This window comes from Phyllostomus discolor, chromosome 14 (assembly GCF_004126475.2).
Source record: "Phyllostomus discolor isolate MPI-MPIP mPhyDis1 chromosome 14, mPhyDis1.pri.v3, whole genome shotgun sequence".
In the NCBI taxonomy this organism is placed as follows: domain Eukaryota; kingdom Metazoa; phylum Chordata; class Mammalia; order Chiroptera; family Phyllostomidae; genus Phyllostomus; species Phyllostomus discolor.
In genome coordinates, this window is record NC_040916.2 from 9,193,868 (window position 1) to 9,457,077 (window position 263,210).

General features: G+C 38.3%; 1 protein-coding gene and 1 non-coding gene across 4 annotated transcripts; one reads left to right on the forward strand and one right to left on the reverse strand.

The window, feature by feature from the left end:
• Positions 1-2,121: 2,121 nt before the first annotated feature.
• On the forward strand, positions 2,122-230,451 carry SYT14 (synaptotagmin 14). Of its 3 annotated transcripts, XM_028530798.2 has the most exons (9): positions 2,122-3,968; positions 14,123-14,170; positions 53,997-54,161; positions 61,132-61,347; positions 140,739-141,010; positions 144,863-145,312; positions 217,477-217,666; positions 220,163-220,219; positions 221,482-230,451. In XM_028530798.2, the coding sequence occupies exons 1-9, from the start codon at positions 3,956-3,958 to the stop codon at positions 221,793-221,795; spliced, it is 1,725 nt and encodes a 574-aa protein (XP_028386599.2). In that variant the 5' UTR covers positions 2,122-3,955; the 3' UTR covers positions 221,796-230,451. The 3 variants fall into 3 exon arrangements, with proteins under 3 accessions (XP_028386599.2, XP_028386598.2, XP_035871504.1); XM_028530797.2 differs by lacking the exon at positions 220,163-220,219 and having other exon boundaries at positions 2,124-3,968; XM_036015611.1 differs by lacking the exons at positions 2,122-3,968; positions 14,123-14,170; positions 53,997-54,161 and adding exons at positions 56,824-56,960; positions 59,060-59,374.
• A 27,428-nt stretch (positions 230,452-257,879) lies between these two features.
• LOC114512185 lies at positions 257,880-258,094 on the reverse strand. The gene has a single exon (XR_003685769.1). It is a non-coding gene; the product is annotated as a small nucleolar RNA U3 (small nucleolar RNA).
• Between the last annotated feature and the right edge of the window lie 5,116 nt (positions 258,095-263,210).

Here is a 263,210-nt window from a genome sequence, read left to right on the forward strand (position 1 = left end):
TGGACTTGGGGCCCAGGAAGTTGGCAAAATCTGTGAGCTGTAGAGCCTGGAATTTTTCAGGAGTCACGTTTTCCATGGATAAAGTTAGCCTGCGGTGAGCCAGCAAAAGGCAGCCAATGTGCAGAGAGAGGTAGAGATGAGGCAGAGAGTACAGTAACAGCATGCAGGTTCCCAAGTCTAGCTGGTACTAAGGGCCAGCTTTATTTTTATACCTATTTTTTTATTAACATTCCATTTTTCTTTAAGCTACTTTAAGTTAAGTTGCTCTCATTGGCAAAGCTACCAGAATAAATAACTAATATTATAACCATTTCCATGACAAGATTCATGAAAGCAAAGCAATGTTAGTGTTTTTATGTAGATTTTTCATTAATCCAGCTACATCTTCTCAGATAACTGCAACTGCTAACAAAAGTGAAAGTTTAAAATGCCTTTTTCACTCAAAGACTCAAAATCTTTGGATAATATAATTTAACACCTACTAAATTTTCCAAAATGTAGTTTTGTTTTTCATATAGGTACTTTTGGTATAGATTTTGGTTTTTTTAATATTTTATTTATTTATTTTTAGATAGAGGGGAAGAGAGGGAGAAAAAGAGGGAGAGAAACATCAATGTGTGGTAGCCTCTCGTGTGCCCCCTACTGGGGACCTGGCTGGCAACCCAGGCATGTGCCCTGACTGGGAATCAAACCAGCAACCTTTGATTTTCAGCCTGGCACTCAATCCACTGAGACACACTAGCCATGGCTGGTATAGGTTTTTATATATGCAACTATATATTGCTAGGTAGTATTTTCTTCACTCTTGCAACTATATGCATAAATTGCTAGATAGCACTTCCTTGTAGTGATTTTGGTCTTTTCCAATTGAACAGCTTAAATAAAGGAAAGTTTCAACTTTAAAAATCATTTGTTTCTTGGAAGTATATTTGGAACTTTTGTAACTTGAAACATACTTTTCCATAAAGATAGTATTGCTATTAATGGTGGTAGGTTATTTTGGTTGGCACATGAAAACTACTTAACCAATGTAGGTGAAATTACCACTTTCCTTTTGAGTTGGTCTTTCCACATGATTCGCCTCCATTATTTTCTTTGTCCACTGATATTTCAGCCATACTACTCAATAAATTAAGCTTTGTGGTCCTCCTGAAGTCAAATGATCATTTTAAATAATATTTCTATGAAATATTAGTTGAAGCCTGATACACCAAAAACACATTTGCATTTCCCAGTCTTGGGGAAGGGAATTATTTTTGACTTTTTTTTATTTCTCTTTTCCCTTTTTAGCCTCTAATTCCCTCCAAACACATGATGGAAAAATTAGGTAATTGCTTGAGCTATATGGTTGGAAACTCTTGTGAAAAATAACCAACAGAGAATTAAAAATGCAGCAGCCTTGAACATCTCCTAGTACATAAAGCAGTATGGACTAAAGATAGTTTAGAGGAATAAGGTCAAAATTAGAAAAAAAATTGTGTCATTAGGTAGGATGTGTAGTTAACAAGATATAAAACATTTAAATTACAAATGATTGATACCCTCCCAAATTAAAAGTATCAAACCATACTTTGGAAACAGGATATATGCGTATAAGAAGTGAAATCTTGCCCTGGCTGGTGTAGCTTAGTGGATTGAGCGTGGGCTGTGAACCAAAGTGTTGCAGGTTCAATTCCCAGTCAGGGTACATGCCTGGGTTACAGGCCATGACCCCCAGCAACCACACATTGATGTTTCTCTCTCTCTCCTCCTCCTCCATTCCCTCTCTAAAGATAAATAAATAAAATCTAAAAAAAAAAAGGAACTGAAATCCCACGTGGCTGCTAAGCAAACCCAGAAGCTCTATGAAATTTTGGAAAGATAAGGGAAGCCATATGATATCGTTCAAAACTAGTCTCACAGAACTGTTCCAACCAGTATTTGTAGAGCAAAGTTTTGTTTTGCTTTAAAGGCAATTTTGGCAGGAAGAATTCTGCATTATCCCAGCCAGGGTACATGCCTGGGTTGCAGGCCATAACCTCCAGCAACCACACATTGATGTTTCTCTCTCTCTTTCTCTCTCTCTCCCTCCCTTCCCTCTCTAAAAAATAACTAAATAAAATCTTTAAAAAAAGAATTCTGCATTATAACCTGGGAGGGAAATGTCATCAATATAGAATAGCCTTGGCCTGAATTCCCAGATTTGACAAGTTCGATGCTCAAGTTCACCATACACACAAACTAATTTTCTGAGCAAGCTTCATGATATGAACCTGGGTATGGATTCTCACATAACTTGGTCACATACACACATATAGTAATTTAGGTAATTGGTGATGAAATAATAATTAAGTTTTCTGGCTTTTAACATGAAAATTTTAAAAAGGTTGAACAATTGGATTACTCAGAGCCAGCCATAAACCATAACCCAGATCTGTGGTTTCAAGTTCAAACCAAGGTTTTGGAGTTCAAGACTGCTTTAAGGTAAGTAGCCAAGAAAAAATATCTTTGGCACTACACATATTTTACATGAATCCCACAGATACCATTGGTAAACAACACACACAGAGCTTTTCTAAAATGTAGACATTTTAATATTTTCCGAGTAGAATGGTATATTTCATTTGATCCTTCAATAACAACTCTTGCTTATAAATACCAGCTTTTGGCACAGCGCCTGATTCAATATTCATTGAACTAATGAAAATGGTAAAGAAGGAAAATCAATTGAACGTAAACCGCGACAGAGGGAGAGATTATATAAGGGCAATGAAAGTTCTGCTCTAGATTTACAGTCCAACCTCACTTACATAAGTGCAAAATATTTTCTCCTTTGTGTTACTCCCCAGTATAGCAATTTTGCACCAAGAGCATTTTCTTCACCAGGAAGAACAATTAGCTCCCTGTTCCCCAATGTTGTTCATGCCATCAATTGTCTAGGTTCTCAGCAAGTGGGGCACGTCATTGAGCGGTTCAAGTCCCTCAGGTAAAATTAAGGGGCCAATTGTTGCTGTGTTCAGGCTTGGCCTGTGACTGTTCATGATGCTCATGGGTTTGTGAAGTTGAAAAACGGCATGTGGCATGCTTTTCAAGCCCGTTGTCAAAACATTGGTCTGATCCCTACTTTTGTGTGGTCTTAGATGCGTGTTTCAAATATGTAGACAAATACTAACTCCTATTTTCAAGGGGGAAAACCAAGCCCAGGTGAGTGGCAAGCTTCACCCGGAGCGAGGCCAAGGGGCGAAGAGAGACAGAGAGGAGGAGGAGAGAGGAGGCAAGGGGAGAGACCGGCTGCTGTCCTCAGGATCCCTCTCTCGGGTTTGCTCTTTGCCAACTGGCTGTCACTCTGTCCCACAGCAGAGACTGGAGGCGAGGCAGGCAGAGCAAAACAAAAACAAAACAAAGCAGACCTTCCAATCACAGAATCTCAGCGAGTCCCCAGGTGGGAATTCCTGAGCCCTGTCTTCAACCGGGGAGCCCTGTCCATGGTCCTGACCACATCCATCTCCCAGTCCCCTGCGGACTTTGGATGCCGCACGCACCGGAGAACCGGGTCCCTCCGTGGTGGGCCAGGCCCTGGGAAGCCCCGGGCCGAGCAGGTCGCGCTGCCCGCACAGGCTCAGGGGGCCTCGGGCAGGTCTCAGGTGCGGATGCCCGGGCTTCTCGGACCGGGCACCTGTTTTGAATCACGGCGCGAGGCGCGGTGGGGGCGGTGGGGTGGGGGCGGGGGTGGCGTCACGTGCGGCGGCGCCCCGGGAAGGTTCCATTTCCTCCGCAGCTCGTGCCCGCGGCGCTCCGGGCCCCTCCTCCGCCCCGCCCAGCCCGCCCCGCCCGCGGCCCGGTCCCAGCCCCGCAGCCCGGCGTGTGCGGGGCCGGCCCCGCCCCTCCCGCCGGCCGCCTCCGCGCGCCGTCCGCCCTCACGCCCGGCCGCCCGCGCCCCCGCGATCCAGTTGGTGCGGTCCGTGGCAAGCACATCATGGCGATTGAAGGTAAGTGGAGGCCGACGGCGGGGAGGGAGGAGGGTGAACGCTCCCGGAGCGGGGGCTCGGCGGCGCCCCGGAGGCCGCGGCACGGGTGGGGCAGGCTCCGGAGCGGGGCGGGAAGCGGCCTGAGGAGGCGCAGGGGTCCCGGCTGCGTCCGGGCGGGCGGGTGGGCGGAGCGGCGCCCTGGGTCCCCCGGACTCTCGCTGGCTGGCTCGGCCCTCGCGGGTCAGTCGGCCTCGGCCGGTGGCCGGGAGCGGGGAGCAGCCGGTCCGGCTGGCAGGTACTGGGCCGGGGCCGCCGCTTTCTCCTGGCGGCGCCTAGTGGGGCCAGACCTGGCGGCACCCCTGGGGAGCTCTGGACCGCGGGGTGTACCCCTTTCCGTTGACCTCGCTCTGCAAATCATCCTCCCGCATTACCCGCCCTCCTACCAAACTAGGAGTCTAGTTTTGCTGCTGTCCCAGTCCCGGCCATTCTCAGTCTTTGGTCCAGAGCGTGGGGCTGCACGCACTCCTCGTCCCTTCTCCTTCTGGGTGCTGTTGTAAGGGACCAGGAAATTTGCAGTGAGGTTCATTTCCTCTGCTAGAGGTTCCCCCCTGACATTCAAAACTGCTTTTTTCTCTACGAGAGAGAAGTAAAAACATCTTTGCAACAAACATACACTGTTAGAATCCTGTGTACATTTCAGTTGAAGTGTTACAGTGCCAACAGTACTAATTTTTTGAAAAAGAAACTTAATACATTAAGTTCCTGGATAAAGTGGTTGACACTGAAGCGTATATTTCTCTTGTTTCAAAAACATGCAACTGGAATGAAGTGTCTGCATTTTGTTTTGTTTTAAGGGAGGATATTCTGAAAATGAATAGCACATGGTTAGGATACTTATGTGAAAGACTGCAGCATCCGCCAGCTCCTGTCTCTTAGATGAACTCAGTGAAAGTAGTTTGTGAAATTCACCTTGGATGTGTATTCCTCTGTACAGATGTACAAGGCACCTATCATCATTATTAGCCTAAATTTTATGTGACCCTTTAAGTAAAACTTTTAAAAGCGCTTTCCGTTGAGGTGACCAGTCACTAGTAATATGTATCTTGTGGGCTCCTTTTTGTCAGATCCTGTGGACTCCACAATCACTTTAGCTGTGTGTTTACATTTATCTTATTTGTTCAAGTGACTGATTGGACATTCAGACAGTTTTAAATATCTACTTTAGCTAAAATTATGAAGAGCACCAGGAATAAGATTTACCTGTAATCCTTTATAGTCTTGTTATTCAGATCAATAATTTCAACCTTTTTCCCCCTCTGTGCTTTTTACAAGAGGTTAAAAATCAAGAAGCTGAATCCAGCGATTTACATTTTGTACTTTGTTTTCCCAATCAATTTGTAATAGAATTTCTTCTGATGTGATAAAGGTAAAAAGGATGATGCAGAAGGTGAGGAAGAATTAGCCAGATAGTATCCATATATGATCCTGTAACTTGGAATTTCTTAAAATATTTTGCAGTTTCTCCTGATTTCCTCAGTCCTTCCCTTCTTAACCCCTAGCAGTTAAATGTGATTGATTCCTTTTTCATGTCAACTGATACCATTTTGCTCTGCCTACAACTACTTGTGTGCTTAAAGAACAAGATTAATTCCCGTATTCTAGAGATTCTTCTGTGAGATACTCTTGTAAATAATTTCACATTTAAGCATAAGGTTTCAGAATATAAAGATCACACATTGTCTTTTCTAGTTTGCCAAAGGAACTATAGTTAATATTAGCATTTCAAACAAAGATGTCAGGTTAGGTCAATCTGAATGCTGTTTTTCAAGTACTAAAGCAGATTTTTTAAATGCTGTGTTACAAAGTAAGATGAGCTCTGGACCAGGACTTTGTACTGGGACATCTAAGAATTTTAGGGCCCCAAGAGGCCATCTCATCCAACATTACTCCCAATGAAGTGAGTTTGTGGGGTTTTTTTTTTGAAGATTTTATTTATTTTTAGACAGAGGGGAAGAGAGAAAGAGATGGACAGAAATATCAGTGTGTAGTTGCCTCTCACATGCCCCTTGCTGGGGACTTGGCCTGCAACCCAGGCATGTGCCTTGACTGGGAATCGAACCAGTGACCCTTTGGTTTGCAGGCTGGCACTTAGTCCACTGAGCCACACCAGCCAGGGCCCATTGAGGATGGTTCTTAAAACATTGAATTACCTCATTCACTAGACTTAGTAAACACTACTTGGACTAAGTGTTCTGTGCTGACACTATAAAAATAATGAGACCATATTTTTGCCCTCAAGGAGCACATGTTTTGGTGAGGGAGACAGATGATTGCAACCATGTGATTACAGCATAGTGTGAACACCAAGAGATGGATCATCCTTCTTTTGTATAGAAGCATTCAGTGTGTTGAATTCATCCACTTCGTATGCCAGTGAACACTGAACAGTGTATGTCAGTGTGGGACTATAATTCTTATAGTTTATAAAGTCTTTGTATTTGACCAAAAATCTGCTATTCAGTAGTGTCTGTTTATATGCTCATTCTAGTGCTGCCTCTGGAGCAATAAATTACAAGTCTGCTGTTCTCATGTGCATGGCATCTCTCCTCTCATGCCAATCCACATTATTTACAACCTCAGGATGAAGTTGCTCTTTAATGAACTGGCCTGTGCCCTTCTTTCATCTAGCACACATTCTTCTGTCTTTTCCAGAAGAATACAAGACTCCTTGTGAAAATGTTTTGCTGAAGTAAAAAAATAATCATCTTTTTTGTTGACTTGCTATACTTTAACCATTTAACTGCTCTGGGCAGCATTTTTAAAAATTGTAAAAGAAGAATTTAGAATCCATGTGTGTGTGTGTATGTGCTTTTTATTCATAATGCACCTTGTAGTTAACCACACACTTTCACATATATTTTAAAAATCATCAGCACAGTTCTGAGATGCTCTTGAAGATCCGTTGTGACTCTAAGGTTTCCAAGGCAGAATTTGGATTTCCAAAAGCCATTTGAAATAATTACAAAAAGAAAAAAATGCAGGTGGAGAGAAATGGGCGGGGGGGGGGGGGATGGTCTAACTGTAATTGAACAACAATAAAAATAAATAAATTACTTGAAATTGAAAAAAACTGCAAACGTTTTATATCATTAGTTTTAGGGGAAATATCACACTACTTTTTTGTTTTCCATGTTATTGTTAGCTATCATTACAATGGAATAGGGGATGATATAATTACAGAGTTATACCTATCCACAATCTGTGGCAGAGTGAGGTGATTTTTTGAGTAGTTTATTTTTGGAGGATTTACAGTGCAGTTTAATCAGTGATGTTCCTACAATGCTGATACTTTTGACTTTCGGCAGGAATAAAATTTCTAATGTTTCACAGAAACTTAAGGCATGTTTGGATATTAGGTAGATTTGTTCAGAGACCTCCCCAAGTACTTTTTAGTAATTTTCAATTTATTTAAAGTTTCTTATCTGATTCATTAAACAAATTTAGAAAAAAGTGGGGAACACTAGAGAGTAGTTGTATTTAATTTTTTTGTTGTTTTAGGTTGTATTAGAATGCAACAGCGTATACCTATGTAGAAAACAGAGAGAACTGCATATTCTCTGACTTAGACAATCTGTTGAATGGTGATATTTGCATTATTGCTTTCTTTAAATTGAATACAGTGTTTGTACATAGCCTATGTGTAGTAGTAGAGTAGGTTGTCTTCATGGATTTCATTTCCATTTAGGCTGACTTCATTCTTTCTGCTGCAAATCCTAGCTAGTTAATTCCTAATATGAAAATGCCCATATAGGATCGGACAAAATACTATAAATAAAATATTACAAGCTTTTGGGTAAAATGATTATTTGCATATTTTATATATGTAGTAAAATATTTATATGCATTTTTAATGTGTACTAAAATCTTAATTGAAACTGGACAAATTAGACCCATTGATTTACCATTTCTTAGAAAGAGAAAATAATGACAACACAGCAAGCCATTATTAGGAATTTATTTAAAAACAAACTTCTAGGATCTACATGTATATGCAGAACAGTGTCTTATTTTCACAGTTTGAGGGCTGTATTAGAATTGTTATTTACAGTAATGTTGTGAGTCAACAGGTAGAGGATTTTAATGAAATTAAATTGTCTTCAGTATTCTGAACTTACTAATGCAATAATGCATATTAGTAGTTTTAAAAATGTTCTGGTGCAGTAGTTAAAACAAAAAGATGTTCTCAGTTAACTAGAAAATTAAGTAGAACACCTTTTGTGAGCATATACTTATTCAGGGCTTTATAGTGTTATCTTAATGAGCTGCTAACCCTCAAAAACATAGTTAAAATAATGAATTAAAAAGTGACTTAAAAATGGGAAAAATTGATTAATTTACTTACATATGATAAAACTTAACACTTCTTAGAAAAAAATTGTCAAATAAGTTAATAGGAATGTATATGGATCGAAAGAGACACTTATGGATCAAAAAGGATATGTTTTACAAATTATAAAGTGCTCTAAGGTATTGTTTTGAGAAGAGATATATTTAGTTATTTTTTGTGATGCTGAAGTGAGTATGCATCTTAAAATTTAGGCTGTTATTGGGTAGGAATATTGCAAATAAAGTGAGTTTGTAAAAGTAAACAGAAAAATAATTCAAACTATTTTAGCTCAACAGCAATTGCTTAGTAACAACAAAAAAGTAAAGGAATTCCAATTTGGGAGGATAATTCCCAGGGAGTTGTAAACCTGATTTTTTTTTAAGAAAAATTCTAAAAAAGGACAAATTAAGAGAATGAGAAGATTAATGTTTTAGAATATTTACACAGGAGGGTGTTGGAAATTAAATAACTGATACTGTGGAACAGAAGAAAACATACAGAGTCTTCTCTGTTTCCAGGGTAAATCTGAGTTTTCTCTGAATGTTGTGTTCTGCTTGTGAGGAATGGAAAGGGAATTAACATATTTTGGGTGCCCAACATGGGCCAGGCATCATCTCAGTTGTGGATAGCAAATGCACGTCACTGCTCCCCCTTTCGACTGGTGGCAGACACCTGCTTTGTTAAAGTATCTTCTTTTCCCTACCAGTTGTGGACTTTGTTTCAGAATTATTCTAAACATTGTCCTCTACCCTACCCTGGCAGCTCCTGTTACAGAATCGGTATACGGGATAAAACTTTCCTATGTGGAGGCGATTATTATTACTGCTTTACAAATGAGTTTAGTTATTTTTATTTTTTTCTTCCTCCAAAGATTAAGTAACAAGCACAAGGTTTTTGGGACAATGTTAGGTGATGCTGACATTAAAATTGAAGAAACCATGATATTTCCACAACAGTGTTTTTAATTAGGGACTAAAATTGGTGTTATTCCTTGAAGGACTTAATTAGGGACAAAACTAAAAAGTGTCTAGTGATTATTAACTGGTCTAAATGGGTTAAGTTGGGTGGTGGGAGTTGGCACTATTAATAGGAAGTATTAAAAATTTCATGCTTGTTATGCGCAGTATAGGTGTCTGCCTAAGAATGAGCTATAACAACTTATGAGTGTAAGCTAGATAGTAATTTAAAGAGTTCGACTACGTTAATGCATATGTTTTGGAGACAAGACTTTAGACAAGATAGAATTTAAAATAGTTCTAAAGTAGCCTTGCAGTGTTTGAGAAGAAATTAATAAAACCTATAAATTGTAGTGATTTAGGCTAATGTTCAAAATAAACATGGTAGAAAAAATAAGGTCAGTTTTAATAAGGACTCCTAGATCCAGTTTGAAGGTAATAAATCTTTGGATTTAATTCCGTTTTTGCACCTCTGGGTGTATTTTGAATGGAATCCAACATCATACATATCTTCTTTCTGTAGACATGTGGAAAAGTACATACTTTATAATGAGCCCCGCCTTAAAAAATTCCCAATTCCCAGGCACACTCTCAAGTATGTGCGAGTTCAGATACAAACACACACGTAAGTGCACACATGAGGTAAGTGCGCACATTCACAGCACACGTATGTGCACCCACATACATTTATTTCCTCTTACACCACATACTTAGGCCAATTGTAGAGGATTATGCCAGTTTACATTATGTTCCTACAGGGGTTTGCCTGAGGGAAAAGGTGGTAACTTGGACTAAACTTGTCATTGTCTACCTATTTCCATGTTGCTGAGATGATTATTTCAAGAACTGCTGTTATCTCCAAGAATAGTTTTGAGAAATTTACTTTTATTTAAATTACCTTAAAGGGTTGGAAAACAATTACATAATTTTTATTTTTTCTAAAAGTGAAGAAAGATCAGTTTTTACTGTCTCATTCTGTTAAACCTAGTATTCTAATGAATTTTTTCTGACAGTTAACTAGTGACTTTGGGCAGCTGTACTTGTAGTCCTTGGTTTGTCTGTCTGTGATAAGCTAGATAACTTTATTTCTGAGTTCAAGAGTCTTATATTTTGTCATTCTAATATGGGCTGTAATTCTCCATTACCATCATGTCTTTGAAATACATTTGATGTGTGAAAAAATATTTTTATATGAGTTCATTTTGTCGATGATTACTTGTTTTAGTGGAAGATTCATCTCTTTCTGAAAAGATTGACTAACTGATTATTTTAAGTAACCATTCTCTCAAATTGGTTTAGTCACTTCTTGATTTTTGGAGGTTTCTCAAAAAATTCAAAATAGAACTACCATATGATCCAGCAGCCCCACTCCTGGGTATAATGTATCCAAAGGTAATGAAAACAGCATATTGCACATTTATTGCAATCTTATTCACAGTAGCTGAGATATGGAGACAGCCTAAGCATCTGTCAGTAGATGAGTGGATAAAGATGTGGCATATATATGTATGCAATGGAAGATTATTCAGACATGGAAAAGAGGGAAGTTCTGCCATTTGCAGTAACATGGGTGGACCTTGAGGGCATTATGCTAAGTGAGATAAGTCAGGCGCAGAAAGAGAGACACTGTAGGATATCATTTACGCATGGAATCTAAAAAAGCAGAACTCATAAAAACAGAGTAGAATGGTGGTTACCAAGGGCTCGGGGGCACAGGAATTGGGGAGCTGCTGTTTAAGGATATAAACTTGCACCCAGTAGGTAAATAGGCTCTGGAGATTAATGCACAGTATAGTGATTATAGACAATAGTATTGTATTGTAAACCTCAGGGATGCTGAGAGACTATATCTTAATTGTTCCCATCACAAAAAATGGTAATTATGTGACATGACAGAAATATTACCTACTGATAAGGTGGTAATCACATTGCAGTTATAAATGTATCAAATCAGCAGGTTGTACATCTTAAACATATACAATACAATGTCAAATATAACTCAATAAAAATAATCATCCCCCTATATGTTGGATATACATATTTGATTATAAGTGTATCAAATCACCCTGATGTACACTTCAAATATCTTAAAATATTATCTGGTGAGAATGTCTCAATAAAGCTGAAATTTAATTTAAAAAATCAATAATTATGTATTCTTGTGCATTGTACTCTTAAAATCAGACAGCCACTTTTTAGATTAACATCATATCTAAGTCAGAGTATGACTTGCCTTTTTCTTCCAAATTGGACATTTTCCTTGGAAACTTTTCAGATTTACTTTTAGAGATTTTTTTAAAGGCATAAAATTTGTAGCCTTTTGACTCTTGAACATACACATTAAAACATACACTTAACATACAGAATGCATAATTTTCCCTTATACTCTTCCTTAGGAAGCATTGAAGGTAAAAAAAGTGTTGATTTGAGTGTCTGATACTATGATGAAGTTTATTTAGCTTTTGGAGAGTTATTTTTGTACTTTTTTTTTAAAGATTTTATTTATTTTTAGAGAGGGAAGGGAGGGAGAAAGAGAGAGAGAGAGAGAGAGAGAGAGAAAGAAACATCAATGTGCTGTTGCTGGGGGCTGTGGCCTGCAACCCAGGAATGTGCCCTGACTGGGAATCGAACCTGCGACACTTTGGTTCGCAGCCCGCACTCAATCCACTGAGCTATGCCAGCCAGGGCTATTTTTGTACTTTTAAAAAATAAGGTTTTCCCCTCCAAATTTTGCTGTATTATCTGACATTTATTTATCTTTAGTATTCCTTTTTATTTCAGTAATAATAGTGATTGCTTATGAGTCCCCCATGTACATCAATTTGTCTCATAATCTCACTTTTTGGTTAGAATTTTCAGAACAAATGTCAAGAATAGTAGAGCACACTCTTACTTGCTTTTTCTAGTTATGTGATTTTTGTGCATACTTTGGCAGACTTGCCAATTATGAATTGACTCTGAATTTAAAATATACTAATTATTTGAGCTTTTTATTTATTCAGTCCTTTCATTTGATACAGGGAAATTGAATACTTTTAAAAGTGGGAGTTAGTTTCCATTGTCATTCTGCAGTATGGAGAAAGGTCGTGGAATATAATAGTAGTTTGAAAAGTATAATAGTGTTTCTTGTTCCTGCTAATACTTGTAAAAACTATGTAGTTACATTTAAGATGTGATAGTAAAACTTAACCAATTTATATTTAACATGGGGGGAAAGTTTAGTTTTAATTATGGGCTTTAAAAAGTGCAGCCTTGTTACATAAACTAAGTACATAACTCAAACTGAGGTCTAAGTGTTACTGTCTAGAGAGCAGGCCTTGATGACTGTGTGAGAAATAGTTTTAGCCTATGCACACATCAGTGATGGTGTCAGTATACATTACAGTTATTGTTATACATGATCTTCTGAAGTTCTTGAAGTTTGTTTCCTGTAATTCGGTAAATATTCTCCTTCCAGTCATTTGACTAGTGTCTTCTTCATTTCAGAGATATGTGCTGTATAGGTATTGTTTATTCTGGCCCCTCAGCAGCTGATCACTGGGTGCTCATTGGTAATAATCCCGTTGACAAGGTCTCACTGTATTTACACTGAGGTTTGCTGAATAATAGTTCCTTCATAATCATAGCTAAGTTAGGTGCTTTTTCTTACTGACTCTATATTCCTTATAACCAGTGACTGTTCTGTAGTGTTGACAATAAAGAAGCAATGGCATTGTTACAACCAAGTTAGAATGTAGATCCAGTCTAATTGAGTGATAGAAATACTGTTTTCTAATTTTTTACCTTGCTTCCTAGATGACCTACTTTTTTTTAGTGGATATCATGGTTTTTCTCATTGCTGTAAGATATCTCTCACAATTTAACTGTTTATAATGAGCTTTATAATAAACTAAGATGGTTAAATTGTTTAATATTTTTATTATGCAAAGTTTAAATATAACTTACAGCATAATTATATGGTCATGAATATATAGGACACTACAAAATTCTATTCAGTTTACATTCATTAAAGAAGTGGCACTATGTTTCAGAGTGAAGGAAATACTATTTCTATAGTAACTAGTAATATTACTCTTAAAGTAATTTTAGATAATTATGATAAATTTAGGTTGAATTAGTTTTTATCATGATACCGTTTTCTTTATACACTTCATGTTATCACTATAGATTTGTAAGAGTGAGTAGCTGAAGAATGGGGAAAGGATCATTTCATTTCATGCGATATGAGAATAGTGATAAAGTATAAAAAGTATTTTTACAGGGCTGACCCTTCCTTAATTACTTGCCTGTGTATATTAATGCTCAGACACGAAAGCGGGTCCTTCCTTGTAGTGCTTCCTTCTAGAGGACTTGAAGAGGTGCTTAGGAAATGGTGGTAGGTTTCTGCTCGTGGGAAGCTTGCCATTTAAAATAAATACTTGAATGAAATGTCATCATTCCAAGACTTTGTAAGATCTTGGCTCCAAGAAAATTCTCTATATCAGGTCATCATACTCATGTAGTGAAATTTAAAGAGAAGAATTGGCGCCCTGGCTGGTGTAGCTCAGTGGATTGAGTGCGAGCTGTGAACCAAAGCATCGCGGGTTTGATTCCCAGTCAGGGCACTTGCCTGGGTTGCAGGCCACGGCCCCCAGCAACTGCACATTGATGTTTCTCTCTCTCTCTCTTTCTCCCTCCCTTCCCTCTGTAGAAATAAATAAATAAAATCTTAAAAAAAGGAATTGGCAAACTCTTTTCCTGAGTTAATTTCTAGAAGCTAATTTAAAACAGTTCTTTGTAACAAAGTCAGGTTATTTTCTGTTTTTAACTTCTAATAAAATTTTTTCTCACAGGTGGAGAAAGAACCTGTGGAGTACATGAACTTATTTGTATTAGAAAAGGTAAGACAGTGCTCTGCATGGATATTTAAATACAGAGTGAGCATTTTACAGTATCTGATAAATTTTAGTAATATATTGAGAGTTGTGACTTATATTTAGTTTTGTTGGGCTGTTAAAGCCTGGTTTCTAGCATATTGGTTGTTGGATATGGTGAAGAGGCAAAGAATGGAGGGTTTGACTTTTGTTCCCTCTCCGAATCTGGCATCTGAGTGCCTGCTGACCTCCCATTGACTTCTCTTCTGCTACTGTGCCCCATCAGACCTCCCATTGACTTCTCTTCTGCTACTGTGCCCCACAGACCTCCCATTGACTTCTGTTCTGCTACTGTGCCCCATCAGAGAGATGTGAGGAGTTGTTGAAATTCAGATTGGGAGTATGTCCAAAGACCACAGCATCTTTTGACACCAACAGCTGTTTATGCTTCCTTACAAGGAGCCATCTGACAACTGGGTGGTTCAGTAAGGTGGCCCCAAGAAAGGCAATTCAGTTACTAGGTGGGAGGCAAGCAATCAGATATTCTCTGTATTTGGATGAATCAGGAGAGACTTGGGAGTTCCTACCCTCATAACTAATCACAAATCTGTGATATTTGTGAAGAAAGGAAAAGATGGACCTGAGAGGCTCAGAGGAAGAAATCCTCATACATTTACTGCTGTTTTCTCTTTTTAAACTTGGGGGACTTTCTTTTTCTTGCATCTTTCTTGAAAACTGACCTGGCCCTCCTGGGTCTAGCCGATGAGCTACACTGCACTGCCCTCCCTGATATTCCACCCTAAGGGGGTGTGGGGTCGGTGCCCGGCATACGTGGGATACGTGAGGATGACGGCATGGCAGGGGACCGCCAGCACACTTGCAGTCAGTCTTGCACAGGCGTGGAAAGCCTCCGCTGCTTCATGTCCGAGGAAAATCCTTTCTGGGTGAATTTGACATGGTCTGACTAGTTTATCTGTGTGTCACCCTTTGCAACTGCTGTCATTTAAAAACATTCTCTTTTTGTAAAAGTGTGGTTCACCTATTTACCTCTTCTCTGCTACCACAAAAGGAGAAAACTGAAATCAGTTTCCTGAAATCAAATTTGGGATTGTGGGTACTGTACCCACTGTTGATTTGTGCTTCTTACCTGAAATGGAGGAGAGAGGGGACAACTTTATACATTGTTCTCCTCCTCTTTGTGAACCTTTTAGTCTCCTATATCAATCCAGAATTAATACAAATGTTTTAAATAATTTTATAGTTATTACCTGTCCCAGTAACACTTTTAAAACACAGAATTTATTTGACTGGACATTGGAAGGTACTCTACAGCTCAGTTGGAATCAAAAGCAAGCTATCAAAACTGTGGTGAGGTGAAGAGAGAATCAAGACAAAAATAGAGACAGCTAGGAAGGAGGAAAAAAAAATTTGCAATGACCTTTTGTAGCTGCACTGGGAACAGAAAGCTTCAATGGGGAAAATAGCATGAACAAAAGTAGATGAACACACCTTTCATTGTGATTCTTCTTGCCATTCTTCATTGCCACCCCCATTCCTGTCCAGGTAGTTTGCAGGCCATGCCTTGCCCAGATATTAGTCCAGGCTTTTCACTTTCTTCCATTTTTCTATAGAATTTTAAATCTGTGCTTAAAATTTTAAAAAATGTATCACACTGTAGTCATGTCATGGAAAAGTGTCCTTATTCTAGAGTATGTTCCGTAAGTATTTGAATCTTTTCAAAATTAATGCTACCGCTTTTGCATTTTAAGGGGACTTGCACAGAGTAGAGCATATGAAAGTCACATAAAATAGAATGATTGTAATTAGTCTCAAAGATTCTGGTAAAATGGCATCTCTGACACTGTAGCCAATTTCTTTTTATTGGCGTGGCTGTTCCTTGCCGCCTTTGCTGGCTTTTCTCCGTGAGACCTCTGCATGTTGGAACGTGCCAGAGTTCAGTCCTGGGTTTGCTTCATTTTTCTGTCTTTGCCCTCTGTTTGATTTTATCTGGTTCTGTTTTTTTAAATGCCACACACATTTATAAATCCAGCTCTGAGCTGTCCTTGAGCTCCCTGCCCTTAATTCAGTCTACTTACTTGATATTACTGTCTGGAGGTCTGTTAGAATAACAACTTGACATTTCTAAAAATGCGCATGTTGAGCCCTGGCTGGGCAGCTCGGCTCGGTTGGTTGGAGCCTGTTTCCGGCTATAAAATTCTGGTGGTCTGTCAGTCTCCTTTCATTTTGTCTCCTCTCATCCCTTTCAGTTCAAGCTGGCCGTGTTGCTGCTGGTATAACATCCTCAAAAAGGATTCTTGTGAGTCTTCTCACTATGTCGTGGAGCTTCAGTCAGTTAGGCAAGACGCTCCTTCCCAGGTCTTCCCTTGAGAACTTTGTCTCTGTTTTGGCTTCTGCTGTGATGGCTGAGGGGAATCCATGAGTCACATGCCTCATCTCTCAGAGAGCCTTCCATGTCACTGAATGTTGTGAACTTTCATTCATTTTGAGGCACTTGCAAAAGATTGTCCACCAACTGAGTAGATTTTAGAATGTCCCGTGTTCTAGACTTAATTGTTTAGACATAATATAGAAAAAGCATAAGTAAGATATATATATAAGAAATATATAAATAAGCTATATATATTATTTCTTCTTTCTACAAAATGTGAAATACTATATATTATTTTCTATTTTGCTTTAAAAAAATAAAACCTAACCATCTATCCTAGCACATTGTATGCGGGAAACGTATTTATACATTTTACATTGACTGGTGGTAGAGCACGCGATAAAAACAATCCGCAAACAATGTGCTAGAGTTAAATTCAGATTAGTAGGTAAAGATATTTCAGTCTTTTTACTGTCTACATTGTATTCCACTCTGTGAAAATACCATCATTTATTCAACTGATTTCTTTTTTTAATTTTTCTTTTTAAAAACCAGAACATTCATTGTATGATTAATCATTGAAATTCTTAAGATGAACTGGACAGCAGCTGCCTTCCTGGGTTTGGGTGTTGTTTCTCGTGGACTCCGTGCCTGAGTCTGTGGCGCCCAGTGTTTAGGTGCCTTACTCGAACAGTCCCGGTGGCATTTCACCTTTCAGCCTGGGCACTCCAGTTCTGCCTTCTCCCCTGCTTGGCAGCGTGGCCACACTGGCCGCAGGCAGACTGCGGAAGATGGTAGGTCCTGGAGCCACAGCGGTGGCACGCCGTGTGCATCCCATTGTGGCTCCAAACAACCACATTCTCGTTGTCATCTTGCTCCTGCTGTTCAGCTAATTTCTTACCAGTGGGAATTGCTTTGTTTTAAAACTTATGCCACTAAAAGAATGCCACTGCCACCTTTGAATGAATACCTTTGTGAGTGTGTTATTGTGGTCTTTTTTTAGGTAGATGCTGAAAAGTTGGGTTGCTGAGTTAAAGAGTGATGCATGATTTTACAGAAAGTGCAGAATTCTTGTTCTTATGCGTTGTAACATTTTGCATTCCCACCAGAAATACATGAATTCACAGCTCTGCCAGCAGGGTGTATCTTAAACTTTTGGATGTTTTTTGTTGTTGTTGTTGTTAATCTGGTAAGTAAAAAATTGTAGTTTGGCATCATTCAGATTTTCATTTCTTTATAAGCGATGTTCAGTGTCAGGTGTTTGCATGGTTTGATTTGAAGGACGTTAGAAGAACTTGCTTCTTCTGAAATGTCTTTCCTATCAATGTTCTGTGATTTCTCATCCCCTGACATTTGCTGTAATTAGGATTTATCTGGTCTTTAGAAATTCATTTCAAAATGTATTACATGGGATGAGAAGGTGGGGAGAGTTAGTCTTTGGTCCTCCAGCATTTTCATCTAAACACACTAGCATAGAGTATCAGATTATTTTACTCTCATCGTGGAAAACCAGAAACTATAGCCCTGAAGGCCTGATACCCCAGACAGTAAGGGGAAGAGGTTGGGTTGGTGGGTGAAAAGCAGAGTGAAACACTCTAGGACAGTGCCCAGAATGGGCAGGTCTTAGATGCCAAGGGCAGCCTAAATAGAGGACACCGAAGACAAATTGCATCTCTACTATAATTTTACCATGAGTTGCTTGGCATTGTCTCTTCTTTTCCAAATATCCAGGAGACCAGAGCCCCTGGGTATTGTCACCCCACTTCTGACTTGGGCTGAATGAAGGAGTCTGAAGTCTGAAGGGAAGGCCATGTTAGTAACGTGGTCAACTACTTGTACAATACTGTAACTTTTGCAACTCCTTCTCAGCGTCTAAATCTAAGGTCCTAAAGTTGCAGGTACAAGCTGGTCTTCTTGCTTGCTTTTTTTCCTTTCTTTCCTGCTTTCCTTTTTAAAGTTGGCTTCTATGGCATTTTATTGTGTCTTCTATCCTCCAGTAACATTTTACTCTTTAGTGGAAGGGATGGTGGGGTTCGTAGGTTTCGTGCCAGGAAAGAGGAAGCAGTGGCAGGAAGGCAGCCAGTTTTAGAGTTACTCATCTATCTCCTTGTGTAGTTGGTGGAAACCAAAAGTCTATAGAGTGAATGAAACTCTTATTTTACCTTCTTGTGTATCTATTGTGTGTGTAATCTGTTTAGCAAATGATTAAGTGCTAGGCACTGTTCCAGGTACTAGAGATATTGCAGTGCATAGGACAGCTTACCTGCTTTTCATTCCTGGGGATTATTGGAAACAGACAATAAACAAATAGAATCATTCTCAATAGCCATAAGTGCCGTGAATAAAATAGAACACAATGGTGTGTGTGGGTGGTGGGGGGAAGGGGAGGGAGAGACAGTTCAGATAGATACTCAGGTAAAGCCTCTTTGAGGCTAACATTTAAGCTGACATCTGCATGATGATATTCAGGGAAGGTCACAGAGAAGAGGGCAGTGCAAATACTCGGAGGTGGGAGCAAGGCTTGGCATGTCCAAGATGCTGAAAGAAGTATAATTGAGGAAGTGGTGATGAAAATGGAAGGTCTTACAAAATGAGGTGGGAGAGGGTGGAAGTATCCAGGTCATGTGACGGGTTTGTGCTTAATTATAAACACAATGAGATCTACAGAGGTTTTAAAGCCCGGGAGTGATGTGATTTGCTGGTAATATATGATGTGTAAGGGGCTTCAAGTGGAAGCAAGGAGACCAGTTGGGGAGCTGTTGAAGTAATCTAGGTAAGATACGATGGGGCTCGGGTCACGGTGTTGGTTGTGAAGTTGAGAAGTCCGTAGATTTAGGATATATTTTATAGGTAGAATTGACAGAACTTGAAATGGATTAATGCTGATGAGGGGAGGGAGGGAAAGAGGATGTCTCTCAGGTTTTGGTATCACTTCTGAGTGGTGGTTCTGTTAGGTGGAAATGGAAAGACGGAGGGAGGAGCTCTTGGAGCAGAGCTGATGGTGCGTGGAAATCAGGTACTCTGTGTTGACTCTGAGATGCCTATTTACTGAAGATGTCAGGAAGGCAGTTGGTTGGGTATCTAAATATGGGATTCAATGGTAAAGGTTAGGGTGAGAGATGTAAATTTTGGGGGGTATACAATTTTTAAAGCTGTGAGATTAGTTGAGGACACCCAAGAGGTGAGTTTAGGTAGAAAGAGATGACCAAGTAAAGCATTAGCATGAATATGGATTTCATGTAAAAATTAAAGGTATTTATTTCTGTTGGAGTTGCTGAAGATGAATAGTTTATTACCTTAAATAATTATCTTTGGAATTAGTTTAAAGACAATTAATGAATGGTTGCCTTGCATTCTACTAGGGATAATTGTTTATCATTGACTCTTAACGCATCTTTTAGGAGTTAGTGTTCTTGGTCAATTTTACTACAGTGGTTCTCTTCGAGGTTGTGGTTTTGGCAATTAAGAGGGTAGGCGAGATAAGCTCTAGTCGGTGTGGTAAGACAATAGCAGTGGTGTGGGAAGGAACCTGTGGTATTGTTTGTTACATCCGTTTTCAAAAGTAAAGCTGCAGCAGCAGGTTTAGACTCAAGCAAAATTAAGATTTTTATAGTATTTGTCTTAGTTCTTTACTTTAAAAGTGGAAGCTCTGATTTTTAAATGAAAGTAATACTGCTTACATAGTTAAGTGCATTTCCTTGCCCTCCCATTCTTCATACCAGTGCTACTCCCCAGAGGCAGTGGCTTTCAACTCTTTTAGCTGTCTTCCCCCCCGCCCTTACCTTTATATTCTAAATGAAGTTTCTCTGTATTTTTTTGGTTTTAAAATTATTTTGACATCTGCTGCTTTCCTGCTGTGGTAGGTAAAGAGTTAGTTCTGGGAAATCAGCATAGTGGTTAGGTGTATGACTCTGGAGTCAAGACCACAAGGTTTTAGTAGTCTTTCTATCAGTTACGATTCTGTGTCCTTGGGCAGGTTACGGAGCCCTATCCATCCCACTGTCCTCGTTGTATTGTTGTCTTCCACTGTTGTCTTCCTTGCGTGCTGTTGTGAAGGTTAAGCTAGTTCCTGCGTATGAAATATATATCAGTACATTTGTTGTGTAAAGCCAAGAATAAAAGTTAATAATCAAATTTAATAATTTTAATCTTTATGAAAATAAAAAATACATGTTATCCTCCCCATGCATTTGCCCACTTCTTATTTCCCCAGTATAGTGGTATTTTAATAGTGGTTAAGTCAGTTTTCAGAATTTACATTTTTATGACCGATATTGTTTACAGTAAAGGCATTATTATATAATAAATATATTTCCCTTTTTGGTACAATTTCATGTGTCTTAAAATGTTAAAATGTCCTCTGCCTTTACTGTCTACTTTCAGACAGTAATCCCTTGTTAACCAGAATTCAAATCCATGCCGATTTCTCTGTCATTCAGATTCTGCTACCACCCTTCTTCTCATATTGATACATAACTTCTGTATTGTATATCATTGCTTAAGGTTTTTCTGCTTCCCTACAGAATAATTTGCCAGCATATTATATTACTTAAGGTATGGTTAGTTGCTATACCAAGCAAGCCCCAAAGAAATAATGACTTAAACAGGACAGAAGTTTCTTTCTCACTGGGTGAAGCCCAGGTCAGGTGTATCAGATTGCCACAGGACCCTCCTTTGGGCAGGGATTTAGGGACCCAGTCTCCTGCCTTGTGGCTCTGGCATCTTCCGTGGGTGGCTTCAGAGGCTGCTTGGGTTCATCTGCATCCAGCAGAGGTGCACGAGAGGGTAAGGAGAAGGAGCTAGTGCCCAGGAGATTACTATGGACGAGGCCTGGAAGCAGTACAGATTTCCTAACAGTAACATTTCACTTAATAATTCAGTCCCATGGCTACATCTGATCCCAAAACAAGGTGGAAAACGTTAGTGAGCCAGTGAGCCCAGGAAGTACAGTGACCTTCATTTTCCCAATTACCAGTTATTTTACCCTAATATGCCCACCTTCCCCTCGTCTTACATGTTCTGTTTATGTTAATGGTGATCATTTGGATAAACTCCCCCTAGAGGCAGTTGTGTAACCTTAAGCTGTGACCTAGTGGAAGAATGTTGGGCTAGGTAGAAGAGGAGGGTGATATGGACCGATATAATAGCTATTTTTCTTTGTTGCTGTTGTATTTTGTTTTAGTGGGGAAGGAATTGTGAATCCTGTGATTGGGTGATTCTCTTTTGTCTTGTGGGACTCTGTCATTTGCTTCTTTTCCCTTCCTCCACCCAACTGCCAAAAGGCCTTCTCCCTTCTTGCCTTTTTTGTTTTTCGGAACTGTGAGTTCCAAAGGCTGTTCAACTACCCCTCGAAATCATGCTTTGCCCCTTTAACTCATGGACTTTGAAGTTCTCTCCCTGTGTTCTAATCTACTCAATTATTTATTTTTTTAAAAAATATTTTCAGATGTGAAATGGAAATACAGGTAGTTTTAGGTCAGCCTTTGGGCCCCTTGTATCTTCCTTCTTCCGTCTTCTCAGCAGTTCGTCCTCACCTGTAACAGACCCATCAGCGGGGCTGGAGAGGGCGGGAGCGGGAGAGATTGGGCCCTATACTGTATTTTTCGGACCATAAGACGCACCTAGGTTTTAGAGGAGGGAAATAGGAAAAAAATTTTGAAGTAAAACGTGGTAAAATATTTAATAACATAAATAACAATATTCCACCAATGTAAATGTAAACAGAATTCAACAGCAGCATTAACAACCATTATTCCTCCCAAATTGGGGAGGGGGTGTGTCTTATAATCTGAAAAATACGGTGATTTAATGTTTTGTCCTTTTGCTAGCAGTTATTTTGAAATTTCAGCATTCTCTCTATGCTGAAGGTTATTTTGAGAAATGGTTTTTACATAGAGTTACCTTTCCCTTCTTGTTTTGTATAGTTTTAGGAGGAGAAGTTAGGGAGGACATGACTTCTATTTTCTTCAGATACAAGTGTCAAAGGTGTTGTGATGGACAAAAATGTTAATTTTAATTTAGTATAAGTTCTTAAGTGTCTTTTTTCTGTTCCTCCTTTCACTCTCACTGTCACTCAGTCACACTCTTACTCTGAGATTTTGAGGGGGAATAATAACATATTATTTTTAAAAGTTTAAAGTGTTGCCTTTAAACCTTAAGGTCATATAGGTAATTAAGTAATTAAGGTCATATCAAGTAATTAAGTAACACCACCTAAAATTAAGTTGTGTATGTATATGTGAATGGTTAATACGTCCAAATCACATTAATTTGGTAGGTGGCGTCTAGTTGTATGATATGGGACACACTATGGCTCTCTATATAGTATGTCTTATGTACTCTATGCTTCATTATTGCATTGAGTTTACTTAGCACAGTTGACCCTTGAACAACTTGGGGGTTAGAGGTGCTAACCACCCACACAGGTGACAGTCTATGTGTAACTTAGTCTGCCTTCTACACACACGAACTCCCAACCACAGATCAAAAACACAGTTGACCCTTGAAAATGTGGGCTTGAACAGGGTCTACTGGATTTAGAAAACGCAGGTTTCTAAATCCACATATAAGTGAACCTGTGCAGTTTAGACCTGGGTTGTTCAAGGGTCAGCAGTACACACAAGTCAATATGTAATTGCCAGTATGAATGACAGTTTGTTTAGGAAAGTCTAGGAAAAATTCTTGTATTGGCTAGAGTATAAGAGATATCAATGATGAACATTTTTTAACTTTAAAAATGGAAATGGCCATATTGAGTCCATGGGGAGAATGTTGAGACATGTAAATTTATGACCTGCTATGGTTTTTCTTGACTAGGAGAAAATCACTTATTTAAACCACTAAATTATAAACAGCTAGTCATACTTGACAGATAGTAAGAGACCAACTTTCTAATCTTTTATCCTGTTTGAACCAAAGACTGTCTTTTTTTTTCTATTACAGTTGTCCCAGTTTTAACCCCTTTGCCCTTCTGTGCCCAGCCCACCCCCATTCCCACAGTCATCCCCACACTTTCATTCATGTCCATGGGCCATTCATACATGTTCTTCGACTAATCCCCTCCCCTTCTTGCCACCATTCTCCCCCACCCTCCTTTCCTCTGGCAGCTGTCAGTCTGTTCCCTGTTTCCATGTCTCTAGTTCTGTTTTGTTTGTTAGTTTATTTTGTTTACATTCGATTCCTATTATAAATGATCTCACTTAGGTGTCATTGGTAAATACGTTCTCCCACACAGTTGGTTTCCTTTTCATTTTGATGATGGTTTCTTTAGCTGTGCAGAAGCTTTTTAATTTGATGTAGTCCCATTTGTTAATTTTTAAAAATATATTTTATTTATTTATTTTTAGAGAGGAAGGGAGGGAGAAAGAGGGGAAGAGAAACATCAATGTGTGAAAGGTACATTGATCACTTGCCTCTTGCACGCCCCCAATTGGAGACCTGGACCACAACCCAGGCATGTGCCCTTACTGGGAATTGAACTAGCAACTTTTTGGTTTGCAGGCTGGCACTCAGTCCACTGAGCCATACCAGCCATGGCTCACTTGTTTTTTCCTTTGTCTCCCTTGCCCTAGGAGATAATATTGGCAAAAGTATTGCTATGTGGGATAGCTGAAATTTTGCTACCTGTGTTTTCTGCTAGGACTTTTATGGTGTCATGATTTATATTTAAGTCTTTTATCTAGTTTGAGTTTATTCTGGTGTATGGTGTAAGTTGGTGGTTTAGTTTGATTTTTTTTTGCATGTACCAGTTCAGTTCTCCCAACACCGTTTGTTGAAGAGGCTATTTTTATTCCATTGTATACTTATGCCCTCTTTGTCAAATATTGACCATAGAGACGGGTTTATTTCTGGACTCTCCATTCTGTTCCATTGATCTATGTGTTTGTTCTTGTGCCAGTACCAGACTGTTTTGATTACAGTGGCCTTGGAGTATAGTTTGATATCAGAAATTCTGATCCCTCCAACTTCGTGCTCCTTTTTCAAGATTGCTGTGGCTATTCGAGGTCTTTTTTGTGACCCAAAGATTGTCTTGAAGCTAACTGGTCACCTGTGATTCTTTATGTGCTGCTTATCCCTAGTATAGGTGACCTTTATGATTTCTTCCAAACGTGATCCTAAATAATAACTTAAATCTCATTAATTAACATCTTAGGAGGAATTACTACCCATCTAAGAGCAGAACCTTACATGGTTGTTGACATAGGGTTATGCTTAGTAGTGGTGGGTTGCAAATTATGGGACTGGATTAGGTAGTGTCTTGTATCTGTTCAATTCTGATAGTTTCTTATCCTAATAAAGTTTTGAAGAGAGTACAAGACATAAGAAATGAGAATACTGTATTTTTCGGACTATAAGATGCACTTCCCCCGCCTCCCCCATTTGGGAGGAAAATGCAGCAGCGCCCTGATCCTGTCTCTTGTGGCCCCCCCTCCACCACTCCCCCCTGCCCCCCACAGTGAGCCAGGTAAGTAAGCTCCATTCTGACTGTAAGACACACCTGCTTTTCCTTCCAAATTTAGGGAGGGTGTGTGTCTTATAGTCCAAAAAATACAGTAATTTTAGTATTATAGTTTAACAGAGCTACGGGTGGGAGGAGCTGAATTTAGTGCTGCTTTTCCCAGCTGTGACAATTAAAGGAGTATTTCCGTATGTGTTATCATTTCTCCTTTGAGTCGGCTGGTACTGCTTAGTGGATGAATGATAATACAATTAGGTTTTCATCCTTTCTTGCCTATGCCTGTAGATTCTACCTCATAGCTGGGTAGACAGATTTGTTTCTTTCTCTTTCCCCTGCAGTGCATCCTGGGCTTGTCTGTTTTTTGGTGGTATTTTGAGATGTCTCTTTTTGAGGGAACATAAGGTATGTTAAAATGTAGCCGATAATTTTGAATATAGACTTGTATTGAACTCCCTAAAACCATGCATATATAGGGGAGTGAACTACATTTTGACTTGTTGGGTAGGAATTTTTTGGTTAGTGACCAAATTTGACTTTTAAACCTTTTGTAGCTCTAATGATCTAGAGTAGAAGAGCAGTAAGTATATTTTTCTGCTTTCTAGTATTTAGTGGAGCTAGTATTCAGTGAAAAGATTACAGGATCTGGAATCAGGAATCACGGCTTAGATTTTCTAATTTGTTTCATCCAGGCTAGGCAACTGAACAATAAATCACTAAATTATTGATGTCTCAACTTCCTTATACATAAAATGGTGATACAGTTAGTGCTATCTACTAATCTCACAAGCCTTTATGAGGACTAAGTGAAATAAAGTATATGAAACCCTTCATAGCCAATACATTGATATATATGTATATATATATCTGATATATATCTGATATTCCACAACTATCAAGAATGACTCTAACTCCAATAAGCTAACAGATATATACATCTCTCTCTCTATATATATATACACACATACATATATATAAAAGCTAATATTTATACCTATTAGCTTATTGGAGTTAGGGTCATTTTTGATAGTTGTAGAATCTTAGGGATGGGCCAGATGTATTCTATATGTATGAATCTACAGGGTATGTTCTGATTGCTTCTATTGCTCATTCTTTCAGTGGTCTGGCATTCTGGATTTTGAATGTATGAAAATTGCTAGTGAGTTGTTAACATGAGCCTTCCAAAAATGTCTCAGTAATTTATATAGATGATCGGATATGTATATAAGAAGCAACTTGCTGATATCTAAACAAGGAAGTGACTCCTAGTGAAAAATTCTGGCCACTAAGCTTTGGATCTTGGCCTATAAGCCTTCGTGTTGAATTCCTGTGCAAATCCAGTAAAATCAATTTTCTATTGTTAGATCAGCACTCAAATGTGGAATACTAAACATTATGTGAAAATGGTAATTTTGTCCTATTTCTTTGCTTTATTTCTTTGTTCTGACTAAATAGTGTATTATAAATAATGTGCTCTTTACCTCAGCATATAATTTAGTTTGATTTTATTTTTAAAAATATCTTAAGTGGTAATATAGTTCTCCCCACTTGTACTATTTTAGTGTTTCTGGTTCTTGGGATAGATATCTTTCCCTGTGGTATATAGTTCAGTGAGTTCTAGACAGTGCTAGTGAGAGATTTCCTTGAATTAAGGGGACCAGTATGTTTTGTAGCTGCTTTGTTGGAGTACAATGTAAGCTTTCTTTTTTCTGGCTCAAGAATTTTCAGTTAGGTTGTGAATTTATAGAACCTTGATGGGTAACAAAGAATAGGTCTTTTGCTACTATAATTAAAATGACACTTAGGTTTACAATTTAATAGAAGGTAGAAATCATGGAGCCACATTTTCTTATTCAGTCTCAGCTTCCTTGAACTTCTTAATGAGAGGTTTATGTGCACCCTCAGGGAAAAAAGCCTAACGCTTGTTATTTTTAGTTTTATATTCCAAATTGAGGCTGCTGTAAGTTCGTATCAGCATTAAGCAAGGCAGACCCTCGGCATTGAAGGGTGTGGGTGGGTGAAGTTCAGGAGATAAGGGGAAAGAATATATTGTGAAGGTCACAGAAGCACGGAGTCTGGAAAAATCATAAAAAGGGAGAGCAAAGTAACGATGAAGGTGCTGTGAGAGCCAGTCCTGCATCACATCAAGTCTTGCCTTCCTCTGAAATGCTTTTGTCTAAAAGTACCACTTTCTCTCTTCTCCGTTTTTTCTTCTTCTAAAGCCTGTATTAGTGGAAATTTTGTGAGTGTGAAACTATGGTGTTTCACAGAATGGTGTCTGTGGAACAACTTCAGAAAGTTAAAGCCTGTTTCAGTATTTCCTAGCCCATATGCATCATTCAGCTGTATTGTGTACTCTAATAACAGACACTGGAAAAGGAAGGCCATTTATTGGTACTAGGACAGAAGGACCAGAGTGTTTTCACCTGCCCAGCCCTTGGTCCGAGGAGAGTGCTCCATGCTGCATACCTTTGCTCAGGATAGATGTGTCACTGATCTGAAGCTGACGTGTCCAGGACGTCTGTACCTGTTCTTCTTCTTTTTAATCCTTGAGAGAAGAGTATTATGGATAGATTGCTGATTCTATCTTGAGAGAATTTATGACTTACGTACCCATTCCTACAACCCCTTTTATAAGAGTCCAAACATTTTGCAGAATACTCCCATTACCAACATATTTGGTTTTTGTTTCCTAACACTTTTCAGTCACCTTCAAAGTACTTCACGTTTGGTGTGATACACCTATCAAAATGCTTTTTTCCCCACTGCTAAAAACAATTTTTGAGCTTGTCGATTTTGATGCCTTTGACTGCTTCTGCTGTTTTTGGTTTTACCTCCACATAGGCAAAACATTTCTCTTAGAGGACTTTTTTCATCCAGAGAAACAAAAAAAAGTGGCTTGGGGTGAGGTTGGAGGTTATGCTGCTTTTGGTCAAAAACTGCTGACCACTCAGCAGTGCAGGCAGGTGTGTTTGTAAATCACCCGTCATGAAATGTGCAAATGCGTAGAAGGGTGAAGGGGTTAAGAAGTACACATTGGTAGTTACAGAATAGGTAGGGGAAGGTTAAGAGCAAGTTTAGGAAATGGAGTTGCCAGAGAACTTACATGCATGATCCTTGGACATGAACAACAGATGGGGGATCACCAAGGGAGAGTAGGGGTGCTAGCTGGAACGGGGCAAAGGTGGAAAAATTGAGACAACTGTAATAGCAAAATCAATAAAAAAGGTCTTCAAAACATTCACTGATGCCTCTCACAGCCTCTCACAGCAATGCCAGCTGGTAAACTGATAACAGATTGGTTCCTAGAACACTCACCTAGCAGGGGAAACCTTTACTACAAGGGATCCACCTTCCAGAAAATAATTTTATTTTTTGGGGGGGGTCCCACCTTGTATATCTTTTCAAATTGGTGTTTTCATTTACTTCAGATAAACAGAAGTGGAGTTGCTGGATCACATGGTAGTTTTATTTTGCCAGGGGTGGGGGGCTGCCATACAGTTTTGTTTTTTTTTATTGTGGCTTTATCAGGTTACAGAAACCTGAAGTTTTCTTCGTGAGAAGGTTTTGAACTACACATTTAGGTTTTTAATTGGACTGTTCAGGTTATCTATTTCTTCTTGAGTGAACTCTGATTGTCTTTAAAGGGCTTTCTTCATTTCATCTGAGATGCTGGATTTATTGACATGAAGTTGTCTACAATATTTCTCTTATCCTATTAATATTGGATAGTAATATAATCTTTTCTTTCCTGGTATTGGTAATTTCTGTCTTTATTTTTTCCCTGGTAATTCCAGCTATAGATTTTTCAGTTTCCTTGGTATTTTCAAAGAGCTAGATAGGGTTCATTGATTTTTCTCTAAAATCTGTGTAGGTCTGTTTTCTTAGTTTATTGATTTCTTCTGTAATCCTTTTTATTTCCTCTCCTGTTTGCTTTAGGTTTTATTTGCTCTTATTTTTTTTCTATTTTGGTTTCTTAATGTCGATCTTTAGGACATTGATTTGAGACCTTGTTTTCTAAAATTAGGCATTCAGTGCTATAAAATTTCTTTGAAGCACTGTTTTAGCTGCATCACACAAAATCTCCTATATATTGTCATTTTCTTTCTTTTTTGACTTGTGTGTTATTTAGAAATGTGTTTTTACTTTCTGAATATTTGGTTACTTTCCAGTTATATTTGTGAGTTTGATTTCTAATTAAAATCCACAGTGGTTAGAAAATATACTGTAAATGACCAGAATCCTTTTAAATTTATTGAGAATTTTTTTCTGACTCAGAATATGGTGTATTTTGGTAAATCTTTGTGTGCACTAAAATAGAAAGTTTATTCTACTGCTGTTTTGTGGAGTGTTTTATAAATGTCAGTCATGTCCAGTTGATTAATAGTGTTCCCATCTTTGTGGCCTTAATGATTTTCTGCTTGTTCTTTCAGTTATTGAGAGAGAGGGGTGCTGAGCTCAGCTGTGATAGTTGTGATTTATCTGCTCTTTACAGTTGTGCTGTTTATTGTTTCACCTATATTGAAACTGTTACAAACATTTAAAATTATCATGCCCTTTTTATTATTTACCTCTTTGTCAAAATGAAGTAACCTTTTATCTCTGGTAATGTTTCCTACTTTGAAATGCATTTTATGTGATATCAATAAAATATAGTTATTTTAGTTTTCTTTTGATTATTATTATTATAGTATCTTTCTCCTGTCATTTTACTGTTTAATCTGTTTGTTAGCTTTATATTTAAGTTAGGTTTCTTGTAGTTAGATCTGGCATTTTTATTCAGTCTCACAGTTCTTAATTGGGATGTTGAAACATATTTAATGTAGTTTTTTATAATGGTTGGCTTTAAAAATCTATCATTTTGCTATTTGTTTTTTGTTTGTCTCATCTGTTTTTCCTTTTTGTTTTTGTTTGTCTTCTCTTGGATTATTTTATTATTCTTCCACTGTAACTATTTCTTAGCTTGTTATAATTTTTTTATTATTTTAGTGGTTTCTTTATGATTTATGGTATATACATAGCTAAGGGTGAGGAGGTTAGGGGTGGAGGGATTGAACAAAAAGGAAAAAGGATTCATGGACATGGACAAAAGTGTGGTGATTACAGGGGGAGGGAGGGAGTTATAAGAGGACTAAATGATAATGGAAAAAATACAATAAAGAATTAATGTGAAATTTTACTACCTTGTGCATAGCGTAAAAACCTTAATACTGTATATTTCTACCCAGTTAAAAATGGTCAAAGGACCTGAATGGATACTTCTCCAAAGAGGAATACAGATGGCTAATAGACATATGAAAAGATGCTCAATGCCACTAATCATTAGAGAAATGCAAATAAAAACCATAATGAGATACCATCTCATACCTGTCAGAATGGCTATCATCAATAAATCAACAAACAACAAGTGCTGATGAGGATGTGGGGAAAGGGGGGCGCCTTTGCACTGTTGGTGGGACTGCAGATGGGTTCAGCCACTGTGGAAACCAGCTTGGAGATAACTCAAAAAATGAGTTATGCCTTTTGACCCAGAGATTCCACTTCTGGGAATGTATCCGAAGGAACCCAAAACACTATTTTGAAAGAACATAAGCACCCCATGTTCATTGCAGCATTATTTGTAATCACCAAGATACAGAAGCAGCCCAAGTGTCCATCAGTAGATGAGTGGATAAAACAACTATGGAACATTTACACAATGGAATTCTACTCTTGGCGGTAAAATAGAAGAAAATTTTACCCTTTGTGATAATATGGATGGACCTGGAGAACATTATGCTAAGTGAAATAAGCCAGTTAGAGAAAGACAAATACCATATGATTTCATTCCTATGTAGAATTTAATGAACAAATTGAACTAACAAGCAAAACAGAGACAGACCCAGATGGAGAGCAGGATGACAGCTGGGGTTGGGGGGAGGATAGAGGGTGGCCATACTGAGGGAAAAGGACTCATGGTCATGGACAACAGTGTGGTGATTGTGGGGTGGGGGAGGGGTGTGTAAGGGGGTAATGAAAAAAAAATAGTAGAGATTAAACAAAAAAAATGAAATAAAACCACTAAAAAGTCTATATTTCTTATCCTCCCATCCCAACCTTTGTGTATGTACTTTACTTCTACATGTAATTTTCCATTACCTTGTTATTATTTTTGCTTTAAGTTGATTATCTTTTACCCTCATTTTTGTGGTAAAATAGATATAATATAAAATTTACTGTTACAGTGACTTTTAAATGTGCAGTTCACTAGTAAGATCTATATTCACCATGTTGTACAGTCATCACCACTGTTTTCAGAATGTTTTCATCACTCATTGAACAGTAACTCCCAATTCCTCCATTCCGAGCCCCGGGTAACCTGTAAGCTACTTTCTGTCTCTGTATTTGCCTATTTTAGACACCTTGTGTAAAAAGAATCATAAAGTATTTATCCTTTTGTATCTCATTTATTTCACATTACATAGTATTCTTCAACTTCATATTATAGTATGTGTTAGAACTTCATTCGTTTTTATGGCTGAATAAGATTTCATTGTAAATATATACTACATTTTGTTTAGATCTCCCAGTACTGTGATGAATCAGAGTGGCAAGAGCAGGCATCTTTTTCTTGTTCCTGATCTTAAAAGGAAAGCTTTCAGTCTTTTATAATTGAGTATGATGCCAGCTGGGGGATATTCATATATAGCTTCTGTCATTTGGAGAAAGTTTTTTTGTATTCCTAGTTCGAGGTATGGTTTTTTTCATTATGAAAATTTGTTGAATTATTTCAAGTGCTTTTTTTCCATTAGTAGAGAGATGATCATGTTTTCTTTCCCTTTCAGTCTTTTAATGTGATGTATTGTATCACATTGACTGATTTTCCTATGTTGAAAATTCTTGGAATAAATGCCATTTGGTTATAGTGTATACAGTTTTTAATATGCTGCTGAATTTTGTTTGCTAGTATTTTGTTGAGGATTTTTCCATCTGTTTTTTTTTTAGGGACTGTTGGCCTATAGCTTTCTTGTATCTTCACCTGGCTTTGGTATCATTGTAATGCTGGCTTCAGAGAATGAGTTAGAAGTGTTTCCTCCTCTTCTGTTTTTTTGGAGTAGAGAAAGTTGGTGTTGATTATTCTTCAGACGTGTGCTGCAGTTTACCAGGGAAGTCATTTGGTCCGTCCTGGTTTTCTTTGTTGAGAGGTTTTTGAAAACTGATCCACTCTGCTTACTTGTTAACTAATCTGTTCACATTTAGTGTTTCTTCTTAAGTCAGTTTGGTAGTTTGTGTGTTTCTAGGAATTTGTGTAGATGAAATTTAGATTACTAAACTTGTTGGCATACAGTTGTTCATAATCTTTTATAATTTTGTTTCTGGTTTTTTTGTTTCTGTTTTTGTTGGTGATGTTTCCATTTTCATTTCAGATTTTAAGTTAATTTGAGTTTTCTCTTTTTTGTTAGTCAATGTAGTTAAAGGTTTATTTGTTTTATTGATCTTTTCAAACAACCAAGTTTTAGTTTTATTAATTTTTCTCGTCTCTATTTTGCTTATCTCTACTCTGATTTTTGGTATTTAATACCTTCTTTTGGCTTTGGGTTTAGGTTGCTCTTATTTTACTAGTGTCTTTATGATTTAAGGATAGGTTATAGATTTAAGATCCTCTTTTTTGTTTTTTAACTCTCGCCCAAGGATATGTTTGATTTTAGAAAGAGAGGGTGAGGGAGAGAGAGAAACATCAGTGTGTGAGAGAGAGGGGACACTGATTGATTGCCTCCTGTATGTGCCCAATTGGCGATCGAACTGGCAACTTAGGTATGTGCCCTGACTGGGAATTGAACCCACACCTTTTTTGGTGTACGGGATGACACTCGGAACAACTGAGCCACCTTGGCCTGGCAAGATCCTCTTTTTTCATGTGTGTGTTTATAGATATAACTTTCCCTTTTATCATTGCCTTTGCTACATCCCATAAGTTTTTATGTATGTTTTTGTTTTTATTCATGTTAGGGTATTTTCTAAATTTCCATGTGAATCATTGGTTGTTTAAAAGTTTGTTAATTCCCACTTATTTGTGTATTTTCCAGCTTTCTTCCTATTACTGATTTCTAGTTTCATTTCATTGTAATTAGACGGGATCAGTTGTGTGATTCATTCTTTTTAGATTTATTGAGGCTTGGTTATGGCCTAGTATATGGTGTACCTTGAGAATAGTACATATGTGCTTGAGAAGACTGTGTATTGGGTGGAGTGTTTTGTATAGGTTTGTTAGGTCTAGTTGGTTTAGGGTTGAAATCTCCTGTGTCCTGACTGATCTTCCATCTAGGTGCTCTGTCCATTATTGAAAGTGGATATTGATGTCTCTATTTTTGTAGACATATTTCTCCCTTGATTTTTTTCCACTATTACTTTATACAGTTTGTGACACTGTTGTTAGGTACATATATGTTTATAAGTGATATCTTTTTGCTCTATCGAACCTTTTATTTAAATACTATATCCTTCATTTTGAAGCCTGTTTTATCTAATAATAATGTGGCCAGCCACCTCCACTCTCTTTTGGTTATCCCAGCATGGTGGTACGTCTTTTATAGCCTCTTGCTTTCAGCCTTTGTCTATATTTAATGTGAGTCTCTTGTAGACAGGATCATTTAAAAAACCATTTTGTCAGTCTCTCCTTTTCAATTGGAGAGTTCAGTCCACTTATATTTAACATAATTGGTGATACAGAAGCATTTACTTCTGCCATTCAGGTGTATGTTTTCCATATTTTTTATATTTTTTCTTCAATTCCTGCATTCCTACTTCTATAACAAATTTATCTTTTTGTAGTGTACTGTCTTTATTCCCTTCTTTTTTATTTTTCATATTTTTAAAGTTATTTTGCTTTTACATTGGGTATTACAGCTAGCATCTTAAACTTATGGTTGACTAATCCCAATTTACTCTTAGTAGTATATAAACACCCTGCTTCTGTACGTATCTGTCCTTCCCCTTTTAATTGTTATTATTGCAGAATACATCATACATTGTATGCCCTTTGTTTAACATAGATTATATATTTTTAAATTATTTATTTTGTTGTTCAGTTACAATTGTCCCCATTTCCCCCCCATTACTCTCCCTCACCCGGCCCACCCCCACCTGCCACATTCAGTCCCCTTCCCCTTCTGTTATCTTTCCCATGGGCTCTTGGTAATGTTCCTTGACCACCTTTCCCCTCTGCATTTCTTCTTAAAATTACATGGGAGAGGAGTTGTAAACCAAAAATACAGTAATACTAGCTTTTATATTGTATTTACTAGTGCTTTAAAAATATTTTGTTCATTTATTTTTAGAGAGAGGGGAAGGGAGGGAGAAAGAGAGGGAAAGAAATATTGATCGGTTGCCTCTCTCATGCCCCCAATGGAGGACCTGGCCCACAACCTAAGAAGGTACCTTGATGGGGAATTGAAGTAGTGACCTTTTAGTTTGCAGGCCAGCGCTCAGTCCATGGAGTCACACCAGCCAGGGCATCCCCTCTAACTCTTTTGAGGGATTCTTTTCCCAGCCCCTGATGGTTCCCTCACATGAATATCCCAAGCAGTCCTCAGCTCATGCGTTCCTTGGTGCAGATACCCAGAGTTCTCACTCTGCACAGCTCTTTTTCGTCTGTGATATGGACTTGAGCCCCTGTGACCTTTCTGTGCTCCCAGTTTCCCCCTCCTCAGCTCAGGGAGGTCACTGGGCTCTGCTCTGGTTTCTTCTCTCTTTGCTGTTACTTGGAAACTTTCTCCAGGCAGTGTCCTTTCCTGCCTATGTCTAATGTCTTAAGGCCATTGTTTTATATATTGTGTGATGTTTTAGTGTTTTTGGGTGGTAGGGTAAATCTTATCCCTGTTACTCTGTTTTTACTGGAATTAACTAGACAGATCTCTCCACCAACTAAGGATGGCCATGCACCACCACCCACGGAGCCCAGAAGAGCTATCACTCTTGTCATTTCTGTCTGTGTCTGGGCCTGTTAACTCCATCTGAAATGGGTAAAGTGATGACCAGAATGGTGGGGTCATTTTTTGGTATGTAAATAGACTATACAAAAATCTGAAGCAGAGGATTTCAGGGTAGAGGCTGGGACACTACACTTGAATTGATAGGAGTTTATGAATGAAAAGAAGCTAAAAAATTTCTCAAGGTAAACAATTAGTTTTGGCTTAGGTTTAGCTGCCTTAAGGGAAGACATTCTCTAGCTAGCTGACACTCTAACTTTTGAATAGTAGTTTTGGAACAGTCCAGTTTGACTTCTGAGTGGGATACTTTATTTTAAATTGTAGTATTCCAGAAATGTGGTACAAATATAGTTGCTTATATCATTTTTCTTCACTCTAAAACTTAAATTTTAGCAATGGTAAAAAATAATGTTTATTATATTTACTTAAAAGTTAAACATATTTTCTAATACTTTTTAAGCACGTTGGGGAAATTGGCGCACAGTTACCTTGACTGATAGGTGTATGGTGCCATCTAATGGCTAATGTGAAAATCTGTTTAGTAAATGGCATAATGCTTAGCAGTTTCTTTATATGCTGATTAAATTTAGCAGAAGTCTTTGCTTTAAATGCCCAAGGAACAATTTTCTTTAAACACTAAGGCATATGTATATATACCTTTTAATTTCAATTTATGATATTTTAAATTCAGCTACATTAGTGTGATTTTTCATCACATAGAAAGCATATGTATGCAATTATCATGTTTTAAGTTATATTCAAAATAAATTTTGCATGGAAAACCAAATTATAATAAGGAAGTAGTTTACAAACCTTACAAACTGCTATTATTTTTAGTTCCTGTTTCCTCTTCCTAGTTCCAGCATATACTTATAAATTAATGCAACGCCGAACCTCACTTCTGCTGTAAACGGAGAATTCACTCTTCCTCTCCCCTTCCCTCTCTCTCTGCATTGTTTATTAAATATATGCAGACCATGGTCATGATTACTTAGATTGGCGATTTCTAAGTGGTTCCCCAGATTCTCGGATTTCGGTGGAAGCGCTCCAGAGGCTGCCCCGGAGGTGGCTCAGGGTGGAAAAGCCCGCAGTTTAAAGGCTCCAGAAGCCCCGCGATGAAGACGACCGTCAGCTCTGCTCAGCGTGGCGTTTCCGAGTACATGTCATTGTGGGGCCCCGGCTTTCCTGTGTTTACAAAAGTAACGTGTTAAAGCCCTGATGCCCTGGTGGGTGTTCTCTAGACCTTCCTTTGGAAGTTGTTCTGCATTCCCTTTTTAAGAATAAGGAATAAATATATATTTGTTTTAGTGGAACAGACTATGTTGGTTTTTATCTGGTCATATAGCACTGCTGCTTCATTATCAGAAATTTAGAAAATTTAGAGAAATACTTAGAAAATGTATAATAACAACCCTAATTCCACCTGCCATAGATGATAACTACTAATATTTAAAATGTTACCATATAGCCTTTTGACATATATATACACATAATTTAAACAAAATTGTTATCATATTATCATATCATATTCACAGTGTCACCTAATGACATTTAATAGAACATGTCCTTGTCCTTAAGTGGCACCTAACTGTATACCCTCATCCCCTTTATCTTTCGTTTGTTTCACTAAAAAAATCTAGGGGACTAATATTCTAAACTTCATCAATAATTTACCTCAGTCATCATTTAACCAAAACATAGTTACCTATGCAAAGTTATTTTCGAATAAACATCAAGTTAGTTGAAATCCAGTTCTCAGAAATATTCTTCTTTGTTTTGGGAATGTTTCAGTGCTTTGAAGTTAAGGCTAAGTGGAGGATTACTTCTGCCTGAAGGGTCCTGCAGAAGTAAGGCCTGGTTGAGTGTGGTCGGTAGGGTAATAGTATGGGTGTAATAATTTATAGTTTTAATTTGAACAGTTTGCCTAAAACGTCTCATGGTGTACTTGAGTGTGATATTGCTACATTACAGAATTACATGCTTATGATTTTGTAATAAAAGGGCGTTAATTTCTGCCAGACCCTGTATATGTGTTTAGCTGTCAAGAGGAACAAAAACAGGGGAAATAATTTTCAAATGATTTAAAGAGGTTTGGCTACCATTCACCTGAGTTTAGAGAAGAATGAAAGGAGAGAGTATAAGACAGGAGGAGTTAACACCTCTCTTTACCTTAATGTTCAAAGCTGTAATAGACCTGATCTGGCCTTTAGAGCCTTTGTTTGCAAAATGAGAAATGACATCTAATGGTCTTCTAAAAATTTTTTCAAGGGGATGATATTTTATCAATACCCTATTTCTGTTCTACCATGACATCCAAATCTATTTCCCTCTAAAAGTTGTTACATATTGCCAAATTCTTACAAATATTAGTTTTTTGTTAATGTGTTTTTCTTTTATTAACTTAGTTTAATTGACAAATGTGTTTTCCGCTTGCTTTTTATTTTTGGTTTTGATTTATTCCTTACTGTGAAATAATTTCCAAGTCCATCATTTAGTTTTTTAAAAATTTTTTGAATTACTGGATCTACGTCAGTGTTTTCATACAATCAATTATAATGATTTTCTTTTTTAAATATATTTTATTGATTATGCTATTACAATTGTGCCCTCTTCCCCCTTTACTCCCCTCTACCCTGCACACCCTCTCCCATCCACATTACCCCCCTTTAGTTCATGTCCATCGTCATATTTATAAGTTCTTTAGCTTCTACATTTCCCATACTATTCTTGCCCTCCCTCTGTCTATTTTCTGCCTACCATCTATGCTACTTATTCTCTGTACCTTTTCCCCCTCTCTCCTCCTGCCACTCCCCTGTTGCTAACCCTCCATGTGATCTCTCTTTCTGTGGTTCTGTTCCTGTTCTAGTTGTTTGCTTGGTTTGTTTTTCTTTTAGATGTGGTTGTTAATAATTGAGTTTGCTGTCATTTTACTATACATGTTTTTTATCTTCTTTTTCTTAGATAAGTCCCTTTAACATTTTATATAATAAGGGCTTGGTGGTGATGAAGTCCTTTAACTTGACCTTACCTGAGAGGCACTTTATCTACCCTTCCATTCTAAATGAGAGCTTTGCTGGCTAGAGCAATCTTGGATGTAGGTTCTTGCCTTTTATGACTTGGAATACTTCTTTTCAGCCCCTTCTTGACTGCAAGGTCCCTTTTGAGAAATCAGCTGACAGTCTGATGGGAACTCCTTTGTAGGTAACTGTCTCCTTATCTCTTGCTGCTTCTAGGATTCTCTCCTTCAGTTTAATCTTGGGTAATGTAATTATGGTGTGCCTTGGTGTGTGCTTCTTTGGATTCAACTTTTTTAGGACTCTCTGAGCTTCCTGGACTTCCTGAAAGTCTATTTCCATTGCCCTGTTGGGGAAGTTCTCCTTCATTATTTGTTCAAATAACTTTTCCACTTGTTGCTCTTCCTCTTCCCCTTCTGGTACCTCTATAACTTGGATGTTGGAGCGTTTAAAGATGTCCTGGAGGTTCCTAAGCCTCTCCTCATTTTTTTGAATTATTGTTTCATTATTCTTTTCTGGTTGGTTGCTTCTTCCTTCTGGTCCACTCTGTTGATTTGAGCCCCAGTTTTCTTCCCATCACTATTGGTTCCCTGTGCATTTTCCTTTATTTCACTTAGCATAGCTTTCATTTTTTCATCTAATTTGCGACCAAATTCAACCAATTCTGTAAGCATCCTGGTCACCAGTGCTTTGAATGTTGCATCTGATAGATTGGCTACCTCTTTGTCGCTTAGTTGTATTTGTTCTGAAGCTTTGATCTGTTCTGTCATTTGGGCCATTTTTTTTTTTTTGTCTTCATGCACCTGTTATGTACTAAGGCGCAGAGTCTTAGGTGTTCCCCTGGGTGGGGCAACCCAGTCACTGCTGCATTGTGATGCTGTATGTGGGGCAGAGGTCCGAGAGGGGACAATGGCACTTGCTCCACTCTCTGCTGGTTTTCAGTCACTTCCCTCGCTTCTACTAAGCAAACTGGGCCCTTCTGGTGCTGATTTCCATGTGGGTGGGCTTGTGTACATTCTAGGACCCTGTGGATCTCTCCAGCGAACTCTCCTGTGAGGCTGGGCGTCTCCCCTGGCACCTCAACCCCCACAGGTGTTTTCAATTGGTGTTTTGAGGCTTTATTTCCCCATGCTGGGACCCTGGGTTGTGTGGCCTGTCTTGCTCCCCAGTTTCGCCTGCTTTATCTGTGCACGAAAGTGGGACTGCCTGGTCTGCCAGCTGCCTTGTGTGCTGCGCCCCCCCCCCCCCCCAATCTGCCACCTTGCTGCGTTCGCCCACTGCCACCCGGTGCCCAGGTCCACCAGCCACCACTTTTTTTGCCACCACCCCTCTCCGCCCAGCCACCTGGCTCCGCTCCTCCTACTGGTCTGGATGAATGTGTCTACTTAACTCCTTGGTTATTGGACTTCCATACAATTCAATTTTCTGTCAGTACTGGTGGTTTTTTTGTTTCTCAATTTTTGTTGTCCTTATTTTGGTTGTGCGAGGAGGCACAGTGTATCTACCTATGCCTCCATCTCGGCTGGAAATCCAATTATAATGAGCTTCTATCACCATTAATTTATTTATCTACTTTGAAAATTCTCAAAATTCTTTTATGAATATGAGCTTTCTAAATATCTTCAGTACAATAACTTTAGCCATGTGGGGATTGTGTGAAATAGGATCATCCTAGGCTTTCTCTCAGGCAGGTTGTTCATCTCAATCCTCAAAGCTTTATGCTTTCCTGGCCTTTTCCACTGGCCTCTTTCTGTCTTAGTTCTCACAGTATTTCTGTAACCAGTGCTTCAGGTATCATTACAGGTCCTTTTCTATATTTTCTAATATGAGAGTTCTTTATTCTGTGGTCTAACCGATCTGTGTATACTGAAACCTTACATAAATATCTTTTTGCCTTTTCTCCTACAGTATAACTTCATCCATCACATATGGCTTTTAAATATATGTCTAGTGAATTTGTTTATTTCTTTCTGTACCTTTATAGTGTTCTCAGTTTTATTTTGAAATTGAAGTCCATACTGCTTTGATAAGAATCTGATAGCACAATAATAGAAGGTTTAGTTTTCACCTGTTAGAAACTTTGCTGATTTCTGTTTAACTGGTATTATACCATTATTTATTTTTAATTTGTTCCTGACACATTTTACTGACCCAGCCTAAGGTTTTATTAACCTTTATTAGTATTTGGTCTTAGTGGGGTAGTAACTTAATTTTGTTTTGATGTATTATTTCTTCACTATATTGAGGTCCCTTGTGGGTCTTTCTTTTAATAAATGAGCAACCATACTGAACCTAGTGTTCTAGGACCTTCTACAGTTTTTTTTAAAATTTTAATTGTTGTTGAAGTACAACTTTCTATCTTTTACTCCCATCCCAGCCCACCCACCCAACCCTCACCTCCTCCCTCCCATTTCCACCCCCCCTAGTTTTTTATCCATGTGTCCTTTATACTTGTTCCTATCCTTTTACAAAATTAAGAACATATTGTCTATTCCTTCATCCAATTTATTGATAAAGGTATTATGTAACCATTTATAGAGTGATTTTCTCTAATCTGATATGAGACTTTGAATTTTAGAGGTAATATTACACTCTTTTGTGCACCTTCATTCTATGTATCTGTCTGTGTACCTTCCTATCTACTTACCTACCTGTCTGTCACCTGCATTTAGTTATTTTGGGTTTCCCAGGGTACAAATGAAGAGGCAGAGCAGAGGAAAGGTAGGACCACTGAATTGGATTGGGAGCTGGCTCTGCTTAATTGCTTTTATAAGCTGGGCACAAAGTGTGCTCACACGTGGAATTTTCCACATGGCTTTGGAGAAGCAAGTGGTTAGAAGGAAGATACAATTCTGCATTTTTGTGTGTGTGTGAGCAGGAAGTAGAGAGGTGGTGACATTCTTGTGGTTGGCTCATTAGTGTTTCTTCTTGCTACCTGGTGTCCTTGGGATCAAACAGGAGGCTGTGGGGTGTCACCAGCTCTTTGTTTTTTTTTTTTTTAAAGCCAGTGTCCTTGGGAACTCCAGCCCAGATTCCTATGCTCTCTCATATCTATCTGTATATTTCAGCACTTAGTCACATACACAGCTATTTGCTGTTTCCTGACTTCAAGTTGTTGGGCTAGAAAAAGAATATTCAGTTAGGGAAGGAGTGACTTGAATGGCTTCTTTGGCATTAGGCCTGGTTGCCAATAAGTGCAAATATGATAAAACAGCAAGGTTGGTACGAGGCAAAAAACCCAAAACTGGTTCTGTACCAGTGTATGGCTGAGAGATAGCCTAGGTGGTATGGTGTGCCATAAAGCCTCCTGACTTACTTGGGCTTTCAAATCTTAACCTAGAATCTATACCCTATGTCCTAAGTTTGTTGATAAAACAGAATTTTCATTTTAGAGAAGATTGTGAGATTTATTTAGGAAAGCTAGATATATGTTTTTCTTGTCTGCGTAAGTAGTCACTCTTTTCACAGAAAGAAATTAGTAAGTTATCTTGACATATTTTTGTGGGACATAAAGGTTGCTCCTTGGTGTCAGATATTTTTCTAGATAATTGAAAATTGGTATTTTGATAACTTGGACTAATATTTTTCTTATATGGTTGCCATGATTGTTTTTAAAAAAGAACTGCCACTTTATTTATTTATTTACTTAGTTACTTACTTATTTATTTAAGAAGGGAAGGGAGAAAGAGAGGAAGAGAAACGTTGATGTGAGAAACATTGTTTGGTTGCCTCTCATATGCAGCCTGACCAGGGGCCATACCCATAATCCAGGCATGTGCCCTAACTGGAAATCAAACTCTGGTGACACTTTGCTGTGTGGGACGATGCCCAACCAACTGAGCCACACCAGTCAGGGCACTACTTTTTAAAATATGTTCACAAAATCATAAGTAATGTATGTTTTGTTAGATGATTGTGATATAATGCCATGGATTGGAAGGTCTCTTTCATTGGAAATAGAAGCATTAATGAAGCAAGTTCAGAAAAAGCATTTTTAAAATTAATATAGGACAATATGTGTGTGCCTCTCCCTTAACTAGTTTGTATATGTGAGACAGCCTAAAATGTCTGGTTCTCCATTCTTGTTCTTATTTCTACCAGAGTGATCTTACTACTTTCATACTTAAAATACTTTCTTGAATCCTCGTTGAATCCTTAACAGTTTTTCTAAGGACTTCATGGTTTTGCCCTTGCTTGATATTGGGCTTTCTCTCTTGACACTTTCCAGCTTTTCTCTCTTGACACTTCTTTCTTTTTGCTTTGTCCCTTGCTCTTTCTTATTCTAGAATTTTCCTATTTCAGTTTAGGTGTTACTTCCTCTTGGAAGTCTTCTCTTATCTCCCAAATCAAGGTTAAGTTCTCCTGTAGTAGTTTTTTGAGTCTGAGTTCAGGCACCAGTTTGTTTTATTCAGACTTCACTCTTACTGCTTGATATTTATTGAATAAATTACTGTACAGTTAGTACCTTTCAGACTTTCCACTGAAAGAAAAGAGAACATCTATCCCCACAGGTACATAAAAATAACTACTAAAAGCATCAAAGTTTCTTAAAGTTTTGTGTTACATTTTTTAAATTTCAGCAAAATCTTTAAGTTTTGTTTTTTATCAATTTTAAAATATAAAGACTTTATCTTACTAAATTATACAACAGCTTCATAAATTTCCAACTAAAATAGACCTTATTGAAAGGTATGTCATAGTATACCATCAAATTTCTTTTCTCTGAATTTTATCAATCTATTGCTTTGCTTTTCTTTTTTGATTGGTAGATTCTTTCTTCAGCTATGTGATTAATGCTGGTTTTGTTACAGTTGTTTTAGTTAACCTGTAACACCCCTCCTTATTTTATAAAGCAATTTAAATTGAAATTAGTTCCTACTTCATTGGTTTAAAATGTGTATTTCCAACCTCTAAAGACCAAAACTCTGCTTCCTACTTGATTCTGCTCCAGCACTGCCATGCTTGTTCGCTGATTGTTCAGTAAATCTATCTGCAGCTGAAGTCAGAGGGAATGTCTTAGAGCTCTTTTAGAGTAATTTTTAAAACAATTCAATTATTTTTGCCTTCATTATATCCATTGGTGTGTATGTCAATAAAGACATTACTTTGCAAAATGGAGCTCCACATTCTTTATTCATCATGCAATGGGAATTCAAGTAAATAGTTATTAACATTCAAGCTCCTGTATGGAAATAGGAACATAATACAATGTGGAGCTCTTATCACCACTATCATGTGCTGGACCTGTTTAGTGGTAATAAGAATACATGATACGCTTTTAAGGTAGATGGACTTTTGATTGCATACATATGTATTCAGATACAGTAAACCCATATGCCTTGAACTATGCACTATTTTTATCAAAGACTCTGTCTTCTCAAAATGGACCAAATTTAGGGGAGGGGAAATTCTAAGGTTTTTTTTTTTTTTAGCGTGAGCAAAAGGATATTTTAATCATTAGGAAGAGAAGTAGTTAGAGATGACATCAGCAAGTGATAGACTAGAAGAAGGTCACTTATCCCCTGCCCCCAACACACACAAATGATTAAACAACTACAGATGAAAATAATTCAAGGAAAGCTGTGGAATACAGTGAAGAAGGTACAGCAATCCAGTGGAGCATAAAAACTGAAAAAAGACATACGGAAAAGCAGAGGAAGCATTTTACTTGCATTACCTCATCCTTTAATCCTGCAGAGCTTGTCACCAAGAGGGATTCCCTTGGCCACGATCTCCCTTTAGGGGCAAAAAGAATAGCAAAAAGACTCTACCAACTTTCTCCACTAGTATCGAGGAACCCAGTAGCCCTTGCCACTGCCATGGGCACTTGCAGCTTTTGTAACAGAGGACCTCCACAGTCTTTGTAACACAGACCAGATAAAGGAGCTGCCTAGAGTCAACCCCATTGTATCCCCCTGGAGCACATACCACTATGTCTCCCACTACTTCCCAGGAGCAGAGCCATTGCAGCAGCCTCACATGGGGTCTGGAGCCATCTCTGCTTCTCCCTACTCCCAAGCTGGAGCCAACATTGTCCTTCTAATTCCCAACCCCCATCCTGGTGCCACTATATTAATGCCCCAGGTCCTAGCTTCACAACCATTCTATATGCATCCAGACACTGGGGCTGCAGCTGATCTGCCTGTGCCTGCACCCCAGGCCTTGGTGCTGCTGTGGATGTACCAATACATCCATGCCTTGGACTCCAGTTCCACTACTGATCTCATGTGAACACTCTGGTGTCAGGGGAGGTACTGTTGGCCACAACATTCTCCGACTGGGGATAAGGAAAGCATAAGGACCCAGCAGCATTTAAAATTATCCAGTCAGAAGAGAAAAGAGAATAAAAAATAGTAAAGAAAGTCTATGGGGTTTATGGGACACCATCAAGAGAGCCAGGTATATGGAGAAGGTGGTTGAGGGAGGGCATAGGGAGCTTTTAAAAATAATGATTAAAAACTTAACTAGTTTGAGGAGGGAGATGGATATGCAGTTTCAGGAACCTGAAATGTTCCCAAACAGGATAATGCAGAGAAGACTACATTGAAAGACATTACAATCAAATTGTCAAAAGTCAAGAACAAAGAATTTTGAAAGCAGCAAGAGGAAAGCAACTTGTCACATACAAGGGAACCCTATAGGACTATCAGCAGGTCTCTTAGCAGAGAAACTTTGCAGACCAGGAGAGAGTAAGATGATGCATTCAAGGAACTGAAAGAAAAATCCTACCAACCATGAATACTATACCTGAAAAAATATATATTGTTTAACCATGATAGTGAGATATAGTCTTTTCCAGATAAGTAAAAACTAGAGGTAATTTATCACCATTAAATCTGCTATAGGAGAAGTACTTAAGGAGTTCTTGAAATTAAAACAAAAACTCACTAAACATCAACACAAAAGTATATGAAAGCATAAATTAAATTTTGTTAATGGATACACAATATAAAAAGCAAACTCTGACTATAAGAATACAATTGGGGGGGTAAAAGTATAGAGTTTCTTGATGCAATTAAGTTAAATTGTCATCAACTCAAATGATTATAACTACAAGATATTTTATGCAAACCTCAAGCTAACTGCAAAGATAAAACCTGAAATAGATGCATAAGGATAAAGAGAAAAACAATCAAAGCTAATTACTACAAAAAAATGATCAGATAACCAAGAAAGCCACCAAGAGAGGAAGAGAGGGTCAAAGCATCCGCATAACAGGTAGAAGATAACTAACAAAGTGGTCATAGTAAGTCCTCACCTATCAAAAATTACCTTTTTTTAAATGGATTGTACTCACCAATCAAAAGGCATAGAATGATTGAGTGGATTAAAAAACAAGATTAAGCAATATGTTACCAATAAGAGACTCACTTTAGATTTAAAGACACACATAATCTGAAGGTGAAGAGATGAAAAAATATATTTTATGCAAATAGTAACGACAAGAATACAGGAATGGCTATACTTATATCAGACAAAATAGAATTTAAGACAGAAAGTGACATGATCATGATCGTATATGTAGAAAACCCTTAGGACTCAACAACAGCAACAAAAAACTTCTAGAACTAATAAGCAAATTCAATAAAGGTTGTGGAACACAATATTAATATAGAAAAATAAGTCATGATTTTATACACATACAAAAAATGAACTGTTGAAAAGCAAATTAGGAAAACAGTCTTATTCACAATAGCAACTAGAAGAATAAAATAATTAGGAATAAACTTAACCACAGAGATAAAGGACTTGTACTCTAAAAGGTAGGCCATTTATGAAGGAAATTAAAGAAGACACAGATAAATGGAAAGACATCCTCTGTTGATGGATTAGAGGAATTAATATTGGCAAAATGTCCATGCCATTTACACCATGCCATGTACATCATCTAAAGTGATGTACAAAGTCAGTGCAGTCCCTATCCAAATCCTAAGCTTTGCTTGGAAGCACAGGAGATCCCAAACAAAGAAATTTTAAGCTAGAAGAACAAAGCTGGAAGCATCATACCAACTGATTTCAAACTATATTACAAAGCTGTATTAATCGAAATAGATCGATACAGCATTTAAAAAGGCATATATAATTAAAGAGCCCAGAACTAAATTTATGCATCTGCTGTCAACTGTAGATGCATCCTTTTTCAACAAGGATGGCAAGAACAAATGAAGGTGAAGAAGATAGTCTTGGGAAAATTGCATATACGCATACAGAGAAATTAACTAGGGCTCTTACCTTATAAGCATATACAAAAATTACTCAAAATGGATTAAAAACTTAACTGTAAGATATGAAACTGCTTAATCTACTGGGAGAAAACAGGGAAGAAGATTAACATTGGTCTGGGGGATGATTTTTTTGGATATGGCACCATAAACAAGATAATGAAAGCAAAAATAAGGAAGCAGGATTGCATTAAGTTTTAAAAAAAACGTCTGCACAGCAAAAGAAACAATCAACAGAATGAAAATGCAATTTATGGAATGGGAGAAAATATTTGCAAACCATACATCTGATAAAGGGTTAATATCTAAAATATTACAAGTGAAATCAACAAACAGGTGCTGGCGAGGATGTAGAGAAAAGGGAGCCCTAGTGCACTGTTGGTGGGAATGCAGACTGGTGCAGCCACTGTAGGAAACAGTATGGGACTTCCTAAAAAAACTACAAGTAAAACTGCCTTTTGACCCAGCAATTCCACTGTTGGGAATATACTCTAAGAATCCCATAACACTAATTTAAAAGAATTTATGAACCCCAATGTTCATAGCAGCACTATTTTCAGTAGTCAAGTGGTGGAAACAGCCTAAGCGCCCATCAGTAAATGAGTGGATTAAAAAATGGTACATTTATACAATGAAATACTATGCAGCAGAAAGAAATAAGGAGCTCCTGTCTTTTGCAACAGCATGAATAGAACTGGGAAATACTATGCTAAGTGAAATAAGCCAGAGGGTGAAAGATAAATACCATACGATCTCACTTACAAGAGGGATCTAGTGAACAAAAATTGATAAGCAAAATAGAACCAGAGACATGGAAACATGACTGACAGTGGCCATGGGGGAGGGAGGAGGAGGATAATGGTGGAAAGAAGGGAAAGGGACTAGGCCAAGGTATGTGTAAATGACCCGTGGACATGGACAACAGTATGGGGATTGACTGTGGGAGCAGGGGGTGGGCTGGGATGAGGAGGGTAAAGGGGGGAAAATTGGGACAACTGTAATAGAATAACAATGAAAAAAATAATACAACTGGATAGCAAAAAAAATTGATTTAGGATTTTTTGTTGCTATTATGATATTGAATGAAATGTCAGTTTATTACATGGTACTTAAAAGAAATACTGTTTCAATCCGGTTTGACATTTGAAACAAGTGGGGTAGAATTTACTTTATCAACTTTGTCAGGTAACTGTTCCAAGAGGGCAGTTTTATTTCTGAAATTCTAGGCATCACTGCCATCGGTGCCTTCCCCTCTGTTGCCGCTTTAAGTTACTCAGCAATGGATTGTATCACTTCTGAGTAAATGCTTGTTTTTCCTTTATCTGATTTTTAAAATTAAAATTGAGTTAATAGTTATATGTTATTATATTTCTTTCTTCAGTTTGTATGCTGTCTTTCCAGCTTTGCATTATTTATATCACATTGTAGAAATTTCAAGGAAGATTTTATTTATGGAAGCAGTTGAGATATTCCAAAGGAAATTTAAACATATCAAATTGATCTTTTATCTTTTTTCATTGTTTCATGGAAATACTGATAAATTCTATTTTATGTTCAAACTAAAGCAAAACAAATTGTGGAATTTTACTGATTGGAATATCAGAAAAATACTTATTACTTTACTAAATAAAAAGGTTTTTTATTTTTACTGTTATCAGTATTTGTTTCATAATAGCAGAAGTGAAAGTGTTTTATTAAAAATAAAAGTTGACTTCTTACATAGTTTACATTTTATTCAAGAGATAGAATTGCAGCTATTAAATGAATTATTAAAGTCTCCATGACATGTAGTTGGAGGACTAGTGTTTCATGCCCAGCAGGACAAATCAGCAGTACAGACCTTGCAATACAAATTGTAAGTTGTTTCTTTTTATCCTTTTTAAAAGTATTATAAGAAGCATAGGTACTTTTTATTTAAATTTGCATATGAAATATAATGGATAGAATAGTTTTGTAAAATCCTATAATTTATCATTTGTTTTGATAAAAGTAAATTTGATTTAGAGAAGAAAATCATTTGTATAATAATGCAAGTAGATATTGAAAATATATTGGCTTAATAAGTATTTCCCTTATACTTAATTTTATATATATCCTAGTTTTTAATAAACTTTTCATAGAAAATGTTCTTTCGTGATAAAATGGCAAGTCGAATTTAGGTAACTTCTGCAAGACTTTCAAGTCAAAATGGATTTGGTCTTTGTAAAACTATTCTTTTGTCATTTTTTTTCTATGGTCAATTTATTTGTAGACGTTAAAGTGAATTTTACTGCTAATTAAGCTTGAATTTTGACAAAAATGGTAGTTTTTAAGCAAATTTATCTTTTCTATATGTATAGCTATTTCTATATATACAGTAAAGATAATAGAGAAAGCCAGGTAAGTAGACATAACATAAATAATCATTAATCTTCAATAAGCTAAACTTTGTTATTTTCTGGTGACATTATTGTACCTTGTACCCTGTTTTACCTTTCAGAATTGTCTTTAGATACTTCATATAGAGGATCATAGAGCTCACAGAAACATTACCTATATTTTTATTGAGCATTACTAATGAACATCAACTTTATAGAATACTTCCAGTTTTTAAACTTTTATTTGTTATTAACTTTTTAAACATGAGGTATTAATAAGGATGTACCATTGATTTTGGTTTCTAAGCATAGTGCTAAAATTTATTTTAGAATATTTTGAAAAGCATCTTGAATATAAAAATTATGATTCCAGTTTTATAAGTTTTGTGTTTATTTTGAGAAAGCTGAAATCTTTTGCTCTCTCTTAACATATATAAAAGATAAACTGTAAAATACTTTTTCATAATATATGTGTAAGCTGTATACTTTGATCACATAGCTTTCCCTCCCCTTTTACATTGCAGGTGGGCAGGTAAGGAAGCAGTGTTGCTTGGCGTTTAAGGCCATGGGCTCTGGAGTCAGAATGTCTGGGTTCAAATCCAGACTCTGTCATTTCCTAGATGCGTGACCTTAGACAAACTAATTACTCTCTGGGCCTCAGTTTACTAATCTAAAGACGAACTTAACCATCACGAAATTGTTTGGAGCATTAAAGTTTAAAATGGAAGAAAGTATAACTACCAGGCCAATAGGGAGCAATGGGAATTAATATTTAACATTTTGGCAACAGGAGTCAGTGCTCCTGCATTCAAATCAAGATCCTATCACTAAATAATACTTTTAAGATCTCACAAATTGTACTTTTCCTGAGCTTCAATTCCCTGCCCTATAAAATTGGGCTGTATTGCGGTTGTAGCTGTGTGCAGTTAAAAGGGTTTTGAAGGTCCTCCTTAAGTATCGTTTACTTGTCTGCAGTGTATGATCTAGAATATTTGGAAAAAGTATGTTCACGTGTGGATAGATTAACCAGAATCTTGAAATATTTATGCTTTATAAGAAGATTCATAAAATAAATAGAATTTTGGAGGTAAATTTCCCTCTTTTTTGGATGAGAACACATTTTATATTACTGAGGTCTAAGTTAGTATAATTTTAATTTTTCGAGGGTGTTATAGCATTCATGTCTGTCTTCAGTTTAACTTTTTTGTATTTCTGTTGCAGTTTTATGCACAAGTGGCATTTATCAAATGTTTTTATACTTAGAATTGTTACTGGCCAACTTCTAGTATCATGTCATTTGGAGTAAATATTATTCTAATCCTGAGATAAAGATGAAAATAGAAGTCTGAAGCTTTTTAATACTTCTCTGTTAGAAAATATGTTGTTTATTTTTTGTCTACAACCATATTATCATTTAAAAATTTTAACCATATAAAACCTTTTCAATGAATGCAGAGAATGGACATTTAGTCGGGCGGTGGATGGCATGGGAATTGTGTGAGTAGTGTGTTCACAGTAGACACCTTTCATCTTTTCCTAGTGGGGAAGGCTTTTTAAAATGTTTCCAGTGTCACAATATCTAAAATACTTATCTAAAATCTTATAAAATAAGAGATTTACCATTAACAAAGCCTAGCACCTATCATTTGCCAGTTTGGCTTGTATTTAGTTGGTGAAGTCTTTCACATGGAGTAGGATAAGCGAAGGGAAAACTCCCAGGTCGTTTATACCTGAGCTGACCTCCACCAGAGCACCCACTACACACACGTTCCCCTCTTCACTATCCGCAACTGAAACATTCTGCCAGCGTTTCTAATGTAACAGGCCAAACACTAAGTCTGCCCCTCTCCTCCTACTTCCCTCTGAGCCCCGTTCCCTAAACCATGTCTTATATTTTTTTTATTTGGCTAATGGTGTTACTATTTACTTAAGCTAGAAACTTTAGAATTATCCTAAACTTTATTCACATTCTCTACATTGGGTTATTACCGGTTTTCCTTGAACAGAGACTAGAATTCCCTTTTCTGTTACTACTGCTACCACTTGATTTAAGAACTCATATTTTTGTCACCATTTACTTCCTACTGTATTTTGGATTCCTCATTGTTTTAAGCAAAAGAGTTCATTAAGTATATAAGATTTAGGATGGCATTGAAGGTTCTTTGACATTTTGGACCTTGCTTTCATCTGCAGTCACAGCTCTCCTGGTGTGTATTTGTCTTTCCTGAACACACATGCGTGCATTCATAGATGTTTCTATGATGTCAGGTGCATGGCCTTGTACTAGGTGCTTTGAGAACACACAGGTAAGTAAGACAGCCACAACTGTGCCTCATCAGGGCTGTTGAATGTGTGCACATTGTTTCTGTGCCCTTGACCATGCTATTTCATCTGTCCTTTTACTGCTTCATAGAGTTCTGTTAATTTTTAATGCCCTGTGCCAGTGTCGCATCCTTTCTGAAGCATTCGTAACTTCCCCAGGTAGTATTTCTTCCTTGTGTTCCAGTAATACTTTATACTCATACCTCTATTACTGCACTTGCCCTGTTGTACTTGTTTATAGTTGATCTTTTCCCCTAGACTAAATTTAAAAATGGGAAGGAGGGGGATGAAAGAGGAACATAAAAATAAGGATTGAGGCAAGAAGGGAAGGAGAGAAGGAAAATAGGAGAAGTGGTATGAGCAGTAGTTAAAAACTGAGACTCTAGAGCCAGACAGGGTTTGGATCCTGACCCTTCTCCTTACTGGCTGGGCACATTATTTAATATATTTGTACCACAATTTATAATGGGGATAATACTAGTGTAATGGTGAAGATTAAAAGAGTTAACATATGTAAAGTGTTCAAAACAGTGAGTAGCACATAATACATGCTGTATGTTTGTTGCTATTTTTATTAGCAATAACTAGTCGTCTTAAGTGAGATGAGCTATATTTTTTTCTCTTTTAGTTTTCTAAGAAGTGGGAGATTTTCAGGCTGCATATTATCTAACCCTGTGTGTTCACTTAAGGCATCAAATTTCTGAGTGACAAAGGGGAGCTCCTGTACATATTTGCTATTTACAATGTAATGTTGAATATAGATACATTGAGCGCTTTGCTTTTTCAAAGTATATTGAGCATTTTGCCTCTTCATACCAGGTTCTGTCTCGCTTCTAACCTTCCTGTCTTTTAGAAATCTTGATAATTCTTTGTTTTCATCATTATCTCATCCTTTTGGGTTGATATATACCACTGCTTTTGTCATAAGTCTTATATCCTTTTATTAAAATACTGTTCTCTTTCCTTATTTTTCTTCAGCCTGGAAATGAGAGGGGCAGGGCATCATTGTCTTCTTGGTTTGGGTAGCAAGAACTGTTCCTCAGCATCAGCCTGATACTCATTTAGCACTTGTACCATTCCTGTCACCTCCTCCCCTCTCTCCTCATTGTCTCTCTCTTACTCTGTCATTCTTTGCTCCACCCTCTATGACGATACTGTTGGCCCAACTTTGAATAGATACAGTGTCATATCATTTCTACACCTGGGATGCCTGGCTTTTACAAATAAGGAAAATCTAGGAGATTAAAGCACTCATCGCTGACTGGTTGGTTACTTCATTTTAAAAAGTGAGTTAGATGCTAAGTGTCATGGCTCTTCTGACTAAGGAAAGAATCTTGGGGGAGATGACATTTCAGTTGCTGTTTGAGCAGCGGAGGAAGAAAGAGTAGGTTGTAGAGGGTATTTGGAGCTTAGGCTTTATTTTCAACTAATATTTGAGTATTATATTGAAGGCACTGGGGATATGAAACTTCAGTTCCTGGTAACTCCAAATGATTGCTGTAGTGACAACTAATGCAGACGCTGAAAGGAAAGAGGAGGGGTTGCTGAGGACTGAAGAAGTTGGAGAATATTTTGTGTTTTCATGCTAATAAATCTCTGTGGCTGATTTCATGTCTTCTTTTCTTTTACATAACATTTTTTTAAAGTTTTATGGATTAATTTTAGAGAGAGAGAGAGAGAGAGGAAGGGAAGAAGAGAGAGTGAGAGAAACATTGGCTTGTCCTTCCCCTTGTTTGTGCATTCACTGGTTGCTTCCTGCAACTGTCCTGCCTTGAGATCGAACCCACAGCCTTGGCATATCAGGATGGTGCTCTTACCAACTGAGCTGCTTGGTCAGGGCTGATTTCATGTGTTCTTTTGAGATCAGATTCTTCGAATCCAATAGTTCATTATAACAAGGTTTCATGGAGTTCCTAGAATATACAATGATCTCTTATCTCTGCACCTTTGCGTGTGGTATTTCTTCTGCCTGCAATCGTGTTAACTCAGGTAATTCTTACTAATTCTTAAAATATAATCATAGAGGTCACTGCTTTCAGAAAAGCTTACTTGAACTTTCAACGCTGGATTAAGTGTTTCTGTAGGTCTCGTAGTCCCTGTTCTTCCCCAGTCATAGCCTCCGTTATGCCATGTTGTAACTGCTTTCACTGGACTGTTTGTGGAAGGCAGAAACTGTGTAAATGGTAATGTTTGGTGTATGGCTGCTGCTCCAAAGATGTTGGTTAGTTGGGTGGATGAGTGGGATGTGGTAGAGAGGAGACTTGCTCTGTCCAGGCAAGGGGAAGAGGTTGAAAAAAAAATAGGGTTTGTGGTAATAACATGTAGCTGATTTTGAGGCAATGAGTAGAACCATTTGATTGGAGTGTAATATTAAAAAGAGAGGCTGGAGTTTTGAATGTCAGGTTAAGTCCAAAGATCATTTAATAAAAAAGGGCTACTGAAGATTTTAGAGAAAGAATAATGATATATATTTCTTATATATAGAATATATATATTCTTTATATACTGCCCTGGCTGGTATGGCTCAGTTGGTTGGAGTGTCATCCCATACACCAAAAGATCACGGGTTAGATTCCTGGTCAGGGCAGGTATCCAGGTTGTGGGTTTGATCCCCTGTCGGGGCACGTACAAGAAAACAGCCGGTCTGTGTTTCTCTCCCACATTGATGTTTCTTTCTTTCTTTTCTCTTTCTCTCTCTCTCTCTGCAGTTAAAAAATGTCCTCGAATGTGGATCAAAAAAGAATAACTATATACATTCTCACAAATTTGATTAATATACTTGTGTGTGGGAAATATTTTTTGTAATCTTTGTGTTAAAATTTTTGTAATACTCTTCAATGAACTAAACATTGAACCACCTAATTTATAGACTCTTGTCTTTTAAGATTGTCCCAATGTAATTTCTAGGGAAACTTTTAGAAGAGTTGAATAAATGCTGTTGAGTGAATTGAACAGTTCATTAAACTGTGCAGTTTGTTTTTCTTATAAACTAAATACTTGTGAACTATGATAGTTTAAAAATATAATTCAAATGAGACAGTAATCTAACATTTCTCTGGGGGTTTCCTTCTTATTTGTAGCTTACAGAGGAATAAATGCTTACAGCTGTGACTTTTTTCTCTCTAGTATCTCCAGAGGCAGTTGGATTTTTGTCAGCTGTTGGGGTGTTTATTATCTTGATGCTGCTCCTTTTTCTCTATATTAATAAGAAGTTCTGTTTTGAAAATGTTGGCGGGTTTCCAGATCTTGGTTCAGGATACAGTACAAGGAAGAACTCACAAGATAAAATTTGTAAGTACCATCACTGCTTCTCTTGTTTGTTCTTTATGTCCGTACTATCCTATTATTTTATTAATATATAATAAATAGTTTGGTTTTAACATGCACTGTAAACTAACATTTGAACTAGTCTGTCAGAGTGAAAGACTGTTATTAGGTTCAGTTGTCTTTCTGTTGCCCACAAATTGCTAATATATTGCATAAAGGTAGATTGATACTATTACAAAATAACTTTTATTTTTCATATATAAGATTTACTCTTTAGAATATAATACAAATAGATATGCTTTAAGAAGAAAGGAGTATCTTTTACTTTATATAGCGTAACTCTCTAGTTAGCTTTTCCCCCATGTGCCTTAGAAGGCTTTTGAAAGTATTCACCCTTTCCTTTACCTGCTGTTGAAATCTCAGCTAATAGATAACTTTATTGTTTGGAGAAGGTTATTTTTTTTTAAGTAACTTAGTGTACAGTTGAAGTCTAGGTATAAAAATTAGTGCTCTTTTCCCTTGCTTGCATCACAGGCATTATATAACTTACTGTTACTCGGTACCAGGAGAGATGAGGTTCTGTGTTCTCTCTAAACTCGTATGGAAAAGTTTTCCTTGGAGATTTTTTTTTAAAAATTACTGAGTTCTTTGCTATTTCCAATGAGTGGATTATGTAAATGATAACAGAAGAAACATGACCATTTTAAAGACATTGGTTTAGAAGAATTTTGAGGAGCTATAACAGAGAAACTTTGCTTGTCTTGTCTGTGTACATATGGTTTTTCCTTATAATTTAGAAAGTGATAGCCTCATTGTTTATAAAAATCTGTTATTGAATTACATCTGTAACTTGCATTAGTGAACGATAGAACTTTATGTGGTTTAATTTATTTCTCATAATTCAGTTCTGTTTTTTGATCATTTGTTTAGAGTTAACTGGCTAAAGATAGCTCTTTGGGCAGCCTCCAGTGATTCTCTGGCTCAGCATCTCTGATGTTTCTGTGGTCTGATGGCCCGTTTACACTGTTAAACATTATGGGGGAGCCCAGAGGGCTTCTGTCTGCGAGTTGCGTCTGTTGATACGTAGCATATTAGAAGTTAAAGCTGTGAAGATGTAAAAAGATTTTTAATAATTTATTTATTAAAAAATAAGCCTGTTACATGCTAATATAAATAATATTTTTAATTAAAAAGTGTATTTGTTAAAAAAATTGGTGAGAAGAGTGACATTGTTTAAATTTTTGGAAAATCTCTAACAACTGGCGTAGAAGAAAGAAACAGCTGGGTTCTCATATCTCCTTCATTTTGTCTCTCACGAAGTCTCCGGAAGACTCCTGTGTTCATTTGTGAGCAAATGAAAGTGGGAAAGCTAAATACTGTATCTTCTTATTTGTGTTATGAAAACAGTTTTGACCTTGAGGATCCATTGGAAAGGTCTCAGGGACCTTTTTAATTTTTCTGAGCCTTGTTTTTCTTTCACTTACTAAATAGAATAATAAATGTTTACCTCCTAGAATTATTGTAAGATTAGATAAGGTAAAGAGATATGTATATTTCTCCATAATATTTTTATTTGAAATGATACTGGTAGTTTGTTAATAAGATAGGGTAATTCCCTTATTAATAAATGAACTAAAAGTATATAATAAAAATCCTTTTTATACTTCTTCTTGCAGGTATAGAATTAAAAACCAATAGTATTTGAGGGGAAAATATTGTCTTGCTGCTATTATGATAGCTATGGAGTGGGAAAAAATGTCATTACATTTAAAGCAAGTGGTTTGATTTTTTTTTTCGGAAGAGTGTTTGCTTCGACATGTTTCTTCCAATGCATAATGCATTTACAAAAAGATTTAAAAAGCCACAATATGAAATACTAATATCAAGCTCATGAGTAACAACATTTAAGTAAATGTTAAATTGAGATTCCAAAGTGGTTGATATTTTGAGAAGAGAGAATTTCATTATTGCACCTTGTAGGAACAAAGAAATAGAAAATGGCATTTTTCAGAAGTTTTCAGCGGAATCTGCCTTCGGTGTCCTCTCTGGTGGACACAATCAGTAATGCTGTAGAAGATCTGACCGCTGCTGTTGGGGAGGTCGGCTGTACTTTATCTGATGTGGTTACTGAACAGGTAACAAGCATGATGAATGGCTTTCGCCCGGAAGAGGAAAGCTCTTCAGCAGCAGAAGTTGTAGATAGTTTCAAACAAGGAAATACCACATTACCGGAGGTCTCCAAAGATACGAATTGTCAGAAAACACCATCCAATTCAGAGCACAGAGCAAATCAAAGAGATTATTATAGTACTTCAGTTTCACAGAGGCAAGGTCAAGGAGTGAGTGAAGAAAGAGTACTTAAACATATTGATGACAGGCAACGGACAGTGTCAGAGTATCAAGAGACCAGTAGTGCTGGTAATTCTTTGGAAGGCCATGTGAGTGATGCTGGGATATCACTTACGAAGCAGAATGCAAAGGCAGGGTCTACTGGTCAAGAACTTGGACGTACTGACAGATACAGAAATGTTGGATTAGGAATTTCTAGTAATGGTGAGAATGATTTAAAGGAAGTAAGGTATCAGGAAATGAAAGAAAATCATTTAAAGAAAGCTGAAAAACATATTAATAAAAGTAAAGGGCCCAAAGGGAATGAGTGTTCAGGAAATGAATGCTTTCCAAAAGTCAAAGAACGAGTAAATCCAACAAAATGCTACAAAGTGAAAGGAGACATAAAAACAAAGAAAAATGAAGCCATTTCTGCCAAAAAAGGAACAGCAAAGAATAAAGATGAAAAATATTCTAAGATAAAACCAGAAAAAGGTGAGGTCTCCTAATGTGGGTTTGAGTGATAAAATTTCTCTTGATTTTTGAAATTAGGAAAATACAATCCAAATTTCTGAACTTTCCTATGCATGCCTGTATATCTGTTTTGAACTTTCTTGAATCTTCTTACTGGGAGACATTTTTAAAGTCATTCATTTTTTCCCTTACATCCTTTTAAGAGTATTGATGCTATTTGTATACCTCGAAGTTAAGCATTGCCCCAGGTCCTTCCATTATTTGGCATATTTTTCAGCAGCCTTAATTTTTCTTAATGTCTATTTTAAACCAAAAATTCCATGGTTTTCTTAAGTACTGTGCATCCTTTACTTGGAGTTTATTTGGTGTGCTATAGTTGCATTTTAAAATTTTATATTTTTGCAACTAACCCCTAAGTCCTTTGTACACTGTTGCTCTTCAGATCTATCCCAGTAAGGACATAAATCAAGTGTTTTATATTTTTCCTTGAGAGCAGTAGATTTTATTTTATTAAGTAACATGCTTCAGGCTGTCTGTCTGTTCATTTAGCCATTCATCAAGAATTACATGACAGTTCTGTGTCTGAAGTGAGTACACATGAACAATGTAGTACTATTCCTGAGCTCTGTGTATAGCATTAAGATCCAGCTAAGGATTTACAATTTTCAACTACAACATTTGTAACAATTTTCAGAACAATTAGTTACCAATTACTTGGTTTGGGTTGCAGAATTGCTTCATACTATTAGTAATTATTTCTGGTAATACCTTAATCATTTCTGTTTACTGCTGATCTGATCATAAGGCCAAAATACACTGGCTTTATACATAATATGCACAAAAATACATAAAATATGTATCTGGAACTTTTCTATAAATTGAGATTCTTATAAAAAAAAGAAAATAGTAATATTAGGAATGAGGAAAACTTTTCAGTTCTGTTACATGACTTTATACTGAATAGGGATCTGGTATTTATCAATTATATGAATGTTATTTAAGTGATATAATAGAGGCTGATCCAGGATGAATGAGCTAACTCAAAAGGAACACCAGTTTTTGGAAATATTGTCAGCTCTCCATATCTATGAATTCTGTAACCACAGATTCAGCCAACCACAAATCAGAAAATAGCATTATTCCAGAATTTATAATTTAGATGAAGTAAAAAATAATTTCTTGAAAGATACAAACTTGCAATACTTAGTCCAGATAATAAAAAACTTGAATAACAAAAAATACATATATATATATTTGTAAAGTGTTATGTTGTCACTGACATGTACCATACAGCTAGGCTTATGATGGTTGCATCTGTGCTGAACATGTACAAAGCTTTTTTTCTTCTCATTGTTCTCTACCAGGGGTGTCCAATCTGTGACCCGTGGGCCACATAAGATCCAGGATAGCTATGAATGTGGCCCAACATAAAATCATAAATTTACTTAAAATCTTATTTTGCTCATCAGTTTTCATTAGTGTTTGTGTATTTAATGTGTGGCCAAAGACAACTCTTCTTCTTCCACTGTGACCAGAGATGCCAAAAGGTTGGACACCCACCCCTCTTACATAGCATTTACATTGCATTAGGTATTAGAAGTAATCTAGAGATGATTTAAAAAACACAGGAGGGTGTACATAAAGGACTTGAGCATCCTTTGAGTTTTGTATCTGCAGAAGGTTCTAGAATCAATCCCCTGTGGATACCAAATATCGATTCTTTGTCCCTTTTGGAATCTACTCTGCTAGCAGCCTAAATGTCAGATTCATATGTTTTTTGGTAGCCTTGTTATTACTTGAAGTAGCAGAAATAAAGAAATAAAAATTAAGTACAGTAGTTTACAAATTAGTTTATTCAGAAAATAACAGTAGAGTTCATACTAGTAATAAATACTTCAGAAGTAGCAGGACAGAATTTTTAATTTTGTTTTGATTTGTTTTCATTAAGAAGCATGCTGGTACCTAAAGAAACCAAGTACCCCTCAAGTATTCAAGATTATAGACAATACTAAATGTAAACATGTTCTAAAAATCATTTAAAAAATTATTGACCCGTGCATTATCCTTTCACATACTCAACTGTGGTATTACTAGTTCTTGTGTTCCTGGTTCTGACATAGAGCTTACCAGATGCAGAAAGAGGAGGAAGAGTTTCCTTTTCTATCTCTGAGTGCAGGGCTACGTCAGGCAGTGTTTTGTAACAGGTGAAGTGTGACTGTGGAATTTCTAGTTACTGTCCACAGCGCTCTCCTGCTGCCTGAAGACCACTGCCATGGTATCCCCCGAAGTGCTGAAACTCCTGAACCCAGAGTCAAATGCCTGGGTTCTAGACCAGATCTGATGTCATCTCATTGCCATCCAATAGAACTTCCTGCAGTGGTGGGAAAGTCTGGCATATCAATATTACTTGGTATAAGAACCACTAACCACACATGGTGATTGAGCACTTGAAATGTGGCTAGTAGCACTGGGGAACTACACTTTAAATTTTATTATTTTTTATTGTTTAAGTAGCTGCATGTTACTAGTAATTATAAGTTAGGCAATGTAAAATATGACATTGGTGATAGTTTTTACCATTTTATGACTTTATTTTACTGAATTGAAATGTGGGACTTAGAGTACTGGCACCCAAGTACCCTTACCTCTAACTCTAAAGATTGAATTTTTATCCCTTATTGTATAATTACTCATTCTGCATCTCCCCACTTGAATTTCAAACCTTGATTTCTTTAGTACAGATGATCTCAACTGAGTGTAAAGAGAAAAGTATCTAGACTGAAGTCATAAATCCTACCTGCTGTGTCTCTTCATCCTTCTGGAGTTTATTTCTATTCTAAGAGGTTGCATCTTGGTTTAAATATATCTCAGTATGTTGAAGTTTCAAAAACTTTACCTTTTTAAAAGTTAATAACTTGTATTTTTTTAAATAATAAATTTATACCACCTAAAAATTTTATGTGAAATACAGGTATATGTAAGGAAAATTTTCCTAGTAATTTTGCCACTTGCAGATCTGCTAAGTTTGTCGTGTATCTTTCCATACATTTTTATGTGTGTATATAAGTATATACTGCATGTAGTGTGTATATATTGCATGTAGAGGTGTGTGTGTGTGTGTATTTTTAAAATGAGACTATAAATATGCCTTTTATTTTATAACTTTCTCTTTTCTCTCAACATAATGTTACAGTTACCCTTTCCCTGTAAGTACTAGTGAGTTCACCTCACTTTTAAAGATGGCATAGTATATTGTTGCATCGATACATCATAATTTACTTAACCAGGGCCCAGTGGTGTATGTTTAGGTTTTATTTTATTTTTGTTTTCTTTTGCTGTTAAACACAGTACAGTGAATTGTCTCAAATATATATCTTTGCTCACCTGTTAATTAATTTCTTAGACTGAATTCTTAGAAATGGAATTGGTAACTTCTTAGAATTGGATCAAACACTATGCAGATTTAAAAGCTTAATATATATATATACACACCAAACTGCTCTCTAGAAAAGTTTTACCACTTACTATTTTACCACTAATAGAGAGGTAGGCAAAAGTCAGTTTATAGTTGCAGTACAAGTAAATACTATGATGATTAATAAGTAATAGTTATGAATAAACTCTGTTTTGTGCTTTCACAACTGTAAACCTAGTTTTGCCCACCCCTGTATATGTCTGCCCATTTCTCTTTCATTGCTAGCACTGGGAATTGTCACTTCTAAAAATTTTGGCTAAGGTGATAATGAATGTCTTTTATAACATGAATTATTTGAGTCAGGTCCATATGTTTTAGCAATACTTATAACATCTTTTGTGTACTACTGACACTGTAAAAAATTATGTAAGATGGCAAGCCCTGTTATCTTCTTTATGTGTAACATTGTAGGAAGGTCCCTATGACTAACATTATTTATGTAATTAGAGTATATACATCAGTCTTTTTCTGTTAATACATAAAATATAAATCTTGGGTTTTAAAAAAAATCTTGGGCCTTTTAAGTGGAAAAATTATACTTTTGTGAAACTGAAAATTCAGATCGTGTATTTGTATATGTGTGTTTATATATATTTGTATATGTATATATGAATATATATGACGTGTGTATGTTACACATATATATAAAACTGTAACAAATTCATCATCCTTCATTGTATTAAAATTTTGATTTGTTCTCCTTCTCATTGCAAATAGATAATTCCTACATGGACAAAGATGAGCATGGTTCATCCTCTGAAAGTGAAGATGAAGCATTGGGTAAATACCATGAGGCCTTATCCCGAACACACAATTCCAGATTCCCACTGGCCGATTCTAGACAACAGAATTATACTTGGGAAACAAGACAAAAATATAGCCCTCTATCTGCAGAGTATGATGGATACAGTAGTGAAGCATCCCTAGATGAAGGTAAGATAGGTTGTTTGTATTTTTAGACAACACCGTAGTATTAGATTATTTGTGCATCAGTGTAGGCATCTGTGGTTGCACAATAAATAGCACATACAGCAGAGTCATATTTCTGGGAATATAATTTATTCACATTTATATATCTGGGCTGAAGACAAAAACCAAAACTAAAACCACAATACCCAAAAGCAAAACACTACATAATTTTAAAGTCACTAGTAATTCTTGCTCCTTTTTCACAATGAACATATGCTAGCAAGCATGCTATGAAAGATGGGACCGTGCTGTTCTCTCAGATGAAATCAGTTCCTAATACCTGCTACAGGAACTGATACAGTGTAAGTATCTCCCAGTGCCAGATATGGTTCCAGTGTGTGAATGTATGCTCTCTCATTCCGTATGGCCTCTAGACACGGGCCAGATACTTCAGGTGGCACACGGCAGCAGAAATGGCGATCTGTGTGTTCCGCGTAGGAGGAAAAGCTGTCGAGATGGCGTTACTGAGAGCTAATGCTGTATTATGCTGTGCTTCAAGGATGATTCAAGGAATTTTCAAGGATTATCTTGTTTCTGATTGACTTTTGCCTTGTGTACTGACATTGACTTTAGACCTCAACCCGTGTGGAAGACATAAATAAGTCTATTCTCACATGTTTTTATACCTTTCTATAAGAGAAATAAAAGCGGCTTTACTATTACAGCATATTTATTTCCACATTTAAATAAGTTATTCATGTGCTTAATCTATGCCAACTCATGTAGTAATTATTATCTTTATACTCTCATCTAAACAAAAGAGCCATATATCTTAGCGTTTTTATTTTTATACCAGATCATCCTTAATTTTGTAGCTGCGGTTTGTGTTTTAGGGCTTACCACAGTTAATGCCGTAAAGGCTTTACCCCAGCACATGTTGTAGTCCAAGGAGCTATGTCATCTTTTTTTGTATTTGGCTTTAGTGCCAACTAAATACTGATAAACCTTATTTTATTTCTACCAGTAATCAGATACAATAAGAAATTAATGAAAAACTGAGTGATTTCTATACAGAAAAATCATTATGAGATGCTAGGGAAGAAATAAAACATATTAGACATGGACCGTACTCTTAGAAATACCTTTCTAGTGCTGAAGAACGTGAGACAAGTGCTCACGAAGATAACGAAGTACTGCAGAGCAGTAAAGCCAGTCCCCACCTTCTTTACGCCTCTGGTGCATGGAGAGTAGAGCAGACAGAGAATGAGCTTTGAAGCCTGGCCGTTTTTTTCACATTCTGGCTCTGTGACTTAACATATTAGCTATGAAACCATGGACAATATAGTTAATTGTTTATAGGTTTGTTTTACTGTCTCTAAAGTGTAGATAATATCTTCATGATAGGGTTGTCATGAACGTTGAGTGATCTGTGTGGTAGTTTTCAGCATGGTGTCCAGCAGCTGATAGGTAAGTGATCAGCAGATGGTTGCTGTAGGTGAGGGCAGTGAAAACAGGGATGGTGATGAGCAAGGCCTGAGCTTGTAATTTGTGACCCTAGGCACCTCCTTTTTGTAGCGTGTTTAGGAGTGTTATTTTTCCCCTATTGATTTCTTCTTCCCCCTCACTCCCTGTACTTCTCTGCTGTCTTGGTTGCCTCTTCCCTGCAGTCCTGTTGTTCCGGTGTGGCTCCCTGTCTGTGGCCGAAGCAGGGAAGCATACCCGCTGGCCCTTCTGATCCTGCCCTGACCTTTGAAAGTGTCCTGGAGTCACCTGTTCATTTCACTTTACCTGTATAGGACCCATCTGCACTCTTCTACATTTCTACCCTAGATTATTTGATAAATCACCCAGGGTAGACTGATTTTGGGCATTCTGAAATTAGATTTATTTATTTCAAAGACATTTATTGAACTCTCTTTGTACGCCATACTAGGTACTGCAGATAAAATATGAATAAAACGGGCTTATTTCAAAGAGCCCACAAACTGGAAGAAGACCATGAGTATATGTGTAACTTAATGTGATAAATGGTCTATTAGTTTCATGAACAAGGTACTGTGGAAATACAGATGAGGAGGTGACTCGGACTTCGGGAGGGAGGGGTGTGAGGCGTGTAATGAAGTCTTCACAGAATAGGTGAGCTGGACTTGAGCGGAAACTGTTTCGACAGCCATGGGATAGTGATTGCACGAAAGCAGAGAGTGTATTTCATTGTCTAATTAGGACCTGTTTTTGGAGGATGGGCAGATAATAGGATTGAATGCCATGCTCAGGATATTAGACATTGTCTTACAGGAAATAAAGAGTCCTGGAAGGTTTTTAAGCTGGACATTGTGGCACTTTTAGATCAGTGTATCTAAAAAACATTATTTAGCTATTGCATTAGAAAATGAATTGGAAGTAGTAGCACCTGGAAGCACGAAAGACCAGCTATGTAAACAGTGATGAGGGCTTCATTGGCAATGATTTAGGGATACAGAGTTCGTAGATTTAGGAATGGTCTCAGTATATCTTTGTGAATGACGGTGTGTGTAATGAGTGAGGAATCAAGATTTTTAGTTAGTTTAGAGAGCATCAGAGATGTGAGTTTGGGGGAGGAGATCATTTAGTTTGGGTCATTCTAAATTTAAAGTGTCTGTGGAATATCCTGGTGGAGGTGGGTATCCTTAAAGTTAAAATTTCTTCGTTGGGATTTGGGACGGGGAGTGGATCAGGTCATAATGTAAGATACAGTAAATGAGAAGATTTTCTTAAATCAAAGATTACTGCTAGTGAAAAATCAAAGATCATTATGAGCCCAGAGTAGATTTAATGAGGGGAGGAAGAATAGGAAAATTTGATTGGAGAGGGAGATTTCAGAGCTCAGGATCTTAGGGAAAAGCAATTTCACGTGATTCTGAACATTCCCAAAGACGCAGAAGTACTTACTAAATGCTAAAAGGTTTTAAGGAAGGGAGTGAGATAGCATCCATCAGGGAAGGTATGAGAGAGCTTCAGAGAAGATGGCATTTGTGTTCAGCTTTGAAGAATGGGTGCAAACTTGCTGAATAGATTATGTAGAGGCATGTTAGAGGGAACCTCATAAATCCCAAAGTGAAAAGTGGTAAAGTGGTAAAATGAAGGGATTATTGCAGGAACAGAGAGAAGACTACTTGATATATTTATATATCTAGATCTGTATCTATCTATATCTATATTGCGTTCAGAATGTATCCCACCATGTAATATGAAAAATAGAGACATTTATTGAAGAAGATACCAGAAACATTATACATAGGACAATGTTTCAGTCCCCTTGGAAGTAGGCACCTCACACAGTTCGAGTCACCACCAGCTGCCCTGTCATATTTCCCTGAATCGCATTGACAGTCTGAAATCTCTTCCCTTTCAAAGCTGATTTTAGTTTTGGGAAAAGTTAGAAGTCACAGGGTGCCAAATCTGGGCTGTAGGGGGCTGAGTCACCTGGATGATAGAAAGTTTTGTGGAAAAACTGCACGAAATGTGTGATGCAAAAGCAGGCACGTTGTCATGATGAAGCTGCCGGTTGTCCATACCTGTGGCCTTCAGAATCATCCAAATAGTTTTTGTGGAGGAACATTCAAACTTAACACAAAAATTTGAAGCAGGTTTGTTGCTCTACTCGCTGAGTCTTTTTGAATGGCAGACACCACACACTACACGTGCTCAATGAACAGAGTCTACTGCCCCCCAACGGCTAGTGCAGTGAAGTCATCATTGTTCACTCATGTGCATTCCCGTCCACTTTCTTGGCTGCCAGGTTACATGGATGTCAGGCAAACCGTTCTCATTATATTAACAATGGCTGGACTTTTTTCAGGCAGCCATATATGTATGTTGGAGGTGAAATGGGAAGAGAGGTGAGGTCTAAAACCTGGAGTGCCTCTCTGACTAAAGCTTGTATTTACTTTGTGAGCCAGTGGGAACTCACTGACAGTTTTTCACCAAGGGACCATGATGAGGGATGTGCTTCTGAAAGATCAGCTTAGCAACAGGGGGACTATAAGACGACACAGTTAAGGAGGTCTTTGGAGTAGTCTGCAAAAAATGGTAGAGATCTGAATTACAATAATGGCAGTAGGAATATAGGAGGTAGAATTTGCTGGATTTGGGAACTGAATGTATTTGGACCATTAGAAGGAAGGAATTTGTCATGTATGATACTGGTTTCCAGCGTGTATAGCTGGGACAGCAATTTTCAGCCTTTTTTGTCTCATGGCATACAAAGATTACTAAAATTCTGTGGCACACCAAAATATATGGATTTTGTTGATCTGACAAAAATAGGTATAATTTTGATTTATTCATACCAGACAGTTATTGTTGTGCTGGCTGTTGTCATTTTTTTAATTTGACATTCCAAAGGAAAAGAGGTCAGTGCCCTTGACTAAATAGTCAGGTATTGAATGTTTTAAAAATTCTTGAGGTGCACCAGCATGCCTCTTGTAGCACAGTGGTTCAAAATTGCTGAAGTGGGGAAATGGTGAAGTTATTCACATACATAGGAAATCCAGGGATCTGTTTTCTGTTGAAAGTGGAAGGACGTGGGGGGACATAAAAGTGGTTTTATACAAATATACACGTATGAATGGGGTTAGGGAGAGAGGTTTTTGGATTATATACGCCTAGAGAATAAAAACCATGCGAATAGGTTAAATTGATGTGGGGGAATATGGAGAGAAAAGATCAGAGAATGACTTCCTTTTAGTAACAGTAGAATGCAGGATGTCACTTAAACAGTGAAGAGAAAGTAAAAGCGATAAAGTAGAAAGTCGGGAGAGGGTTGTATTTTACCATGGAAGGAGACTGGACTGCTTCAGAGATAGGGGAGGGTGAGAATTCGTATAAGCCCCTGTCCACTCAAAATTGATGAGTAACTTTCAATTTAAGTTTAAATTGGGTAGATTAATAAGTTAGATTGAATGTTATTAAGGAGAGAAGAAGTGGTAAGAAAGTACATTTGCTGCCTATATTTTTCTTACCACCTACTCTCTCCTTACTTACTTCCAGAGTCAAAAAAGAAAGGTAGTTGTAATCCAGGTGTTCATCATCTCACTACAACCAAGCATAGTAAGTACCCTGGCGTGACATACTCTTACCTCACTAGGGCTGGTAAGGAGCCATTAGTCCATTTCTCAACACTCGGAGTAATTCCAGGAGAGAAGCTTTGGAAAGCCAATGTTGGAAACATCTGCAGGAGCGGAGAGGGATGAGGGAGGGCCTGGATAGAGATTAGGAGAGGCCAGTACAGTGGAACTTTCTGACCAGGTAGGAAGAACTACTGTTTATCAAGTTCCTGTCTGCCTGAGTCTGCTAGTTTCTGTACACATCACCATGTACAATCTTCACTGAAACTCATTGTGGCAGATAAGATTATCCCTATTTTACACTAGCGAGAAGAAATTTTTTAACTTAAGGTCACATAGTTAGTTATGAAAACCGTGCTTGTCAAGTCCACTGCAAAACGAATGTTGTTTTAGCTTCTGTTAGGTCACCACTGCTCCTTTATATCCTCCCTAAGTCTCTCTCACACGTGATTAACCCCTTTAGTTGAGTCCTTTAGAACAGTATATTTATTATAAGTCTGAAATACAGGTATTCTAGAAAAAGTAAGAAAATGCGATGGCTTATTTGTTGATCAACTTTTCTCCTCTAGGTGGCCATGTTAATCTTCCATTTGTTTGGAACTACAAAAGGGAATATCTACAAGAAAATTTTCTAGGAAAAATAAAATAATTTATCAGGTTTCCTTTGTTAATAATTTAAAATCATTTTTACTATGTTTTTGAAATTAAGGATATTTTCTGATAATCTCTTTGGGAAGGGTTAAATAGTAGGTTGTGAATATCTTATTTTAGTTGGTAAGGTAGATTAACCTCTGAAATTCTATTCATGCAAATGAATACTTTCCATTTTTATATTGGACATTTTATATAAAGAGCAAGTTTAATATAAAATTATTAGAATGTCTTTCTATTATCTTATAGCTTTTCTTACTTCGCTATAGAGATTACCAAGTTGTATTTACATATTGTGGCATAGCTATATTATTAAAATAACATGATATTATTTTTTGAGTGAGTTAACTTAAAATTCTATTAAAAATAATTTTCAGCATTACTTATGTCTGAGGATACGTATGTACCTCATGTATATACACACACCTGCCATTTTCTTTCTTATGTCTACTTCACAAGCTCGATAATTTGATGTTACCTTAAAATTAGAAGCATGAAAGCATATTTTAAATTTCTTTTATTTACATGTTACTTTTAAAATAATTTAATACTTGAATAATAAGTTATTTATGTTATTTAAGTTATTTTCATTAAGTGCATTTTAACTGCTTTACACAGATTGTTCTATTAATTTCCACAATTTCTTTGTGAAGAAGGTAAATACAAAAAAACTTCTGTATTATTTAAAAATCCCTTTGATACAAAAATGTTTACTACCTTAAAATAGTGAAAGTTATATTACACATATATATTACATGGTTTCTTTATATTTTATTAAACTTTTTCTTTGATTTTAGTTTTTGTCCATGAACATTTCTCCTCTGAAGAATTCTTTAATGTGTATGTGTATGTGCTTTAAATGTGGTTAATTTGAAGGGAAGTAGATCCTGGAGACTTTTCCTGCATCTTTGTGTTTTGGAGATCTTTTTATGTGGTAAGATCAATTGCTCCCAGTAGCGCAGAAGTCTTTTAGTGCTACTTCTGCAAGCCACCTCTGTCCTATAAGATGAGATGTGTTTGCGCAGTTTAGGTTAAGGTACAGCTTGCTGGGCAAGTGAATTAGAAAAATGTACCACCTGTGAGCAGATACTATGCCACGAGAGTATAGTTCTGTGAGCACAAAGCACCTATCTGAGGCAAAAGGCATCCTCCTCCAGGTGTAAGGTTTGGCAGCCCCCCAACACAGCCTGTACTGCAGCACCTACCTCATCCAGGCAGCTTTTGCAGTGCATGAAGTACACAGCCATACACGGTGGCCCTGAACGTCTGTGTTTATACTCTTCCAGTCTCAAAATAAGTCAGTAAGATTATTGTGTTTTCCATGGTGAATCTACATGGATCCTTCACAGGGTTTGTTTGTTTGTTTGTTTGTTTTGTCTGAGGTACTTGTTTGGTAGTAGGTAGCTGGAGTGATGGGAATTAAATGGTAGACATTAAATATATCCTTACTTGATTGGTTATAAACCGATACCCAGAGATGTGATTTTACTAAAGATCATGTAGTTCATTAGCAGTAAAACTGAGGCTGTGTTTGTAACCAGAGAGCAGGTCCATGCTTTTAAAAAGAACTATTCAATAAGAAGTGATAAGTAAGAGATACACTATAAATTGAACATGGGCTGTACCCATTTCTAGGGTTTGAGGCATATCTAGTAAGTGGAGGAATAATGCTAACAGAATATGGCAGTTCCTGGGCCCGACACTTCGTCTCCAGGTTTCTGTTTTCAAAGCCTATGGGAGGTGAGTCTCAGAGACATTTAGGCAGCCTTGCAAAGAGTCACAAAGGGACTGACAGTAATCTTACTGCCTGAGGGCAGCAGCGGTGGTTTAAACTGATTTGTACATTTGTATTCACTGTAAATTCAAGCTTATCAACAAAGAAAATCTCATAGGCAACCATACCTAATGAGGGAGGCCAGTCTATTTGTGCTCCAGGGTGTGTGATAATCTCTGTAAGGAGATAAAGTGGAAAACTTGAAGCTATTTCTGAAGACTGTGCCTAGCCTGGCGGCCAACTCTGGAGTTCCAGAAAACCCCAAGATGAGGGAGCCCTGAAAGCTGAGGGGTGTTTATTAATGTGGCTAGAGTAACATTTATTTTTACTGTTTTTCAGGCACCACTGAAGTCTTTCTGTAGAATATTTAACTTCCTCTTTACAGAAATCTTGTGATTTTATTCCTTATTTATCTAATGAATGAATTATTTTCCCAATTTTGAAAACAGCCCAGCAGCTTAGGAGCATTAGCGTGCTCAAGTTCACACAGCTGTAAGAGCTGGGATGCAAATCCACGTTCAGTTGATTCCACAGCTTGGGCACCTCTATCAGATGCTCTCCTACCTAGTACAAGAATAAAGAAACTCTATTTTTTTTCTTTTAAGAATGCTGTCTCATTGTTCTAAGATAACCACATGAAGTCTTTGGCCATCTAGGAAAAGGAAGAACCATACAACTGGGAAATTCCTGGACTTTTGGTCTCAAACTCAGATGTGAAGCACTTACTATTTCTTCTGTATTCAACAAAAAATGTGGGCAGTGTTTCTGCAAGCTGTTCAGAACAATAAGACCATAGAGTTTATATTCAGACCTCTTATCCTTGGAACCCAATACAGAAAGTTTGGGGGAGTGCTAGTGATGTCTCACTTGACCTGCTAGGCATACTCCGAAAAAGCCATAAGGGGTTTATTGAGAAAGTACAAAATTCACCATGACAGACTCTTGTTATCGATGACATACATAAGGGGAGAGACTTTTAAGAGTGGGTTCCCAAGGGAAGTATTCTGGTTACGTAGGATCTAGAATGAGCCTCTTATCACCTCATGACCATAATAAGGATATGACAGCAGGAACAAAAGCGTCTCTACATGTGCCTGCAGTGTTACATAGTAGTTTCATTGGTATTTCTCAATATCTTGGCAGAAATCTTGACTGTAGACCTCTGCTTTAGATTATGTGATAGGATATTTAGGAAGCCCCGTCTGATATTTTGTCTTTGTAACAGTCTCAGTATAATTAGCAGTATCACTGTCAGTATGGTACTCAAGAGTAGTTTCAGGAACAGTAAGAAGGCAGCAATTGTGACTGTGGGCACCTCCGGTAAGCATAAACCAGTCAGCCGACAAAGAGCTATGTCTTAACTTTGCGATGGACTGGTAGGAATTTATACAGTGAATACAAAGAAGTTAATGGTTTTCACTCATGCTCATACCACCCAGAATCACCCATCATTGATATTTTAGCATAGTTTTCTTCCAGAAAATTTAATGGTTATAATTTAAAATAGTTTATGTAGTAACACATGAATACATTTTTCTTTAAAAATGTAACCTGCCCTGGCTGGTGTAGCTCATTGGATTGAGCACAGGCTGGGAACTCAGGTATCGCAGGTTTGATTCCCAGCCAGGGGACATGCGTGGGTTGCAGGCCACGGCCCCCAGCAACTGCACACTGATGTTTTTCTCTCTCTTTCTCCCTCCCTTCCCTCTCTAAAAATAAAATAAAGTAAATCTTAAAAAAATATGTAACCTGAGAGAAGGCTAAATGTTTCTTTATCTTGAGCCTTTCCCAACCACTTTTATATATTTGGATAAGCAAAATCGACAAGCCTTTAACTAGACTCATCAAGAAAAAAAGAGAGAGGACACAAATAAATAAAATCAGAAACAAAAGAGAAGTTACAACTGATACCACAGAAATACAAAGGATTGTAAAAAATTACTATGAACAACTATATGCCAAGAAATTGAACGACCGGGGCAAAATGGACAAATTTCTAGAAACATACAAGATTCCAAAACTGAATCAAGAAGAAGCAGAAAGCCTGACTAGGCCCGTAACAACCAGTGAAATTGAAGTAGTAATCAAAACACTTCCAGCACACAAAAGCCATGAACTGGATGGCTTCACAGGCACATTTTACCAGACATTTAAAGAACTAACTCCTATCCTTCTCAAATTATTTTTTTAAAAAAATCAAGAAGAGGGAAGGCTCCCAAACTCTTTACAAGGCCACTATTATCCTAATTGTAAAACCAGGTAAAGACACAACAAAGAAAGAAAATCACAGGCCAGTATCTCTGATGAACATAGATGCTAAAATCCTCAACAAAATATCGGGAATCCAGATCCAGCATCACATTAAAATGATTGTACACCATGATCAAGTGGGATTCTTCCCAGGGATGCATGAATGGTACAATACTTGTAAATCAATAAACATAATATACCACATAAACAAAGTGAAAAGACGAAAAATTACATGATCGTATCAGTAGATGCTGAAAAACCATTTGATAAGGTATAGCACCCATTTATGATAAAAACACTCAGCAAAGTGGGAATAGAGGGAGCATTCCTCAACATAATAAAGGCCACATGTGAGAGACCTACAGCCAACATGATACTCAATGGGCAAAAACTAAAAGCTTTCCCCTTAAGATCAGGAACAAGACAAGGGTGTCTGCTTTCTCCACTTCTATTCAACATAGTATTGGGAGTTATACACAGCAATAAAACCAGAAAAAGAAATAAAAGGCAAATTGGAAAGGAGGAAGTAAAACTCCCTATTTAAATGAATTTGACATGATAATGTACATAGAAAACCTTATAGTTGCCACTAAAAAACTGCTCGACCTAATAAGTAAATTTGGCAAAATGGAGGGATACAAAAGTCAGTATTCAGAAATTGAAGGTACTTTTATACACCGACAATGAAATATCAGAAACAGAAACTAGGGAAAAAATTCCATTTACTATTGCAGCAAGAAAAATAAAGTACTGAGGAATAAACTTAACCAAGGAGGTAAAAGGCCTATACTCGGAGAATTACAAAACACTGAAGAAAGAAATTAAGAAAGATACAAATAAATGGAAAGATATACCATACTGATGGACTGGAAGAATTAACATCATTAAAAAGTCCACACTAGCCAAAGCAATCCATAGATTCAATGCAATCCCTATTAAAATACCAAGGCATATTTCACAGATCTAGAACAAATATGTCCAGAATTTATATGGGGCCAAAAATGACCCCGGATAGCCTCAGCAATATTGAGAAAAAACAAAGTAGGAGGGATCACAATACCTGATATCCAACTATACTACAAGCCCACTGTACTCACAGCAGTCTGGTACGGGCACAAGAACAGACACATAGATCAGTGGAACACAATAGAACCCAGAAATAAACCCATGTCTTTATGGTCAATTAATGCATGATAAAAGAGGCAAGAGCATAAAATGGACTAAAAATAATCTCTTCAATAAATAATGTTGGAAGATCTGGACAGGCACATGCAAAAAAAAAAAAGAGAAAGAAACTAGACCCCCAACTTACACCATGCACCTGAATAAACTCAAGATGGATAAAAAACTTAAATATAAGCCATGACATAGACAGTAAAATTTCAGATATCCCATGCAGCAATATTTTGGCCGATGTATCTTCTAGGACAAAGGAAATAGAGGAAAGACTAAACAAATGGGACTACATCAAATTAAAAAGCTACTGCACAGCTAAAGAAAACATCATCAGAATGGAAAGGGATCCAACCATACTTTTTGCCAATGATACATTGGACAAGGGTTTGATCTCCACAATGTATAAAGAATTCATATGACTCCACACCAGGAAGACAAATAATCCAGTTAGAAAATGGGCAAAGGACCTGAATAGACACTTCTCCAAGGAGAGCATACAGAGGACTTGGTGACACATGAAGGGATGCTGAACATCACTAGCCATCAGAGAGATACAAATTAAAACCACACGATATACCACCTCACACCAATAAGAATGGGCCATCATTATTAATCATTAACAAATCAGCCAACAAAAAGTGTTGGCAAGGATGAGGAGAAAAGGGAACCCTAGTGCAGTCTTGGTGGGAATGCAGACTAGTACAGCCACTATGAGAAGCAGTATGGAATTTCCTCAGAAATCTAAAAATGGAATTGCCATTTGACCCAGCAATTCCACTGATGGGATTATACCCTAAGAACCCTGAAACACCAATCCAAAAGAACGTATGCGTGTTCATAGCATCACAATTTACAATAGCCAAGTGTTGGAAGCAACCAAAGTGCCCATCAGTAAATGAATGGATCAAAAAACTTGGTACATTTACACAATGGAATAGTACACAGCAGAAAGAAAGAAAGAAGGAGCTCTTACCCTTTGTGACAGTGTGGATGGAACTGGAGAGCATTATGCTAAGTGAAATAAGCCAGGCAGTGAAACATAAATTTGAAATGATTTTACCTACATGTGGAACATAATGGACAAAACAAACAACAAGCCAAATACAGCCAGAGGCATTCAAATAAGGGAGGAACCAGAAGGGAGGGGGAATGGGGATGAAGGTAGAAAAAAGGGGAAAGGACTAGTCAAGGAACATGTATGAATGACCCATGGACATGGACAACAGGGTGGGGATTGACTATGGGGGTTGGGGGTGAGCTGGGCCAGGGAGAGCAAAGGGGGAAAGATTGGGACAACAGTAATAGAACAATAAAATATATTTTTAAAAAGTTTGGTATATATCTTTCCAGTCCTGTTTTCATACTTTATATACACATGTAAAGTGTTCATAGAAAGTATACTTTGGGGTGTTTTAATACCTATGTAAATGTTTCATCTTTGGTCCATGGAGGGAGAAATGAAACTGGGGAGTGAGATGTGGTGAGCTTGGGCCCTATTAAGCTGCCTAGGTTTGAATCCTGACTGCCATCTTCCCCTCTGTGCTAGTGTTTTCTTATCTGGAAAAAGGGCATAATAGTAATAAATATTTGTTTATGACAACAAATGGTAAGGGAATATTGGTTTATAACAGTGCCAGTCACTGAACAAATGATAAGCAATGGTTAACACTCATTTTTGTTAATAAAATTAGTATTATAATGCTGCTGTTTGGTAGGCATTCAGTGAGTTTGTGAAATTCATCAGAGTATTAAAGAGGGGTTCCCTAACCAGGGCATTTCCCAGTTTCATATTGCCAGCTTCTGCGATCTCCATCCTGTTATGGGAATGCCTGTAGTGCAGCACCACGATGGTGCCTGCCTTGACTTTCAGAACCACCTGCCCTTCTACAGTTCTTAGATCAGCCAGAGGCAGGGCAGGAGAGGCTGCAGGTACCAGGAGGAGCTAGATGAGGGGATGTGGACAGGCAGCAAGTAGTGACCACCTAGGTAGACCAGATGGACACTGAGCATTTGTCTGCTGGGGTGTCAGTGTCAAGGCTGTCTCCTTCTCTGGTGTCCGTGGGAACATGTAAGGATGGGGGCTGGAGCATTAGTAGATACTAAAATAGGCCTTCTCTGGGCTCCTCAGGAAGCCAGATAGGTGGCCTTGGTCAGCCTTCTAGAGTCCTTGTGGTGTCCTTGTAATGGCTAATTGCTTTGGCAACAACCAGCCTCAAAGGTATTTCCAAAAGAGGAGGCCCAGCAACTCTGGCACTATATGGCTACATGTCAACCTTGAGCTGATTATTGACGATGGTTTGGTTATTAGTGAAATGGGTGAAGCTTTTTAATTTACAAAAGGATTACTTCCTAGGGGAAGAATGTGTGAATATATTTGTACGTGTCTGTAATATATAAATGCTTAATATTTACGCTGTTGTTGAGAGATGTCCAGCATACGGGGTGGGACAAAACTAGGTTTCCAGTTTTTTGTAGGGAGAATAAGGTAATAATAATTAGTAATACAAGAATAAACTCTGTTTTGTGTACTCATAACTGTAAACCTCCTTTTGCCCCATCCTGCATATTAGGTTAAAAAAAGCAAGGTGCAGAAAAACTTGTGTATTATACTACTTTTTTATCTAAGAGGAAATATGTTTTTATTTGCTTATAGTTAAAAACAATGGGCCCTGGCTGGTGTGGCTCAGTGGATTGAGCTCCAGACTGCCAACCAAGGGATCTCTGGTTTGATTCCCAGTCAGGGCACATGCCTGGGTTGCAGGCCATGTCCCCAGTTGGGGGCGCATGAGAGGCAGCTACACATTGATGTTTCTCTCCCTCTCTTTCTCCCTCCCTTTCCCTCTGTCTAAAAATAAAGAAAATAAAACCTTTAAAAAAAACAATGAAAGGAAGAAAAAAGAACTTGAAAAAATAGGTGCCTTGGAGGGAACTGGAGAGAGGGGACAGAAATAGAAACTACACTTCTGACCCACCTTGATTTGCATAATTATTAAAAAATAAATTTTAAAACATATTCCTGTGAAGGGGCTATGCCTGCAGAGCCCCCCACCACCATGGATGAGAATAATTCTACCAAGGCATGATCTGCTTGGGGAGGAAGGCTGACCAGTCTCTCAGAGGAGAACGGCACCAAGCCCCGCTCTCAGTGGGCTTTTATTGAGTTGAGCTTGCATAGGGATGCATATCAAAGAAAGGAGGTATGGTTTACAGATAACATTTCTGGGATCACAGGGTCCTTCTGAGTCAAGGTCTGGTAGATTAGGGTGAGGCCAATCGGCTGTAAAACCTTGGGAAACAAACTTATTTTGTGCTTGGACCCTTAACATTTCAATTGAGGACATTCTTAGCGAAGCAGGTTTCATGGGACTTTATGCATTCTTTCTTAGCCCTGATCACCCCCCTGGGAACTGCCAGTTCAGGTGCAGGGCTGCACCCCCCTTCATCATTGCTCCAGGCCTGAATCAGGTGTGGGAAGCAAGGCAGCCAAGGGATTTGGAGACTTTTTACAGATAGAATGAGGACTCAGACTATGATAAAGCTGAGGGGTGAGGGTCTTTTATCCCTTCTCCACAATCCCCTAAGTCCTTCCCTGATGGCCCCTTCGAGACTGTGCTTGTCTTAGGTTGTTCCTTTCTTGGAGAATTATACTGTCATTGACTATCCAGCCATCCTCCAGGGGCCAAGCAGGGTGATGTAAAAGGGGCAGAGGCTGTGCCCCTGCTGGGCACTATCACATTTAGCAAATGTGATAGTTTTGTCTCATGGTCTCAAGGTCCCCTAGCCATGGTGCCTTTTTGCCTTTTGGCGGAATTATAGCTCCTGAAACCAGGCAGAGCGGTTCCCAACGTATTCTCTAAACAATAAAAGCACAGTGAAACAAAGGAACCTGACTATGTATTCAGTTAACTTATCCATACAGAGAGTTTAATTTTTTTTCTTAAGTAGAAGTTGGGTTGATAGGAGGAGAATGTTGTTACTGTAATCAAGTGGCATGTTGTAGTTGCCTCAACTAATTAGTAGCAGTGGGAATAGAGGTAGGGATATTGGAAACATTTTGAAATGATTAAATTTTTGGATTTGATATTTGGGGGTAACAGAAAATGAGAAATCTAGGATGGATCCCTGGGTTTTCGGTTGATCGAGGAGGATGTTATGAGAAAAAGTAGGATAGGAATAAGAATTTTGTGGACCCATTAAGACAACTTTGAGATGTCCATTTAGAATGTCAAGTTGATAATTCACTTCTGATTATTTAGATTAAGGGTCTGAGCTAGAAATAAAATTTGGGAAACACATTATACTGCTTTTGAATTGGTTTCTTAATTCTTGTTTGGGAATTATCTATAATTTCTAGGGGTGGACCCCAGCAGGTATGTTTGTATTTCATGCCCTTTCCCCTGTGGCTGTGGTTGGTTGATCCCATGTTCCAAAGAGAAAGTGCATAAGCTACTTTTGGGTCCCTGTTTCATGCACTTTTTTAAGGCTTAGTTTTTAAGTTATTTCTTTGATAATGTGATATATCATTGGATTTTTCTTACACATTTATTTCCTTCTGCTAACTGTATCTCTGCTTGGTTTCTGTTGCTAATGGATACAAAAATGTACCTAGAGACCCTTGTGCTTTATAGTTGGAAGCTCTATAATAAATTTAGATAATTTTTGAGATTCTTTAGAAATATCAACTCAGTTTTCCCCATTTAACCCATTGCTGTCATCTGTCCTTTTGTGAAAAGCTGCTATTGCTTCAGACAGTCTTTTAGTGAGTCAAGGCCATAGGCATCTTTTGTTTGAGTTTCAGAACTTATGGTGCTTCTTTTAGCAAATGTGATAGGTTTATTCTTTCTGGGTCTAATAGCATCGATATTAAAGATCTCTTGCTGTTCAGACATTTTTATGCTAAGGATAAAAGTATATATTAAAACTTTTCCCCTTCCTTGGAATTTCCAGAGAGTGATTCTCTTTAATAACTTAAAGAAATAACACAGTTCATCATCTTACTGAATATCTATAAATTTTTAATATATTTAAATTTTAAAATAACAACAGCATTTGGTGCTACATACATGTGGTTGAAGTTTGTAATACGGTGAAAATTGTGGAAGTTAGCTTCATCAGCGTAAAGTATGAGGTCTGTCTGGAAAAAGTCCAGCCATTGTTAATATAACAACAACGGTTTGTGCGATGTCAATGTAACCTGGCAGCCCGGGAGAGTGGACTGGAATGCACATGCATGACCATGACAACTTCACTGTACTAGTCAGTGGGGATCATAGATGCTGTTGAGTGAGCATGTGTACTGTGTGGCCATCACCTTAAAAATGACTGAGTGAGTAGAGCAATGAGTCTGCATCAGATTTTGCATTAAGCTTGCATATTCCGTCACGAAAACTATTCAGATATTCAGAAGACCACAGCTATGAACAAGTAGTGATTGGCAGCTTTGTCGTGACAACACGCCCCCACATGCATCACGTCTCATGTAGTTTTTTTGGTGAAACATCAAATCACCCAGGTGACTCAGCCCTTCTACAGCCCAGATTTGGCACCCTGTGACTTCTGGCTTTTCTCAAAACTAAAATCACCTTTGAAAGGGAAGAGATTTCAGACCATTGATAAGATTCAGGAAAATATGACGGGGCAGATGATGGCAATTGGGAAAAGTATGTAAGGTTCTAAGTGCCTACTTTGAAGGGGACTGAGACGTCATTGTCCTGTGTACAATATTCCTTTTTTTGTATTGTTCGATTACAGTCGTCTGCATTTCCTCCCCGCCACTCCCCCCACCCCAGCCAAATCCCCTGTACAATATTTTTTGTATCTTGTGTTATTTTTAATTGTTGTTCAAGTAAAATTGTCCCCATTTTCACCCCACCATGCCCCCATGCCCCACCCATCTCCTCCTCCCACCCTCGAACCCACCCCATTTGGCTTTGTTCATGTGTCCTTCATACATGTTCCTTGATGCCCCCCCCCCATTATCCCCTATTATCCCTCTCCTCCTCCCTCTCTGGTTACTGTCAGATTGTTCTTTATTTCAATGTCTATGGTTGTATTTTGCTTGCTTGCTCGTTTTGTTGATTAATTTCCACTTATAGGTGAGATCATATGGTAGTTCTCTTTCACCCCTGGCTTGTTTCACTTAGCGTATACTTTCCAGTTCCATCCATGCTGTAAGACATCCTAAGTTCTTGTGTCTTGTATCTTCTTCAGTAAATGTCTCTATTTTTCATAGTATCTGACTGGATACCTTCTGCACAGACCTTGTAGTCCAGAAAATATTTTCCTACTCTATTGTAAAACCTTGTCAAAATGAAGACCTGTTTATTCAAAATAGGGCTAAATTCAAAGTAAATGGTTTCCCCAAGTTAATTAGGTTTTTTGAAGTCCATTTATTTCAGAATCTTACATTTCAAATTAACACATTTTAAAATTTGTAAGTTTTAGTATAGTTCAAGGGAGGATGTATTCTCCGTGTGTGTTGTTTTGCATCCAGGTAAGATGGACTTGAAAAACAGAATAATGCTAGTGGCATTTTTGAAGGAATATTGTTTTTTTTTCTGAGTTGAAGACTTTGGAAAAAATCTTCCTCTAGCAATTTCATGTCTCTATATAATAGTAAAGTTATATTAATAAACAAGAAGGATTTTTACCAAGTGAAACACACTTTTCATGTTTCTGAACTTTGGTTTAGAACAGCAACTGGATGAGATCTACCATCTTAATGAAATGTGGTAAAGATTCTGGTGTGTTCTTACCACAAAACAAAACAACAAGATACAATGAAACATTTGGAGGTGATGGTTATGTTTATTACCTTGATTATGGTGATAGTTTCACAGGTGTATGCATGTGTCCAAGCTCATCAGATTGTACACGCTACATATGTGTAGTTTTTGGTATATCAATTATACCTTAATAAAGCTGTTAAAATAAAAAATAGAATAGCATTTATAGGAACCATTTTGGTGGTTTATTTATCAGTAATAACTAGTAGATTCTGTGTATGTGAAATCAAAGGCAATAATAAATGAGTGAAATTATATGTTAAAACAGAAACTAGATTTTGTAACTCTATAAAGGAATGTTTTATATTCTTTGTTTCTACTCTAAATAAAACGTTCTCTCTATGGCTTAACAGGGGTATCCAACCTGTGGCCTGTGGGCCACATGCATCCCAGGATGGATATCAATGAGGCCCAACACAAAATTGTAAATTTACTTAAAACACTATGAGATTTTTTTGTGATTACATGTTACAGTGTATTTAACATGTGACCTGTGACAACTTCTCTTCTTCCAGCGGGGCCCAGGGGTTCCAAAAGGTTGGACACCCCTACATGAGATTAGAACTTTTAAATCTTGCTAAAATTATAATTTCAACTAATCCTCCAGTATTTAGCAAACTTCATTATAATTTGTATTTATTCTTGGGAAAAGTATTCTTTTTTACTTTTTTATAATATAAAGTACATACTACAGAAATATTACTTTATTTTAATGATACTAAAATTTATTAAATACATTTGCTGTAAATATTTTATAAAAACAAATTTATTGAGATGATTTTACATGTAAAATTTACTATTAAAAGTGTATAATTCAGTGATTTTTTAGTAACTTGACTGAGTGGTACAACTACCACCGTAAATCATTTCTAGAACATTTTCATTTCTTGATAAGATCTGTCATGTCCACTTACAGTTAATCTGCATTCTCACCCTCGACTTCAGGCAGTCACCATCTGCTTTCCATAAATCTGCCTGCTATCGGGATGCTTCATGTGAAGGGAACCATGCCATCTGCAGTCTCAGGTCTGGCATCTTTTTCCTCGCAGGCTCATTTCTTTATGTGGGTGTGTCAGTAGTTTTTTCCTTTTAATACTTGTTATCAGCCTCATTTTACAGCTGAAAAAATTTTAAAATTATAGTGGGCCCAGGATTTCAAACAGCCAGTCTGATTCTGTACCCCTTTTTTAAAAAATTTGTATTTGTTGACTTTGGAAAGAGAGGAAGGGAGAGCGAGAGAGACACTGATCTGTGGTTCCACTTGTTCCTGCACTCACTCACTCATCGGCTGATTTTTGTGTGTGCCCTGACTGGGGACCAGACCTGCAGCCTTGGCGTATCGGGATGACAGTGTAGCCACCTGAGCTTCCCAGCCAAGGCTGTGTCCCCTGTTTTCAATCTCTACATTTTCTACTTCTGTAATGAATCAATTAATGTAATATTTATTTTTATTAATGTGGTGTTATTATATTGACTAACATAGTTAAATGAGGATTCTAACTCATTTAGATCCACCATTATGTAGTCCTTTAAAACCAGAGTTTAGGTTAATATTGTTTTTTCACTGGGTTTGTTATGATTAGAAAGTTTTATGAAAAGAATAAAGGCGGCAAGTACTTTGTCAGGTTTATCTTTGTTTGCCTAGCACCTGTCAAATAATGTAGCACATAGAAAGGTATCCTATAAATGTTTATTGAATTAATGTAGCCAAAAAATAAAAAGTTACTTGGATTTTTCTCTAGTGTTAGGTATAGAATTTTCCCCCTTCACTATTTATTCACTTTTTTCTCTATAACCTAATTTGAAGAATTGTTTTTTTAAGATTTTACTTATTTATTTTATATATATATATATATATATATATATATATATATATATATATATTTAAGGTCGTGCTCAATCCACTGAGCTATGCCAGCCAGGGCTTTTTTTTTTAACATATAGTTTTTAAAGGTTCTTTTTGTTTTACTTATTTTTTAGAGAGAAGGGAAAAGAGAGAGACAGGAAGAGAAACATCAATGTGTGGTTGCCTCTCACACACCCCTGACTGGGGACCTGGCCTGCAACCCAGGCATGCACCCTGACTGGGAATCAAACTGATGACCCTTTGGTTCTCAAGCCAGTGCTCAATCCACTGAGCTACACCAGCCAGGGCTAATTTGAAGAGTTTAATGTAGATAATTTTTTTGAAGATTTTGTTTATTTCTTTTTAGAGAGATGGAAATGGGAGGAGGAAAGAGGGAGAGAGGATCATCGATGTGGGAGAGAAACATCGATTGGTTGTGTTCATGTGTGCACGCCGACTGGGAACTGAGCCTGCAATCCAGGCATGTGCCCCGACCGAGAATCGAACTGGCAGCCTTTCCCTTTGCAGGATGATGCACAACCAACTGAGCAATACCAGTCAGGGCTGTAGATCATATTTTCAATAGATGTCTCATTAAATATCCTGAGAATATTAAAATGTTTTAAAATGAAAACATAGGTTGACTAGCTCAAGAATGGGGGATGCAAGTTATATATTATGTAAAATTTGAGTAACAAAAATGCCTACTTTTTTTTAGGTTAATATTTTTTGCATGAACGAAGTGTCCTCAGTGTCATGTTAGTGGCCACATGGTCTTAGTTTGTCTCATCGTTGGTACTACTAACTTTGATTTAAATGGTGTGCTCTCTGTTTGATTGCTCCATTTTTAGAGGGGTTTTCCCCCCACTTTTTGATGAGTTGATGTGTTGAGACTGTATGAATGTCCTGTTCCCCAACACTCAGTGGTTTTACCATTTTTTGATGAGTCTTGCCTAAATCAATTATTAATATTTTTGTAGCCTTAGTACTCATAGGTTTTTTGTATTCAATGTTATAATCCATTGCTGTTCTGTATTTGGATGTTCAGATTGCTCTAACTTTAGCTCTTGGTGGTTCGTTCGAGCCGACTCCTGTACTGTTCTGACATGCCTTATCATATCTTGAGCACTTTCATACTTGAAATAATTTCTGACAGAAAAGTCTTCTTTTCCTTTTGTGTTTTTCCTGCCCAGCTCAAGAATCAATCATTTTTTTAAAAAATTAATAACAAGCCCTGGCTGCTGTAGCTCAGTGGATTGAGCACGGGCTGCGAACTAAAGCATTGCAGGTTTGATTCCCAGTCAGGGCACATGCCTGGGTTGCAGGCCATGGTCCCCAGCAACTGCACATTGATGTTTCTCTCTCTCTCTCTTTCTCCCTCCCTTCTTTCTCTAAAAATAAATAAATAAAATCTTTCAAAAAAAGAGCTAAAAAAATTTAATAACAAAGTTTATTATCAATATGTTGAAAAGAGATTTATTTAATAAAGGATGCTGGTAGAACCTTTCATTTATTTGGAGAAAAAAATACATCCACTAAAACCAAAAAAAAAACCCATGAATTTTAGATGTGCTGAACAAATGCCAAATCCAAAAGTTTCAAAACACAAAAATAATGCAAGAAAATCTAATAATTGCAAGACTTTTCTAATCCTCAGACCTTTCCAAATCCAGAAGCATCCCTGGCTGGTGTGGCTCAGTGTAATGGGTGCCTGCTTGCAAACCAAAGGGTCATTGGTTTGATTCCCAGTCAGGGCACATGCCTGGGTTGTGGACCAGGTCCCCGGTATGGGGCACGTGACAGGCAACCACACATGGATGTTTCTCTACCTCTCTTTCTCCCTCCCTTCCTTTCTGTCTAAAACTATAAATAAAATCTTTAAAAAGAAAAAAATTTATAGAGAAAGTTATAGAAATATTTAACCAAGTACATTAAAAGATTTTTGTATGGTAAAATACATAGTAAACCAGATCCATAGATAAAAAATCCACTTGGGGGAATATTTGGGATTACTGGTTAATGTGTACAGCATACCAGGAGGGCTTACTGATTAACAGACAAAACATGAATCAGATTGTGAATGGACGGTTCATATAAAATCATATTCATATGGCCCAAAAACATCTGAAAAGGAGTTAAGACACAGTAGAGTTCAGGGAAATGCAAATTAGAGTGGTAATGAGATTTCTACTTTTCTGTTCGAAATGTGAATCTACCTTAAATAGAGAGCAAAATCTACTAAGGATTTTCTACCATTGACTCATTTGCATGTCTTCTGAGAATCCATCCTGTAGAAATCAAAGCCTAGTATGTAGGGTATGTGTATGACAGTATTTCTTGTGGCTTTATTTGTAGTGGAAAAGCACTGAAAATAAAGTGAATATTCATTAAGGGGAATGGTTGAATAAATTTTGTTTTTTTCTCATTAAGAAATAAATAATTGATTGCAACGAAAAAGAATGAATAAAGCACTATAGTGGGTTTTTTTTTTTTGAGAGAGAGAGTTCTATGAGGTAGTGTTCAGAGAGAAAAGCAAGATGCAAAAATATTTTTTTGCATGTGAAATATTCATAATAAAAATTACGTATCACTAAGGGTGTAGTTCTTTGAAGAAGAGAATTTATTTAACTCTCATACCACAATCCAGGGTGTGTAGGGAGTGATCTGCTCAGTGATGTCACTGGGGACCTCGGCTGCTGGGGAAGTTCTACCATCCTTAGCATATGGCTTCAGCCTCTGGGTCTGGGGTGTGGGTGGTTCTCCAGAACCTTATCTTTAATTAAGTGCCATCCTTCAGAAAGGAAAAGAGCATGGGGAGAAAGCCACCTTGTTTTGTAAATTGTCCAAAGTTGCCTGAATCATTTCTGTCCTGTCATCCCCCTTGACTGTACCTAGTCAGGTGGTCATGCAGCCCATACAACACAGCCATGTGCTTTGTCTGTATTTGCTGGTGGTCTTTGGGCCTCAAAGAAAGAAAAGGGAAGTAGATATCTGGGGACACAAATCTCCCTAGTGGCGTATGCATTCTTGCTCACATTGGTGAATGATTCTGTGAGCCTGGCAGAGGACATAAAAACGTACTAGGGTGTTATTATGGAATGCACCGTGCACGTGTTGATGTGGGGAGAAATGGAAAAGGGAGGGGGAGATTTTAAATTAAAAAATGAATGGGTACCGAATACAAAGAAGCTAAACAAAAAGTCAACATAATCCAATTATGTTTATGTTTCATATAAATTATATTTGTATATGATGTATGACAATTTAAAAATTGGAAAAAAAATACCAGCATGCACTAACTACGTACATTAAATATGACTTCTTCCCTTAATGTGATTAGTTCTAGGAGATTTAAAATTATTGTTTAGCAAAATTCCATATATCTCTAAGCCCCAGGGATAAGATAACAAGAGAGATAGATGCCTTGTTTTTTTTACTCTTTTTAAATAAGTACAGTGAATAACAATGGGCACTACGAAATATTACAAATTAACATTTTGAGAATAGGATACGCTGGAGGTACTTATCAGGAAGAACCTTAATCACTAACACGATAATTTCCTCTGACTGGTACCTAACAGAATTCTCTCAAAAAGATGATTGTAACAATTAGCTATCTGAGTAAGTCAAGTGATGATTTTTTTATGAATCATTTCTTTGGCAGTTTGCTATGAAGAATGTTAAGTGTAGAAATAAAGTGACTAAACAAACATATAATCAGTTGTGTTGCTGATAATGCTTTGGAGATTGCTGAACAGTACAGGTGGTTGACATCAGTAATGTTTTCGACCTTACAATTTAATTGTTATGTAGTTATAGTACATAAAGGCAAACACAATTTTTTTTCAGTAAAATTTCAATGGCTACATTTATTATACTTTATCAAAAACTTACAGTTTGGCCCTGGCCAGTGTGGCTCAGTTGGTTGGAGCTTTGTCCTTTAACCAAAAGGTTGCAGGTTTGATTCCTGGTCAGGGCACATACCTTGGTTGGGGCATGTATGGGGGGCAACCAGTGGGTATAAAAAAAAGAAAAAGAAATTTGTAGTGTGTAGTTATTCATTACATCAAAATAAATCTTGCCTTTTTTGGGTAAATTTTATTCTTTTCGGCATGATTGATGTAGTTGACCAATATTAAAGCTTTGTAATAACATTAAAAGGGGTTCCTTGGTATTTTAAAATGTGTAGATATTCCCACCTAAATAACTTTAATGTACTTTTTTCCCTTACAAACTTATTAATGGTTATTATGCTATTATATTTTGTTTTCTGCTAAATTAGATATCAAATATTAAATACAATTTATACATGCAAAACTGCTAATAGCAAAAAGTAGCATTTTGAGTAAGAAATCTGCTTTTCTGTAGGAGTGAATGTCGAGTACTCAAGTCAATAGATTGTGTTCCTTCCAAAAAATTAAAAATGGAACTGTCTTCTGATCCAGTGATTCCTTTACTGAGAATTTATCTGAAGAAACCTGAAACACTAATTCAAAAGAATGTAAGCACCCCTGTGTTCACTGCAGAATTATTTACAATAGCCAGGATTTGGAAGCAGCCCAAGTGCCCATCCATAGATGAGTGGGTAAAAAAGCTGTGGTACCTTTATACAATGGGATAGTACTCAGCCTAAAAAAGAAGGAAATTTTACCCTTTGCAACAGCATGGATGGACTTGGAGAGCATTGTTCTAAGTGAAATAAGCCAGTCAGAGAAAGACAAGTACCATATGATTTCACTGGTGTGCGGAGTCTAACGAACACACTGAACTAACAAGCACAATAGAGACAGACATGTAGAAAGAGAACAGCAGGCTGATAGCTGTCAGAGGTAGGGGCCTAGGGGGGAGTGTAAGGACTGAACAAAAAAGAGAAAGAACTCATGGACAAGGACAACAGTGTGGTGATTGCTGGGGGGAGGAGGTTGGGGAAAGGTGGACAAGGTTATAGTGGGGATGAACAGAGATGGGGTGGTGAACACACAGTACAGTTTACAGATGATGTGTTGAATTGAGCACCTGAAACCTGTATAATTTTGTTAACCAGTGTCACCCAATAAATTCGATAAAAAGGAAAAAAAAAGTTTGTGCATATTCTGTTGAGTAAAATGACATTGGTAATTGTCCTAAAATGTAACTAGTTATCCTATTAAATGCATACTTTTGTTTTTATTTTTAAATTGAACTTATTGGGGTGACATTGATGAATAAAATTATACAGGTTTTAGGTGTGTAATTCTGTAATACATCATCTGTATATTCTATTGTGTGTTCACCTCCCCAAGTCAAGTCTCTTTCCATCACCATTTATTGCCCCCTGCCCCCACCTTACTCTCTGCTATACCCCCCAAACCTCTTCTCTCTGGTGGGCACCACACTGTTGTCTGTGTCTATCAGGTTTGGGTTTTTTGGGGTTTTTGTTGTTGTTGTTGTTGTTGTTGTTTTTTGCTCAATCCCTTCAACTTCTTCACCCAGCCCCACCCAGCCCCCTCCCTTCTGACAGCTGTCAGTCTGTTCTCTGTACCTATGAGTTTGTTTCTATTTTGTTTATTTGTTTGTTTTGTTCATTAGATTCCACATGTAAGTGAAATCATGTGTTATTTGTTTTTCTCCAACTGGCTTATTTCAGAATCAACTTTTTTAAAGCAGCCTGGTCCCTTTTTATGAGGCGTGGTGTTTAGAAACCAAGATCTAGAAGTGCTTGTTACTACTGGGTGGTGGTGCTGCTAGGCTCTCTCAGTGGACACAGTCCATTCTGACACCACTGATTGGAATCCAGTACCACAGGGTTCTTCCTCCTTCCCCTGTTCTGCGTTTGTGTCTCCTTTCACCCATAGTAAGAGCTGCGGTTCCCAACAGCATTCGTGCACTCATTTGCTTATTCCTACAAGGTGTACAAAAATAGTTTGGGAATTGCTATACAAGTATTATACTACTTTGAACAATAAACCTATTAAATAAAACTCAAGAACTGTTTGCATTCCATTTATCCTTAGAATACGTCCTACGAAGGGTGTGTAAGTAATGTATTCAAAAGTTATCTGGATTAATTCTGTTTCTTTTCTTCATTGTGGTTACTTATTTGGTATAAATACATTTCAGTTTATATTTTCATTTCATTTAGTGTTGGATTTTCCATTTGTAACTTAATTATATTTTTGAATTTGTAAAACACTAACTTAGTGTAAAAGTAAAATAAAAAGGTATACTCAGGTAAATCCCTTTTCCTTTTGTATTTCCTCCAGTTCATTCCCCCTTACCTGTGTAGGTAACCACTTTCATTAGTTTCTGGTTTATCTGTTCTATGTTTTGTCTTGCAAAAATAAGTATGCATTTTGTTATTTCCCCTTTGATGTTATATAAAAGGTAGTATACTACATATAAGTATGTATACATTTATAGATGTGTATTTTTCTTTTTCATCTTTCTTATGTGCTTACTATATCTTGGTAATCCATCTGAAATCTTTTTTTATATCTGCAGGTTACACTCTTGAAAACACCTAGCTTATTCAACCAATATCCTACATATAGGGGAGATACCTTTCAGACTACTTTCTAGAGAATATTAATATCAATTTTTTTAAAGACTAGCCTTATATCTGTTACTTTGTATTCTTTATACTTAATAGTATTGAGACTCTTAACTATATCTTAAATGTTTTTAGCATGTTATTGAACTTCCTTGTGGTCTGCTATGTATGCTAATTTTTGGATCCTTTTGTGTATATATAGTCCAGTTTCTTGGATTGTGTTTGGAAGTGAAATCCATCAGGGGCATCCTGTTTTCAAACAGATTATGAACAATGACTTACTGAAGCTTTTTCAAGCTCTTCTCTGTTAAAGTTACTTTTTAAGAGCAATTTATTTGAACTCTAATTATAGGATTTATGTATCTTTAGCTCTTCTTTCCTAATCCCCCCCCCCCCCCGCCCCGCCGCCCCACCATTGTAAACTGGGACTAATTTTAGGTAGTATTGTAAAAAGCTCTCAGTACACAGAAGCCATGGTATTCTTAGGAATTTAATAAACAATGAAATTTACAGGCAGGAAGCATTATAAATAAATGGTTAGGGATCTGTTCAACAGATTGTTAACAGAAAATTAACAAGGTGAATTAATTAAAAAATAATTCCACATATTTATTAACAGTTTATGTTTTTTCTGTTAAAATTTAATCCATACTGTATTATATTAGTTTTTAGAAATTGTATTAAATGCCAAGGTCATTCTGCTATATTCACTTCATTTTCTTATGATTTCCAGTATTATAGTTTTATACAATATCTGCTACATCACTGTAAATTTCTGCTTTCATTTATTTACAAATAAATACATAGCTCAGATTTTAAAAGGCCAAATTACACCAAAACATGGAAATTTAATGTCTGTACTTAAAATATGATAAAAACATTTTTACTTTAACTTATGTTCATACATAGAGGATATGATTACATTGTAAGAATCTTTGCTCTTTACTACAGCAAATCACTAATTTATGCCACAGTATTTTTTTTGGAATGTCTGCTGTGCTAAGCACAGAGATACAAAAATAGCTTAAGAGAAAATGAACTTCTTTCTGCTGAGTCTGAGAAGCAGCAGGTGGTTGTGTGTGGCTGGAGCAGGAAAATATGAGACTGAGAAGTTAGCTTGATGTAGATCATTTAGTCCTTAGCTGCTGGGACAAGCAGTTTGGACTTGTTTTTTGGCAGTGAAAAACTATTAGAAAATTTTTTTAATTTAATAAAATATATTTTATTGATTATGCCATTACAGTGGTCCCAGTTTTCTTCCTTTGCCTCCCTCCACCTGGTACCCTCATTCCTTCCAGCATTCCCCTGCCCTTAGTTCATGTCCATGGGTTGTGCACGTAAGTGCTTTGACTTCTCCATTCCCTATGCTGTTCTTAACATCCTCCAGTCTATTTTGTACCTACCAATCATGCTTCTTATTCCCTGCATCTTTCCCCCCTTACCTCCTGTCCCCCACCACCCCCTGCTGGCTGATAACCTTCAAAATGATCTCCATACCTATGATCCTATTCCTATTTTGGTTATTTGCTTAGGGTGTTTTTTTTTTCTTTTTAGATTCAGCTATTGCTAGTTGTGAATTTGTTACCATTTTAATGTTTTGATCTTTTTCTTACATAAGTCCCTTTAACATTTCATGTAATAATGCCTTGGTGATGATGAACTCCTTTAACTTCACCTTATATGGGAAGCACTTTATCTGCCCTTCCATTCTAAACAATAGCTCTGCTGGACAGAGTCATCTTGGATGTAGGTCCTTGCTTTCATTACTTTGAATACTTCTTGCCAGTCCCTTCTAGCCTACAAAGTTTCTTTTGAGAAATCAGCTGACAGTCTTATGGGAACTTCTTTGTAGGTAACTTTCTCCTTTCCTATTGCTGCTTTTAAGAGTCTCTAACCTTTGGCATTTTAATTATGATGTATCTTGGTGTGGTCCTCTTTGGGTCCAACTTGTGTGGGACTGTCTGTGCTTCCTGGGTTTGTATGTATACTTCCTTCACCAAATTAGGGAAGTTTTCTTTTCTTATTTTTTCAAAGAAGTTTTCAGTTTCTTGCTTCTGTTTTCCTTCTGGCATTTCTGTGGTTCAGATGTTGGTATGTTTGGACATGTCCCAGAGACTCCTTATACTATTCTTGTTTTGCTTTAAAATTTTTTTCTTCTTGCTGTTCTGGTTGAATGCTTATTTCTTCCTTATGTTCCAAACTGTTGATTTGAATGTCGGCTTCATCCCCTCCACTGTTGGCTCCCTGTAGATTTTTATTTTACTTAATGTAACTTTCATTTCTTCTTGGGTCTTTTTTATGCTCTTCTGTACTCAATGAGTTCCTTGAACATCCTGATAACCAGTGTTTTGAACTTGGCATCTGATACAGTTCATAGCATTCATTGGTTATTTCTATTTCATTTAATTCTTGTTCTGGGGTTCTATTCTGTTTTTTTCATTTTGGCCATATTTCTTTGTCTCCTCAATTTAGCAGCCTTTCTGTGTTTGTTTCTATGTATTAAGTAGAGCTGCTTTTACTCCCTGTCCTAGTAGTGTGGTCCATTGTAGAAAAGGCACCTATAAATTGTGTGGGGCAGAGCCTTAAGTAATTGTCAGGGCAGGGCAACCTGCTTCATTGCTTTGTAGCTCTGTGTGGGGGAGGGCTCAGAGAGGGGGCATTACCACTGCCTGGCTTCTGAAGTTTTGCCTGGCACATGCCCTGTTTCCAGTGACCTCACTTACTTCCTGTTTCCTACTGGTGTCCTTCCAACTGTTGCCCTGGTTCTGAATCCCAGAGGGGCTGGAGGTAAGTTCTAAATCTGTGCAGGGCCTTTGAGTGGAATCTCCTGAAAATCTGGCAGCTTCTTCTGCCACCCCAACCACCACTGCTTTTTATAGCTAGAATTGATGAGGATTTATCTTCCTGGTGCTGGGACCCTGGGCTATGTGGTCTGGCCTGGGGCTGGGATCCCTTGCCCCTGAGGTACCTCTCCTGATTTTTATCCACATGAACATGCTGTAAGAAGCCTATTCCATTTTAGTTCCACTGCCTCCCCATGCTATACCATGTCTCCACACCTCCCCGTCAATCTCCATGTCTCCCCACCTCATACCTGTCTGAATGAATATGGCTTCTTTAAATCTTTGGTTGTTGGACTTCCATACCGCTCTGTTTTCTGATGGTTCTGGGTGTTATTGTTTTGAGGTCTAGTTGTAACTTTTTCTGTAGTTGTGTGAGGAGGTGAAGCATGTTTACCTATGCCTCCATCTTGACTGGAAGTCAGAAAATTTTTAAATAGAATTACACGACTTGACATTTGTTCTTGGAAGATAACACTACAAAATATGTTAATGGATTAGAGATGTGAGAAATCAGAAGATAAATTAATTGTTGAGGCAAGAAATTTTTAAAGTTTCATTTAGCAATAGTAGGAATCTTGTCAAGTAACTAAGTGTAACAGTTCCTAGCATTCACTGGGCAATTATGTGGATTGTGTGTGTAGAATGAGTGCTTAAATGTTCAGCCTCTGGTACCAATCTCATTAAAACCTAAAGCCATCAACTATTTTTCTAACCTTGGTCTTATCATCAGAGTACCTTTTAGTACTTACAAAAGTAATTCATGTAGATAAAAGTACATAAAAAATCAACAGTGTTCTTACTTGGTTTACCTCCTCATTTTGGTGTGGAATATATTTTCTGTAGTTTCCAGAGAAATATTGATGTGGAGTTGAGCTTTGTGAAGTGCTGCATTTATGAAAATGTCTTTATTCTAAATGACTAATGGTTTGACCAAATATGGAATCCTAATTTGGAGGTCATCTTCCCGTAGAAGTTTGAGGATATTGCTCTGTTGTTTTTCTCACTTCAGTGTTGCTGTAAGAAGCCTATTCTATTTTTTTAAAGATTTTATTTATTATTTTTTTAGAGAGGTAAGGGAGGGAGAACGAGAAAGAGAGAGAAACATCAATGTGCGGTTGCTGGGGGTCATGGCCTGCAACCCAGGCATGTACCCTGACTGGGAATCGAACCTGCAACACTTTGGTTCACAGCCCGTGCTCAGTCCACTGAGCTACGCCAGCCAGGGCTAGAAGCCTATTCTATTTTAGTTCTCTGTCATTTTTTTAGATGTTTTACTTTCTCTGGAAATTTTGGAATATATTTCTCCTCTATGTTATAAAATTTTGTAATGAAGTACCTCGGGTACAACTATGTTGTAAGTATAGCCTGTGAAGCCATTCTATTTTTCAGGAGAGTCCTCCCTTCTTTTGGTTGGTGTGTGGCATATGCTTGACTACCAGCGCTCTTGAAACTGAGTAATGAAAGGCAGCTAAACATCTCAACTCTCATCATATAGATTTACACTTAATACTCTATTTTCACTGTAATGCCTCTCCCTCTCTCCCTGTGCCTGATGTCCCTTAATGAGCTGCTTGGATGCTTAATATGGAGATAGTTTGGGGTGAGGGTGTCATTAAGTGCTTATTATGCAGGCGTTTATTTGCCTTTTCTTATTTTTAGCGTACACCTCTCACACGATTTTCCATAGTACCCAAGCCTTTCTGGAGTTCTGTGGAGTGCATTGGTTTGTTTCTCGTTATATTCTTAGTCATCTGAGTCAGGAAATGAACACACTGTGGACAACTTAATTCAAATTTATTTATAATTGTTACTATCTGTGTGGCAGTTAACATTTCTGAGTTTAATTTGTTGAAAAAATAAGTTCATAAACTTGGATCTAAAAAATGTAAACAACTCTCTTTTTATCAATATTTTATTAGTCAGGAAGGCAAAGTAGCTCATTTTTTCCCCTATCAGAATGCTACTCTTAAAAATTTAAATCGAGTTCCCAGTTACCATTGTCACCTCACCTTTGACAAGCCTTTTAGAAACCATTTCTGAACAAGGGTCTCTCTCTCGTCACAGAACACGTAGGAACACCATATAAGTTTTTTGATGGTATATTTTAAAAGTATTTTCCCTAAGACTAACCTGCATTTTGGTAAAAGTTCTGTAATTATATAGGTAGAGGCAACATTCACTTATTTAAAATTACTTAAAATGTTGATATAAATTAGACCCAGAGCCTTATTTTTATAACTTTATGCTCTTTAATGTACACTAGACGACATTAAAGTATTACAAAAGTTGTGCTGACTTGAATATTTCCCTCATTAAGACTTGTGGAGCATATGTCTCTCAAGAGCTTGCCGTGAAACCATGAGTTAAGGAATCCATATGATATGAAATTAGATGACAATTGGAGCAACTAAAAACTAGTTGAGACCCCAAAATATTCCACCACATTTTTAAACTTGTGTTTCGTGAATGAGTCCTGTGGATTGCGGGTAGCAGTTTGCTCTGGGAAAAAGATAAAATGAGGGGTGGGAGTAAAAATGAGGAGAATAGAGCCATAGCAGAACGGATAAGGATAAGGTAAGGATTATCTGTTCTTTTATTGGTTTAAATAAGTTAGGTTTTATTTGAACAAAGCGTTCTGTAACCAGAAAGTTTTTATTGAAAGCCATTAGTTAATAGTATTGATAGTTGAAATCAGAAGATTGAAGACAAACGAGCAGAAGCAGTATAAATATATAAGTTAGCCTTTCCTTGCTCCCCTGTTGTGCAGCACCTTCTCCAGTTGGCTGGTCCTTTGTTGCCCCCATGGTTCTCACGACTACTCCTGACATTGTGCCTCCGTGGGACATCAGAGTCTCTTGCTGCCTGTCTCTCTGTTTGTCCAGGCCAGAGTTAAGGCCAGCTCCCGCCATGCAAGTTCTCACCAACATTCCTACACATTGGTTTTTCTGTTCTCAGAATTTCTGTAGGTCTTGATTAAATTGCTTGGGTTGTTATTTGGTTATGTGTAATAATTTATTTCACTTTACTTCAGTGTGAATTCCCAGTTTCTCACATAGTACTCACTGTGTACAAATTTAATAACTCAGGTCATGAACCTGATTTTCCCAGTTAAAAGCTCTGTTTACCTCATTACCATCAAACATTAATTTTGTTAATGATTTATGTATTTGGACTTCTTGAGTGTGACTCTTGAACATGCTTTATGCTCTTTCTCATTTTGCGTTCATCTTAGTTTGCCCACAGAATGTAATAAATCATGTTTGACAGCTATACAGGGTTCCGTGCCAATAATGCCCCTTTTTATTACAAAATCTTTTATTACAAAATCATAAACACGTAATTCTCTAACATAACAATATCACACTCAAGCATACCATATGACATTTTAGGTGAAATATTCAAATTAAAACTATAAATTATTACACTCATATTACTATGCTACTGATCACACTCAAGCAATCGTTACTTCTGCTGGACCCTGTATTTCCTTACCCCTATAAGTTGAAAACAGAATCCTTTTTCACTATGTGGATTTCTTACGGCTATTTAGTGGTAAAGAGGATGATCCTTCAAAATATGTAGAATACACGCACTGCCCGTCCCTGTCTGCTCTCACATAGGCATTTGATTGTTTTATAGTTTGTGCGTCGGGACCTGTACTTGGAACATGTTACTGGGATGTTTGGAGAAGATAGTTTATCTCTGTAGCAGGATGATTTAATGGGACTTTTCTTGGAACATTTATTATTCATGACTAGGGGCCCAAAGATGGAATGAGGAAGTGACACTACTAAATTCTCCACACACTATGCTAAATCCAGAGCTACCACCCCCTGGCAGCAGTCCGAGGCAGACACTTCCCTAAGTAGTTATTACGAGGTAGCCCAGAATGGTTCTGTTATCCCCAAATATCAGTCCATTTCCCACATCTCCACTCCCAGCCATCATCAGATATTAAGAGACTGAGGAAGGAAAAGAGAGTTGAAATTTGAAAGTAGGAAACAGTATATTAGCAGCTCTTTTTCCCCATCCCACTTCACAGTGGGCACTTGAAATTCTTGGAGGGCGTGGAGATGTTTTTGAGGCTTCATGAGAAGGTGCATGAAAAGCAGAGGAGGAGATAGGAGCTATGGAGGCAGGTGTATTGGGCAGCGAGCAAACCAGTCGATGCCCTAGCTGTTAAGGTGATTCAGAGCTTGGACTGCTGACTGCAGGGGACAGAAGACTCTTGACTACCCTGTTCTGGGGAGGCCAAGACACAGCCGCGCAAATGAAGCATGTGCATCACCTGTGAAGTAACCAACACATCAGCAAAAGCTACCATGGCTGACTAAAACTAGAATGAGGTGGGGTGCCTTCCTACCACCTGCAGGCAGCCAGTAAGGCAATCCTAGCACCTTCTGCAATTTCTTTCCCCTGTATATCATAGTAATTAGAGTTGGACGAGAGAAGGGAAAAACAATACTCCAAACCTCAGTTACCAAGGTGCTGGAGTAGAAGGAGGACTAAAAGTGCAGACCACACTTGGTCTCCCACTCAGAGTTCCATGAGCAAAAGCTTAGTTGGCATCTGTGGGAGGGACTAATAAAAGGTAACACTTAAAGTGCTTACTACATAACCATAACCAGCACTGTTCGAAGCTTACACATTCATTCAGTCAGTCTTCTAACAGCTCTGCAAGCTGTGGATTGTTATTAACTCTGTTTTACATTAGAAATTTAGGAATAAAAATGAGATTTGAGTTAAGACCTGGGAATCTTTAAATGGAGTCTTTAAATTTTACTAGCTTGAGATTCAGAAAAGGACTGGGAATGTATGAACTCTGCTTAAGAGCAAATTAAGGGCAGAGTAGGAAAATTCAATGTCATACAATTAAAACAGAAATTAGAGTGAAAACTAAGTTGTGCTACGTTATCTTCCACTGAATTGAGACAGTTTAACAAACTTCGTGTGTATTTGAAATCAATTAAACTCACCTTTAGTACATTTAAAATACATGTGATAAATATACATATAGTATATCATAAAACTAGCTGTATTAATCTGTAATTAATGAACAACAGCATTAGAGTTACATATAGCATATAATATTTAGTAATTTGGGAATGGATTTGGTGGTTAAGATTTGATAAATTTCCTGCTAATCTGAATGAGAGAAATTGTGTTTGTGTGTATACATAGACCAAACCCAAATATTGTCAGGTTTCTTCATTATATGGACGTGAATAGGATCACATTAACGTTAATGTTCAAATCTTAGTGGGGCTGGCTTTACACCCTCATTTACGTGGAGACTCCAGTGGTGTGCATTTCCCATTCCTTAACTATTTTAGGGCCCGCTTAAGGGGGTCATTGGGTCCCACAGATTAAGGCAGATTGCTACTCCCTTTTTGACCTGTTTTGCTCCAAACTGTTCTCTGGCTAAGTGTGCCACGCAAGACACATTGTCAGCACTGCTCTGAGCTGGGATGTGACAATTCAGCACTCTTTTGCAAGTGAGAAAAAGAATTCTTTTGTGTAATGTCAAGTTGGGGGAGTCTCTGTCAGAGTTGTGAGCTCCAGAGTGTTGACCAATGTAAAGAGGGTGTTCCTTCAGTTCACACGCAGCATGTTTTCTGCTGGGAGTGTGACTGCCCGGCCGCAGTCATTTGGTAAGGTGGGTTCATTTACTAGCCATCACCTTGGAGGAGGGCCTCTACTTTTCTCTGACTTGAGACACTTACTTAGAATGGTTTTCTGTGACAGCTATTGCCTTCCCTTACTATGAATGTCAGGAGTCTCTGCTCCTTTCAGAAAGTTGGATTGTCTTATTCATATCATCCTCCAGTATGTCAATATGTCTGCACACAGTCTTAGCTTAAGATGTTTTCCTGGGAGGCTTCTCACTCCTGTAAAGTCAGTGGGTGGGTGAAGAGTGAGAGGCTGAAAGTTGGCAGATAGGGTTCGTGTAATTCATCTATGAGCTATACCTGAATCTCACCTCTAGTCTGGTTTTGGCCTCTGCTACATGTGTATTACCATTAAAACTTTATATGGACCTTTTTTCTTTTTTTGCTTATGGTAAATGGCTCAAGCCATCATGTGGTTGTACAGGTTGGTACCCAGCAGTCTTATTAAGTGGGAGACCTGGCTTCTGATCTTACCCTTTCTATAAACTGTTGCTTTGGGCATGTCACAGGCTCTCTGTGCTTCCTTCTGCAGAAATGTTCATTCAGATTCTCGCAGTCTGAGCTCCTGTGTTCTGAACTAAAACTATTAAAATTCCATTTATTGTCTTTATAATTTTCAGTATCATATGTAAAGTTACTTATGAAAAATAAATTGCTTAGTGTGCAGTTTATAGCCTGTAATCATTCTTTTAGTTCTTTTTGTTGGCTGTTTGTCTAAAACTGTTCATTAGTCTGTCAAAATTAATATGATATACTCTGCTCTTTGAACTTTGATGCTATACTATATTCTCCAAAGAACTCTGAACTAATAATGTATTTATCTTTGGAGAACATTAAAAATATTACTTTGCTATAATTGTAGGTAAGAAATGTGTGAATTGAAAGGGAACTATCCTCTAAATAAAGGGGGGGGGGAATTATCCATGGTCCATGCCATCGTTATTGCTAGGTGAGACTGAACTTCCTTTTTTAGGGTAGTTTTTCATTTGCCATTGCCATTATAATTTTGAGTTTCTGTGTATCAAACCTGATGCTAGAGAAACCTCTAGCATCAATGAGTAGTTGAATTCCTATAAGACTTTTTAAAATACTACTTTCTTATAGAATAGTTGTGGGACAGATGTGACTTACCCTGTTTTCCATAAGCTCCTAATTAAATTCAAGTCTTTATCAATGAAGACATCTTTGATTTACCCACTAGGTCACTTGAAATTTTGTTTAAATTTTCCATCTCCACAGGAAAACGGAAAAGATAATGTTCTGTGTACCTGAACTAGATCTCTGTCTTCATTGAAAGGACTGTATTTCCCAAAGGCCTGCCATTTAATTTTTTTTTTTTTTTCATTATCGCAATGCCATTGAATCCTTTCTCGGGATCCCATTAATCTCATTCTTCATATTACTGCACCTTGACATTAATGGACTGTCATTATAGAGGATATTGTCTGTAATATTGAATCGGACATACAAAGTTTTCATAATTGAGCCAAGTTGCCCGACCAGTGATGTTGTTCTTATCTAGAGGGTTTCTGTAAATATTGAGTCAAACTTGAAGCTTCTGGGATGAAAAATTATCAAAATATATACATTTATTCTTATGAGAATTTTAGTTCAGAGGCCAATCGATTATGCATCACATTTCAAGTTATTGGTAAATATTTATGTTTCTAGTAGTCTCAAAAATAGACCTTTATAGAGTAAGACTCAATTATCTTACTTTTCTTTTTAAAAAGCAAATACCACCTTGAAGGTAATAGAGGCTAGAATCTGGTATGGTACATGTTTGGGGTATATTGTGACATGCTTAGCTGATAAACCTCCATTTAAACTTGATAGACTCAAGTTTTTCTAGACCTAGGCCATTTCTAGACATAATACCAGTTATAGAAATTTATTAAAGGAACTTTTATTTAAGGGATTTAAATGAAATGAGCTTTACTGATATTACAACCATAATTTGAATTTCTGTGTAAAAACAGCTCCCTGTTCATAGAATAACTTAGATTCTTGATTTTATAATTTTACATACATTCTGGTTGCTGGAAAAACTTCATATAATCTATTGTTATATTGTGAGCTTTGCCATTTGAATCTTGTTCAGTTTCATCTGTTTCACTATTTAGAATTAATTTTCTAAGACTACTGTAGTTGCCTTATTTATTTTTCAGTTATCTCTTTTTTCAATAGTATGAAGATCTATTATACGGAGGCTTTGCATTTTTGGCAATTCACTGCAGAAAGTATCAATTTGTCAAATAAAAAGAAAAATTAGATATACTTTATTCATGTTAAAGTCACACCCTAGCTTTTTTAAAGGGAGCTTTGGCTTAGAGTTGCAAGCCTGAGGATATTGATTTGAATTATGCATGACTGTCTGGTGTGCAGTTGCATTAGCCTGCTGGATGGATAGTGTAAACATGTTCTGAATTTTAAGTACATGACAGTATATGAGTGGCAGGTTAAAAATAGAACTAATAACCAAGTGCATGTTTGGAAATTTGATTTTTACAGTGTAAAACTATACAGGGTGATCTGTGCAACTGGTTGACTGCCAACATAATAACTTCTATTGCATTTTACAAATGTTAAAAGATGCTGTCTGATAAGTGTACTAGGTCAGTGATTTTTTTGTCTAATTTGTTGAACTTTTAACAGTAGAAAACAAAAACAGTAATATGCAAGTCAGTAATGATCATCTTTCACAGATTATGAGGTAATTGTTCAGGCATGCCATTTCTAATATATATTATTTAAAAATAAATAGGGAGCTTTCTGTTCTTAGTTAAAGCGTCCTACCATCAGCATGCCCATTTTGAATTCTAGAATTGAGAATGGCTACCATTAAACATTGTAGTTTAAAATGGAATTTGACATTCTATTCTCATAAAAACTTGTACCTTTCACTCCCCTGAAAATTGGGAAATATGTCAATTGGAAACACAGTCCATATTTTTGACTCCCCTATTTTATTGTACATTTCTAAATAAAAACTTACTCTAAATCTATAATAGCTTTTTAATTGTGAAAAGAATTTGTCGTTCTGGAGTTTAATATTAAATGTTTTGAATGCTAAAGTTTATGCGCTTGTATTATATATGATGCATGCATGTATGAGGTCAGTCCAGAAAGTATCCAGCCACGTACCTGTGAAAAATAGACATTTATTGAAGAAGATATAATATACAAAAAACATTGTACGCAGGAGCCTCAGTCCCCTTCAAAGTGGGCACCTTGGGACCTCACACACTTCTCCCAGTCCCCATCAGCTGCCCCATCATATTTTCCTGAATCTCATCAATGGTCCAAAATCCCTTCCTTTTCAAAGGTGATTTTAGTTTTGGGAAGAGCTAGAAGTCACAGGTGCCAAATCTGGACTTTAAGGGCTCTGTGTCACCTGGGTGATTTGATGTTTCACCAAAAAACTCTGCACAACACCTGATGCATGAGCAGGCGTGTTGTCGTGATGAAGCCACCAATCACCAGTTGCCCATAGCTGTGGCCTTATGAATAATCCAGGTAGTTTCCATGGAGGAATGTTCAGCTTAATGCAGAATTTGAGGCAGATTCGTTGTTCTGTTCATTCAGTCATTTTGAGTGTGACAGCCGCACAGTACAGATACTTGCTGAACGGTGTCTGCTGCCCCACTGACTAGTGCAGTGAAGTCATCATTGTTCACGCATGCACAATCCAGTCTACTCTCCTTGGCTACCAGGTTACATGGATGTCGCGCAAACCATTTTTATTATATTAACGATGGTTGGACTTTCTGGACAGACCTTGTGTATTTGTGACTTTTGGTAAATTTGACCCATTTTTTTTGTATTGACATTATTTTTCTTATTCATAAGAGCTCATGAAGTTCTTTGTTAATATTTTTGTAGTTTTAAAAATATAATTAATAGCGATTTTCCAACTCAAATTTAATATTATGTTGATAGAGATTTTTCAGTGTTTTTATTCATGGCTTTTGGATTTTATGTTATGTTTAGAAAAACCTTTCTTATTTTGAGGCTTAGAGATTTTTAAAATGTTTTCTTCTAGTATTTTTATGGCTTCGTATTTTACATGTAAATCTTTGATCCAGCTGGAATTTATTTTGAGGCAGGGACTGAAGTAGAGAATTAGCTTTCTTCTTCTCCAAACTACTAACCATTTATCATTATGTGGTATACTAAAGAATGGAGTATTTTAACCACTGATTTGAAATAGTACTTTTATCGTATACCAAATTTCTTTTGGGACTTTTGTCTACTTCTGAAATTTTTTCTGTTCTAATTACTTCCTCTCCAACAGTGCCTAATGATGTATTATAACATTGTATTATTTTTGTTCATTTTTCTAGTTATTCCTGTACATTAATTCTCCCAGATGAACTTTAGAGCAGTTCTTGTGCTATTTTGATTGAAATCATATTGACCTTATAACAAGGGTGTTTCTTAATTTCTTTTTATTTCTGATATTAATTTCCAGTATAAAGTTTTTCAGTATCCCTTCTTTCCACTTCAAAATATCTTTTTATTTCTATATGTAATCTCTACTTTGTATTTTAGAAGTCAAACAATTCTCCTCTGTTTTTGCTACATTTCTCCATTTGGCCTCAGTTGGGATCATTTGTCAGTAATCATTTATTCTTTTTAATTGCACAACTTAATTCTTTCGATGGTCCACTTCCTTGTATTTTTAAACACTCTGGTTTCTCTACATGAACAATGTCCATCCTTCTAATCTTTGTCTGTGCTTTTGTTAGTATTTTTTAAAAATCAGCTTCACTGAGGTAATATTCTACTCTCTTGAGTACTAGAGAGAATGTCTGTACTACTAACCCCTCTTTTCTTTACTCATAAATTCTCTTTAAAAGGTTAGTTACCAACACCTCTGTATCTCCACTAGGCATTATTTTCAGTTACTTGAAAGCTGGATTTTAACTCCCTAATTCAAGTGAAATTATGAAAATTTAATGTTATTATTGTGCTAAAATGTATATAGCAAAAAAATTACACCATAGAACTTCATATAAATGGAATCATATGATCGTGTCTTTCTGTGTCTGGTTTATTTCTCCTAACGTAATGTCTTTGAGGTTCTTCCACATTGTACGACAGATCAAAATTCTATTTATTTTTATGGCTGAATAACAGTCTACTGTATGTATTGTACTTTTTTGAATTTAAGATGCACTTTTTAAAAAAGATTTATTTATTTATTTTTAGAGAGGGAAGGGAGGGAGAGGGAAAGAGAGAGAAACATGAATGTGCGGTTGCTGGGGGCCGTGGCCTGCAACCCTGGCATGTGCCCTGGCTGGGAATCGAACCTGCGATAGTTTGGTTTGCAGCCCGCGCTCAATCCACTGAGCTGTGCCAGCCAGGGCCAAGATGCACTTTTTAACTACATTTTTTACTTCAAAAATTTTTTTCCTATTTTCCTCCTCTAAAGCCTAGGTGTGCCTATTTTTCGGACCATAAGACAGCTAGGTTTTAGAGGAGGAAAATAGGAAAAAAATTTTGAAGGAAAAGATGTGGTAAAAAAGTACATCTTGTAGTCTGAAAATTTTGGTATATAGTACATTTTGTTCATCCATTCATCCATCAATGGACACTTGGGTTGCTTCTGCCTTTAGACTCAGGTGAATAATGCTTCTGTGAACATTGCTGTGCAAGTACCTGTTTGATCTTTGCTTTCTGTTTTCAGTTCTTTTGGTCATATACCAAGAAGTAAGATTGCTTGATTCTGTCTTTTTTTTGTTTCGTGTATTTTGGTGCTCTTCTTTAGATGCTTTATGTGTTTACAGTTGTTCTATCTTTCTGCTGGACCAAGTCTTTTGATTATAAAATGTCCCTCTTTATTTCTAGTAACTTTTTTTTTGTTTTAAACCACTTTTCTGATGTCATTATGGCCACTTCAGTTTTCTTGTGGTGGTTTTGCAAAGTATATCTTTTTCTAACTTTTTATTTTCTGTTTGTATCTTTTAATCTAAAATGTGTTTCCTTTAAACATCATATAATTGGATCACATTTCTTAAATCTAGTCTCAAAATTTTACATTTTGATGGGATTCCTTAATCCAGTTGTATTATTATTGATATTATTAGAATTATTTTTACCACTTTATTGTTCTATGTACTGCAGGTCTTTTGTTCTGCTGCTGCTCCTTTCACTGCTTTCTTTTGCATTACGAGATAGTTACAATGTAGTATTTTATTTTCTGTAATCACTTTTTTACTATGGTATTTGAGTATTGTTTTTAATTGGTTGCCTAGGGGTTTACCACATACTTCTTGATTTATCCCAGTCAGCTTCAGATTTATGCTAGCCTAATTCCAGTGGTATATAAAAATGTTATTCCCTTTCCAACAGTTTTGTATTATTTTAAATCATGTCACACCTGTTAATATTACAAACCATAGAATGCATTGTTATAAATTATTATTTTACCATTTTAGTCATTTCCTTGGCCCAGTATAGTTTTTCTCCTACTTACCCCCCTTTGTGTTGTTACTAGCTAATATATTATACATATATTACATTTCTATATGTTTGTTATTAGCTCAGCAATATATAATATGCATAATACTTTGTACAATTACTTTTTAAATAAGAGAATAAGGAGAAAATATGCATCTGTATTGCTTCTGGTAATTAATTACATTTACTCTTACTGTATATTTTTCCTTATGGATATAAATTACTATCTGGGGTCACTTGCTTTCCGCCTAAAGAACTTCATTTAATTTTTTTTTTGTAAGTTGAATGTGCCAGCAATACATCCTCTCAGTTTGTTTATCTGGAAAAGTCTTTATCTCACCTTAATTTTTCAAAGATAGCTTTGCTGGATATAGGATTACTGATTGACAGTTTTTTTCCTTTGATCATTTTGAATATGTAATCCCATTGCCTCCAGCTTTTAAAGTTTTTTTCTGAAAAAGTCAGCCATTAATTTTATTGAGTTCCATTACATGTGACAAGTCATTTTCCTCTTGCTGCTTTCAAGATTATCTCCTTGTCTTTGACTTACAGCCTTTTTACTGTGATACGTGTTTGTGTATCTCTTTGTTTGTATCCTGTTTGAAGTTTGTTGAGCTTCCTGGATGAGTAAGGTATTGTTTTTTAGTAAATTTGCAGTGTTCTGACATTACATCTTTGAATACTTTTTTTCTGCTTTTTTCTTTCCCCTCCCTCTGGTATTCCTGTTACTTGTGCATGGCTGCTTTTAATGGTTCCACATTTCTCTGAGGCTCTCTCCATTTTCTACATTCCTTTTTCTTCTGGTTCTTTGGTTTGCATAATCTCTGGGACTCTGTCTCATGTTCACTCATTCTTTCTTCTGTCAGCTCATATGTAGTGTTGAGCCCATCCAGTGAAATTTTTATTTCGGTTTTTGTAATTTGTGAGTCCATAATTTCTATTGCGTTTTTTTGTAATTTCTACTCTTCAGTGATACTAGATGCTACATTCTAATCATACATTTCTTTATTTAATCATGGTTTTCCTTTTTATAGTGGTTGTTTTCATGTCGTTGGGATAATCCAACATCTTATCTCTCACAGACAATGTCACAGACAAAATGGAGGCCTCCATTTTTACTGGTGTGTGATTTATACTTTCCTATTTCTTTGCCTTATAATTTCAAGTTGAAAATTAGGCATTTTATATAAAGTAGCAACTTTAGGTACTGGTGGCCTCCCCCAGTCCTATCCTCTGGCTTGTTTTTACTGTTTGCTCATTTGTTTCTGTAGTGCCTGACTGCTGTTTTAGCGAAGTCTGTTTCTCTGCCACAGGGGTCAGTCTCTGATGTTGTTCCTTAGGGGCCACAGCTTTGCTGGATATAGGGTCACTGGATGACAGCTGATAAGTGGCCATGTCCACAGTCACCTGGCCAGGCTCTCTCATCTCTTTCCCTGGCCACCCCCAGCTATTAAACTCCACTAATTTCCAGCTGATTACTCAGGTGCTTGAAACAATGCCCCGAAGCATAAATTCCTCTATAAAGTAATCCAGTCAAATTTTGCCTCCTTTCAAGGAACAGTTTCTGAAGTCAGTGTTTGTTATATATTTTTTCTGGTTTTCTACTTTAAGGTGCTTTCTTTTAGTTGTCTCATACCCCGTTCTCTCCTGAAAAATAGCATGCCCACAGATTAGCCTGCATCTTTATTGAATCTGTAAATCTCCCATTGCTTTTCAACATAACCTCCTCTAGCCTTGAGAGCACCTGTAGCTTGAACTTCTTCATTGTCTGTTGCAAAGAAGTAATTTCTTTTGGGAAGAGATTGGGAGTTGTTTTATGGTCCGTTTCTCCCCCCAGGCAACATCTCTGAGCAGAGCTTCCGAGATGGCAAATTTGTCACTGGCAGATCTGCTCTAGCAGCTGTGTTCATTGTCTGGGAGGTAGCACCCTGGGGTTGTTTCGGCTTGCCTCGGTGGTGTGGAACTATGCCTGGCAGGCCCAGGCAAAGGTTGAATTATTCTCATCCCAAAGTTACAGTCCTCTATTTCACGACTGGGGGCTCCTCTATTGCACGATTGGGGGCTGAGCAGAAGCAGGGAGCTCCATCTCTTAATTGCACTTGCCCAGGACTTAGCTCAGCAACAGGTAGCTGGGAACAGGATAAAAATGTTGACATTTTGCTTCTCCCAGGAAAAGCTCTCCATCTGGATGATGAGTCCCTTGTTTCGGGCTGCAGCAACTTGGAGTAGTCTCTGCCTTGCTAAGCTGGGAAGAGTGAGGGGGGGCAGTCTTGGGTCAAATACCATAGACTCTCGTCTTAATGAATTTTTGTAGATATTCTTGATTAGATCTTTATTTGTTGTTCATTTCTAGACACTTTAAATGGCCTTTTAAAAAAATAGTTTTCATCAGTTTCACTGGGAAGCGGATCAGAGCTTCTCATGCTGTCATACTAGAAGTGCGTCTTCTATTTGTTTTTTAAATTATATGCTTTAAAGCATACAGATAAGTATCAATAATTTTATAATGATGCATATATTCTTTAGCTTTTCAGCTTCTAACATTTTACAGTATTTCAGGAACTTTTTATAAACAAATTAAACATTAGATAGATTTGAAAACCTCTCTATGTAGTTTTATAGTTTATAATGTAATGTATATCATTCCCATGCATTTTTTTGTATTTGAATTTTTTACCCTTCATTAACAGTACGTTAGCAGTTTTTACTAATCTTTTATATATTCATCAGCACTTGTAGTTGCCAAGCTTACATATTTTTGGCAATCTGGTAATGACATTAAATGTTGTGATGGAGTTCCTAGGTACAACAGATAAGATAAAAAGAAATAAAATGTGTAAAGATTTAAAAGGAAGAAATAAAATAGACATTGTTTGGAAATGTTATGATTGTCTGCCTAAAAGAAGCACACCGTATATGAAAATTATTAGGAAAGATTTTATCCAGCAGCTTTGCTCATTATTTCTAATATGTCTATTAATTTGCCTTTAGCTCAGGCTAGAACTCCTGTACAATGTTGAATAGTAGTGAGTGCTTCTTGTTCCTGTTTTAAAGGGAATACTTCTGGTGTTTTAGTTTATGAAGTCAGCTGTAGGTATTTGGAAGCTATCATTCACTGAGTTAAGAAAATTCCCTTCTGTTCCTCATTTACGAAGATTATTTTGCTTAATATATTAACTGACATCTAATTTTATCAGCTGCTCTTTCTGATCTTATGAGATCACATTGTTTTAACTTTTACATGTTAGTTTTAAATTATTTTAAAAGATATTCCTGTGTTAACCTTACATTTCTGAAATATTTTTACTCTTGTTTCTCTTAGGTTTTTTACAACTGTGTTTGTAAAGGAGCTTACTATAAATTTTTCCTTCCTCATATTGTCCTTGTTTGAATTTTAGAATGAAGTCAAGTTTCACAAAGTCATAAAAATTAGATAAATAAGTTTTGAGTTATTTTCTTTCTCATTTTTGTAGAACATTATATTAAACCATGGGTATTCTATAAATGTGTGGTAGAATCAATCTGTAAAGTCTGCTCACATTATGATTTTATTTTGGGGGGTAGATTTTTATTGATTCAGTACCTAAATGTGTGTGAATAATTGATTTCTCTATACTTCTTGAGTTAGTGTTGTAAATTTTATTTTCCTAGGAATTTTCTATAAGTTTTCAGAATTATGGTTAAAAGTTACTACTAGTATTTTTGCTTAACCTTGTTAGGGCTTTTTTTTTTTTTAGTTTCAAGGATCTTGATTTAGGTTTATATCAGTTATCTCTATTGAATATATTTTAAAAATTTTATTAGTGTTGTGTTCTTTATTATTTTATTTTTTTCTATTTTCTTTGGCCTCAACCTTTCTTTAATAAATATCCAAATGTATAGACAGTTTTCAAATGTATTAAGAAAAATTTTTTTTAGTTTGCGAGTTCTAAGTAATTGTGTTGTGATCAGATAACAGAATTTATGTGATATTAACTATTCCCATTTGTTTTAAAAAACTTGTTTTTTATGACTAATATATTGGGGGGAGGGGCAGGTTATCAGTGTTCAGTGTATCCATTAAAAGAACATGTATTCTTAGATTCCTGGTTGCAGTGTTCTGTGAATGTCCTTCAGTCAGACTTCCTGTGTTCAGGCCTGCTGTATCCTTCTTAAATATTTTTCCTCTTTACCTTTTAATTATTAGGCGAGATGTCTTAAGTCTCGTTAATCAATTGTGGATTTGTGAGACTTTGGGAATTCTGTTCACTTTTCCGAAATATTTTAAAGTTATATTTTGAGGGACTTTACATGTTTCAAGTTTATGTATTTCTGGTAAATTATCTCGTCTCTCATATTGTAATAAATCTCTTTATCCTTTTATTTTTATGCTTTTTGTAGGAGGGGCTCAAAAACCATTTCATTTGGTATAATATACCAATATAACTTTTTTCTTTTTTATAGTTATCAAGTATATATATATTTCTATGCTGCAAGTATATGTTTTTATATAGATAAATATATTTCTATGCTGCAGTATTCAGTCTGTCTGTACTCTTAGTTCTAAGTATAGCTCATAAAACTGTAGTTCCTATATAGTTATTGCAAGTTATTATAATTATGTGTTTGAATTTATTTCTGCCATGTCATTTTGTTTTATTCATCCCACTTTTTCTGTGCTGCTTTTTCTTTCCTCCTTGGCCTTTGACCTGATACAATTTTTAGGGGCATAATTTAGTGTGCAAAAATTTCTGATGGTCTTCACATTTGATGGTATTTGTATCTCTAGAAATATCCTCAGGGATGGGGATATTTCTAAGCATTCTGCACAGCTTTATAAATTTGGAAACAATGAAAGAAAACAGTATTTGCATTTAAGTTGAAATTACTTCTAAGATTTAGCATAATTTATATTAATATTTAAACATCTTGTTTTTTTTCCTTTCTGTCCTTTAAGCCTTACATGCAGTCTCTCTGCCCAGCTTCGCATCCCTTGCATTGTGCAGTCACCATGCATTTAAGTTGCAGAATCACAACCTGGATAGGCTCTTGAGAGTTGTGTGTTCTTATGCAGGGAAGTCTACATCTCCAATATCAAAATGTAGAACTTGGTTTGAGTAAATAAAGGGGTTTTTTTATTGTTTAGGAAAGGAGATTTTGTAGTTTCCTTTACAAACCAATGCATCATAAGCAATTTTCACTTTAAGAAAATTATTCTCTTATTTTATACCAGTCCTAAAATGGAACCGTTAAATGTTATGGATACCAAGTAGTTAGAATTTAAAAGATTTTTTAAAAAATTGTAAGGGTCTTAGTGCTCTAGCTGATGTTCTTCACTTTGTGTGCACAGGACCGGAGTTAAATGCTTAGTTTCTCAGTAGCAGACAGTGGGTTCAGACCTAAGGCTCCTCCTTCCCCGTTTGATGTTACTGATTTTCCTTCTCCCTGACATGTAACCTTCACAGATTAGGTATTTTTCTAAATAGTGCCTAGCATAAAAGGGATACTAACATAAGTGCATGTTGTTTAACATTTCCCGGAGGAAAAGACAGGTAAACTTAGAACTGTTCTAAGTGGTTTGAGTCTGTTAGATGTGGGCCCAGAAGAGGCATATTAAAATCGGATGGATGCTTTTCAATATAGGTCTTCCTGATACTTTTCCCAAACCACTCTTAACAGAACATGGCATTGGGTCTCTTGTGGCAGTGATGAGAGAAACTGATTTAGGTGGATATATGTTCTCAGCCATTCAACTTAATTCAGCAAGAATAGTTGGAACATAATTTTTTCCAGGGACTTTGGCTACAGTCCTTAGGGATAAAGAGAACAGGTATTAAACGTGTCCTCTGAGTCCTGATAAGACTTCAGAGATGTATTATTTTTTATTAAGCTAATTCTGATTTTAAGTGAGTGATCCCATTTTCTTTAATTGATTTTACATTTTCTGTTTAGTCATTTTTCATAGTCTTTCAGTTACTACAAAAGTTGCTTTCCCCCTCTACAGATGGAGAAGTTGAGGGCCTTATAAAGTTTAACTTAGAACTCTGGAACTTATTGTATCAAACTGAATTTTTGTATGTGCTGCTTATAAATTCAAGAGCTTTTCCTTAATAAATCAGTATTTGCATATTAGGTAATAAAAATAGTTGTGTTTACCCAGCCAATATGATCTTTAGGTCACAAATTCTTATAGAAGGAATAATGTGTATTACTAGGTTGGTGTTTCTTAATTATAAAACTTAGAATACTTAAACGTTCATTAAAAGACATGCCTGTCCACATTTAATGTAATTTTTATGAATTGTTATGTCCTGTGAAGAGACTGAAACTTATGATTTGTGTGTTTGTCTTAAAAAGTAGAATTATATATCTCTCATAGGAAGTCACCTTAGCACCCCTTGCATATTTATATTATTTTAAAATGTGGGTCACAAAAGGAGATGCTGAAAATATTTCCTGTTAGAAGTCAAATTTAATATTCAGTTTCTGATTTTTTTAAAGGTATTATGTTTAGTAAAAGGTTTTAGTTTATTGAGAAAAATTAGATTGTTATAGTAAGAAAGAAAAAACTATAGATAGAATGAGATGATTTCTGACATAGTCCAAATAATTTTTACTGGTAATCTTGCCTGATAATAAGAAAAATAATCTGATAATAAAAAAACAAAGTGATAAAAAATAATAAAATAATTTATTCCATTTTGCAATTTTTGGTTTTAGGATTTTATTTATTGCCCTGGCTGTTGTAGCTCAGTGATTGAGCACCAGCCTGTGAACCAAAGTGTTGCTGGTTCAGTTCCCAGTCAGGGCACATGCCTGGGTTGCTGGCCAGGTCCCCAGTGGGGGGGCACGTGAGAGGCTACCACACATTGATGTTTCTCTCCCTCTTTTTCTACCTCCCTTCCCCCTTCTCTAAAAATAAGGGAGGGAAAAAAAAGAGGGAGAGAAACATCCCTTGGTTGTTTCTCACATACCCACAACCAAGGACCTGGCCGCCACAACCCAGGCATGTGCCCTGACTGGAAATTGAACCAGCAACTTTTTGGTCTCCAGGATTATGCCTAACCAACTTAGCTACATCAGTCAGGGCTACAATGTTGTTTTTGTTACAAGCCAACAGTTAACCTTGGACATTCTGTGTGTTCTCATAAATGAAGTTTTTCTGAAAATTTTCATTTTATATATATATATATGAATGAATGTCACTGTGAGATGTTTCTTTAATATAATTACAGGTTTTCATTACTGAAGATCTGAAAACCCAGGTTCACTTTGGGATTCAGGTTTCACTTTGGACCCTACAAATGACTGCTGAACTTTTATATTGGTTTATTTTTTAATTTTTTTAAACTGATTTTGGAGAGGAAGGGTGAAACATTGATTTGTTGTTCCTCTTATTTATGCATTCATTGGTTGCTTCTTGTATGTGCCCTGACCAGGGATCAAACCCACAACCTTGGTGTGAGATGACACTCAACCAACTTAGCTACTCAGCCAGGGCAGGCTTGCACCTTTCCTTTTTTAAAACCTCTATTTTTTACCTGGTGATTTGATGTCTACTCAGATTTTTAAAGTAACTCTCCAGTCCCCTGGCTTGTTTAATTAAAAAAATACACACATACACACAATTTTTTAAAAGCACGAATAGTAGTACAAACAGTTAGAAATGCATGGTATCTAGGTGGCTTGATTCCTGCCATGTCAGTGTTCTTGTGTTTGATGAGACACACAGAGCAGTTGCAGGAGAATGCCTGTCACTGGTATCCATGGTGACTCCAAAGATACTTTAGAACTCAGATGGATAGAGTAAGCCACAGTAATAGGTCTCATTATAAGGGCAAAATACATAAAAGGTTCAGGCATATGCTTTTAATTAGTTTCCAGAAATAGCTGGAAGTGGAGAGGATACAGTGAAATAATATTTTTCACTGTTAGAAATAGTATAAGCAGCACTGGAAATTTAGTGATTGTCCTTTAATATAGGAAAAGGGATGTACACTCTGAATCCTCCTAGTATTGTAGTTCTCGATCATAATTTAGACATGGGATACACAGTGATGAAAGGACGGCTTAGTTTCATATTGAGAGAAATGTAGAATTTGCTTATGCTTTTTAATTCTTATCCCTCTACATAGCTTACTCAAAACAGCACCCTTTAGGCTTTTTCTTGTAGGTTCTAATGTACTTAGGAAAAGTTCTTTCTGTCTCTGCTGTGTGCAAGAATGAGTCCGTGTGTTTTTATTTCAAAATGCAAATAAGACAGTAGCCAAAATTCCTATTGTTCAGTTATATTAAATTCTCAATCTTTTTTGAAACATACTAAATTTGAATGAGTTAAAATAGGATTCAGGGAAAGTAGACTATAATAATTAAGTATTTTTGGTTAGAGAATTATTATGGAAAAAAGATTAATAACTCTTAAGACAAAATTCTTTAAAGATTTTCTTTTGAATTGCAATCTGTAAAGAATAATCTTGTATTGCATTGCAATTCAACACATTATTTCTTCCTGTTGCTATAGAAACTAATTCTGGTGCAGCTGTGATTGCTAATCAAAATTCTAACATTATACAACCTTTTTCCCCCTTAGTTCTTTATTTTATTTTTAGCTACAAAATAATAAATTTCAATGGTGAGTCAATAGCAGTGGTCAAACCATTAATGCAAAGAAATTTTGAAAATTTGAGCCCTTTCCTGTGAAAGAGGTATTCTTACCGTATAGATTCAATATAAATAAGAAGAAAACAAAGCCTTTTTGCTGAATTACAAAGGCCTATAATTGCTATATTACATCAACATTGTGAAGCACTTAACTGCTTTATAATCCTAAATTGCTACAATTTCAACCATCTATTTTTGAAGTGTCTGGTTACTGGTATTACAAAAATGAAAAACTAAAAAGTCCTCAGAATGCCTCAAGTCTTTTAACACAAAATGGGACTGAAAACTACCTTATCGTTTTACCCTCCAAAAATTGAGATATTTCCAGCTTATGTCATAAGTAAAAGCTAATTAGTTGTACTCATTTTGTCTTTATTAGTATATAACCACGGCCACCACCTCACCAAACTACACCATTAACAACACCTAATGTAAATCTATGTATGTTTTACAGGCCAGAACTGAATTACATTTTTTGTCTTTCTAAGAACATTTGTTCTTTTCCATTCATAAAATAAATATAAAAACTTCTCACCAAATTACTCATAGCAAACCAATGTAGTATATAAACTCAACAGGGCCTAAGTTGATTCTAAAATTAAATCTTTAGTATGTATTATAGTGTCATATATTAAGCATATATAGCACTTACAAAATTCATTTTCTGATTTGGTTCATCAAATAATGCAATAAAAGCTGAAATTTACAACTTCAGATTATTGATTGATTTAAGTTATAACTCACACATGTGGAAAAAGCTATTGTCTTTTATATGAATGAAATAATGGGAAATGTAGCAGATGTGATTTAATATTATTGTATTCATTTTTTACTTTTATTTACTGATGAGCATATGCTAATTGACAGGAACATGAAATTCTAGGACACAAAATTTTCTAGGAAATTCTATAAAATCTTTCAGACTTCAGAAGGTACCATAGATATTAAATTTGCATTTGAAATAAAAGCAGTTATATTTTATTAGATTTGTTACATCTGTCATATAATTTGAATATTGTACATCTCTGGTCACCCAAAGATAACTGGGAATTTATTCTTTAGGCATAAAAATCCTTGAATTTTTAATTTTTTAAATTATACTTTATTTATTAAGCTATTACAGATGTCCTGGTTTTTCCCCTTTGCCTCCCTTCATCCAACAGCCCCCACTCCCTCAGGCAGTCCTCCCACCATTGTTCATGTCCATGGGGCACGTGTAGAAGTTCCTTGGCTCCTCCATTTCCTATACTATAACTTACATCCCCATAGCTATTCTGTAACTACCTATTTGTACTTCTTAATCCCCTACCTCTTCACTCATCCTCCACACCCCATTCTATTCTGGCAACCATCAAAACACTGTCCATATCCATGATTCTGTCTCTGTTCTTTTTGTTTGCTTAGTTTGTTTTTTAGATTCAGTTGTTGATATCTATTTTTGCCATTTTATCATTCATAATTTTGATCTTTTTCTTGAATAAGACCCCTTTGTATTTCATATAATAATAGTTTGATGATGATGAACTCCACTGGTTTTTTTTTGTCTGGGAAGCTCTTTATCTGCCCTTCTATTCTAGAAGATAGCTTTGCTAGGCAGAGCAATCTTGGCTGTAGGTCCTTGCTTTTCATCACTTTGATTACTTCTTGCCAATCCCTTATAGCCTACAAAGTTTCTTTTGAGAAATCAGCTCACAGTCTTGTGGGAACACCCCTGCAGATTACTAAATGCTTTTCTCTTGCTTTTTAAGATTCTCTATCTTCACCCTTTGGCATTTTAATTATGATGTGTCTTGAAGTGGGCCTTTTGCATCCATCTTGTTTGGGACTCTTTGTGCTTCTTGGACTTGCATGTCTATTTCCTTCACCAAATTAGGGACATTTTCTTTCATCATTTTTCCAAATAGATTTCCAGTTCCTTGCTCTTGCTCTTCTCCTTCTGGCACTCCTATGATGCCAATATTGGACCTCTTGAAGTTGTCCCAGAGGCTGCTTATACTACCCTCATTTCTTTTGGATTCTCTTTTCTTCTTGTTGTTCTGATTGGTTGTTTTTTGCTTCCTTATGTTCCAAATCATTGATTTGATTCTCAGTTTCATCCACTCTACTGTCGTTTCCCTATAAATTGTTCCTTATTTCAGTTAGTAAATCCTTCATTTCTGACTGGATTCTTTTTATGCTGTTGAGGTCCTCACTAAATCCTTGAGCATCCTTATAACCAGTGTTTTGATCTCTGCATCTGATGAATTGCTTATCTCCATTTCATGTAGCTCTTTTTCTGGAGTCTTGATCTGTCCTTTCTTTTGGGCCATGTTCCTTTATCTCCTCATTTTGGCAGCCTCCCTGTGTTTGTTTCTGTGTATCGGGTAGAGCTGCTTTGACTCTGTGTCTTTGACTCTGATGTAGTAGGTGTCCTATAGAGTTCAGTGGCATAGCCTCTCCTATCATCCAAGCTGGGTGCTTGAAGTGCACCTTTTGTGTGGGCTGACTACACCCTCCTCTAGTAGTTGAGCCTTGGTTGCTGTTGGTAGATGAATGGGAGGGATTTACTCCAGCCAGTAGGCAGGGAGGATTGTCTGTGACCACTGACCACCGACCTCTGCCCTCCGTGGAGGATCATCTGTGCAGAGGCAGGTTGGTGGTTCTCCAATGTGATCTGTAGCTGTTCACAGGGTGCACTGGCCATAGGGATTCTGAAGTGTTGTGGGTGAAGGTCAGCCCTCCCTGTGTTTTGCCTGGGGCACTCTGCCTGAGTTTTAAAGCAAAATGGGGTGGCTGGTAATTGTGCTGGGCTTGGAGATTCCCAGGTGAAGCCAAGCTGTGAATCTAGGCTGGCTGATGCTGGTGCCAGTTTTGGGGCTTACTGAAGCCAACTGATGCTTGTTTGATAGGATTTAGGAAGTAGTACAGCATGAATCAAGACCAGCCATTCATATGGAAAAGCAACTTGGGTGGGCCCATACGGTGGGTGGGGTGGAGTCTCTGGGGATCTTCAAGGCCGGTCAAACAATGTTAGCCAAGTTCTTGGATATGGCACAAGCTTGTTGGCCTTGTGGCTCTGTAGGGGGAGGGTTTAGAAAAGAGACAATGGCCTCTGCTAACCTTGATGCCAGACACCAATTTCTCCCAGTATGCCACTGGTGCCCTTTAAGCTGCTATCCTGGTGCTGGAGCTCACTGGAAGTGAGTCTGAGTAGGTGAGTCCATGTTTGTGTTTTTTAAGAGGAACTAATTGGGGCTCCTGCACTTTCTTCCACTAGCTCAATCCCCACTGATTTTTGTAGCCAGAAGTTGTGGGGACTTAATCTTCCTGGCACTGGAACCCTGGGCTGGGGTACCTGATGTGGAGTTGGGATTCCTCACTCCTCAGATACTCTCCAAAATTTTTATTCACCACAGGTAGGTGTGTGACCAGTCCAGTCTGTGTCTGCACCCCACCTACCAGTCTGGATGGATGTGGTTTCTTTAATTCCATAGTTGTCAGACTTCCATTCAACTTGATTTTTTTTGGTTCTGAGTGATGGTTCTATATTTTATTAGTAATTTTGATGATGTTGTGTGAAGAGGTGAGCTATGTCTGCCTATGCTGCCATCTTGACTGGAGATCCTCTTTAATTTTTTAATGGAAATCTTTCTGATTTTTATTTTAGTTTAAAGCTTTAATAACAATTTAGAGTCATGATTAATATTGACTACTAAATAGAACCAAAGTTAAAGTTGTAAGTTAAGATGCTCATGCTAATAATGATGACATGGACTATATATATATATATATATACACACTTATATATATATATTTTATTGATTATGCTATTACAATTATCCCATTTCCCCCCCTTCACTCCCCTCCACTCTGCATACCCGCTCCCACCCACATTCGCCCCCACCCACATTTGCCCCCTTTAGTTTATCTCCATGGGTTGTACATATAAGTTCTTTGGCTTCTACATTTCATATACTATTTTTACCCTCTGCCTTTCTATTTTCTACCTACCATCGCTGCTACTTATTCTCTGTACCTTTTCCCCCCTTTCCCCCTCCTACTCCCACACCCCTGTTGATAACCCTCCATGTGATCTCCATTTCTGTAGTTCTGTTCCCGTTCTAGTTGTTTGCTTAGTTTGCTTTTGTTTTTGTTTTAGGTGTGGTTATTAATGATTGTGAGTTAGCTGTCATTTTACTGTTCATATTTTTATCTTATTTTTCTTAGATAAATCCCTTTAACATTTCATATAATAAGGGCTTGGTGATGATGAACTCTTTTAACTTGACCTTATCTGAGAAGCACTTTATCTGCCCTTCCATTCTAAATGAAAGCTTTGCTGGATAGAGCAATCTTAGATGTAGATTATTGCCTTTCATGACTTGGAATACTTCTTTCCAGCCCCTTCTTGCCTATAAGATCTCTTTTGAGAAATCAGCTGACAGTCTTATGGGAACTCCTTTGTAGGTAACTGTCTCCCTTTCCTCTTGCTGCTTCTAGGATTCTCTCCTTCATTTTAATCTTGAGTAATATAATTATGACGTGCCTTGGTGTGTTCCTCCTTGGGTCCAACTTCTTTGGGACTCTGTGAGCTTCCTGAAAACCTATTTTCTTTGCCAGATTGGGGAAGTTCTCCTTTATTATTTGTTCAAATAACTTTTCCACTTGTTGCTCTTCCTCTTCTCTTTCTGGTACCCCTATAATTCAGATGCTGGAACGTTTAAAGATGTCCTGGAGGTTCCTAAGCCTCTCCTCATTTTTTGAATTATTATTTCTTCATTCTTTTCTGGTTGGATGTTTCTTTCTTCTTTCTGGTCCACTCTGTTGATTTGAGTCCTAGTTTCCTTCCCATCACTGTTGGTTGGTTCTCTGTACATTTTCCTTTATTTCACTTAGCATAGCCTTCATTTTTTCATCTAATTTGCGATCAAATTCAACCAATTCTGTGAGCATCCTGATCACCATTGTTTTAAACTGTGCATCTGATAGGTTGGCTACCTCTTTGTCACCTAGTTGTATTTTTTCTGGGGCTTTGATCTGTTCTTTCATTTGGGCCATTTTTTTTTTGTCTTGATATGCCTGTTACATAGTGAGGGGCAGAGTCTTAGGTGTTCACCAGGGCTGGGTAACCCATATCACTGGGTTGTGACGCTGTATGTGGGGAATGGGTCCAAGAGAGAACAATGGCGCTTGCTCTGCTCTCTGCCAGATTTGAGTCACTTCCCCCGCTTCCCACAAGTTAATTGGTCCCTTCTGGTGCTGATTCCCATTGGGTGGGTTTGTGTACATTCTAGGACCCTGGGGATCTCTCCAACAAACTCTCCCGTGAGGCTGGGAATTTCTGCCACTGCCTCAACCTCCACAGGTGTTTTCAGTCAGTGGTTGGAGGCTTTATTTCCCGAGTTTGGGCCCTAGGTTACCAGTCCATCCTGCTCCCCAGTTGTTTCTCCTGGTTTATCTGTGCATGAATGTGGGACCACCCAGTCTGCAATCCTCCACCTTGCTGGGTCCACCAGTTGCTGCCTTGCCATGAGTCCTCTCTGCCCCCTCTGCCTTTCTCCACCCTTCCTACCAATCTGGATGAATATGTCTTCTTTAACTCCTTGGTTGTTAGACTTCCATGCAATTCAATTTTCTGTCAGTTCTGGTTTGTTCTTTTTTTTTTTTTTTTTAATTGTTGTTGTCCTTCTTTTGGCTGTGTGAAGAGGTACAGTGTGTCTTCCTATGCCTCCATCTTGGCCGGAAGTTTTGACATGGAGAATATTGCTAAATAACTCTGATATGTGCAATAATTTCATATCTTGCTTTTTTGAAAATCCTTGTTTGATTAATTCTGTTATGGGCGGTAATCCTGTATCTTATTTTTTAAAAATTCTTGTTTGATTATTTTTTGTTATGGCCTCTTTCTTACAAAGCTGGAGCAAGGTAAGAACATTTTATACAGTTTAACAGGGTAGAATTCCTGCAAAATTAAACTACAAACAGATTTTAAAGTTCTGTTGATTTTTTTCAAGAACATTAAATACAGAATGAAATATACCTGGGTTGAATTTATCCTTTCTCTAAGTCTTGCCTACCTAATAGGGTTATTGTATTAGTCAATGCTAATATAACTATAATAATATTTACTATTACTGTAAATCACTATGCTAAGCACTTAAAACAACTCAAGTAATCCTGAAAAATCCCAGTGAAATTGGTGCTATTACAGCTCCTCATTTACAGATGAGGAAATACAGGTATCAAAGGTGTAAATAAGTTGCCGATAGTCCCACATTTAGTAAGTGGCAGGGGTAGAGTTAGAACCAGGCCATCTGATACCAAAACCTACATTCTTATACAGTGAAGTGTTGTTAAGCATTGTGTAGACCATAAATTAGTGTGTAAACATAAGGTGTTGGCACAAACATAGGCATTTCTTTGTCACCCTGCAACTCCTGCCCTGTCATTCACATTGTTTGTTAATAATGTTAGAAGAAGTATGCTACACTCTTTCAGAAATTTTTGGTAGGACGTTAACAGGTGACTTGGGTCTGAATTTTATAAAATCTTTCCTATAAAAAGAAAATACCCTCTGGAAAGCAATATATTTCTTCTAATTCTCCATAAGATTTCCTTTGCATAGATTTTATGACACCAGCAGTATGTCTTTGCTGTTGACATGGGACTTACTTTGTGTATAGCAGTACTTACATGACATATTTATTTTTAAATATTGTAAAGTTTTATTTTATGTAATTTTCTTTCCCATAGATTCATCCCTTCAGCAAACAACTTTAAGCATTTTGATAGCAGGCCTTCATCTTATTTATTCCATGTTGTCTACAACTAACATATCTTTGGTAATCTTAAAATATTTATTTATCTGTTGAGACCTTACATTGTACAATTTAGGAATATTAAGAGTCAGTTTCTCCACTAGAATCCCAGAACAAGTAGGAGAAATACATATTTTTAAGAGCTTACTGAGATGTAAGTCATATACCATAAAAATCGTTCATACAACCCAGTGGTTTTCAGTATATTTACAGAGTTATGCAGCGATCACCATGGTCTGATTTTAGAACAGTTCTCATCACCTTAAAAAGAAATATTGTACCCATTAGTAGTCACTCTTCAGTACCACTCCCCAGCCAAGGCAGCTACTACTCTATTTTCTGTCTGTCTACACAGGGTGGGGCAAATGTAGGTTTACAGTTGTGAGTACATGGAACACAACTGTAAACCTACATTTATCCCCTACCCCCCGGTTTGCCTGCTCCATGCTTTTCATATAAATGGAATACAGTAAGTGGCTTTTTGTGACCTATTTGTCATTTAGCATAATGTTTTCATGGTTCTTATATGTCATAGCATGTACCAGTACTACACTTTTTATCGCCAAATTGTATAGATACATATTTTTTATTTTTCATTATCACTTGATAGACATATGGGTTCTTTCTACTTTTTAGGCTATTATGAATAACGCTGCTATTAGCATTTATGTAGAAGTCATTGTGTGGATGTATGTTTTCATTTTACCTAGGTACATACAAATGGAGTGGAATTTGCTGGGTCATGTCATGATTCTATGTTTAACTTTTTGAGAAACTGCCAAATTATTTTTCAAAGTGGGTATATGATTATAAGTGCCCATCAGCAATGTATGAAGGTTCCAGGTATTTTACATATTATGAAAACTTATTATTACTAGAAGTGGTATGTTTCTGTGATTTGGGGAAATATTTTTTAAGCAAAGAATTATATATAGTGCTAAGTACTGTGGGAACTAGGTACAGAATGTTGGCACAAAGGATGGAATAGTTAAACAGAAAAGGTTTTATGCTAGAAATGCAGTCTTGGATCTTGGAAACAAGGACACTCCTAGGTTGACATTGGAAACAAAGAACAATGTATTGAGCACCACGTACGGTGTCAGTGGGGCATGATAACACACGTTAGTATCAGGGAACCATAAGCAGTCTGGCAGGGCCGGTCCAGTGATTTTCAAATTCCATATAGATCATGAATTCAATGGATCTTGACAAACATTGTTTTTATCCTCACCCAAGGACAGACTTTCACTTATTGTTTTATTATTTTATTGTTTTTCAATTATAATTGTCTGCATTTACCCCCCACCACGCTCCCCAGCCATCCCCACCTCCCCCCATTCCACTGCCTCATGGTTTTGTTCATGAGTCGTTTATAGTTGTTCCTGAAAACCCTTCCACCCTTCCCCCCCATTATCCCCTCCTACCTCCCCTCTGATTACTGTCAGTTTGTTATTAATTTCAATGTCTCTGGTTATATTTTGCTTGTTTGTTTTGTTGATTAGGTTCCACTTAAAGGTAAGTTCATATGCTATTTGTCTTTCACTGCCTGACTTATTTCATTTAGCATAATGCTCTTCAGTTCCATCCATGCTGTGGCAAAGGGTAGGAGCTCCTTTTTTTCTGTTGCTTAGTATTCCATTGTGTAAATGTACCATAGTTTTTTGATCCATTCATTTACTGATGGGCACTTAGGTTGCTTCTAGCACTTAGCTATTATAAATTGTGCTGCTATGAGGAGGAGGGAAGGGAAAGGGAAAGACTGGGAGAGAAACATTGATCAGTTGCCCCTTATATGTCCCCCAACCAGAGGACTGAACATGAAAGTTAGGTGTGTGCCTTGACTGGGAATTGAACCCATAACTTTTTGGTTTACAGAATGATGCCCAGCCAACTGAACCACACCAGCCAGGGCAATCTTGATAAACATTTTTTAAAAAATGAAATTATATTAATCACAAAACATAATTTTTGCACATGGTAAGGATAAGCATTACTTATTTGTAAAGTATGTTTATTGTGTGAATCTTGGTTGAAGAGTTTGAAATCCTCTGGTCTAGACTGTAAACTGAAGAACAAAAAGATGTGAGAACATATTTCCCTAGTGTGTACACTAGAATTATCAAGAGGTTGAATAGAGTATCAGGGAAAAGTTTTATTGACTGTCTTTGTGACACATGTATGAATGCTTAAAGTCTAGGAGTGTAACAGTTTTTTAATCACTGATTTTTTTAGGCTCAGTTGAATGACTTGTCAAACTATCTAGATCATTATTTCTCAACTTTTTCCCATTCCTGGCTCCCTACTGAGACAATGTTAGTTTAATTTATATAACTCAATTTAATTTGAATTTAATTTGCATAACAAAAGAAAATAACTACTAATTAAGATTTTGTCAGGTAGAGTTAAGTTTTGATTAATCACAAAATTTGTAATGCCTACGATTTTTGTCCCTGACTCCTGAGCTTATTTTAAACTCCTTGGGAGTAACGTAGCTCCATTAGGAATATGTGATCTAGCTTATATCTAATGTGTTTAAAATTATAAGAATTGGAATATCCACGTCAACGCTGGAAGAAGTAACTTCTATAGGATTTGTTTTTCTGATAATTAGAACACCAGGAAAAATTGTAAGAAACAACTGTCTTTAGACATTGGACAATGGTAAGGGCAAGATTGAGATCCACAAGAGAAGGCAAATCAGTGAGGTAATAACATCTGGAGACTTCAGTTTATTGCCTGGAGACGGTTTCCTGACTTCAGTACAAGGAGGAGAAATCTAAGTGGCTCGGAAATTAGCTTGAGTTGAGAAGCCAGAGAATGAAGAAAGAAGTTAGAATTTGTGGGGCAGTGTTGGAGAGGAGGAGCTGCACAAGGTGAAGTTCCAGATATCTTCAGAGTGGTTCCTACGAATTGTTGGCTGAATACTGATCTGCGCATGCATATGAAGTAATTACCCAAGACTTGGAAGGAACCACCAGAAAGCAGTAGGCAGAACAATTCCTAGAACTTACCTAGGGTCGAAAATAATTTGCATTCCTATTAACCAGAATAGTGAGACTTTATAATACATGAGGCTTTGGTTCAAGTCCTCAGAAGATGCAGCTAATTCATCATTAAAGCAAATGATGCTCTGGACCCACTCTAACAAAGCTTTAGAAGTCTCAAGAGGATAAAACTTATCCTCAAAAATTTAACTGCATGCCAGAACAAAGTCAGAACAGTTTTCAGTGGAATACAACAAAATCTAGCATTCAACAGTAAAACTTTCACAGTGCACAGCATCTAATTAATCATTGTTAGGTATGTGAAGAAGCTGGAAACTAGGACCTCATGGCAGAGGGTGGGAACAGTCAATAGAAACAGAAACATGAATAAAAAACATGGTGGGCTCTTGCTGGTGTGGCTCAGTTGGTTGGAGCATCAATCCATATACCAAAAGGTTGGGGGTTGGATCCCCAGTCAGGGCACATACCTAGGTTATGGGTTCGGTTTTTGGTTGAGGAGTATATGGGAGGCAACCAGTTGATGTTTCTCTCCTTTCTCTCTCTAAAATCAACAAATATATTTTTAAATATTTTTGAAAAGATGGTAGAATTAGCTAACAAGTATCTTAAAACAGCTAATACAGATATTATAAATATGCTTAAGAATGTAAGAGAAATTATAATAAAAAGTAGAAGACATAAAAGAGACCAAAGTTGTACTTATAGACAAAAAACACAATATCTGAAATGAAAACATACTGGATGGGATTAATAGCAGATAGACTTTGAAGAATTGAAGATCAGTGAACTTGAAGAAATAGCAATAGATAAAATCCAAAGTTAGAACACAGAGAGAAAAAAAAAGATTGAAAATGAAATAAAGGTTTGGTAATCTGTGGCACAAAATTAGGTGCAAGAACATATACATAAGAGAGAGGGAAAACAAAAAAGTATTTGAGCCCTGGCTGGTGTGACTCAGTGGATTGAGTGCCAGCCTGTAAACCAAAGGGTCACGGGTTGGGTTCCCAGTCTAAGGCAGATGCCTGAGTTGTGGACCAGGTCCCCAGTAGGGGGTGTATGAGAGGCAACCACACATCAATGTTTCTCTTCCCCTCTCTAAAAATAAATAAATAAATAAATTTTAAGAAGTATTTGAAAATGTAGTGGCTGGGAATTTTCCAAATTTGAAGAAGGCAGCTATTCTACAGACCCAAGAAGGTCAATAAAACTTAACGAAAATGAAAAATCATCCATAGGTAGGCAAAGGTAAGAGATAATAGCAGACTTCGTAGAATCTGTAAAAGCTAGAAAATAATGCAGTGACATCATTAAAGTACTGAAAGGAATTTCAAAAAGCTGTCATTAAGAATTCTGTACCCCCACCCCCCCAAAAAGTTTTTATAAATAAAAAGGCAGAGTAAGGACTTTTTTTTAAGGCAAATAAGATGAGGAACTTCCTAAATATGGGTCAGAGAATCAGTCAGAAAGGAAATCAGACTGTATTATGAATCCAATAAAAATGAAAGCACAGTGTGTCATCATTTGTGGAATGCAATGGCAAGCAGTGCTTAGGAGGAAATTCATAACATTAATTGCTTATAGTGGAAAGCAAGAAAGGTGAAATGTTAATCGTGTAAATGTCTCCTTTAAGAAATTAGGGAATTAAAGAATAATGTAAGCATACAAAAGGAAATATTATTATAGATTGGAAATCAATGAAATAAGTAAGTGAACAAACAAAATTAAAAAAATCAGTGAAGGCAAACACTGGTTCTTGGAAAGTCAATAAAATTTATAAGCCTTTTTTTAACCAGGAGAAAAGAAGACGTAATTGATCAACATCAAGAATGAAATAAGTACGTCATTGTGAATCCTATGGACGTTAAGAGGATTATAAGAGAATATTATGAATAACATTTTTTATGCCAGTAAATTTCACCTAATGAAATAGACAAATTCCTCGATAGACACAAATGACCAAACCTCACGCAAGAAGAGCGGTAACTTCAATTGCTGTATATTTATAGTTTAAAACACTTCCACAAAGAAAACTCTGGACTCAGATAGCTTCATTGTTGAATTCTACTAAACTTATTTAAGGAAGAAATCCATTTCTAATTCAGTACAAACTAAAAAAAAGAAAAGAAAGGAAGAAAAGGAGGCAACATTTTCCAAGTCATTTTGAGTCTAGTGCTAGAATTACCCTAACAGCTAGAACAGACAAGGAAATTATAAGACAGAAAAGAAACAACAAAAAGACCAGTGTCTCTCATGTGTCTAAATACAAAACCCTTTTAAAATAGTAGTAAAGTAAACCCAACAGTAAAAAAGGGTAACTTATCACGATCAGGTGTAGTGTTCATCTCAGGAATGCAAATTTAGTTGAGCACTGAGAGATGCATCACAGTGTAGTTACCCACATAACAGAATCAGGTAGAAAATAATCATCCACTCCACTCGATGGAGAAATGCACTTGACAAAATTCAGTTTTCATTAATGGTAAAACCTTCCTGCAATTCTCAATCTGGGATTACAGGTAATAACAAAACATAACAAGGTAAAACAAAAATAAAATCATATTAAGGCTAATACTCAATGATGAAATATTGAACTTTTTTTTTTGTAAAGTCCAGTGTATGGCAAGGATTTCCACTTTTACTGTTTCTGTTCAGTGTTAATCAAGGGTCTAGCTAGTGCAGGAAGACAATAATGAGAAAAGTCATAGAGGTGGGAAAGGAAAAAGTCAAGCTAGGTTTGTAGACAACAGGATTATCTATGTAAAAATTTCTAAGACATCTTCAAGGAATTTTTAGGATAACAGGTCAATGTAGAGATATCAAAATATTTCTGTATACTAGCAAAGCAGTTCGAAAGTACAATTTTAAAACCTTATTTCTAGTAGCATCATGAAACACTTCTTAGAAATAAGAATGATTATTTTTAGGAATAATAATAAACTTACACTGAAAACTATAAAACATTATTGAAAGAACATAAAGAAGACTTCAGGGTAGTGATATACCATATTCATTGATTGGAAGATTCAATATTGTTAAGATGTCTATCTCCCCAAATAGAATAGTCAAAACAGTTGTGGGAAAAACAAAGTTAAAGTACTTATATTACCTGATTTCAAGATTTAGTATGAAGCTGTAGTAATCAAGAAAGCGTGCTGTTGGCACAAGGCTGGACATACAGATCAGTGACACAGGAGAGTGGGCCTGGAAAGCAGGCCCACACACATGTGGCAGTCACTTTCAGTAAGGTGCCCAGGTAATTCAGTCAGGAAAAGAAGTTTTCCATATTGAAAAATAATAAGCATCAAGCCTTACCCCAAACCATACACAAAAATTAATTCCAAATGAATCATAGACCTAAATGTAAAAGCTAAAAAATATATATTTACTAGGACAAAACAGAAAATCTTAATGGCTAAGCAATGAGCAAAGATTTTATTGATAGGAATCAAAAGCATGAATCATAAAGAAAACTGGAATGACCGACTACTATTAAAACTGAAAAGTTGAGCTCTTCAGAAGGCACTGAGAAAATGAAAAGGCAAGTCACAGACTTGGACAAAATATACATTTTATAAAGGACTGTAACCAGATTACACAAACTGTTACAAGTCGATAAGAAGCAAACAACCTGATTAAAAGATGTTCAAGGGTTGGATGATGTGTCAGTAGAGAAGACAAGAATGGTCAATAAACACATGAAAAGACGCTCAAATCATTAGGGATTTAGGGAAATGCAAACTAAAACCACAATGAAGTATCAGTACTCAGCCAATGAAATGGTTAAAATTAAAAATACTGGCAGTACCAAATATTGGTGAGCAAAAAGGTACAGCCACCTCGAAAACAATATGAAAGGATAAATTGTAACTAGAGTAGAATATAGACTATTTACTATATGATTCCATTTATGGCCTAACTATTGTGAAAGAAATCAGATCAGTGGTTGACTTGTGGCTGGGCTTCTGGGAGAAGAAGGTACATGAGCAAGTTTATGGGGGATGGGGATGTTCTGCATCTCCTTTGTGGTGGTGATTGGCTGTACACTTGTCAAAATTCCTTGGAGTATACATTGAAATGGTGTATTTTCTTCTCTATAAGTTATACCACAATAAAGTAGGTTTAAAAAGTTGAGGAGTTTTCTGATGGAATGTGCTCTAACCAACCATCACAGGAAGACACTCGGAATTCCCCCAGCACAGTTCTTTCCCCAGCACCGACTGGCCTCTGATGCCTCGGTGTTCTTGCTACCTGGTAAGCCTTGGGTGGTCTGTCTCTGCGCATGTACAGCCAGCACTTAGCTGCGGACTCATGGGAGCCCTCCACGCAGACTTTCAAGACCCCTGTCTCTGCACAGTTGCTTCGTAAATTTATCCAGTTTTATGGTTGCTCAGAGCACAAGGGCTAACCCAACACCAGTTACTCCCTCACGTGTGAAAACAAATTCCTGCATATTATTTCTGATCATTGATTAACATGAAATATTTTCTGCAAGTAAAATTGGGTAGCATTGACCACAGAAATAAAATGAGAGACAAAAATATTTACTGAAAGTAACATGGTAATTTTGCTTTCTTTCAAAATTTAACTAGCAGTTTAATTCATCAGAAGACTTGCAATTTTAGTATAGTTGAGCAAAGAAAGAAGGAGAAATCCCAGTTACCACTGTTGGTAATAAGTTCTTATATTTTAAAGGTAATAAAATACAGTTAAATTTAACCCTAGAATTTTCGATTTTGTAAGATTTTATGAGGAATACCAGTCATCTACTTTGCTTTGTTTTCAAAAAGTGTGTTCTTTAGGATGATTCAGTGAATTTGTAGCAATGAATTTAAAATATCTGCTCTATATATTTAAAATAAAATTAGCCTTTCAAAGGAATGATAGTAGGAATTTCCTATATGTCATCTCATTTAATTATTTAGCCAACTTGTGAATAAAACCTTCCAGTATCCCCTGGAGGAAATTCTAAGTTATTTTCAGACTCATATTTATAATATCTAGTCAGATTATTTAACTACTCTTGTCAGACTTTTCACATTTATTTTTGGGAGGAATTTTTTAAAATAATGTTTTTCTTATTCCCTTTTCTGCACCGCCTTGTTTCTGTGACATGCTTTAATTAGAAAAGTCCCAAAATGTTGGGCAGCTTGAACATCTGTGAACATTGGCCGCTTTTTTGGTTTCTTAAAGTTTAAACAAAAAATAGTTTGAGTTCATGGTCTGTGAACTCAGAAGTTTCAATGCCTTGCCAGTCGTGTTTGGATTACATTGAAGAAATACCTATGCAACAATTATTTTGCCCATTCAGCAAAGGTTTTAAAACCTAATGCTGTGTTTTAAGCTTTGTGTTGCTAAGCACTGCAGGTACAAAGACGAAAGAGATAGTAACTGCTCTTAGGGATCTCACAGTTCATAGTATCTGAACAAATAACTTTGATTCAGTGTAAGTCAGGGGTGTCCAACCTTTTGGCATCTCTGGGCCACACTGAAAGAATTGTCTTGGGCCACACATTAGATATACTGTGATGTAATCACAAAAGAAATCTCATAATGCTTTAAGTAAGTTTACGATTTGTGTTGGGCCATATTCATAGCCATCCTGGGCTCCATATGGCCTGTGGGCCGCAGGTTGGACACCCCTGGAAATGATAGAAGCAACAGGTGCTGTAGAAATACCTAGTAGGAACACTTAACCCAGTAGTTATGCATGCTTCGTTGTGTGTGTTTAGGCGGAGGGTGGATATGTCTGGAGAAGGACAATGAGTACAACTGGGAACGATAGGAGAGAATGCATCTTTGAAGTTTTTCAAAGAGCTAACAACTGATGTTTGAAGGACAGTGAGTGAAATTAGCTAAGTAAGAGGGAGGGGCAGGTGAAGACTATCCCAGGCAAGGGAGAAGCATGTGCCTAAGGCAGCGTAAAGAAACGTGGCATATTGAGGACATTGTAATCTATCACCACAACTAGTTTGAGAGGGGTAGGCGTTCTGGGAAGGGGAAGGGTTGAGTAGTGAAGCTGGAGCAAGGGAGGTAGACAAGGGGTAGGACATTCTCTTTGACTTTGGGAGGAGTATTTCACCACACCCCTGGACCTTCAGGAAATTTATTGAGGAGGGAAGCCCTTGTATTTTCGTAAGATTTAGTTCTCAATTCTGTCACACACGTGTATTTTACCAAGGCGCTTTCTCTCCCAACTCTTCAGGTACTAGCAGCCGGCTGTCGTATGCAGCGGGATGAAGGAGACGTAGTAGGGGATGTTGAGGTGGCCAAGGTTTCTGCAGAGCAGATTGTGGCACAGAGCAAGACTATTTTACTGTGTCCCTGTAGCAGGACAGTAGGAGCATTGCTGTCCTTGTCTGGTGAAACCAACCTGTCATTTTTGTTCTCTCTGGATTGTTCTGAAGAAAAAAGCATTTGCTAAATTAAACCCATCTATCAAATACCAGGGCTGTCTGAATAAGAAGACTCCATCTGGAATGACAACTCCCATTGCAGTCATCTTCTAATTAAGTTAATGGTAATCTGACATCATTTGTCAAGCCTGTTAACTTTTGCAGTGGCCAAGCTGGTGAAGACATTCACCAGACCTACAGTTCTCAGATCTCTGATGGTAGACTCGCCTCTTCTCTTCCCTTTCGGAGTCTTGTTGCTACAGGAAGGAAGTTCAATGGTGTCCAGCTGTCCCTTCCTATACCAAATAGCCACTGCTTAGAAAGCCAAAGTATGGCTTCTGCCAGTTGGCTAAAAGTATACATTTCAGTTGTAAACCCAAGAACTGGAAAAATAATAGCAGGGTGATTTTTTAGATCTGTACTTAGGTATTTGACATTATTGATGCAATGACACATTGGTTTGTTTTTAAGTTTCACTTTCTAATTGCTCATTGCATGTGTGTAGAAACTGATTTTTTATATTGATGTCATATCCAGTGACCTTGCTCAATTTGCTTCTAATTCTAATATATCCCAAATTTTGGTATTTCTATATAATAATCATCATCTGAGAGTAATGGGTTTTATTTCTTTCTTTCTGATCCTTTTACATTACCTTTTTCTCAACTTACTGCACTGGCTAGCACCTCCAGTACACTGCTAAATAGAAGTGGTGATAATAGGCACTCTTGTCTTACTGCCTATCTCAGAGGTAAAGCTTTCAACATTTATTTCACCGTTCAATGTGATGTTTGCTGTGGGACTTTTAAAGATACCTTTTATAAAATAAAGGGTATTGCCTTCCAACCTCAGTTTGTATGGAGATTTTATCATGAGTGGATAATAACTTTCATCAAATATCTGTGTGATTATCATATTTATTTAATTCTTTCAATGCAAATAGATAAATTTTCTAGTAGTAAATCTACCTTGCATTCATAGAATAACTTTATGTTCCTAGTATAAGCCCAAGTTGGTTGTGATGTAGTACCCTGTTTATATGATTCTGGGTTTAGTTTGCTAATACTTTGTATACAATTTTTAAATATTTTATTTTTTTAATTACAATTGACATGCATAATTATATTAGTTTCAAGTGTATACCCCACTTGAATCCCCACAAATCAAAAATGATTTGACATTACATAATTTACTAAGTGATCATCCCAGTAAATCTTGCACCTAACTGACACCAGACATAGTATTAGAATATTATTGACTGTATTCCCTGTGCTGTCCTTGATAGCCCCATGACTCTTATGTAACAACCAATTTGTACTTTTTAAAATCCCTTCACCTTTTCCACCCAATCCCCCAAACCCCTTCCATCTGTCAACTGTCAAAATGTTCTCTGCATCTATGAGTTTATTTCTTTTCATCTTGTTCATTTATTTTGATTTTTAGATTCAGTCGTTGATAGATGTGTATTTATTATAGTGGTTTGGTGGTGCCGAGCTCCTCTAGCTTTTTCTTGTCTGGGAAGTTCTTTATTTGTCCTTTGATTCAAAATGATAGCTTTGCTGGGTAAAGTAATCTGGGTTGTAGGTTCTTGTTTTCCATCACTTTGAATATTTTTGCTAATCCCTTCTGGCCTACAAAGTTTCTTTTGAGAATTCAGCTAACAGTCTTATGGGAGCTCCCTTGTATGTAACTAACAGCTTTTCTCTTGCTGCTTTTAAGATGCTCTTTTTGCTTTTAACGTTTTGCATTTTAATTATGATGGATCTTGGTGTGGACTTCTTTGGGTTCATCATCTTTGGGCCTCTCTGTGCTTCCTGGACTTGTATATCTGTTTCCTTCACCAAGTTAGGGAAGTTTTCTGTCATTATTTTTTCAAATAAGTTTTCAGTTTCTTACTCTTCTTGCATTCCATGATGCAAATGTTGGTATGCTTGAAGTTGACTCCTTATACTATCCTTATTTTTTGGATTCGTTTTCCTGTTCTGATTAGCTGTTCTAGGCTTCCTTATCTTCCAGATCTCGGATTTCATCCTCTGCTTCATCTACTCCAATGTTTATTCCTATAATGTATTCTTCATATCAGTTAGTGTATTCTTCATTTCTGACTGGTTCTTTTTTATGTTTCCTATCTCTGTTTTTATGTTTCCTGTCTCTGTTGATATTCTCACTTAAGTTCCTCTTCCCCAGAGTTCCTTGGGCATCCTTACAACCAGTGTTTTGAAATCTGTGTCTAGTAGATGGTTTGTCTCCATTTTGTTTAGTTGTTTTCTTGCTTTGTTTTTTTTTTTTTAGTTTTGTTCTGTTCTCTCAATTGGAACCTGTTTCTCTGTCTACTCATTTTGGCAGCCTCACTGTGTTTGTTTCTGTGTACTAGATAGAGCTACTACATCTTCCAGGCTTGGTAGAGTGGCCTTAAGTAGTAGGTGTTTTGCAGGTAGGGTCTAGTGGCACAGCCTCCCCATTCCCCTGAGTAGGGCACTCCAGGTGCACCCCTTTTTGTGGAGTGTGTAATTCATTCTGTTGTAGTTGAGCCTTGATTGCCATTGACACGGCAGTGGGATGGATTTACCCCCAGGCCAATCAGCTGTGCAATGACTCATCCCACTGAGCAGGACATACTTCAGCGGGGCTCTGGTGCCCACCTACTTTGCCCCTTTAATATTTCACTGTGGAGGTGTTTCAGTGATGGTTCTTCAATGTGGTCTAAAGCTGTCCGCTGGGTGCCCTGGCTCTGGGTCCCCCTGGGAGGTGTTGGCCAAGGTCAGCCTTTGTTTGTGTTCTGCCCCGGGCCACCTGACATAAGCCACAAAGTGATCTGCAGATGGCTGCCACTTGTGTTAGGCTTGGAGGTGCCCGGGAGAGGCCAAGCTGTGAACCATGGCTGGCTGCCACTAGTTCTAGGCCTCAGGGCACTTAGTGAGATGTACTGGGCACACTGAAGCCAGATACTGCTTTTTCGAGAGATTTTAGGAAAATCTGGGGCATGAGCCAAGACATGCCATTCTGACTGGCTGGCCATATGGAAAAGTCACTGGAACCAGCTTGGGTGGTGCCTTGGAATCACCAGACAGGGCAAACAGTATGAACAGTATGATGTATTCTCATATGTGGTACCTGCCTGCCAGCTCTGTGGGGGGAGGGCTCATCAAAGGAACAATGGCCTTTGCTAATACTTCTGTCTTTGAGAATGCTGCCCGCCCTCAACTCTTGCCCTGATGCAGGACAATTCAGTCCCTCCCCATGTATCTCTGGTTTTTCAAGCTGCTGTCCGATTACTGGGGCTCAGAGGGAGTTAGTCTGAATAAGTCCATGCATGTGCCCTTTAAGAGGAACTGCCTGGGACTCTGGAAGCCCTTTGTCTCCCTCAGCCTCAGTCCCGCTGGCTCACAGTTGTGGGGATTTCTCTTCCTAGCACTGGAACCCTGGGTTAGGAAGCCAGGTGTGAGGCTGGGACCCTTGCTCCTCAGGGTGGACCTCTGCATCTGAGATATCCCTTCTAATTTCTATTTGCCATATGTGGGTATGGGACCAGCCTCTTCCACATCTTTGCCCCTCCTACCAGTCTCAGTGTGCCTTCTGTAATTCCCTAGTTGTAGGGTTTCTATTCTGCCAGATTCCTGGTGCTTTGGAATGATGGTTCTGTAGTTTAGTTGTAATTTTTGATGTGGTTGTGGGAGGAGGTAAGTACCGCATTTACCTGTGCCACCATCTTGACTGGAAGCAGCCTCTCTATAGAATTTTTATATCAATTGCTTCGCTAATGCTTTGTATAGAATTTTGATATCTGTATTCACAAGAGGGATTGGCTTATTCTTATAAAATATTTTATAGGCCCTGATGTCAGGGTTATGTAAATATAACTTCAGAAATATTTCCTTTTTTTGTGTTATCTGAAATATTTTGTGTAAGACTTGTGACTGTTTCTTCCTTAAATGGTAAATTCACCAGTGAAGCCATCTGGGCCTGGAATTTTCTTTGTTAGGAAGGTTTTAAAATATGCATTCAATTTCTGTAGCAGATGTAATAATATATCATTTTTCTGTTTCTTCTTGAGTTTGTTTTGATAGGTTGTGTTTCTCTAGGAATTCGTCTGTATTATCTGATTTTCAGATTTATTTTCAGAAAGTATGAAGGTGTCTTTTTATGGAGATTTAAAAAAACACATTCTCTAAACTAACAAAAGTTGGAAACATATTACAAAGTGCTTTTTACCTGCCTCGAGCCATGTGATGGTAGGCGGCCCACTGACCTGCTGCTTCATCATCCCCCAAATGCTTCAGTGTGTATTTTCTACAAACAAGAATATTCTCCTAAATAACCACAATACAATAATCAAAATTAAGTTACTAACATTGATATGTCATTACTATCTAATCTCAAGAGCCCATTTGTGGTCCACAGGTGTCCAGATAATGTCCATGTTAGCAAAAGGATCTTGTTCACAGTCGCGCTTTGCATTTAGTTGTCGTGTCTCCTTAGTCTCCTTCTGTCTAGAACAGCTTCTCAGTCTTTCTTTGTTTGAAGATTACAGGTGATTTGTTTTTAGAACACCTGAGTTTTTCTGATTTTTTTCATGATTGTATTCAGGTTATGCATCCCTAGCTGGAATACCTCAGAAGTGGTGCTATATTCCTCTCATTGCATCTTAGGAGGCAAGGTGTGATTTTGGTTTGTCCCATTAGTCATAATGTTCACTGCAATCTCCTCATCAAGGAGGTGTAGCTGCTGGGCTTCTCGGTTGTACAAGTACTCTCAGTAATTAATAAGTACTCTGTCAGAGGTACTTTGTAACTATGTAATGTGTTCCTTAAAATTCTTTTTTAAAGTTTTTTTTTATTTTGTTTTTTTCAATTACCATTTAGTCTGCTTATAACCCCTCGCCCCAGCAACTACCACACTGTTGTCCATGTTCAAGTCCTTTTTCCTTTTTTTGCTCAGTCCCTCCGCTCCCTAACTTCCCCTCACCCCACCGGCTGTCATCCTGCTCTCCGTCTATGAGCCTGTCTCTGTCTCTATTTTCCTTGTTAGTTCAGTGTGCTCATTAGATGCCACATGAGTGAATACCACATACGGTATTTGTCTTTCTCTAACTGGCTTATTTCACTTGGCATGATGTTCTCCAGGTCCATCCGTACTATTGCAAAGTATAAAATTTTCTTCGTTTTTACAGCTCAATAGTATTCCATTGTGCAAAAGTTCCATAGTTGTTTCTTTTCCTTTTACTCTTTTTTTCTACTTTATTTTTTATTGTTTATGCTTTTACAGTTGTCCCAGTATTTTTCCCTTTTGCCCCCTCCGCCCACCCCACCCCAGTCTCCCACAGTCAGTCCCCTTCTCTGTTATCCATGTCCATGAGTCATTCATGCATGTTCTTGGACTAGTCCCTTCCCCTTCCTCCCACCATTCCCAGCCTCCCTCCTCCCCTCCTACCGCTGTCAGTCTGTGCCATGTTTCATGTCTCTTGTTCTGTTTTTCTCATTAATTTATTTTGTTCATTAGATTCCAGTTATAAGTGAAGTCATTTGGTATTTGTCGTTTGCTGACCAGCTTATTTCACTTAGCATAATAATTTCCGGCTCCATCTGTGATGTCACAAAGGGTAGGAATTCCTTGTTCTTTCTGCTGCGTGTATGGCATTGTGTAAATATACCACAGTTTTTTAATCTGTTCATCTACTGATGGGCATGTAGGCTGTTTCCAGCACTTGGCTGTTATATCTAGTGTTGCTATGAACACAGGGGTGCATAAGTTCTTTTGAATTGGTGTTTCAGGATTCTAGGGGTATATTCGCCAACAGTGGAATTGCTGAGTCAAAAGGCAGTTTCATTTTTAATTGTTTTAGGAGATTCCATGTTGTTTCCACAGTGGCTGCACCAGTCTGCATTCCCACCAGCAGTGCACCAGGGTTCCCTTTCCTCCACATCCTCGCCAGCACGTGGTGTTTGTTGATTTATTAATCGTGGCCATCTGACAGGTGTGAGGTGATATCTCAAAGAACGCCAGCATTGTGGTTTTAATTTGCATCTCTCTCATGGCTAGTGACCTTGAGCATCCTTTCACAGGTCTATGGGCCATCTTTGTGTCCTCCTTGGAGAAGTGTCCATTCCGATCCATTGCCCATTTTTTAATTGGATTGTTGGTCTTCCTGGCATTGAGTCCTATGAGTTCTTTTTATAATTTAGAAATTAAACCCATGTCCGATGCATCATTGTCAAAAAAATAACAAAGGGAACCATAGTGTTGCTTGCCTTTTCAATTTGATGATGTGTTCTTTAGCTGTGCAGAAGCTTTTTTGTTTGCTACAATCCCGTTTGCTTATTTTTTTCCTTGATTACCCTTGCCCTAGGAGATATATGAGCAAGAATATTGCTATGTGGGATATCTGAAATATTACTACCTATGTTTTTCTGCTGGACTTTTATGGTGTCATACTTCTGTTTGAGTCCTTTGTCCATTTTGAGTGTATTTTTGTGTATGGTGTAAGTTGGTGGTCTTGTTTCATTTTTTTGCATGTACCAGTCCAATTCTCCCAACACTATTGAAGAGACTGTTTTTACTCCATTGTATGCTGCCACCCCTTTTGTTGAATATTGATTGACCATAGAGACATGGGTTTATTTCTAGGTTCTCTATTCTGTTCCATTGATTTAAATGTCTGTGTTCTTATGCCAGTACCAGACTGTCTTGGTTACAGTGGCCTTGCAATATAGTTTAATATCAGGTATTGTGATCCCTCTAACTTTGTACTTCTTTTTCAGGATTGCTGAAGCTATTTGAGGTCTTTTTTGGTTCCATATAAATTTTTGGAATATTTGCTCTACATCTGTGAAATAGGTCATTGGTATTTTAGTAGGAATTGTGTTGAATCTATAGATTGCTTTGGGTAGTATGGACATTTTAATGATGTTAATTTTTCCTGTCCATGAACATGGTATGTGCTTCCATTTATTTGTATCTTCTTCATTTTATTTTTTCAGTGTGCTGTAGTTTTCCAGGTGCAATTCTTTTACATCCTTGGTTAAATTTATTCCTAGGTACTTTATTTTTCTTGTTGTTACAGTAAAGTGATTTTTTTCTTAGTTTCTCTTTCTGATAATTTTTGTTGTTGTACAAGAATGCCATCAATTTTGGAATAGTGACTCTGTATCCCACTACTTTGCCAAATTCACTTATTATGTTGAGTAGTTTTTGGTGGAGACTAGGGGGTTCTCTGTGTACACTGTCATTTATATCTGCAAACGACAGTTTTTTGCTCCCCTCTTTCCAGTTTGGATACCTTTTATTTATTTTTCTTTTCTAATCTCTGTGCCTAGAACTTCCCATACTATGCTGAGTCAGAGTGGTGAAAGTGGGCACCCTTGTCTTGTTCCTGATATTAAGGGAAATGCTTTTAGTTTTTGCCCGTTGAGTCTGATGTTGACATACCATGGCCTTTATCATGTTGAGGTATGATCCCTCTATTCTCACTTTGCTGAGTGTTCTTTTAAGTGGTTGCTGGTTTTTATCAAATGCTTTTTCAGCATCTGTTGATATGATCATGTGATTTTTGCCTTTCATTTTGTTTATGTGGTGTATCACATTTATTGATTTGAGAATATTGTACCATCCTTGCATCCCTGGGATGAATCCCACTTGATTGTGGTGTATAATCTTCTAATGTATTGCTGGATCCGGATTGCCAATATTTTGTTGAGGAATTAGTGTATATGTTCATCAGTGATATTGGCCTGTAATTTTCTTTCTTTGTTGTGTCTTAATCTGATTTTGGAATTAGGATAATACTAGCCTCCTAAAAAATGTCTTTTTAGTGGAATTCCTATTCCATGTACATTTGGGTGTTTTTCACTTTGAAAAGTAAAATGTAAAAGTAAAGAATAAAGGGAGATATTATTACTTTCAAAACTTTGACTATTTTTGTAATTATTATTATATGCATTGTTATATTATTGTATGTAATATATAATTTGTATATGCTAACATGATTTGCATATTCCAATTCCAGCTTTAAAATTGTTTCTCTCAAATCCAGAAACAGTAGTGAAGTCTACCCATAGAGCCTTGTTAGCATCTTTGAATATCGGTGGCCCTCTCTCAGTAACTTGTACCTTAGTCTTTGGAGCACAGTTACACGAAATATAAACAAGAGCTAGATGACTGATGGTCAGCTCTGTAAATACCTGAGTTTGCAGGCAACTAGAGAGGGATATGATTTAAAAATAATAACAATAAACCAAAGGAAGCACGGTGTAACATTATTACCAGACAAAAATTATATTATGCTGTTCGCATCAAAAGGAAGTTCAGAAAAGGATTATTACAGCATAACAGCTATTGAGGAAAAAGGGTCACCGAGAGAGATTTTAATAAAAGTGAAAACTTTATCATCAGATTGCAGGATAAGAAGGGCAAGAACTTGGTCATGTTGGCTTTTCTAGCCACCATCCTTCAGGTTCCTCCTTCCTGTAGCCTACATTCCTTGGGCATCTACTTTTTTTTTTGCCTTTGTTTTATATGTATATGTCTTTATACTCATAATTACATTTACGCTTTTGTAAAGGAAGTGGTGAGTCATTTGTTTTTACTTTTCTTTTTCCAGTTTTACTGAGATGTAATTGATATCTATCACTATATTAGTCCAAAGTGGTACAACATAATGATTATGAAATATATGTACGTGTTGCAAAGTGATTAGCACAATAAGTTTAGTTCTCATCAAGCATCTCACAGTTACAATTTTTTCTTCTGATAAGAGCTTTTAAGATCTACTCTCTTAGCAACTTTCAAGTTTTGTTAACTGTAGTCACTGTGCTGTCTTCATATGCCCAGGACTTTCTTACCTTGTAACTAGAAGTTCATACCTTTTGACCAGCTTTTCCCATTTCTCTTATCTCCCACCCCTGCCTCTGGCACCTACCAATCTGTTCCCAGTTTCTGTGAGCTGAATTTTTTTTATTTTAGATTTCACATATAAGTGACCTCATGCAGTATTTTTCTCTTTTCTGATTTATTTTATGTGTTTGTATGCTACATTTTCTTTACTTATTCATCTGTCACTGGACACTTAGGTTGTTTCCATGTCTTGGCTATTAAAAATAATAGTGGGATGAACATGGGGGACAGATATCTTTTCAAGATAGTGGGTGGTTTCATTCCCTTTGGATAAATACCCAAAAGTGGAATTGCTGGGTCATATATATGGTAGCGCTATTTTTAGAGAAGTCTTCATACTGTTTTCTATAGGAGCTTTATCAGTTTACATTCCCACCACAAGGAGTTCTCCACATTTTAGCTAGCATGTGTGACTTCTCATTGTTTTTAAATAATAGTCATTCTAAGTGAGATGATAATCATTGTGGTTTTGATCTGCATTTTCTTGATGATTAGTGATGTAGAACATCTTTTTTTCATGTACCTGTTGGCCAGTTGGGTGTCTTCTTTGGAAAGATGTCTATTCAGATTCTCAGCTTTTATTTTTAAATCAGATTGTTTGTGTTCTTTGCTATTGAGTTGTATAAATTCTTTATATATTTTGGATATAACCTGTTACCCAGTATATGGTTTGCAAGTATTTTCTCACATTCAGTAAGACACCTTTTCATTTTGTTGATGGTTTCCATTGCTGTGCAAAAGCTTTTTAGTTTGGTGTAATTTCACTTCTTTGTTTTTGCTTTTGTTGCCTTTGCAGCAAAATATTGTGAAGACAGTATTTTCTCCTAGGAGTTTTATTGCTACAAGTATTATGTCCTTTAACCAATTCACATTAATTTTTGTATCTTGTATAAGGTGGTAGTAGAGTTCCATTCTTTTGCATATGGCTGTCCAGCTTTCTCAACACCATTTATTAAAAAGACTATAGTTCTGCATTGTGTGTTCTCGGCTCCTTTATCGTGTGAACCATTTATGTGTGGATTTGTTTCTAGGCTTTCCATTCTGTTGTGCTGATTTGTGTGTCTTTTTATGCCTGTGCCATACTGTTTTGATTACTATAGCTTTTAAATATAGTTTGAAATTGAGAAATGTGATACTTCTGACTTTGTTCTTTTTCGAGATTTTCTTTGATTATTTCAAGTCTTCTGTGGCTCCGTACAAATTTTAGATTGTTTTTTCTATTTCTGTGAAAAATACCTTTGGAATTTTGATAGTGATTGCATTGAATCTGTAGATTGGTTTGGGTAGTGTGAACATTTTAGCAATATTACTTTTTTCTAACCCATGAGCATGAAATATCTTTCCACTTATTAGTATTATTTTCCATTTCTTTTGTTATTGTCTTTTAGTTTTTAGTATATAGGTCTTTGATGCCCCCCCTTTGATTAAATTTATTTCTAGGTATTTTTGTTGTTGCAATTATAAATGAGATTTTAAAAAGTTTTTTTTCTTATAGTGTATAAAAATGTAATCAGTTTTTATATTGATTTTTGTATTCTGTAACTTTACTGAATTCATTGATTGGTTCTAATAATTTTGTGTGTGTGTGGTAGAGTCTTTAGGGTTTTCCATATATAATATCTTATTATCTGCAAATAGAGACAGTTTTTTTTCTTCCTTTCCAATTTAGTGCCTTGTTTTTTTCCTTGTCTCTTTGCTCTGGCTAGGACTCCAGTATTATGATGAATAAAAGTAGTGAGAGTCAGTTTCCTTGAGTTGTTCCCCATCTTTGAGGAGGAGCTTTCAGCTTTTTAACACTGAGTGTGGTATCAGCTATGGGTTTTCGTATATGGCCTTTATAATGTTGATGTGCGATTCCTCTGTACCCAGTATCTTTTTTTAGAGTTGTTACCATGATTGGATGATGAATTTTGCCAAATGCTTTTTTGCATCTATTGAGATGATTGTATGATTTTTATCCTTCATCTTCATAATATAATGTATCATGATGATTGATTGTGGATGTTAAACCATCTTTGCATCCCTGGAATAAATCCCACTTGATTGTGGTTTCTGATTTTTTAATGTATTATTGAAATTTGGCTTGCTTATATTTTATTGAAGATTTTGCAGAGATACTGGCCTGTAATTTTCTTTTCTTGTAATGTTCTCATCTGGCTTTGGTATCATAGTAATGCTGGTCTAGTAAAATGAGTTTGTAAGTTGTTGTTTCTCCTCTTTCTTTCTTTCTTTCTTTCTTTTTTCTTTCTTCTTTCTTCTTCTTCCTTCTTTCTTCTTCTTGTTATAATTTGAAGATTGTTACTAAATACTTTTTATGTGTTTGGTGGAATTTACCAATGAAGCCATCTGGTCCTGAACTTTTGTGTGTTGGCATGTTTTTTATTCCTGACTCAGTCTTTTTACTAGTAACTGTTTATTTAGATTTTTTATTTCTTCCTGATTCAGGCTTGGTAGATTGTATGTTTCTAGAAATTTACCCATTTCTTCTAGCTCCAATTTGTTGTCATTTAATTGTTCATAGTAGTGTTTTATGATTCTTGGTATTTATGGTATCGGTTGTAATATCCTCTCTTTCATTTTTAATTTTACTTATGAGTCTTCTTTCTTTGTTTCTGGGTCAGCGGCATCTACTTTTTTCCAAATAGATACGAACAGTGAAATTGACCCCATCACAGCTTTAATTTAATGGCTTCTGATTAATCTAAGCCAATTACAGCAATCCCATTCTCCCTATTAAAGGTGGGTTTAGAAATAGACATGTGACCCAGTTCTGTCTAATGAGATATGTGTGTAATACACTGAGAGACTTCTGGGAAAAATCACCTCTCTTAAAAAAAAAAGAACAGTAAATGAAAAGATGGTATGCTGACTCCTAGAACCACTGCATTAGGAAATTTTTAATTGACTTTATATTGCAGCAAATTCTAATGATTTCAAAACTATTGGTAGAGAATATATCTGGAAACAACATCAAATCCAACTCTGATTTTTTTGTTACTTTGTTATTAAAAAACAAATAGGGATTTATTTGTCTTGAGCATCAAGAAATTTGGAGATAGGTATTTAGGGTTGTCTCAGGTACTCAGACTCTATTTTTCTACTTCTCCATGCTAAGCTTTCATTCTCCTGCATGTTCCTTTATGGTTATGGGATGGCTGCTGCACCTTCAGGCAGGGGGAAGGGGAAGGGCCACTGGGTGAAAGGGCGTGCCAGTTGAATCTGCTTGCTTTTGTCAGGAGGACAAAAGCTTTTCTGGAAGCCCCATCTTGAAATCTGGGATATTGTGTTTTATTGGCAACTGCTTGCAGTATATCTGTTTAACCTATCCTATCTCCTCAAATTTAGCTTCAACTGTGTTAATTTGATAACTTTTCTACTTCTTGCTCATGTTTAATAAACTGAAGTTAGTATGTTATACTCACTACGTATGGCATTTAGTTCTCTTTTTCCAGGTTTAGGGCTTCTGAGCAAATGTGTAAATTTGTGCTAAGTTCATGCAAATGAATATTTTTCATTTGAACCAGGCATTGTAATAATTTAAAAATAAGTTTTATAGTTCTAATGTAAAGTTTTTCTGTCTGAGAAGAGCAGAAGACCTGTTTGAACATCCGACCTGAACTCCTTCATAAGAATTATAATACAGTCTTTTTCCAGGGTCCCTTTTGAGAAAGGAGATTCACAGCCCATTAAAAGAAAAACTGAGTAGGGTTTACCTGTAGTATGATACTGCATTCAGGGTTTATCTACACGTACTTCGCTGTTCTTCAGTTGTAAACTGAACTCTGTTTCCTTACTTCCCCCTGCTGCCCCCACCTCTGTTCCGTTCACAGACATGTTTATTCTCAGCCATTAAGAAATAATTAATAAAAAAGTTACAGGATAACATAAAGAGTGAAAGAAAATGTGGTTTCAAATGAACTGCTGGGGGTGGAGAGACCTGCTGTAGGCGAGGTGGAGCCACACTTCAATGGCATATAGACCAGGCCCCCCCACCCCACTGGAGTGGCCTCCTGCTGCGGTGACAGCGGAGCGGGACTGGGATGCAGTGCAGCCTTCAGTGTCTGCTGGTCCGTGGGGGTTAGGCCTCGGTCCACAGTGCACCTCCTTTTGGGGTTCTGGATCTAGGATAGATGTGGGAAATAGTTTCTGACCTTTAAGCTGAATGGTAGTTTCAGTTCATCTCAGTAATTGAAGAAGATAAATGAAGTTTTTATATGCGTTTTACCTACAATATTTTTCCTTACTGTGGCTAAAGAGGCCACAGATCATAAGGGAGTAGATGAAGTGTGTATGCTTCAGGATTGTTTTGAAAGAAAGAACTAAATGAATAAACACTCTCCCATTTTTTATGCCATATAACAGGATCTCGGTATTAATATATGAGAGTATATTTTATTTTTCCTGATATTACTGTGCAGGAGGAGAGGAGTGGGAAACCAGATTAGCTTATCTCTGCATCTGAACTAGAGAACAATAAAATCAAATAGTTACATTGCCACAAATTTTTAATCAGTTTTTTAAAAAGTTATTTACAGTTGCTGTGCACTGTACTGCATGTTGAGGCTACTTGGAAACAGTGACCAGATTCTTGATCATTATCAGGAAACTGCATTCAGAGAATGAGAAGAACACCCCCACTGGATGAATTGCAGCCACCACCATATCAGGATGACAGTGGTTCTCCCCACCTCTCATGTACACCCTCAGAAATTGGGGACAGTAAATGTGAATTTTCCCACTGCAGCAACAGTCCAAGATGCTCATATAGCAAGTGCCCGAGCGAAGGAAGCACAGGTCGTGGAATAGAAGGTTTTCGTAACAAAGGATGCGAAGAAGATGTTCCAAGCGACAGCACTGCAGTCCTGAGCCCTGAAGTAAGTAAAAGCACACAGAACATTGAAATGGATGTTATTTGGAGAATAATAACCCTGCACTTCTCCTCATGGTGAGAAGGTTTTATCACTCTCTTGTCCTTTGTGGCTTAATTATACCAGTTTCTATCCTAGATGTGATCTTTATCCAGCTGGCTTACTAGGGGTGTCCCAACCAAACTGCAGCTCCCCCCTCGAGAGAAAATGGGTAGCTAAAAAAGAGAACAATACACAAAATATTGAAAAATTATCTTCCCCCAAGTTTCAACCTCAACATAGATTTTTAAAAATTTTTAACATTTTAAATAAAGCTATTCTAGAATTATTTACCTGTTTTTTCATGCTGAGGTCTTTATTTATGTTTGTATCTTTTTAAAAATTACTTTATTTTGGATATTTTTATTAATGGTAAGTTGTCCATTAATATTTTACAAGATAACATTTTTGCATTTTCCTATCATAGAATAAGGAAGAGAGAAGTCATGCTCAGCTTTACTGATAACATTTGGATTCATGGCGTAGTACATTCAGAGTGGCTGAGTGGTTGTGTATTAAGTTATTTACTCTTTTTTTGTTGTTGTTGGCACTATTACAAATGTCCCCATTTCCCGCTCTACCTGCTTCCACCCATCCCCAAGTTATTTTCTCTTTTGGAGCAAAAATGTGAAAATGACACCAAATAATAGGGCTGTTACACGCTTGAAGCCTTTCCATGTTTGAAGAAGATTTTTTTTTTAATTACTTCTATAAAGATGATAATTATCAGGGCTATCTAGAGGTTTTGTGAGGTAGTATTTACGTTTACTCTGTTTGCATTACAAGTTTTTACAACTTCTATCCTAGACAACATTTTATGAAACTGTAGTATGTCATTGTTCTTACTGGGTGAATTTTCATCTACTGCCAAAATTTCAAATACAAAACAAGAAGTACAAGGAGGAAGGTGAGGTCAGTTACCCACTTGGGATAGGATGCCAGTGGTACAGGAGGCAAGACCACACTGTGCAAACCCTGCTTCATGTAATGCCCATATGTCCTGCCTCGCTCTTTCTGCTCCATCAGCGTCCCCCAGTTACGTGTGGAAACAAGGACACGAGTTGAGATAGCAGCAGGGGTGCCACGGGCTGGGAACACATAACTTATTTTATGGAAGGAATACAGGGGCAAGTACTCCTGGTCACCAGTGAAACTTGGGCAGTGAGTGGGCTAAGTAGGCATAGGTTCTATCTGCATTTCTTCAGTGGAACACATGGGTGACAGGACTGTCAGCCTAGAGGCAACATGGTCATGACTTGGGCTTTCCATCCCCTTTCATAGGTAATACTCACTTGCTGTATCATATTTTCTATTTATTCTTATCTTTAACATATCCTACAAGTTATTAATTTTGCTACTGTCTGTACTTAACACATTGTCAGAATTCTGTCTATCTCTGTGAAGTTACCTTTGTTACTCGTTATCTATAGTTAACACAGCCCGTGAGTTTTGCCCATATTGCAGAAGCTGTTAATTTGCTCTCTGTGTTAACACTTCTTATGAGTCTCCTCCACCCCGCTGGGTTTTGTGTCTTCTACAGCAGACTATGTTCAAACAGTAGAGCAAATGCACATTACATAGTATTTAGACGATAATAGCATATGTTGGTACACAATTCACTCTTGTGTTTTTAAGTTTATTTTACTCCCCATTATCCCTTTAATGGATATTAATCCAATACAAAATTTTTACTTTCTTCTTTCTCCTAGAGTGTCCCCATATACACTGCCGAACTGGGAAGCCAGTGAGGGTTCGGAAGACTTCCTTGGCAAGGAGTTCATAAACTCTGTTGATGGCCTCTTGCTAGCTGAAGACCATCAAAACTTTAAGAGACCTTGAAAGGAAGAATTATTTTCTAATTACCCATTGCAGAATACAATTAGCTTAATCTGTAAAGGTCCCCTTCTCTTAACCCTTGGTTTTCTGAGAATTGTCAGAATGCCAAGAAAAAAAGTTAGGAAGACACCAAGAGAAACAAAACTCAGAGCTACCTACAACCTTACACAACTTTTATTGCCTGGAAAATCTTAGCTGTCATGACACTATTTTAGAAAATATTTAATTGAAATATCAAAGCCATGTAATTACTCACCCTTAATTATCATTAGGAAGTGGCATGCATTAAAACACTTTGCTCTAAACTGTACATTTTTTTTTACAAAGTAAGAATGCATTTACTCTGATTGGATTCTATAGTATTAAAAAACGCTACAAGACTTTGAGACTTCGTTCACTCTGCCAGATGTTCTTCATTTGTCCTCTTCTTTCCATGTGTATTGCCAAGTGAGTCATAGTAAATAGATGGGTAATATTTATAAGGTCAAGCACTTGTGTCTTTTTGGTTCTCTTCTGCATCCCTCCCACCTAAACAGGGGCTTGGCACGTAGTAGGTGTAATAGTTAGGGTAGGTGTTAAGCTGTTATAACCAGGAGCCAAATACAGTGGGTAAAGCTCACAGAAGATTTCTTGTCTTTCACAAATGAATGTCCAGGGTGAGTAGGTGACTTTGCTCTACAACGTCAGTCAGGGCCCAGTTCCTTCTTTTTGTCACTCTGCCATCCCTAGGGTGTTGTTTTAGTCCACATGGTGCGTAGTCCACACTGACCCACACATCCTATCTCAGGACCTGCTCTTCTGTGGGAAGTGTGGGAGAGAGAGAAAGTGAAGGGCAAGTAATTTCTTCTATAAACCTGATCGGTATGTACCATACATAGCCTCTGTGGGCCTCCTGTTGACCAAGGCTGAGTGAGTCTCATGGTCATCCAGCTAGAGGAAAGTTTCGAATTATAGTCTTCCCTACACACTGTGTCTCTGGCTACAACTCAGGTTGTTTTTGAGAAGTGCAAAAAGAGAAGATTGGCAGTCAACAGTAGTGACTACTTACTAGTAAGTAGACACTAAGTAAAAGTTCAGAAAAATTTAGAAAATTATAACATTGGTCCACATTTTAAAATGAAAAACATTCGAGATTTACTAAAAGACTTGAAGGGGCAGGTGGTATAGCTGAAAGGTCAGAGACCTGGGTTTGGCACTGCCCATAACTAGCTGAAACTCTATTTACATTCCAGATAGTTACACTGGCAGGAATTTGAGACAATTCCAGGTAAAACAGGTACAATTTTTTTCATTGCATAATTAAAATGAACAGATTTCATCTTTCTTAAACTTTTGAAATGTATATTATTTTGCCATTTTCAGTAGTAATTAGTATCAGAAATAAAATATAATTTTAAATTCAACTTAAAAATAGTGTATATTATAGAAAATAAGTATTTGGCTGCAAATATTTTGAGGCCTTTGTATTTATAATTTCGTATTTCACATTTCCATTGATTTTCATGCCTAAATGTGTCTACATTCTGTTATAGATGGGAGTATTTTAGAACAAACTCTGAAAATGGGACCAGTTTTTCAATCGCATTATACTTAAAATATTTATGTTCTTTTGTTCTACAGCGTAATGTTGAGCTGTCAGTTGCATTGTTTATAATGTTGAAAGTAAAATTTAGTAGTTTCCTACATGTTGAAGTACATATTTTCAATTCTCACTATAAAAACATATCCCAACTTCCTCAAAATTGTGATGGTGAATTTTAAATTCTGTCTCTTTATGATAAGTTTTTTAGTTTAACTTACCACTTAGAACTACAGTGGCCCTGTACAGTAGCTTCTGCTTGCAGTAGACTGTTAACTATTATTACTTTCTTTGTGGTACCAAATCAAAACAGTTCTCACATCCTCCTCCTATCAGGTATTTATTTACATGCTAGATTAAATAATAGAGTTAAAACTGAAAACATTTAAATTTGCTTTTCTTAGGATATGTCAGCTCAAGGATCATCTTCACAGCTTCCCAAACCTTTTGATCCTGAGCCAGAAGCTAAATATGGCACACTGGATGTGACTTTTGACTATGACTCACAAGAACAGAAGCTTCTGGTAACAGTGACAGCTGTCACAGATATCCCAACATATAACAGGACAGGTGGCAACTCGTGGCAAGTACACCTTGTTCTTCTACCTATAAAGAAACAGAGAGCAAAAACCAGCATCCAGAGAGGACCATGCCCTGTCTTCACAGAAACATTCAAATTTAACCATGTTGAATCTGAGATGATTGGAAATTATGCAGTTCGATTTAGACTGTATGGTGTACATCGCATGAAAAAAGAAAAGATTGTGGGGGAAAAGATTTTTTATTTAACAAAATTGAATCTTCAAGGGAAAATGTCATTACCTGTGATATTGGAACCTTCTTACAATCATTCTGTGAGTATCTGATCTAATAGCCCACATACAGTTAAGTTCGTGGTATGCACAATTTTAATATGATATACCCAACATCCTTTTCCTTCTATTTTTTGCATAGTAATATTACCTTTACAAAATTTCTAAGCCCTGAATAGGTAGGTATAAATTTTTCTCATCTATAGAAGTTGCCCTTGAAGATTATATATGATTTATTTTATGTATTTTATCCTTCACAGAGTCTATCCCAGTATCTTAACCACCTGTTCCTTTGTTAAACATTTATTAGATGGTTGATTTATGACATCATCTGAATGCCGTATAGAATATATTGTTTTCTTTCCAGGGTAGAAGTAGGTGCTACGTTAAGAACTGTCTAGCTCTGTGTCTTCTTTGATGCTGTTTGCTTGTAGAGAAGATGTACTGCTGCCTAGGTCATGACTGTCTTTCCGGAACTGCTGTGAAATAATTTTTAAAGGTTCAAAAACAATGGCCTTGTTATATTTTCCACCCTTTTAAACAGAGGTTTTCTAGTATTTTTGGAAGAATACTTAAATTTAGTGCTATGAGCTGTTCTTCCTTTCCTCTTTTTCCTCTAGGTTCTGATAATGTACAAGTGTGTGTGTGTGTGTGTGTGTGTGTGTGTGTCCCCTTGTGTTTTTAACTAAATTCCCACAAGGCATTGCAGATCATCAGAAAGCCGCACTGTTTATTTCAACCAGGGAGATGCATTATGCCACATAGTTACTTAGATTATGAGAATATCTGTGATATGCTATAAATGTAAATTATGAATTAAATTTACTCATCTCTGTTATACTGACTAAAAACCTTTTTATATTATAAATACACAGATTTCAGAATAGATTTATATTGTAAAACAATGTTATCATATTTTAGGGTTGTTTTTAAGCTTTTAAATGCATAAGCATAAGTCTGAAATTAGACTCGCGTTGAATTTATACCATGCAGCATTTGATCTTATAGGACTGTCATTCACAATAGAACCCCATACCATTTTAGCAACGGATCACTCGGATTAAATAATGAGAAAGTTTAAAAGTCATACTAAGAATGGCACAATATTTAATTGACCTTCACTTTTTTCTCTTCCTCTGATAAATTGCTCATTTCATTTTTTTAAAGGCATTTCCTAAAATTGTCCATTCTGAAATTTTAAATTGTAACAAGTTACCAGTTTCCCTACTCAAGGCTAAATATTATCCTATAAACCCATAGGAATATGCTATATTTACTGTCACCTATTGGCTTTTAAATTTTTAAGTGTTGAAGTGTTTGTGGTTGATAGCTAGTCTCTTTAGTTACAGAGGTTCATAAGTAGGAAGAATTTTGCCCAAGAGTTGTTACATCAAGAGCCATGATTTAGATAAGAGCAGATGATTTGGATGAGATTTTGGACTTTGAGATGATGAGATTTAGATTCATGTGTTGGGTCTTTTTACTTTGAACTGATAATGTAGTAGGATGAGACTTTTAAGAACCTTACACTACGGTGAATACATTTTACATGTCAGGTGTATGTGACCCATGGGGGCCAGTGGGAAGACTGTAGCAGGCAGAATTCTAAAATGGTCCTCATGACCTTCATTCCCTAGTATTACTGCTGTGATTATGTTATATTAAATGGCAAAAGGATTTTGAAGAAGTAATTAAGGTTATTAGTCAGTTGACCATGTATTATCTGGGTGGGCCTAACTCCATTATGTGAACCCTTTAAAAGCAAAGAGTTCCTCTAATTGGTAGCAGAAAAAATTAACTTAAAGCATGAGTGTGATTCAACACGCAGTTCTTTGTTGCCGAAGTGGACTGGGTCATCGTAGAAGGACCTAAGAGTGGCCTTGAGGAGCTGAGGGGGAGGCCTCTAAGAGCTCTGGCCAACTGCCTGCAAGAATGTAGGGACCTCAGTCCTACAACTGCAAGGAACTGAATCTGGCCAGCACCTGAATGAACTTGGAGGAAGATTCTTCCCCAAGAAGAATAAGAGCCCAGCTGAGCCAACACCTTGGTCACAGCCTTGTAAGATCCATAACAGAGAACCCAGTTGAACCCAGCCAGACTTTTGACTTGCAGAAACAGTGAAATAATAAATGGGTATTTTTAAACCTGTGAAGATTGAAGTAACCTACTACAATCAGTAGAAAACTAATACAGACTTCCAGTCAAGATGGAAACATAGGTAGCCACACTTTGCCCCCTTGTACAACCATAGAAAGAATTACAACCAGATTTCAAAACTAATACCCAGAACCGTCGGAAGATCAAGCTATATGGAAGTCTGGCAACCAACAATTTAAAAAAAGACACGTTCATCCAGATGGGTAGGAGGTGCAGAGTTACAGAGATGGGCAGAGAAGGAGAGTGGAATGGTGGCAGCAGTGGTGGTGGAAAGGACAGGAGGGATACCTTGGGAATGAGCTATCCCAGCCTCAGGCTAGGCCATGCAGCTCAAGGTTCCAGCACTAAGAAGTTAGATCCCCTTTACCCCTCGCTGTAAAAACCAGCAGGGATTGGGGCAGCTGAAGAAACTGCCAGGTTTTCACCACTTAAAGAGCTAGCATAGATTTAGAACATATACACACCTATCCACTCCAGAATTCACCACCATGGCAGCAGCTGGAAGGGTGCCAGTCACACATGGGAAGGGATGAAGTGACTGAAAACAGGGCAAGTGCCAGGTGAACTGCAACAAGCCAGGCAGTGGCATTGTCCCCTCTCCAAACTCTCTCCACACAGCCACAAAGTGATGAAGTGGGTTACCCCACCCTGGCAATTACCTAAGGCTCTGCCCCACACAATTTAAAGATGCCATTTCTACAATAGGCCACACTATTAAGACAGGGAGTAAAAGCAGCTCTACCTAATACACAGAAACAAACACAGGGAGGCTACTGAATTGAGGAGACAAAGAAAAATGAACAGAACAAAACCCCAGAAAAAAAGGGAAACAGAGATAGCCAACCTATCAGATGCAGAGTTCATTCAACACACTAGTTATCAGGATGCTCAGAGAACTCCTTGAATATGGCAAAAAATAAAGGACGAAATGAAGAGTACACTAAGGGAAAGAAGGAATAATCCATAGGAAACCAACAGAGAAGGGAAGGAAGCCAGGATTCAAATCAACAATTTGAAACATAAGGAAGAGAAAACATTCAACCAGAACAAAAAGAAGAAAAGAATTTTTAAAAAATGAGGACAGGCTTAGGAACCTCTGGGACATCCAAATCATAAGTATGCCAAAAAAAGAAGAGGAGGAGCAAGAAATTCAAAACTTATTTGAAAAAATAATGAAAGAAAACTTCCCTAATTTGTAGAAAATAAACACACAAATCCTGGAAGCACAGAGTCCCAAACAAGTTGGACCCAAAGAAGAGCACATCAAGACACATCATAATTAAAATGCCAAAGGTTAAAAATAAAGAGAGAATCTTAAAAGCAGCAAGAGAAAAGCAGAGCGTTAAACTACAAAGGAGTTCCCATAAGACTATCAGCTGATTTCTCAAAAGGAACTTTGCAGGCAAGAAAGGATGGCAAGAAGTATTCAAAGTGATGGAAGTGAAGAACTAACTGACAGTGACCAGAGGGGAGATGGGAGGGGGAAAGAAGGGAAAGGGACAAGTCAAGGAACATGTACAAAGGACCCATGGACAAAGACAACAGTGGGGCGGGGGGACTGACAGTGGAAGGTCACTACCTTGGGTAGGGCAGGAGAGAGTAATGGGGGGGAATGAGGGGCCACTATAATTGAACAACAATAAAAAAAGAAAAGAAAAGAAAAAATCTACAACCTAGATTACTTTATCCAGCAAAGTTATCATTTAGAATCAAAGGACAGATCAAGTGCTTCCCAAACAAGATAAAGGTAAAGGAATTCATCATCACCAAGCCATTATTATATGAACTATTACAGGGAATAATTTAAGGAAAAGAAGATCAAAACCATGAACATTAAAAAGGCAACAAATTCATAACTATCATCAACTGATTCTAAAACAAAGAAACAAACAAACAAAGCAAACAACCAGAGCATGAATAGAATCACAGATATGGAGATCATTTGGAGGTTTTATCAGCTGGGAGGGGGAAGGAGAAGAGGGAAATGGTACAGGGATTAAGAAGCATAATTGTTAGTAACAAAATAGGTGGGGAAGTTAGAATAGCATAGGAAATGGAAGAGCCAAAGAATTTAAATGCACAATCCATGGACGTGAACCAAGGGGCAGATCGTGGAAAGGAACAGGAACAACTGGCAGAGGAGGGCAAAAGGGGAAAAACTGGGACAATCATAATAGCACAATCAGTACAGTATACTTAAAAATTAAAATAAAAAAAGGTTTTGAATTACAAAAAGCAAAAATAAAAAACAAAAGAAAATGAATAGAGTCCACAGGGTGTAAAATATATTACTATCTAGCTCTACAGAAAAAGTTTGCTGACCTCTGCTCTAGACAACTGGGAACTGAAACTGAGTATTAGATGTGCAGATCACTTCTTTGTTGAGGTGAGTACCCACAAAACACTCTGTGAGTCTGCTTTTCGTCTTGGCGGGCTATGCTTTACCAATTTATGAAGTCTCCAGCAAATACCTTTATATAACTATACGCATATAAATCAAGTCTGTAGGTATTCCCTATTTATTCTTTTTCTTCATGGCTGCTCCCTTAGCATTAACTTAGAGAAATCTCACTTATTTAAAGAAAATAATCTCTCTGTCAGGAAGAAATATTTATGTAAAATTCAATTTTATTTCATTGCATTCTATTAAGTTTACATAAAGTAAAATGGATTTTAAAATAAAAAGCTACAGTTTGATCCCATTTTTTATAGTTATTTCTGTTCCTACTACTATTTGTACACATTTATAGAATGATGCCTGCAAGATGTTCACTTAATAACAATTTATGGGTAGTAAAGTTAAAGGTGATTTTTATTTTTCCATCTTTGTTTATTTCTGTATTATTTGGGTAATTTATGAAAATCATTCATCAATTTAAAAAAAATGGAGTCAGAAATGGTCAGGGAATTTGGACCCTGGTCAGTTTAGTGAAGGTGAAAAAACAGATCAGTTCCTAGCGAGAATTTTTTTAGGGTAAGCAAAGGAGTAAGAGGAAAGATACGGCCTTGTGGAAAACTTAACTTTTCTTAAGTTCTAATGAGGAGGGTTCTTAATATGTGTCCAGATGTCTGTATTTAGAAAATCTGGTTCCATATTTTGTGTCTGTGCAAATACAGAGAAGTTATAGGAAGTAGACGTGGAAGTGGGTGGGACTGTCCAAGGAGTGAGAAGAGTGGATCCTCAGGAACCCCTAGATTTAAAGACTGAAGAAAGGGAGGGGTAGGGTAGGAAGAAAGGTAGTAAAGTGTCACAAAAACCAAGAATAAAGTTATGAAGGAAGATATAATCAACTTGGTCAAATGCCGCCTAGGGAACCCATATTGAAAACTGCCCGCTGCATTTAGGGTATGGAGGTAATGGGTAGCCACAGAGGGACTGGTGTTGGTGAGGCCACGAGGCCAGATTCCAGACTAGGCTGGCAGTCATGTGGACAACTTTTTTACCAAGTTTGGCTGTGAAAACATGAAGAGAGGACAGTATTTGGAAAGTAGGGGTTCTGGAAAGATGTTTTTCAGATTAGGAGAGACTTGGTCATGTTTAAATACTAAGCAAATGCTAAAATTAAAAAAATGGAGTGTAACAAGCTATAGGAGAGGTAATTGAAGAAAGATATTAATTGATGTGTCTGGGATGAACAGAGAGAAGCAGAAATATTTTCAAGGTATTTATTGAAATTATGGACCATGAAATCTAAGTGGAATAAAGAGAGAGGTGAAGCTAGAATGGGATTGCTAGGCGGGGGGGAAGTGAGAAGGTTAGTGGACCGAAAGTCCCAAAGATGCCAAGGAACACACATGAGAAGAGGGGCTGAAGAAGAAACAGGGGAAGTTCCAGGACTGTGGTTAGAAAGGAGAATGTTTTAACTTAACATGATGAGATGACAAGGGTCCAGCGATGGTGGAAATGCACATCTGAGATGAAACAAAAGGTGAAATCACTGGAGAGGGATAAGTTGATCAGGAAAGGGCAGGATTTTGGGTGGGTTATCCACATAGATTTTGAAGTCACAAAAGATGGTGGCAGAAATTGAAACGTAAAAGAAGGTTGAATCAAGAGTCATTGTTCTCGAGGAACGAAGAAGAAATGTGTAGGGAATGAAGATGAAATTTTCAGGATAAAATGTTTATGTGGACAGGATGACATGAGCCTTCAAGGAAAACAGTTACTCTTTTCCACAGCTTTAGAGGAGCGGTGTTTGAAAACGCAGCAGAGGACCTTGCTTCCCGATCCGGAAGCCTTTTGGGAATGAGGGAATAATCAGGAGGAAAAGTCTGCAGAGGATGATACATCCTCAGAGAAGAATCGGGTTTCAATTGAAACAAGGTTTTGGGGGCGTAAAGAAGAAACTAAAGTTCTGGCGAAGCTCACCATAGGTCAGAAGGACCAAAGGCATCGTGAAGATTCTGAAAAGGAGGAGCATAATGGAAGTTTGTTAGTGAAGAAGTTCGGAGACTAACAGAATGAATGTTAAGGTAGAAGATACAGCCAGTGTCAGGGATTCGTCTTCATTTACGTTGTACTAAAATGTCATTGGTACTTTGATAGTGATTGCATTGAGTCTGTTGATTGCTTTTGGTAGTATGGGCATTTTAATGGTACTAATCCTTAACAATACATAAGTACGGTATATCCTACCATTTATTTGTGTTCTCTTAAATTTCTTCAGTGTTTTACATTTTTCAGATTATAGTTATTTCACTTCTTTAGTTACATTTATTACTAGGGTTTTTTTATGCAGCTATAAATAGAGTTGTTTTCTTAATTTCTTCTGATTGTTTATTGTTAGTGTATGGGTATATAATGGATTTCTTTACATTAATTTTTTCTCCTGCTACTTGACTGAATTCTTTTGTAATTTTATTAACTTTTGGTGGGTTCTTTAGGGTCTTCTATATATTGTACCATGTCATCTGTAAATAGTGACAATTTAATTCTTCCTTTCCAATTTGGATGCCTTTTATTTCCTTTTCTTGTCTATTTGCTATGTCTAGGTCTTCCAATACCATATTGGATAATAGTGGTGAGAGTGAGTATCCAAATGTTGATTCCAATCATAATTTAACTATTTGACTATCAAATTAAATCTCATATTTTATTTAAAGCCTAATTTAAATCCCACCTCTATAGAAATTTGTTTGATTTTTTCTAATATAATTTAACTAGTTGATCTTAATCTATCTTTGTATACCAAATATTTAGTGGTGATTGCTTTATAAATGCTGAATGGATCAATGGGTGAATCACTACATATGGTGCATATTATTTCTAAGTTACTGCTTCCGGTGGGGGTTTTTTTTTGCAGCTAATTATGCTTTCTTTTTTATCAGATTTGTTCTCTGTCTTTCAGATTTTAAACTTTTTGAGAAGAGAGTGTGTGTGTTTTACTTAGATGGTATTTTTCATAGAATCTAGAACATAGGTATTTAATGAACACTTTTAAATTGATTCATCAATATGTTCATATAAACTTGATCATTTTAAAATTCTTTCTAAGTTCCATATATATATATAATTTCCTGATAGATCCCAGTATTTTTAAAAACAGCCCTATTAGGAATCTTTTCTGACCTGGATCAAATAGGTATGCATCTCAGGGTAAATAAGGACACATCGGGAATCATTTTATTTTCAAATAATTGATGAATTAGGGACATACATGCTTTATGGTTTCACCTTCCAGAGTGTATAGTGCCACAGTTTCCTAAGAGTGACCAAACTTCCTTAAGACCTAACTGCAGTGTTGGTCTTCTTTTAATAACCTGTAATTTCAACTTTCAATTTCTAAAATCCTTGTATCTCAAAAGTAGCCTATTTTTATGTTAATGGATTGAATTAATTTAGTTTGATTTTAGTACTATTACTTTTATTTCTAAGAGAGGTAAATTATTGCTTCTGTCTATAATTGAACTGTGTATCCTTCTGAATCATACTGTAGGCTACATTAGCAAATACCACTTAAAACTTAGCTTCACCTATTTTAATATTCACTGTAATTCATGTACTACCATTATCAATAAAGATCTATATTTTTCTAAATGTAGATTACGCTTCATCATAAAGCAATTTAAAATAAATACTTCATGATAAACTAACGATCACAGATAAAAGTTACTGCTGATGGAGAGGTTGCACGGGTGCAATTCAGTTCCCTAGACAACAGCAGGAGTGAGTCATGCCTCCCTCACTTACAACCAGCTACAGACTTGCTGAGAGACAGTTGTTCAAAGGGAAATGGAGGGAGCCTGTGTTGTAGGTAGGGAGGAGTAACTAGTCTCACCAGGAGGATTGTTATCAGATAAATCTTCCAATGAAAGGGAGAGGCTAAACTAGAGCAAAAAAGGAAGCTTTGTGTGTGTAAATTAGATTCTTGGTTTGCAGGATAAAAAGAAGTCAACTTTAAATGTTAAGCCTCAATAAATTTTGAAAATTTTTGAAAAATGCAAGAAATTGAGTGAGGAAACTGAAAACTTTGTGACTAAAACTTTTAATATTTAGTGCAGAGAATAGAAAACTTGGAGCAACTCACTGGCATTCTTTTAGCTGAACTATCCAAGTGCTAATCTGTAAACTGCCAAGTACTGCCCCATACACTTTGTTTAGTGTATATTATTTAAGAAAAAATAAACCAGCAAATTAAAAGATAAGCTTAAAGTACTGGTATTGTCCTCTCATGCTGTATTTTATTTTATGCAGTTAACTCTTCTAAGATACAGATTTCAGTTGGCTGTAACAAAAACTTCATGGAAAAAGAGTACTATTTGGTCATTTTAGACTGGAGTAAAATAGGTAAATTTGGGTGCAAGTGAGCAACATATTCTATAATTAAGGACACTAAAATTCATTAAAAAGGAGCAAGGGGGGATAAAATAATATTCTTTACAGAAACATGTGGAGATACATAACATTTAAATTCTAAATATTGTCCACTATTTAAAAAATGATTCCTTTGGAGAGTCTAGTTGGTGAACATCCTGAGAATATGCCAGCCTCATTATTATTACCAACAGCTGTGAAATTACGTTTATTTTTTAAAGAAGTATTTTCAGTACCGTCAACAGTTCTCTTTCTTCTGGATTGTTTCACAGTAATAAAATAGCTCTATCTACTGTGCTTCTTGTTTATTATCTTACCATTGTTTATTACCATTTGGGCAAATGGTAATAAACAGTAACATTGAATGAGGTTGTTCTTGAGGTCTGCCCTTTAGAAATAAAAGAAGTAACAAAGAGAAGCAACATTTTATTTTTCCTTGTCATTTCCCCTATCATGTTAATACTAAATAGCAGGGCAGTATCCAGTGGGCAAATGTGTTTAAAAAACCCAAATCTTAATTTTAGGATTTTCACACTTAAAGTCTTAAAAGAATTTAAAGTAGTGGGTTCTTCATTGGAAACCTATTAAAGTGGTACTATTTTTGAAAAATGCTAGATATGAAAAAGTATTTTATAAGAATGTATTTTACAAACCAACCAATAGTAATAATATTGTTTTTAGTGTTTGTTTTTATCTGAATTAATAATATGGAAGACATTTCTTCCGAAATAATTTTGGTTATATCTTCTGCAACATTTGTTTTGAGGTTGGCAGGGTTTAGTGCTACTTTTCCAAGGTAATGCCTGTTTAGACATGCAATGAGAATTTAAAGAGAACTAATTAATACTAACTACAAAAAAAGGGTTTTTTCTCTAGATAACTTGAAATTTAATTTAGAAAAGAAGCAGTTTTATACTTGATGCATTTATGTTCCTATGGTGATGTCTGAGCTTAAGGAATACTGAAAACAGAAAATCATAAATAGGTAAGAGATAGCCTTTATAAACAAGGAGAGGTGTGGGACAAAAGAACTTATTTTTTATGTTATTATTGATTGATTTTAGAGAGGGGGGAAGAGAAGGAGAGAGACAGGCAGAGAAAAATATCTATTTGTTCTACTTCGTTATGCATTCATTGGTTGATTCTTTAGGTGCCCTGACTGGGGATCAAACTGGCAACCTGGATGTATGGGGACGCTGTTCTGACCAATCGAGCTATTTGACCAGGGCCAAAAGAACTTAATTTTTAAGAATTAAAGTTGAAGGGAATCTTTTATTAGTGGGTTTTCAGTCTCATCATCACATTTCTTCTGTAGATTCAGTAGGGATATGTAATGAGACAAATATCTATTTGAAAGTCACATTTTATTTTACCCTATTCAGGGCAAAGAATACTTATGGTCATAAAATAATTGTACGTGATAACCCTGTATATAAGTTGCTGATGCTGTTTATATGAAGCAGACGGATGGAAATGATTTCTGTCACTGACAATGACATAGACCTGCAAGGACCGTATGTGTTCATTCACTACCAAGAGCTTCTGTTCTAGCAAATTCATTTTTAGGTATTGATTAGGCAAAGGTCTATTCTGCTGAGGAGGCTAATTCTCCATAGCAGACACATTAGCAATTGTGACAGTAATGCCCAATTGAGTACATCAGGTCCTCAAATAGTTCAATGTCATTTTGTTACATCGCTGATGAAACACTGGAGTTTCATAAGAGGAACTTAACTCTTGTTTATGTCAATTAACCTATGGTAAAATTGGTTTCATTACACGTTGTTTTGCTTCAAGTGTCGGAACCTACCAACATTAAGTGAGGATTTACTGTACTTCACAAGGCTGTAATCTTTTAAAGTGATGAGGAATGTGGAAATCTTTGTAGAGTAGAAATATTAGTTGTACATAAAGCCAGGATGGTGGCATAGGTAAACACGGCTCCTATCCTTGATCACAACCACGTGAAAATCACAACTATAGAACAACTGTCACTCATAACTGTCAGAAAATCTAGCTGAATGGGAGCCTGTTAACTAAAGAAGTAGAGAAACCACATTTATCCAGACTGGTAGGAGGGGTGGAGACGTGAAATGGGCTGGTCCCATGTCCACGTGTGAAGGATAAAAATCTGGAGGGAATGTCTTGGGAACGAGGAGTCCCAACCCTGGGTTCCAGTGCCAGGAAGATAAGTCCCCACAACTTCTGGCTGCAAAACCCAGCCGGGACTGAGTTGGTGGAAGAACTGCTGGAGTCGCAAGCAGTTCCCTTAAAGAACCCCCACACAGACTTACTCAGGCTCACTACCTCTGAACTCTAGCACTGTGGTAGCACCTTGAAAGGCACCGGTGGCATAAGGGGAGGAACTGAAGTATCTGGCATAAATGTGGGAGCTGAGGGAGAGCTTTCTCCCAGTCAGAAAGACAGGCAGAGGCCATTGTCTTTTTTCTGGCCCTCCCCTCACAGAACACAGCTGACAGGTTGTGCCATATCTGAGCCCCCATCAACCTGGCTAACGCTGTTTGCCCTACTCTGGAGATCCCCTGAGTCTCCATCCCACCCAACTTAAAGGCCCACCCAAACTTTTATTAACAGTGACTTTTCCATATTAATGGGTAGTCTTGGCTCATGCTTCACAACTTCCTAAATCCTCTCAAACAAGCAACAGCTGGCCTCAGTGAGTCCTCAGCCTCTGTACCTCTGGCTAAGTGGCCCAGACCTGGTACTAGCAGCACCCAGCCTATATTCACAACTTGGCTTCGCCTGGGAATCTTCAAGCCCAGTGCAAGTAGCAGCCATTTCAGATTGCTTTATAGCTTATAGAGGGTGGCCCAGACAGAACACAAGTAGGGGCTGACCTTGGCCCAGGAAACCCCAGAGCCTGTGCACCCAGAGGACAGTTACACACCATGTCAGAGCACCACCACCCTGCCCCTGAATAGCTGATCCTCCTGGGAAGGCAGAGGTTGGTGGTCAGTGGTCACAGCCAGTCCTTGAAGCTGACTGGCCTGGGTAAATCCCTCCCATTGACCTGCCAAAGCAGTCAAGGCTCTATTACAAGAGGAGGGTGTACTCAGCCCATAAAAAGGGAGCACCTCAAGTATCCAGCCTGAGTAATAACGAGGGGCTATGCCACTGGACCCTACAAGACACCTACGTTAGGCACACTACTAGGACAGAGTCATAGCAGCTCTACCTAATAGATGAAACAAACACAGGGAGGATGCCAAAATGAGGGAACAAAGAAACATGGCCCAAATGAAAGAAAAGAGCAAAACACAAGAAAAAGAACTAAGAACAAAGATAAGTAATCTATCAGATAGATGCAGATCCAAAACACTGGTTAAATCATATGAGTTCTTTATGTATTTTGAAGATCAAACCTTTGTGCAGTGTATCATTGGCAAAAATATTCTCCTATATGGTTGGTCTGTTTTCATTTTAATGATGGTTTCTTTTGCCGTGCAGAAGCTTTTTGATTTGATGTAGTCCCCATTGTTTATTTTTCCTTTATTTCCCTTGTCCTGGGAGATATATTGGCAAAAATATTGCTACATGGGATATCAGAAATTTTACTGCCTGTGTCTTGCTTTAGGACTTCTATGGTGTCACGAGTAATATTTATATCTCTTATCCATTTTGATTTTATTCTGCTGTATGGTGTAACTTGGTGGTCTAGTTTAATTTTTTTGCATGTACTAGTCCAGTTCTCTCAACACCATTTACTGAATAGGGTATTTTTACCCCTTTGTATGCTGTGACCCCTTTGTCAAATATTAATTGACCATAGAGACTTGGGTTTATTTCTGGGTTCTCTATTCTGTTCCATTGATCTGTGTGTCTGTCCTTATACCTGTACCAGACCGTTTTGATTACAGTGGCCCTGTAGTATAGTTTGATGTCAGGTATTGTGATCCCTCCTACTTTGTTGTTCTTCCTCAATATTGCTGAAGCTATTTGGGGTCTTTTTTGTTTCCATACAAAATTTTAAAATACTTGTTTTAGATCTGTGAAATATGCCATTGGTATTTTAATAGGAATTGCATTGAATCTATAGATTGCTTTGGGCAGTGTGGACATTTTAATGATGTTAATTCTTCCAATCCATGAACATGATATATGCTTTCATTTATTTGTATCTTCCTTAATGTCTTTCTTCAGTGTTCTCACTGAGTATAGGTCTTTTACCTCCTTGGTAAAATTTATTCCTAGGTACCTTATTTTTCTTGTTGCTGTAATAAATAGGATTTTCCCCCTACTTTCTGTTTATGATATTTAATTGTTCTCTGAAATATATAAAGAACTCATACAACTCAACAATAGAAAGAAAAACAATCCAATTAAATAGGCAAAGGACCTGAATAGACATTTCTCCAAGGAGAACATACAGATGGGCTCTGCCATGGATGAGACTAAATCTACCAAGACATGATCTGCTTGGGGAGGAATGGTGGTGGATCTCTCAAAGGAGAAGGGCCAGGAGCCTGTTCCTCAGTGGGCTTTTATTGGGTTTAATTTACATGGGAATACAGGTAAAGCTCATCAGTCATTGTCAGGCAGTAAGGATCAAACAATAGATAATATACAAAGAACTCTGAGGGCTTATTCTGAATCAGGGTCAGATAGCTAAAGGGCCATAAAACTTTGGGGAAACAAACTCATTCTGTGCTTGGACCCTTATCATTTAAATTGAGGGTATTCTTAACAAAGCAGGTTTCACAGGATTTTATGCATTCTTTCTTAGGCCTGATTGTCTTGGGGAACCCGCCCTTTCCAGCACAGGGCTGCACCACCCTCTGTCATTATTTCAGGCTTAAGTCAGGCAGAGGAAGTAAGGCAGCCAAGAAATTAGGAGACTTCTTGCAGACAGAGTGATGACTCAGGTTATGTCAAAGCCCAGGGGTGAGGGTCCATCACCCCCTTTTTTATAGGCCCCCAAGCCCTTCCCTGAGGGCCCCTTCATGACTATGCCTGTCTTAGGTGATCCCTCCCTTGAGGAATCTTACCTGTCATTGGCTAACCAGTCATCTGCCAGGGCCAAGAAGGGTGAAGTAAAAGGGGGCAGAGGCAGCATCCCTGCCACAGAGATAAACTTTGTCTCCTTAGTGGCTTATAGTCCCAAGGTCTCTCACTCAGCCTTAGCCATGGGGGGGGGGGGGGGGGGGGGTTATAGCTTCTGAAACCAGGTAAGGTGGTTCCCAACAATGGGCACATGAAAAAATACTCAACATCACTAGCCATTAAGAGAGATGTGAATTAAAACTGCAGTGAGATACCACCTCACACCTATCATAATGGTAAATCAAACTATTTGATTGGTAAATCATCAGTAAATCAAACAACAAATGCTGACAGGGATGCAGAGAAAAGGGAAAGCTAGTACACTGTTGGTGGGAATGCAGACTGTTGAAGCCACTGTGGAAACAGTATGGAATTTTCTCAAAAAACTAAAAATGGACCTGCCTTTTGACCCAGCAATTTTGCTGCTGGAGATATAGCCTAAGAATCCTGAATTACCAATTCAAAACAACTTTTATGCACCCCTATGTTCATAGCAGAGTCATTTACAATAACCAAGTACTGAAACATCCTAAGTGCCCCTGAGTAAATGAGTGAATTAAAAAACCGTAGTACATTTACACATGGAATACTACACAGCAGAAAGAAAGAACTCCTATCTTTTTGACAGCATAGATGGAAATGAAGAATATCATGCTAAGTGAAATAAGCCAGTTGCTAAAAGACAAATACTGTATGATCTCACCTATAAGAGGAATGTAATGAACAAAGTAAACTAACGAACAAAACAGAATGACAGGCAGGCATGGAAAGATGGAATAGACTGACAGTTACTGGAGGGGACAGTGGGGGTAATGGTGGAAAGAAGGCGAAGGGACTAGTTAAAAAACATGTGTGAATGATTCATGGACATGGATAACTGTGGGAATTGACTGTGGGAGCAAGAGGTGGGATGGGCAGAGGAGGGCAAAGGGTGAAAAATTGGGGCATTGTAATAGAATAACAAAAAATTATTTAAACAACACTGGTTATAAGGATGCTCAAGGAATGTAGTGGGGACCTCAACAGCATAAAAAAGATCCAGTCAGAAACAAAAGATACACTAATCGAAATAAAGAACAATTGACAGGAAAACAACAGTAGAGTGGATGAAGCCGAGAATCAGATCAATGATTTGGAACATGAGGAAGCAAAAAAGCAATCAATCATAACTACAAGAAGAAATAAGAATAAAAAAAATGAGGATAGTATAAGCTGCATGTGAGACAACTTCAAGAGATCCAACATACGCATCATAGGGGTTGAGAAAGAGAAAAGAAAGCAAGAAATTGGAAATCTGTATGAAAAAATAATGAAAGAAAATGTCCCTAATGCGGTAAAGGAAATAGACATGCAATTCCAGGAGGCACAGAGAGTCTCAAACAAGATGGATGCAAAAGCCCCACTCTAGGACACTTCATAATTAAAATGCTGAGGGTTAAAGATCAAGAGAGAATCTTAAAAGTAGGTAGAGTAAAGAAGTTAGTTACCTACAAAGGAGTTCCCATAAGACTGTCAGCTGATTTCTCAAAAGAAACTTCGCAGGCTAGAAGGGACTGGCAAGAAATATTCAAAATCATGAAATCTAGGGACCTATAGTCAAGATTGCTCTACCTAGCAAAGCTATCATTTAGCATCGGAGGGCAGATAAAGAGCCTCCCAGATAAGAAAAAACTAAAGTTCACTGTCACCAAACCATTGCTATATGAAATGTTAAAGGGACTTATTTAAGAAAAAGTTTTTCAAAAGTATGAACAATAAAATAGCAATAGCCCTGGCTGCTATAGCTCAGTGGATTGAGTGCAGGCCACAAACCAAATGGTCGCCAGTTCGATACCCAGTCAGGGCACTTGCCCTGAGTTGTGGACCAGGTCCCCAGTGGGGGGCTCATGAGAAGCAACCATACACTGATATTTCTCTCCCTCTCTCCTTCCCTTCCCCTCTAAGTATAAATAAAATATTTTTAAAATATTTTTAAAAAATTAAAAAATAATAGCAATAAATATGTACCTATCAACAATTGAATCAGAAAACAAACTAAGCAAAGTAGAAGAACAGACACAGAATCATGGAAACAGAGGGCATTTTGGTGGTTGCCAGATGGGAGAGGGGTGTGAGAGAATGGGTGAAGAGGTGAGGAGATTAACGAGTACAAATAGGTACATAAAGTTAACAAATAGCTAACAGAATAGCCACAGGGATGTAAAGTACAGTATAGGAAATGGAGTAGCCCAAGAGCTTACATGCATGACCCACGAACATGAACTATGGTGTGGGGACTGCCTGAGGGAGAGGGGGTTGCTGGGTAGGTGGGGCCAAGGGGGAAAATTGGGACAACTGTAATAGTATAATCAATAAAATATAATTAAAAATAAAAAAATAGTTAATCTGAAATAAAATAGATCTCCTTAATTTAACTTGAATCATTCTATCATAATTTATGGTTTTATAGTATAGATATTCTCTGGTGTTACAAAAAATAATGATTTTTGTCTTTCCTTTACCTCTGACAGTTGTTTCTAAATGCTGTGTAAAGAACCTGTTTACAGTGTTCTTATTGTATGTCACTTTGGGGAACTGAGGCTTAGAACAGGGCTCGTTACATTTGTGCTAGTAGAGAAAGCTAGACGAGCTAATAGAAACTAAAAACTGGTTAAGTTTGGTGCACAGAGTTTTTAATTTCCTAATGTGTAATAAAACTAGATACCATAATTAGTTATTTATCTTATAATATTCTACAATAAAAAAGTAAAGTGTAGTACTTGAATTTTAATTTAGCTCATTTTTAAAGGAATAAGATACCATTTAGTTCTTGGAAAACAGCATGTATTATAAGTCCTTTTTTCATATTAAACAATTTATTCTGGAGGGTATGTTTTACTTGAAATGAAAGCTGGCGTTCTCCCTTAAGTTGTGTTCAAGTTTTAAAAATGGCTTATTTATACCAACCCATTTATGATGTATCGTATAAAATTACATAGTTATTAGATTTTCAAGACGGAGTTTATATTGGCACTTAGGAGAGTCGTTGTGGCATAGAGGTCGGGAACACAGAGGCGCTGTCTCAGCTTTCACATCTGTTTCCGTTCCCTGCTTCTTCTTGACTGTGTGCTGTTGGGTGCACACAACCTCTGTTTCTCATCTTCTTCATTTGTAAAAGAGGATGACAAGAATAGCCGTCTCATAAAATTTTTGTGAAAAGAGGGAAACCATGTAAAGAATTGAGAACCTCTCTGGCACAAGGTAGGCACTTGGTGAATATTAACTAATACTGTTTATTGGGTCTCATTCACATGTGAATAAATTTATTGTCCTAAAGTAATCTTAGATAGGTGTTAGTAGAAAAGACTATGATGGGTTTTTCACGGGTCAAAATCAGAAAACAGCAATCTGGAAAGGAAGGGAGCAACAATACAAGCAACTAGTAATTCAGACCTTGAATGTTTTTAAAATACAACTTTTTCAAAATATATTTTGAGTATTTATTAAGTCTGAATTATAATTTTTTAACTTTTTAAATGTATTTTTTTGTTATTTTCCATTATTGTATATCCCCCTTTTACCCTTCCCCCCCCCGACCCCAGCAATCATCACACTGGTGTCCATGTCCATGAGTCCTTTTTTTTTTTATTTGATCCTTTCACCCCCTAACCTGCCTGCCCCCAAGCTGTCTGCCTGCTCCCTGTCCATGAGTTTGTCTCTGTTTTGCTTGTTAGTTCAGTGTATTCAGTAGATTCCACATATGAGTGAAATCATACGGTGTTTGTCTTTCTCTGACTGGCTTATTTCACTTAGCATAACGTTCTCCAGGTCCATCCATGCTGTTGCAAAGAGTAAAAGTTTCTTCTTTTTTTAGTGGAATTTTAGTAGAATTCCATTGTGTAAATGTCCCATAGTTGTTTTATCCACTCATCTACCGATAAACACCTGGCCCCTTCCAAATCTTGACGATTGCAAATAACATTGCAACGAACATAGGGTGCTTATGTTCTTTCCGGTTAGTGTCTTGGGTTTCTGCAGTTTTATTATTTTCAGGCATAAGGAGTAACTCATACATAGCAAAATATATTAGGCAGCTTAAGCTAAGTTGTTCTGAGATAACAAACCCTGAAACTTTTAATGGCTTATAACCAACAAAGGTTCACTTTTTTTTTCTTGCGCTTCATGTCCACTGTGGGTCAGTTACAGCTCTGTTCCTTGTGGTCTTCACTGTGGGATGCACCCTGGACGGGGAGGTTCTTTCTAAAACTTGGCTGGTTGTCAGAGGGTGTCGCAAACCAATCCTTGTCTCTTAAAGCTTCTGTGTGAAAGCTGACATTGCCACTTCCACTGACATTTCAGCGTCCGAAGCAGGGGTTGGTGAACTTTCTCTATAAGGTGTGAGAGTTCATTATTTTAGGCTTTGTAGGCCTCCTGTGGTCTCCATTGCATATTCTTTTCTTTTCTTTTTACTGTTTTAAAGAATATTAAGCCATCCTTAGCTGTTTAAAAAAAAAAAAACAGAGCTGGCCACAAGCAGCATCCAGTTTGAGCGTGTCACGGCTGACTTCTGGTCTAAAGTTATGTGATGTCCAGAGCGAGGGGCCGTGAATAATCGTAATCAATATTCCATACAAAAAATTGCTCGACTGCTATTACCTGTAGATTAACATTGTAATTTACTTAGCAGTAGTTTGTAAGTAAAGTTTTGCTTTTATGGTATAAAAATTTGCTCTCTTAGAGCAAACATTTTCCTGTAAATCTTAAGTAGTAAATTTGCATAGCAAAGTCTTTTCTAAATACTTAGTCTTGTCCAGTTATCACAATTTCTGAATCCAGATTCTTATCTTATAAAAACATTATTGGACTTGGCAAACTTAAATATGTGGCAGATTTTAGTATACATTAAACAAGTTTGCCTAAACTGGCACCAGAAGAAAATGCAAAGAACAGTTTGTTTATCCTTACAGTTAAAGAAAATGGATTAACCACATACATTTATTTCTTCTTCTTCCCGCAACCTCCACTAAAATGATAGCATCATAGTTTACAAAAATAAGTACATACACATATACATATTCATATGTTCATTCACAAGGTCAAGGCAAACTGGAATGAAGGCATTAGCAGATGTGAGACATCAGTTTCTGGATGACATTGTGGACAGAGGTGGCAGCTGACTGAGCACAGTGGAGGAAACCTAGAGAAAAGTGCACGTGAAAAGGAGGAGAGAGCTAATCCGATTATACGGATCGTGCCTGTTTCTGGGGAGAGTGGAGGATGCCACGAGTCAGGATTAAAAGTGAGAGTTGCTAAAAGTCTATAAAATGTGTTGTTGTGTTTCCATCTAGCATGTGTAGTGGCAGCTTTGTGACAAGACCTTGGCCAGTAAATATCATAGGTTTCTTCTCTGGAAAAACTCAGTGATGCTAAGGAAAGACCACCTCATACTTATATTAAGGATTCCTCACGGAAATTGCCTGGACCCCATCTAATCACATTTATGCTCACCGGTGAACAAACTGTCTGAGAGTGTAGGCTTTTGAGTCAGCCTTTTAGTGAGACATTCTTAATTGTGACACTAAGGGAAAACCTCCAACAGGAAAGAGAAAACCCAAAATAAACAAACTTTTTTTAAATCATTGTTCAAGTACAGTTTTCTGCCTTTTACTCCCATTCCAGCCCACCCACACATCCCTTCCCACTTCCCTCCCATTTCCACCCCCACCCCAGTTTTTGTCCATGTGTCCTTTATATTTGTTCTTGTAAACCCTTCCCAGTCTCCCCTGAAACTCCCTCTTCTCTCCCCTCTGGTCACTGTCAGCCTGTCCTCTATTTCAGTGTCTTTGACTATATTTTGCTTCTTTGTTTTGTTGTTTAGGTTCCTGTTAAAGGTGAGATCATATGGTATTTGTCTTTCACTGCCTGGCTTATTTCACTAGCATAATGCCTTCCAGTTCCATCCATGCTGTTGCAAAGGGTATGAGCTCCTTCTTTCTTTCTGCTGCATAGAATTCCATTGTGTAAATGTACCATAGTTTTTTGATCCATTCATTTACTGATGGGCACCTAGGTTGCTTCCAACACTTGGCTATTGTAAATTGTGCTGCTATGAATATTGGGGTGCATAGGTTCTTTTGGATTGGTGTTTCAGGGTTCTTAGCATATAATCCTAGCAGTGGAATTGCAGGGTCAAAAGGCAAATCCATTTTTAGTCTTTTGAGAAAATTCCATACTGCTTTTTATAGTGGTTGTACCAGTCTGCAATCCCACCAACAGTGCACTAGGGTCCCCTTTTCTCCACAACCTCTCCAACACTTGTTGTTTGTTGTTTTGTTTATGATGGCCATTCTGACCGGTGTGAAGTGGTATCTCATTGTGGTTTTAATTTGCATCTCTCTGATGGCTAGCGTATTGAACATCTTTTCATGTGTCTCTGGATCCTCTGTATGTCCGTCCTCCTTAGAGAGGTGTCTGTTCAAGTCCTTTGCCCATTTTTTAATTGGGTTGCTTGTCTTCTTAGAGTGGAATCGTGTAAGTTCTTTATATATTTTGGAGATTAAACCTTTGTCTGAGGTATCATTGGCAAATATGTTTTCCCATACAGTTGGTTCTCTTTTTATTTTAATACTGTTTCCTTTAGCCGTGCAGAAGCTTTTTATTTTGATGAGGTCCCATTTGTTTATTCTTTCCTTTATGTCCTTGATCTAGAGGATATGTCAGTAAAAATGTTTCTGCGTGAAATATCTGAGATTTTCTTACCTACGTTCTCCTCTAGGACTTTAATGGTGTCGTGGTTTATATTTAAGTCTTTTATCCACCTTGAATTTATTTTTGTGTAAGGTGTAAGTTGGTGCTCGAGTTTCAATTTTTTGCACGTAGCTGTCCAGTTCTCCCAAGACCATTTGTTGAAGAGGCTATTTTTACTCCATTTTATGTTGCTGCCCCCTTTGTCAAATATTAATTGACCATAGAGACTTGGGTTTATTTCTTGGTTCTCTATTCTGTTCCATTGGTCCATGTGCCTGTTTTTATGCCAGTACCAAGCTGTTTTGATTCCAGTGGCCTTGTAATACAGTTTGTATCAGGTATTGTGATCCCTCCTACTTTACTCTTCTTTCTCAGAATTGCAGCAGCTATTCGGGGTCATTTATGGTTCCATATAAATTTTTGAAGTGTTTGTTCTATGTGTGAAATATGCCATTGGTACTTAAATAGGTATTGCATTGAATGTGTAAATTGCTTTGGGTAGCATGGACATTTTGATGATGTTAATTCTTCCAATCCATGAACACGGTATATGTTTCCATTTGTTTGTGTCTTCCTTGATTTCTTTCCTCAGTGTTATGTAGTTTTCTGAATACAGATCTTTTACCTCTTTGGTTAGGTTTATTCCTAGGTATTTTATTTTTTTTTTGCTATTTCAAATGGGATTTTTTTTCTTGATTTCTGCTTCTGCTGTTTCATTGATGGTGTACAGAAATGTCTTTGATTTCTGGATATTGACTTTGTATCCCACTGTTTTGCCAAATTCATTTATTAAATCAAGCAGTTTTTTTGCCGAGTCTATAGGATTTTCTATGTACACTATCATGTCATCTGCAAACAGTGACAGCTTTGTTTCATCCTTTCCAATTTGGATGCCTTTTATTTCTTTTTCTTGTCTGATTGCTGTGGCTAAAACTTCCAACACTGTATTGAAGAGAAGTGGTGAAAGTGGACAGCCTTGTCTTGTTCCTTATCTTAGTGGAAAAGATTTTAGTTTTTGCCCATTGCGTATGATGTTGGCTGTAGGTCTCTCATATATGGCCTTTATTATGTTGAGGAATGCTCCCTCTATTCCCACTTTGCTGAGTGTTTTTATCATAAATGGGTGCTGTACCTTATCAAATGCTTATTCTGCATCTACTGATATGATCATGTGGTTTTTGTCTTTGGTTTTGTTTATGTGATGTATTACATTTATTGATTTGTGAATATTGTACCATCCTTGCATCCCTGGAATGAATCCCACTTGGTCATGGTGTATGATCTTCTTAATGTACTGTTGGATGCGGTTTGCCAGTATTTTGTTGAGGATTTTAGCGTCTATGTTCATCAACAATACTGGCCTGAAGTTTTCTTTCTTTGTTGTGTCTTTATCTAGTTTGGGGATTAGGATGTTGTTGGCCTCATAAAGAGTTTGGGAGTCTTCCATCTTTGGGGATCTTTTGGAATAGTCTGTGGAGGATAGGGGTTAGTTCTTCCTTAAATGCTTTGTAGAATTCTCCTGTGAAACCATCTGGTCCAGGGCTTTTGTGTGTTGGGAGTTTTTGATTACTGCTTCAATTTCTTTTGCTGTTATTGGTCTGTTTAGGCTTCCTGCTTCTTTTTCATTGAATTTTGGAAGATTATATTTTTCTAGAAATTTTTCCATTTCACTTAGGTTTTCAAATTTCTTGACTTACAGTTCTTTGTACTAATTTCTTACAGTCCTTTGTATTTGTGTGGTATCAGTTGTAATCTCTCCTCTTTCATTTCTGATTATAACAAACTTTTTTTTAATTAACCCTCCAGGATGAGTATATGAAGGAGAGATGAAAAAAAATTTAAACTAATTCTAATTAGTCATTTTCAGAAAAAATCGGTAGAATGTTGTGAAATATAATGCCTTACATTGTACGAAGATCTTTTTTTTAAAGAGTACTCTGAAAAAGGAGCGGTCAGAAGACAGGGCTTCTGTAAATTATGAATATGATTGACGAAATGAAACATGTAGGAGAAGGGTCACTGCAGGGACTGGCAAACTGGGGCCATGGCCAAATCCAGCTCACCACCTGTTTTTGTAGATAAAGTTTTATTGCAGCACAGCTCTGTCCACTTGTTTACATATCACCTATGATGCTTTTGTACTGCAACAGCAGAGTGAGGTGTGATGAGATCATATGGCTCATCAATCCAAAAATATTTACAGTTTTCTGACCTTTAGTTATAAAATAGAAATGAGGAAAACCTCCAGACACAGAAAATAAAAATAGAGTAGAAAAAAATAGATGATAAAACTGAAAATATTTGAGACTTGGAGAACTTAGGAAGATTTATAACATGTCTCAGAGGCGATTTGATAAAACCGAGGGAAGGAGGTTGTATTATAATACAAGAATGAGATAAACAATCAAAGTCGGAACAGACTCAGATACAGAGGGCATACTGACAGTTGTCAGGGGGTGGGGGTAGGAGGGCTGGGAGAACAAGCTGAGAGTATAAAGCAGTGCTAATTGGTGGGTACAGAGTAGCCACAGAGGAGTGGATCACAGCATAGGTGATAGAAGCAGTAATATCGTGACAACTGTGTATGGGGCCAGGTGGGCACTTGAAGCAGCAGGGGTCCACTCCGCAAAGTACACGATTTTCTAACCACTTCTCTGTACATCTGAAACTAATAGAGAATAATAGTGAATGTGAACTGCAATTGAAAAAAAAATACCAGAAAATTTACCAAAGCTAAAGGGCTTGAGTCTCCAAATAAAAGACCCGAACGGTAAATGACAAAGCCTGGACTTGGACGCACCATTGTGAAATTTCAGAACACCAAGGGTAAAGAGAAACGCCTAAAAAGCCCCAGGTAACGTAAACACGAATAAAGATTAGAATGGCATGAGAATCTCAACTACAAAGCTGGGTGCTAGAAGACAGGAAAGCTAAGGCTTCAGAATTGCCAGGTAAAGTTATTCTCAGTATGTGACGTGTTTTGTATTCATTACCTCCGTATACCCCCCCATCACAACACTATTACAGGCATAATTACTTTTCCTCATTTTACTGAGAAAAATATCTTTCAGTGACTATCCCAAAGTCACTGCGTGACAGTTGGTGGCTTGGCAATCTAGAAGTATTCCCAGACCTTTCCAGTTTCTTCCCTGTACTTCAGAGAAGTACATTTCCCAGACTCCCGAAGTTCCAAATGCTAATCAGGTTCCACCAAGTAAATGCGTTCCTGCCTGATTCCCAGGTGAGGGGGCAGCAGATGCCCTCTTCCTTCTGCTTCAAGGCAGGGACGGTCAGGGAGCGATGTTCTTCCCCTCTCGCAGTGTTCTAATAGCTCCTTGTCAGCTTCATGGATGCTGGAGGTGATTGTAGTGGCAGCCGTGACTTCCTGATCCCTTGATCAAACTAAACTAATTCTGCCTTTAACTCCTGTCTCCCCACCTCCTTGGTAAATGTAGTAGCTCAGCTTTTCAGGGTTCGAGGTGTCATTCCTGCAGACCCCGCCTAGACCCGGTTCCTCCAGCTCTTCCAAAACCATTTTGTGAGCACCTGATTTCTGAATGAAACCCCTTCCTTCCGCCTACAGTGATTTCTAATTCCTTCACGGAGCCCCGACCAACACCGTTCCCAGTTAAGGCTTAGTATTAATGCTGGAATGAGGGATCTGAGATTTTTTTTCAGATTTTAAAATTTATATCAAGGTAGTTCATGCTATGCAAAAACACTATCAGTTATAATTAGGGTTTGATTCTAGTTAAAATAGTTTTTAACATAATTTTCTGAGAATAATTTAATTTCATTAGAGAAGAGGAAAAAGAAAAGTGACATTCAGTTACTTTGTGCTGGGTACAAATTTAAGCACTTGATGTACATTAATTCATTTAATCCTCACAATTACCTCTAATAAGTTAACTTTTAGCCTTAATTTATAACTGAGAAAGCAGGCATCGAAAGGTTGACTGAATTGCCCAGGGTCACACACCTAGGAAGTTGCAGTAAAAGTTAAATTCATCTGCCTCCACAGTCTGTGCTGTAGGGATTCTGGGCTCCATTTATCCTTAACCTTAGGTGACTAAATTTGACCCAAAAGAGGGTTGGATTAGTCTAGGGATGTTGTTGGTAGGACCACCTTCAAAGTATGAACATGTCTTTACTCCCATATATTTTAATTTAATTAGGTGTAAAAATCTGAGAAGCTCTAAAATGTCAAGATGGTGATTTTGAGGGAGAAGAATCCAATGTAAAATAGATCCAGAAATGAAATCTCCAAGTGCTTTTTCATAATCAGCCCTGGTATCCTGCTAAGAATATACCATAACCAAAATCATTTCATGACACAGTGCTGAATTCTTCTTTGTTACTCTGTGCCATTTCTCTTGAAATGTTTATACTTTTGGAACTGTTACATTTCTTGGTCATTTCTTTCATTTCCTTCTGTACCTGTGAATCTGAACCCTAGAATGTATTGTGAAATATGTTAACTCATTAAAAATCCTAAAATCTCACAGCTTAGATCAATTTAACAGTTTGCTAAATTGTGTTGGTTACACATGTGAAATTAGAGGCCTTTGATGATATATATGTTCCTTAGTGAGTGGGGTTCTCAGAACAGAGGTCTGAGTGTTTAAAACGGGAAGGACGGTAAAGTATGTTTTACTGGTAGTCCTCCCCGGACCACACACACCTAATGAACGTGTTGTGTACCTGTTTTTACTTGCAGGTCCAAAGTTCATTTACAAGTCAGTGTTGGGAGTTTGCGTCAAGGCTAAATATTTCGAAAGCACCATAGATTCTAGGGGAATTTAAGGACTATTTAGACTTTATTGGAAAATAAGGCATACTTCCCATCCCCACCCTCGCTCCCCTGGCAGGGGCTCTGGCAGTCTGGAAATGGGCACCCCGGGGAGTCCATAAGGAGCCCCCCCCCCCCATTGAGGAATGCGCAATGGAGGCAGCAGTGTGTGTGTGGCTGTGCGGTTGCTGACGGCTACTGTGGAGGAGGCCCTTGGAGAACTTCCTCTCGGATGCTCTTGGCCACGCTTTGGTCCCATGCTCATGGCCTCTGCAAGAGGGACTAGAAACATAAGTGCCACCGTGAGAGGAGAACTCTTCCAGCAAGAAATAAAGAGGTTGGGAATGGCTGTTGAGTGGGCAACCGGCAGTATCCGCTGTGCTTTACAGCCAGGGATTTGGGTGGCAAGCTTCAAGTTTATGTTTTCATGAGTTTGCAATTATGCTTTTAAAATCTTTTGGAAGAATATATATAAAATAAATGACTTCTCCTTTAAATTTCTCTCCTCTTTCCAAGTATACATTTTATATTTAAAAGCTATTATAATCATTTCAAAGTAGATTTATAAATGTAGTCTCTTCACTAGTGAACAGCTGTCTTATACTTTTAGAGCAAGCAAAATTTTACAACTCTTATATAGCATTTCTTTCTCCCTTCACTCTAATCTATTTTTATCTTTTTTCTAGTATGAACTTGACTTTTTTTTTAACTTTGGGCTCATTTGTTTCATATTCCTACATACATATTAGAAATGCTGCGCCAAAAAATGAATATTTACAATGTAAAGCTAAAAGCTAAAATGTTTGTTCTGAAACATCTACCACCTAGCCCTCTTCTTTCTTACAGTTTAAAAGCAGAATTTCTCCATGATTTGTATCAGAATCTCCCGAAATGCTTTTTAACCAGATCTAGTGAATAACAGCCTAGAAATCTTCCTTTTAAACAAATGTCCCAAGTGATCACTGAATAAACTAAAACTTCAAGACTATCGGTATAAAGAGTGTTTTCCCAAAAACACTGTGGATGTGAATGAGCTGAGGGATATATGAACTTTGGGGTAAGTTCAGAGAATATATTTCTGTGTCTTTCCTGTATTTCATCAGATCTTTGGATTCAGTTTATTTAAACAAAGTTTATGGTAGCACTGAGACATTAGAACTCCGTTTTCATAAATTGACAAATTCAGCATTTCCTGGGCCTCATTAGCAACACAAATTTGGGGAAATATGCCAAGTGGCCCGTTAACAATCCTCAAGGCCTCTTTAGAGTGTAGTCCCACCTGGACTTGCCTGAAATTCACACCGTAAAACCACATAGGTAGGCAATGAAAAGAGCACTTACAAATTTGTTCCAAAGCAGTATACATCATGCTAAAGTGATAAAGACGTTGCTGTTTCCACAGCTATTAACATTTCATTTCCTGGGAGCTGCTCTGAATGCTCTTGTGAGGATGTGCGCAAAAACCACAGTAATAACACCACGTGCAATAACTCAGGTAGCTGGAGAATTCACTGTGCACTGCATTAAGCCTCTCAGAAATATCGTTCTATGTTCATATTTTAATGAACATATAAATCTTTTTTTGCTATTTCATTCGTCATTAAATTGCTCATAACATTCAAAATTTGACTCAGAACTAGTCTTCAAAGAGTCTATTTGGTAACATAAGAGAATTGTCATTGTCATTTTAAAGTTTAAGAAATGAAATTTGAAACTCAGGGTGTTCATAAATTTAAACTAAAAGCATCATTGTCCTAATGCCTTAGTGAGAGTGTTCTTAAGATTAAAATTAGTGTAAAGAAGTTACACAGTACCTGGGACTTAGGAAGCACTCAGTAAATATTAGTTGTACTTAATTTCTTCATCATCATCATCACTACATTACTACTGCCATCCACCACTACTTTCATCTTTTATCTATTTAAAAACATAGCTTAATTTTTGGTGGGAATACACAGTTCATTATCTTCACAATCCACTTGTCCCCGTTAACATTATAGATGTATAAAATGCTTCTCATTTTTGGTATGGATAGTCTTATTAATATAGTAGAACTTATATAAAACAAAGGTAAATTTTCAAAGTTTTAATTTTACACTAGTACAATATAGACCACAGGTGGCAAACACAAGGCCCATGGGCCAAATCTGGCCCTCCAGCTTGTTTTATCTGGCCCAGCACCTTGTTTCTGCCTGGTGGCAGCGCTGAGCTCCTTGCCCCTGGTTAAGGAGTAGTTACATTTAATCAGTCCTAACATTACATTCGGCCCTTTGAAGGCAACCACAAGGCTGATGTGTCCCCTGGTGAAAATGAGTTTGACACCCCTGGTATAGACCATACTAAGTATCTTTTATGGCTTATACCACTTTTTCGTAGAGGTAAGACATATGAAATATTCTCCTTTTGAGTATTATTGTATTAATATATGTGTGTACATTATATTGCATACATATTTACATTTTGTTTTAATTTTCAAATATTTAGTACTGTACTTTGGGCACTCAAAAAAGTAGTCAGGGGGAGTAAAATTTTAAAGAAGTGTCAGTGAAATGATACTTAAAATATGAAGAGAAGTTGTCTTTTTAGAAAATCTCACACCCTCATTTAATTCATTGAAATTACTCATGAAGAGCCAGAGATTACATTGAGTAAATATTTGCATCAGTTAAGATTTTATCAATTTCAAGTGAATGCAAACTAGAATGCAATATGCAAGATCCAGAGGGTAGGACTGTCTTCAGGCATGGCTTGATCCAGTGACTCAGTAATATCTCTAAGGTGTTAGTTTCTCTCTCTGTCTACTCCCCTCCTCCATCCTGTCTTCTGTGTATCAACTTCATAATCAGGTATCACACAGTGGCCCTCTTGAAACTTTTTCCCCCTAAGTTACATGCCCATCCCAGAACCAATCACTGGGCTACAGGGATGGGCTGCACTGATGAGCTTAAGCCCTGGAGTGGGCAGTGGGTCCCCTCCCAAAGGACATTAGATAAGAGACGGAAAGGAGTACCTTCACTACTGGAAGGAAGTGATGATTGGGTGCTAAGGAGATAACCGGCTAATATCAATATAATGTTTATTTAAATGTCTTCAAATAAAATCCATTAAAACTTTATTTTTTTTAAGATTTTATTTATTTATTTCCAGACAGAGGAGAAGGGAAGGAGAAAGAGAGGGAGAGAAACATCAATGTGTGGTTGCCTCTCGCACACCCCCCCCCCATTGGGGACCTGGCCTGAAACCCAGGCTTGTACCCTGACTGGGAAATGAACTGGTAACCATTTGGTTTGCAGGCCTGTGCTCAATCCGCTGAGCCACACCAGCCAGAGCAAAATCCATGAAAACTTTAGTGATTGGCCATACCATGGGTGAAATTCTATTTCAATCAATTTGAAAATACCTCAGAATCAAACATACTGTGTTTTGCCACGTATAATGTGCACCCACATTTTTGGCCTAAACTTTCAGGAAAGAAACTTCATTTTAATCTTTTAATTCATTTATTTATTTATATTTAGAAACAAAACTGATTATCATATTCCAGACTATTATTTTGCATATGGATGTCATTGCTTTCTAGACTTACACTTGTAAGGCATGAGCTTAAATAAAAGGATTAAAAGCATTTATATAGATACAGAATTAGTATTACCCATGTATAGTGTATACCCTTATTTTCTTCTCAGAAATTTGGGCAAAAAAGTACACATTATACACTGCAAAATACAGTACTTTTCCATACATCCCTTTAGGAATCTTAAAATCTGTGTTTCACGCAATTAGTGTCTTTCTGATATGCTTAATTGGCTCTGAGCTAAATCCTAAAAATTGTGATTCTTTGTCCTGATTACACTACTAGGACCTTGGGTGGGGGGGGGTGTTAAATAAAAATGAATAGTCTCCCAGTTAGACCTGTTGAATCCAAAACTGGAAGGAATAGGGCCAGAGCATCTGTATCTTTAAAAAGTTCTGCAGGAGCTTGTAATGCCTGAACAGCCTTGATTGTTTGCCCCGTGGAATCGATCTTATTTCCATCTTTGTTGAGATATAATGGACATACAACACTGTGGAAGTTGAAGATGTATTTGCGTCGTGATGATGTGATTCTCATATACAGAGTGAAAGGCTTCCCACGATGAGGTTAGTTAACACATCCTTTACCTCACTCACATACTCACCATTCCATCGTCATGGTGAGAACATTCGAGCTCTACTCTCAGCCGTTTTCGTCATACCACCCAGTACTTAACGGCGGTCACCATGCTGCACATTCAGTCCCCAGGACTGACTCACTTTACAGCTAAAGGTTTGCACCCTTTGACCAGCACCTCTCCGTCTCCTTCAACCCTCCTGCTCTTGCTTCTGAGTTCAGTGTGTTAGGTTGCACATGGAAGAGAGAGAGATTGCACAGTTCTTGAATGACTGCGCCTAACATCACGCCCTCAAGGGCCATGCATGGCGTCCTGGCAGGATTTCCTTCATTTTTAAGGACAATATTTCTGTGTGTGTGTGTGTGTGTGTGTGTGTGCGCGCGCGCGCGCCACATTTTCTTTATCCACCCACTTGTTTTTGGACATTTCAGTTGTTTCCATGTCCCAGCTATTGTGAATAATGCTGCATTGGACAGGAGTGTGCAAATATCTCTTTCAGATAGTGATATTATCTTTTCCAGATACAAACCCCAAAGTGGAATCGTGGGGTAGTTCTATTTTTGATTCTTTTAAGAACTTCTGTACTGTTTTTATAATGGCTGTACTGCTTTACGTTCCCACCATCAGTGCACCAGGGTTCCCTTTATTCCACCTCCTTGCCAGCATCTGTTGTCTCTTATAATATCTGTTCTGTCAGCCGTGAGGTGGTATTTCATTGTGCTTTTGATTGGCATCTCCCTGATGATGAGTGATGGTAAGCATCTTTTCATAACTCAAGAAACTTTTTTATTTCCCTCTAATTCTTTGATGCATTGGTTGTTCAGGAGAGAGTTGTTTAATACCCATGTGTTTGTGAATCTTCCAGTTTTCTCTGGTTATTAATTTCTAGTCTTGCCCTTGTAGTCAGAGCAGGTACTTGGTATGATTTCAGTCTTCTTTAATTTGCAAAGACTTGTTTTGTGGCCGGACATACGGTCTGTTCTAGAAAATGTTCCATATACCTTTAGAAGAATGTGTGTTCTCCTGTTGCTGGACAGAATATTCTATATATATACATGTGTGTGTGTTCTATTTGGTTCACATCTGCTCTTTTCTAATTGATTCTCTGTCTGAACAATCTGTACATTGTTGAGAGAGGGGTGTTAAAGCCCCCAGATGTTACTGTATTGCCGGTAATTTCTCCTTTTCTGTTAGTTTTTGCTTAGGTGCTCTGATGTTGGGCACATAGATAATTATAATGGTTACAGTTTGTTGATGGATTGACCCCTTTATCATTATATACTGACCTTTTTTGTCTCTTCTAATCATTCATTTAGTTCTAGGGTCATCTCATTATTAACATCATTATTAACTTTATAAATAGTATAGTCAAGTTGTATCCAGTCAGTATGTCTTCTTTTGAAAACTTTGCAGACACTTTTTAAAGGTACCTTTAGGAGACTTGAAAATTCTGCACTTCTGTTACGAGATGTTACTAGTCAGATTAGTTTCTCTTGTAGGTTTTAATTTCTTTTTAATTTTCTAATGCTGAAAATTTAAACATCAGGCTGTTTTGCACATTTATTTCATGGGGTATTTAAGGGTATTGTTAGCTTGTAAATTACAAGGATGGCTGTGACCAGTAATTATGGGGGAGGGTAACTGAGTTTAATTGTAGGGCAGGGTAACTGGGATTAATCCTTCTGCTGAAGTAAACTGCAAAGGAAGCTACACGAGACACGGGGAGATATCCTAAGCATTTAAGAAGTAATAAAATTTTGAGGAGTTGCCAGGTTTAATTCTAGAGAAAACACTGGAACCCAAACAGATAAACACAGCCCTACAGCCACTTTTGCCTTAAAGGCATTCGTCAAGCCAGATGATAAATTCTGTTATTTATGTGATTACTTACTGGGCCCTGTTTAAGTCCCCCATCTTGCCATTTGTTTCCCGTTTGTCTGTCTCTATCCCCCTTTCCTCATTTTCTCTGTCTTCTTTTGGAATAATTGAATATTTTGTTATTCTGTCTCTTTTACTGGCTTATAACTTCTACCTCTTTTTGTTGTTGTTGTTGATGTTTTATTAGTGGCTGCTTTAAGCTTTATAGTTTCCATCTTTAACTTGTCATGCACCATCTACTTTATCTGTAGGCTGAGAACCATAAAATAGCTTTACTTTTCTTCTTTCAGTCTGTGTGCTGCTGCTGTCATACACTTCAGTTCTGTGTGCACCCCGCAGCACATTGTTATTATGTGTTGCTATAAATGGTCAGATATGTTTTAAAGAGATTTCAAACATAGGAAAAAAGGCTTTTATGTTTACCTACATATTTACCATTTCTACAACTCTTGCTTCCTTTATGTAGATTCAGATTTCCATATGGTATGTTCTTTTTCTTCCTGAAGACATCTTTTAAACTCCTTTTAGTGCTATCATGCTTGTGACAGATTCTTTCACTTTTTGTGTCTTTCAAAAGTCATATTTGCACCCTGGCTGGGGTGGCTCAGTGGATTGAGTGCCGGCCTGTGAACCAAAAGGTCGCCGGTTCCATTCCCTGTCAGAGCACACACCTGGGTTGCGGGCCGGGTCCCTGGTCGTGGGTGTGCGAGAGACAGCGGATCGATGTTATTCTTGCACATTGATGCTTCTCTCTCTCTCTTCCTCCCTTCCCCTCTCTCTCTGAAAATACATAAGTAAAATATTTTTTTAAAAAATCTAGATTACCTTTGTTTTAGAAAGATATTTTGCTAAATATAGTTTAGGTTGATAGTCATTTTCTTTAAGATTTAAAAAATGTTACTGCATTGTTTCTGGCTTACATTGTTTTCAACAAAGAGTCTTCTGTAATTCTTGGTTCCTCTGTATGTAACGTCTTATTTTACTTTGACCACTTTAAAAACTGTTTCTTCTTGTTTAAGCAACTTAATTGTGTGATGTGCCTTGGTGTAATTTTATTTATGATTTTTTTTTGCTTGGGTTTTGTGAAGCTTCTTGGAGCCATAGGTTTACAGTTTTAATTGAATTTGAATGCTTTTTGTCATTATTTTTTCAAATACTAATTTTGGCCCACCTGCCATGTTTCTGAGACTCTAGTTACACGTGGATGAGACCATTTGAAGTCATTCCACAACTCGCTTATTCTCTTTTTCTCCTGTCTTTTTCCCCTCTGGTTTGATTTTGGATGTCTTCTATTGTTGTGTCTTCAGGTTTATTCATCTTTTCTTCTGCAGTGTCATTTATGTTGGTGATCAAATCCGGAGTATTTTTCATCTAAGATGCATTTTTCCACATCCAGAAATTAAATTTGGGTCTCTTTTATATCTTATTTATCTCTCCATAACATGGTCATGCTTTTGTCTACCGTCTTGAACCATAGAGTCTAAAGTAGTCCCTCCTTATCCACGAGGAAATATTCCAGGACCCTCAGTGGGTACCTAAACCCATAGATAGTACCAAACTCTAAGCAGCGTCCTCAGCTCTGTTGGAAATAGGGCAGCAACTTCTTCCTTGGCAGACTAAGCCTCTCTAGCAATTATGTTTTTTAGTTCAAACCTGTTATTGAGTCTGTGTAACCATCCATTGCTTGCAGTAAATGGCTTGGTGTCACTTGTTTCAGGGGCTCTCTTGTTGAAGTCTTTGTATAGGCTCAGTACTTTAAGGCACAACGTGTTGCCACTAATTAGAACACATTTTCTGTTCATGTCTTCCGCCCACACACTTAATGCCGGTTCCACTCTAACGTAGCACCAGCACGCACTGTGGCTGTCATGTTTGCAGTCTGAGGTACAACAGCAGAACCGGCACACGTGTCCTTTCTCCACAGTCCCACAGATTTGTTCTCACCGTAGAGTTTAGCAACCTCAGCATACGATTTTTTTTTCTTTCATTCTTAAGTCAAGAAATTTCACCTTTTTGCCTAAAGAATGAACTTAATGACTTATCTTTGGCTTATCTGGATTGCCAGCATCACCGCTCTTGCCTTTGGGGCCATTGTTAAGTAAAACAAGGGTCACTTGAACACAAGTACTGTGACACCTTGACAGTTGATCTGATAACTGAAATAGTTACTCAGTGACTAGGGGCAGGCAGCGGGAACCGACAGATATGCTGGACCGGACAAGGGAATGGGTCACGTCCCAGGTGGGACAGAGTGGGACAGCACGGGATTTCATCATGCTACTCAAAACAGCACATGATTTAAACCTTATACATTGTTTCTTTCTGGAACTTTTTATTTAATATCTTCAGGTGGCAGTTGACTGCAGGTAACTGAAACCATGGACAGTGAAACTGGATAATGGGGGACTACTATATTTATAATAGTTGTTTTAGTGTTCTTTTCTGTAAGTTCTGTCTGTAATTTCTGGGTCTGTCACTTGACTTTTTTCCTTCTTATGTATTGTATTGTATTGTATTGTATTTTCCTCCTCCTTTCTTGGCATGCTTGATAATTTTTTATTAAATGCCAGACTTTGTGGATTTTATATTGCTAGATGATGGATTCTTTTGTCCTTAAGTATTTTTGAGCTTTGATTTTGGATGCAGTTGGGTTACTTGAAAACAATTGAATTCTTTTGAGGTTCACCTCTAAAAGTCCTGCTATACAAAACCAGGAATCCTGTATAGTCTAGGGCTCATTGAGCCCCACATCTCAGGAAGCATCCTTCTAACTACTCAACCCAGTGCCTCCTGTTATGAGTTTCCTCCGCTTGGCATTGCAGAGTGTGAGTTATTCCCAGGCTTGTGTGAGTTCTCCTACTTGGTCCATCTGATTCTGTCCAGTGCCTCTCTCCTGGTTACAGGTGGTTTCCTCATTTGCATACACTCACCAGAATTCAGCTGAAGATTCAAGGTGTATCTTTTGAAGATTGCTGGATCTTTCAAGAGCTCTTTGTGCTGTTCTCTACTTTCTGATACTTTGCCTTGTTAAATCTTAGTTACCTGGCCTCCCCAAATTTTCTATACTGCGCCCCCAGACTCTTCAGTTCTCCCTATCTACATTGTAGCCAGGAAACTCTCTTTAAGCAGTGACGTGCGCTGCCTGCACTGCCTGTTGTCAGATAGGTGAAAACCATTGTCTCATTCATTCTGTTTGGCTTTTTTAACCTATTTAAACTAAACTAATAGTTAATCCAGTTTCTGTTACTCTGTTCTGACTGAAAGTAGAAGTTACAAGTTGAATTTTAAATTCATAAGAAATGTGACAGACATAAATAGACAAAACAATTTTGGGAGGAAGAAACATAGAGTATTTATACTCTAGATCTTAATTCCTCCAGAAACACATTGATGAGGTTGATATGGTATTACTATAGGGCTAGGCTAGCAGATCATTGTAACAAAATTAGAAAGTCCATAAATAGACTTATATAATTGATGTTCAACTAAGTTGCCAAGGTAATTCAATAGATAATCACTGTCTTTCAACCAGTGGTCTAGAACACCTGGATATCTGTAAGAAACACTATGAGCTTCCACCATATATACAGATTAACTCAAAATGGATCATGAACCTAAATGTAAAATCTAAAACTTACATAGCTTCTAGAAGAAAACAGAAAATTTCACCACCTTGGAGTAGACAAAGATTTTGTGTGTGTCTTTTTTTTTAAGGTTTATTTATTTTTAGAGAGAGGGAAGAGAGGGAGAAAGAGAGAGAGAGAGATAAACATGAATGTGCGGTTGCTGGGGGCTGTGGCCTGCAACCCTGGCATGTGCCCTGGCTGGGAATCGAACCTGCAACACTTTGGTTCGCAGCCCGCGCTCAATCACTGAGCTATGCCAGCCAGGGCTGTCTTTTTTTAAATTATATGTTATTGATTACGCTATTACAGTTGTCCCAGTGTTTCTCCCTTTGCCCCCTTCTCCCAGGACCCCCCTGCACCCCCAGGTGATCAGTCCCCAAACCATTGTCCATGTCCATGGGTCATGTGTCTGAGTCCACTGGCTGCTCCGTTCTGCATGGCTGTTCTGTAACTACCTGTTTATACTCCCTGATCCTCTCATCTCTTCACTCATTCCCCCACACCCCCCTCCAGTCTGGCAACCATCCAGATGCTCTCCCTGCTCATTTCACAGAGTAGAAAATATTACCCCGCATATGTCTGACAAAAGACTTGTACCAAAAATATAAGGAGCTCTTGAAACACAGTGTTAAAATGATAAACAGTGTGATCTTGGGCACAGGATTTGAAAAGACACTTTCCTAAAGAAAATATTCAGAGGAACAATAAGCATTTGAAAAAAAATTCTCAGTATCATTAACTATCTTGGAAAAAGCAAATTAAAACCACAGTGATATATTATTACACAATCATGGGAATGTCCAAATTTAAAAAGACTAACAGTACTATTGCTGAGGCCGTGGAGTGCCCGGAACTTGCATACACCGTGGTGTGGGTATAAATTACCACAGTCGCTTTGTTTCTTATTGAACTTACACATCCCAGCAAACCTATGTATTTATTGAAGAACCTGGATCTTTCATAGAAGCTTTATTAATATTAGCCAAGAATTAGAAACATCCCGGATGCTCATCAACAGATGAGTAAACCAGATGCCAAATTCGTCATACCATGACATACGTATCAATCATAAAAATTAACAAGCACTGATAGAACAGTGTGGTTGGAGCTCAAAAACATGCTCAGCAAAAGAAGGCAGACACACAAGCATATGTACCATATTTATATGAAGTGAAAGGAAAAAAGCTAGTCTATAGTGATAGAAATGAGGTCAGCGGTTGTGTGGGATGGGAGAATTGACTGGTAAGAAGCACAATGGAACACTTTCTGGTGATTGAAACATTCTGCATGTCGATTGGGAGGTTGTCACCCAGCAATGTATACATTTATCAACATTCATTAAACTGTACACTTGAAGTTGCTGCATACATTATCGTTGTAAATATATTATCCTGTAATAGAGTTTATTTTCCAAAATAAAAAAATAAGGTAGGAAAGAACATAGAACAGATAGTAAAAATAGCACAAAATAACCTGCTAGATATGTCAGTAATAATATTACATGTAAATGGACTAAATACTCTAAAGATACTCAAATGGATTTTTTTAAACTATGTTGTTTAAAAAAACTATTGAAAACATTAGGTTCCTGTTAACTGTGAAGAGGCTGATAACCTCCTTCTCGCTGATAAGTTAGCTGCCACAGTTTAATGGACGATACTGGCAGTAAAGCGCTTTATTATTCTTGACATAGTGGGCAGCATTAGCATCAACATGTTTGCTTCGGTTTCCCTGTCCCCAAGATCCATGGAGGCAGTACAGGTGGGCCTGCCAATCAGATCGGATGTGGGGGCTTCAACTCCACATGGTCGCTCACGGGTCCATTTTTATTTTATTGAGTTGCTCTACCACATGTGCCCTAGGGCAGGGATCACCAAATTGACTCCGTAAAGGGCCCAGTAGTAAATATTTTAGGCTTTGCCAGCCACACAGAGTCTCCTTCATATACTCTCTTTTTTTTACAACCCTTAAAAAATGTAAAGCCCGTTCTTAGTCACAGGCTATAGAAGAGCAGGCCACAGACCAGATCTGGTCCACAAGATGTGCTTCACCAACTCCTGCTCTAGGGCAGTGTCATCACCGGGGCGTTCAGAGCTTGGTCTCCAGTGCAGCCAGGTTCCCAGTGATGAGAAGGGGAGAAGGGGGCGGGGGGCACGCAAATGTCTCAGGCTTGGGCCCGAGGGTAGCGTGCTCCTCTTCTGCTTAACATTTCGTCTTCAAGAGGTCAGTCACATGTCTGTACCTAATTCCAAAAGGAGCTGGAGAAAGTGGCAGCCGTGTGCCTAGAAGGAAGTGAACAGCATTTCAATGGACGATCAGCAGTTTCTGTCACAACTGGAAAGGGGTGGTGGGGGAGAGAGAGTGAAGGTGGTGTCACAGAAGCCAAGGATTGAGTTTCAAACAGAAAGTCATTGGCTGTATTAAATGGCACTACACGGTTAACCAGTAACCTGTTAGATTTAACACGAAGTTCTCACTGGCGACCTTAAGGACAGTGGTTGTGGTGGGGTGGTGGGAGCATAATGAGTTCAGGGATGAGTGGGAGCTGAGAGCGTGGAGCTAATACAAACTCTTTTTTAAAAAAGATTGTATTTATTTTTTGAGAGAGAGGAAGGGACGGAGAAAGAGAGGGAGAAAAACATCGATCAGTTGCCTCCTGCCCGCCCACAACCCACGCCTGTGTCCTGACTGGGAATCCAAACGGACCTTTCGGTTTCCAGGAGGACGCCCAACCCCCTGGGCCTCTCCAGTCAGGGCTGGCGAGACAAACTCTCTAATCACGTGTGACAGTGAATGAGAGGAAAGTAAAAAGGGGGGTTGGGAGAGTAGTGTATCTGAAGGAGAGTTTGGGGTCCAAAAGGAGGTTTTTTCAAAAGACAAATAATAAATTTATTCTTATAAATTTAAATCGATGACAGTTAGATAAAGTGTACTCAACTTTATCAATACAGTGATTCCATAAGACAGCTGGTTTTTTTAAATCAGTGATGAATTGGTGGATTTATCTCTGCGTGGTTATATTTCATGGCCATAATCCAACCCAACCCTGAATTGCTAATGAACAAAAGGGGTTTTTTAAAAATATGAATGAGACGAGCATGTTTAAAGATGGAGAGAAGAATGCAGTGAAGAGATCCATGAAAGAAGTAAACACATACAGTGTTTTTAGGAGGTTTGAAGAAGCAGAATCGGGACAACCTGGAGAAATTGATTTGAAATAGAGGGATTTTTCCTCTTAATGGTAAGAAAGAGAGGATCCAAATGTAGCAAAGTTTATAGATATTTGAGCAGGAGATTAAGGGAGATTCTACGTGGGGTACGTGTGTAGCAGAAGGCAAGAATGAGTAAGGAGAAAAGAATGGGATCAGGTGCTTTTATGAGAATGAAAGATGTATAATCATTACGAAAATGGAAAAACAAGTTTACTAGAGAAGTATAACAAGATTATGTGTATAACCAGACAGTGGCCCAGACAAAGCTCCATTGAATCCACTCCGTTGTGTGGTTCATTTCCCCAGCATAAAGAAGGAGTTACTAAGTTCATCCGGAGTTAGCATTTTGGCAGCTAGTCAAGTATGTTGAATAGATAGAGAAGCAAGGAAGCTGAAGGCTAGAAAATGGTTGTAATGATGGATCTTGGAGTATAGAGCTGATGGGGAGGAAGTGAGGACAGGAAGGGACCGGTGAACAGGAAGTACAGCATTGAGAGACTGGAGGTCCTGTCAGTGTAACGGTGGTGTGAGAGTGCTGGAGCATTAAGTTACAACAAATAAGATGTTGTGCTTAGCGCCTGGGAGTTTTACTTAGTGATTTTGGTGAAGACGTAACCAAAACCTCTGGTGATGTCGAGATCCAAGAAATAATGAAACTAGGAGAACAAAATCAATGGAGATGAAAACATCTAGTAACTTAACGCCCAGGAGTGCAAGAAAGGCTGTTTATGTGGAACTCTAATTCACATTAAATCAGAAATTACAGTAAAGGGAAGGCTGCAAGTCATGTGGGAACCTCCAGCAAATGAGCAGGTCTGATTAGACAGTGAGCAGCTGAAACAGGGCTGTGGAAGGAGAGGACAGTGCATACAGATGGCAGGGGCTTCAGACTGCACTGTGTTCTAAATGTTTCAGGAATCACGGAAACATGCTTTGAAATTTTATAAAAGTAAATTCATGTCAGTATCATAGACAGATTTGAGGGGACTTTATCCTATCCATAATTCTCATCAGCTTCCTATGATAGCCATCTCAAGTAATAATGGGAACTCTGAAGAGGAAGGGTGTGGGCCCCTCGTTTGGGAGGGAAACGCACAGGACACAGCCTCCAGTTCCTGGGGCCACTGTCCTGATGGGCTGTTGGTACTTCCCCAGCAGCACCCCACTCATCCTCCCACCAGAGCTCCTCCAGCAATTGCTGTCCCCAGTCTTCCTCACTAGAAATTTTGGGATCTACTCATCTTCCAAATTAGGGAGGGGAAAAAGTGTAAGACTGAGTATTTAGGTAAAGCCAGCGTTGTAGAGATGCTTGGAAACGAGAAGAGGAGATTTAGACTTGTTAGTAAGAGCTGACTAAGGGACTGAGAATCCGGAGTCCTCGTCCACTTCCTGTGGGACTCCAGGGTGTGAAACTTCAGGACACGTATTTAGCCTCCCCAGGCCTGCCTTCCGACACCTCTGCGGCAAGCCTAGTAGGTAAATATGTGGATTTGAACCGCGTTTTACGGAAATGCTTCTGGAATTCAACAAGTATTTACTTCAAAGTTCTTTTTAAAATTAGACTGTAATTCAGGATTGTAAAAAATCAGCATAAACACACACTCGGTAATAAATTTTAATCCATTGGAAACTACATGCTAACTCACGCCACGTAATCTTTTTTCTCCTATAGAGTCACTAACAAAGCTGTTTCTGCCTTTATCTATGTACTTACATTTTTTATAATTATGTCTTTGCTTAGGAATAGTATAGCTAGGTATTAATACATTGCTTATTTTGGCCTATCTATGTCTGTCCATAACAATTTAACAGTTTTACTGAGTTGGTGCATCGTAGTCAATACTAGTTAGTGCTTTTGCTATGATACAGTAGTGAGGTCATTTTAATGATTTGTGTAAATTCAGGCTAATACATTCTTTAAATGTAAGCAATTCTTAAATACAAAAATATTAATAATTGTTAAATTTAAGTAATTTAACTTGAAAAGTTTCTTTAATTTTCCATAACTTTGTCTTTCACTTTTCATGGTCAGCTAAATGGATTAATATTCTGGCACTGGAAAGCAAAGTAATTCACAAGTTATTAAGACTTTATTAATATTTACATAAAGCAAAACACAAATACTAGATGTCAAACTAATCTGTGACTGCAGCTGTCATCTATAGCCTTAATATCAAACTTTATTTTTATTAGACTAGCCTGTTGTAAATCATAACTCAGTAATGTATACCGGTGTAATTGCTGTACTTAACCTGTTTACTGTGCTTGAGCTTGGAAAGTGATTTTATTTTCTTCAAAGGATACTGTTACTAAAGGTTTTTGGAAACTACTAGACTGAATTATCTTTGAGTTTTTTCCTAAAATAATATTCTGAAATAGGGAGCCCTTAAATAATTTTATAACAGTTTCATTGAGATATGATTCACATAATCATAAAATTTTTACTCTTAATTTTGAAGTATACAGTAACAGCTTTTGGAATATCCACCGAGTTGTGTTACCATCACCATTACCTAATTCCTGAACGTTTTTAGCTCCCTAAAAATAAAACCCTATACCTATCAGCAGTCACGAGCCCTGGAAACCAGTAGTCTGCTTTCTGTCTCTTTGGTTTTGCCTCTCTATGAATGGAATCAGGCAATTTCTGTTTTTTTCTGTGTCTGGATCCTTAAAGTAATGTTTTCAAGGTTGATCCATGTTTTGGTATATATCCACACTTCATTGCTTTTTCAGGGTTAATAATATTCCACTATATGGATATACAGCATTGTGTTTATCCATTCTTCATTTGAGTGTCATTTGGGTTGTTTGATTCTTGACTATTATGAATAATGGTGCTCTGGACATTTGTGTACAGTTGTGTGGACATATGAGGTCTGTCTCGAAAAAGAATAGCCTTTGTTGATACAAAAAAACGGTTTGTGCAACATCAGTATAACTTGGCAGCCAAGGAGAATGGACTGGAATGTGCATAGGTAGACAATGATGACTTCACTTTACTAGTCAGTGGGGAGGGGTAGACACTGTTGAGTGAGCATGTGTGCTATGTGTCTGTCATAAAAATGACTGAATGAATAGAGCCATTGCTCTATCTGCATCAAATTTTGTGTTAAGCTTGAACATTCCTCCGTGGAAACTATGCAGATGAGTCAGAAGGCCGCAGCTATGAGCAACTGGTGATTGGCAGCTTCATCATGACAACGCACCCACTCATGCATCATGTCTTTTGCAGAGTTTTTTGGTGAAACATCAAATCACCTAGGTGACTCAGCCCCCCTACAGCCCAGATTTGGCGCCCTGAAACTTCTGGATTTTCCCTAAATTAAAATTACCTTTGAAAGGGAAGAGGTTTCAGACTGTCGATGAGATTCAGAAAAATACGATGGGGCAACTGATGGGGATTGGAACTGTGTGAGGTCCCAAGGTGCCTACCCTGAAGGGGACCGAGGTGTCATTGTCCTGTGTACAATGTGTCTTGTATCTTGGATCTTCTTCTGTATCTCTGTTTTTCTTATTACATGGCTGGATGCTCTCTGGACAGACCTTGTATGCTGTCAGTTCTCACAAGGGTGTCCAGCCCATGGGCTGCATGCAGCCCAGGATGGCTATGAATGTGGCCCAACACAAAACTGTATATTTACCTAAATATAGGTACCTTTTATTCTTGGTCATCAGCTTTCATTAGTGTTTGTGTATTTACTGTGTGCCCAAGACAACTCTTCTTCTAGTGTGGCCTACAGATGCCAAAAGGTTGGACACCCCTGCCAGACTGCTGCTAAAAGGACACACCTACTTCTGGAATTGACAGTAACTCTATACTTAACGTTTTTAGAAACTGCCAAAAAGTTTTAAAGTGGCTGCGTTGTTTTACTCTCCCACCAGCAATGCATTAGAGTTCCAATTTCTGCACGTACTGTTCAGTGCTTGCTATTGTCTGGTTTTTGTTTTGTTTTTAGCCCTCCCCGTGGGTGTGAAGTGGTTTCAGTCTGCATCTCCCTGCTGACTGATGACGCTGAGCACGTCCTCATGTGCGTGATGGTGATGGGTGGAGTCTCAGAGGTCTCTGAGGCTCTTTCTTCTTTCATTTTGACTATAAATAATTTTTTAAATTACAGTTGAGATACAATATTATATTAGTTTCAAGTGTACAACCCAGTGATTAGACATCATGTAATTCACTAAGTTCTCACTGGATAAATCCTGTACCCATTGACACCATACATAGTTATTACAATATTGTGGACTGTATTTTCTTCGCTGTATTTTACATCCCTGTGACTACTGTGTAACTGCAGATTTGTACTTCTTACTCCCTTTGCTTTTTCACCCATTCCCCGACCTCCGTCCCACCTGAAGAAGACCCTTTAACATTTCCTGTAAAACTGGTTTAGCGGTGATGAACTCCTTTAAGTTTTTCTTGTCTGGGAAGCTCTTTATCTGTTCTTCAATTCTAAATGATAGCTTTGCTGAATTGTGTCCGTTTCCTTCACCAAGTTAGGAAAGTTATCTGTTGTTATTTTTTCAAATAGGTTTTCAGTTCCTTACTCTCTCTTTTCTCCTTCTGGCACCCCCCATGACACAAATGTTGGTATTCTTGAAGTTGTCCCAGAGGCTCCTTATACTGTCCTCATTTAAAAAAATTTTTTTCTGTTCTGATTGGGTGTTTTCCGTTTCCTTACCTTCCAAATCTTTTATTTGATCTTCTGCTTCATCGACTCCACTGTTGATTCCCTGTAGTATATTTTTAATTTCAGTTAATAAATTCTTCCTTTCTGACAGGTTCTTTTTTTATGTTTTCTAGTTCCAATTTTATGTTTCTTATCTCTTTATTAATGTCCTCCCTAAGATTATCTACGTTTCTCCTAAGTTCATTGAGCATCTTTATAACCAGTGTTTTGAACTTTGCATCTGGTAGATTGCTTGTCCCCAATTTGTTTAGTTCTTTTTCTGGAGTTTTATTCTGTTCTCCCATTTGGGACGTGTTGCTTTGTCTCCTCGTTTTGGCAGCTTCCCTATGTTTGTTTCTGTGTATTAAGTAGAGCTGCTGTATCTCCTAGGCTAGATAGAGCAGCCTCATATAATAGGTGTTCTGTAGGTAGGGCCCAGTGGTGCAGCCTCCCCGAACACCCAGGCTGGGAACTCCAGGTGTGTGCCATTTGTGGACTGTTTATACCCTTCTGTTGTAGTTGAGCCTTCATTGCTCTTGGCACATTGATGGGAGGGATTTACCCCTAGGCTGATTGGCTTCAAGGACTGACTGCAACCACCATGGAGCATCAGCTATACAGGATCAACTTCAGTGGGGTTCTGATGCCTATGAGTTCTCCCATGAGTATGTTGCTTGTGGAGGTGGCTCTGAGGTCTCTGGGAAGTACAGGCCAAGGTCACCCACCTACTGCCTGTGTCCTGCCTGGAGCTACCTAGCATGAGCTACAAATCAGTCTGCAGGTGGCTGCTACTTGTGCTGGGCTTGGAGGTGCCCAGGAACAGCCAAACTGCAAACCAAGGCCAACTGCTGGAAGTGCAGGGCCTGGAGCCACTTGGCGAGAGGTGTGGGGTATGCCAAGCCCAGATGCTGCTTGTTCGAGAGGTTTTAGAAAGTCTGAAGCATGAGCCAGGACTGACCCATGTGAATGGTCCCATATGAATGGACTGACCGTTCATATGGGAAGGCCACTGGAGACAGCTTGGGTGGGTCCACAAGGTGGGTGCCAGGATCCTTTGCTTCTCAGGGGTCCTGCCACAGCCAAGGTATCCCTCCCAATTGTTATCTCCAAACATGAGTGTGGGACCAGCCTGTTCCGTATCTCCGGTTCTCTTACCACTCTCAGTGTGGTTTCTTTTATCCTTAGTTGTAGGACTTCTATTCTCCTAGAGTTCAGGTGGTTCTGAATGATGGTTGTTCTGTAGTGTAGTTGTAATTTTGATCTTTGTGGGAGGATTCAAGTGCCATGTTTACCTATGCTGCCATCTTGATGGGAACCCCCGCTCTTTCTTTTCCTGGCCATTTTTTATTTTGGATCAGACTGGACTGGATAATCGCAGGTGACCTATCTCCAAATTCACTGATTCTTCTTTCTGCCAATTCAGATATGCTCTTGACCCCTCTATTGAATTTCTTATTTCAGTTATAATTTTCAACTCCAGAATTTCTATTTTTTTAAATAACTTTTATCTCTTTATGAATATTCTCTATTTGGTATGAGACATTATTCTTTTTTCATAGACATGGTTTCCTTTGGGTGTTTGAATATATTTTTAAAAGCTGATTTAAAAAGTGTTATATCTATTAAGTCCAATACCAGGGATTCCTTGGGACAGTTTCTACCGACTGCTTTTTCTCCTCTGTATGAGCCATATTTTTCTGTTTGTTTGCATGGCTTGTAATATTTTGTTGAAAACTAGATATTTTTAAATATTATTATGTTTCAGTTCTGAAAATTATTGCTTTTGCTCTTTGTCTGGTGACTCTTGTGGATTAATTCTATAAGATCTGTGTTATTTGTAATGCCCAGCCACTGATGGAGTCTCTGCTCAGTTGCATTAGTTGTCAGCTAGTGATTGGAGAGATTTCCCTGAAAGCCCTGTATCAGTGAGTTTCTTAGCCTTTGCCAAGGGGCTCCTTGTGCTTGGGACATGCCTTTGATGCCCTAGTGGCAAGTTGACCACTGTATCCCAGCTTTTCCTTCCTGTGCGTGCAGAACTGCAAGGTCAGCTAGAGGTGAGAGTTCAGGACCTTTTCGGGTATTTCTTAGGCATGTGCAGAGCCTGGAACATGTGCATGGACTTTATATTCCTGGAAATGTGTTAGAGTTTATCAAAGCCCCCTGTGAACCTCTCATTCCCAAGAGTTTCCTCTTACACTTTTTGGTCAGCCTCTTGCTAGCCCAGCTGATACTCTTTCTTTAGGTGGCTGTGATGGTAAGCAGTTGCCACTGGTTCTTTCCAACAAATGTCCTCAAGATATAGCTGTATTATACACATATATCAAAAACTCTGAATAAGCTCAAATCAAAACAAAGCCTGAGAAGGAAGCTTTTCAAAAGGGCTGTCATACAAGTCAGATAACGACATTTCTCTGGAGGTCAGGCTTTGGGGAAGCTCCACCCCTTTTCTTCCCCCTCCAATGTCTGCTAGGCAGCTGGTTTTCACAGCCTCTACAGCTGTGAGCCTGTGGTTTTCCAGGTTGCCATGAAATTGAGGAGAGGGAGATTGAAATAAGGTAAATTTAAAATGCCACAAAGCCTATTTTTCTTACTGGTATTGTCATTTTTCTTGAATAAACACCCCTCAGATTATAGCAAGTTTTTGATTACTTAAGAGGTATGAAAAAGTTGATTTTGACAGTTTTTTTGCCAGTGTTCTAGTTGCTTTCATGGAGGAGCAGATTTTCAGAGGTACTTTGCCATTCTGTTCTTAGGTCTGTTTGAGTAGAGGTGGGTCCCCCTCCAAGCCAGTTTTATCCAAGTCTAGCTCACTGTTGCCTTGTGGCTTTTCCTGGGACGGTGACACACAGTGTAATAAACAGATGCAAACGGCTGTGCAGTGAAGTAAGGTCCAAGGACATTAGCAGAAGAAAGCTACAGGAACAGAAGTTCACAGAACCAAAAGTAAGTAACAAATTAAGCGGACAAGGAGGATGACCTGACTGAACACGGGAGACTTCTCCCGTGCCAGCTCCCTCCCGTCCGTCCCTTCCCCCGTCCCCCACGGCACACATCCACGGCAGAGTGCAGAAGCATCAGGGTGGAGAAAAGCTAATTAGCATGCTATTGCATTATAAAAACAAAGTTGTCTTGCAGTGATCTGTTTTCAAAGCACTTCTCATATGTTAGTTCATGCAATCTTATAACTGGACACGATATGAAAAATGAGCCTCTCGATAGTTAGGTTACCCTGAGACTTAGGACTCACAATAGGTAATGTTTCTCCTAGGTCTTCTGATTTCTTGTCAGTTACTCTTTGCACTACTAGCTGAGGGAGACTGTCAGAGGAGCTTTCATAGTAAGGATGAGACCGTCAATTTTGAGATGATTTCTTGAGGAAAATATCCAGGTTGTGTCTGGCTGGATATGTGAGATTAAAAGAGAGATGTCCAAGATTTCTAGCTTTGAAAGCGTAATTTTAGTACATCACAACTAGCCAAAATACAAAGGCCATTCATTCTAATGTAGGAAAATAAAGATCAAGTTTCTGTTAATTGATTGAAAGAATCAGGGAAATAATTACTGAAGACTTAATTTAAGCCAAAAAATGTATATATCTTGCTAGTTTCCACAAGGTGTCAGTAGCACTTTAAACAATAGCAATTGTAGCAGTTATTTGGAATGGGGTGTCTAAATTTGTTAAGTATAATGCACTTGTGAGTGTATTTTTTCTACCATCAAGTTTTTGTACTTCAGTGTCTTAATAAATTTTATATGTTATCTAGAGCTATATTCAGTGTTTTTTCATCTACATTATTATTGTCTTCCAGTCTACTATAGGGTTACTTAACTGTAATAATAAAGTTTTGACTTTTCAAATGATTCAAAATATGTTGGAGAAACTAGGTCGGCAGGGGGCAGCACAGTCTTACAATGTTTAAATTTTGGTTCTTTGAATGGACCATTCAGAAACGGGCTGCGAAGAGTGTGTGCATGGTTTTTTTCCAGGGTTCTCAAGCATTCATACCCTTTGTTTCAAATGAAATATTATTTGTAACCCAGTATATAAAACAGATAAGAGTGGTATTTTACTAACAGAAATCTGATTTTACCATATCTACTTACAATGTCAAACACTGAAATTTATGGAGCTGTTTGATGAACAAAAATTTAGAACAAAATGTTTGAGATAGTACTATTTTTATCTTCCACTTACAAATAAGGAAATTGAGTCTCAAGGAAATTTTAAAATATGTCCAATGTTACAGAGATGGCAAAATGCCAGGGCTTACATACAAAGCCAGCTAGCTGTCTCCCCAACCCATGTGGCTCAGTTGGTTGGGCATCATCCCACCAAGTGAAAAGTCACTGGTTCAATTCCTGGTCAGGGCACATGCCTTGGTTGTGGGCTTGGTCCCTGGACAGGGCATGTAAGGCCACTGACTGATATTTCTCTCTCACATCGATGTTTCCCTCCCTCTCTTTCTTCTTCCCTTCTCCCTCTCTCTAAACATAAATAAATAAAGTATTTTTAAAATATAAAATAAATAAAAAGTCGTCCATGGAAGAAATTTCCCCAATAAGAAACTTGTTTTAAAAAGTGTCACTCCTAAGCACAGGTACCTACAATTATACAATTGCTGATAATAGGAGTTAGTCTTACTTCAGCCCTGAAATGCAATTCAGGTTTTTTTGTTTTAATCATAAAGTATATCAAAAAGTTCAATTTGTACAGATAAGGAGTTAGCAAATCGTAACTATTTTTTAAACAGCTTGCCCAGCAATCCCCAAACAGTTCTCAAGTAAATGAAACGGCAGGTGAATCTTTAGTTGAAAATAGAAATGACAATGGATTGAACCCACAATACAAATGATGATAAATGCACTAGTGTTCTCAAATATGTGAGCAAGTGGTATAACTACTAAGGAAGAAGACAGTTACCCATGTGTTTAGATAAAGAAACTAAAGCACAGAGGTGCTGTATGTCTTGCCCAAAGCCACATTTCTGTGATTGACAGATCCTGGTAGTCAGATTTTGCTTTCCTTATCAGTGTATTGTACTACCTCTGTTTTAATACTCATTTGTGTGCATGTTATTATTTAAGTTTTTAAAAGACTTTTAAGAGGGGAAAAGAGGGAGAAAGAAAGGGAGAGAAACATCACTGTGTGGTTGCCTCTCGCGTGCCTCCCACTGGTGACCTGGCCCATAACCCAGGCATGTGCCCTGACTGGGCGGGAATCCAACCAGCGACCCTTCAGTTCATAGGTTGGCACTCAGTCCACTGAGCCACACTAGCTAGGGCTTATTTTAGTTTTTAAATAGTTAAAACTATGTTTTAAAAAATGAAATTTGCACATTCTACTAACTACAGTTTGAAAACCAGTAACCTATGTATAACAGAATATAATCCAAAATTTAGAAGGCATTTAAAAGTAACTTTGGTCTATTATTTTCTAATTATCTTTCTATTATTTTTCCAATAGTAAATATATATATATATATTTTTTTTTAAAGACAGTAGCAAATCATCTCAGTTTAAACAAACTAAAGGGAACGTTTAAGACATTTGAGATACACTAACTTACTCAGATACCGTAAACATGGGAATAACTAGGATTCTAGAACTCTGTAAGCTTAGTGATCGATTTTTAAAAGCTCTCAACTTCCCCAGGTTACCTCATATATGTAAAGGCATCTCTGGGGTACAGAGTCTTTACCACCTTAGCAACCCAGTATCTTTTGCCAGTGGCTCAGATATCTCAGAGGAAGACAGCTATAGCAATTTTCAAAAATGGGATAGACCAGTGAGAAGGCAGGGAAGTTAGCAATGTTAATTTTGAAAGAGAAGTCATAGTGCTTAGTATGCGCTAAAGCAGTTAGGTTATACAGATCTTACACAGTTGCTGTCACATGTTTCTAGATAGCCAAGATTGATTATAGTAAGTCAGATATTTTTACAGTCTGTGTTTTCCTGCAAGGTAAACACTGCAGTTTTTGGCATAAGATGTAAAGTGTACACAAACTACAGGTACTGTCTCAGGAAGAGACCTGCGTCACTAACAACAGACTGTGATCTCTGCCCAAGCACGTGGTTGAGCCACACGTTTGGCCCTATGTTATTTTTCTCAGAGGGAGATCTGAGCACGGGACTCCCCAGTTCAAAATGCTGCTCTTGCTTTCCACTGCTTACAGGGTAGGTCCAGCTTTTCTTACTGCCACATTTCGCGTCTTTCACGATTTATGGTTTTCCCTCAATAATATTAAGTACCTGCTGAGTGATAGGCACTGCGCTAATTTGGGGGCATACAACGATCTATAAAACAAAGATTCTGCCCTCGAGTGACTACAGTCTAGTAGAAAACACAAAGTAAAGGTTACAGTGCACATGGTAAGTCTCCAACAGAAAGGTGAGTGGAATTTGGCTTCATCCTTCCTTTGTAGCTACATTTTCCACCTCTCTCCCCACGTACACCAGCTACATCGGATCAGTTTACATTTAAAATGTGCTATCTACTTTTGGGCCTTAGCTTATCCTCTCTGTCTGAAAGGTCTGTCCCTGTGCCTATTGAAATCCTTTTAGGCCACTTTAAATATCTCTCTTCTCAGGAATATGTATCCCAGAGTTAATCACATCCACTTATGTTCTCCCATAAAACCTCTCAAGGCATTTTATCACTGTCTGCCCTGAAATCAATTCACACCCTCCTTAGTCCGAGCCTTGTGCAGAACAGACATTCCATCAACTTTGGTGCTGCCGAGTTTCCAAATAGCTCTTTTGTTTCTTTCTATACTGTCTCTTTCAGTGCGATAAACAATATATTTTCTATTAATTAATTTTTGCAACTATCCTGAACTCTGGTCACAAATGAAATTACAACCCAATTGTGAGATCAGTATGAGTGTTTCTAAAATTTATTAAACTGAGAAGATAAATACTAGGTACAAGGGGGTAATGGACACTGTTCATTTCCTACCAGTTTACTATCCTCATTACTTTTGCCTTAAATGACATCCTATTTTGTTCAAGTAGCCAACCCTAGACTGTAAGTATTTCCAAAGAAAAAAAATACCCCCCCCTTGAAGATGAACTCACATTTAAAAAATAAAATATGGGCATAAAGAAATGATCCACCATGAATGACAGCAGACCCAAAAAATAAGTACATTGGCATCTCTAGGACATGAATTAAGAACACATTGTCAAAGAGATTATAAAATAAATGTGCTTTAAATGAATAAAGAGCTAAAAGAAGTAATAAAAACCAGAAGAAAACAACATGACAATATGGGAAAAGAGACAGATTTAAATAATTACCATATGGAACTTCAGGAATGAAAAATGGAATTCTTAAAAATAGAATCAATGAAAAATATGAATAAGGGTAAGGGGAATGGAGGGTGATCTGAGAATGTTAAGTGGGGTGGGGTTTTTTTTTTTGCATTTTTAAAATATTTCATTGATTATGCTGTTAACAGTTGCCCTGATTTTTCCCCTTTTGCCCCCCTCAAACCAGCACCCCCCACTTCCGCAGGCAATCCTTCCACCATTGTTCATGTCCTTGAGTCATGCATTAAGTTCCTTGGCTACTCCATTCCTACACTGTGCTTTACATCTCCATGGCTATTCTGTAACTGCCTGTTTGTACTTCCTAATTCCCTCACCACTTCACCCATTCACCCACAACCTCCTCGGGTCCCATCGGGCAGCCTTCAAAACATTCTCTGTATCCATAATTCTCTCTCGATTCTTTCTGTTTGCTTAGTTTGTTTTTTAGATTCACTTGTTCATAGATTTGTAGTTTTGCCATTTTATTGTTCATAGTTTTGGTCTTCTTTTTCTTACATAAGTCCCTTTAACATTTCATATAAAAATGGTTTGATGATGATAAACTCCTTTAGTTTTATTCTTGTCTCAGAAGCTCTTTATCTGCCTTTTGATTCAAAATAATGGCTTTGCTGGGTAGAGCAATCTTGGCTGTAGGCCCCTGCTTCATGACTTTGAATATTTCTTGCCAGTCCCTTCTAGTTTCTCTTCAGAAACCACCTGACAGTCTTAAGGTAGCCAACTTCCTTTCTCTTGCTGCTTTAAAGATTTCCCTTTATCTTTAATAGTTAGCATTTTAATTATGATGTGTCTTGGAGTGGGCCTGTTTGCATCCATCTTGTTTGGGACTCTCTCTGCTTCCTGGACATGCATGTCTGTTTCCCTCACTAAATTACGGACAATTTTTTCTCATTATTTTTTTAATACATTTCCAATTTCTTGCTTTTTCTCTTTTCCTTCTGTGATGTGAATGTTGGACCTTTTGAAGTTGTCCCAGAAACTGCTTATACTATCCTGGGGGTGGGGGGTGGCGTTATTCATTTTTCTTCTTGCTGTTATGATAAGTTGTTTTTTGGTTCCTTATGTTCCATATCATTGATTGAATTCTCGGCTTCATCCAGTTTACAATTATTTCCCTGTAAGTTATTCTTTATTTGAATTAGTGTAACCTTTGTTTCTGACTAGACCCTTTTTATGCTCTTGAGGTCCTCACCAAGTGCCTTGCACATCCTTATAACCAGTGTTTTGAACTGTGAATCTAATAGATTGCTTATCTCCATTCATTTAGCTCTTTTTCTGTAGTTTTGTTCTGTTCTTTCATTTGGGTCATGTTTCTTTGTCTCCTCGTTTTGGCAGCTTCCTTGTGTTTGTTTCTCTGTATCAAGTAGCGCTGCTTTGGCTCCATGTCTTAGTAGTGTGCTCTAATGTAGTGGTATCCTGTAGGGTCCAGTGGCACAGACTCCACTATCACCTAAGCTGGGTACCTGAGGTGTGCCTTTCATGTGGACTGAGTACACCTTCCTCTAGTAGTTGAGCCTTGATTGCTGTTGGCAGATCAGTGGGAGGGATTTACCTAGGCCAGTCAGCTGCAAGGATTGGCTGTGACCACTGACCACCAACCTCCACCTCCATAGAGAAGCAGCTATGCAGGGGCAGGTGGTGGGGCTCTGACGTGGTTTGTAGCTGTCACTTGGTGTGCTGGCCCTGGGGTTTCCTGTGTGGTGTAGGCCAAGGTCAGCCCCAACCTGTGTTTTCCCTGGAGCCACCTTGTCTGAGTTATAGAGCAGTCTGAGATGGCTGGTACTTGTGCTGGGCTTGGAGATTCCCAGGTGAAGCCAAGCTGTGAATTGAGGCTGGCTGCTGCTAGTGCAGGGCCTGGGGCTCACTGAAGCTGGTTGTTGCTTGTTTGATAGGATTTAGGAAGTTGTACAGCTCAAACCATGACCAGCCATTCATATGGAAAAGCAGCTTGGGTGGGCCCATAATCTCCAAGGTGGGTAAATATTGTTAGCCAGGTTGGTGGAGTCTCAGATAATGATACCAGCTTGTCAGCTCTGTGGGGAGAGGGTTTACAAAATGGACAATGGCCTTTGCTCACCTTGATACCAGACACTTCAGTTTCTGTCTGTATACTACTGGTGACTTTCAAGCTGATACCCTGGTGCTGGAGCTCAGTGCGAGTGAGCCTGAGTAGGTGATTCCAAGTGTGGGTTTTTTAAGAGGAACTGCATGGGGCTGCAGAAGTTTTTTCCACCAATTCAGTGCCCCCTGGTTTTTGCAGCCAGAAGTTGTGGGGACTTATCTTCCTGGCACAGAACCCTGGGCTGGGGGTCCTATCAGAAATCACCTTGATTTCTGATGGTTCTGAGTGATGGTCGTTATATACTTTAGTTGTAATTTTGATGTGGTTGTGTGAAGAGGTGAGCCATGTCTGCTTACCAAATATATTTTTTATAAGTACTTCAGAATGAGGGACTAGAGAAAATGAGAGGCAGTATTTGAAATACATAGTAGGTCATAAGATTGAGAAAGCACAAGCTCTAATCAGGATTATAAAAAATGATTCCACACCTATAAAACTACAGCAAAAAGATGAAGCACTAAAAAAAATGATAACAGTAACCACAGAGAAAATATAAGGGAACAACAATTAGCCTACCACAAGGCTTCTCAACTGCCTCGAAGACCAAAGGTAGTGAGTGGTACAATATCTTTGAGGTGCCAGGGCAAATGAACAACCAACACCTAAATTATTTTGTAAGGGAGAGGGCAAATTCCAGATATATTCAAGCAAAGACCAAGAGAGTTTACCACTCACAGATCATTGCTGGAATAATTACTAAAGCATGTGAGGGTTGTCCAGAAGGTATGCAGCCAGGTAATATGAAAAATAGAGACATTTATTGAAGACGAACAAGGTCAAGGAACATTGTATTCTAGACGGTGATGCCTCAATCCTCTTCAAAGTAGGCACCTTGGGACCTTACATAGTACTCCCAGGGCCCATCAGCTACCTTGTCGTATTTTTCTTGAATCTCATCTCATTGACGGTCTGAAATCTCTTCCCATTCAAAGGTGATTTTAGTTTGGGAATAAGCCAGAAGTCACAGGGTGCCAATTCTGAGCTGTAGAGGGGCTGAGTCACCTGGGGGATTTGATGTTTCACTAAAAAAGTCTGCATGAGACGTGATCATGAGCAGGTGCATTGTTGTGACAAAGCTGTCAATAACCAGTCGCCTATAGCTATGGCCTTCTGAATCGTCCAGATAGTTCCCATGAAGGAATGTTCAAGCTTAACACAAAATTTGGTGCAGATTCGTTGCTCTACTTGCTCAGTCATTTTGAATGTGACAGCCACACAGTGCATATGCTCACTCAATGGTGTCTTCCCCTCCCCACTGACCAGTACACTGAAGTCTCATTGTTCACACTCACACATTGCAGCCCACTCTCCTTGGCTGCCAGGCTACAGCAATGTCACACAAACTGTTTTCATTATTTTAACAATGGTTGGACTTCTTCTGGACAGCCCTTGTATACTTTTATAAGAAAAACATTGCATTCAGAAGAAGGAAATGAGATGGAAGAAGTGATGATAAACCAAAAGTTTGTTAAACGTGTAGAAAATCTAAATGAGCAGAAATGTATTGAGCAGAAAAATACTAGTAAGAATATGGAAGATCTGAGCCCTGGCTGGTATGGCTCAGTGGATTGAGTACCGACCTGTGAACCAAAGGGTCACTATTTTGATTCCCAGTCAGGGCACATGATTGGGTTGCAGGCCAAGTTCCCAGTAGAGGGTGAATGAGAGGCAACCACACATTGATGTTTCTTTCCCTCTCTTTCTCCCTCCTTTCCCCTCTCTCTAAAAAATAAATACATAAATAAAAATATATTTTAAAAAAGAATATGGAAGATTTGAGTAACACTTAACAAATTTGATTTATGGGTATATGTGGGACCTTGAAGAACTGTTATAAGTGTCAACCATATGCTAAGCCACAAAAGAAGTCTGCAAAAATATCAAAAAATCAAACTTCTGGTCAAGATGGAGGTGTAGGTAAACATGCTTCACCTCATTGTGCAATCACAGAAGGAATTACAAGTAGACCTCAACACAAATAACATCCAGAACAGAAAATCAGGCTGTATGGAAGTCCAACAACCAAGGGGACTTAAAGAAGCCACATTCATCCAGATGGGTAAGAGTGGTAGAGGTGTGGAGATGGGCAAAGACGTGCAGGGATGCAATGTGGCGTGGAGAGGTGGCAGCAGCAGAATGGGTGGTCTCACATTCATGTGTGGTGGATAAAAATTGGGAGGGATACCTTGGGAGCGAGGGATCCCAGTCTCAGGCCAGACCACAAACCCAGTGTTCCAGTGCCGGGAAGATAAATCCCCTTAACTTCTGGCTGTAAAAACCAGTGAGGGCTGGGACAGTGGAAGAAATTGCCAGATTTCCAGGAGACTCCACTTAAAGGGCCTGCATGAACTACAAACATACACAGACCCACCCTCTTTGGGATCCAGCACCAGGGCAACTGGGATTGGAGCTCCAGAAGCTAGGCAGCCCCATTGTACCATCTCTGAGCCCTCCCCCCAACCCCCACCCCCACCCCACACACACACAGAGCCACAAAATGGTGAAGTGGGTTGCCCCATCCTGGCAATTACCTGAGTCTCTGCCTCACACAAATTGCCAGTGCCTTTTTTACAATAGGCCATGCCACTAAGAAAGAGTCAAAGCATCTCTATCTAAACACAGAAACAAACCCAGGGAGGCTGCCAATATAAGATGGCAAAGAAATAGGACCCAAATGAAAGAACAGAACAGAACTCCAGAAAAGAACTAAACAAAATGGAGATAACCAATGTACCAGATGCGGACTTCAAAACACTGGTTATCTGTATGTTCAAGGAACTCATTGAGTACAGCAACAAAATAAAAAAGGCCCAACCCAAGAAGAAACAAAGATTGCGCTAAGTGAAATAAAGGAAAACCTACAGGGAACCAGCACTGGAAGGGATGAAGCCATTATTCATATCAACAATTTGGAACATAAGGAAGAAAATAAGCATTCATCCACAACAGCGAAAAGAAAACAATTCAAAAATGAAGATAATGTAAGGTGCCTCTGAGACATCTTCAAATTACCAACATCTGAATCATAGGGATGCCACAAGGAGAAGAGGAAGAGCAAGAACTTAAAAATTTACTTGAAAAAATAATGAAAGAAAACTTCCCGAATTTGGTGAAGGAAATAGACAAACAAGTCCAGGAAGCACATACAGTCCCACATAAGTTGAATGCAAAGAGGACCACACCAAGACACATCATAATTAAAATAGCAAAGGTTAAAAATAAAGGGTGAATCTTAAAGCAGCAAGAGAAAAGGAGTTCTTTTCTTACTTACAAAGGAGTTCCAATAAGACGATGTCAGCTAATTTCTCAAAAGGAAATTTGCGGGCAAAAAAGAGCTAACAACTATTCAAAGGGATGAAAAGCCAGGACCTACAACCTAGATCACTCTTTCCTGAACGCTACCATTTAGAATGCAAGGGCAGATAAAGTGTTTCCCAGACAAGATAAAGCTAAAGGAGTTTACCATTACCAAGCTATTATTATATGAATGTTATATAAGAAATTATATGAAGCGATAAGGAGTTATTCATGTGCATATCTGGAGAAAGAACATTGCAAGCAGATGGAACAAAGAAGCCTGAGAGACCAGAGTGTGTGTTGTCCTCAATGAGTACTAAGGAGGCCTTTTTAGCTAGAACTCCCATGAATGAGGAGAATAGTAGGAGGCGAGGTAAAAGAGGCTGTACACCTACCACTCCCATCACTTGTATCTATATATTTGGCTACCCAAACAAACAAAGAATCGAACAAAACTTCCTCAATTAACTCACAACCAGAAAACAAGACATAATGGAAATTAGAAATACTTAGAACCAAACAAAATGAAAACACTGTGTGGGATGCAGCTATCACAGTATTATAAGGAAAGGTATAGCCTTAAATATATTTGTTTAAAAAAGTGCAAATTAGTGACCCAAACATTCTTAAATTCAAGAATTTGGAAAAGGAAAACAAAGATAAATTAATGAAAGTAAAATAGTAAAGTTTAACAAAAACAAGAGCTGGTTTTTTGAAAGAACTAATGAAATATATAAACCCCTGTTTTATTGGTAAGGAAAGGAAAACACGGTAAATGAAAAAGAGGACATAATCACCACTTAAGTGGAAATTTCCAAATCATAAACAGAATAACTCTAGGAAAACAAATTTGAAAACTTACATGAAATGAGCATCTTTGTGAAAATGTAAATTTCTAAAAAGTAATATAAGAAGGTATAATGAAAACATAAAAAGGCATTACTGGTCTCTGGCAGGGGTGGCAGCATAGGCAGACATGGCTTACCTGTTCACACAACCACATCAAAATTACAACTGAAATATAGAACAACCATCACTCAGAACTGTCATAAATTGAGTTAATTCCATAGGTGTCAGACTTCCAAAGAAACCACATCCATCCAGACTGGTAGGAGGGGTGGAAACACAGAACAGGCTGGTCGCACATCCCTGTGTGTTAGATAAAAATTCGAGAGGGATATCTCAGGAGCAAGGAGTCCCAGCCCTATACCAAGTACCCCAACCCAGGGTTCCAGTGCCAGGAACTGCACTGGAAAAGTGTTCAAGATAAGAGAGACTCTTTTTTAAAATATATATATTTTATTGATTATGCTATTACAGTTGTCCCATTTTTCCCCTTCACTCCCCTCCACTCTGCCCAACTCTCCCACCCACATTACCCCCGTTTAGTTCATGTCCATGCATCATAAGTTCTTTAGCTTCTACATTTCCCGTACTATTCTTGCCCTCCCCCTGTCTATTTTCTACCTATTGTCTATGCTACTTATTCTCTATATCTTTTCCCCCTCTTTCCTCCTCCCACTTCCCTGTTGCTAACCCTCCATGTGATCTCCATTTCTATGGTTCTGTTCCTGTTCTGTTTGTTTGCTTAGTTTGCTTTTGTTTTAGGTATGGTTGTTACTAACTGTGAGTTTGATGTCTTTTTTTTACCGTTCATATTTTTTATCTTCTTTTTCTTACATAAGTCCCTTTAACATTTCATATAATAAGGGCTTGGTGATGATGAACTCCTTTAACTTGACCTTATCTGAGAAGCACTTTATCTGCCCTTCCATTCTGAATGAAAGCTTTGCTGGATAGAGCAATCTTGGATGTAGGTCCTTGCCTTTCATGACTTGGAATACTTCTTTCCAGTCCCTTCTTGCCTACAAGGTCTCTTTTGAGAAATCATCTGACATTCTGATGGGAACTCCTTTGTAGGTAACTGTCCCCTTATCTCTTGCTGCTTCTAGAATTCTCTCCTTCATTTTTACCTTGGGTAATGTAATTATGATATGCCTTGGCGTGTTCCTCCTTGGGTCCAACCTCTTTGGGACTCTCTGAGCTTCCTGGACTTCCTGGAAATCTATTTCCCTTGCCAGATTGGGGAAGTTCTCTATTATTTGTTCAAATAACTTTTCTACTTGTTGTGTTTCCTCTTCCCCTTCTGGTACCCCTATAATTCAGATGTTGGAACGTTTAAAGATGTCCTGGAGGTCCCTAAGCCTCTTCTCATTTTTTTTGAATTCTTGTTTCTTCATTCTTTTCTGTTTGGTGGTTCCTTTCTTCCTTCTGGTCCCTTCCATTGATTTGAAACCCAGTTTTCTTTCCATCACTATTGGTTCCCTCTGCATTTTCCTCCATTTCTCTTATCATAGCCTGCATTTGTTCATCAAATTTATGACCAAAGTCCACCAATTCTGTGAGCATCCTGATCACCAGTGCTTTGAACTGTGCATCTGATCGGTTGGCTATCTCTCGGTCGCTTAAAAAAACTGGCTCTGGGGCTTTTTTTTAAATCACAGCATTTTTTTAAAGATTTTACTTATTTATTTTTAGAGAGGGAAGGGAGGGAGAAAGAGAGAGAGAGAAACATCAATGTGTGGTTACTGGGGGTCATGGCCTGCAAACCAGGCACGTACCCTGACTGGGGATCGAACCTGCGACACTTTGGTTCGCAACCCGTGCTCAATCCACTGAGCTACGGCAGCCAGGGCTTGGCTCTGGGGCTTTTAATTCTGTTTGAGCCATCTTTTTTATTGTATTTTACTTTCCTTTTTGGTCTGGTCGCGCCTGTTGTGTATGAGGGGCGGAGCCTTAGGTGTTCACCAGGGCGGGGCACTTCCATTGCTGGGTCATGACCTTGTATGTGGGGGCGGGGTCAGATAGGGAACAATGGTGCCCGCTCTGCTCTCTCTAGGACTTCAGTCCTCTCTGCCACTTCCCATAAGCAAATTGGGCCCTTCTGGTGCTGGCTCCCGAGCAGATGGGCTTGTGTACTTTCTCGGACTCTGAGTTTCCCCAAGGAGCCTCCTGTGAGGCTGAGAGAATCTCCCGGCCTCAGCTCCCACAGGTGTTTTCAATCGGTAGCTTTAGGCTTTGTTTCCCAGCGCTGGGTCCCTGGGTTGCGCAGTCTGAGTTGCTGCCCGTTTTCGCTTAGTTTGTCTGCACACAAATGTGTGGCTGCAGACGCCTTGTGCGCCTCACTGGGTCTGCTCGTTGCCTCCCATGCCCAGGGTCTGCCACCGGCCCATCAGCTGCCCCTGCGCTTCTGGGGTCCGCCAACTGCCCACTGCGCCCTGCGCACCTGGGTCTGCCAGCCACTGCTTTTTTCTGCCAGTACCCCTCAACCCCTCTCCATAGGCCTCCAAGTCTGCCCCTCCTTACTGGTCTGGATGTATGGTAGTCAGACTTCCGTTCGGTTCATTTCTCTCTGTTCTGGTTGTTTTTTGTTTGTAAATTTTTGTTGTCCTTAGTTTTCGTTGTGCAGGAGGCACAGTGCGCTACCTGTGCCTCCATCTTGGCCGGAAGTCGGTAAGAGAGGCTCTTAAAAGTAACAAGAGAAAAGCAGAGAGCTGTCTACAGGGGAGTTTCCATAAGTCTGTTAGCTGATTTCTCAAAAGAAACTTTCAGGCAAGAAGTATTCGAAGTGATGAAAAGCAAGGACCTAGAGCCAAGGTTGTTCTACCCAGCAAAGCTACCACTTGGAATGGAAGGATAAAGTGCTTCCCAGACAAGGTAAAGCTAAAGGAATTCATCATCACCAAGCCATTATTACATGAAATGTTAAAGGGGCTTATTTAAGTACAAGACCACAACTATGAACATTAAAATGGTAACAGACTCACAAGTACCAACAACTGAATCTAAAAAATAATAACAAAAACTAAGGAAAGAACACAGGAATGCCATCATAGTTAAAGGGATAATTTGGAGGGCTATCAGCTGAGAGGGAGAAGGGAGAGAATGGGGGAAATGGTGCAGGGAGCAGGAAGCATAATTGGCGGGAACAAAATAGGGGAATGTTAAGAATAGCATAGGAAAGGAAGAAGGCAAAGAACTTACATGTACAATCCATGGACATGAACTAGGGGGAGGAATTGCTGGAGGGAAGGGTGTTACCAGGCAGAGCGTGGCAAAGGGGAAAAGACTGGGACAACTGTAACAACATAATCAGAAATATACTTTTTTAAAAAAGACATTACCATCAAAAAAATTCAACCAGTAGTCCAAAGAATCTCATGAAAGAGAAAAATGAAAGATGGTTGAGTTTCAAAGGGGAGTTTTACCCAACATCAATGAATATATAACACTCTTAGAATAATATGTATTTGATGAAAAATACATGTATATGTATATGTGTTCATATATGTTTGCGCATATGTGTGTTTTTGCTGAATTCAATTTAACAATGTTTAATTTGGGATTTCTGCATGTGTATAAGGAGGATTGGTTTATTGTTGTTTCTTATATTTTTGTCTAGCTGATGTCAGAATCACACAATTCTTTTTTTTTAAGATTTTATTTGTTTTTAGACAAAGGGGAGGGAGGGAGAAAGAGAGAGAGAGAGAAACATCGATGCACAAAAGAAATATCAGTTGGTTGCCTCTCACATACCCCTAACAGGTTGGCCTGGCCCGCATGTGTCCTGACCAGGTATCCATCTGATGACCTTTCCATTTACAAGACAACACCTAACTCATTGAGCCATACCAGTTATGGCAAAATTACACAAGTCTCAAAAGAAAATTTGGGTACTTTTTCTTTTTTATTTGTAATTGTTGTTCAAGTATAGTTGTCTATTTTCACCCTACAACGATCCCCCTGCCCCACCCATCCCCCCTCCCACCCTCAAACCTATCCCCCTTTGGCTTTGTCCATGTGTCCTTTATACATGTTCCTTGATGGCCCTTCCCCTATTTTCCCCTATTACTCCTCTTCCCCCTCCCCTCTGGTTACTATCAGTTTTTTCTTTATTTCAGTGTGTGTAGTTATATTTTGCTTGCTTGTTTTTGTTGATTAGGTTCCACTTGTAGGTGAGATAATATGGTATTTGTCTTTCACTATCTGGCTTATTTCACTTAGTATAATGCTCTCTGGTTCTACCCATGCTGTCCCGAACTGTAGGAGCTCATTCTTTCATTCTGCTGTGTAGTATTCCATTGTAAATGTGCCATTGTTTTTTTATGCACTCATTTACTGGTGGGCACTTAGGTTCCTTATATAGCACCTGGCTATTGTAAATTGTGCTGCTGTGAACATTGGGCTACATAGGTTCTTTTGAATTCATGTTTCAGGATTCTTAGGGTATAATCCCAGCAGTGGTATTGCTGGTTCAAAAGGCAATTCCATTTTTAGTTTTCCGAGGAAATTCCATAGTGTTTTCTACAGTGTCTGCACCAGTCTGCATTCCTACCAATAGTGCACTAGAGTTCCCTTTTCTCCACAACTTCTCCAACACTTGTTCTTTGTTGATTTATTTATGATGGCCATTCTGACTGGTGTGTAGTGATAGCTCATTGTGGTTTTATTTTGCATCTCTCTGATGGCTAGTGATGCTGAGCACCCTTTCATGTCTCTGGGCTCTCTGTATGTCCTCCTTGGAAAAGTGTTTGTTTAGGTCCTCTGCCCATTTTTTAATTGGGTTGTTTTTCTTCCTGGAGTGGAGTCGTGTGAATTCGTCATATATTTTGGAGATCAAACCCTGTCCGACGTACCACTGGCAGATATACTTTCCCATATGGTTGGTTCCATTTTCATGTTACTGCTATTTTCTTTAGCCGTGCAGAAGCTTATTTTGATGAGGTCCCATTTGTTTATTCTTTTCCTTATGTCCCCTGCTCTAAGAGATATATTGGTGAAAATACTGCTGCATGGAATATCTGAGATTTTCCTGCCTATGTTCTCCTCTAGGACTTTTATGGTGTCACAACTTATACTTAAGTCTTTTATCTACCTTGAATTTGTTTTTGTGTATGATGCAAGTTGGTGACTGAGTTTCATTTTTTTGCATGTAGCTGTCCAGATCTCCCAATACCAATTGTTGAAGAGGCTATTTTTTCTGCATTTTATGCTTCTGCTCCCTTTGTTGAATATTAATTGACCATAGAGACTTGAGTTTATTTCTGGGCTCTCTATTCCATTGATCTATGTGTCTGTTCTTATTCCAGTACCATACTGCTTTGATTACAATGGCCTTGTAATATAGTTTTATACCAGGTATTGTGATCCCTCCTACTTCATTCTTCTTTTTCAAAATTGCTGCAGCTGTTCAGGGTCATTTTTTAGTTCCATATAAATTTTTGAAATGTTTGTTCTGTATCTGTGCAATATGTCATTGGTACTTTAATAGGGATTGTGTCAAATCTATAAATTGCTTTGGGTAGTAGGGACATTCTGATGATGTTAATTCTTCCACTCTAAATATGGGTCCCTTTATTTGTGTCTTCCTTAATTTCTTTCTTCAGTGTTGTGTAGTTTTCTGAGTACAGGTCTCTTACCTCCCGGTAAGGTTTATTTGTAGGTACTTTATTGGGTACTTTTGCTTTTCATTCTCTGAAATAATTTATAAAGCATAGGAGTTATTTGAGAGTATGGGAAAAAATTATAAACTTTATAAACTGGTATCACAAGCAAATAGGCAGAAACACTAATTAAATGTGTTCATATTGAATACAGTGAAAAAATGTCTGTGTGTGTATATGCATACATACATATACCAATGTATAAATATACAAATTTTGATCAAGACAGGAATTTTTCAATACCATTATCTACATAATTTTGTAGACAAATATTGGTAATGTGAAAGATTATTTTTATTTGTTTTACAATTAATTTTTTCTACCTGAAATCTTATCAATATGTTTTTACTATTAATATGAAAAAACTTTCTTCATGAAACAGAAAATGTGAATTTCCTACTTTTTTTAAAATGCTCTGTTACCTGAATGTCAGAGCTCTGTTGACTGAACCATCCTTCCTCCTCCTTGGCCCTCCCATGGCTAATGAATGCAGACCAAACCCAGCAAAGAGTTCGAGGAAAGCATTCACAATTGGAGCAATGGCAATTACATTGTCAGCTCCCTAGTAACATGGCTGATGGTCCTTAGGAAGACCAAAGGGGAAAATGCAGCAAGAAGCAACTCCACTGGAGGGCTCTGTAATAAACATCTGTATTTTCTTCTGGCTAGTATCCACATATTCTTGTGGCCACAGTATCCAGATTTTGCCTGGGAGCCAGCCCGCCCCTGTCCTTCTGATGAAGTGACTTTATTGCGAAGCCCTGGAATTAAATCTCATGAACTAGAACTAGCCATTTCTGGGGTTGTTGTGAAGGAGCAACCAGGATGCTGTCTTCCTTTTTCTTACAACACTCAGAGCTGCTAAAAACTGTGTGGCAGATAGGAGGGAAGAGTGTACCTGAGAATAAAGACAAGTTTGGGGAACCAACTCAGGAAATGGAGGGGAGCTGGTTCCTAAGGACACAGGTTGAGTCCTTGACCAGTGAGTACCTGAAGCCACCTCTTCCAGCTGCTGCGTTCTGCAAGCCAATGAATGTCCTGTGTCACTTAAGTTAAAATCGGCAATTCTGTTGTTTGCAACCACGAGTGTCCGGACCCAACAGCAGTCTGAAATTGAAACTGTGCAGCCATCCCCTGCTCCCTCCAGTAAGTTATCCCTTAGAGTCAATTGGTGGTTTTACCCTCCCAAAATACAGACGAGCCCTCCTTTACACTGAATTGGGAAGGGAGTGGGCTGGATGGGGGAAAAGCTTTGGAACAAGTATGAGTACGATAACTTCTGGTTATCGTCTCCTGGCCTAGGCTGATAAATCTGTGGTGCCTTGGGGGTAGGAGAGGGCCCTGTGGAGCAGCGCTGCTGTTGGAGGCGAGACTCACCATTCGTGCAGCAGCTACACTGCAGCCGGTGACTTCCCTCTTGTGACACTTCAGCACCCTCCCTGTCCTCATCGCCCCGTTCTCAGAAGTCTGATGGAAGCATTGCATGTATAACCACAGAATATCTTCCAGCCACAGTGAAAATAAATCCAACAGAAACTATTCAAATACAGTGATTATCATTGTACTGTTCAGTTTTACCTTTAAAATACTGAGTAGAAGTAAGATTGGATCCAGGTTAGTATTAATAAAGTCCAGGCATTTACTTAATAGGAGTTCTGTTGTATTTTTAATCTTACGTTTTCCTCTCTATATTTATAAGTTCCCACCTAATTTTAACCTATTAGTACCATACTAATTATTCTTCTGGTAAACATTATATAGAGTTTATTCATTTCTCTGAATAATTAGTTTTTTCTACTTTCATACAGTACGCCTTCACCCTGGGGTAGAGGACTCAGGGGAAGGAGAGGAAGCATTAAAAGAATTGCATTAGTTGGGAAGATTTACTTTGGGGAGCCTGTAGGACTATTCCTTGAAGTAGACCTAATTATGATTGGGATTTGTTTGACTTCGGGTTAATCACCTGCAGTTACTGCCACCTCGTCAAGCCCCAGTTATAAATTAATGATGGGTCTGCAGAGAGATGAGATAGACTCCTGAATACACACCGAGCGGAGCAGCCTGCCCCGAGGAATAGTCAGAGGAAGGACGCCACTGGAGTATACCGCATCTGTATTTAATCCGTCTTCACTGCAGTTGCTCTGTTTGTGTCGCTCCGCACTGCCTCGGTGGTGCTCACAGATCTCCTTAGACGGCCACAGCTGTACGAACCTTAGATGGGCTGTTACACTGATGACAGGGAAAGGCCACAAGATTAACACGTTTTCTAAGGTATGAATTCAGAATGAACTCTTTTAGACCATAGTTTGTTTTTCCTGTTAAACACTATTACATGTCAGCAAGGCTTACTAAAAGAGAATGTGATCACCAAGGACTTTATCACTCTTCCTGTTTCGTGGGGCTTGGAGTCCATAAAGGCCTGTCCCAGGACTTCCTCGGGACCTCACTTTGTTGCTCAGTATTGGCAACTCAGAGCTGGAAAAGCCGGCATTCGTGCTGCCTGTCACTACCAGAGCCAGTAAGTAGAGTCAAGGACTGAATCTTTGTGGGCGCTTTATTCAGATGCCAGCGATCTGAGAAGGCAGGTTATGTACCCTAAAACCTGCCTTACTATCTCATCTCAAACCGACCTTTTTACCAGGAGAAGAGAGTAGGTAAGGGGTTTGGAATTCAGGGAAAAGGTTAATCAGATAAAAGCAGTCCAGTGACTTGCCTAGCATCCTTTCATCTGCAGGCGGGGGATTCTTTATCTACGTCCTGGGCGGCAGACGTCTCTCCCTGGAGCACAGTGGCTCAGATACCATCTTGATTGCTTGCAGTGCTCCCGAGGCACAAGGGTTGAATTGCTTACAGGCCTCCTGGACTCAGGGTGGGTCCAGTCATGCATTCCAGTTCCTGGAACAACAGCTTTCTATATGCATTAGTCACTAAGCCTAAAACTTACAGCTAAAAAAATGTTAACTCTTGAATTCCCCCATCAATAAAATGTCTGTGTTGATAAGAAAATATTAGATTCACCTCTTATTATCTGATAATAGGTTCATGTGAAAAATACTCTATTATGAAAAATGTGTTTCACAGTATCCTAACAGATGCTGCTAGTATAATAGCCTAACGTAGCAAATGCACCAAATGTGCACGAGCATGTTTTTTGACACTATTTTCATAAGTGATGATATATTCTAATTGAAACTTACTAAAATTGTTTCCTCCAACTGTCATGAAAACATACCAGTCTATATGTTTTGTGTACCCATGATTTATGAGTATAAGGCATATATTCCCTTTGGCTTTCTCCTCTGTGGTTTAGAGTTAAATTTGAAAATGGGAGATTTTATCCCTCTATCAGTCCAGTGAGTTAATTCAGTTCTCCAGTGTGCATCAGCTCTTCACTTAGATAGCCAACAGTAGATTCAAACTTGAAGATTTGTATAGAACATTTTTTGAAATCTAAAATTTGTTAAATATGAAAATCTGTTACAAGAAAACATGTTATAATCTTTTTATTTAACTCATGCAGTGAGTCCCTCTGGGAACCTTCCAGGAAAGACCTACTTACGCATTTTTATCATTGTTAATTTGTATACATGGTATCCTTGTATCCTATAATTCTTTCATTAAACCTTTTCTCTTATGAGGCCCAACACACATTGGAAAAGTGTTAAAAACAAAAATTTACTACCCATAAAACTAATTATCGTCCAGGCCAAGAAATAAAACATCAGAAACCCCAGAAGTCGTCAGCACGCCCTTCCCAGTCGCTGTTCCTTCTCTTCCCCACCTCGAGAACTAACTGCTCTTGACTTTTGTACTGACCACCTTCTTTCTATCTTTATAGTTTCACCACAGGCTCATGGTTCTGAAATACTGCAGTTTAGTTTTGCCTGGTCTTTGGTTTTGGTTTTTGTTGTTGAAATTTACATAAATTGGATTATATAGCTAAGTATTGTTTGGGGTTCAGTATTTTTCACTCAAGGTCATGTTTGTAAATGTAGTTACAAATGGGTGTGCTGTACAGTGTATATAGACGGTATGTACAGTATAGTTGCTGTATTGTATGAACTCACCACAAATTATTTATCCATTCTACTGTCTGGGCCCATTATAAATAATGCTGATACAGACTTTCCTTCATATGTCACTTGATAAACATTGCACATATTTCTGATAAATTTTATATATATATACACACTTGCCAGGTCATAGGTATGTGTATTTTTAACATTGTAAAAGCCGTATCACTTTACCACCAGAGGAGGGTGAGTTCCCGTTGCTTCGTGTCCTCATCACACAATTGTTTTAGCCCGTCTGTTTGTTGCCCATCTGTTTGAGGTAGTGTTACCTCAATGGCTTCAATTTCCATTTCCTTGAATACTAATGAAATTGAGCATCATTTTCATATAGCTATCGGTCATTCTTTTATGAAATTGCTTGTTCAGTTGTCTGGCTGTTTTTATATTATGTTGTCTTTTTCTTACTGATTTTTAGGTGTCCTGTATATAATCTGGATTTGAGCTAATTATGGAAATATATGTATTACTGATCTCTTCTCCCATGTGATTGTTTGCCTTTTCACCAACCTAAAAGTCTCTGTCAAAGCTGAAAAATTCTTAATTTTAATGTCATTGGATTCACCAAACTTTTGGTTTATGATTAATGCTTTTCTGTCCTTTTTAGCAATCCTTTCCCTACCCAAAAGTCATAAACATAGTCCCCCATGTTAATTTATAGATATGTTATTTTAACTTTTACATTTAGATCCAGAATTGAATTTTTGGTATGTTTTGAGACAGGTTTGTCATTTAGTTCTATGCAGATAACCAGTTTCTTACCAGTATTCATTAAAAAGATTATCCTTTCCTCCTTGGAGTTCCACATTCATTGTAAATGAAGTGTCTATATATACATTGATTAATTTGTGGGCTTTCTATTCTGTTAGTTTGTTCTACATTGTTTTTTGTGACTGTCTTAAATAATATAGCTTTATAATAATTTTGAGATAGGTAAACATGGCTCACCTCCTCTCATAACCACGTTAAAATTACAACTAAAATGTAGAACAACCATCACTCAAAACTGTCAGAAATCAAGTTGAATGGAAGTCTTACAACTACAGAATTAAAGAAGCCACATCCATCCAGACTGGTAGGAGGTGTGGAAACAGAATAGGCTGCTCCCACATCCATGTATTGGTAGCTAAAAATTTGGGAAGGATTTATCGGGAGTGAGGAATCTGAGACCCACATTAGGACCCCAGCCCAGGGTTCCAGTGCCAGGAAGATAAGTCACCCTAACTTCTAGCCAACAGGGATTTAGTTGGTGGCAAAAACTTCTGGAGTCCCAAGTAGTTCCTCTTAAGGAACCCACACATGGAATTAAGCAGACACACCCTCTGAGCTCCAGCACTGGGATAACAGCTTGAAAGGCACCAGCGGAATACAGGGAGAAACGGAAGTGTCCGACATCAAGGGGAGAGCCGGGGGACTGCTCTCTCCAGGACAGAAAGATGGGCAGAGATCTTTGTCTCTTTTCTGAACCCTCCCCTCAGAGCCACAGAGCCAGCAGGCTGGTGTCATATCTGGAACTCCATCAACCTGGCTAACACTGTTTGCCCCACCCTGGAGATCCCCAAAGACTCCATCCCACTCAGCTTACAGGCCCACTCATGCTGCTTTTCCTTATGAAGGTCTTGGCTCATGCATCATAACTTCTTAAATCCTCTCAAAAAAGCAATAGCTCGCCTCAGTGAGCCCCAGGCCCCCCTACTACTTGCTAAATGGCCCCAGACCCAACACTAGCTGCAACTATCCTAGATTCACAGCTTGGCTTCACCTGAGAATCTACAAGCCCCGCACAAGTAGGCAGCCATCTCAGATTCCTTTATAGCTCAGGCAGGGTGGCCCCAGGCAAAACACAGGTCAGGGCTGACCTGGGCCTGGACCACAGAGGAAACCCCAGAGCCTTTGCACCCAGCGGACAGCTACAGACCACAGCGGAGCCCAACCGCAGCAGAGCCCCACCACCCACCCCTGCACAGCTGATCCTCCATGGAGGGCAGAGGTTGGTGGTAAGTGGTTACAGCCAATACTTGCAGCTGACTGGCCGGGGTAAAGCCCTCCCATTGATCCACCAACAGCAATCAAGGCTCAACTACAAGAGGAGGGAGTACTCAGCTCACATGAAGGGCACACCTCAAGTACCCAGCTTGTGTAATAGGGGAGGCTGTGCCACTGGACCCTACAGGACACCTACTACATGAGGCCACACTACCAAGACACAGAGTCAGAGCAGCTCTACCTAGTACATAGAAACAAACACGGGGGCTGCCAAAACAAGACAAAGAAACATGGCCAAATGAAAGAACAAATCAAAACTCCAGAAAAAGAGCTAAACAAAATGGAGATAAGCAATCTATCAGATGCAGAGTTCAAAACACTGGTTATAAGGATGCTCAAGAAACTTATTGAGGACCTCAACAGCATAAAAAACACCCAGTTAGAAACATAGGGTACACTAATTGGAATAAAGAACAATTTACAAGGAAACCTCCATACAGTGAGTGGATGAAGACAAGAATCAAATCAGTAATTTGGAACATAAGGAAACAAAAAGCAACCAATCAGAACAGCAAGAAGAAAAAGGAATCCAGAAAAATTAGCATAGTACGAGCAGCCTTTGGGACAACTTCAAGCATTCCGGTGTTCACATCCAAGGGGTACCAGAAGAAGAGAAAGAACAAGAAATTGAAAATCTGTTTGAAAAAATAATGAAAGAAAACTTCCCTCATTTAGTGAAGGAAATAGACATGCAAGTCCAAGAAGCACAGAGTCCCAAATAAGATGGTTGCAAAGAGGCCCACTCCAAGATACGTCATAATTAAAATGCCAGAGGTTAAAGAGAGAGAGAGAATCTTAAAAGCAGCAAGAGAAAAGCATTCAGTTACCTGCGGGAACATTCCCATAAGACTGTCAGCTGATTTCTCAAAAGAAACTGCAGGCTAGAAGGGATTGGCAAGAAATATTCAAAATCATGAAAAACAGGGACGTACAGCCAAGATTGCTCTTCCCAGCAAAGCTATCATTTAGAATCAAAGGGCAGATAAAGAGCTTCCCAGATAAGAAAAGAACTAAAGGAGTTCATCATCATCAAACCATTATTATATGAAATGTCAAAGGATCTTACTTAAGAAAAAGATCAAAACTATGAACAATAAAATGGCAATAAATACATATCTATCAACAATTGAATTTAAAAAAACAAATTAAACAAACAAGAAGAACAGAGACAGAATCAGGGAGACAAGACATCATTTTGATGGTTGCCAGATGGGAGGGAGTGGGGAATAGGTGAAGAGATGAAGGGATTAAGTACAAATTGGTAGTTACAGAAGAGCCATTTGGCTGTAGAATTCAGTATAGGAAATGGAGAAGCCAAAGAACCTATACTCATGACCCATGGTCATGAACAAAGGTATAGGAATTGCCTGAGGGAGTGGGGTATGCTGGGTGGAGGAGGAAAAGGTGGGGGGATTGGGACAATTGTAATAACATCAATAAAGTTTAACTAAAAAATAAATTTTGATACTAGAGCAGGGCCTCCTATCTTGTATATTATTTTATTATTTTTATTGTGGTAAGAACATTTAACATCTCCCCTTAACAAATTTACTTGTACAGTACAGTATTGTTAACCATGGGTATTATTGTTGTTCAGCAGATCTCTAAAACTTATTCACCTTTCATGACTGAAACTTTATACCCATTGAACACAGCTGTTAATTCCCCCTCCATCCAACCCCTGGCAACAACCATCCTTCTCTCTGCTTCTAGGAGGGTGACTATTTCAGATACCACATGTAAGTGGAATCATGCAGTAAATGTATGTGACTAGTTCATTTCACTTAATAATGTCCTCTAGGTTTATCCACGTTGTCATTGTGGTGGTATTTCCTTCTTTTTTAAGACTAATATTCCATTTTTTATATATTCCACATATATTTTAGAATTAGCTTGTTGAGTTCCAGAAAGAAATCTTTTGTGATTTTTATTGTGATTACATGTAATCTATAGAGCAATTTAGAAAGATTATTATAAAGTTGAGCCTTTTCATGTATTAACATAGTATATCTATGTAGCACTTTTAAATTTCTTTCACTAATATTTATAGTTTTCTTCATAGAGACCTTTGTATATCACTTGTTATAGTTATTCATGGATAGTTTATTTTTCAGGCTCTAGTAAATCCTATTTTTAAATAAATTTCATTTTCAGATTTGTTGCTGGCATTGAGCAATATATAGATTTAAAAATTTTACTTTCTTATGCAACTGGAACTATCTGTGGACTAGTTTAGATTTCATGTTGCATAATTACATAACCTGCCCACAGGACTGTTTAATCTCCTCCTCTCCCAAATCATTTTATTGTTCTTAGTAAGGCCAGGCCTCCCCTGGCTGGGGTCCACCAGGGTGGTATTAGAAGTGGGAACAGTTGCCATTGCTGTTGCATCCCAGGTTTCAAAGGAGAAACATTCAAGTTCCACCTAAAGTTTTTAGTTTTGTTTTTCTTGTTTATTTTGGAAAGGTTTTTAATTGCAAATTCAACTTTTTCAGTAAGACTGTTTAGATATTTCCAGTTTATTGGGAGAGACATATTCATACTATTGCTTTACCTTTTTATGGTCTTTAGCATATGTAGTAATGGCTCCCTTTTCATTACTGATACGTGGTTTGTGCCTTTTCTCTTTTTTTGCTTAATTGGACTCTCCAAATGTTATCTTAGTAGTGTTTTCAAGTAACTTATTTTCATTATGATTTAGTTACCCCTAGGTTGTTTAGAACTGTATCCTTGATTTCCAAATACATAGGAATTGTTTCTTCACTAGAAAATGGTTTCGATTTCTAGTTGATTAAAAAACATTCTGAATGATTTCCATTAGTTGGAATTCATTGTTATTTGCTTTATTTTTGTGTATTTTTACAAAAAAAATCACTGTGAGCTTGAGAAAATGCATATTCTGTAAGGTATGGTGTTCTGTATACAACCATTAGGTCAATTCCCTTATTGTGACATTCAGATCTTCTACATCCACTCACTGCATTTGTCTGCATGTTTGGCCAGTTACCAAAACAAGTGTGCTGAAGTCACTACTGGTTGTGAATTTATCTGTTTCTCTTTCTAGTTACGGCAATTTTTGCTTTCTATATTTTCAACCCATGTTATTAATGCATGCAAATATGGAATTACTTTATCTTCTGGGTAAATTGAAAGTTTTATCACTATTGATTGTATCTCTTCGTCTCTCAGTAATGGGTATTGCCTTAAAGCTAACCTTGACTAATACTAATAGAGCTACACCAATTTTCCTCTGGTTATTTTTTTTTCATAGTTTTTTTCCATCCTTTTCAACTGTCTGCATCTCTGTGTTTTACATAATGGTTTATAAATAGAAGATGGCTTTATCTTGTTTATTTAATGAAAGGGTGCCGATCTTTGTCTTTAAAGACATTGTTAAGGCATTTACATTTAATGTAATTGAGTCTAATAAATCTGTCCGTCTTTTAAGGTCAATAAGGCTTTAAACAATTTACATTAAGAAAAAATTCATTAACATCCATGAGTTTAAGAAACCTCTGATTTGTACATAACTATGCAGAGATTTATAAAACCTCACCCCCTATTATTCCTTTGAGTGCTGTATAATGAAAAGAGATCCAGTGACTAAAATGTACTAAGAACAGCATTTCTAATCTATTGGTTGGGTCTTTTGCTTGCAACTGCTATCTATATTGTGGCTTACTTGCCCAATTCCAATAAACACGGCATTAACAATTTATCTTTTATACGAAGTACTGTAAAGATTCCACTTTTGATTACAGGGCTGTGACTCCCAAATGAGCATGTCCGAAGTGTCCTGTAGTGGAAGTACATCCTCATGTCAGTCCCTTGAACACGGCTCAGTTCCAGAAATCCTCATCGGCTTGCTTTACAACGCCACCACTGGAAGACTCTCAGCAGAAGTCATAAAAGGCAGCCACTTCAAAAACTTGGCAGCAAACAGACCACCCAGTGAGTGAAAAATATTTTTCTAAATTCTAATGTTTTCTGCATGTATGGGGATCTCAGTGTTAGGGACTTCAATCCTATCTTTTAGTCTTAACCGATCAAAATGAAATGGTGTAATAATCATCAGCTAATCTGTTTCATTTTTTTCTATTTCCAGTCATTTGGGAAGTAGAAAAATTTGAAATTCAAAACATTAATTGTAAGGTATCAGGACTTTTAATTTTTCTAATGTCAATGGAATAAATTCTCCCTGTCATAGCCATTATCTTCTAATGCCAGAAAAGAGTTACAGGGTCTTGTAAAGTTAACAGTATTCCACAGATACGATCAGGAATATGTACGGTTATCGTTGTCGACTGAGGATTGATGTTGTGTTTTCTGTCTGCATGCAGAACTATAAACTAATGTATAAATTTCTACATTGTTCCTCCTTTTCTCCCTTAACAATTTAAGAAGAAACTGTTTTTCATATTTTTCTTCCTTTAAAATTATGTCAGTACTGCCACCAGAGTCTTCTTAAGTGGAATATACTTGGGCTTCACCAGGACAAACAAATAAGGAATATTTGTATACTTACCCTAAACACTAGGAACGGAAGGCTAGATGGTGTAGCTCTGCCCTGTCTTTGCCTCTCACTCTTCTGGTCTCCTTATCTCTCTCCCAGCTCGAGGCGTGTGGGTAGGTCAGCGGGAGTGCTGAGAAACTGTCACCCAGTGTATGCCCAGAACTATTTGTTAATATCTGTGGAAACGAACTCAGAAAGTAGCAGCTTCTTTGTACTTGTCTAAATTAAAGCTGTTAATGTCCTAAACTAAAAATCTGAAAGGAAATTTTCGATAGTAATGGCCACCTTAAATTTGTTTAAAGATTTCTCTCAGATTTGCTTAAAGCAGTCTTTTACTCCACGTATCAAATAATTCTTGGAGGGGAAACTTTTTCACCCTTGAAATAAATTAACTTCTAAATGTCCTAAAATTTTTTTTCAATCAAAATGAAGTCACATGTACATATTTGGTTTGCCTGAAGTGGTATTGAAAAACCTTGCTTCTTATGTACATCGTGAAGTGAATCCATTCCTAAATTACAAGTCAGAAGGCCAAATTATGTTTATATTTCTACCTTTGGACAGGTGACCTAACTCCCCTAAAGTCTGTTTACTTACACATAAAATTAAGGTGTGTCTCTCACAAGGTAATTGTGAGACTCATATCAAAGGTGCATAAAAAGAGGGAATTGTTATCCTTCCCTTTCTCTTTTCAGAAGGAAAGTCAGAGGGGGGAAAGAAACAGTTACTAGAACAAACAGCTACTTGGTTATCTTAGTTAATGCATACTTAGAATGCAAATTCTAATGGCCTGGGAAGTAACTTAAATGAGCAGAATGTGTGGATGAAAGATAGGAGCCCGGTGAGGTCTGTGACAAACGGGAGTGTGCACACCCTGCACTTAGACATTCAGACTGAAAAAAACATTAACACTGTAACAAATAAGATACTCTTGGGGTTGCGTTTAACCACAAGCTCTCAGTTTGCCATTCATTCTTGCTTTAGCTAATGGTTTAATTTTTGACAAACATTAACTTGAGAAGCTAAGAAGTAGTGAAATGAAATGATATGTTTGCCTTTATCTCCTTGGTCTACCCACTTTGATAGAAACAGAGAAATCACTAATCAGAACTAAACTGAAGGGGGCTGGGTAGAGGCAGGGGCTGGTAATAAACAGGGTAAGAGACAGGCATGCACAACGTAAAGTAGATCTTTCTGGATTGAAAGAGTAAATCAAAGCAATAGCCATTATTTTAGAATTAGGTCTTCAGTATCAATATGTTTATCTGAAATAAGTCAACATTAAAATTAGTTATATGGAGCATTTACAAAGTAAAATATAAGACAATTTTATCAGTTGGTCTTATACTGTATATATTATATAAGATTGTGACCCTTCGTAAAAACCTGGGCACTAAGTTTTGAACTGTGTTACAGATTAAATAATCCAATTTTTATTCAAAGAAAACAAGAGCAATATTCAAGGGCAAAATTTTTGGTAGTTCTATTTTATTTTTCATAACTTAATTTTATATTATATTGAGAGTAATAAAAGAATTTGAAATATTAAATATTGCATGGATAAACTTAAAAATTCAGAAGAAGAATAATGATCCTACAGTGACTTTTATTCAGTCTTTTATGGTCTGATAATTTGCATGATTCTATGTTCAATGTGCTTTAGACCAAGCAGATATCATTATAAAGATGCCCCCCTTTAAAACAGGGTAATTTTTCTTTAAGATTACACAGTGACCTTAAAAAGTCTCATTTCATGAACTTTACCCGACAATCCTTTTGTTCACCCCTCTACCTGAATTAAAATGCTAAAGTTTTGTGTTCTTCCACTCCAGTGAACAGTGTTTCCTCTTTAATTCTAACCTTTGACCCTCTTTCACCCAACAATTGACATCTGGTCATTATTTCTTTTACTGCTTTCCACCCCCTGTTGTCAGATGGACTGTTCTGTTGTCTAAAACACTTGATAGGTGGACAGGTTTATATAATCCGAGGTGAGTTCCTGTAGAGGCTAATTGGATGTTGTCTTTTCATGCAAAAACAAAATACCCTAAAACTTGCCAGCAGTGAAGCTGTCCACCATGTTGGTTTCAAAAAAATGCACATTTATTATCTGTGGTACTTTAAATAAAACTAACGTAGAATTTATCTCTGATTATGGATGATGGTATTCAGAGTATAAAATAAGCAAAACTGTTTAAATTAAAGGTTTTATTTTTTCATTCATTATATTTTGATTCATACAACAGAAATAGTTACTTCATGAGAAATATTGCTATTTACATGAAAATGAATCGAAATTCTGATATGAAGTACACATGATGGATCAACACGCTGAAGATCATTTGCATGAGTCGAAAGAACTTAAAAGCACAGTTGTACGAAGAGAGGGTTTACCTTACAAATACCCAGGCAGTGTGGCCTGTCATGTTTCACTTTGGACACTAAACATCACATCAATTTTTTTATACTCATGAAAATAGTTAAGATACCATGCTTACATTTGACATTGAAGTGTGTCAAAAGGAATCCTATAGTATTTATTTTGACTATCCTAAAAGCACATTAAATGTACTGCTGCATGAAACCAGAAGAAAGTTGTACTTGATTTGCTGAACTTTGAGCCCTTAATGCATTTGGCATCATTTCGGTCCTTAACTGGTTTGCAAATATAATTAAAAACCACATCCATGCAGAGATTTTTTTAACATTTCATCCTAAGCTGTTTTGACATCATCTTTGCATTCTTGTCTTCCTCTTACCCTCTTTACCATTTGCCTTCATTTCTGTTTGTTTGTTTGTTTATTCTTACTCTCTGAAAACACAGTGGAATGCTTTACAGTGTTGTGGCTAATTGAGCTTGCTAAGTGTTTATTAATGCTATGATGTCCTGCTTAGTGAAGCTAAATGGGGACGGGGCTGGTGGGGTGGTTGTGGGAGGGTGGGGTCAAGGCCCGGGTGGGGGGTGGAGGAAGGATTATGAGGTATACCTTTAAGTTCTAACCATAATGTAGAAAGAGCGAGGTTGAGATATTAGTGCCCTGAAAAGATTTGTTGCCCACTTAGCATTCTCTGTACCTGTCATGTTTTACAAGCATCTGCATCAAAATGGAATTAGTTGAATTTCCATTAAACACGGTATACACCATATCCTTAGAAAGTACAGATACTTAATCTTCTCAGCAGATGTTATAAGAAAGATGTTTTGAGTTGGTTTCAAATGATATTTGTGGTGTGTTGTTTTTTTCCCCTATAGATACATATGTTAAATTAACTCTACTGAATTCCATGGGTCAAGAAATGTCTAAATGCAAGACATCCATCCGCAGAGGGCAGCCAAATCCAGTGTACAAGGAAACTTTTGTGTTTCAAGTGGCCCTATTTCAGCTTTCTGATGTGACACTTATACTGTCCGTGTATAACAAACGCAGCATGAAAAGAAAAGAGATGATAGGCTGGATTGCGCTAGGTCTGAACAGCTCTGGAGAAGAGGAGCTCAATCACTGGACTGAAATGAAGGAGTCGAAAGGACAGCAAGTGTGTAGATGGCACGCGCTGCTGGAGTCGTGATGGTCAGAGCGCGCGCGCGTGCGCATGCGCAGCCCCGGGCCTCCTTATTCCCAATGGCACCACTGCTGTTCTTGCCGACCCACCATTAGAAGAGTTCTCCTTTGAAGAATCACCTTCAGCATTCCACCAAAATGTTTTAAATTGTGTGGTAGAGTATCTAATACTGACATAAGTGAAGAGAGGCTACATCTCTGGTGGAGCTTGTTTGGGAAGGGGAAAGACTAATGACGTCATTATTAAATTAACTGCCTCCAGAGCTTTCAGAGCATGCTCTTGAGTTAGAGTTGATTTTACTTTAGCAAAAGAGCCAGTCGTTTATTCTATGAAAAATCGAAATTATAAATGATTTTCATTAGAATTTTAGTTGCAACACTATTTTAGATCACACTACATATAATCCATAAAGCATATGTGGACTGGCCCATCCCTGATGTTCGCAGTGTACTGTAATAAGAGAAAGGAGTTCTCCGCCTCTGCCGTAAGTCATAGCCGATGTCGAAGGGTTCCGGTCACGTTGAACATTGTTTTATTTCTGATGTTTTCCCTTTGTGCACTTAGGTTCATCACGCCTCAGCTCTTCTCAGCACTAAGTCTAAGTGCAAGCGAGATTTCATTGTTGTAAAAATAATTTAATGTTATTTTTTAAACTCATGACTTCATTTGCCTCTGCTTTTGCCTGATCCAAAGAGACCAGGTCACTGCACTGGTCCCTTGCAAGTCTCCTAGACAGGTTGTACTGTAGAACTACGTAACTTTCTGTTGAAAGCACTTCCTGTATTCTTGTATTCCAATGTAGGAAGCTAATAGAACAGGACCTTACATTACAATTTCCTTTCAATGATGGACTCTTTAAAATTGTAGTAATGTGCAAGTACGTTTTTTACAAACTAAAAAATGTAGTAGATAAGCTATAGAAAATTGAAAACAATTTACGTTAAAGAAAATTTTAATGATCTGCTCTTAGTGTTTAGTAACCAGTACTGCACAAAGCAGGCAGCATCCAGATAAGAAGCTCTTCTCTCTCTAAATCTCCTTCACTCTGACTTCGGTTTGTATTTGTGATATGAGGACTCTCCAGTTCTCAGTTTGAACCAGAACATCATGTTCAAAATAGTCCTCAGATTCTTTATGGAGTTTCTAGTGGCTTGTGGCTAGATTTTATGAAATTCACAGATGCGTTCAGTGTGATGTCATCCTGTGCCTTTCATGTAAGTTCAATTTGCTCGTACAGCTTGAAGGTTGTATTTGCAAAATTAGGCCTTCGATTTTTATAAATGAAAGATCCCTCAGAACAGTATCACAAGCTGTTTATTTCCTCTGAAGTATGTAAAATGGGCTGTTTTTTACATCACAAGGCATTTTCATTTGTTGCTTTTATATTTAGGAACTCTGATCAGGAATATTATAAGCTGTTTTTAATTTTGCTTCTTACTCAATATATAATTTATGCATATACTTTATTAAATAGAGTGTGTTTTGTATATATGAAAATATTTTTCTCTTTCTAATTTCTAGTTAAACTAGACAAAACAAACTATTTGCCAATTACTAAAAAGCAGTATATCATTGTTCCTAGTCTCAACCAATTACTATATATTATTGTAAGCTAGGACTTGTTATTACCATAATAACAACACCGTGCATAGATACTATTATTTCAACCTGGCTGTACTGAAAGGCCTTAAAAGAAATCCAAAAAGACGGTGAACTCCTAATATTTTTTAGTTTAAAAAATGGCAGCTCTATGTATTCATACACATGACTTACAAGGTAAAATACAAATGTTATACTGAATGACATGAGGTTTAAGAATAAATGTTATAGAGTCCATTAAAGGGGAAAGTTCGTTCTTTTATTGTTGCATTTATCAGCTTTTTCCAGGGTGTTTTATAAGTGAGTTAGGTTATAAAGTTAGAACGTAAATCAAATGGCATGTCTCATGGAAGTACTTTCAGCAGCAGTATGGAATGAGATTGGAGGGGGTGGTCTAGATTTTACTGAGAAAATAGATTTAGGCATTTGATGCTACAGGTATCCATTCTGGCTTTGAAACAACTGACTGCATCACTAACAACTGGAATCTTTCTAATGAAAAGAGTTGTCACTAGTATTTGTAGCTATAACAAAGCCCAATCGCACCATTATAAACCAGCTTGGTGCTTTTTTCCTGCAGTGAAGATAAGACCTAGGTAGCCGTTACTGTTAAATCTGTCTTTCTCCAGACCATGCCCGGAATTGTGTGTGTGTGCTGATATATCTTTGGGGATTTGCCTGGTATAAGTATCAAATCCAATACTGCCTAAAAATTAAATAACAATTTTAAAAACTTTCGAGAAGGCCCCTATTTCCACCCCAGCTATACCAAGTCCTCAAAGATAATGAAGTATGTGTGTGTACCTGTATAGACATGTGTGTGCATGTACACATACACACACCTATGCATGTATGGAGAGATGAAGTTGCCCTGACTTTTTTAATAATGAAGCAGGAAAACATTTATCAAGTTTATAGATTATTTTTCCTCTCTATGTATAATTTACTAGAAATTGTATTTGGTTTGAGGTGCTATTTGCTGCCGTTCTCCTCACACAGCAAAATATATGTCTTTTTGTGCTGGATTGACACAACTTACAGTCATTACTCCCAAAAGTTTGTCTCTTCTTTTAGAAAAAGATTAAATAAGGCTCAGGAGACCCACTTCACTCTACTGAAGCTAATGTACAAGGTGGTACTGCTGCTCTTTGTGTGCGTGAATTTGCATGAAGGCTTAAAGGCAAAATCTTATATCTCAGTAATTACAGAAAATAGGGGCCCACTGGTGGGTAGCAGGTGTTGTCTCAGAAACCTGAGAAAGATAGCCCACTTTCTTATTGTTTTCTTAAAATCCCCTAAGTTTTATAATAAAAGGAGATAGTCCAAATACAGCAATTGACTAGCATTCTTGTAATTCCTGAGCCTGAAATTACAGACTTTATTTGTCTCCCAAATGAGCTGCAAAATGTAGTCATTTATTACTGCCCAGGAAACAAAGCGTATTGCAAATCAGCAAAGAGTTTTAGAATAATATCCTTGTACCTTTCAGAAGTTTTCTTCTGTAGTCTTGTGTCTTCTGTACTGTTCACATTTTGTGTAAAATCCATTTGCATATTTTCTTACTGTGCATCCAGAGAATTCTCAATAATATTATATTTAGTGACAAAAATAACAAACGGGACCACAATTTAAAAAAAGAAAACCAATGAGAAAATATCTAAACTACCCTGACGAATGTACACGTGTGGAAGTGTAGAGCCTTGTAGGGCAGCTTCCTCCAGCCCGGTGCAGATACCTAGGGCTCTATGTAAAACTATTTTCTTGACACCATCATCATGTTTTACTTTTCAATCCAATCAGAAGTATAATCAAGGATTTCAGAGGAAGGTAGCACCAACAGGGGAAGAGGCCATAGAATTGTGGGTGTTCTTCAAGATGAGTTGGAGACCAAATGATATCACAGTTTTCCAAGTGAGCTGAGAGACAGGCTATGTGAAGGTATCAATTGTAGATGAATTAAGAGCACCAGTCACCAAATTTTGTTGAAGGTCTTTATCCAGATACGAAGAAGTAACACAAAGCTACTTACATAAAAGTAGAGTGGACCCGCCACTCAGGCGGGAAGGACCCTAAGGCCACTTTCACACATAGACTAGACAATTCATAGAGGTTGTTCTTGAATAGTTGTTATATTATCTCGCATTAATAATTATTATTCAAGACTTTTTTTCCCCCGTTCACCATCCCCATTTCAGCCATGGCCAGCGCTGGAGGTAGCCATGAGTATCAGCATCACCAAACACCCTCAGTCTCGAGCACAAAGTCAAACATGCTATGAAGCATTTTTAGAAATCTTGAAAACATCATGTGTCCACCAAAATGCATAATAATGATGGTGGTAACTGCTATAACTTACTAAGATCTAGCACAGTAATTTATTACTTTGATTCTTACAACAATACTGCAAGGTAAGTAATATTACCAACATTTCAGAGATAAAGCAACGGCAGCATAGAGGTTACGCAGACTTGCCCAAGGTCATCATCCAGTGAGTGAGCAGTAGAACTGGAATTAGAACACAGGTATAAACAACCCTAAGACTGAGACTATGAATCTTGCAGCTGCATCCCTCTTTACTGGCTGCAAAAAAACCCCCGGGACAACAGTATATTCATCAATAACCCCACCCACCTCAATTGAATGGCAGAACTAGGAAAAAAAAGAAGAGAGAGAGAAACGGCTTGGGAAAGAGAAATGCAAGGCAAAGGAGAAAAGGTGACTAGAGATTGCTTTTCTTCTCAGGACACATGGCACTTTGGTGTCTTATTTGCAGAGGATTTTGGTTTTCAAAGACTTGGTGATTTCACTTACTCTGCCAGTTTAGCCTGTACTTATGTTCTGAAAGTGTATTGATTTATTGTACTTCTTGTATACTGTTGGAAATCCAAGATGTTTTCATTGGAGATGGTCATCTTTCTGCTCTGTGAAGTGGACAGCCTGTATCATTAGCCTCTATCTTGCCAATGTCAGTGACAGAGGAAAGACTTGTGTTGTCAGTGCAATTTCCTTACATTTCTTCTGCGCCCTTTCTTAAGCATGGGTTTATTTATTCCTTCATTTCAAAAACATTTATAAGAGTACCTACTGTGTGCCATGCTGTTATTCTAAGTGCTACAGATACTTAGATAATAAATTGGACAGTCTTTTTCCTCGTGGTGCTTGCATTCTATGGTCAGGAGACAGCCACGAAACGATCCAAGTTTAGTTAGTAGAGGACTGAGTACAACGTGGAGTTCAGAAAAATCTTTCTGGAGAAGGTAACCCCTGAGCCAGGTCTCAAAGAACAGATACAGATCAGACTCCCATGTGGGAACACATTCTCTCCAAGGGCAAAATTTAAAACAGTGGTTCCCAAACCGTGGTTTATTTAAGAATTACTTTGAGATCTTAATTTGTATTCCAAAGCCTCATCGCCACAAATTTTATCTCCTTTGCTCTGGGGTGGAGCACAAGAATCTACATTTTAGTAAGCTCCCCAGGAAAGTCTCTGAGATTTATTGGTATAGAATACTGGGCTCATTATATAGCAATTATTGATAGCAGTGTTGCAGGACACACAGATTAGATCTTTAAATATGACCGTGATAAATAAGAGTGAGATTAAGGTTAGGATTGTGCTGTTGATCTTACTTGTACTTCCTTAAACAGAAAGATATTTGATGAAAAATTAAAAGGGACAGTTAGTTATGAGGTTCTGTATGTTTGCATTCAACATAACTTTTTCAGAGTGTTCCTTAGTATAATAAATAAATTATGTTGGTTTTATAATTCCTGAAGATTCTTTTGGATCATTCAAATATCTCCTTCCATGCTGTCTTTACAACGATAGATACAAGGTAAAGGGAGAGTCTGAGGAGACATTTATCCAGTGTATCAGTGTCAGCATTCTGAACGAAACTAGGACTGACCTTTAAGTGACACATGGTGGCATTTATCATTCTCGTACATAGTAAGCTTCCTCACCTTTTGTCGTCATCCTAAAGGACTTCATTGTCATTCCACTTACCAGGTGAGCCTCATCCCTGACCCTTCACTAGGAACACCAGTGTTTCTCTCACCTCTGCTCTAATCTCCAGTTCCTTGATTGCTTTGTTCTTTCTCAGGGTCCTTTATTTCAAATAGCAAGTTCACACAGCAGCCTCAGGTCCTCTTCTTTCTCCAAAAGTAAATGCTGTGGCCAGGGTTGATCTGAGTATCTGTTTTCCCTCACCTCAAGGGTCGCCATGACTCCTCTCGGGTGCAGTGTTTTACATCTTGAAAGGTCCTTTTCCAACAAAGATCTGTGATGAACCCACTGAAAAATGAGGTGATTTGACTATTTGAAATAACATTGTTACAGAATGAGGCTTTTTTTGTGATTGCTGCCATATCATCGGTCTGGCTGTAGCTTGAGATCTGGTTAATGTTACCGCAGTTTGAAGAAGTTTGATAGACTGGAATTATGGTGCATCATCAAAAATGAATGTAAGAATCTTGTTCTTTTCTGTCCCAGTGTGAACAAACATGTGTCTCTTTCAAAATGTTCCTTCTTTCTTCCTTCCTGCCTTTTTTACCCGCTTGTATCCATATACATTCACAGCAGCCACTAGACTTCATCAGGGTTGAGTAACACCTGTCAGAAAGTGAACCCCTGGCTTTCTTCTCTCAGTCACACAGACTGGACAGCAGGGAGGACCAGAGAGGTTTCCTCAGAGGTGAGAGGGAGAGCAAACCATGACACTCTTGAGTCCTTGGAGGTTTGCTGCTGCGTTGGTGGTTTGCATTGTTGTGCACTCACCCTGAGCAGCGGGAAGGACCCTAGGGTCATGTTGTGTGGGTGGGAACCAGAGGCGATTTACTGACCTGCCCAGAGTTCGGCATGACTTGATAATAGAATTTCAACCTCTCGGTACATACAGATTTCTAAGTAAGTAATTATGAGAACAAAGGCACTGCCGTGGCAATAGTTTCACAAGATTTTTGCATTATTTCAGTGTCAGTTTGGCAGTCTATACCTTAAACCGTCCTATTATTTTAAGGCCCTTTTCACCCTTTTCTTTATGACTCTGATTCCTGTTTGATATTTGAGTTTGTCCTTCAGATACTTAGTCTCACTTTAAAAAGAAAAGCCTTAACCTGTTCTGTTTATTTCTTCAACATGTGGTCAGTTGCTTACCTGTGTTTAAAATGAATACTCAGTAGATGAAATATTGATACAATACCATACACTGCAAAACTGATTTTCTAAAATTTGTTTGTATTTTAAGGTATTGCTAGAATGCTTACTTCCATAAATCTGAGCAGTTAATATAAATATGATTATTTTGTTTCATGAGAAAAGGGGACTTTTCCCTTATCTCTGAGATTTGTTTCTCTTGCCTTTCACATCTGGTTGAAGGGGGCAGGCTGTGAGCCTCTCTCAGCACTTTCTTTGTCAGTTTGGAGGGTGTCCCCTCCTCTTTACGGTACTTTAGTGACAGTCTCAGTTTTTCTACCCTCAGGGCAGGTTCTCACCAGTGGCTCCTGTTCATAACCCTCATTAATGTTGCTGAAAGAAATACGTGAGCGCCCACAGGAAAAAAAAAAGATCCCTAAAGTGTGAAGAATCAGTGTCTCAGGGCCCTGGTGTAGGGTGGCAGCTTTACTCCCTACATGTGACTTCAGTCACATTGGGGTAGAAGCCAGCTCCTTGGGAATAAGAGTTTAGGTCCTTATGTCCAAAACCTTCTCTTTTTGTCTTCTCTCTTCCCTTTGTAGCTTGCACATATTTTTTTAAATTTTGTGAGAAAGCCTTTAAAAACCTGTTTTCAAAATTCTCAAATGTTCTGAACCAGACAATTTCATAAAAAGGAAACCGAAGTCTATACCACAGAAGAACCATAGAAAGCCTTTGTGGGGAGGGAAGGCTTGCTTTTGTTTGGGACAGCCTTTGGGGTCAATATTGGGGATACTTACAACATTCTGTAATTATGTCACAGGTATTTTGTGAGGGGAGACCAGGGTAGTTTTTGCAATACAAATTGGCTCTCTTAGTATTTAAGTATTTTTTAAACAATTATTTGAAGTACAGCTAGAAAATAATAGTGATACTTTAAACACTATTTTGAAATTACAAATATTACTTTAAATTTACTAAGAAAATTTGCATTCATAGCTTGCATTACAAAATTAATTTAGAATTTTTCTGGATGACTTTGAGATGATGTGTTTTTATAGTGAAAATAATAAAGTGGCAATAATTTTGAGGAATCTTTAAAACTGTCATGGAGAGACAGACAAACTGGATTTTTACGAGAATTTTGAAATATGAAAGTATATCAATATTCTCAGTTCAGTTAGACTTGATAAAGAACAGTTAGTATATGACTGTTAAGGGTCTTGTAAATGTTAGGATCTATTCTTTTTCTAAAACTCGTGATATCTATTGTTGCTCAGCATTCTTGCATTATGTTTTATTTCTCAAAATAATGGACTATGGAAAACTCAATTAGTGGAATCTCTTATTCAATATCCCTTTACTTTTCTCCTTCCTCTTTCTTCCTTCTTCCCTCTATTCCTCCCCTCCCTTCCTTTCTTCCTATTTAATTTTTTTGAGGCAAGAAGCTTCCTTAATAATATAGTTTCTACAGAGCTTTCTTACTTATTTTTCTAATAATGGATTTACCAGTGTGATGAAGTTTAAATGCTCTGTGAGCAAAACTCTGTTCAACGGTCTGAAGAAATGCACTCCTGTTTACCATTTCCCTTGGTCTTAAACTGTCTCCAGCATACTTCCCAGTGACTCCACAACATTAATGGATCTTACTAATATATGCGAGTGTCTGTATGGTTATCAGTAGTGTTGTAGTATCGTCACATATTAATGTGCATTTTGGGTCAAAACTAGAAACAGGTGTGTGTGAAACAACTCATTTTATAGAATGATCATGTATCTAATCATTTTCATGTAATTGGAAATGTGCTGTATGTTGCGTTTTATTCTCACATCTACTTTTCTACTCTCTGTACACACCGATTGTCTCGGTGCCCTTCTCCTTTTGTATAATTGTATTACAAGAAGAAATTACCTCTGTGTAAACAATGTGAACACTGTTAAAGTTATTAATCCAAGGAGATTTTAATGGCAGTTTAATTTTCCAGAAAATAAATTTTTGCGTGGGTTAAAAGTTACTTTTCTTTACCTTTCTGTAACAAATCTCCACATTTTAGTACTCATAGGAATGGGAAAGCATCTGACTTCTGATAGTGATACACAAAAATCAGCCCTCATTCTTATCACGATAAATGAATGTTAATGTGATTGCACATAAAATAAAATACCTTTGGCTGCAGAGCACACATCAAATGGGTATATGTAGGTGGTATTAGGATCTCAAATTTGAAAAGAATAATTTAAATGTGCTATGAGATATTGTTATCAAAATGTTTGGATCACGTTATTTATTTTCCTGAATTCTAAGTCAAATCTCACTGCCAAAGAACGTAAACTTCAAATTTAAGCATTTTAAAGTAACCACCTTTAAAGTTCATAAATAAACCAAGACTGAAATTAAATAGCTTTAAAATGACCTCAATATCTTTAGCTGGAATATGAGTATGTATATAATATTATCTAGTTTGCTCTTTCATTTAGTGTGAATTTGTCCTAATTCATATTGGTATTGTGATTCTGTTTAAAACAAAATCATTTTCTATTTGGCAGTAGTAGCTTGTTGCTTTTTAAATTTTTTGTAGCTTTTATTATTGTTTCCCAAAGACTTTGAGTTTAGATATTTTTTCATATTTCATTACCTTCATTACCATTTTATTTCCAGCAATACATGCTTATAAAAACAGGCCTAAGTACTATTTTCCATACTATAAAGAATTTAAACTTTCAGTACTCTAAAATTGACAGAAATTAAAGTTGCTACATTATCTAATCTCTGATTGTCTTTGAGTCCTTAGTTCCATAAATTAGCCAGAAGCCATTTTTAATTTTATTTTAATTATATTTTATCAGTTATGCTATTACAGTTGTCCCAATTTTCCCCCTTTTGCCCCACTCTACCAAGCACCCCCACTCCCTCAGGCAGTCCCCCCACCATTGTTCATGTCCCTGGGCCATGCGTGTAAGTTTTTTGGCTACTCCATTTCCTATGCCATACTTTACATCCCTATGGCTATTCTGTGACTACCAGTTTGTACTTCTTAATCCCTTCACCTCTTCAGCCATTCTCCCACTCCCTCCCATCTGGCAACCATCAGAACGCTCTCCGTATCCATTATTCTGTCTCTTCTTCTTGTTTACTTAGTTTGTTTTTTAGATTCAGTTGTTGATAGATATGTATTTGTTGCCATTTTATTATAAGTTCATAGTTGTGACCTTCCTTTTAAATAAGCCCATTTAACATTTCATATAATAATGGTTTGATGATGATGAACTCCTTTAGTTTTTTCTTGTCTGGGAAGCTCTTTATCTGCCCTTTGGTTCTAAATGATGGCTTTGCTGGGAAGAGCAACCTTTCCTGTAGATCTCTGTTTTTCATGATTTTGAATATTTCTTGCCAGTCCCTTCTATCCTGCCAAGTTTCTTTTGAGAAATCAGCTGACAGTCTTATGGGAATGCCCCTGCAGGTAACTAACTGCTTTCCTCTTGTTGCTTTTAAGATTCACTCTTTCTCTTTAACCTTTGGCATTTTAATTAAGAAGTTGGAAATCTATTTGGAAAATAATGAAAGAAAACGACCCTAATTTGGTGAAGAAAACAGACTTGCAAGTCCAGGAAGCACAGAGAATCCCAGAAAAGATGGATACAAAGAGGCCCACTCCAGGAGCCATTTTCAGTTAACTTTTTTTAAGAGTGGAACACCAGTGCCAATTGGTCTGGTTCAGTTCTTTTCTCTTCGTAAGAATTGTCTGTACTGAAACACAATGAAAACATGGAATGCTTCTTAAAATAAATGGGCTCATAATTTAATCTCCAACTAAGTTTAAGGAATTTGTATTTCTTCCCAGTGCTTGCCACTGAATTCCTCCTTTCTCTCAAACCTTTTGGGCTTTCGTTATTAAGGTAGTAAAGTTTGAAGAAGCAAAAATAATAGACTTGTTTATGAGCTTACTCCAGGAAAAGTCACGTTCATCTGGGTCATGGCTTACTGTCTTTGACAGAATTACAATAGATATAAAGCGAAATTTCTGCAAAAAAAGATAAAATAAGCACATCTGTATTCTAACTAGTAAATCATTAAATTACCATTTTTATTTTTACAAAGGATTTACCTATTCATCACACCATGTTATATGCTTAAGATTGTTTTAATTGCAAATCGAGTGTAAATCCTTTGAGCTCCAAGATGCAAAATAACATTTAAGTCAACTTTTTCTTTCCATAGACAAAATATTCTGTGATTGTTTTCCATTTGAAAATAAAGGCATTCCCAATTTTAAAATAAAAGGTATCAGTAAAATATCAAACTATTCTGTTCGATTAGTACTTTATAATGAATTATAATAGTATAATAATACAGTAAATACATCTACATGATTACATGCCAAACAAATGGAGACATTTATGTAATCTCATAAATGTATGTTAGTAAGTAAGAAGAAAAAAATGAAGGCTTATTTTCAGTTGGCATAAGGAAAATATATCAAAAACAAAACCTTCCAAACAGTACTTTTAATATGTAATAGAAACAGCCCATTCTTTACCAAAATCGGTTTTTCTCTTCTTGGTCATGTGGCTAGCTTATATTTCTCAGCTTCTCTTGAAATTAGGTAGGGCCATATGACCAAGTCCTAGCCAATGGAATATGAGAAAAGGTGGCATGCATCAATTTCAAGGAGGCTTCTTGAGAACTTTCCAGCAGCTGGATATGGAGGAAAGCGAAAGCTGAGGGAGAGGCAGAGCCACAGGTTGGAAAGATCCTGAGTAACCTGAGTCACCTCACAAAAAGACAGCCAGGTATCATCTGCCTTGGAATGTTACCATAAAGGAGAAGAAAACCTTATATTTTAGCCATTACACATGTTAGACTCCATCTGTTACTGCAGCCATGGAAACAGACCAATATTGGGACCTTCCACTGGGATTCTGTGACAAGGAAACCTACAGTCTGCCGCACTGGCCTGGCAGCTGCGGGGAGGGCCTCAGTACAGCAGGCCAGAAGCCTGAACACATGATGCAACACATTCGGTGAAGGAGTTGCCTGTTCTACTTGGTCACTGCGGCTCCTGAACCTGTAGTTGAGGGGAAGTGGACGGGAAGCCAGGAAGCCAGGCAACAGGTCATGTGATATGCTTCTGCTACAACATATTAAGAAGAAAGCAGTAAACTCAGTCAAGAAGTGAATGGTTTTCAAGCAGATATCGAAAGGAATGGAGAGAGCCCAGATAGTTAAGTGCCTTAGGGGTATGAAAAGTCTGCTTCTCAATTGTATACCTGAAACCTATACCATTTTGTTAACCAATTTCACTCCAATAAATTCAATAAAAATCTTTAAAAATGTAAAAAAAAAGGAGGAAGAAGAAAAAGAAAGAAAATCTGCTTCTGAATTCCAAATAATAAGACTTAAGAACAGAAAGAGCCCTGGCTGGTGTGGCTCAGTGGATTGAGTCCTAGCCTGCAAACCAAAGAGTTGGTGGTTCAGTTCCCAGTCAGGGCACATGCCTGGGTTGTGGGCCAGGTCCCCAGTAGAGGGTGTATAAAAGGCAACCACACAGTGATGTTTTTCTCCCTCTCTTTCTCTTTCCCCTCCCCTATCTCTAAAAATAAATAAATAAAATCTTTTACAAAAAAAAAAGAATTTTGAGAAAGACTCAACTAAACAAAGGGACATAACCATGTGGCAAAGGTCAGAACTCTTACTGTTGCCTCTTATTTCAGAGGAATTCAAGGTAAACTTGATTCTTATGAGGCAACCTGTGAATGTTGTACAGCCCCGAGAAGGAAATGATTCTCAACACAGACTTCAAATCCAAATGTAGCCTGCAACGGACAAGGCACGCCTTCCCAGAGTTGGAGCAGGGTACCCCTGAGAATAATGGACAGGGAAGTCCCCCTTAGAGAGCAGATCCAGAGTCCATCAGCTCTACCCAGAGAGAAGCCGGGGTTCTCACCGCTATGAATCAGTGACTGCCATGTGTTTCCCATTTTCCCCTTTTCATATGAGTGCAATCATCCACTTCCTGCACTACACTGTATATTTTGTGGAAGTTGGGGGGCAGGTAACTTGTCTTTAAAGTCCCACTTGATAGAAAGAAGAGCGCATCACCAGAAATACGGGACTCTGAAAAGATTGCAATAATTGGATGGGACTTGAGGTTGTCTTTCTCAGGGAGAATGTAAGTCATTTAACAGAAACTTTGTTCTCTTTCTGGACACATGCTAGACTACATTTCCCAGCCTCTCTTGCAAAATTTTGTGGCAACATGATCAACTTCTAGCCAACTGGAATGTAAGTGGAAGTGATACACTGTATGTCATTTCTAGGTCAAATGCCTCCTGCAGTCTCTCTCCCCGATCATTAGCTGGTTATGGATGACAAGTGCCCAAGGGGATGGCGGAGCCACGAGATGGAAGGAGCCTAGAGTCCTCAATCACTGCTGGGAAATCATCTTACCAGCCAGTAATATCTTCTTCAGCGTATTACATGAGCAAAAAATAAGCTGCTGTGTATCTGAGCTGTATCCACCTGGAACCTACTTTGTTCCTGTAGCACCGACCTTATACTGAGGTAAACAACTCATGGGTTCCAAGCTAGTGGCCGAGAGAAGTCCAGGAGGCACTAGAGCCAAAAGGACCAGACTTCTCTGCAGTCTGAGGAAGGACACAGTCTGACACCTGACTGACTGGTGGCCAAAACCAAAGGATGAGGCAGGGCTGGTGAACGCCACCCAGCAGCACTACTTGAAGACGTTATTTTTAGGAATGGGGTTTAAGGCTCATTAGATTCAAAATACTTGACTGTCCAACTTGACCAAACTAGGAGAGGGGAGTTCAACTGTGAACCAAGAGATGAGATGAAATGAGGTGATGGGTTGAAAGCCAGAGAAGCCACTAAAACTCAAGCATCAAAGCGAGAGAGAGAATTGAAGCAGTAAGAATATCTCAGGGTTGTAGGGCAAGGAGAGGAAGAAACCGGGCAGTGAACACTAGCTGAGCAGTGCTAAGACAAGGACACCGGACATGTTATGAAGGACAAGATGACAGCTAGACTGAGTGAGTTTAATAAGGCTAGTCTATTAGGGGATAAGAATCAGGAAAGGAGATCGATTAGGAAGCTACTTTTGAAATCCACATAGATGTTTAAAAACATTAAGTGACTAGATACTAGGAGGGCGAACGATGTTTTTTAAAAATGAGCTTGGTGAAAGACTGTAAAGGAAGAGTTTCCGGGGCACGATGGCTAAGGGGGGGGGGGGGGGAGTGCAGGAGGGAGGATGGGGTCACAGTGGGTTGAAGTAGCAGGCGAGGGAGGGGCGGTGCAACCGGATGAAGGAGTCCAGAGAAGAGCTGGGTTTTTAGGAGTTGGTTTTAGCTCTGTTGACTTTGAAATGACTTTGTGGAAAATGTCCGTGAATTGGAAATGAAGGACTGACATTCAGGGGAGAGGTACAGACTCTGGGAATCATGGGAAGTCCTAGAATGAGTAAGTCACAGGAGCCAAGAGCCAACACATCGTCTCACTGGAATGTGAGTTCCCTGACGGCAGAAACTGCTTTGTTCACACCTGCACTCCCGGTGCCTGGAACGGGACCCAGGGCGTAACGGTATTCCCTGTGCCCTGTAACCCTGCTATATACTTGCTTAGTAGTTTGGGGAGGGTTTTTTGTTAGTTCTTTGGGATTTTCTACAAAGACAATTATGTCATCTGCAAACAAAGACAGTTTTATTTTTTCCTTCCCTTTGCAGTATATATTTTATTTCCTTTTCCTTACTTATTGCACTAGCTGGGACTTGCAGTGCAACAGCGAGTGGGAGTGTTTGCAGAGGGCATCACGGTCTTGTTCCCGATCTGAGAGGGACCGTATCCCGTGTCTTACTAGTGAGTGCTGGTTTGGTTGGCCAAAAAGTTCATTTGGTTTTTCCCATAAGGTGGCTCTAATAGCGCTTAATTGTCTTTAACTTCATTTGAAACAATTTTGTTAGGTTGTATTGTGACACCTCTGTTGTGACCTAGCCTGTTTTCCTTTACCAAGAATATTTCCTGGTGTCCCTTCTTAGTCAGTTGCACCCAAAAGCCACCACGATTCAGTATATTCATCTTATATTAATTTTGCCTGTTTTAGAATTTCAAATAAATGTATTCATATAGTATGTAGTCTTTATGTCCAGCTTCTTTTGCTCAGCATAAGGCCTTTTGAGATTCACTCATGCTGTTGCATGTGTAAGCACTTCTGTCTTTTTTTATGCCTGGATAAAATTCCGTTGTATTGATAGACCACTTTTGTTCACCCATTACCTTGGTCCAGTTTCCTATTGGTCCATAACAAATCACTCCAAACCACTTAAAAAGCTGCGAAGCATGAATTTCACTCGTGAACCTGCACTTTGTGCGTGGCATGGGTAGGGGACAGCCTCTCACTGTTGAACATGGCATCACCTGGGTGACTCAGAGGTTGGCTAGGGGCTGGAATCCCCTGAAGACTCACTCCTGTGCCTGGCGGTTGTTGCTGGCTGTCAGCTGGGGCCTCGATGGAACCTGGGCTTCCTCACAGCATGGCAGCTGGGCCCCAAGAACAAGGCAGAAGTGGGGGGCGTTTTCATGACCAAGCCTCAGAAGTCATAGAGCATCACCTTCTTCATACTGTATTGGCCATAACAGCCATAAAGTTCTACTAGGTGGAGAGCATAGACTCCGTGACTCGGAGGGAATTCCACTGAAAGCACTTGTGGGATAGGACACGCTACCGTAGCCGTCTTCGGACAGTACTTTCTGCCACAGTCTCGTTTCTGGCCGTAAGAGCGAATATCCCTCCCACATACAAAACCCCTCCTCCAAGAGCCCTAAGGCTCTCACTGTTACGACGTTAACTCGCAGTTCAGGATCTCATTGTGTCCATCAGGTCTATGTGTGGCTCCTTGGGAGCAGTTCCTTGCGTTCAGCTGCTTGAGTGGAATGCTGAGGAACTGGGAGCTAAACAGACAAGCTCCCTGCTCAACGTACACCGGTCACGCAATGATGGGACAGGAAGGGGACAGACCCTCCTGTTCAAAATGAGTTCCACCCTCTGAGTATTCCTTCCTTTGTGTGAAACGCAGCCTGTGCTTGCAGCCGAGTGGTTTTATCAGACTGCTTTCTGCCCATAGAGGGTTAGGGATCCAGTGGCTGCTTTTCACTTTGTGCTGTCTTTGTTGAAGGAGTTTAAGTATGATTTAAAGAAACCCTGACAGAGAAAACCTCCTATTTACTTACGTGGGCCATCCTCAAGAGTGCCGCTATAGCCCCTCAGCTTTCTCTCCCAGCTTTCAGCATAAACCAATTTTTAAAGCCACATGGTCTTATCTTCTCATCGATTCTTCAGTGGACTCAACTGGGTTATTGAATTTTCTAGATAATAAACCTTTTACACTGTCCAGATGATCAGCAGGCTATAGGAAATCTTAAAAGGTGAAAACTAATGGATTATTCATATTATTCAAGGTTTTTTTTAAGTCATAATTTATTGAAAACCATCAGTGGCTGGTCGTCGTTACCTGCTCTTCGCCAGTACAAACACAATCACTTTGCTCCCAGCGAAGTTTTTTCCTAGTCTGCCTTGATTTTGATTTTGTTCTAAACGGTTCTCTCTTTGACAGCCATAGAGTGAAATGTCTTGAAGGGGAAATTGCTTCATAGATAGTTTTAAAGTGAAATGCCTGCCAGAGTGGATTGATTGGGGCTCTGAATGCAGCAGGATTAATATTAAGTGAAGAAGATATCTTCCATGAACACCTCTGGGTGAAATAATACACTGCGTATGTTGCAGGACTATATTCAAGGTGCCAAACGGGGGTTTGTGGTTTGAAAATGAAACGCTAACTGAAATAATGCCGAGGGCACTAGAAACTACGGGAGTGGGCTTGAGGCACACGTGGGACAGAAAAGTCACCTGGATCACCCAAGGCCTGTCAGCCTTCATTCCGTGAAAGCCATCCGTGGCTGGTCATCATCACCTGCTCCTCGACACTACCAACACAGTGACTTTGTTCCCAATGAAGTTATTTCCGATTTTCCTCTTGGTTTTGATTTGGTTCTAAATGGGTTTCTCTTTGGCAGCAACAGAGGGAACTGTCTTGAAGGGCACCTGGAAGGCGAGGCAGTAGAGGGAGGCACAGGAAAAAAGATCTCAGGTTTCTCAGTTCTCAAGCTTTCATGAGCCTAAGATTCACCTGGGGAGGGAGGCGTATTAAAAATACAGATTGTCCGGCCTCGTCCTCCCAGGTGCCCCGGGGATCGATTCGATTACCTCTTTTTTTTTTGAAATAGAGTTTTCTTTTTTTTTTTAAAGATTTTATTTATTTATTTTTAGAGAGGGAAGGAAGAGAGAAAGAGAGAGAGAGAGAGAGAGAGAAACATCAATGTGTGGTTGCTGGGGGCCGTGGCCTGCAACCCAGGCATGTGCCCTGACTGGGAATCGAACCTGTGGCACTTTGGTTCACAGCCTGCGCTCAATCCACTGAGCTACACCAGCAAGGGCATCAATTACCTCTTGAGCCAACTGAATGACTCTTGACTGGATCTGCACATCCGTTTTTCTCAACTTTGTAGATTCACTCTTCCTGGTTCCTTCCTCCGAAAAGTCTTCCTTCTGCAGGAGCCTGAACCTGGGGCGAATGAAACACCAGGTGAGAATCTACTCCCCAGCATCTCAGGCTTTAAATGCATGTGTGGTCCCTAGAGGTCTAAAAAATTTTACCTGGCTGTAATGTTTGTTGAGGACCTGAAATATATTTATTGTACATTGAATATTGTTTTCAAACTGCTTCAGTAATTTATGTGTTCATTGAATGTGTTTGTTCCTAGCAAAACAGTCAATTTGGGCAGGAACTTCTCTTTACCCCTCACTGCCAGAACCTTTTTGGGTTGACCCTAGTTCCTTGGTACTGAGGTGTGGATTCGGTCAGCTTAAATTCCACTGAATGGCCATGCATGCGCTGATTTACACGAGAAGTGAGGAGTGACACCCACTGAGGTTTAAGAATAAAATAACATTTCTGATGAACTGGGACAGGCCCAAATCAAGTCTGGATCACAGGAAATGGTAAGGAGATCCCTAAGAGTGAAGGAAGATCTTTTAATTCTCTGTTGCTAAATAATAAACAACCTCAAAACTTAATGCCTGATAACCAAAAAAAAAAAAAAAAACAGATAATTTCTTTTGCTCACAAATCTGTGGGCCAGGAATTGGGACAAAGCACAGAGAGAATGGCTCAGCTATGCTCCATGATGTCAGAGGTCTCAGCTGGGCTTATCGCAAAGCTTTAAAGCTGGAACACCTGACCACCCAGGTCCCTAACTGCCCCTTGTCTGTCTCCACACACGTGTGTGTGTGTGTGTGTTTATATGTGTGTGTGTGTGTGTGTGTCTCTCTCTCTGCACACAGCCTCTGAGCATCCTCCAAATATGGCAGCGTCAGTGATGGCGGACTTCTTACACAGCAACCAGGGCTCTAACACCAGGGTTCTGAGAGGCCTGGGTGGAAGCTACAAGGTTGCTTATGACCCAGCTGGGAGTCCCAGATTGTCACTTCTGGCACATTCTATTAGTCAAGTAGGTCACCAAGACCAACCCAGATTCCAGGAGAAGGAAACAGACTTTGCCTATCAGTGGAAGGAGTAGCAGGGAATTTACAGCCATCTCTGCAGTTTGTCTTCTGGCCACAGCTATCACATCCACCCCACGTGCAAAATGCGCTTACCAGCTCCCACGTCTCCCAAAAGGCTTAACCCATTTCAGCATTGACCCGAAGTCCAGCATCTCAGCATGTAAATCAGGGTAAAGCTCATCAATGCAGTCCCTTAAATACAGTTCCTCTGGATCTGAAGACCTGCAAAAAATAAAAAAAAGATACAAGTTCTCTGCCTATCCCACAAACTCAATACCCAATGGTGTCACAAGAGTACGAAGAGCAGTAAACACTGCCATTCAAAAAGAGGGAGGATGGATCCTGGCCAGTGTGGCTCAGTCGCTTGGGCATTGTCCTGCAAACCAAAAGGTCGATGGTTTGATTCCCCCAAAAGTTCTTATTCCTTAATGTGCCCTCTAGAATCAGGGGTGTCAAACTCATTTTCACCGGGGCCCACATCAGCCTCACGGTTGCCTTCAAAGGGCCAAAATAACTTTAGGACTGCATAAATGTAACTACTCCTTAACTGTTGAGTTGAAATTATATTCAGCCCTTTGAACCTTTTGAAAACTTGAACAATTTCATTTTTTACTTTTTCTATGCTTCTCTTATTTTATAATGGACAACTAGAACAAGCCAAGTAGCACCTTCAGCATTCTGCCTGGAAGTCCATTTAGCCAGATCCTCGAGACCTTTCTCTCTCTGCCCCTCATTACCTCATCACCACAGCCAACAGTCTGGCTGAGGGTCCTACCAGGGCATCCCTCGCATGTTCCGTCTTCGCACCTGCAGTACCATTCTCCCCACCGTCCCTCTAGGCCGTACTGAGAGTTTCTGGGGGCCCTTCCAGTTCTGGTTTCTGACTTCCTCCCAGTCCCAAACCAGTATCATATGTTGTGGGTTTTGTCAAGGCAGCACCCCATCCATGGCATCAAAATATGCTCCAGCCCTGGCTGGTGGGGCTCAGTTAGTTGGGTGTCACCCCACAAAGTGAAAGTTGCCGGCTTGATTCCCAGTCAGGGCACATGCCTGGGTTGCTGGTTGAGTCCCTGGTTGGGGGCACATATGGGAGGTAGCTAATTGATGTTTCTCTCTCTTTCTCCCTCCCTTTCCCTCTCTCTAAAAATAAATAAATAAAATCTTTAAAAAACAGATGTAAGATTTAAATATATAAATATATGCTCCAGTTACCTGTGCTGTGTAACTACTCAAAGCAACAATCATTTCCTTTGCTCATAAATCTGTGGGTCTGGAATTCAGACATTGCACAATGAGGCTGGCTCTTCTCTACTCCATGAGGTTGGGAGCCTCGGCTGGAAAGTGTTGAGTGGCTGGAGGCTGGGACAGGGTAGGACCTAGCTTGGATATCCTTACAGCATGATGGCTTCACGGTAGTCAGACTTTTAAAACTGGTAACTCACAGCTCCAAATAAGTACACCAGGACCCAGGCAGAAGCTGCAAGGCTCCTTATGGTCTGGCCTCAGAAGTCCTAGAATGTCACTTCTGCCATATTCCATTTGTCAGGCAAGTCACTGTAGCCAACCCACATTCAAGGAGAGTGAAATCAGACTCTATTTCTTAATAGGAGTAACAGAGACTTTGCAGCCATTCAAGAAATCGACTTTTATAATATGATTTCATTACTTGGAACATGAACAATTTCTTATATTGCAACACCAAGTAGTAGCACATAGTTTGGGAACAAATGGGAAGTAAAATGAATGACTGAATATAATCAACAAAAAATTGAAGTCTTTGGAATGGTGAAAATATAGCCACACATTAGGTTTCATATTTGGATTCTTTTAGATTTGCAAAACATTCCTCAAAAATATTTAGATGCAAGGTGCCAGCATGACCTTGAGCTTAATTCTCATGAAATAGCCAGATAATTGGATAAGGAAGATTTGGTCTAAAGATGCAACATAGCTTAGTTTTTCTATTTCATGTTAGGCATTCTGCTTACTTATTTAATACTGATGATTTTAAATGCTGTAATATAAACTCAAAGGGGTGCTTAAAAGTATTATTAAGACAAAGCACAAAGCCATAGGAAAGCAATAAAATTTATCTAATGGGATCACATAATAAGTCATACTGATTTTACAGAAACCGTTTATATGGTAGTGAACCCCTAATATGATGTGAACAACGTGTGAAGTTTGCTGTTGTTTGTTTTCTGCCTAATTAGAAGCCATGCATCTCAGACTATTAATAATAAAAAGCTATTTCTACAAATATATGTTAATTTGTTATCACTAACATGTACCTGCTCAGGCTCAAACAGAATCCAAGCAACTATCTTTAATAGTAAGTTAAAGAGCACAGTTTTCAAGATTTCCACTCCTAATAATAGAAATGTGTGTATTTGTTTCCTTCCACTGACTGACAGGATGACTGGCTTACTCTGCCCACAGTGCTTAGGAATGCAGGGGATGTTACATTTTGATAAAAGGGTCAATTCACCACAAAGATATAATAATCCTAAGTGTGTGGGCACTGATAGCTGAATCTCCTCATTCATCCTCAGTTATTTTCTTGGAGTAAATTTGCTAGATCCAAGCATGCCCATTTTAAACCTTCTGATAAATCATGCCATATTGCCTTCCAGAAAGGTCTCATCAATGTTTCCTCCTAGCCAGAAACACATGAAATATGCCTGCAGGCGACCTTTCCATCTAAAATAGTAATAGTTGTAGCCCTGGCTGCTGTGGCTCAGTGGATTGAGCACTGGCCTGTGGACCGTTGGATCCACGGTTCAATTCCTGGTCAGGGCACATGACTGGCTTGTGGGGCAGGTCCCCAGTTGTGGGCATGCAAAAGGCAACTGATCGACATCTCTCACGCCAATATTTCTCTCCCACTCTTTCTCCCTCCCTTCCCCTCTCTCTAAAAATAAATAATTTTAAAAAAATAGTTGCAAAAGTGTAGGGGTTTTTTTTAAGTATGGATTCTTGTATCTACAATCAAAAACAATGAGACTGATGCTGTTTGTAGGTAAACCTAGTGCTTCAAAAATGATTAAGAGTGGTTCAGAGGTTTTCTTTAAAATTCCATATGGAATGGTCATTTCAAACAAAAGTGTATGTGCGTTTCGGTGCTGTAGTCAGTCAGTTCTCTCCTCGTAGCCTATGTATATTTCTATCACTGGATTTCCACATTACTCTATAACTATCAAATTATGTGTTTTGCCTGATAGACTGTGACCCTCTTTAAGGGCAAGGATTTTTGTTTCGTATGTGTTTGAGTTATTTTGCAATTACAGAGTCTGATTTCGTAACCATTCAATAAATGTTTGGTGAGGGAAAGCTGAAAGGGAGGAAGAAATGAGACAGGGAAGGAGATGTAAACTTCCACTTGGCCTCATTTTCTGTATCACAAATTTCAGTTAGCATAATCCTATGAAAAAAGGTTAACTGTGTTCCTTATTTTTAAAGTTAACTTGTTGTCTTGTAAACCAGTCAGCTATAGTAAAGTCCACATATGCCTGCCTAGAGCCCACTGGAAAATCCTGTCTCGTCTAAACTGTTTTTTATACGCAATAGCTGCTAACATCCATTCCACAGTCACGAGAGCCTGGACTGGTTAACAAGTGTCAGAACGCTATACATGAACTTGTTCGACTCGTATATAAGGGATTTGTGTGCCTTTCATTCCCGGTTAGTTGCAAAACTAAGTTTTGTTCTATTAAAATGCAGTCAATTTTGTATGACAATTAAGATTTTATATTTGTGTAAAACCCGTTCAAGGCTAATGGAATGAGGATTCCATTCATCTGAAACCTCTGTTTAACCAGAATATTGGCAGGCATTCACAGTGATGACTCCAATGCACGCAGTGTTTTGAAATGCATTCTGAGTTATTGAGGATTTAGTTAAATTAAATAGAGCTTTATACACCATATTTACATGATTTGAAAATTGATGATACATGCAGAATCAGCAATGACTTTAGGCCTATAGTTGATGTGAGAGATGGTCACATTCAACCGCATGACTGTACACATGAGAAAAGCAACGTCCCAGGTGGGTTGAGCCAGCTGTCCAAAGTCACGCAGCTAGTTAATGTCGTGGTATTGAACCCCAGCTGATTACCGTACCCACTGATGGGCCACATTGACTAACTGACCATTTCTTTCTTACTTAGAAGATAGATTTTTCTGCAATAACATGTGAAAGAGTAAGAGGCCAAAAGGCCCATCACGTAAAAGATATCAGATCTCCGTGATGAAGACAAAGGAAGTTAATGTCGTAAGTTCTGAATAGTTTAGAATGGAATCTGTCAGAATTAACTCTTCAGCCTAAGATTCTCCTTTTCTTTGTGTAGCTCTAGTTTTGGCACAACACTAAGCAGCCGGTACCTACTTGCTAGCTAACAATGAAGAAGGATAAGAATGAACAAGAAGTAACTCAATCCTCATTCTTCTCCACGTTAATGATCAAGTTGAGCATTTTATCTTGTTAATATCTGACTGTGAAACCCCTTGACACCGGAAAACACTAGCAATTTATTTATAAGGATATGGTACCTGATCGGGAAGCTTTCTGCCGGCAGAGATTTTTCAAAGACTTTTCTTTCTGCTGGAGTAAATATCATATTTTTAATTATTCATAACGTTTCTCCTGTTTTACCACAAGCTTCCTCAGAGGACAGAAGTGCATTAAGGCGCTTCTGTTGCTGTAAGAATGTGAAGTGTGAATAGAATATATACATGCATATATATTTTAGCATTTCATTGTTATCCTGGGCAAACAAAATTAAACATGACTTGCAAATACCGCCGCCAGAAACAACAAAAGGTAGAAAGTGATGCGACAGAATTTATATTACATACACACCAGAAAACCTAAGTGAAAAATGCTCACAGTTGAGGAGGAAACTGGAAATTTTTCACATTCTTAACAGCTATATTAGGGAGGTAAAAAAAATGTGTGCATGCCTATCAATATGACCAGAAGAGCCTTATTTAGATTTATGCTAAAGAGATACTCTACAATTGTGAGCGTCTTCTATCCAAGCTAAGTTTGGTAACCTTCCTTTTCTCACGTGGAATACTGACTCGTTAAAAAAGAAAGATGCATTCTCCATATTACGAGGTTACCTGGAACCATTAGGTTACTATCTTACAGATGCCGACGTTGAAAGCAGTCCCATAGGCTGTTCTTTCAGGTTCATTAAGGAATAGTTCACACCGAGTAGAAGTCATCCTTTTTAGTGAATGAGGTCCAGTCCTGTGAGTTCCAGCAAATGCTCACAGTCCCATAACCACCGCTACGGTCGGGAAGCACCGCATCTCCCTCTCCCCGGACCTTCCCTCACGCGTCTGTGTGTTTGTCTCTCCCCACTTTCAACTCCCCAGTGCCATCAGCTCTGTGGTTTTGCCTTTTGAGAATGTCTCACCAGCAGAACCCCACAGCATTTAACCGGGTGGGCTGGTTTCTTTCACCGGGCAGAATGCATGGGGATTCGCCCCCGTGTGTTTATCAGCTGTGTGGTCCTTTTGGTTGCTGAGCAGTGTTCCCACGGTGTGGATGTGCCCCTCACCACCTCATGGCCATTTCTTTTGTTCCCAGTTTTGGGCGATTATGAATATAACAGCTATAAGCATTCACATACAAATGTGGTGCGTGTGAAGGTAAGTTTTTATTTCTCTCAGGTAAATATCTCAGCATGGGATTTCTGGATCATATGGTAAGTAAATGTTTAACTTTATTAAAAACTCCTAAACTGTTTTCCAAAGGGTAACATTTTGCATTTCCACCAGCAATGTATGAAAGGTCAAGTTGCTTTGCATCCTTGCCAGCACTTGACATTGAAAGGTGTATTTGTTTGTTTTATTTTTTTTTTGACGTTAGCCATTCTAATAGCAGTATAGTGGTAACACATTGTGATTTTAATTTGCATTTCCTTAATTACTAATAATGTTGAACATCTTTTTTAATAAATACAATCTTTTTTTAAAGATTTTTTAAGGTTTTATTTATTTATTTTTAGGGAGGGCAGGGAGGGAGAGGGGGAGAGAGAGAGAGAGAGAGAGAGGGAAACATCAATGTGCAGTTGCTGGGGGTTATGGCCTGCAACCCAGGAATGTACCCTGACTGGGAATCGAACCTGGGACACTTTGGTTCCCAGCCCACGCTCAATCCACTGAGCTACACCAGCCAGGGCTGAACATCTTTTAATGTACTTATTTGCCATTTGTATATGTTCCTGGGTTTGGTGTATGTTCAGCATTTTGTCTGTTTTCTTAATGTGTTGTTTCTCTATTTTTGAGGGTTTTTAAAAAGTTCTTTGTATGCATAATGTAGTTACCAGTCCTGCAGGAGATTTGTGTATTGTAAATTTTTTCTCCCAGTCTGTGACTTTCTTTTCATATTCTTCACAGTGTTTTTAAAGAGCAGAGGTATTCAGTTTTGTTTCTGTGGGGTGTTGTTTCGTTTGTTTGGTTTTTGGCCTGTGGGTGTCCAATTTCTAACACCAGTTCTTGAAAAGACTGTATCTCCTCCATTCAACTGCCTTGCACCACTGTCAAAAATCTACGGGCCATGTACCAGAGGGTCCATTTCTGCACTCCGTATTTAGTTGCATTGATTCTTACGTCTACTCTCTCACCAAATGCTATGTCTTGGAATCAGGTGGCGTGAGTCCTCCAACATTTCATATGTAAGTCAACAGAAAGTAATGAGAACTGTGAGTAAAATGGAGAATGCAGAGTAATCTATAAATACTCAAATTTAATTTTTGAACTTTGTGTAGGCCAGCAATCTGTTTCTGCAGGCTGAATTCAATCTGTAGCTGCCAGTTCGCCTAGAGGGAAGGTTTCCCGCCGGACCCTCTGTGCAGCGGGAGCCCTGGCAGACTCTTCTCCAGCCCTCATGGCAGCTGCTTGACCTCAGCAGTGCGCACCAATTTACCCAAAATAGAAAGGAGTCCAGTGGTGCACAGCCCATCTCCAGCGAGGGCCTCGGGCACTCTACAAAGCATCCTCAAAGAATGAATTCAGAGTTCCCCTTGCTTACTGATGCTTGAATTTCTTTAATTGAGGAAAAAGACATTAAATTCACATTCAGAGATGAGGTTTACAATGCCAGTACAGTTGACTCTTAAACAACATGGGTCCATTTATACATGGATTTTTTTTTTCAATAAAATACAGTCAGCCCTCTGTGTCTCCATGTTTTGCATCTGTGGGTTTAACCACCTGTGGGTTTTTGACTTGTGGTTGGGAGTCCCTGGATGTGGGGGGCTGAATGTTTGCATTATTTTATGTCATTTAATAGAAGGGGCTTGAATATCTGTAGATTTGGGGATCTCAGGGACCCTGGAACGAGTCCCCCATGGGTTCCAAGGGATGGTTGCAGTTAAGTTTGCGGGGGAGTCAAAAGTTATAGATGAGTTTTCAACTGTGTGAAGGTTGCTGCCCCAACCCCTGAATTATTCAAGGGTGAACTGTAGCTATTTCTTTCAAAGCCGAACATACACTTACCATGTGACCCAGGAATTCTACTCCTATGTATCTGCTTAAGAAAAGTGAAAACACATGTCCACACCAACATGTGAATGTTCATAGCAGCATTTTCATAATAGCCCCAAAGTGGAAGCAACCAACTAGTGAATGGATAAACCAAATGCAATATAGTCACTCAATGGAGTACTATTCAGCAATAAAAAAAAGAGGAATTGATGACTCCTTCCGCATTTCAAAAGCACGAAAGAAACCAGACAAAACACCACACGCTGTATGGTTTCATTCATAGGAAATACCTCGAAGAAGCAGATCCGTAGAGACAGCAAGTAGACTAGTGGTTGTCTGGGGCTGAGGGTGGCTACAGGGATGAGCTACAAGTACAGTGCAATGAGCCATCTCTGTCACACTCGGAACGAGTACAGGTGGCTAGTTACAGAGCTTACACTTTTGTTCAGGGAGAGCGTGAGGGCAGCAGAAAGGCTGTGGGGGCAGGCGGAAGGGGCGGGGAGGGGCACAGGAGACGGGGGGCGGGGCGGGCACTGCAGAGGGATTGGGAACTACGACGGCTGGATCTTGATTCCTGTTCTGACCCCAACACTTTCTGACCTTCCTCGAGATATTTATCTTCTTTAAATCTCTCTCGTCCCCCTGTGAAATAATGTTCATTATAGGGCTGCACACTGTGAATAAACTGTGAGATAATCCACGTGAGGTACTTAGCGTAGAGCCTAGCCCGTGGAAAGAGCTTTTAAAATTACCTGTCATTATTTAAAATAGTTTACCCAGGGTAATTCACGTAGAGCTTCTTTTTATGTCTTAGAAAACATGCCTATGTTTGGGAAGATGGTGGAACATTCCAATACATTTCTAGATAAAACCCCAGGAGATGTGGTCATCCTTCGCTGTTAGAAGATACTTTAGAATAAAAATTAAAAACGGATGCTAGAAATTACTTTAAGGATGGATAGAGATTTGGATTAATTTAGCCGGTGAATTATACACATGGTGACAGTGTCATCCAGCTGGTCTGGCCCGTTACCTCCTAAGAAGCGCTTGTCCTGATAACTCTTTGCTCTAAGTCAGATACATATTGAACAGTTCATGTGTGTGTTAGGGCTTGACTTGTGTACCAAAAATCCCCTATGTGAAGCCTCAACCCCGAGTATCTCAGAATGTGACTGTCTGGAAATACGGTTGTCGCAGATACAATTAGACAAGCTACGGTCATTACGGTGGACCCTAATCCGATACGGCAGATGTCCTTACGAAAGAGGGAAACTTGGACATAAACACGCGCAGGGGAGCGCTGTGTGCAGGTGAAGGCGGAGACTGGGTGACGCTTCCGAGAGCCAGAGCCCCACAGGTTGCCAGTCAAGCAGGCTAAGTGCCTGCAGGGAACGGATTCTCTCGCGCAGCCCTCAGAAGGCACGAACCCTGTCAACACTCAGACTTCTGGGCTCCGCCACTGTGAGAAAATAATTTTCGGTTGCTTAAGCCACCCTGTTGGTGGTCCTTCCTTACGGCAGCCCTGGCAAACTCATACAGTGTGCAATGTGCTTTTTCTATTAAGTGAGCGGCTATTCCCCAGATGACTTTCTTTTTGTTACAAATCTTTCCCAGGGTGTCGGTTTATAGTATATCTTCTAACATAATTGCATCATCAATTGAATTAAATTCCTCTTGAGTTACATTGGTAGAGTTGTATACAAAAAGTTGGTGGGGGGAGATAACAGAGAAAGAAAATGTAATTACTGGTTTTTTTTTTAGACTGAATGAATGTATTTACTTTTCTATTGGAGAGGGGAAGGGCTCAGAGTCACTAAGACTTTCCAGTTGCATGCCTTATTTGATTTTCTAGCTAATTCAAGTCCTTTCAGTTGACATTTGGTTTGTAAGTTTTCTCCAAAAATAGGTTGCACATGGTTGTGTACTGATTGTGTAAGATCTATACACATTCAGGTAAGAATCAGCCTGCCTTTCCATTTAAAATGTTTCTCGTTGGCAAACTGCTAAGGGTCTGGCTAGACAATATGATCCTAAGACATATGTGTAACACAGAAGTTCAAGTGCTTTAGGTATCTGTGAATACAACTGAAAAATGTTCTCCTAGCACAGAAGAAATTTATTTTTTTGTCCTTTGGGGTTTTTTTAAATTTTATTTATTTATTTTTAGAGAGAAAGGAAGGGAGAAAGAGAGGGAAAGAAACATCAATATGCGGTTGCCTCCCATGTGCCCCAGACTGGGGACCCATCCTACAACTCAGGCATGTGCCCTGACTGGAATTGAACTGACGACCCTTTGGTTCACAAGCCAGCACTCAATCCACTGAGCCACAGCAGCCAGGGCTTAGCACGGAAGAAATTTCTGATCAATGCTATGTCTGTGTCTTGACGCATAGTGAACCACAGACGTCTCTAGAACACAGGAGCTATGCCGGATGTGCACATCTGGAATGTCTGTAAAATAGGGGCCAGAAGAAAATGTATTTTCTTAGTATTAAGAACTTCAGTCCTACACCCTGGCTGGTGTAGCTCAGTGGATTCAGCGTGGGCTGCGAACCAAAGGGTCGCAGGTTCGATTCCCAGTCAGGCCACATACCTGGGTTGCAGGCCATGGCCCCCAGCAACCGCACATTGATGTTTCTCTCTCTCTCTCTCTCTCTTTCTCCCTGCCTTCCCTCTCTAAAAATAAATAAATAAAATATTTTAAAAAAAGAACTTCAATCCTGACACTTGACTCTATACATTCAAAGTAGAGTTGAAAACTCTGATGTAGCTATGTGGATAATTCAAGTTAAAAACACATTTTCTTTTATTATCTGGATGTTGCAGGCAAATGTAGGAAACTATTAGCATGAGTTAGTATCCACACAGCTGACTCAGTTTTCCATTTCATTTTGCCCATGATGTAAATCATTGGGAGAGAAATATTTCTAGCAGTGAACTGCATTGGAAACTGTGGTGACAAGTCATTTTTATCTAGTGGCCAAACATAACAAACAACAACAGTCATTCCTTACTCTTATGTGGCTCTGCATTTCCAGGCATTTCCCTCTGCATTATCTGATTTGATCTGCTCAGATTTTTTTTGTTGTTGTTTTGAGATGGTTACTGGTGAGAAAAACGAGGAACCCAGACGTCAAGGAATTTGATGGAGATTACACAATTTAGGACTCGTGACTCCTGGTTCAGTGTTCTTTCCGCTGCATCCAGGGTTCAGAAGCTTTCTGTGCCATGAGCTCACTCTTTGGGAATCTGCAGAAGCCTTTGGATTCCTTCTCAGAAAAATGCTTACAATTATATTTTTAAAGGCACCGTAGAGGAAACCAATTATATTAAAATACAAATATCAAAATATTTAATATGTTTGATTCAATGTACATATGATTCTTTATTAATGCACTAAATATCAAAATACAGTAGCAAATCTAATGACTGCCACAATTCCAAAGTAGTGATGGGTATAAATGATATTTTGAGATATCTACAACAACTGGGATGAGGTATGCAAATATCTGTGATTTCTCTTGGTGAGAAGGTCACTGGTGTTGCAACATATAAAACTTTGGGGACTCTCAATAAATAGAAATCCGAACAGAAGGTGGCATGAGAGCTTTGAATTGAAATCGTTGTTTGTTCAGCTTCTGGAGTGATTCAGGAACTCTTGCTGGGTTCTGAAGAATGAGACTGACCTTGAGTAGCTTGACATCAGGCTGGGGTGCAGGGTGCCATCACCGAACGGTCTGGAACCCAAGCTGAGTGACACGCATCCTAGAGCCGGAGGCTCCATAAGTCAATGTTGAATAGATGGCGTTTGTTCATTCACTGAAGATCTGCTGAGAACAAGGAACTGAGTGCACCCTCCCTCAGCAGCTCGGTCCTCCCTTCAGATAGTCAACAGGCAATCATAAAAGTCCAGACAGAGAGCGACAGGAAACAAAATCGCATTATTCAAGAAAAAGCTATTCCTCTGGATTAACTGGATCAGGCCTTCAAAACCGGGACATACATTCTGCCTCTAGTCACACCACTGGTTCTCTCAGTAATCTTGGTCAGTCCATGTGTGTGTGTGTGTGTGTGTGTGTGTGTGTGTGTGTGTAGATATTTTAATAGACTCTACTTTTTAGAACAGTTTTGGATTTACAGGAAAACTGAGACCATAGTACAGAGAGTTCCCACGTATGTAGCCCTCAGTTTCCCCTATTGTTAACATCGGATATTAGTGTGGTGTGTCTGTTACAATTAGTGAACCCATACTGATACATTATAATGAACTAAAGTCCACACTTTACTCAGTTTCCCTTAGTTTCCACTCAAGGTCCTTTTCCTGTCCCAGGACCCCACTTTACCTGTTAGTCACCCGTGGGAGTCCTCTTGACGGTGACGGTTTCTCAGACTTTCCTTGATGATCTTGATGGTTTTGATGATCTTGACAGTTTTAAGGAGTCCAGGTGAGGTGTTTTGTAGAATGTTCCTCAGCTGGGATTTGCCCGATGTTTTTCTCATGATCAGACTGAAGTCAGGGGTTTGGGGGGCAGAGGCTCGGAGGTGAAGGGCCATTTCCAATACACCATGTCAAGAGCACGTGCTCTCGACAGACTAATCACTGTCGATGCTGACCTGGGCTGCCGGCTGAAGCACGGCTTGTTGGGCTGCTCCATCACCAAGTTACTCCTTTTCCCTCCTGCCAAGTCACTTTTTACATTTCTGTAATTAATTAGTACAGAGAAAATCATTCCCAGAAAGCGTGGTGACCCAGTCCTTCATGGGAGTGTGGAGCTAGAAGAGACTTGGGGAGATTTTTCAGTCCCGTCTCTGGGCCCCAGCCATCCGGCACAGATGGGATTCTGGCTGGCCTACTTTTAAAGATTAAAAAAGGAAGGGGACTCCGCAGTGAAGAGTTCTGAACTCTTCGGAACTGATGTTCTACGGCTCAAGCAACAAATTAGTAGAATGTCCTATTTGCTTAGCTACGTGCATAGCTCCAGGGCCTGCACACCATCCTAAATAACCTCTGGAACCAGATGTGTACACAAATAAATATATGAGCGGAGAGACAAATGACTGAACAAAATATTAGCACTGTAACACGGTGGGCGCCAATATGAAAAAAATGTAGTGACTGCGAACACAGATTTGGGACTGATCTGATCCAAGTTTACGTGCTGGGTCCCCCAGCTGAAGCACATGTCTTTAGAGGAGTCACTTAGGCTTTCTAAACCTCGGTTCCCTTACCTGTACAATGGGCATAATCATACCCCCTATTAAAAGCTGTACAAATCGCCCTGGCTGGTATGGCTCAGTCAGTTGGAGCATCCTCCCGTAACTGAAAGGTCGTGGGTTTGATCCCGGCCAGCCATGGGGTGCGTGTTTGATCCCTGGTCAAGCGTGGATGCCATCCCTGGCTAAGGCACACACAGGAGGCAACCAATTGATGCTTCTCTCTTACATAGATGTTTCTCTTTCTCTCTCTCTAAAAGCAGTGAAAACAAATGTCCTCAGGTGAGGATTAAAAAAGAAAGTTGTACAAATCAACATACTGAAAGCACGTGGCACAGGTAGTGCCTCAGTACACTGGGCACTGTTCCTGCACGGGGAGCCACGACGGGATCCCATAAGCTGTAGAATCACTCTAACGGGAGCTGCTTTAGGTGGATTTTTCTCGGCCGAAACTACGTGTCGAGAAAATGCAAACTTCCAGCTTCCCACCTTCCTCCACTCCTTTTTTTCCTTAATCAATAATAAACTTCTTTACCTCCTTCCCCTTCCCTTAGACTGCCTGTGCCTTCATATCATTCCCCACTGCCAAGCTCAAATTACTCTGGTGTTTCTGCAGCAGCAGAACTTGGTAGTGACTGTAAGAACTCCTTCTCCCCAGGTGAGTCAGAGAGCAGCGAGAGCTGGAGAGACGATGGGGAATGGTTCTGCGTTTGTTTGGTTGGTTTTAAGTCGTTACCACAAAGGATAACGATATTTGGGGGTAAAAGTCTATGTATGAATAAGTAATGATAATAGAAGTAAGAACCAGAACTGTGGGATACAGAGCTTGTGTTAAAAATAGTCTGTCGTTTTCAACTCTGCCTACTAAGCCTTTTCCTAGACTGAGAGACGCAGATGGAGCGGGCGCACCGGCAGAGGAGCCGACAGCGTGGGAGCCGGTCCACAACCGAAGGGGGACCGCGCTCCAGGGCAAGGCCGCATCGTCTCTGCTGTGGTCGAGTTCTATCTCCGGCACCACCGCTGGGCTTCTCGGATGCAGGCAAAGATGCCTGTTCTTCAAAGCCAAGTAACCAGAGCAATAAATGTTCCATTCTTAAATCAATAATTATTGAATTTGAAACTTCAAAATGAGAACATTTGGGTCTGGTTTGAGAACTTTATGTTTCCTGAGACACAGATACTCTTCCTCGGTCACGCACTGTCATGTACGTGGCTGTGACAGGCAGGCGGCCCAGGGATCCAATTAAAGCCCAGAAGTGAGCAGGGCTGGACCATAAGGAAATATGAGAAGAGACTGCAGCTCAGGAGGAGAATTCGGACCCGGGTGTCTGAGATGTTGTGCATTTCATTACCTAGGAGACTGGTCAAACTGAAGTTCTGAAACCTCAGCACAAATGGCTGCCAAACCCCGGTTCCAGGGAACTAAGAAAAAACAGACAACTCTGCAAGCAAGGAGTCTGCTCAAAACACCCAGCCTCTGATCCAGGAAGACCAGATCCTAGGACTGCAAGCCAAGACATTACAACTGATGTGAGCAGCTGTTCTGGTGCCAACCGTGGCCTCAGATTTATTGCTTTCATGGTGAAGGTCACAGGCTAAGGCATTCTCCAGATTTTGCTATTGAACCCAGACACCGCCGCCCCTCCTGCCTCCCCCTTCAAGCACCAGGAGTCTGTTAGGGCAGAACTGCACAAATGGGAAACACCCATCAAATGCAGCAGGAATATTAACTTCACTCGGAAGCCTTTATATGCCATTACTTTAGAAAGAATTCCTTGTTAGTCCTACCATTAAACAATTAAATTGTCAGAGATGAATTCTGTGCGCGTGTGTAATTTCCCTGCTCAGGTGGTGTCTGCTGCAGGTCTCTCTCTCCCCGTCTCCCTCTCTCCCGACCCCAGTTGTGTGTGTTTCCCTTTACATTGTTGAGAATAAATACATCTTCCCGATCGCATAAGCAGTTTTTGTTGTGAACTTTGATATGCCTGCGCGTTGTATACCCCTCAGAAGACAGGAATACAAAACGAAGCTCTCAGAGATGAATTTGCCTTTGAGGTTCGCGCTGTCGGAACATGGTTCCTGCCCCCTTTTCCCGACATGGGTCGTTAGCGCAGCCAGTTTGCTCTGCTGGCCTCTGTCTGTGGACACTACATGAAACAGTTCTCACTCGAGGCAGGGCCCACGCCTGCAGATGGAAAGAATGATTACCACATGCTATAGTCCCCTGCTGTTTGCATCCTAATTGGAGCTTAATGCCTTCATAAACCTTACTTGTTCTAGGTCTCCATGACAAAATGTCTGACCTGTGGAGCTCACACACGCGTGTGACAGGTGCACACAGTCAGTCTACTTAAACTCGGTATTGATCCCTGTAGTACAGAGAGCATACTGCTTAACACAGACTGAATAATATTGAATAAATACAGTTAAAATCACATTTAAATCCCTATAATTTATATAGATATTAAGTTTTCACTTAATCCAATTATATTCTTGCCTTTGTCAGCAACCAAAACTCTCCTTTGAGACTTTAAGCTTTTAAAAAATTCGAAAAACAAAAAGAGAATACCTATCCACTAAGGTGAAAAGACTTCCGGAAATTACATACATATAAGGCAGAGGCTGGGGATGAGAAAATACTGCTGAAACCCACAAATCGTCCAGCTCCTTGAAGAACCAGTGACTCTCTGTGTGCCGCTGCAACTGCCAGCCACTTGGGTGCTTCTTGGTATGAGGACACAGTGTCACACACGTGACCTGCTGTTCTAATATGTAGCCTCATAAACTGTTTAGTTTTCTTATTTTATGACAATGCACAGATAGGCAAGTGGGGGAGGGAGGGGTCTTGCAATCAGATTTCAAATAGCTGCATTTTCTCTACAGACTACTTCTGTTTGCTTCGTCTCTCTGTCACCATTGGCTTATGTCTTTTTTTTTTTTTGACAAGATGGCAAAATGAGGAATTTTGGAGCCTACCTTGTTACACGGTGAGATTTGTAGTTAGGCTTTTTTTTTTTAATTTTAATCATTGTTCAAGTACAGTAGTTAGGCTTAAAATTAGTTAGGTTGCACTGGGCTCTCTAGCTCCGCCCCTCATACAACCTTGCATAGCCTCCCCCTGGCCTCAAAAAAAAATCTGTCTTCAGGTTTTAGATGAAACACTGCACCTTTTTATTCAGTAATTCATTCTTTTGAACTAGAGTTCTGGTGCGGTGTGGACCTATGTGTTCACGTTTTTGGTCAAGAACGAAAACGTGCAGGCCCCTCTTCCCAAAGGAAAGAAAAGAATATGGGCAGGAAAATCTTCTTGGAAGAGGAAAAGGAAATTAGAACAAAAAAGAAAGTAATCTTGTCAGAAAAGATTCCTGTCATCTTATTACCATTGTTCTTATTCACGTGTGTCTCAGTTCATTTTGTAAAACATTTCAACCCGCCCCCCCCCACCAATACAACAGACACGTGCCGCACACTTCGACCCTCTCTTGCCCCAGTAGCTCTTCTGCTTCCTGTGCTTCTGACGACAGCACTGTCACCCTTCCACATATGCAGATGTAAGCCTCCATCCAGCCCTCGTCTTCTGCCCGCTCCGTGCTGTGTCCTAACGTGCAATCGAGGACGGTCATGCCTTAGCCCTCCGGGAAGGTCCCTCCCTCCTCCTCTCTGGCTCCCCAGGTCCCACCCGACTTCCCTGCTTAACACGTGGTCCCTCTTTTCCCTGAAGACTCGGGATGAGTGTCGGGGTCGGTGCACACCTGACTACCACACTTGTTTAGCTAGTACAATATTAGCAGCATTAAAATGATTTCAGTAGAAATGTTTTAATTTCAAAAATTACCAAGTATGTTAGAAGAACATCTCTTTACAAATAATTGGTGTGTGCCCTGGCTGGCATAGCTCAGTGGATTGAGCGCGGGCTGCAAACCAAAGTGTCTTGATTTGATTCCCAGTCAGGGCACATGCCTGGGTTGCAGGCCATGACCCCCAGCAACCGCACATTGGTGTTTCTCTCTCTCTCTCTCTCTTTCTCCCTCCCTTCCCTCTCTAAAAAATAAATAAATAAAATCTTTTAAAAAATGAACAATTAAAATAAAATTTAAAAATTACTTTAAAAAAGCAAATAATTGGTATGTTTGCCATAAACCATTCCTACCTATTCACTAATACAGGCCCCCAAAATAGGGACCTGAGCAAGGGGCCATATATAGTGTGTGATTGCCATTCCAAAATAAGAACAATTTCATTAATTTGTTAATTACTTTGATTAAAGTTTTTTGTCATTTGGGAGATTCCTACTAAAATACAAATATCCCAGAGAGAGAGTACACTCCAAGTTCATTATCAAAGATTGACACCTTTGCAGGGATTACTTCAGGATTCTCTGATGGAGCAGCGAGTCCCTTTCCACCTGTGACGGTAAATCAGCAAGGAAGCCACGCCCGGAAGCAGAGCACGTGGCCACGTCCGTCTCGTGAAGCCGGGTGGTTAGCGGAGACTGCCTGCTGCCCTAATCCAACGTCCCACTCCCAATTTCCTCTTTTAAATTGAAGCCAAAAGGGTCCCTGTACACCATGAAACAGAAATACCCCTGAAAATGTCATATATTAAGCCAGAAGGTATTTTCACCTCTGAATAATGCATTTACCAGATTCCTCAAGGTGCTGATCTGGGTTGTTGACTCTTCAATTCTCTGTAGTGTCTCAAATATTTCATCAAGTCCTCAGACTTCAGCCTCAATAGTTATTGAAATAATCCTACATTTTTTAAAGATTTTATTTATTTATTTTTAGAGAGGGAAGGGAGGGAGGGAGGAAGAGAGAGACAGAGACAGAGACAGAGAGAGAGAGAAACATCAATGTGCGGTTGCTGGGGGTTGTGGCCTGCAACCCAGGCATGTTCCCTGGCTGGGAATCGAACCTGGGACACTTTGGTTCCCAGCCCATGCTCAAGCCACTGAGCTATGCCAGCCAGGGCTGAAATAATCCTACATTTTTTTTTCTTGCGCCCGAACATCTCCACTCAGATGGTGTTTTCTCCCTCTTACTTTCTCCAAAGAGAAAGAAGAACGATCATCAATGGTAAGTGGCAGTTGCTGAAACAACACCAGGAACCGGTTTCACGCTCAGGAGAGAACACTCCATCTCCTCCTCATGGTTTCGGGTGCTCTACACGTTCAGAGAAACTTCTCTAGTAACAAACTATAGAAATGATCCCTGAAAGTATAGTCTTTAATCCTACATTTTTATAATTTGCTCTTAAATTCTATCTTCAGCTGGACCAGAACAGTCAGCTGTGCACTGGACGTCCCCGTCTGTCGGCTCCACGAACAGCTCACACTCAGCACACCCAGAACCGACACAGTGTGCTCCCTTCAAACCTGCGTCTTCTCGCGTGTTACGGATCCCCTCAGTCACACAGGAGCTCACGAAGGAACCTCAGAGTCATCTTCCGCACTTCCTTTCCCCACAACCAATCAATGATTTCTTCCTAAAGATTCTAAATGTGGCCCCGACTGATGTGGCTCAGGGGGTTGGGTGTGGTCCCACAAACTCGAAGACCGCAGATTCAATTCCTGGTCAGGGCTGGTGCCTGGCTTGCAGGCCGGGTCTCTGGGTGGAGGTGTGTGAGAGGTACCTGATCGATGTTTCTCTCCCTTGTTTTCTCCTTCCCTCCCCCTCTCTCTAAAAATAAATAAATACAATCTTAAAAAAAGAAGATTCTAAAATCCCACCTGTGTCCTTCTTCCCCTCCAGAGGCCCCCACGCTAACACAGAGCGGCATCCCCCTCACCCAGGGTGCTGGAGGATCTTCCTGACCCCACATCACTCTTCCTAAAGCTTTGACTGTGTCCTTCTCCAGTTCAAAAACCCCTGATGCTCCCCATTCCTTAAATGAAAATCAACCTCGCCTTGTTTGTAAATGTTCACTATCATATGGTCCCACCTCCCTTCTACTGGCACATACCTTACTCCTCCAGCAAAACTGGGATACTCACGGTTCCGCAAAAATGTCCTTTGCTTGCTCACCTCTGTGCCTCAGGCGGTTCACTCCACTTGGCATGCCTTTCACCTTCACCCATTGAAAGCCTTTGTATCTTTCAAAGTCATCTTCAGATTTTACTTTGTTAAGTAAGTTTCTCTGGTCCCCCCAGTTGGATCTGACCTGTCCCGCCACTGAACTCCCATTATATCCACTATGCCCTGAATTACTAAGCTGTACCATTATTTCTAAGCTTGTCTTTTGCTACTCATTCTATTTACAGCTCCATAGGTCTAGGAACACTGTCTTATTCATGTCTACTTCACCTGCATTGCCTAGCTCAATGCTTGCGTGGAAAATGCACACAATTATTAAAAGTGTTATTGAGCGAGATTTAAAGAATGAAGAGAAAGACAGAGGAGGAGTTCCTGGCTTCTGCAAGGGTGGCTTTGCCAAGAAGTGACATTATAGGCTCCTGGAGAGCAACTTTACATGCTTTGTAATTTTAAGACTATAGCTTAGGACAAGCACCTTGGCAATAAATGGAAATCTGCCTCGGGGAAAAGGAGAGTTGGTCCAGAGCACTAGCATCCATTGGGATGAAACTGGGGACTCCAGGGCAGAAAGGCAGCATGGAACCATTGGGTACTTGAGGATCATGGGGATGCCTTCAGGTCCTGGAGTACCTCAGGTCAGACCAGAGCACTGGGCCAGAGAATACTGCAAGAGGTGAATGAGTTGCTGATAAAATGAGCTGCCTCTTTCACTACTCTCCATACACTGGGCTAGAGTATCTCTCACAGCCGTGTTCATGTTCAGGTACATATGTGAAACTAACTGTTGGCCAGTTGCTCAATCAGTCAACATTTATTTGTTGAGCGCTTTCAGTGAGCCAGGCCCTGTGCCAGGTGCTGGAGACAATAGGAGTGAATAAAAAAGACAAAAATTCCTGCCTTCATGGACCTACTTCTTGTGGGAAAAGATAAGTGATAAAGAGAATAAATGTGTAAAATATAGAGTTTATGAGGTGATAAATCCTTTGGATAAACATAAATCAGATATGGAGATGAAGTGTTAGAAGTGTTAAGCACAGTGGCTAAGCCTCATTAAGATGATATTTGAGCAAAGACCTGGAAGAGGTGAAGCCATGATGTGCAGCTAGCTGAGAAAGGAGCATTCCAGGAAATGAGGATAGCCCGTGCAAATGTCCTGAGGCAAGCACATGCATGACACATTGAAGCCAGTGTAGCTGGGGACAGGGATAGGTCAGCGAAGTAAAGGACAACTTCCTGCCTGGACAGGCCATTTTGAGGACTTGGCTTTTACATTGGGTGAAATGGGAGCCTTGGGAAGAGTTTTAGTGAAAATTGATGTCATTGACTGTTGAGTTGAGACTAAACTGTAAAAAGGGCCAAAGACTGAAGCAGGGAGACCAGTTAGGAGGCTATTGCAAATGTCCCAGGCAAGAGATGATGCTGGTGGCTTGACCAGGGCAGTGGCGGCAGAGATGACGAGTGATCCGAGTCTGGACAAATGTCAAAGGTAAAGAGTGAAGGGTTTCTGATGTATTCAATATAGGGGATAAAGGAGAAAAGAGTCAAGGATGACTCCAAAGGTTTTGGTGTTGTTGTTGTTGTTGTTGTTTTGCATGAGCAACTGAGAAAAAATAGTACGGTTCATTAACTGGAATGGAGAATATTAAGAGTGGCATGGCTGGGGAACAGAGAAAATCAGGGGTTAGGTTTCACACCTGCGAAGCTTGTGATATCTAAGAAACATCTAAGTGGAGAGAGGTATGGACTGGAAACTTAAATTTGGGAGCCAGAATAAAGGTGGTATTCGAAGCCATGAAACTGGATGAGATCCGCAGGAGAGTGGCTGCAAGGAAGACACTATGTTCAAGGACTGAGCCGGAGGCACTCCAACGTTCAGAGGTCATAGAGGAGGCAAGAAACCACTAACAGAGACTGATAAGGACGAACCAGTAAGAAAGGGGCAAACCAGGTGAGTACGTTTTCCTGGAAGTAGAATAAAAGATGTTTCAAAGAAAAGGGAGTTAACCGACTTAGTCAAACGCTGCTGAAAGGTCAAGGAAAATGTCAACCGGGAAAAAGGTTTCTGATTGAGCAATGTGGAGGTCATCGGTGACATTAACAATCCCAGTTCCGAAAGACAACGGGATGAGAAAGCTACCTGGAGAAGGTGTGAGACCAGCGAAGAGTTGTCAGAGCAATTGAACATAAACACCTCTTTTTGCTGTAAGAAGGTTGAGCTTCATTTTAAAAGCCAGAAAGTCAGGCTTTTTATTCATCCAAATGAGCATTGTGTCCACAGCAATCGGAATCAGTCAGATTTGACTTGAGAAATCTCCCTTTCAAAGGACAGAAACTTTTTGTGAAATACGCTTTAGCAGTTTTGAGTCTGGCAGCCTTCGGTAACTGAAGAAAAACCACCGCCTTCAGTGAATTTGCAGCTCAAGGTATTTTAAGTTTTATAATGTAATCTCTATCTTTGGATGCACACACACACACACATCCAAAATATGACGTCATGTTCTGTAGATGAATATTTCAACTCATTTTAAATTATATTAACTCATTCAAATATCTCATTATTTATTTACTTTTCTGTTTTAATTTAATCTTCATTGTATTTTTCCCATTACCATTTAGTCCCCTTATGCCCTCTTCCCCGCATCAATCACCACACTATTTTCCACGTTCGAGTCCTTTTTCCTTTTTGCTTGATCCCTCCACCCTCTAACCCTACCTCCCATAGCTGTCATCCTGCTCTTTCTCTATGAGTCTGTCTCTATTTTGTTTGTTAGTTCAGTGTGTTCATTAGAGTCCACATATGAGTGAAATCATGTGGTATTTGTCTTTCTCTGACTGGCTTGTTTCACTTAGCATAATATTCTCCAGGTCTATCCATGCTGTCTCGAAGGGTGAAATTTCCCTCTTTTTATGGCTGAGTAGTATTCCATTGTGTAAATGTCCCATAGTTTTTTATCCACTCATCCACTGATGGACAGTTGGGCTGAATCCGTATCTTGGCGATTGTATATAACACTCCAATGAACATGGGGTGCTTTGTGTTAGTGTTTTGGGTTCCCTTGGATATATTCCCAGAAGTGGGATCTCTGGGTCAAAAGGCAGATCCATTTTTCATTTTTTGAGTTATCTCCAAGCTGGTTTCCACAGTGGCTGAACCCATCCGCATTCCCACCAACAGTGCAAAGGCGCCCCCCTTTCTCCACATCCTCACCAGCATTTGTTGTTTGTTGATTTATTGATGACAGCCATTCTGACAGGTGTGAGGTGGTATCTCATGTAGTTTTAATTTGCATCTCTCTAATGATGAGTGACCTTGAGCATCTTTTCATATGTCTATTGGTCATCTGTAGGCCCTCTTCAGAGAAGTGTCTATTCAGGTCCTTTGCCCATATTTTAATTGGGTTGTTTGTTGTTTTGTGTTGAGTTTTGTAAGTACTTTATAAAGTTTGGATATCAACCCCTTATCAGGTGTATTGCCGTTTTTTTCCTTTTAATAATGTTTTAAGATGCTTAATAATGTTTTAATAATGTTTATCTAATTTTTAGATAATGTTTCTCATTCTATGGACATTCATTTGACAGCCTTTCTTACTTGTAGACATTGGTTCACATTGTCAACAGTGGCCACCGAATCTCAGAAAACATGAACTTGAGATTAAAGGCAGGGTAGGAAAAGCTGTCAGTGAAACATGCTAACATCACACATCCACACAGGACGGGGTCCAGTTCAGACTCAGAACCACGAGGGTGCCGTGAAGTACAATGATTTCATACTTGTGATGTCACTTTGCTGTACCATTAAAGCCAAGAGTCGTCCCCACCCAAGGGCAGTGGCTGATTTCCCAGAAGGCTCATTTCCCAAAGCCAAAGCTCCAAAGATGCCAATGCAACCCATGCCGGTGCTTCGTCTCATGTTATTTCTCAATTTTATGCTTAATTTACTCCTTTTGGTTTTATGTATTTTGACACAGCCAAGTGTATGTGGGGATTTCCCCACAGCCCTTTAAATGCTATAAAACTTTAATATGGGGAGATAAAAACAATAATAAGCCATGCCTCCAAGCCCTCACATCTAGTTCATTTGAGCTAAGCACTAACCCTTTTTGATAGATTTAGATGTTCAAGTTCTCTCACTGCTTTAAATGCCCTTGTGCCTTTCCTTGCCCTCCTCCCCCACCCAAATGAAAATTATATTCTACCCACAACCTGGGCAAGCAACACCTATTGCTGGCACAAACTGGCATCTTTACAATCCTTAAATTATCAAGATAATGGCCTATACCGTTCCATACTGAGCTCATACTGGCTCATAC

What these genes read in the sequence shown, in the direction of transcription:
- SYT14 (XM_028530798.2), top strand. An exon ending in ACTTATTTGTATTAGAAAAG is followed by an intron (nt 14,171 to 53,996) that starts GTAAGACAGTGC and finishes TTTTCTCTCTAG; the next exon opens with TATCTCCAGAGGCAGTTGGA. An exon ending in AACCTTCTTACAATCATTCT is followed by an intron (nt 145,313 to 217,476) that starts GTGAGTATCTGA and finishes TTTTGATTACAG; the next exon opens with GGCTGTGACTCCCAAATGAG.